The following is a 288,358-nucleotide window of genomic DNA, read 5'->3' as shown; positions in this document are numbered from 1 at the left end:
AATGTCAGAAGGAAACCAGTGAAAAAATTGCTAAGCCATATTCAGGGCCTGGTTGAGTTTGGAAACTATAAATTTGTTATGCTACCAACCTTCACAGCTGTGTGATTCTTCTTTCCTTAAGAGTGCTTGAGCAGCCTCTGATTGGATATGCAGCAAGGTGAAATTTCCTCTCCAAAGAGGTGCCAGAATCCTATGACAAAAATTAAGGGAAGACTTCTGGACTGAGAGAAGGGAGATTTCTTTACTTGGGGGATAGAAGATGCAGAAGACAAGAGAGATGGTTTTTCAAGTAGAGAATACATGTTGCCTGGAAAACTCATCCCTCAGGCACTGTGGGGAGACCTTGGGGAACAGATGTTTGCGTATAAGTTCAAAGTGGTGCTGAGTCTGAGCCATCAGGGCTTGAAATTCAAGAGCCTAAATGCTGAGGCCCTGTGGACCAAAGCCAAAGATTATATTAGTCTCTACCTTTTAGTCAGACAAATCTCTCATCGCCTTGTTCTTGTGGCTAGAAAATTCTGCACTAGTTATCTGTGCCTGTAAAAGGACAGGGGTTATGCCAGGTTGCCTGACCACCAATACCCTCCCACAAAGATCAATTTATTCTGCATCACAAATCACAGTCAAGATATGCAAATATATTCCTTTAAATATTCAGATTAAATGATCCTCTCTTACTCATTCCAGCCATCCAGAAATCACCAACATCATTGTCTCTGGGTGTTCTCCACTGTGACACCTCTACCTCTCTCAAGGATAGGTACCTCATCTAGGTGGTCAGTTCTGCTTATTATGTGCTTAGAGTCGGAAAACTGGAACATCTTTTGGTTGTTCTTTAGGAATTTGCTGCTGATATTGACAGAGTAGAGATAAAATACAGGTAGTCGAGTTATACAACTATCATCCTTACGTAGCAGTAAACTCCACTGAAATTTTTAGGTTAGAAATGGTTTCTTCTATATTTTTAAATTAATAGACTTGAGAGCAGTTTTAGATTCACAGCAAAATGGAGGAGAAAGTAAAGAGAATTCCCACATACCCCTGTCCCCTCACACACACGACCTCCCCACCATCAACATTTATAAAATCGATGAACCTACACTGACACGTCATCACCCAAGGCCCATAGATTACATTAGAGTTCACTCTTGGTGTTGTACATTCTATGAGTTTGGACAAATGTATAGTGACATATTCCACCATTGTAGTATCATAGAGAATGGCTTCACCCTGAAAATCCTTTGCTTTCTGCCTACTCATTCCTCCCTCCTCCCTAACCCCTGAAAACAGCTGATCTTTTTTCTGTCTTCATAGTTGCCTTTTCCAAAATGTCATATGATTGGAATCATACAGTATGTAGCATTTTCAGGCTGGGTTCTTTCACATAGTAATATGAATTTAAGATTCCTCTATGTCTTTTCATGGCTTGATAATCTTTTTAAGTACTGACTAATATTCTGTTGTCTGAATATGCCACCGTTTATTTATCCATTCACTTACTGAAGGACATCTTGGTTGCTTCCAACTTTGACAATTATGAATAAAGCTGCTATAAATATCCTTGCACATGTTTTTATGTGGACATAAATTTTCAAGTCATTTGGAGAAATATCAAGGAGCATAATATGGTAAGAATATGTTTAATTTTATAAGAAGCTGTCAAACTGCCTTCCAAAGAGGCTGTACCAATTTGCATTTCCACATGCAATGAATGCTGTTGCTCCACATTCTCTCCAGCATTTGATGTTGACAGGGTTTTTGATGTTGGCCATTCCAGTAGATGTGTAGTGGTATCTGACTGTTTAAATTTGCAACTCCCTAATGACATATGATATTGAACATCTTTCCGTAAATTTATCTGCCTCTGTATATCTTCTTTGGTGAGGTGTCATTTCAGGTCTTTTGTCCGTTTTTGAATCAGGTTGTTCATTTTCTTATTGTTGAATTTTAAGAGTTCTGTGTATATTTTGGATAACAGTCCTTTTTCAGATGTGTCTTTTGCAACTATTTTCTCACAGTCTCTAGCTTATCTTCTGACTCTTTTGACAGAGTCTTTCACAAGGCAGAAATTTTTAATTTTAATGAAGTCCAGCTTTTCAATTTTTTTTCAGGGATCATGACTTTGTGGTTCCAATTGTTTAATTATCTCTTGAGAAGCTTATAATCTACAGGATCAGATGTGTATTTTATTATTATCCTCTGATCCTGAGTCTCATTTTTCCCTCTTTGTTCTAGGGAAATCTGTGTGGCTTGTCTTTACCTTTTATTAATTACTTTTCTTCTGGGTCAAATCTATTCATCTGCCTCCTTCATTATTTTTTATTCAGCATCTGGGTTTTTCATCTTTCTGCATTCTTTACTTAACTCAGATTATTCCCTTTTCACTGAAGACTTTCATGGAAACTAATTTCTTTAGTCTTTTCTTTCTTTTTTTTTTTTTTTTTGGAATATAGTTGATTTACAATGTTGTGTTAGTTTCAGGTGTACAGCAAAGTGAATCAGTTATACATATACATGTCAACATTTTTAAGATTTTTTCCATTATAGGTTATTACAAGATATTGAATATAGTTCCCTGTGCTATATAGTAGGTCCTTGCTGTTTATCTATTTTATATATAGTAGTGTGTATATGTTAATCCCAAACTCCTTATTTATCCCCCACTCCTTGCTATCCCCTTTGGTAACCATAAGTTTGTTTCCTATGTCTGTGAGTCTATTTCTGTTTTGTAAATAAGCTCATTGGTATCATTTCTTATATTCTGCATATAAGTGATATCATATGATATTTGTCTTTCTCTGTCTGGCTTCCTTCACTTAATTTGCTAATCTCTAGGTCCATCCATGTTGCTGCAAATGGCACTATCTCATTCCATTCTATGGCTGAGTAATATTCCATTGTATATATGTACCACATCTTCCTTATCCATTCATCTGTTGATGGACATTTAGGTTGCTTCCATGTCTTAGCTATTGTGAATAGTGCTGCAATGAACACTGGGGTGCATGTATCTTTTCAAATTATGGTTTTCTCCAGATATATGCTCAGGAGAGAGATTGCTGGATTATATGGTAGTTCAATATTTAGTTTTTTAGGAACCTCTGTACTATTCTCCAAAATGATTGTACCAATTTACATTCCCACCAACAGTGTAGGAGGGTTCCCTTTTCTCCACACCCTTTCCAGCATTTAATTTTGTATTATATTTGAAAACAGATTTAAAATATTTTGTGAATATCTCTTAAAGTATATATTCAGAAGAGATAAATCTCTTGAAACCCTTCTACTGATATGAAGGATCTTTTGCACACTCACTGTCATTTTTCTTTGCTTCTTCATTCTTTTCTAAGAAGCTCCCATGCTGGTCCAGGGTTGTGGTATAGGCTGGCAAAAAATGAATTACTTATCACCAAGATGAGCATTACTTCAAAACTCAAATATTTCCTAAAGAAAACATCAGATCTGAATTTAAGGGGAAAAAAGTTTGACAGTACATACCCTTACTAATTTGAAAGAGTGGGAAGGAAAATGAACCTCTCATCACTGGCAGAGCTATGATCATGAGTCATCTCTCTGCATAAATATAGATAGTAACATTGGAGAAAGGTCCATGGCAATGCCTGGTCTTTTTGTTTTTGAAGTAGTTCACTCTTAATGCACCTGATGCAATGTTTTTATCCACAGAGGTGCTAGGTAGTGAAATGGAGATGCTTCATTAGCCTCTCAATTCCCTGTGAGCTTCCATCTCTTAGGAAAACACAATTTTTACCTCTGAGACAAAAGGGTCTTCTGTGGGATTCTACCAGGGCATTTGTCTTCTTCTCTCCTGCATGGAGGAGGAAGGAGGAACATTCTGCTTCTCTCAGGAAGATAATTACACAATAGTCTTCAGTTTTGCTTTTCCACATGGTTTCATACATTTAGGAGAAATACTTCAAATTTATGACAGGCACATGAGAGGGCAGACAGCAGAAGCAAGAAGAACTACAATCCTGCAGCCTGTGGAACAAAAACCACATTCACAGAAAGATAGACAAGATGAAAAGGCAGAGGGCTATGTTCCAGATGAAGGAACAAGATAAAACCCCAGAAAAACAACTAAATGAAGTGGAGGTGGGCAACCTTCCAGAAAAAGAATTCAGAATACTGATAGTGAAGATGATTCAGGACCTCAGAAAAAGAATGGAGGCAAAGCTCGAGAAGATGCAAGAAATCTTTAACAAAGACCTACAAGAATTAAAGAACAAACAAACAGAGATGAACAATACAATAACTGAAATGAAAACTACACTAGAAGGAATCAATAGCAGAATAACTGAGGCAGAAGAATGGATAAGTGACCTGGAAGACAGAATGGTGGAATTCACTGCTGCAGAACACAATAAAGAAAAAAGAATGAAAAGAAATGGAGACAGCCTAAAAGACATGTGGGACAGCATTAAATGCAACAACATTCACATTATAGGGGGTCCCAGAAGGAGAAGAGAGAGAGAAAGGACCCAAGAAAATATTTGAAGGGATTATAGTCGAAAACTTCCCTAACATGGGAAGAAAATAACCACCCAAGTCCAGGAAGTACAGCAAGTCCCATACAAGCCCAAGGAGAAACACGCTGAGACACATATTAATCAAATTGGCAAAAATTAAGGACAAAGAAAAATTATTGAAAGCAGCAGGGAAAAATGACAAGTAAAATACAAAGGAACTCCCATAAGGTTAACAGCTGATTTCTCAGCAGAAACTCTACAAACCAGAAGGGAGTGGCATGATACACTTAAAGTGATGAAAGGGAAGAATCTACAACCAACATAACTCTACCCGGCAAGGATCTCATTCAGATTTGATGGAGAAATCAAAAGCTTTACAGACAAGCAAAAGCTAAGAGAATGCAGCACCACCAAACCAGCTCTACAACAAATGCTAAAGGAACTTCTCTAAGTGAGAAACACAAGAGAAGAAAAGGACCTACAAAATCAAACCCAAAACAATTATGAAAATGGTAATAGGAACATACATATCGACAATTACCTTAAACATGAATGGATTAAATGCTCCAACCAAAAGACACAGGCTTCCTGAATTGATACAAAAACAAGACCCATATGTATGCTGTCTACAAGAGACCCACTTCAGACCTAGGGACACATACACACTGAAAGTGAGGGGATGGAAAAAGTTATTCCATGCAAATGGAAATCAAAAGAAAGCTGGAGTAGCAATTCTCATATCAGACAAAATAGACTTTAAAATAAAGACTATTATAAGAGACAAAGAAGGACACTACATAATGATCAAGGGATCAAGAAACGTAAAAAACACAAGCACATGGAGGCTAAACAATATGTTACTAAATAACCAAGAGATCACTGAAGAAATCAAAGAGGAAATCAAAAAATACTTAGAGACAAATGACAAGGAAAACATGATGATCCAAAACCTATGGGATGCAGCAAAAGCAGTTCTAAGAGGGAAGTTTATAGCTATTCAAGCCTACCTCAAGAAACAAAAGTCTCAAATAAACAATTTAACCTTACACCTAAAGAAACTAGAGAAAGAAGAACAAAGAAAATACAGAGTTAGCAGGAGGAAAGAAATTACAAATATCAGAGCAGAAATAAATGAAATAGAAAAAAAGAAAACAGTAGCAAAGATCAATAAAACTAAAATCTGGTTCTTTGAGAAGATAAACAAAATTGATAAACCATTAGCCAGACTCATCATCAAGAAAAAGAGGGAGAGGACTCAAATCAATAAAATTAGAAATGAAAAAGGAGAAGTTATGACAGACACCGCAGAAATACAAAGCATCCTAAGAGACCACTACAAGCAACTCTATGCCAATAAAATGGACAACCTGGAAGAAATGGACAAATTCTTAGAAAGGTATAACCTTCCAAGACTGAACCAGGAAGAAATAGAAAATATGAACAGACTAATCACAAGTAATGAAATTGAAACTGTGATTAAAAATCTTCCAACAAACAGAAGTCCGGGACTAGATGGCTTCAAAGGTGAATTCTATCAAACATTCAGAGATGACCTAACACCCATCCTTCTCAAACTCTTCCAAAAAGTTGCAGAGGAAGGAGCACTCCCAAACTCATTATCTGAGGCCACCATCACACTGACACCAAAACCAGACAAAGATACTACAAAAAAAGAAAATTATAGACCAATATCACTGATGAATATAGATGCAAAAATCCTCAACAAAATACTAGTAAACAGAATCCAACAACACATTAAAAATATCATACAACATGATCAAGTGGGATTTATCCCAGGGATGCAAGAATTCTTCAATATACACAAATCAATCAATGTGATACACCATATTAACAAATTAAAGGATAAAAACCATATGATCATGTCAATAGATGCAAAAAAAGCTTTTGACAAAATTCAACACCCATTTATGATAAAAACTCTCCAGAAAGTGGGCATAGAGGGAACCTACCTCAACAGAATAAAGGCCATGTATGACAAACTCACAGCAAACATTGTTTTCAATGGTGAAAAACTGAAAGCATTTCCTCTAAGATCAGGAACAAGACAAGAATGTCCACTCTCATCACTATTATTCAACATAGTTTTGGAAGTCCTAGCCACAGCAATCAGAGAAGAAAAAGAAATAAAAGGAATACAAATTGGAAAAGAAGAAGTAAAACTGTCACTGTTGGCAGATAACATGATACTATACATAGAGAATTCTAAAGATGCCACCAGAAAACTACTACAGCTAATCAATGAATTTGGTAAAGTTGCAGGATACAAAATTAATGCACTGAAATCTGTTGCATTCCTATACACTAATGATGAAAAATCTGAAAGAGAAATTAAGGAAACACTCTCATTTACCACTGCAACAAAAAGAATAAAATACCTAGGAATAAACCTACCTAGGGAGACAAAAGACCTGTATGCAGAAAACTATAAGACACTAATGAAATATAATACCAACAGGTGGAGAGATATACCATGTTCTTGGATTGGAGCAATCAATATTGAGAAAATGACTATACTACCCAAAGCAATCTACAGATTCAATGTAATCCCTCTCAAATTACCAATGGCATTTTTTACGGAACTAGAACAAAAAATCTTAAAATTTGTATGGAGACACAAAAAACCCCGAAGAGCCAAAGCAGTCTTGAGGGAAAAAAACGGAGCTGGAGGGATCAGACTGCCTGACTTCAGACTATACTACAAAGCTACAGTAATCAAGACAATATGGTACTGGCACAAAAACAGAAACATAAATCAATGGAACAAGATAGAAAGCCCAGAGATAAACCCACACACCTGTGGTCAACTAATCTATGACAAAGGAGGCAAAGATATACAGTGGAGAAAAGACAGTCTCTTCATAAATGGTGCTGGGAAAAGTGGACAGCTACATGCAAAAGAAAGAAATTAGAACACTCCCTAACACCATACACAAAAATAAACTCAAAATAGATTAGAGACCTAAATGTAAGACCAGACACTATAAAAGCCTTAAACGAAAACATAGGAAAAACACTCTTTGACATAAATCACAGCAAGATCTTTTTGATTCACCTCCTAGAGTAATGGAAATAAAAACAAAAACAAATGGGACCTAATGAAAGTTCAAATCTTTTACACAGCAAAGGAAACCATAAACAAGACAAAAAGACAACCCTCAGAATGGGAGAAAATATTTACAAATGAATCAATGGACAAGGATTAATCTCCAAAATATATAAACAGCTCATACACCTCAATATTAAAAAAACAACCTAATCCAAAAATGGGCACAACACCTAAATAGGCATTTCTCCAAAGAAAACATACAGGTGGCCAAGAATCACATGAAAAGCTGCTCAAGATCACTAAGTATTAGAGAAATGTAAATCAAAACTACAATGAGGTATCACCTCACACTAGTTAGAATGGGCATCATCAGAAAATCTACAAACAACAAATGCTGGAGAGGGTGTGGATAAAAGGGAACCCTCTTGCACTGTTGGTGTGAATGTAAATTGATACAGCCACTATGGAGAACAGTATGGAGGTTCCTTAAAAAACTAAAAATAGAATTACTTTATGATCCAGCAATCCCACTGCTGGGCATATACCAAGAGAAAACCATAATTCAAAAAGACAAATGCACCCCAATGTTCACTGCAGCACTATTACAATAGCCAGGTCATGGAAGCAACCTAAATGCCCATCGACAGACAAATGGATAAAGAAGATGTGATACATATATACAATGGAATATTACTCAGCCATAAAAAGGAATGAATCTGGGTCATTTGTTGAGACATGGATGGATCTAGAGTGTCATACAGAGTGAAGTAAGTCAGAAAGAGAAAAACAAATATATTAACGCATATATGCAGAACCTAGAAAAATGGTACAGATGAACCGGTTTGCAGGTCAGAAATCGAGACACAGATGTAGAGAACAAAGGTATGGACACCAAGGGGGGAAAACGGTGGAGTGGTGGGGGTGGTGTGGTGTGATGAATTGGGCGATTGGGATTGACATGTATACACTGATGTGTATAAAATTGATGACTAATAAGAACCTGCTGTATAAAAAAATTTTTTAATATATATATGATAGGCACATGATATCCATCATCTTTTTAATTACTAATCTATGTTATATTATCTATATTTACTATATTTACATTATATTTTACCTATTTATGAATTATTTTCTGTTTTGTAATACAGTCTTATATTGACACCACCATCTTGCCAGCAAGTCTAGATTCAAGTGTTTTAATTTGTATAACATGAAATTACAAGCTTTTTCCATGGCAAAGAGAGTAAGTTATATTTTTGGACTCTAAGGAATATTGTAGGAATATATTGCAGATAATAAGTCCTAAGTAAGAAGCAGATTTATCTAAAATAAAATGCAGGGTACTGAAAAACAGTAGAGCGATAAAAAAAAAACAGAGAGAGAGACAGAGAAGAAATATAATTCCAGATGATTGATTACACATACAAGGACTTTAGCGGGTCAAAGACGTCAAGGAGGAATAAAGTCAAAGCCATGGACCACTTGCTGATTTTGATGAAGGAACTTACCATACTGGCAGCAGTTTCCATGGGAAGCCAAATAAGTGTGTTCCTAAGGTGCAAAGAAGAAAAGACTTTATTTTTTAAGGACTAGGGAGGTGAAAGCAAGATAAATTAGTGCAAAGAACTGTAGCCACAAGACTGAGGAATTAGAAAGTGTCTTAGCCTAAAGCAGGGTTATGCTATAAGGCTGTATTTGTAGTTTCCTGTAATTGATTCTGATTAGAATGGGTTCACTCAAATTCCTTCACATCATGCTTTCAAACCAAGCTGTTGACTGCATCTAAGAGAGAAAGGTTATTATGAGAGAAGAAAATCAATAGAGAAGTTTTCACACTCACGATTTTTTGACTAGAAAACTTTTCTATTTGGTACCTTAGAATGAGATAAGAATGAATCCCAAGTAGAATATCATCGTAATGCACATTAAACATTGTTGACTACCCTTAAAAAAAAAAAAACCTATCAATGTTGCCTTTTAATCATTTCCCCATAGATTTTATTTCACTACTTCTTCATCAAATTTATGTCTTTTCTGAATCCTTTCCAAATATTCCAAGCTCTTAAACCATGTAGCCAAAATTGTACACGTGTCCTTGTCTATCCTTTCCTGCATATAAAGGGAAAAGCATTTCACAAATGTCAATGAAGTTACAATCAAAAGGAAGGTGAAGTCATGAATTTAAATATTAGAAACTAAGTCCTTTAACTAAAGGGAAGAAGTCTTTTACATAAGGAGACAAGAGCAGCCATGTTCAATGATCAATGCCCCTTGCAGTGACAAATCAAAAGTGGAACAATTGAGAATTCCATCATGACAGGGAAAAATACACTCCCCTGTAGGAAAACCAGAAAAGGAAACAGTGAATTTAAAAAGAATGACTCATTTGAAAACAAAACAACAACAAAAGGAAACATAGAAAAGCGAGTAATACTTGCCTTCTTCCACTATTCACAAGTTCAAAAGAACATTTGAGAAATGCCCTGTTTAAGTTAGGTAACTAGTTTAGTTGTTTAAGTTAGATAACTAGTATGTGAGTTGAAACAAGACTGGAAGTCTCAACTCAAATGTTAAGAATAGAAACTCTTTCAAGATTCTTAATAGCTTAATTGTGCATTCAATATTGAATTTTACTGAAAAAGTTAGCTAAGAACCATTTTTTTAATTTTTATATAAACATTTTCCCTATATCGGATGCACCTCTTTGACCGTAAATTTAGGCTTTTATAATTCTGAAATACTGAGTTAACTCATGTAAGGTTCTAAAGTATATAAAGTCATATAATTACTTTGAATATTAAGATTCTGTGCAACATAAAAAACTGTTTCAGTCCCAAAGAGATTCTCTAGAGAAAGGTAATTTTTAAGTGATTTCCTCTTGATATAAAGAGTTCTTTAGGTGTACTGAAATTGTTCCAAAGGAATGTGTCTGCTACAATTAGGCCCTGGTAGAAAAGATGTTACCTTGAAGAGAAAAACAACTTTAAAGATGCACCTTTCAGAAAAATAGTGATTTCATTATAGTTTGTTTCAGTAAACTAATGTAACACTATTTGACTATTTATAATGTTAGGTATTGTTCCCAGGCAGTAAAAGAAGTATATACTAAAGTTTACAAATTCAAAAGTTCCCCAGACAAAAAATTTTGAATTTGAGTTTTTATCAAGTTACTCTAATAATGTTTTTTTTTGAGAGATTTGTACTATAAACCAAAACATTACAAAACACAGATTTAATTCATTTTAATATCTGTTGAGTGTTCCCTGCGTATTCCGTACTGAACTAGGGGCCACTAAGTGGATCGTGACAAAAAATGAACAACTGCTTGTTAACTTTGAGGGCACCTAGAACCTAAAGCAGGCCCAAGAGAAAACTAACCAATTCAGCATACAAGCCATTTAAGACAAATGAATAGATATGCACTACAGAGAAGTAACTATTTCATAAAGGACCTTTATGTTTGAGCTTTATTTATTTTTTTGACCACACAGCGCTTCATGCCGGATCTTAGTTCCCCAAGCAGGGGTTGAACCCAAGTCCCCTGCAGTGGAAGTGCAGAGTCTTAACCACTGGACCGCCAGGTAAGTCCCTATGTTTGAGCTTTAATTTCAAAATGTTATGGCTTATTTTAAGCACGTGTTGATGAAAGATGTTTGCAAGTGAAACTTCTCCATGATCTTGACTTCCTGATCTGAGAAATAAGCCTTTAATAACTCGCTATCAGGGACACTAAATGCAGTTTTATGCAGCAACACTTTGATTGCATTTTATTGAATATAAGGTGTATTTTTTAAACATTTTAACATTTGTTAAATCAGTTTGCATTTTATAATCTGCAGTGTCCTTCCATCATTGTTGGAATACACTGAGACCAATTTAAATTAAAACTTCTTCATGAGCTTTTGGACCACGTTGGTGGTGTGAATTCAGAACACAAATCTGGTTGTGGTTCAAATTCTCAGAGGAGATACACTTTTTTTCCTCCTACTACCTGGTACTAGGATTGAGACATGTACGTTTCCTTGCTTTCTCTTTCCTCATATTGGTTTCATCTATTTTTGCTCTTACACTTAATTGTGAGGCCCTTTGATATCCTACCTTGGGTGTTTCTGCTTTCATAATACTATGCAAAAATAACAACCCATCTGACAATGGAAGATTTCTTACATTCAGTGTAAAACTGAAACTTGTCTTACAAATTTTCAAGAATTCCTAGAAGATATCAATCATGACCAAGTTTTGGGCAGAGAAAAGATCCATTGTATGCCTCACGAAGGTATCACTGAGGGATAAGAAACTGCCTACAAATAAAATGGGTTATAAGCCCATTTGCTTTGCAGAAAATCAAAGTTTAGAACTCTATTATACACTTGCTTTGGTTAAATGTGAAGCTTCCAAATCTTCAACTGAAAAAGTAAAACTTACTGGTAAAAGGAGGTAGATTAAAATTTATTTGTTGAAAAAATAGTATATTAATAAATATGCAATCATATTTAAATATTGGCTAACTTTATCTTAACACATATATTTTTTTCATGCTTCAAATAGATCACTTGAGAGAAAGCATCATGAAAACAAAGATTTTTCTCTCACTGTTTAGTGCTGTTATGCCTAGGTTTAGAATATTGTTTGACACTTAATAAGGACTCAAGAAATATTTGTTGAGTTAGTTAATTAATGGATCAAATCACATCCTGTGGTGCATAGCTATTTGTATACATATTATGGTCCCTCCTGAATTATCAAGTGCTTGAAGCTTGAGTCTATGTTTATTTCATTCTTGGGCCTATTTAATGAGACTCAACTCTGTAAGCGGAACCATCAACCTGGCTGACATTAGTCGCTCCATATCTGCTCTGTTGAGATACACAGTAGTTAAATAAACTCCAGTCCTTATCTGGAAGAATCAATAATCTTGGTAACCAGTAAATCATACTGACCAATTTGCCATGCACCAGCTGACTGTATACACTTACGGCTTGATTAACGCTGAGGATTTTAGAGTACAGTTTGACAGATTCTTACTAAATAGCATCTTATAGCAACTTCAGGAATCCTTTTCACAAGTCCAACAGTTCCTTCATTCATAAAACTGTACACTACTAAAGAAATGCCCAAGTGCACTAATGATCAAAAAGGCAAGTAGAGCTTAATGGGAAGGAAATAATAGAACTTTATAAGTGTAGTTTTGAAAAGATGTGATGTCATAGTAAACTCTGGGGTGCTTGATAACGAGTATAAACTGCGGCAACATAATCATCATGGTTTTAGAGAAACTATAAACTGATAACCATCTCTGACACCAGAAGATAAGCCAAGCCGTGTGAGTTTTGCCTTGATATCCTCTTTAATGAGGTGAATGAAAAAGATAACTTAATGGTGCTTTGCAGCACTAATTATTTGGTAATAATCAAAAGGTTTCATGATCTGAAAAAGTTGTTTCAGTACAGCCCATTAAACAATATGAAGAGCTATTATCCCATCCTACTACCTTCCTGCCACTCAGGTGTTCATTCACCAGCTGCTTCCTAATTAAGAGCATATAAAAGGGGAATAACATGAAGTGTACAATCGGATAAGTTTATCCAGTCCAATTTTGGTGCCAAAAATAAATGCTTTTATTGTAATTTTGACCAAGACAATTACTAATATTCATATTGCCGCTATTCTAAGCCCATGAAACAATCCCCTCTGAGCCTAGTTTATTATCTTAATCATGGAGTTGACGCCCTCTCTAATTGTAGCTAAAATAACAGCATGTATTTTTATTCTTACCAATATGTATAAGGTATTTTAAAATTCAGGCTAAATAATTTGTAGTCAACTGGTCTCCTGATAAAAGATTTTATTCCATATATTTTATACAGTTGCTACTGAGTTGCAATACTTATGTGTTGATGGATCAAAACAGTAGTCTCCTAAATGTCTGTAAACCAGAGAGAGGGAGAGAGGAAAGGAAAAGAAAAGGAAGAGAAAAAAAAGAAAATAATTGAAGTTACTACCAAAGACATTCTTTTTATTGTCTCCCTTTACTACCCATTTACAGTTGAGAAATTGGTTTTGGACTTGTTTCACACTTGCTAGAAAAGAAGTAAATTGTCTTTCCCTTGGCTTCTCTGATCCAAGGAGTTGGTGACTCAGAATTATCGATAAGAGAACAGCATCCCTTCTGCTCATTGTTGGACTGTATTTCTGAAACCAGAGCATTAACAGCTTTGTACAGGTGCAAAGGTAAATTGTCAAGCAGGGAAAGAGATACCAGTACCACCACAGGCCAGTAAAAGAGACAGAATTTTAAGAAGGAAAGGCCTCTAACCCAACTTTTTGCCATGTCTGTTAAGAAAAAATCCTGGTTTAAACACAGTGTTGGCTTCTATTCAAAATAATGCAGTTTGTTAAGGCAGCAATACTTAGATTCTTCTGGAGAGACAGCATTCTGAATTCTGAAAATGAATTTAATAACATAAAAGAGATAACTTCAAAAGGTAGTCATCACGTAAAGATTATGATCCAGTTTGCATAGATTCAAATACTGCCTTTGCCACCATGGCCGATCTCTTTAGCCCTGCTGCATCTCGCTTTCCTCATCTAAAAAGTGAAAGCAGATATATAATTTGCAAAAATGTTCTGCCTCATAGAACTGATGTGAGGATGAAATTATTTAAAACATGCAGAGTGCTCAGAATTCGGCCTGACATTGGGCATGCACTAAATATTTATTATTGTGCAGCTTGGACCAGGTTCTCTTAGTAACCTAATAGCCATGGCCCTTAAACACTTTTCATCTGTTAAAGAAACATTGATATTTCATAGAACCTAGGGGTCTTATAATACAATTTTCTCAAAAGAAAGTGAAGAAAGAAAACAATTACGGCCAAAGATTTGATGCCGGTACCATCGCCTGAAGGAATGTTAGCCACACTTCAGCCACCCATTCACTTTTTACCTTCATGATTTCACTATAACTTCCAAGTACCTGGGTTATATTTTCATAACCCTTTTCTTTATATTGAAGTAAGTAAATTTATTTTTAAAATAAAACCTTATATAATTTTAATCTTTTAATTTGAGCATATATATACACACCTGTTATTTTTTTTGCATCCTTTAATTTGACATACAAACAAATGTCTATGTTAATTGGTTATTAAAAAAAGAGTTTTTCCCATTCCCAACAGAGCAAGAATACTGAGTCATTAATAGCAACAAAATAAATATGTGAAACAATTTCTGTTATCACTTTAGAACTGAAGAATTTTCAGAACTAGAAAGTCAACACCATTACTGAATGCAAACTAATACTAATTCAACTAGGAGTTTGTTGACAGCTTAAAGCTAAGTATGATAAATATCATACTGATGAAATTTTGTCATGTCAGGGATATTTCCAGAGCTTTTTTCAAATCTACAAAACATAAAACTGAGTGATAAGGCTATGAATGTAGATACTCAAGGAAATATCAGATGTAGAACATTTGGGGAAATCATAAAAGAAGGTTAGTTACCCCAGTATGTATTTAATAAAAATGAACCGGTTTATTTGGTGAAAAAATTCAAGTTAAATTTATATCAGGAAAAGCAAGACTAGGTCTGGTTTTAACACTTTCCAAGACTCACTCTTGAGCTTAAACCCATTTAGTGTCCTTGGGCTTATGGAACTAGTAGTCTCAGAACAAGCTTTCCCAAGTACAGGAACTTACGTATTAATGCTTTGTCATCTGCAAAGCTAAGACATTTAAAAAATATTCCTAGAAGGAATTGGCTTTTGTCCTAGCAAATACAAACTGATGATTCTTTCCTACAGATGGTTAGTTTTCAGTCCCAAGTTAATTATCACTCTAAATTCTATAGAAAATTAGTTCTTATTTTAAAAATTGGGAGGAAGGATATGCACTCTAACTCTTTTAAATGGGACCTACAGTGTAAGAGTTGGGTTATAGATTCATCTTAATTATTGATACATGGCACACTCATCATTGGCCCCTACATGGCCTGATTTTATTTAACTGGCTATTTGTAATGACAAAATAAGCACCTGCAAGTACATCATCCCAAACAAAAGTGAGGACCTTGACCTTTAGCCTACACTTTGCCGCATGATTTCGACCCCAAGCCGTCCCTCTACTTCCCCCACTACAGGTAACCCCCATCCTGAATTCCATACTCCCCATTCCCTTGCTTTCCATTTTACATGGTATTAATGCATCTAGATGTATTCCTTAAAAGTGTGGTGTTAAGGGCTTCCCTGGTGGCGCAGTGGTTGAGTCCGCCTGCCGATGCAGGTGACACGGGTTCGTGTCCCGGTCCGGGAGAATACCACATGTCGCAGAGCGGCTGGGCCCGTGAGCCATGGCCGCTGAGCCTGCGCATCCGGAGCCTGTGCTCCGCAACAGGAGAGGCCACGACAGTGAGGGGCCCGCGTACCATGTGCTGTTAAACATTAGCATTTTTATAAATTTTATAGAAAGTGTGTCAGGCTGTATGTTATTATCTGGAACCTGTTTTTTAATTAATATTATATAGTTAAGATTCACCCATAACTTGAATGTTGTAAATTATTCTGGTTTGTGAATATAATGCGATTTTTCACTTTCCTGTAATGGACTTTTGAATTGGTTCCAGGGTTTTGCTATTGTGAACAACACTGCTGTGAAATTTCTCTACATCTCTATTGATGCATGGGTGCAAAAATGTCTCTTGGTTGCAGAAATAACTGGGTCATAGGGTGTGTACATGTAAATACATATGATCCCCCAAACTTGGTTTTGTGCAGCTTTTAAATTTTGACCGTAAAAGAGATCATGGGCTTCTTTTGCGTTTTACTGATTACATATTATTACTGGCCAAATGTTTTTCTTTTCAGGGAAATCTACTTTTATATTTCTTTGTGCTTTTCTTAATAGTTAATGGAGTTCTTTACATATCCTTGATATGAATCCTTTGCTGGTTCTCTTTCTTTTTTTTTTTTTTTAACATCTTTATTGGAGTATAATTGCTTTACAATGCTGTGTTAGTTTCTGCTTTATAACAAAGTGAATCAGTTATACATATACATATGTTCCCATATCTCTTCCCTCTTGCGTCTCCCTCCCTCCCACCCTCCCTATCCCACCCCTCTAGGTGGTCACAAAGCAATGAGCTGATCTCCCTGTGCTATGTGGCTGCTTGCCACTAGCCATCTATTTTACGTTTGGTAGTGTATATATGTCCATGCCATTCTCTCACTTTGTCACAGCTTACCCTTCCCCCTCCCCATATCCTCAAGTCCATTCTCTAGTAGGTCTGTGTCTTTATTCCTGTCTTACCCCTGGGTTCCTTATGACATTTTTTTTTCTTAAATTCCATATATATGTGTTAGCATACGGTATTTGTCTTTCTCTTTCTGACTTACTTCACTCTGTATGACAGACTCTAGGTCAATCCACCTCATGACAAATAGCTCAATTTCGTTTCTTTTTATGGCTGAGTAATATTCCATTGTATATATTTGCCACATCTTCTTTATCTATTCATCCGATGATGGACACTTAGGTTGTTTCCATCTCCTGGCTATTGTAAATAGAGCTGCAATGAACATTTTGGTACATGACTCTTTTTGAATTATGGTTTTCTCAGGGTATATGCCCAGTAGTGGGATTGCTGGGTCATATGGTAGTTCTATTTGTAGTTTTTTAAGGAACCTCCATACTGTTCTCCATCGTGGCTGTACCAATTCACATTCCCACCAGCAGTGCAAGAGTGTTCCCTTTTCTCCACACCCTCTCCAGCATTTATTGTTTCTAGATTTTTTGATGATGGCCATTCTGACTGGTGTGAGATGATATCTCATTGTAGTTCTGATTTGCATTTCTCTAATTGTTAATGATGTTGAGATTATTTCATGTGTTTGTTGGCAGTCTGTAGATCTTCTTTGGAGAAATGTCTATTTAGGTTTTCTGCCCATTTTTGGACTGGGTTTTTTTTTGTTATTGAGCTGCATGAGCTGCTTGTAACTTTTGGAGGTTAATCCTTTGTCAGTTGCTTCATTGGCAAATATTTTCTCCCATTCTGAGGGTTGTCTTTTTGTCTTGTTTATGGTTTCCTTTGCGTTGCAAAAGCTTTGAAGTTTAATTAGGTCCCATTTGTTTATCTTTGTTTTTATTTCCATTTCTCTAGGAGGTAGGTCAAAAAGGATCTTGCTGTGATTTATGTCATAGAGTGTTCTGCCTATGTTTTCCTCTAAGAGTTTGATAGTTTCTGGCCTTACATTTAGGTCCTTAATCCATTTTGAGTTTATATTTGTGTATGGTGTTAGGGAGTGATCTAATCTCATATTTTTACATGTACCTGTCCAGTTTTCCCAGCACCACTTATTGAAGAGGCTGTCCTTTCTCCACTGTACATTCCTGCCTACTTTATCAAAGATAAGGTGACCATATGTACGTGAGTTTATCTCTGGGCCTTCTATCCTGTTCCATTGATCTATATTTCTGTTTTTGTGCCAGTACCATACTGTCTTGATTACTGTAGTTTTGTAGCACAGTCTGAAGTCAGGGAGGCTGATTCCTCCAGCTCCGTTTTTCATTCTCAAGATTGCTTTGGCTATTCGGGGTCTTTTGTGTTTCCATACAAATTGTGAAATTTTTTGTTCTAGTTCTGTGAAAAATGCCAGTGATAGTTTGATAGGGATTGCATTGAATCTGTAGATTGCTTTGGGTAGTAGAGTCATTTTCACAATGTTGATTCTTCCAATCCAAGAACATGGTATATCTCTCCATCTATTTGTATCAGCTTTAATTTCTTTCATCAGTGTCTTATAATTTTCTGCATACAGGTCTTTTGTCTCCTTTGGTAGGTTTATTCCTAGATATTTTATTCTTTTTGTTGCAATGGTAAATGGGAGTGTTTTCTTGATTTCACTTTCAGATTTTTCATCCTTAGTGTATAGGAATGCCAGAGATTTCTGTGCATTAATTTTGTATCCTGCTACTTTACCAAATTCATTGATTAGCTCTAGTAGTTTTCTGGTAGCATCTTTAGGATTCTCTATGTATAGTATCCTGTCATCTGCAAACAGTGACAGCTTTACTTCTTCTTTTCTGATTTGGATTCCTTTCATTTCCTCTTCTTTTCTGATTGCTGCGGCTAAAACTTCCAAAACTATGTTGAATAAGAGTGGTGAGAGTGGGCAACCTTGTCTTGTATCTGATCTTAGTGGAAATGCTTTCAGTTTTTCACCATTGAGGATGATGTTGGCTGTGGACTTGTCATATATGGCCTTTATTATGTTGAGGAAAGTTCCCTCTATGCCTACTTTCTGCAGGGTTTTTATCATAACTCGGTGTTGAATTTTGTCAAAGGTTTCTCTGCATCTATTGAGATGACCATATGGTTTTTCTCCTTCAATTTGTTAATATGGTGTATCACATTGATAGATTTGCGTATATTGAAGAATCCTTGCATTCCTGGAATAAACCCCACTTGATCATGGTGTATAATCCTTTTAATGTGCTGTTGGATTCTGTTTGCTAGTATTTTGTTGAGCATTTTTGCATCTATGTTCATCAGTGATATTGGCCTGTAGTTTTCTTTCTTTGTGACATCCTTGTCTGGTTTTGGTATCAAGGTGATGGTGGCCTCGTAGAATGAATTTGGGAGTGTTCCTCCCTCTGCTATATTTTGGAAGAGTTTGAGAAGGATAGGTGTTAGCTCTTCTCTAAATGTTTGACAGAATTCGCCTGTGAAGCCATCTGGTCCTGGGCTTTTGTTTGTTGGAAGATTTTTAATCACAGTTTCAATTTCAGTGCTTGTGATTGGTCTGTTCATATTTTCTGTTTCTTCCTGATTCAGTCTCGGCAGGTTGTGCATTTCTAAGAATTTGTCCATTTCTTCCAGGTTGTCCATTTTACTGGCATAGATTTGCTTGTAGTAATCTCTCATGATCTTTTGTATTTCTGCAGTGTCAGTTGTTACTTCTCCTTTTTCATTTCTAATTCTATTGATTTGTGTCTTCTCCCTATTTTTCGTGATGAGTCTGGCTAATGATTTATCAATTTTGTTTATCTTCTCAAAGAACCAGCTTTTAGTTTTATTGATCTTTGCTATTGTTTCCTTCATTTCTTTTTCATTTATTTCTTATCTGATCTTTATGATTTCTTTCCTTCTGCTAACTTTGGGGTTTTTTTGTTCTTCTTTCTCTAATTGCTTTAGGTGCAAGGTTAGGTTGTTTATTCGAGATGTTTCCTGTTTCTTGAGGTAGGATTGTTTTGCTATAAACTTCTCTCTTAAAACTGCTTTTGCTGCATCCCATAGGTTTTGAGCCGTCGTGTCACCATTGTCATTTTTTCTAGGTATTTTTGGATTTCCTCTTTGATTTCTTCAGTGATCACTTCGTTATTAAGTAGTGTATTGTTTAGCCTCCATGTGCTTGTATTTTTTACAGATCTTTTCCTGCAATTGATATCTAGTCTCATAGCGTTGTGGTCAGAAAAGGTACTTGATACAATTTCAATTTTCTTAAATTTACCAAGGCTTGATTTGTGACCCAAGATATGATCTATCCTGGAGAATGTTCCATGAGCACTTGAGAAAAATGTGTATTCTGTTGTTTTTGGATGGAATGTCCTATAAATATCAATTAAGTCCATCTTGTTTAATGTATCATTTAAAGCTTGTGTTTCCTTATTTATTTTCATTTTGGATGATCTGTCCATTGGTGAAAGTGGGGTGTTAAAGTCCCCTACTATGAATGTGTTACTGTCGATTTCCCCTTTTATGGCTGTTAGTATTTGCCTTATGTATTGAGGTGCTCCTATGCTGGGTGCATAAATATTTACAATTGTTATATCTTCTTCTTGAATCGATCCCTTGATCATTAGGTAGTGTCCTTCTTTGTCTCTTCTAATAGTCTTTATTTTAAAGTCTATTTTGTCTGATATGAGAATTGCTACTCCAGCTTTCTTTTGGTTTACATTTGCATGGAATATCTTTTTCCATCCCCTCACTTTCAGTCTGTATGTGTCTCTAGGTCTGAAGTGGGTCTCTTGTAGACAGCATATATATGGGTCTTGTTTTTGTATCCATTCAGCCAGTCTATGTCTTTTGGTTGGAGCATTTAATCCATTTGCATGTAAGGTAATTATCGATATGTATGTTCCTCTTCCCATTTTCTTAATTGTTTTGGGTTTGTTATTGTAGGTCTTTTCCTTCTCTTGTGTTTCTTGCCTAGAGAAGATCCTTTAGCATTTTTTGTAAAGCTGGTTTGGTGGTGCTGAACTCTCTCAGCTTTTGCCTGTCTGTAAAGGTTTTTAATTTCTCCATCAAATCTGAATGGGATCCTTGCTGAGTAGAGTAATCTTTGTTGTAGGTTTTTCTCCTTCATCACTTTAAATATGTCATACCAGTCCCTTCTGGCTTGCAGAGTTTCTGCTGAAAGATCAGCTGTTAACCTTATGGGGGTTCCCTTGTGTGTTATTTGTTGTTTTTCCCTTGCTGCTTTTAACATGTTTTCTTTGTATTTAATTTTTGACAGTTTGATTAATATGTGTCTTGGCGTGTTTCTCCTTGGATTTATCCTGTATGGGACTCTCTGTGCTTCCTGGACTTGATTAACATTTCCTTTTCCTTATTAGGGAAGTTTTCAACTATAATCTCTTCAAATATTTTCTCAGTCCCTTTCTTTTTCTCTTCTTCTTCTGGAACCCCTGTAATTCGAATGTTGGTGTGTTTAATGTTGACCCAGAGGTCTCTGAGACTGTCCTCAGTTCTTTTCATTCTTTTTTCTTTATTCTTCTCTGCAGTAGTTATTTCCACTATTTTATGTTCCAGGTCACTTTTCCTTTCTTCTACCTCAGTTATTCTGCTATTGATCCCTTCTGGAGTATTTTTAATTTCATTTATTGTGTTGTTGATTGTTGCTTGTTTCCTCTTTAGTTCTTCTAGGTCCTTGTTAAATGTTTCTTGCATTTTCTCTATTCTATTTCCAAGATTTTGGATCATCTTTACTATCATTATTCTAAATTCTTTTTCAGGTAGGCTGCCTATTTCCTCTTCATTTGTCAGGTCTGGTGGGTTTTAATCTTGCTCCTTCATCTGCTGTGTGTTTTTCTGTCTTCTCATTTTGCTTATCTAACTGTGTTTGGAGTCTCCTTTTTGCAGGCTGCAGGTTCATAGTTCCCGTTGTTTCTGGTGTCTGTCCCCAGTGGCTAAAGTTTGTTCAGTGGGTTGTGTAGGCTTCCTGGTGGAGGGGACTAGTGCCTGTGTTCTGGTGGATGAGGCTGGATCTTGTCTTTCTGATGGGCAGGTCCACATCTGGTGGTGTGTTTTGGGGTGTTTTATGATTTTAGGCAGGCTCTCTGCTAATGAGTGGGGTTGTGTTCCTGTCTTGCTAGCTGTTTGGCATAGGGTGTCCAGCACTGTAGCTTGCTGGTCGTTGAGTGAAGCTGGGTGTTGGTGTTGAGATGAAGATCTCTGGGAGATTTTCGCCGTTTGGTATTACGTGGAGCTGGGAGGTCTCTTAAGGACCAGTGTCCTCAAGTTGGCTCTGCCACCTCAGAGGCACAGCACTGACTCCTGGCTACAGCACCAAGAACCTTTCATCCACATGGCTCAGAATAAAAGGGAGAAAAAGAAGAAAGAAAGGAAGAAAGGAAGAAAGGAAGAAAGAAAGAAAGAAAGAAAGAAAGAAAGAGGATAAAATAAAATAAAATAAAATAAGGTAAAATAAAATAAAAAATAATTATTAAGAAAAATAAATTATTTTTAAGTAGAAAACAAAAAACGGACAGATAGAACCCTAGGACAAATGGTGAAAGCAAAGCTATACAGACAAAATCTCATACAGAAGCATACACATACACACTCACAAAAAAAGGAAAAGGGGAAAAAATCATAAATCTTGCTCTCAAAGTCCACCTCCTCAATTTGGGATGATTTGTTGTCTATTCAGTTATTCCACAAATGCAGGGTACATAAAGTTGATTGTGGAGATTTAATCCGCTGCTTCTGCGGCTGCTGGGCGAGATTTCCCTTTCTCTTCTTTGTTCGCACAGCTCCCGGGGTTCAGCTTTGGATTTGGCCCTGCCTCTGCGTGTAGGTCGCCGGAGGGCATCTGTTCTTCGCTCAGACAGCACGGGGTTAAAGGAGCCGCTGATTCGGGGGCTCTGGCTCACTCAGGCCGGGGGAGGGAGGGGCACGGAGTGCGGGGTGAGCCTGCGGCGGCAGAGGCCGGTGGGACGTTGCACCAGCCTGAGGCACGCCGTGCGTTCTCCCGGGGAAGTTGTCCCTGGATCCCAGGACCCTAGCAGTGGCGGGCTGCACAGGCTCCCCGGAAGAGAGGTGTGGAGAGTGACCTGTGTTTGCACACAGGCTTCTTGGTGGCGGCAGCAGCAGCCTTAGCATCTCATGCCCGTCTCTGGGGTCCGCACTGTTAGCCGCGGCTCGCGCCCGTCTCTGGAGCTCCTTTAAGCAGCGCTCTTAATCCCCTCTCCTCACGCACCAGGAAACAAAGAGGGAAGAAAATGTCTCTTGCCTCTTCGGCAGGTCCAGACTTTTTCCCGGACTCCCTCCCTGCTAGCCGTGGTGCACTAACCTCCTGCAGGCTGTGTTCACGCTGCTAACCCCAGTCCTCTCCCTGGGATCCGACCGAAGCCCGAGCCTCAGCTCCCAGACCCCGCCCGCCCTGGCGGGTGAGCAGACAAGCCTCTTGGGCTGGTGAGTGCTGGTCGGCACCGATCCTCTGTGTGGGAATCTCTCCGCTTTGCCCTCCACACCCCTGTGGCTGCGCTCTCCTCCGCGGCTCCGAAGCTTCCCCCACTCCGCCACCCGCAGTCTGCCCGCGAAGGGGCTCCTAGTGTGTGGAAACCTTTCCTCCTTCACAGCTCCCTCCCACTGGTGCAGGTCCCGTCCCTATTCTTTTGTCTCTGTTTATTTTTTTTTTCTTTTACCCTACCCAGGTGCGTGGGGAGTTTCTTGCCTTTTAGGAGGTCTGAGGTCTTCTACCAGCGTTCAGTAGGTGTTCTGTAGGAGTTGTTCCACGTGTAGATGTATTCCTGATGTATCTGTGGGGAGGAAGGTGATCTCCGCATCTTACTCTTCCGCCATCTTCCCCTGGCCCCTTTGCTGGTTTTCTGAATCATGAATATCTTCTGTCAACTCATAATTGTCTTATCACTTTCATAAACGTGATAAATGTAAATAAATGTTTTATTTTAATAGAATTAATTATGTCTATTTTCTTATTTGAGACAATGTCTTTTGAATCTTATTTAGAAATATTTTTCTGCCACTAGATCTTAAAGATACACAACACATTTTCTTTTAAGAATTTTAAAGACGTTGATTTCTCTTCTCTTCTTCCTCTTCCTTTTTCTTGTTCTCCTTTGTTTTGGTTTACTTCTCCTAAACCCACCTCTGAGACAGGAATGCTATTTTGTCTTTATCTATATGGACAACTCTTTTTTTCCAGTTTTATTTCTTGAAGAATTCCTCTTTTCCCTACTTCTGTCTATATCAACCTTTCATAGACAAATGGCTCTATTTCTAGGCTCGCTATTTTGTTCCACAGACAACTGTTTTCTACCCAAGCAACACATTTTCTTTTTGGGTGTGCGTGTTCTTTTATTTATTGAAGTATAGTTAATTTACAACATTGTGTTAGTTTCAAGTGTACAGCAAAGTGATTCAGTTATATATATATATATGTTAAGAATATAGATATATATTCTTCTTCAGATTCTTTTCCGTTGTAGGTTATTACAAGATAATGAATATAGTTCCCGGTGCTATACAGTAGGTCCCTGTTGTTTACGTATTTTATATATAGTAGTAAGTATATGTTAATCCGAAACTCCTAAGTTATCTGCCCCCCCCCCCGCTATCCCCTTTGGTAACCATAAGTTTGTTTTCTATGTCTGTGAGTCTATTTCTGTTTTGTAAATAAGTTCATTTTTATCATTTCTTATATTCTGCATATAAGTGATATTATATGATATTTATCTTTGTATGACTTACTTCACTCACCATGACAATCTCTAGGTCCATTCATGTTGCTGCAAATGGCACTATTTCATTCTTCATTATGGCTGAGTATATTCCACTGTACATATATATCACATCTTCTTTATCCATTCAACTGTCGATGGACATTTAGGTTGCTTCCATGTATTGGCTATTGTAAATAATGCTGTAGGGAACATTGGGGTGCATGTATATTTCCAAATTAGAGTTTTCTCTGGATATATGCCCAGGAGTGGGATTGCAGGATCATATGGTAGCTCTATTTTTTGTTTTTTTTTTTTTTTTTGCGGTACACGGGCCTCTCACTGATGTGGCCTCTCCCGTTGCGGAACACAGGCTCTGGACGCGCAGGCTCAGTGGCCATGACTCACGGGCCCAGCCGCTCCACGGCATGTGGGATCTTCCCGGACCGGGGCACGAACCCGTGTCCCCTGCATCGGCAGGAGGACTCTCAACCACTGCGCCACCAGGGAAGCCCTATTTTTAGTTTTTTAAGGAACCTCCAAACTGTTCTCCACAGTGGCTGTATCCATTTACATTCCCACCAACAGTGTTAGGAGGGTTCCTTTTTCTCCATACCCTCTCCAGCATTTATTATTTGTAGACTTTTTAATGATGGCCATTCTGACTGGTGTGAGGTGATACCTTATTGTAGTTTGATTTGCATTTCTCTAACAAGTAGTGATATTGAGCATCTTTTCATGTGCTGTTGACCATCTGTATGTCTTCTTTGGAGAAATGTCTATTTAGGTCTTCTGCCCATTTTTTTGATTGGGTTGTTTGTTGTTTTAATATTAAGCTGTATGTGTTGTTTGTATATTTTGGAAATTAATCCCTTGTCAGTAACATTGTTTGCAAATGTTTTCTCCCATTCTGTAGGCTGTCTTTTTGTTTTCTTTATGGTTTCCTTTGCTGTGCAAAAGCTTTTACGTTTAATTCGGTCCCATATGTTTCTTTTTGTTTTTATTTCCATTACTCTAGGAGATGGATCCAAAAAAATATTTCTGCAATTTATATCAGAGAGTGTTCTGCCTGTTTTCCTCTAGGAGGTTTATAGTATGCAGTCTTACATTAGGGCTTTAATCCATTTTGAGTTTACTTTCTATATGGTGTTCTAATTTCATTCTTTTACATGTAGCTCTCCAGTTTCCCCAGCACCATTTATTGAAGAGACCGTCTTTCCTCCATTTTATATTCTTGCCTCCTTTGTCATAGATTAACTGACCATAAGTGCCCTTATTCTTCTGTGGTATCTGGCTAACATTAACTTACATTTCCATGTATATTTTAGAATGGTCTTTTCTGTTTTCTCTTCGGTTTACTTTTCTTCTTCCTTCTGGTTGAAAGGTTATCAGACTGCGGGCCAAATTGACATAAAGCCTGTTTCTGTATAACCAGAGGCTAAGAATGGTTTTTCCATTTTTAAATAGTTTTTTTTTTTAAATATATACGGACGTACCTCAGAGATATTGTGGGTTTGGTTCCAGACCACTATTGCAATAAAGAGAGTCACAAATTTTTTTGATAAAAGTTATGTTTACACTATAATGTAGTCTGTTAGGGTAAAATAATATTATGTCTAAAAAACAAAGTACATACCTTAATTTAAAAATACATTATTGCTAAAAAAAGATGCTAACCATCATATGAGCCTTCAGTGAGTTGTAATCCTTTTGCCACTGAAGAGTCTTGCCTCAGTGTTGATGGCTGCTGACTGGTCAGGGTCATAGTTGCTGAAGGTTGGGGCAGCTGTGACAATTTCTTATAATAAGGCAAGGATGCACACACCCCAGTGTTCACTGCAGTACTGTTCATAGTAGCCATGACATGGGAGCAACCTAAATGTCCATCGACAGAGGAGTGGATAAAGAAGACGTGGTACATATATACAGTGGAATACTACTCAGCCATAAAAAGGAATGAAATAATGCGATTTGCAGCAACATGGATGGACCTAGAGATTGTCATACTGAGTGAAGTAAGTCAGACAGAGAAAGACAAATATCAAATGATATCACTTATATGCAGAATCTAAAAAGAAATGATACAAGTGAACTTATTTACAAAACAGAAACAGACTCACAGACTTAGAGAACGAACTTATAGTTATGGGGCGGGCTGGGGGGAAGGGATAGTTAGCGACTTCGGGATTGACATGTACACACTGCTATGTTTAAGATAGATAACCAACAAGAACCTACTGTTTAGCACAGGGAACTTTGCTCAATATTATGCAGCAACTTAAATGGGAAAAGAATTTGAAAAAGAATAAATCCATGTATATGTATAACTGAACCACTTTGCTGTACACCTGAAACTATCATAACATTGTTAACCAACTATATTCCAACATAAAATAAAAAGTTAAAAAAAAAAAAAAAGCAACAACGAAGTTTGCTGCATTGTTTGACCCTTCCTTTCATGAAGCAATTTCTTTGTAGCATGCCGTGCTGTTTGATAGTGTTTTGCCCACAGTAGAGCTTGTTTCAAACTTGGATTCAGTTCTCTCAGACTCTGCTGCTGCTTTATCAACTAAGTTTATGTAACATTCTAAATCCTTTGTTGTCATTTCAACAGTCTTCACAGCATCTTCACCAGAAGTTGATTTCATCTCAAGAACCACTTTCTTTGCTCATCCATAAGAAGCAACTCCTCATCTGTTAAAGTTCATGAGATTGCAGCAATTCAGTCACATCTTCAGGCTCTACTTCTAATTCTAGTTCTCTTGCTATTTCCACCACATCTGCAGTTACTTCCTCCACTGAAGTCTAGCATCCCTCAAAGTTATCCATGAGGGTTGGAATCACCTTCTTCCAAACTCCAGTGAATGTGGATATTTTGATCTTTTCCCATGAATCACAAATCTTCTTAATGGCATCTAGAGTGGTGAATCCTTTTCAGAAGGTTTTCTATTGACTTTGCCCAGATTCCTCAGAGGAATCACTACCTATGTCAGCTATAGCCTTTTGAAATGTATTTCTTAAATAATAAAGCTTGAAAGTCAAAATGACTCCTTGATCCGTGGACTGAAAAATAGGTATTTTGTTAGCAGGCATGACAATATTCATCTTATACATCTCCCTCAGAGTTGTTGGGTGACCAGGTGCATTGCCAATGAGCAGTAATGTTTTGAAAGGAATCTTTTTTTCTGAGAAGTAGTTCTCAATATCGGGCTTAAAATATTTGGTAAACCATGTTGTAAATAGATGTGTTATCATCCAGACTTTGTTGTTGCATTTATAAAGCACAGGCAGAATCGATTTAGCATAATTCTTAAAGGCTCTAGGATTTTCAGAATGATAAAATGAGCATTGGCTTCGACTTAAACTCACCAGCTACATTAGCCCCTAACAAAAGAGTCAGCTTGTCCTTTGAAGGTTTGAAGTCAGGCATTGACTTCTCCTTTCTAGCTATGAAATTCCTAGAGTCTTAGGTGGCATTGTCTTCTAATAAAAGTCTGTTTCGTCTGCATTGCAGATCTGTGGTTTAGTGTAACCCCCTTCATTAGTTATTTTAGGTGGAGCTTCTGGATAACTTGCTGCAACTTCTACATCAGCACTTGCTGCTTCACATTTTGCTTTTTCGTTATGGAGACAGATTCTTTTCTTAAACCTCCAAACTCTTCTTCTGCAGCTTCCTCACCTCTCTCAGCCTTTGTAGAATTGAAGAGAGTTAGGTCCTTGCTCTGGATTGGGCTTTGGTTTAAGGCAATGTTGTGACTGTTTTGATCTTTTGTCCAGATCACTACAACGTTCTCCATATCAGCATTAAGGCTGTTTCACTTTCTTATCATTCCTGTGTTTACTGGAGTTGCACTTTTAATTTCCTTCAAGAACTTTTCCTTTTCATTCACAGCTTAGCTAATTGTTTGCAAAAGAGGCCTAGCTTTTGGCCTATCTTAGCTTTCAGCCTGCCTTCCCCCTAAGCTTAGTCATTTCTAGATTTTGATTTAAGGTGGGAGACACATGACTCTTCCTTTCACTTGAGCACTTAGAGGACACTGTAGGGTTATTACTTGGCTTAATTTCAATATTGCTGTGTTTCAGGGAATAGGGAGGCCTAAGGAGAAGGAGAGAGATGGGAGAATGGCTAGTTGGTGGAGCAGTCAGAATACAGGCAACATTTATGGATTAAGTTTGCCATTTTACATGGATGCTGTTCACAGCACCCAAAAACAATTACAATAGTAATATCAGCGACCACTGATCACAGATCACCGTAACAAATATAATAATAACGGAAAAGTTTAAAATATTGTGAGAATTACCAAAATGTGACACAGAGACACAAAGTAAGCAAACGCTGTTGAAAAAATGGTGCCAATAGACTTGCTCCGTGTAAGGTTGCCACAAACCTTCGTTTTGTGAAAAATGTAAAGCACAATAAAGCAAAGCACAATGGAATGAGGCATGCCTATATATGACAGAGACCATCTGTGGCCACAAAACGTAAGGTCTACTCTCTGGCTCTATACTGAAAAAAAATCTCCCAACTCATTCTAGAAGATTTTCTCAATTTAGACTTCCAACGCATTATTTCATTCTTCAATTTTATGTTTTTGGTATTTAGTTCATATATGTTGTTCAATTGTTCAGAAAAATTAGGCCTGATATTTATGTTTGGTCTTTTCTCATGTTTTCTTGTTCATAGACTTATGGCTAATCCCTTCCTAATAACTTTTAGAACGTTTCATTTGGCTCGTTTTTTTTTTTAATTAATTTTTATTGGAGTATAGTTGCTTTACAATGTTGTGGTAGTTTCTACTGTACAGCAAAATGAATCAGCTATACATATACATGTATCCCCTCTTTTTTGGATTTTCTTCCCATTTAGGTCACCACAGAGTATTAAGTAGAGTTCCCTGTGCTATACAGTCTGTTCTCAATAGTTATCTATTTAATACAGAGTATCAATAGTGTATATATGTCATCCCAGTTTCCCAATTCCTCCCACCACCCCCCTTTTCCTCTTGGTATCCATACATTTGTTCTCTACATCTGTGTCTCTATTTCTGCTTTGTAAATAAGGTCATCTATACCATTTTTCTAGATTCCACATATATGCATTAATATACGGTATTTCTTTTTCTCTTTCTGACTTACTTCACTCTGTATGACACTCTCTAGGTCCATCCATATCTCTACAAATGACCCAATTTTGTTCTTTTTTATGGCTGAGTAATATTCCATTGTATATATGTACCACATCTTCTTTATCCACTCCTCTGTTGATGGACGTTTAGGTTGCTTCCATGTCCTGGCTATTGTAAATAGTGCTGCAGTGAACATATTCTCAATTCATCTTTCTAATATGTCTGCTCCTAATGAAATTCCATAGTCCGATATGCCTTTTTTCCTCTTTTAAATAGTTATACTTCTCAAATATCATTTTAACCTGTTGGCCCTATGATGAAGAAACCCAGGCATCAGAAAGCCAGCCACTGGCTCCTCAGTCTATAAAACAGATCTACAGATTAGGAATTTTCTCTTCACTTCCTAGAGAGAAGCCACATTAGATTCTCCTTAGATCATGATTTGCCAGCCCTGAGACTGGAGAAAAAGGGATGGGAAGTAAATGCTAGTGATCAGTTAGTATGAACTTATTTTTCTGGGATCTTCATTCACAGGTGTCTATCTCAAGGCGGTAGTGTAGAGAGGCAGGAACAGGACAAATGTCTTCTTTACCGTTCTACTCTGCCTTAGCCCATTGAGGCTGTCTCCTCCCCCAGGTCAAAGTCATCACCTTCCAGTTATCTCACCATTCTACTCTGCCTTAGCCCATTGAACCTGTCTCCTCCCCCAGGTCAAAGTTGTCACCTTCCAGTTATCTCAAAACACCCTGCTTGCTCCCACCACCCGTTGCCTTAAGGGTTTCCCATGGTATTCTTGGTCTTTTTCCTCTTTAATTCCTTCAGGATTCATCTTGAAAGAGGGAACTAGCACTAGCGGCTAAGAGAATATTCTAACATTTTAAACTGATATGCTTTACACAACGTTGGAAATTGTACAGAAAAAAAGTTTATATTTAGTATGAAAAATACACACAAGGCAATTAACTTGCTTATCGAATCATTGATTAAGTTATATCCTGACAGGCTTAGGATATAATTTTCCAAATCAACTCTGCCTACTTAACTGTAAGAATTGGGCAGGCAAGTTCAATACCTCCTTCTCAAAGTTATTTCTGGTTACATAACATACAAAATAAGGGCTCCCTCTGAGTTACAGCAATATTTGAGTGATTTTACAAAGTAAAAGGAACCCTAAAAGAAGAAAGGAACAGCTAGTCAGAGAAAGTTGTGTTCCTGATAGATGACGGAATTGAATCAAATAGCTGTCTGGAGGCTAGGTAGAGCGTCAATGCCTGACAGAAAATCTGGAAAGACAAAACAGAATCCTGTAGCTAAAATAATCTATACATAATCTATAGGCTCCACATTGGGAACAAATAGGTACCCTATTCCTGAGAATTAGTCCTCTGTGTAATTTTATGAAGTCCCAAGTGATTGCCCCAAGTAGAATGTTCTATGAATATATTTAAATCCTGTTTGTCTACCTCTTGGTGATTCAAGAAATCCATGCATTTATGCATGTGTTGAAAATGTGGCCACCGTAGCTAATGAATCTGCAACTGGATGGGAAAAGAAAGGGATTTGTTAAATGCTTCGCAGCAGCTGCATGGAGTCATTTTGCTCAAGTTGACAAGTGAAAGGTCTGGTGGAAAATCACTTTTTCTTGAAAGATGCTGACAGGAAAGGAGCTACATGCTATTTTGCTGGTGCCGTAAGAGTAAACAGGCAATGTCATTGAGAGAGAAATGAACACTGAATAAATATACATACTTATTCAATTTATGTGAATGATTGAGAAAGAAGAGTCTATTGCTTTCATGGTTTGTGGACATTATTAAAATTTGAAATAATTATAATAATTATTAGCATACTAATGTAAAGTCACACACACAGGCATTCTTCAAAAAAATTATTCCAGTTGGCAGTTTTTCTGCAATCACCTGTATAAACCATGCATTGACCTTTACAGAAAGCAAAAGGGGTGGACATGGTCCCCCATGTCTGCATACTAAAATCGCCAGCTTATGTGTATGTTACGTTCTATCCTAGCCCCTAATTCTAGTTACGTAGTTCACCTGTATACTATGGTATCTCTATTTGAAAAGGAGTCCTAGTAATATGTTTTGCCTTTTCTTAAAGTTCGGGAAAGTTGTAGAACTTAAGTAGATATCTACAACTAGCAAACTATTACTCTGGTAGGGAAAGAATAATTTCTACATGCATATAATTAAAGGAATTGGTAATCATTGCCCCTTTGCCTTAACTGATGGATCTTCTGATATTTAATTTACAAGTTCATCCCAATTTCTTTTTGACTTTGAAAATGTAGTATTTAAACCAAGAGCTCAAAACGTTTTTAAACAGGTTTGGAAAGAAGGGGAAGTGAGAAGAAAGTCAGCAAACAAAATGTTCCATTGTTGACAAATGTTTTCTTTCCTGAAAAAAAACAAAAAAAACAAAAAACCTAACATTTTGCCTGCCTATCACAGCCTCATGTCCAAGATAAACCAAACAAGCAAAAACATCCCCAGGTTCACCCTGAGCAAGGTAAAATAAAGCAGCTACACTGATGGGAAAATGATAGTTTTTTCTCACTTTATTACTGGCATGGAAAGATATTCTAATAAATCTGGTTAAGGGAAATATAAATCATCACCACAGCAGAGTTCTTTGAAGATATGGGAGGCAGCATAACCGCAGACTTCGGCGTGTGAGCTCTGGCACCAAATTTCCTGGATTAAAATCTTGTCATATTTCTCATCAACGCTGTGACCCTGGTCAATTCTCCCAATTTCTCTGTTGCTAAATTTATAGGGATACTAACAAGAACTACTTGATGTGGTCGTTTGTAGAAATTAAATGTGATTTTACAGTTAAAACACTTTTAAAAGTGTTTTTTATGCACATAGCAAACCCTCAATAATTTCATGGTTCAATTCCTACAAAGTACTGTTACCATTAAGTTCCTATCATAATTACTACAGGCACGGGAAGGAGTTAGAAGGAGACAATGGTGATGTTGTTGAGTGCATTCCTATTTTACTCTAATCACTCATGTGAGACAGCATCACCTTTTGGAGCTGCCCATGATCTAGAACCTTCTCACATTATAGAAGCTAAAAATGCCACGTACTTGCTCCTCAAGCCTTCCTTTGCAGGGAGGACGCGGACTCATGACCAAAGGTCATCAAGTGAATTTTGAATCAAGAGTTAATGATGTCCAGGAAAGGGGTATGTAGCGAGTCCTCTCTGGCAGATGCCATTCTCAACCTGGAGTGGCAGATGCTAGAAGTGGTGCCCAGTCCATTACCTGCAGGGTCAGCAAACCAAGCCGCCGGTGCAGACTCCAGCAGTGTCCTCCCAATAGGCCATGCAGGCATTTCTTCGGCTTTGGAGGTTCTAAGTACGCCTGCGTAGCTCCCTGGAGGGTCTATGAGCTACTTAAGTATCCTTTTAATTAGTTTCTTGCCTGCTTAAAACAGTCAGCCAGAGTCAATTTCTGTTTACATGTAATTAAGGTATGTGATAGAACTTTAGTGTTATTGAAACTCTCTCCAGAAGAATGTATTCATTGTGTGATTTAAAAAAAAGAAATCTTTTCAGTGGGAAAAAAGAGCCCTAAATACTCAGTTCACCAAATAAAGTATGTATCAAATACATATAAAGCAGCAGTTTTCTAAATTATCTTTTAATAATAAATTTTAAACTCATTACACAAAAAAACCCTGATTCTTGCTTTAAAAAAAAAAGAGAATACTGATAAGCATGTAAATACACACACACACAAACTTTAAAATTCCACTACCCACAGATAAATACTGTTACGAGTAAATCCTCCTAAGCTTTTCTATATGAGTTTGTGTGTGTGTGTGTGTGTGTGTGTGTGTGTATATATATATATATAATTATGTCATATATCCATTTTAGCACTACTCTTTTCTTTCTTTTTTACAATGCATCATAAATATCCTTCCACTTCAATTAAAAAGTCTAAATCATTTTAATATTTGCCTGATAGTGTTATACTCATTATTTAACCAGCACTGTAATATTATTGGGCAAAGCTTTATATCGACTCTTTCAAGCTTGTAAATAATACTATAATGGACACTACTCTATTCTATGTACATTTTTTTCACATCTGCCCTACTATTTTCTTCAAATAATAGAACATGTGAAGGACTGAGTAGGTCCATCTTAAAATAGGAGAAAGTTCCAAAGGTGATTCTGATATGTGCCTTTTAGCTTGTATCAATATTTATTTACTCTTCTTTTTAGATATTTTTTTTGAGGTAACATTGGTTTATAACATTGTATGTTTCATGAGTACAGCATTATGTTTCTACTTCTCTGTACACTGCAGCGTGCTCACCACCAAAAATTTAGTTTCCGTCCATTCTCATACAGTTGATCATCTTGACCCATTTGCCTCTCTCCCTGCCTCTTTCTCTCTGGTAACCATTACTTTGTTCTTTGTATCTGTGTGTTTGGTTCAGTTCGGTTCGGTTCGGTTTGTTCATTAATTTTGGTTTTTTGTTTGTTTTTTATATTCCACAGTTGAGTAAAATCATTTGATGTGTCGTTTTCCATCTGACTTATTTCCTTCAGCATAATACCCTTTAGAACAGTACTGTTCAGTTGGATTTTCTGCCATGATGGAAATGTTCTGTGTCTATGCCATACAATACAGTAACCACTAACCATGCATGGCTGTTGATTACTTGATGTAGTGTAATTGAGGAACTGCACTTTTAATTTTTAATTAATTTAAATGTTTTAAAATTTAGATACCACATGTATCCAGGGGCTACCATGTCAAATAATGCAGCTCTTCATCCTTTATGAATGTTTTTTGAACTATACATTAAAACATTATGAGGCTATCTCTGGTTTTGTATGTTCTTGTGTGAAATCCCTTAACATTTCTTTCTTTTTTTTTTTTTTTAATTAGTTTCCTTTGGCCTTTAATGATATTGGTACTTTTTTTTTCTTTGGCTGCATTGATTCTTTGTTGCTGCGAGCGGGGGCTACTCCTCGTTGCTGTGCGCGGGCTTCTCTTGTTGCAGTGCATGGGCTCTAGGCACGCAGGCTTCAGTAGTTGTGGCACTCGGGCTCAGTAGTTGTGGCTCACAGGCTCTAGAGCGCAGGTTCAGCAGTTGTGGCGCACAGGCTTAGTTGCTCCGCTGCATGTGGGATCCTCCCGGACCAGGGCTCAAACCCATGTTCCCTGCATTGGCAGGTCGATTCTTAACCACTGTGCCACCAGGGAAGCCCTCCTTAACATTTCTTGTATTGGTAATAATTTTTTGACATTTTACATCACATACATTTGATTTCCTGCAGAGAAGTGAACATAATGTCCTCTAAATAGGAAAAATAAAAATAACTGAACAAGTGACATAATTGCCTTTATGTTTTTCAAAGGTAATCATTAGCCTATATTTCTGAAGCATGTTAGTATCAAGAGTGTCAAAGTGACAGAAACTGTGTGTCAAATCTATTTTAAACAAAGCATTTGCTACATTTTTACTGCTTCTTTTCTTACTCCTGTACCATAAACTTTTCAGTTTTTGAGCATTTCAATTTAGAAATATTCTATTATATTTAAAATTTCTTCTTAGAAAACTTTTTAATTTTTAGTTTTATAATGAGGTATCTAACAGTAATTTAAATTTGCATCTTTAATCTCCATTAATGCCATTTCTTGCTCATTCATATGCTTTTATTTATTTTCAATTTTTGTCTCTGTTTTTCTAGCACATGAAGTACTATCAGGTATATAAATTGAGTTATAGCATTTTCTCATCAAAACTCCTCAGATCTTGTTCTGTTGTCTTCTGAATTTTAAGTGTACATCCCTTGAAGTATGATACTGGTTGTTTGGGGGGGGGTTGAATTTTTTTTTTTTTCCTGAATAGATATTGTTATGGACTGAATTGTGTCTCCTCCAACTTCATAGGTTGGGGCCCTAACCCCCAATGTGACTATATTTGGAGATAAGGCCTTTCTGGAGGTGTTAGGTTAAATGAGGTCATAAGGGTGGGCTCTAATCCAGTAAGACTGGTGTCCTTATAAGAGGAAAAGATCCAGAGATTCTTATAACCTGTACAGAGAGAAGATGCCGTAAGGACATGGTAAGAAGGCAGCTGTCTGCAAGCTAGGAAGAGAGGCCTCACCAGAAATAACCTTGTCAGTCCTAACAGAGTAATATAGATGCTCTTCAGATTTCTCCTTATACTTTGTCTTGAACTAAATTTAAGAACATCTGTTATGCAGAGAACACTCTACATTCTCTGTTATCTCATCTCATTATTTTAATTGTATGTTTCATCCTCTTCAGTTAGGAAGCAGTGTTGAAGTTGCCTCCATATCACCAACTGAATTTTCTTCAGTAACACTTCCATTCTTTAAGTCTGAATTTCCATTTGAATAGTGTTGCTATTTACTTCAGATCCTTATTTTACTTTATTTACCTCCTTTTGTTGTCCTATTCTGTTACCTACACTTCCATTTTGTTCACTTTTCATCTCAATTTGTTCTCTCCATGTGACCTGTTACATCTTTTCTAAACAGGCCATTATCTTTTTTCAGTCTGTAGATTATCACAAACATTTCCCTGGAATTTTTTAATAGATCCTGGAATAGATCATTTTTAGAGTTTTGCTTTTCCCCACCAGGAGAGACTTTTTCTCCTTATTCTGCAATGATTTTAATAGCCTACAGTTAGTTTTTATTCTTACTCACCCTTAAGTCAAGGAGATCTATACAGACATGAGATCATTTAATTTTCCTCATTCCCTGTTCCTCCTCTCTGTCCTCAGACCTGCACTGGAAGGGCTGTTGATGTTAATAGCTTCATTTCAAATTTCTTGTTTCTACTGTGCTTTCTGCTAGTTAATCTGCTGCTTTCCTCCACTGCCCAGTTTTCTGTTATATAAACTGACATAGCAGAGGAAAACAATACATTTCCCAGCTTACCCTTCTCCTGGGTCTGAAGTTCCCAGAATGTTCTCTGTCAGCACTCTCCTTCTACTTCCTTTCCAGTAGTTTGCTGGGATTTTTGTGTTTCTCTCAAGATGAAGAATACTGACAAATGGAGAGATGAGGTACAGGAAATGGTATCTACCTGCCTCACTTGGTACTCTTTTAAGGATACAGGAAAACATTTATCATTCTCTTTATATATCATAAATTCTAAATTTCTGAGTCAGAGAACAGATATTTGGGAGCTACTGACAAAGATTCTCTTCTTGACCCAACTCTAATGAGGATCCTCTGAACTCTCTTCTCAACTTGGTCCTGGATTTGGGGCTTCAATGTTCATCTCTGCCTTGTCGAATTTTAGCAGGAATCCTGCTGAGTCAGTTTAGCCAGATTTCCCTACTCTCAATATCTGATCAGTCTCAGTATCTGATCAGGTTTCTCACCTTCCACCATCCCCAGGTGGTGTCTAATCACCCTAGCTTGCCTACAGCAAAAATTCTGTTAGGTCATTTCAGCCAGAATCCCCCCTTACTCCTGGTGTTTCCTCTTAGTAATTTTCCATTCACTGATCACCCCCTGCCATACACACACACACACACACCCTGCTCCTTGCCTGTAATTTTCCATTTTTCCCGTTGTCTTTGTAGTTGAGCCCAATCTCTCCCCCTACTGTAAAACCCCGTACAGTAGACTCTGTATCTATTGCAGTAGCCCTCCTATATAAAGTCAGACTCACTGTTCATTAACAAGTTTCATGAATAATTTTTTCTTTAACAATATGGAGCCTCTTCTTACTTTTAAGTGGTCTATTTTATAAGGCAAAGATGCAATGTATTGTATGCTATAGCCTGGACAATGTGTGTGTGTAATTGCATCAATTAATTGCTTACTAGTATAAAGAAAAAATTTTCCCCAGACGTTGGTTAAAAATGGCAAGACAGATTTTATTCAAACTGTTGTAGTAGAGGAGAGAGACTTCAGTTCAGTTGAACTCAGCTGAGAACCAAGCTCATCTCTGAATAAAACAAAGACAGATTTATACCCACAAGCAGAGTGAAGGGATCAGTGGATGAAAAATTACTAAAAGGAGACATCATGCATAGTGGAATTCTTGCTAAACTGGTTTAATTTGTTTCTTGCTAAAGACAGACCAAAAAACTTACATATCAAGGATTGAGGATGAAGAACTTGATCACATATCAAGGATCATGGGATTCACACCAAAACCAGGCATAGACACAGAAGACCAAGGTTGAGGTCTAGTCTAGATGAGGGCTCACAGGATCTTGACCAAAGTTTGGTCAAAGAGGAGTCTTTGTCACTAATGTCATTAATTCCTTCTAGATCATTTCATCGGGCTATTTATCAGTCCTACTTTCCCATATTGTACATGTTCATCCTGTACTACATTTTTATGGAATTTTAGTAAGAATATAAACAAATAATCCACTGGGAACAGATAATCAGATATCCTTTCCCACAGAACTCTACCAGTTTTATTAGAAGGTAACAAGTTCACAGTCAGCACCATATTTCTTTCACTGGAATTTAAAATAGAAAGAGGAATAAGAATTCAGTGCTCAGTAATGCACTCAATATTTTAAATCAGCCCTTCTAATAAACTTTATCCTTTTTGCTGTTCTTTACTCTTCCCTATAATTTTGTGAAATAAATAAATACTTTACTTTTTAAAATACTTCAAGTTACTTTTAATTACTGTCCTACAGAAAAAATTAAAATACAACATGATGGTATAAATAATATAGATAGTATAAATTTAGGTAGAGAGATAATTGAAAAAATCATATATATGTGTGCATGTGAATACATACATATGTGTGTATATATAAATGTATATAAATATATATATTTATGACAAAAGAAGAAAAGTAAACAGGAATAGAAGAAAAACTAAATCCATGAAAGAGTCAAACAACATTCAGATTTAATAGTTTTATGTCAGTTCTGATACTAAACTTTTCCCCAAAAAAGGGAAACCTGATCAATTCAAGTTCCCACAAGACAAAAGCAAACAAACCAAAAAACAAACAAATAAACAACAACAAAAAAGCAAGTTCTCAGGAAAATAGCAACTATTTAGGAAATGATACTGGATAGAAATCTCTCCTAGGGATCTGCTTTCAGATCATCAAAATATCCATTAATCTGCAACGGGAGAGGCCACAACAGTGAGAAGCCCGCGTACCGCAAAAAAAAAAAAAAAAAAAAAAAATCCATTAGTATGGTTGGTATCTATGAAGATCCTTTGTTTACTCTACATTTTGCTTAGAGAAGCACAATCAAAAAGCTCTAAGTCATCCACACTGTCGAGTCATTCATTGTGGACCACACAGGGCAATTCATGGGAGCTTTCATCACTGCTTCAATATATACCCCATGTGCTCTCTAGTCCACACAACAACTCCATTTCACAGATGAGAAAACTGATATTCATAAAAAGTGAACAACTTGCTAGCAGTGGCTAGAAGGAGTTTAAAACATAGATCTAGCTGGTTGTGAAGCCATTATTCTGTCTGCTTCTCACACTACCATTCTGGCATTACTATTCAAGTTGGAACTATCCTATTCTCTGAATAAAGTGTGTTCATTTTATGCATCAGCAGACCTGAATTAAATAGATTAGTATGCAGAGAAGGTGTTTGTGTCCTGAGTTCTTGAGGATATGTCTGTAGAAGAAAATATGAAACTAGAAATATGGATACTGGTTTCCATGAAGAAATAAGGTGTCTTGTTTCTGGGAATGTCCAAAGGGCACGGCCAAAAGGATGCAGAGACAAGCTTTGCCTCTTTCTGTGACCTCAAAGCCTGTCCTGTTTTGAGCTATACATATACCTTTTAATATCTGAGTAGAGCTTATTTCTTAATATAAGATGATTGTCCTAATGTATTTCATCTGTATTAGAATTTCTTAATGCTTTCAGAATTCAACAATAGTGCAAGGGTAAGTTAAAAATCCTTATCATTACTACATCCTTCAAATTCAAACTAAATAGCTGAGCTCTGAGCGCTTATAATAGCCACAGAATAAAATTGTGAAACTCTTCCAGGATGACATTAGCCACGAAAAATTAAGAAACATGCAAGATACATTAGGAAAAATAAAAGCTGCTTAGAAATGTAGTGAACAGACTTGTGTACTGACTAGACCAAACGGCCTCAAGCTTCCAACCTCTTTTGCTTTTATCTGATGAAATAAGAGGAACACATCAACTGCTGAAAAAGTTTTGCCCTTTGAACTTTGCAGTGATCTACTATTTTTTTCACATAATATAATTAATACAATAACAATGGTACTAATGCTTAGTACAGCGTTTCAAAGAAAACATAGAACTTTTCAGTACTGCAGTTTTAGAGATTATTTTAATATTTTATTTCCAAAGGCTAATTTTTCTTCAAACTTTAAGATAATGGCAAACCAATATTTTTTTAAAATTTGCCCATTTCCTATATTCTCATCAATTTTAAGTGGCAAATTGTTTTAATAGTGTCAAAATTGCTATAACATCAAATTTGCTTAATGGAAAAAGATTGATTGAATTAACAGCAAGATGGAACATAACAATAAGAAAATATTTACTGCCCTTGAAGTCCAAAGACTTTCTATATTACTCCCAAAGCATACTATTTTCACAATATCACATTGCCTCTCAAGTGTAGTGTTATCTGTTTCATTGAGAAATGGATGCAAAATAATTTGCATGAAATTTGCTCCCCGGTGCTCATTCATTATAACAATTGTTGTTACTTGCATTTTCTGGCTACTTCCAAACTGAAAAACGCTGTTCTGAAAGAATGTATTATTGTCCCTGGAAGAAGATATTTTCTATCTATTCATTACCATGAAAATTTTTTCTTCACTTCACCTCTGAGAGAAACTGTCTTAAGTTTACTCAATTTTTTAGGGAGGAAGTGGACATTCACATAAAAGACCTCATGAATCATAGCGTTATAAATTTACAACTGTGAAATTTCGTTCTAGTTCCACTGATTTAATATCATAATTGAATAACATAATTCGTAATTTCAATGTGTCTTCTGGCTATGTGCGCAAGGAAAAATTAATTAAAATAGGCTACCCTATTCAACCAAGTTATAGTGAACAGATTTGTAATTATTCAATAATACATGAGAAATATATAAAATAATTCTTAGCTTTGAGAAAATATCTTTGGTGTATTTCTGATGGGAATATTTATGAGGAATTTTCCAAATTGGAACTAGCTTGTTTCAAATACCATATAGAGAAATCAAAATAAAGGTCTCTCTAACTTATGCCTAAAACTTGACTTGCTTTTCTGTGGTAAACGTCCAAAATGTCTGCCTCAAATGATTTCTGTAATTCAAAGCCTAAGAGATGGTGAAATATTTTTAGATCAAGGATAATTGGCCACAAAAACGAACATAAAATAAATTCCTAAAACTTTGTCATCCATGAGGTTGAACGAAAGATTCACTATCATACTTACATCAATTTGTGATATTACCATGAACAAATCATTTTTGAAAGTGATATTTGAAGGTCTGAATTTTGTCTCTGGCCATTCCTTCCATTATGGACAAAAGTACATTCGAAGTAGTCAAAACCTCTCTCATCATCTTAATGTCCTTCCTAAGTATTCATCAAGCCCCAACTTTCTGTTTCAAGTGGGACATCAAAGTGAATCATATTATTTTCTTCTGAAATAAAGCTCACTTTAGTGATATTGAGTATGACACAAGGACGTAGGCAAGAAGGTAGTGTCCTGGGACTCAAGTTGTAAACTGGAAATGATGTCAATTTAAAATTTTTTACTCCACGTAGCCAGTTATCCACATTTCTACTACTAAACATCAAGGTCAAATCTATTATGCTGCATAAATATGGTCAAATATTTTATGCAATGAAATGATAAATGCATTACAGATATAATTAGGCAGAATGTCTATGCCTAGGATGACATATATTCACTGATCAGACACATACATTAGTTTGTGGTTATGTTCCCTGAAGCTATATCTGAAATTATTCATGAACTCTGGACCTATACCTAAAGCAAAATCTGAAATAATTTACCACATTTTCACATTAATGTTATTTATATCAGCTGCATGACTCTGTTTCACTATTTCATTCCTTCTGTGTATGAATGATAAACATGGTAGAAAAAATACCAACTTTAGAATCAGGCAGACCTGAATTCTAATCTCAGCTGTGAGCCTCACGAGAGATGTGAACTTGAATAAATTACATCATTTGAGTCTCAGGTTGATGTGAGAAATAATGTTTTAATTCTATAAATTCTTCAAATACAGAAAAATATTTCAAGAGACAAAAAATTACTGAGCCTTTACTTGGGTATAGCATCAATAACACAACTTCCTAGACTTACTAAGAACTAATCTATACAGTTGGTTTTCAGAAATATTTGCCTGAACATGTTTATCAGTCAGGGATGAAAAAAAACTAAGCCCATATAGTTTATACTTGCAAAGGAAGAAACCAAAAAGCAATACTGTCTTAATAGGCAGATTTGTTTAAAAGTCTTCTGGAAAAGACAGAGCTATAAACTGAAAATGGACTGGTTTCTTAGTGACCTTCAAGAAAGTATGTGGTTATTTGATGTCTTTGTTGCTCCTATCTCAATAAAAACCCACTTTCATATACTTAGCTCCCACTATGATTGATATAAATGTTACTCAGTGGATTAAAATGTTACCCTTACCAGGAATATTGGTATTTACACAGGGTGCAAATGTTATTTTAAGTTTGAGCCAATGAATTGGGTCACACGGGCCCTCCCTGAATGTCTGAAATATTACTATAATTGGCCAAACGATTAGCTACTGTTAGAGAAAGCACCAATGAAGTTCTGCCACATCATTTTTTTAAAGGTTTGTGTGGTGTTTTGTAGCACCCCATCTGAATTGAAGTAGAAATCCAATTGGTTTTCCTTTTTTTCATGTAGTACGGGTTGTTCAGGTCTGCTATTTTATCCTAGTGATTTGTGGCATCCACTCCATGATATTGAAAATGTCTTTATACGTAGGAGCCTATTTAGACGAGCTCTAATATACTGATCAATATGAGGCAAGGTCTCATTATCTGAGTTAGTACAGCTTTATCATATGCCTTGATGTCTCTCTGGGAAATTCCTCTGGTTTTATCTTCTTATTCAAGAGTATTATGACTATTCTTTTTTTAAATTGAGGTATAGTTGATGTACTGTATTATATAAGTTTCAGATGTACGACATCGTGATTCACAATTTTTAAAGATTATATTCCATATATAGTTATTATAAAAAAGCGACTATATTCCCTGAGCTATACATTATATCCTTGTAGCTTATATATTTCATACATAGTAGTTTGTATTTCTTAACCCCAGACCCCTATCCTGCCCCTCCCCTCTCACCTCCTCCCACTGGTAACCTCTAGTTTGTTCTCTGTATCTGTGAGTATATTTGTTTTGTTATATTCTTTCATTTGTTTTATTTTTTAGATTCCATATATAAGTAATAGCATAGAGTATTTGTCTTTGTCTGACATTTCACTTAGCGTAACACCTTCCAAGGCCATCCATGTCATTACAAATGGCAAAATTTCATTCTTTTTTATGGCTGAGTAGTATTCCGTTGTATATATATATACCACATCTTTATCCACTCATCCGTTGATAGACGCTTAGGTTGCTTCTGTATCTTGTCTATGGTAAATAATGCTGCTATGAACATTGGGGTGCACATATCTTTTCGAATTAGTGTATTTGGTTTTTTGGATATATACCCAGGAGTGGAATTGCTTGGTCATATGGTACTTATATCTTTAGTTTTTTTTGAGAAGCTTCCATACTGTTTTTCACAGTGACTGTACCAAACTACATTCCCACCAATAGTGAAGGAGGATTCCCTTTTCTCTACATCCTCTCCAACATTCGTTATCTGTGGTCTTTTTGATGATAGCCATTCTGACAGGTGTGAGGTTGTTATGCCTAGTATTGTAACTTGGCTCTACCCTATAGCCTTTAGAATCAGGTTACAAATTTGAAAATTTCTGTTGGAATTTGGAAGGCAATTGTATGACTCTCTATACCAATCTGGAGAATAGGTATTTTCAGTATACGGTATAATTTCAACATTGAGGTTATCTCTGAAAGTAATCAAACTTTCCTGTGGTGGCTACTGATATCTCAGGTGTTTTGATATACAGATCAGGATCCATAAAACCAGTAGTGGGGCTTCTTACTTTAATATGAAACATTATATGAAAAAAGCTTGCTTCATCTGAAATTGTTCTTCAAGTTGAAGTCTTGTTGGCATTGTCACTCAAAGCATTGGTCTAGAGTTAATAGGTTCATAGAACAAGAAAAAACCTTCAGTTCTACTGAGCAAAGTTACCTAATTTCATTGACAAAGTCATTGAGTTTCACTAGGAGTAACAAATGGAACAGGTATAAGAAAAGCTGCATGCATCCTGGAATTTGACTTCTTTATTGAAAATTCAGGAAAAAAAATAATGCATCATTTTACAGCTGTGGGTTTGTGGTGATATTTTTAAACTAGTAACTATGTGTGTTTGTTTCTTCATAGTAGAAAAAACTTATAACTGAATGTTCAAAGAAATGAGAATACATTTAAATATAAGTGAAGTAACTAGGAATTTTGGGTAGTTTAGAACTTGGGGTTTTTTTCATAATCTCACCTGCTGTATTCTTCCCCTGTACTCACACACCCACATCCCATTTTCATCCCACTCCAACCCTGAGCATCACTGCCAGACTCTGTTCACTCTGTTCAAGAAGGCATTCTTCTATCTTCAAGCCACCCCTCTCTTCTGTGTCATGTGTTGATACAGAGATTCATTTACTTTATTTTGCTATTAGCTACTTAAATGTTTGGATAATTGTCAACTGATATGATCTAACTACTGCATTTATGTGTCCCCTTTTTATGTGGTTTGCTGCTACATGATAATAATAGCTAATTTTACTGAGTAATTATTATATTGCCAGGCACTGCTGCTAAGCCCTGAGGGCTTAAATTATCCTCTGTCATCTTCACAACAACCCTGAGAGGTTTATATGATTATTAGATCCTTTTATAGATGAGTCTAGAGATGTTAAGAAACTTGCCTAAAGTTATAGAACTGATGAAGGACAGAGCTAAGAGCAGAATCTAAATCAATCTGTCCCCAGAGGTGGGCACTATTACCCTGTGCTCTTGTATGGTGCTTACCTATTAGTTAAGGTAGCATTTGAGATAATTTTTAGGTTGTATCATCTTCGTATTCAGTTAATTAGTACCAATATTATTCTTCCCATCTGTCAGTTTTCCGTTTATCTCTCAGCCTCTTAGCCAAATCCCAAAAGTGATATTTAAATTCCCCTAGATAAACTTAGAGACCAGAAACTATTTAACCCTGTACAGATACTTCCATTTTTATAGAGTCGAAAGAAAAAGTATAAATAAATAAACTGGAAAATTGGAGCTTTAGAGTATTGGGGGATATGCATCATTACAATAGTTATTTTTTTTAATAAACTAATCATTTTAGGTTTACATGAACATTATCAGCTTGTGTGTTTTTGCCTTCGTTTAAACTGTGCACATTAACATAAATACACAGAGCAAAGGGAAGTAAGTAATTTGCATTTTATAAATATAATTAGCATTAACAGGATGTATGCACTCTGAAAGTCTAGGTGATATAGTTGCATTAATTCTCTTCCCTGATAGGTTTAAGTGATTCTGGAATATATTTCTTTCTAATTAGATTGTTCTAACAAGGATAACTCAGTTTGATGAACATTTAGAACTCAATAGCGTAGAACTTCTAGAATTTTAACAACATAATGAGGTATTTTTTGGCTTTCTGTGCATCAAGCTTTCAAAAATATCTTTAAAATTATTCCTACAATACTTGTTTGCTACAACTTAGAAATTTCATTCTGAATAAAGTGAATTTTTTTAACATACCAAAGTGCAGCCTGTACCCAAGGAATGACTATGTAATTGTGTGATTTTTCAAATAGGTTTTATATTCTTATGTAAGAAAAGAATCCATTTAAATAAAAAAAAAGTTAGTAATGTCTAATTCAGTGTGAACACTGAGCAGAGTATAATAATTTGAAAACCTACAGTAAATCCTAGGAAATGTATTTAGTCACCCAAAATATGTGTCTTATTTCTTAATGTATTATATTCATTTATGTTCTATTATAGCTTATCTTTTTTGAATAGTTCAGAAGTTTACAGAGTGTTTTGACTTTAACACACTGTGGTTTTTTTACTGATTGATTAAAGTGATTTTTTTTCCCCTCTATGGAGCACAGTAGCTATATCACCAAAGCCAGTAAATCCTCAGAGATTAAGGTTTAACACAGGGCTCACTTATATTCGTAAAATGTTATTTACAAAGGAATCTATTCTGTGTTGTGCTCAAAAATTGGAATTTTCCAATTCCATTGCCCAGAAAGCCTCCATTTAGTTGTCCACCCACACCCACAAGCTCACCTTTTTTTAAGTTTCCTGGGATGGAGACTCAAAAAGCCTACAACCTAACATCAAATTTTTATTGTAAACATAGTTTACTTCTGCAAATAGCGAGTTGCAATCAATTAACTAACTTCGAAAATCAATCTCACTTTTCACATTGGACAGTTTACAAGAACTAAGTATAGTGAGAAATGTATGTTATAACTATGGTGTTTTCATATAAATTGTCAAAGAATTGTAGGTCCTAAATCACATGATGGCTAAATTATCTCCTTGCTTTCCTGCTTTATTTTTTTTCTTATTTTTCTCCTTCTTGCTTATTTCCGAATTAGGCTCCATAATGCTACACAAATCAGTAAAATACCCACAGAAGCTTTCATGAAGATATGTTATACTTGACATGCCTTGGTTTGCTAGGGCTGTCATAACAGAGTGAGTGGCTTAAACAACAAAAAAATGTATTTTCTCACAGGCCAGGAGTCCAAAATCAAGGGGTTGGTGTGTGTAGCTTCTTCTGAGCTCTCTCTCCATGGCTGGCAGGTGGCCACCCACGTGCTCCCTTTTCACACGGTTGTCCCTCTGTGCACACACACCCCTCGTGTCTGTCCGTGTGTCCTAATATCCTCTTCTCATAAAGACACCTATCAGTTGGATGAGAGCCCATCCATTCAACCTCATTTAAGCTTAATTACTTCTTTGGCCCTGTCTCCAAGCAGACACATTCTAAGGTACTTGCAGTTAGGATTTCAAGACATAAATTTGGTGGGAGGAGTATACAATTTAGTCCATAACATGACTAAACTACTCTTCTGCCAAATAATCTACTTTCCCTCACTCCAGTACCCTTCCCTGTGGAACGGTTGTCATTATACGTTGCTACCTCTTTACCTCTTGGTCCTTGGTCTGGCCAATGAAATATAAGCAGAACTTTTAAAGGCTACCTTGTGGCTCTCATGATCTCTTTTCCCTTGGGCACTATTAAAGATAAATCCTTCTTTAACAGTCTGGATCCTAGAGTAAAGATAATGTAGAGCTTATCTGAAGCTTGTCTTCTGTGGATATCTATGGTGAGCAAGAAATATATCTTTGTTGATATAAGCCACTAATATTCGGGGGATCATTTGTTTTTGTAGCATACAGTTTATTTTGATTCGTATATATGTACATCATTGATGTCCTATTAAATCCTCTGTGATTCCTTATACCCTAAGGGTAAAAATTGAGTACCTGATCCCTTGTTTTGTTTACAATGGCTCTGAACATAAGAAATTAAATTATTTTCTTGATTAATAAAATGGATATATAAAATTTCATGAATTATATATTTCATCTTAAATCCAGGAGTCTTGTGCATTCAATGTCACTCTCCAAGACCTTATTCTTCAAGACATGTAAAGAAAAGTTATAGCTTCTACTGGTGATTTCATAGTTAAAAATCAATATAATTCAGAAAGAAGTTGAATATTAGTATGCCAATCACTGTTCCTTTAATCATATGTTTGAACCACTACAGCATATTCAAGGCTATTTGTGTAATTGCCCTTTCAACTGTATTAGATGTACTTAATCTAAATTACGGTATATATACACAATGAAATATTATACAATCATTAAAGGGGTGCTTATGAAGAGTTTATAATGACATGGGAAATTAATACTGTGGTAGAGTAACACATAATATACACAAAATAATAACAAATTTGTTTCTACTGAAATTCTTAGGAATAGGAAAAAAATTGGAAACATCCAGGAAACACAATTTTAATTGCAGTGTCTTTAAATAATAGGATGAGTGACTTTTTTCTCCGTTTTCAACTTTCTTTTGGGTTCCAGAGTTTGTACCTTGAGTACATATTACTTTACACAATGATTCTTAATAAATTAAAATAGTACCAGTACAAAACACAGAAATTCAAATCATATAAAAACGTCAAGGAAAAAAATCATCTTAAACTGCAAACACTCGCAGATTAAAAACCACCTTAAACATTTGCAGAACATACAAGATCCATCTCTATTCATATATATTGAACAAGAGAAAAGAGAGAAGGGAGAAATGTGTTAATACCATATATACTCTTTTGAAGTTAAATTCTATTAAATTTTATTGTTAATTACAGTTCACAAAAGAAAAACTGGAGTAAAGTTGAATACATTTAATTTTTCAGATACATATTTTTAAATGATATGAGTTATTATTTCCTTAAAAAAATCCTCTGAAGTTAAGAATAAAGGAAACCATTGTGACTTCTAACTACATGCTGTATCTCCACTGTAAAAGATGAGACGATGAGCATGGCTATATGTTCTCCTTCTTTTCTCTCCCACTATCCTGTCACATATGTTACATTATGTCTACTTTAGTGAAATTTTTAATATTTATATTTGGTTATGCAACCCAAACTTTTCAAATTGTTTGTTTGCTTTTGACTTAAGTGGATTCAGTGTTCTCCACCAGCTCTTTGCCACACGCTTTCCATTTCTGGATCCTCTTGGTTGGCTGGGAGTGTTACCATCATGTAGTTTTTTTGTTTTTTTTTTTAATGGGGGCTCGTCCCTGATCTATTACCTGAGATCTTCATGTTCAAGGAAATCTGCCTTCTACATTTATGCCTATTTTAGAGTCAGATTTTCTTTCGTTAGTAGACTTTGCTTCATCTCCTTCTTGCAGTGAATGTTGCTGTGAAAAAGTCTAAGACCAGTCTGATTTTCACTGTTTGGAGTTGACTTCTTTTTATTTCCTTGAATCTTATTCATGATTACATAAAGCAGCTCTGTGCAGACCTTTTTGCTCTAATATATTAGATAAACTATCTCTGACACTCTTCCCGTTAATTAGAGAATCATGTATCGTCTTCTACGAGCTATCATTTGAAAACTAAGTGTTATTCCATCCACTTTTTCATAGTATGATTATTTATCTGGCCCTTTTTCTCATACTCTGTCAACAATTGTCTTATCCCCTTCTAATCTTCTAATCTGTCTTACCCCCATTTATTTAAACCCACCAGTGCAATGCTGCCACCTTCAGGTCCTGGGTGAAATACAACTGGAAATTATGAATTGATGCCTTCCTTAAAAGGAAATATATATTTCCTGATGGAGTGTAAATATAAGGTCAGGTACAAAAATAGTATTCTTAGAGTTTATGCTATCCTTCGAATTCCTGTCTCTTTTTCTAGCCTTTGGAATTCAACATCTACTTTGTGTGGTCCTTGGGAAGTGGTAAATTCATCCTCTATTTTCTCACACTGATTCTTCTCTTGTTCTGACCTGGGCACTGACCTACAGAGGGTAACACATTTGGCTCCAGACGATCTATGTTCTCTTTCATCTGTGGACTCCCAAGTATTTATTTGTGTATTCTAGCAAACTCCTTTGCTATTCTGTGCCCTAGGGATTCTAGGCACACAGACAGAGACAACAACCACTTATGATCTTATGCTGATGTAATGCATCTCCTTCTTAGAATATAATTGTCTCCACTTTTCCAAATCCATCTCATGATTCACATCTTAACTCAAATCCCCACTCTGCCCTGAGCCCAGTTCCCCAGGAAGCATAACACCACATCAATCACTCTGTATCAGAAATGAACATAGTTCCCCACTTAATTGTTCTCTAGTTGCTTCATTTGTGCTCATTTATATTTATGATTATTTTATGAAGCCACTGAAGTAAAATCTTCTTTAGTTTTCTCCACACTTTCTGGTGTAATAGAGGACACACAGTAAATACTCAGCAACCCTATAAGTGTTACAGTATTTATGAGAGATACATCTAAGTGTTCAGTCAAATGAGATCTAACATGTCTATCCCTTTCTCATTCCATAGTAGGAATGAGATAGATAAAATGCGACATTAATCTTGAGCTCCTTGTTCTTCACAAAAATAATTAGGCATTATACTATATTATTCTTGGTACATACGAACCAGTTGCTTAATGTAGGCAGTTCTTGCTCTGCAAAGTCATGCAGAGTCATGAAGATGACTGTGCAAGCTGAAACCATGCAAAACAATCTTAAAAATCTATGGGAAAATTTATGATTGTTCAAAGACCATTAAAAATTTTGTCAGTGTTAAGAACTCTTACTGTTGGCTATAAATATAGAGGGAAGTGAAAAAGAGTAAAAGAAGTGTGTATTTTATACATTTTATAATGTATAAATTTAAACATTAGATATAAATTTAAACGTTTATAAATGTATAAATTTCTAATTTAAAACATTAGAAAATTGAGACGTGTTTTATTTCTGTGCAAAAAACTTATCAAGAGTAATTTGAACAGTACTTGCTTTCTTCTCACAGTATAGTTTATGACTGGAGTGAGCATCTTGTCTATGCCTTAAAGAATCATAATGCTCCATTCTAAGTTTGGATCAGGTAATTTACTTATCTTTTGCACTTTCAGTGTCAGAAAATATCTCCAAGAAAACCTTGAAAGTGAAGTTTTTTGCCAGCATCACTTCCTCTAGGACACTTTTATCCCTTTTATCACAACCACATTCCTCCTTTGTGTCTATAATTTCACCTTCACCAAGTTCTTCTGGCTCAATAACTAGAGTCTTTCAAATGGCAGCAATTATAAATCACCGTTACCAGCCATTATAATTCCACTGTTCAGTGTGAATCTCATTTCCAGTGTTATCACTTTTGTTTTCTTTGCTGCACTTTCATCTTTATTGGTTAATTCCCTCTTTCAACTACCATTTTCATGAAATGTCACATAGGTTTATCATTGGGGAACAAGTAAGCAACATAACTACACACTTTGCTGTCTGGGCAGGAACTGAATAACAGATGCACAGTGATCAATTAGCCACAGATTTTGAGAAAAGAGATGTGATTGGTCGTTGATCATAATATACATCTATTATTTATGTGGTGATTTGTGGACTGAAGAGCTATCAGCTAATTTTGTCCTTTATGCAATTATTTATAGTTAATATATAAGGTAACTGAAACTTGAACTGTGTTGCTAGGGGCCTGGTGTTACTTAACTAAAATGTGGTAACTGAAATTTGTGCACATCCAGGCTATACAAAGTGAGACTGCCTGTACTTGGTTGTAATATTTTTTAGATTGATTATTCTGTAATTTCCAAGAATAATCCTCTCTTCCTATTCTATAATTATTTAAGATAAACATATTATTTTTCTTTTATTAATTTTTAGGAATTTATTCTATATTTTTATTTCAAAATTTGAAGTTAATAACAATGTAGTTCCTTAAGTATGCCTCTTAATAATAGGAATATATCCAAGTACTGTATATATTTTCCTACTAAGTTATGCCTTACATCTTTTGAATATAATTGGAATGCGATTCACCCAGTCATTGCTTTCTTAAAGTAACATATAGTTGGGTTTTATTTTATTTTTAACTTTTTTTTATTTTTAAATAACTGAAGTGTCAGGAATGTATACATTGAAAACCTTCAGTTTTTATACCATTATCTGTTATTAGTTTCCCTTCTTCTCTGGCAGAGCAATAAAATTCTATCTCTTTTTTTTTTCTTCATTGCCTACTATATTTGAGGAATAGTTTCCTGATTTATTCATCTATTTAGTTTTATTTGTGTATTTTAATCCTCTCAGCTTGTTTCATATCTTGCTTCTTTCATAAGCTAAAGCACTTATTTCCCTAAGTAATTCTCTCTTCCTACATTTACATACAAAACATTTTCCAAGTTATCCTATTATTTTTCCTAAATTCTATCTTCCATGTTAGATATTTCCAATAATCACATATTTTTGGCACCATTCCCTTAAATTTCAAAGCAAACTTTACCTAATTTCTTATCTAGTCTTAGTTTATTGTTCTTGTCATTAGACTAGTCAACATGCTTACAAAGATATTTTCCACTAAAAAGAAGATTGGCAGTATGGAGTTGTTGAAAACACGCTCATCTAGAATTCAGGTGACCTTGGGACTTCCCTGGTGGCACAGTGGTTAAGAATCTGCCTGCCAATGCAGGGGACACGTGTTCGATCTCTCGTCTGGGAAGATCCCACATGCCATGGAGCAACTAAGCCCGTGCACCACAACTACTGAGCCTGCGCTCTAGAGCCCGCGAGCCACAACTACTGAGCCTACGTGCCACAAATACTGAAGCCCGTGCGCCTAGAGCCCATGCTCCTCAACAAGAGAAGCCACCACAATAAGAAGTCCGCGCACCGCAATGAGGAGTAGCCCTCGCTCACCGCAACTAGAGAAAACCCGCGTGCAGCAATGAAGACCCAACGCAACCAAAAATAAATAAATTAAATAAATAAAATTTTTTTAAAAAGTGGTATAGAATTCAAGTGACTTGAATTCTACTCCTAGCTCTAATCTAAGCAGTGTGGCCTCTAGAAAATCAATTTTTCTGAGCATCGGTTTCATTATCTGTAAAATGATACACATTTGGGAAGGGAAGATCTAAAGTAGACAATTTGTATGTTTCTTTGACTTTGTATCCCATCCTGATTGAAGTTTCCTTTTCCTGTGTCACTTAAAATTTTCCTTCAATATCAACTTTGAATATATGCATTTATCTCTAAAATATTTCTGTCACTATGGTAACCTCTTTAGGAATATAAGTATGTTAACTTTGAGACTCCTCCCCCCCCATAGTTTCAATTATTGTTTCTAAAGATTCCTAGCCATTGAAAATACATTATATCAGAACCTATTCTATTCCCCCAAAATCAGGCATATAAGGTAGTAAAGATTAATTCCGTTATGATTAGATGATCATGTATTATAAAATATTGTCATTCTGTTGGTGCTGACACAGTGAGAAGAAAAGATGTCTTCTTTTGTGTTGCTTTACTAAGACATTGTATCAATGAGGCTTTAATCAGAAAGAAAGAGCCCTCAAAAAGTATTTACAACAGAAGGAGTCTATTACAGAGATTTCTTTTTTACATGGATGATGGAGGACTAGAAAGCCAAATAGGTGATGGCGAGTAACGTCAGATATTAGGACCAACATGAAACCATCACCACCCCTAGGCAGGAGAGACAAAGAAAAGAGGTACCGTTATCAAAGGGCAAGAGCCAGAATCACAACCACGTGAAGGTAGAATCGTGGCAGGACTTCACCGGGAGCTGGAACCACAGAGAAGGCATGGCCCCCACCAGAGAGCTGCCCCAGGGGGAGGAGGAAGAGGAGGAAAAACACTCAACCTTTCTCCTCTCCTTCTTCACCGCTCCCTCCACAACCCTAATATCACCCTGCAATTTCCAGCAGTGCCTCCCATTGGCTGCACCCAGCTGCAGGCTTGCTGACATGAAGCCTGGGAAATGCAGCCTGCAGAGGCCAGCCCTACAGGGCAAGAGAAAGGAGTGGACCTGAGGGCCAATAAGCCCAGGACAGCCCAAGTATACATAATAGGCATGCTGGTTTCCTCCTCTTATAAAACAGTCCATCCTTTGTCTGAGAGAGGTGCTGATTTGTTTTATATCTGATAAAAAATAAATCACTCTTTTCTGCAATAAGGATATTTATCAAAGAAAGTACATCGTTTCATATTACTTAGCAAAATGAAAGAAATTCACCGAAACAATACAATGCAGGACATATTTTTCTCAGATTTTCATTAGCTAGATCTGTATTACAAATCAGAATGAGTCTCTGGGAAACCCGAAGACAAGGCCAGATATCTAGGGAAGAGGTAGAATTACAGACCTCTTCCACGCTGAATTCTCTCTCTGCTTACACACACTCTGCTAACTGACTATCCTTAGGAAGCAAGTCCCTAACCTTTCTGTGCTGTACCCTGTCCAGCTGACTCACAAGTCAGAGGGTGGAGAAACCAGGGCTAAGCATCCTCTGGGAACCACAGGCATATTTAGCTGCTACCCATCAACCCAGAGACATGACCTAAAGAAAACAGGGCCAACATGCAAGGCTCTGTTCTAAGCAGTTCCCATGTGTTAACCGTTCTAAATGATTTTTTTTGTATATCGACAACTTTAATATTCATTAGTGCAGCTAATTGCATATAACTACCTAGAGTTACCTCAAAGAACTATGCAGTCTCATACTTTCAGGTTTTTCCACATGGTTCCCGCTTCCTGAAATGCCTCTACCCCTAATCTACCTTATTCATTCATTTATTTGTAAAATATGTGTTGAGTACTCACCACATGGAAGTCTCTTTGCCACCATCTAGGGGCTCATCGGTCTATAGGTACGTGCAGGGGCTGTGGGAACACAGAGGATAGGTGTGTGAATCCTATTTGGGCAGGTGATGACATGAAGGGCAATAGGAGTTAGCAGCAACTTCAGAAATGCCCACACTTTGACGTCTTCCCTGATTGACCTCCCCCTCATATTAATAATATGAATATGACAGTTAACATTAGCTTCTCGGTATTACTATTCTTTCCATTTTGTTCTTTGAAGACCTTGTATGCAATAAAGTCTCCTCTACACAGTTCCAGAAGACAGGATTAAGGCCAGTAGGAGGAAGACCGCCATCTTCCTAATTTGTTTTCACCTTAAGGATGAAGCATTCTTTTTTTTTTTTTAATATGTATTTATTTATTTGGCTGCGCCGGGTCTCAGTTGTTGCACGTGAGATATTTGTTGTGGCATGTGGGGTCTTTAGCCGCAGCATGTGGGATCTAGTTCCCTGACCAGGGATTGAACCTGGGCCCCCTGCATTGGAAGGAGCCTTAGCCACTGGACTAACCAGGGAAGTCCCTAAAGATGAAGTATTCTAATATTAAGAACTTCCCCAAAACTGAAGACTTGAGGTGGTAGAAACCCTATTTCTGGAAGTGTTTAAACAGAAACTGGGTGGTCCTAGGAACATTATAGATAAAGCATTGGGTAGGAGATTTTACGTAGTGATTTGCAGATTACTTCAGACATAAATTATGTAAATTTTTAAATATATCATTAGTTATGATATCCATGAAGTTTTATCCTCATGGATATATATAAAATATTCAAAATGTACAAGCGTACAAAAATAATGGAGTTGATTTTTCTTCTCTTCACCAAGTCCTATAATACATTGTAAAAAAGAGAGAACTGATTACAGTGGCTACCATTTACTGAACCTTTGCTGTGTTCCACACACAGTGCTAGGTGCTTGGTAAACATAATCTTTAATCCTCATAAAAGTTCTGCAAGGTAGTCATTATTAACAGACTAAGACAGAGTGGTTAAGTAACGTATCCAAAGTCACACAGTGAATCAAAGAGCTAAAAATTCTACCTTGGTCTGACTCCAGATTCTGTACTAATTTACTACATTCTATGGGTCCCACTTTGAGACATCAACTTAAAAAAAATGAAGCACTAAATATTTATTGAATGCTTGGTGCTGGTAGGTTTAATAAAATTTTTAAATAAATATAAAATGTAGTTCTTGCCCTTAGGAGTTGAACTATCCAGTTAGGAAAAGAAAATACTGTATATTAAAGGCTAACTAACAATCACATCAAAAAGATGAGTGCAAAAAAAAAAAAGATGAGTGCAACACATCAACCTTAATTTTACATCTAGAATATAAAAGTTATAATTTTCCTTCCTAGTAGTTACTTACCCAATCAATTAGGTAATCAATTAGCCAGTTATAACCATTATTTTGATTGAGTTTGGAAACCAAGGTATAAAATGTCTAAATATCGCCCTTTTCCATAGCTGAAGGACTATACTAATGATTTTCACTGAAAAGACCAATAAATATGCCATAACCTCTTCAGTGATTTGTGCCCATAAAATTTGCCCTTTGATTTACAAGTCCAGCTGCTCTTTACACAACATGGTATTATTTGCACGTCCTTCCCTTTAGACTCGTAACATACTTGGATCTTTGTTCAAGAATAGCCCCCCATACCAGCCTAATGCTCCACGAGCTGCCCTGCTCTCGGCCACCGCTACTATCCTCACAGTGTCCACTAGGCTGTGTTGCTTCAAGTGGTCTTCCTGTGCCATATATAGTCGATTAATTTTGAATCGAAAGCCCTTCATGGTTGTCATATGGATGTCATATCGTCTAATTTGGAGTCTACCGTCTAAATTGTATGAGTGACATGGAGTAGTGTTCTGTCTAACAGGTAATGAAATTATGTACCGTACATGAAAGATACCTATGGAACAATGCGACACCTCTATTCCAATTTCCAACCTATGGGCAGTATATCTCTACTGGACTAAAGAATTATTACAAGCAGTTCTCAAACTCATATTCCTGCCACAGGCAGAATAAGGAATGTACACAAGCATATATGTACTACTATTTTCATATATGTATGATTAAGAAAACAAATTTATTCAAACGGTTACTGAATTTATATAGTTTTATCATTTTTTAATCAATGGATACTTAAGATATCTGTTACAGATTAACTTTTGGGGGGAAGCAGACTCTGAGATGGTGTTTAGCATGTAGGATATTTATTAAGGGGTATCTGTGGAAGGGAGAAGAAGAAGAAAAAATGAACAGAGAGAGAAGTTGAATTCTGATGCGGGACAAATGCCAGCCTCAGCTAACCCCATGGGGGATTCTCGGGCTAGAAGGTCCTCTTCAGAGTAGCCACAGTCACTCTGAGGTCTGTCATTGGGTGTGGGTTAATCAGGAAGGGTTGTGATCTTGGACAAGGAGGCTTTCTGGGGTCAAGGCAATTTCAGAAGAGGTCTGGCTGTCAAGGGCTTCCCAGCAGCTTTTTTAGCAGCTAGAGCAACAAGTACTTCATTGAAGAGGGATCTGGGCAGCACATCACAGTGTCAGCTACAGCCCTTTCCTTGTGCTACTTGGGAGTCACAATTCATACACATTCTGTGAAAAGGTCCTCCAAGAATCCAATAGACCACTCTTCTAGAGGGAAACTTAGAAGAGAAAGGTGAGTAGAACTGTGAGATAATAGAAAATATATGTATTGGTCTCTGTTCCCAGTTCCTGGCACAGACCTCCTAAAATTCTTGTAATTTTCTAAGTGATAAAAGCATTAAGAGTGTCTTGTGTTCTAACATTTGGTCTTTGGCCCCAGTTTCTGACACAGAGCTCCTAAATCCCTTGGAATTTGCTGAGTGATAGCAGTGTCTTTTGTTCTAATGAGGTGACTTTGATGAACGCCTGGATGGGAGCTGGTCCCCTGTCCCATACGTGCCCCATTTCTAGCAGGATTCTGTGATGACACTTTCATTCTCTAGGTGTTAATGATAACTCAGATTCTATATATTGTAGCCCTTGATATGTTTGTGTATTCCCCAGTCTCTACTGTACAATTCTACCCAAGAAATTGGTCCCTATTGGGTAAGGATGGGAACCTTTACCACGTATAGTTGCCATAATCTTTCAGGGTCATTATTCCAGGCAAAGCAGCTTTTTCTTTCATCAGTGGACTCCAGCTCCAAAAACTGGCTCAGTAGAGAAACTGGGAAGAACATTAGAGCTTTATATTGGAGAAATTGCCCTTGAACTCATAATCATCCACCTTTAGTTTCTTTTGCTCTTACAGATTGAATGTATCTTTGTTTACTTCTCACTTATTTTGTCCCTAGGGTCTTCATGCTCTATTAAATTAGTGAACTTCTGCTTCTCCTACTTTGCAATTAAATATGAAAATTTCATCCACCTGACTTCCAACAGGTAACCCTACCAGGTTTCCTCCACTGCTCCAAGCCTGTCATCCCCTAGCAATGGTCCTGTTGCTATTAGTGTTGCTAGCTCCCTAATACCCTCTTTTATCACCAGCCTTGTCCTACAGAGAACCACCACCACTAATCCCAGTGATGCTGGTGCCACTCTCAGCAGCGTTCCTTGTGGCTTTGGTAAATGGTGTACCCTCTGGGTCTTCCTATGGCGCATAATCACCTGGTACACCTCTTGGCTTTACATAGCCAGCCCGCTTCCCTGAGCCCGTAAACACATTGTCTGTTCTCTGCCAAAGCAGTGTCTGGCACTTCATCCTCACTTAGCCCAGGCCATTGACTACCCCAGGCTTCTGGGGGCCATCCTATTAGCAAATTTGCACCATCTCCTAGGGTCATTACCAGAGTGTTAAATACAGTATTCTGGGAGAGTGATCTCAAATTAATAACCTTTCCTTTATCCAACCTTATGCACTGGCCCTCTTTTTTTTTTTTTTTTTTTTTTTAAGGTACGTGGGCCTCTCACCGTTGTGGCCTCTCCCGTTGCGGAGCACCGGCTCCGGACGCGCAGGCTCAGCGGCCATGGCTCACGGGCCCAGCCGCTCAGCGGCATGTGGGATCTTCCTGGACCGGGGCACAAACCCGTGTCCCCTGCATCGGCAGGCAGACTCTCAACCGCTGCGCCACCAGGAAGCCCTGCACTGGCCCTCTTGATCAAATACCCTGAGTTCAAGCCGACACATACTTTCTTGGCTTTTGTTGGCATGTTTCTAGCAAGGCCTTGTGTGTCCTTAGATATAGAATCATTTTCCTCACTTATCATTCTCAGCACATTCCCAGCTGAGCTGCTTTGTGAGTTAAGCCTAGCTATTGACCCAGTGACCAAGTAGGGAATAGGAACAGATCCTGAAGACGGAACACGTTATCTTGCATGGAAGAAGCCTCATTACCTTGAAGCCAAAAGGAGTGACTTATTTGAATAGGGAGGGCTGGGGCATTTTAGCATCTTACTTTCTTTAAACTTATTATTTCTCCCATAAACCTCAAACTCATGATTCATTACACCAGCTAATTCAGTCCTTCCATTTGCATACTATACCAATTCACTACTGGTAAAGGTTTTAACAATTAGTGTGGGGGGCTATCTGTTTTCTACCTTCTACCAGCTCTAGGGCCCTCTTTGCCAGCAGTCAATGAGCGATGCAGCTCCAAACCCCATTTTAGCTCCTGCTTTCTCAGAACATTCCTGGCATCAAGTATCACTGGTCAGTTTGGATTCCCTGTGAAGCAAATTCTTAGATGTAGTTTAGCAGGCAGGATATTCATTAAAGAGTGGAACAGAGGGGAAGTAGAAATTTCTATTCATGACCATGCAGTTACATCAAATTCTATCAAATGTGTAAAATTTAATCAGAGAAAAATAAAAACAATGCTGGAAAATTCATCTGACAATTTCTTTTCAATGTTTGTGTCTTACGTTAAATCTTAAGAATTACTATTTTGTTTTGAATGAATTTTCAAAACCTTGATTTGTGTGCATAGAAAATTTTCATAGCAGAATTAAAAGAAGCTGGGAGTAGAAATCTAGCAAGAATAAATGTGCATTTACTCATTGTTTTAACATAGTTATTGAGCATCTACTATGTGCCAGACCCTGTTTTAGACACTAGGAATATATCAGTGAACTAACGAGAAAAAGATCTCTGTCCCCAGGAAGATGAGGGAGGTAGATGATGAACAATAAACATAATAAATAAGTAAATGATATAATGTGGAAAATGTGATAAGTGCTGGGGGTCAAATGAGCAAGGTAAGGGGGATTAAAAAGTGTGATGATGCTATTTTCAAATTAATGAGATATTCATTGTAAAAATCTCTAAGAAGTTTAAGTTTGAGCAGAGACTTGATGGAGAAATGAATCAGAGTGTCAGTGTTTGTTCTCAAGCCCTAATTTCCACAGGATGATGTAAAGAGGGCCAGGTAATGAGTACACAAGCAGTGGGTTACACTGCAGAAAAATCCCTAAACGAGAGTATCCAAAACTTTTATAATGAGTAGTAATCCTGCTTGACTTTTGTCCCAGAGAAAGACACTATTTCTATCATCCGAGGCTGTTCACTACACAAACATCCTTAAAAGATATTTTAGAAAAGAGAGTCAGTGCCTTTTCTCACAAAACTTACAGAAACGCTGTAGACCCATAAGGAATGGTCTTCCAATGACTGAGACCTTGACAAGAGCAATTGGTTGGAGTGATGGGATTTAAAGCCTAATCGCAGTTAAGTTCTAGAAAGAATGAGAGGAGAGGATTTAGAGGCAACAATTACAGGTCTATAGTTATTGTCTTTTGAAATGTTTTGCTCCAGTAGATGGGATAGTAGCTAAAAGGGAAGTGTACTTGAAACAGGTTTTCTCTTTTTGTTTTTTTTTAAGGTGGAAGGGACAAAAGTACGTTTGTAGGCTGATAAAAAATTACCTATTAAATGAGGAAAAATTGGTAGTCTGGGAAAGGGGATGCAAAATTACTGGATGGTGCATTTGAGTAGAGAAAGGGGGGAGATTTATTTGAAAGTATAGGTTTCAACCTTAAGATTACAGCTTCCAGAGGGAAGAGATCATAAGAATAGAGACTGAATAGATAAATAGATGTGGTGTTGAGTTTGTGGAAGTTTTCTTCTGATCGCTTCAATTTTCTCAGTGAAGTAGGAAGTAAGAGCAAAAGTTGAAAATGAAAATAAGAAAATGTTGGAGATTTGAGTAGAGAAGAGTAGGTATGAAATAGTATTCTAGGAGAATGCATAGACCAGAAAACTACAGTATGGTGGCCAAGGAATCTTCCTGAGGCTCCTAGCCATGAATTTGAAGTTAAATCACTCAGCATGGTTTTGTCTTTTTCCAACTTCGATTAGTTGCGCAAGTGCAGGTGTAGATTAGGTGGAGCGTTGGAAATAACCAGTGCTTTGGGTTTTCCCATCTTCTGCAGGTCACCTGCATTGTCAACGTTGGAAATAGTGAAAAATATACAGGTTCTGGTGACCCTCCACTTCTACTTGTTTTCCTCCCTTCAAGGTTTTTCTCCCAGTTGTCGGCCCCGCTCACCTACAGCGACTTTTAGCCATCCCAGATGCAAACACTAGAGCTTTCCATAGATTTCTTTTCCCGTTCTTACCAACGTGTAAGGTCTAAGCCATATGATGAATTCTCTCATTTCTACATCATTCAGAGTGTTTCTGCTTACCTAATTAAACCTCAGCCCATCCAGGTGCCTCTTTATTTTTTCCCACAGACCTTTGGAAACTGGGCCTGGAGGTCAGCTAGGTGTTTTCCTTGTTTGTTCATTGTTGCTGCCCAATTACTGTCTCTCCTCTTCCCTAACCTCTGCCCCATCTCAGTTTCAGATCTCTTCTGATCAATTATACCACCACTACGTTCCATTGCTGCTTTCATCTTGATGCTTTCTTTCTGGATTCAGTGTCAATCTCTCCAATGTCAAGCCAGCCTCCTTCTTCCTTTCTCCTTTCTCTCTCTTTCTGTCTCTATTTTCATGTCTGAAATTTTTTAACATTTTTGTTTTTTAATATATTTTCCTTATTGAGGTATACTTTCTATACCATACAATGCAAAGATCAAAGTGTGCAATTAAATGAGTTTTGTCAGATCGAGATACAGCCATGTTATCATCACCAAATCAGATATAGAACTGTTGAAATCTCTCTGTGCCTTCATACAAAAAACTATGAGGCTTCTCTCACATTTTTTTCCCTTTAGAGGCTCTGCTTAACTTGTCTTCTTGGCCGTACCTTTTCTCCATTTCTGAATGAAATCCATGAAGATACTCTCAAGAGCTAAATGAAATATGTACCTCCTCCTCCATGAATCCACCTTTGAAGGCAAATCTTGACCAGTTGTTCTCTCTTTGGTTCACACGTGGCACTTTGCTTATATTTCACTTCAGCAATTAGCAAAACTTGCCACCTTTATAATGCTCAGTAGGTCTTCAGTTATTGGAAAGCAGGATGGTGTCATATTCATCTTTGAATCACTAGTGCCTTGAAAACAGTAGCTGCTTAGTAAATGTATATTGAATCTGGAATGGTGGTAGATTTTCTTTTCATCCTTTCAAGTTGGTACACTATTTGGGAGCAGGGAGGACGAAGCCAAGTTGAGCGTGGCAGTCGTCCTCAACCAGACGGAAGACTCCCATAGGCACCCAAAGTGTCAATGAGTCTGCAAGGCACTCACCTCTCCTCCTACTCCTGTCTCCTCCCTCCAGAAAAGGGCAACAATAAGAATGACGGAGAATACTTATTGAGTGCTTACTCCCCCAAATGCCCCAACTAATTTGTCAAATACCTAAGCAATATATTTCCAACTCAAATACATCATATAATCTGTAATTTTTCTCACCCTTCTCAGCACTGCGATCTCTTTCCAGAATTCCACCCTCTGGAACCTGATTGGAACCTCCTTTTATTAGAGTGCCTTTACTGGATCACCATTTCCTGGATCCTATGTTTTTTTCTATCTCTTCTTTATCCTACATTTTGCAGAAGCACATCTTTCAGTACCTTCCCAAAGAGAGTGCAAGTTAGATACTATTTTTAGTGTTTGTATTTTTTAAGGTGTCTTCATTCTGCTTTTCATCTGGTCAATAATTTAGCTGGGTTTAGAAACGTCAGAATTTTGAAGGTATTTCTCCATTGACTTCCAGTGTTAGCGAAATTTGGTACCATTCTGAGATTGATTCTTACATGAGAGCCATTTTTCTTTCTGGATATTTCTAGGATCTTCCTTTTATGCCCTACTGTCTGTAATTTTACTCTAATATGCCTTGACATGGGTCTTTTAAATTTACTGTGCTGTGCCCTCAGAGTGAGTTTTAAATCTAGGGATTCATACGCTTCAGCAAATTTGACTGCATGCATAAAATTTGCTGTTTTTGAGTGATTCTGCGAAAGACAAGAATTGTCAGTGCATGATCTTATCACTGTAAAAGTTTCATCAGTAAAAGCATCTAGGATGGAAAAAGAAATGGGAGTATATTTTTGCACAACTGCTTATCTAGGCCAGCCTCTTATTTTTATTTTCACTTGGCTCGTGTGCAAACATGCTGTCACGTAGTTTCCAGTTTCTCTTCTAATTTAAGGTTTTAAAAGAAACTTGAAGAGCCTAAGCTATTTTTCAACACTCTCTTATTCTTTGTTGACCTCGATTTCTCCATCAGTAGAAATTAATCTTTTTCTGCAATAAAATTCTGTAGGATAAATAAAATATACCCACAATGTCTTTGAATTTATCAATCCTGTTGTGGTAGGCTGAATAATACCCTCTAAAGATGCTGTATCCTAAACTCCAGAACCTGTGAACGTGTTACCTTACATGGGAAAGAGACTTTGCTGATGTGATTAAGCTGAGGCTCTTAAGATGGGAGATTACTCTGAATGATCCTGATGGGCTCAACACTATCACAGGGTCCTTACAAGGGGGAGGCAGGAGGGCCAAAGTGAGAAGGAGAGATGTGTTGGTGGAATCAGAGGTCTGAGAGAGAAAGAGATTTCAATATGCTATCCTGCTGGCTTCGAAGATGGAGGAAGGCATCTTCCTCTAGAAGCCAGAAAAGGAGGCATTCTCCCCTAGAGCCTCCAGGAGGAACCAGCCGTACTGACAATTTGATTTTAGCCCAGTAGACCCCTGACTTCCTGAAACTATGAAATGATGGATTTGTATTGTTCTAAGATACCAAAATTGTGATACTTTGTTAGAGCAAAAATAGGAAATAATATGTCAGTTTACTAGCTCATCATTTTTGGAAATTATATTAATCTGACTTTAACATATAATTATAGTACTTATTGACCGATTCTGTACCAATCTCTTTTTGGGATTAGATACTGAACTTTCACTTTATAACTAAGAACCTCATGTGCCTGGGTTATAAGACCCAAGAGGTATGGATATAAAAAGAATTTCTGTAGAAAAGAGCACACAGTTTATCTCCCCATCCACTGCTCACTTCAGACTAGATTTCAGTCAGGCACGCAATGCTTCCAACAAAGGCAAATCTTTAATTCTACAGAGTGCTGGTTAATAATGTGGACCTGGGTTCAAATGCTGGCTCTACTACTAGCCAGCTTGCTAAGTTTGTAAGCCTCTGTTTCCTTGACTGTAAAATAGTGGAGATCATTAGAATTCCCAATTCATAGAGGTTTTGTGAGAAGTAAATTAATCCATGTAAATTACTTAGCATAATGCCGGAGACAACGTAGGTATAAGCCCTCAGCAAGGATAAGTTATTATTAGTATTAGTTATCATCATTATTATTAACACCAGTTTATTAAATTATTCAAAAGGAAATACATTCCTATCACACCATATTGTTAGTGCTCTTTCTTTGGGACTATGTCTGCTGTTGCCAAACCAAATTCTTCTATTAAAGGTAATATTTTTGAGCGACATTTTTGAAGTTCGTTTTTTCTTTTCTGTAATTCATGTGTTTTCCATTTCAAAATAGGTAGAGACTTCCTAAACAATACTATTTCAATATGCATTAAACATTAAACAAAATAATAAAAATCTTATTGCCATATGGTAAGAGTCAGGAAATCTGGCTCCCACATGATGAAAATAGGACAGATTGCCTTCCATCCACCAAGCCTACAAAATATCCATCAGTTGGAATAAATCATCTCAGTTATCAACATGAGAACTGGCTTTACTTTGCAACTGTTTCCTTATATGATTCATGTCCTTTGCCACAGCTACTTTTCTGTGATAAAATATTTTAGGAATATTTCTTCTAAAGAAGACATCTATGTCAGTAAGTGAAAGTGCACTGTCAGTTCAAAAGAAAGAGAGGGAAGAGGAAGGAAGGAAGGAAAAAAGGGAGGAAGGAAGGAAGGAAGGAAGGGAGGGAGGAAGAAGGGAGGAAAGAAGGAATCAGGATGTTATTCTGATAATTTGATATCTAGGGGGTTTGTCTGTTATTATGGCATTGTGCCAAGTCTAGTTGTTTTCTGACATATTTTTAGGTCTGTACTTAATGTACCATGTCTATTTCTTTATCAGTCAATTTGAGTGTTAATTGCTGGTGCATAATCTTAGCAACATTATTATTCCTGTTGGTAAAGTCTTCAGCAGTGAACAACAGACCGTTTCCTGATTGCCTGTTCCATTGCTACACTAGTTGTTCCTTCCCATTCTGTGGCTTCCTTTACCACAGAATTTTGCAAACTTCTCTGTCCTAAGACTCATGAAGTAAAAATAGAGGTACTCAGGCCTCTCCTATGGGGAATCTGATTTAGTAGGTCTGAAAGGGGGGCCAGAAAAACTATATTTTTAACTGATGAATCCTATGCCAAATTGGGAACACTAATTTACACTACTTTATGTTTGTAAAGTTACTTTTTTTTTTTTTTTTTTGCTTTAAATCCTCAAAGGAAGCAAGGATTGATAGTAAACACATGAAAGGATTCGATATAGGCTTCCAGTGGTTGAAGGAGAACAGTCCTTTCTAGCACTTGATTACAGATCTCTGTAAAATCCTAAGGAATATATTCTTGCCTAATCTGGCCACACAAACAATAGGACACAGTGAAGAGGCTAAAAACAATTAAAGAATCAACTTACCAACCCATGATCCCTGTCCACAGCAAGCTGCTGTACTAGTGTTTGCAATAGCTTCTAGATGAGAGAGTCTGCACCAAAAATTGTAAAAATGCCTTGGGTGAAGAGAGGGCAAAAAAGAGAGTAACTCCCATCTCATGCTGGAACACGTAGTAAATTGCTTAAACTATAGAAGAACTTGGCATCTGCATTCATTACGGGGACAGAAAGAATAATAAGGTAAGCTTTAGTTTACCATTTTAAACATGATTTCTCCTGTTGCATATTTTAATTCCCTGGCCTCAGGGTCCTTTTTAATTGGAGGAAGAAGTGTCTATGGGTGGTTGTTTTTTCAGATATCTTCCATATACATAACTCTGATCCCTTTATAGTTCATGCCTTACCAAAATTCTCTTAAAGTGGAATATTTGTTGAAAATCAGACAGATGGTGATCTGGAAAAAAAATGGGAAAACATCCATCTTCCATGTGTCTTTTAGATTCCAGCTCTTTTTATAGTTACAGAAAATTAAGAGTTTTTGCCCTTTCTCAGTTTTATCAAATTTTTCAAAAGTTAGATAATGCTCTTTTGAAGTCAAAGGAATCTATAAGAACAAAGACAAGACAAAGAAAATGGATGTAAATGAGGATGATTTCTATAACCTCTCATATTCTAATTCAAGAATTATTTCACAAGCACTAAGTACTGAGAATCTGACAGCTGCTGAAGGTTCAACTAATAAGTCTTTGCCTTCTTGGAGTTAATACTGGGCGGGGGATGGGGAGGAAGTAGAAAGAATTACAGTTAAGTGATAAACATGCAAAGGGAATAAAGGAGAGGAATTGCCTAACAAAGAGGTAAAGCCAGACAGAACGGAGGGAGGTGAACAAATCTTAACAGAAGAGGTAGTATGTGAGCCACAGTAATATAGGATGAGCTGAAACTTGCTCTGAGCATTCGTTCTTTGTGGGACAGATTTGAGGATATTCCATTAACTGAAGTGAAGGAATCTGTGGGGAAGAAGAGGGATGGATGATTGACAAGATCTCAAAGAGGGAAGGAGGGCATACGATCGAAAAAGCAGAAGGTCAGATTAGCTAAAACTAGAGATGGAGGCCTCTTCCTTAGAAAACTGACAAAATGGTTAAATGGGATGAAGTGAGATTGTAGACAAATGTGTAGTCCAAAGGCAAAACATTAAGGTAGTTTAGGAATCTAGACTTCCGTTCTTTTATTTTTTCTTATTTTTTATTTTATTTTATTTTATTTTTCAACATCTTTATTGGAGTATAATTGCTGTACAATGTTGTGTTAATTTCTACTGTACAGCAAAGTGAATCAGTTATACACATATGTACATTCTTTTATATATTCTTTTCCATTATAGTTTATCCCAAGATACTGAATATAGTTCCCTGTGCTATACAGTACGACCTTGTTGCCCATCCATTCTATATGTAATAATTTGTATCTACTAACCCCAAACTCCCAGTCCATCCCTCCCCCACCTACCCACTTTGGTAACTACAAGTCTCTTCTCTATGTCTGTGAGTCTGTTTCTATTTCATAGATAGGTTCATTTGTGGCATAGTTTAGATTCCACATATAAGTGGTATCATATGGTATTTGTCTTTCTCTTTCTGACTTACTTCACTTAGTATGATAATCTCTAGGTCCATCCATGTTGCTGCAAATGGCATTATTTCATTTTTTTTATGGCTGAGTAGTATTCTGTTGTACATATGTACCACATCTTCTTTATCCATTCATCTCTCAGTGGACATTTAGGTTGTTTCCATGCCTTGACTATTGTGAATAGTGCTGCAATGAACATACGAATGCATGTATCTTTTTGCATTATTGTTTTGTCCAGATACATGCCCATGAGTGGGATTGCTGGATCATATAGTAATCCTATTTTTAGTTTTCTGAGGAAACTCCATACTGTTTTCCATAGTGGCTGTACCACTGACACTTCACCAACTGTGTAGAAGGGTTCCCTTTTCTCCACACCCTCTCCAGCATTTGTTATTTGTAGACTTTTTAATGATGGCCATTCTGACCGGTGTGAAGTGGTCCCTCATTGTAGTTTTGATTTTCATTTGTCTAATAATTAGTGATGTTGAGAATCTTTTCATGTGCCTATTGGCCATTTGTACGACTTCTTTTTAGAAATGTCTATTTAGGTCTTCTGTCTATTTTCTATTGGGTTTTTTTTGTTTGTTTGCTGTTGAGTTGTATGAGTTCATATATTTTGGAAAGTAAGCCCTTGTCAGTCGCATCATTTGCAAATAGTTTCTCCCATTCCATAGGTTGAATTTACATCTTGTTTATAGTTTCCTTTGCTGTGCAAAAGCTTGTAAGTTTGATTAGGTCCTGTTTGTTTATTTTTATTTCTATTGCCTTGGGAGACTGACCTAAGAAAACATTGGTAGAATTTATGTCAGAGAATGTTTTGCCTATGATCTCTTCTAGGAGTTTTATGGTGTCTTGTCTCTTATTGTCTCTTATTTAAGTCTTTAAGCCATTTTGAGTTTATTTTTGTGCATAGTGTGAAGGTGTGTTCTAACTTCATTGATTTACATGCAGCTGTCCAACTTTCCCAGCACCACTTGAAGAGACTGTCTCTTTCCCATTTTATATTAAATAAATATAGAGCTTTAAATGTGTTACCTTAATTAATTCCTCCCAACAGGGTTGGTACTGTTACTGACTCCATTCTACCAAATAGGAATTTGAAAATTTAAGAAATTATGTAACTGCCCCAGGTTGCACAAGTCTTGATTGATAGAGTTGTAATTCAAGATAAGAGCATTGGCTCAGAATGAGAGGGACAGTTAGGGAAAGCTGTGAACGATGTGGATAAACTCTCTTGAGATTTGGAGAAGAAGCCAATGGGGAAAGAGAAAAGAATAGTTGAGGAACACTGAGGGCCCAGGTAAGAGTGAAATCCTTTGGTCTGATAAAAATCAAGTTTCTTTTCCAATGAAAGAGAAGCGTGGATATTGGAGAACATTAGTGACCACTTTTGTTTTCTTTTTTAATGTACTTACTTGTCAATAAATAAGCAGCAACACCCTATGTCAGGTTCCTTTTCTTTTTAATCTAATGCTCTGTGAAATTTGAAATTGTGATATAACAGTGCAAAAACATCAGATTTGGTATTATCAGAACAAACTTGTAGTCCTAACTTTGGATTTGTAATTTTTAATATCTCTGGGGTTCATCTCATCTTTAAAATGCAAATCATCTTGAAGTTCACATTCCATCCCTGTAAATTAACTGACATAATCATTTAGAAATGAGATGAATGTGAATACACAAAGGGACTATCTTCTTGTGCTTTAGTTGATCAAAACATGCATATGTATATATGTTTTAACAAGTTATTTTCTGTTTATGTAATGCTAAACAGGAGATTCAAGAAAGCGTTGACAGTTCAAACATGTCGATAGTAATAAAATTAATCTTTTTTTAATCAATTTAGTTATTTAGTTATTTTTGGCTGCATTGGGTCTTCATTGCTGGATGCAGGCTTTCTCTAGTTGCAGCGAGCAGGGGCTACTCTTCGTTGCGGTGCGTGAACTTCTCATTGTGGTGGCTTCTCTTGTTGCAGAGCACGGGCTCTAGGTGCACAGGCTTCAGTAGTTGTGGCACGTGGGCTCAGTAGTTGTGGCTTGCAGGCTCTAGAGCGCAGGCTCAGTAGTTATGGTGCACTGGCTTCGTTGCTCTGTGGCATATGGGATCTTCCCTGACCAGGGTTCAAACCCGTCCCCTGCATTGGCAGGTGGATTCTTAACCACTGCACCACCAGGGAAGTCCTAATCTTTTTATTTTATATGTGCTTTGGAGTAACAAGATTTGATTCATCCTCTGTCTTCTTAAATATCTAGTTTCCAGTTTAATTCAATAGTCAGATTTAAATCAAACCTCAAGGCAAAGAGAAGCTCCATGTCTGAAAGTTTCCAAGTTAGTTGGAATGGAGTCCTATTTAGTAAAGTTTCAACAGTGGTGATCATCTTCAGGAAACTTGTAGGGTAAATTTCTACTTGACTAAATTTATTTACTAGGGCATTATAACTCAGATTTTGTTTTGCTTTTCCCTGGGAAAACAACTGAACTGATTAAGTTTATAAACAAAAATAACTTTAAAAGAGAATACACATACTTTTTCAAGTGTACATGGAACATTTACAAGAGAGTATATTCTGAATGTATATCATGGCTCAATAGATTTCAAAGGATCCCATTCATACCAAGTACGTTCTCTATCAAAATGGAATTGAATTAGAAATGAATAACAGAAATATATCTGGAATATCCCCCATTATTTGGAAGCCAAATAACATATTTCTAAATAATGTGTAGGTCAAAAAAGAAATTAAAATGGAAATTAAAAACTATTTTGAGCTGAATGAAATGAAAATACAACATATCAAAAGCGTGGGCTGCTGCTAATGCAGTATTTAGTGAGATATTTTTGGCCTTCAACACCTATAACTGAAAAAAAGAAAAAAAAAGACCTCAAGTCAAAGCCTTCAGCTTCAAACCTTAAAAAATCTAGAAATGAAAAGAATTAAACTCTAAGTAAGCAGTAAGGATATATCAGAGATCAAAGCAGAAACCAAAGTAATAGAAAACAGAAAATAAAATAAGAAAAGAAAAATAAAGGAACTGAAAGCTGGTTCTTTGTGAAGATCAATAAAATTGATAAACTTCTAAAAGACTGATCAGGAAAACAAAAGATACAAATTACCAATACCAGGAAGAAGACCGGTAACATCATTACAGAAATTACAGGTATTTAAGTGATGATGGGGGAATACTATGTACAAATGTACATCAACAATTTCAACAACTAATATGAAATGACAATTTACTTGAATGATAACTACCAACACTCACTCAAGAAGAACTAGATAACCTAATAATTCTATATCTTTTTTTTAAAAAAGAATTTGTAGTTTAAAATTTTCCTGAAGAGGAAACTCCAGACCCAAATGGCTCTACTGGTAAATTTTATCAAATTTTTCAAGAAAAGATGACACAAATTTTACACTAACTCTTCCAGAAAATTGAAGAGGAAGGAATACTTCCCAACTTATTCTACGAAGTCAGTATTACCCTGATCACATAACCAAAGATACTATAAGAAAATAAAACCAAGGACCAATATCCCTCATGACTATGGCTGCAAAGATTCCAAATAAAATCTTAGCAAATTTAATTTGACATTGTGTGTAAAAAGGATTATGCATCACTATGTAAATGGGGGGCAGTTCATTCCTAGAATGCAAAATTGTTTTCATGTTTGTGAAGTCAATAAATGCAAATCACCTTATTAACAAACTAAAAAAGAAAACCCTTTAATATTCTCCATAGATAAAGAAAAATATTTTTTTAAAAATTAACGTCAATTCCTGAGAAAGTATTCAGCAATCTAGGAATAGAACTTCCTCTACCTGATAAAGCGCATCCACAAAAAACTTACAGCTAATATCAAACTTAATGAAAGCCTGAATGCTTTCCCCTAAGTTCAGGAAGAAGACAAGAATGTCCCCTATTACCAACATAGTACTGGAAGGTCATCTGTCCAGTGCAATAAAGCAAGAATAAAAAACAAAAGGCGTCCAAATTGAAAAGGAAGAAGTAAATTGTCATTATTGGGAAATGATATAGTTATGTATGTAGAAAATGTGATGAAATATACAGAATAGCTACTAGAACTAATAAGTGTGTTTAGCGTGGTTGTAGAAATGAAAGTCAATATAAAAAAAAAGAGTTCTATTTCTATACATTAGCAATGAACAGTTAGAAACTGAAATTTAAAAAGCAATGCCACGGGCTTCCCTGGTGGCACAGGAGTTGGGAGTCTGCCTGCGGATACGGGGGACGCGGGTTCGAGCCCCGGTCTGGGAGGATCCTGCATGCCGCAGAGCGGCTGGGCCCGTGGGCCATGGCCGCTGGGCCTGCGTGTCCGGAGCCTGTGCTCCGCAACGGGAGAGGCCACAGCAGTGAGAGTCCCGCGTACCGCAAAAAAAAAAAAAAAAACAAAAAAAAAAAACAACAATGCCACAAATTATAATAATATCAAGAATATGAAAACTTATAAATAAATATGACAAAAAAGTGCAAGACTTACACTTTGAAAACTACAAGACAGTGCTGAGAGTACTTAAAGAAGATCTAAATGACTGGAGACATATACTGTGTCCATGGATCAGAAGACTCAATATTGTTAAAATGTCAATTGTTCCTAAATTTTTCTATAGATTTAATGCAGTCTCAATCAAGATTCTAGCAGGCACTTTGTAGAAATTGACAAGTTGAGTTTAAAGTTCATATGGAAATGCAAAGAACCTGGAAGATCAACTTTAATAAACGGGGACAATGTTGAAAGATTTTTCACTATGTAATTTAAAAAAACGATTATAGGGCTTCCCTGGTGGCGCAGTGGTTGAGAGTCCGCCTGCCGATGCAGGGGACACGGGTTCGTGCCCCGATCCGGGAGGATCCCACATGCCGCGGAGCGGCTAGGCCCGTGAGCCATGGCCGCTGAGCCTGCGCGTCCGGAGCCTGCACGTCCGGAGCCTGTGCTCCGCAACGGGAGAGGCCACAACAGTGAGAGGCCCGCGTACCACAAAAAGAAAAAAAAAAAAAAAAAACGATTATATCTTTTATTTATTTATTTAGGGTGCACTGGGTCTTAGTTGCAGCATGCAGGATCTTTAGTTGCAGCATGCGAACTCTTAGTGGCGGAATGCTTGCAGGATCTAGTTCCCCGACCAGGGTTTGAACCCAGGCCCCCTGCATTGGGAGCATGGAGTCTTACCCACTGGACCACCAGGGAAATCCCTGATTATGTCTTATAATAACTTGAAATGGAGTATAATCTGCAAAATTACTGACTCAATATGCTGTATACCTGAAACTAATATAGTATTGTAAATCAACTATACTTCAATTTAAAAAATAAATAGGGAACTCCCTGGTGACACAGTGGTTAAGAATCTGCTTGCCAATGCAGGGGACACAGGTTCGAGCCCTGGTCTGGGAAGACCCCACATGCCGTGGAGCAACTAAGCCCATGAACCACAACTACTGAGCCTGTGCTCTAAAGCCTGCGAGCCACAACTACTGAAGCCCACACACCTAGAGCCCATGCTCCACAACAAGAGAAGCCACCACAGTGAGAAGCCTGCACACCACAAAAAAGAGTAGCCCCTGCTTGCTGCAACTAGAGAAAGCCTGCGTGCAGCAACAAAAACCCAAAGCAGCCCAAAATAAAATAAATAAATAAATTTATTTTAAAAATAGAATAAAATAAATAAAAGGAAAAAGCAGATTATAAAGCTACAATAATTGAGACTGTGAGATATTTGTGAAAAGACAGAGAAATAAATCAATGAAACAGGAGAGGGATTCCAGAAATAGACCCACAAATGTATGGTCAACTGATTTTTGGCATAGGTGCAAAGGCAATTTAATTAAAAAAGGAAATTCTGTTTAACGAATGGTGATGGAAAAATTAGACCTGACAAGCAAAAAATAAACTTCAATTAATATCTCATACTATATACAAAAATTAACTCAAAATAGATCATAGTCCTAAATTTTAAAACTATAAAACTTCTAGAAGAAAACAATGGAGAAAATCTTTTGGAACTTGGGTAAGGCAACAGTTTTTTAGATATAACACCAAAAGTTTGATTCATAAAAAATTACTAAAATGGATTTCATCAAAATTAAGAACTTTTTTCTTTGCAAGACACTCTTAACAAAATGAAAAGATAAGCCATGGATTGGGGTATGACAAAGGAACTGTTCCCAAAATATGTAAATGACTCTCAAAATTATATAATAGAAAAAAAAAAAGCCCAATAAAAAACAGGCAAAAGGGCTTCCCTGGTGGCGCAGTGGTTGAGAGTCCACCTGCCGATGCAGGGGACACGGGTTCGTGCCCCAGTCCGGGAAGATCTCACGTGCCGCAGAGCGGCTGGGACCGTGAGCCATGGCCGCTGAGCCTGCGCGTCCGGAGCCTGTGCTCCGCAACGGGAGAGACCAAAACAGTAAGACGCCTGTGTACCGCAAAAAAAAAAAAAAAACAGGCAAAAGATTTGAACAGATCCTCATGAAAGATGGTGGATGTACTTCAAGTAAGGGCAGGAAAAGATGTTCACCATCATTAATCATTGGTGAAATTCAAGTTAAAACCTCAGAGATATCAATATAAGAGAGAAAGGGATAGAACAGGAGGAAGAGATTATAAAGGGGCATGAGTAATGTTTTGTAGGTGATTAATGTAGTCATTATCTTGATTATGGTGATGGTTTCATGAGTGTGTACACATGTAAAATCTTACAGATTTTATGCTTTAAAAATACTCATTTTATTTATGTCAATTATACTTCAAGAATCCCCAAAGAAGTAGCTGAAAGAGTTGAATATCGTTGCTTCTGAGAGGCCAAAATTGGCTGAGAGACATTGGGTGCAAGCAATGGCATTATTTTAACAAAGTGCTTTTGGTATTAATTTTTTAATAAGTGCGTGTATCACTGTTTTTGAAAATAAAATGAATTTTTTTCTATTTGAGGCAAACAATATAAGAAAACATAAGGTTGTTAATTTTTATATCATATTCAAAGTTATAAAAATATTTCTCTATTCATCATCTCTCATATTCCAGTCAATCCTGTATCTGCTTGTAGTTGAATCATCCTTCTGTGTCACTAGGAGCATGCCTGAATCTCTAATGGCTCTACACTGTTTACCAAAAAATGTTGCACATCTCAGATTAGTGCTGCATGGCAGGCAAGTTATTGATTTAGGAAGAGATAACATCCACACTCCTGCTGTAAATTCTGGATTTATGAGGCCTGAAGGACAGACTACAGCAAAACAAGGTAGTTACAGAAAGCAGGGACTGATGGGGCTCACTTTAGAGTATGATCATCTATGTAGGTCATCTTTGGTCCCTAAAGGGATACATTCTTGCCTGTAACTCTTCACCATTATACAGTCGAGGGGTCCTGTCAGTGCTGAGAAAAGTGTTGACCTCTCACTACTCAATAGCTCTTCTGTAATGAGATTAGATCACCATTCTGAAAGATAAAATAGAGTTTATAGTCATCAGGAACTTCTGCATCTTTCACCAGGTTCATCATCAGGAAGATCCCATCCTCCAGGGATTAGAATGACACTTGTGTAACTTTCAGTATTAAAATGTACCAAAACAAACAAACAAAGAACAAAAATGGGGGGAGGTCACAAATAATTAAGACCCTAAAATGTGAAACAAATTGAACAATTAGGTCAAGATTTTGGGAGACAATTTTTCATGGATTGCTTGTTTTTCTTCCTCTTCTGAGCAAGAAGAATTGACATCTATGTTCTAGACTTTGGAAGATAGACATAGTGTCTGCCATCAGGATTGAGGTTCTAGTTGCTTCTTCACCAAAATAATAAAGATAATTTCTCCCTCTGAGGCAAAGTTTATGCAGATTTGCTCTCAGCCTATTAATAGATTGGTGGTTTCTTAAGCTCAGCTGTGTGTACAGTAGCCACCTGGGACGACCTGTGTTTTGCCCTTGTGAGACTTGCAGGACAAGAAGAAACTAATCAAACACTAAGCTCATGCTGCCCACTGTGCCATAAATAATAAAGTCCTTTGTCTCTAACCCAGGAGTCTGTGTCCTTTGCCGGCATCCATGAAACTGTGGTAAGCTAATTTTTAGCTTACAAGTACTGTAAAAATCCCAGACCCTTCACAGTTCTTGACAAGCGTGTGCCATACATTTCGGTTGGCGTTGCAGAAGATAGCAACCAGGGGGTTCTATGAAGAGTCCTTTCTCAGAAGGAAGAGGTTAAGCAGTGTGGGTAGACCATGAGAGAGGCTTATAGAACTCAAGAAGATATTTTACTTACTAGATTATTGGTTTATTATAAAAGGATATAACTCAGGAAGAGCCAGGCAGAAAAGATGAATACAGTGGGGTATAGGGAAAGGGCACAGAGCTTCCATGGCCTCTCCAGGTGCCACTCTCCAGCACCTCCATGTGTTCACCCACCCAGAAACTCTCTGAACCCTGTCCTTCTGCAGTTTTATGGAGGCTTCATTACATAGGCATGATTGATTAAATTATTGACCACTGGCAACTGATCCACCCTCCAGCCCCTCCTCTTTCCCCTCCCCAGAGGTCATGTGGTGGGGCAGAAAGTTGTAACCTTCTAATCACATGATTGGTTCTCCTGGTAACCAGCCCCCTTCTGTAGGTGCTTTCCAGAAGTCACTTCATTTACACAAAAGACACCTTTATTACCCTCAAACACTTAGGAAATTCCAAGGGTTTTAGGAGCTGCGAGCCAAGAACTGTGAATAAAGACCAAATATATGTGAGAAATATATTTTGGTCATTAGAATAATGAAATATATATTTCTTATAAATCATAATATCACAAGTAAATAGACAATGGCAACCTGCTATGTGCAGAAGAAAACAGAAAAATGGAACAGAAAAAAAAATTAAAATATTATGAAAAGAAGGTCCAGTGAAAAGAAAGCCTAAATGTAGGGACTGAAAAGTTTCAATGTCTAAAAAAAGGAAAATAAATAAAAAATTAATAAGATCCGCCAGAACACAGTCAAGGGAGTTTTATAATGTAAGTATAAAAAAGGAACCTTGCAAGAATTCAGAAAAAAGAAACTGAAATGCACAGAAATGCATTAAGGGGAGCTCCAAGGAGCTTCATTTCTTTATATCTCAGAGGAGAAAGAATTCAGCCAGAGGCAAGATGATAGATAAGAAGTGATTTATTAGAATAGGATGCTTGTGAGGCTTACAAGCCAGTGGGCAAGTGGGGCGTGCTGTGCCCAGAACTTAGTGGCCTACAGTTTGATAATCAAAGGAAAAGTGGGGAGAGGGAGAAGGCCACTTTCTTCGTCATTCTTGAGTAGACTTCACGCATCCATCATCAGTTCCTCCTCTGTGTCGGGTGGGGGAGATTTCTTGTCCCTACATGGTCAAACTGGGACTGTCGTGGCGCAATGGAAATGGGCAAAAAGGCGGTAACATATACTAAAATATGGTAAATCATCTCAGGTTTCAGTATAATGTCACTTCTTCCTTATATTTTTGTTTTCAGTGTGCACGGAGGACCGTGTCCTAGGAATCATTAATTTACTGGGCTCACTGGGCAGGATATGGGTCTCATGCTACCATTGTTTTATTGTTTTGGGGCATGTCTCATGCTTCTGTTGCATGGTTTTTAGCTAAGCAAGCCTGCTTGGTTTTGTGGGCAAGCAAACCTGCTTTCTTGCATGATAATTAACTTACAGGGGTCTCCCATACTTTTTTCTCTATTTACAATCCCCTAGTGGGATTAACTATTTAATCACCTACATCGTCACTTTACTCTGTCCCTATTAAAGCTAGTAGCTCACTGAGGGAGAATGAAGAAGATGAAGGAAAAGGAGAAGCATCAGGAGGAGGAGAAAGAAGAGGAGAGAATCAAAGTGTCAACACAGTAGAAGAAAAAAAAACTGTGATGGTTCGTTTTGTGTGCCAATTTGGCTGGCCCACAGTGCACAGATATTTGGTCAAACATTATTCTAGATATTTCCATGAAGGTGTCTTTTGGATGAAATTAACATTTAAATCAATGGACTTTGAGTAAAGTACATTATGCTCCATAATATGGGGTAGGCTTAATCCAATCAGTTGAAGGCATTCATAGAACAAAGACATCTCCCCTGAACAAGAAGGAATTCCACCAGTGGACTGCCTTTGGACTCACATATCAACTGTTCCCTGAGTGTCCAGCTGCCAGCCTCCTCCATGAGATTTTGGGTTGACTAAGCCTCCACAATCACATGAGCCAATTCCTTAAAATAAATCTGCGTGCGCGCGCACACACACACACACACACACACACACACACACACACATCTCTATACGTATTATATGTATATTGCATATATGTGTATGCTTGGTTCTGTTTCTCTGGAGAACCCTAGCACATGACCCAAGAAGTGTTTGCCCAGAGAGGATTCCTAATAATCCTAAACTTTCAGGACATTGTGAACTATCATACTCATGAACCTAACTGAAAATATTACTTAAAAATTTAATACAGTCACCCACATATTAAGTAAAAATTAGAAACTCACAAATGAGTGTCATAATACATAAAAATTGATTAAAAGAAGTAGATCCAAAGAAACATAGATTAAGTATAAATAACTTGGTAGCTACAAATGTAGTATAATTGTAATTCATGAAAGGAAAACTACGTAATAGATAAACAATAACTTGATAGTAACGGATTAAAAAAAATCATTTTAAAAATGGCCATAGATGGGGAGATGGGGAGTTGGTGGTTAGAATTAAAATTTCCATTTTCTTTGTTCTTCATGGGGAGAATCAAAAGGTACTATTTAATTTGTTGGAGATAAATTGAGAATTATACACTATTATTTAAAAATATGAAGACAATATCTAATCTGAAACAAGGGACCCAATTGCTGTGTTTGGTTCTTGGTATGGAATAGCTTCCTATATTTGTTTATTAAACTATTTTTAAAAGAATTCTCTTTTTTATATAAATTTATTTATCTATTTACATTTTTTAAATTTTTGGCTGTGTTGGGTCTTCGTTGCGGGGAGCAGGGTTACTTGTCGTTGTGGTGCACAGACTTCTCATTGTGGAGGCTTCTCGTTGCGGAGCATGGGCTCTAAGCGCACAGGCTTCAGTAGTTGTGGCACGCAGGCTCAGTGTTGTGGCACATGGGCTTAGTTGATCTTTGGCATGTGGGATCTTCCCGGACCAGGGCTCGAACCCATGTCCCCTGCATTGGCAGGCAGATTCTTAACCACTGCGCCACAAAGGAAGTCCTATTAAACTATTTTTACACTTATGTTTATTTGTTGTTAATAATAATATTTTCAAAAGCCACTTTATCTTATTTATTTTATAAAGACATATGAAAGTAATCACATAGCGTGGTATTCATGATTCCTTTGGAATCGGGCTCCAGAATCAGGTGGATCTGGCTTCAGAATTATGACTCAGCCGCTTACTTGCGTGTTGACTTACACTCTCTCAGCCTCAAATTCCTTCATTGATTTTAGAATTCATATATATTTCCTATACTCTGTCCTTGATATATTCAGCATAGAGCGGCCATTAAAACAATTACAGACGAATGTATTGCCAACCAATATACAGAATTCATGATCTATTTCAACTTTTTAAAGCAAGTGATTAAAATGTTTCCAATGTTCTCACCTGACCTTAATTACTGACAATTTCATTTTGTTTACTAGCTTCCTTTGTTGCAGACCTGCTTCTCACTTTGATTACTTCATGGCATTATTCATTTACAATACGTTACACTTGGGCTCTATGTATTTCTCTTGATACATATATAGCTTCTTGGTACTATAGCAGGTGATTTCCCGTCCAGAATGGTTTGCGTTTCTATTACCATGCAGATTACTTTTCTTAATTAAAGTGGGTAGCTTTATAAATTGGAGCTGAAAGAATTTGGTTTCTCTATGAAACTCTCTGTTCTGCCATTCATTATGTGAAGTGTTTGCTCTCACAGTCACACTACCATTAACCAGAGGGCAATAATGCTTCTGATTTAGACAGGCTATATTTAGACAATTAATTCTATGAAATATAAAAGGTCACTCACTATTCCCTCATTGTTTGTTGAAGAATAAAAAGGATGAGTAATAGACAATCAGGCAAAATATAAAAATGTGGGTTATCCATTACAAAGAATATATTTCCAAATGAGTCTATGGTTTTAACAGTAGTATATAATGTTAGAATGTTTATATCATTTAAGTTTAATTTTAGGGAGTGAGCTGATTAATTCTATGCTTCTTTTAATATGGTTATTTGAATTGTATCGCAACTGGGAAAAGATCTTAATAAAATGTGATTGAACTTTAGAAATATGAAGATCTTTAAAGATCATCTAGTTCGTGGTGTCAGTGCTTAGAGTCCCTTATACCCTTTCAGCTGTGACCTGTCATTAATCAAAACTCCCACTTTCCTTGGAAGCCTGGACTTCCTTCTGAGCAAAGAACTCCAGGGAGCCTCTACCAGCAGCTCAGAATTGTCACTTGAGATTATACCTATTTGCCATAATTTCTCTTAACCCAATCCTTTTATTTTAGAGATGAAGAAACTAAAAACAAAGAAGTATATTGATTTGTGTAAGGTCATTAGAAAGTTATTCCCAAAGCTAAAATAACTCAGATCTCCTTACCAGTACAGTGTTATATGTCCCTCATCAAACTGACCTCCACCCGATTCCTACCTGTGCTACTATGTACCACGCATGCACACATACTCACAAAATCAGACACGAGGAGATATATAGACACACACACCTATTAGGGTGAAGGTGAACAACAACTTACACTATAAAGGGCTGTGAGAACATAATATTTATTATGAGGCAAGAAAAAGCCACAATATTCACATTTAAGTTTTGTACACAGCTATTGGATGATTGTACTTTCTGGCAAAATGATCAAATTCAACAATATATACCTCAAAGGGAGACTTTCTTCATATTTCATTTTATACGGTGCATGTTACACAGTTGCCAAACATCACAGTAAACAATTGTTAAACATCAGACGTATCTTAAATATTTCACCTTCAATTATATATTTCCAAATCTTGTGCTTGTTTGTTTTTTTTCCCCTGGGACATAACTAAAAGATCTCCACCAAGATGTGTGTCATCTTGAAATAAAAGAGTAGATGTCCTGTCTTTTGGCTCCATTTTAAATTTTATTTTTATTTCTAGTTGATACATAATTCACATGCAATAAAATTTACTCTTTTAAAAGTGTGTATAATTTAGTGGTTATTACTATGTTCATAAAGTTTTGTTACCATCACCACTATCTATTCCAAAACATTTTCATAACCGCAAAGTTAAAAAAAAAATCTCTGTGCATTAGCAGTTATTCCCCACCCTCCCTTCTGATAACCATGAATCTATTTTCAGCCTCGATATATTTACCCATTCTCTAGGTTTGATATACATGGAATCATATACATGGAATCATACAATGTGTGACCTTTTATCTCTGGCTTCTTTCACTTAGCATATTGCTTGTGCTTATCTCTTGAATCTTTTCTACCTTTATGATTTGGTTAGTATTTTTATAATTATTACCTTTTACCATTTGAAAGAGAGTCTTTTACACAATAAAATATGCTCTTAATTTTCTGGTGTCAGATTATTTACTATAATCTCAAATTATACATGTTATGGTTTTATCCTTATAGTGTGTGATATTGAGAAAAAAGTAGAAAAATACAGAGAAAATAAAGAGAAATATAAAAAATGTTATCAAACCCTTTTCAAATCTTTCTTTGTTCTCTTAATGGAGGAAAGATATATACATGCATATAATACATTAACATATCTATTTATATAATAATATCTTATTTTAATATAATGTTACTATATAGATAAAACATATTAACATATAGATATAATAATATATCTAATATAGAGATAATATATATATATACACACACAATATGTATAAAATATTCAATAGAAGAATTTCTTTAATTGAATTGGATTAATGTATCATCAAGTCACTTCTTATCAAAAGATACCCTCAGTTTTTATAATATTTACGTCCTTTTCTTTTTTTTCCCAATATTGTAAAGAGACATTAAATAAACCAAATATGTGTAGGAGTGGTTACTAGTCATGGCAGTAAATTTGAATTTTGAGAGAAAAATAAAGGGCTAAAACATCTTTATGTCACTAAAGGTTTACTCAGGTGTTCTTTTAGTAATTACTTAAAAGAGTATTTAAAATTAGCCATGCTGGGATGGAAGGAATGGGAGTTGGGATTAAGAGAGGCAAACTATTATATATAGGATGGATAAAAACAAGGTCCTACTGTATAGCACAGGGAACTATTTTCATATCCTGTGACAAACCATAATAGAAAAGAATATGAAAAATATGTATAACTGAGTCACTTTGCTGTACAGAAGAAATTAACACAACATTGTAAATCAGCTATACTTCAATACAATTTTTAAAGAAAGAAAAAAAGTGAGCAATGCTAATAATCCCTCATCTTTTCGTAAAGCTAAACACAAGTTTTATGCTCAAATTTGCATCTAAATATGAAGAAATAATTCAATTTAAAAAAGAATCAATCTAAATTATATTGTCCTCTCTTCTCTATTTGAAAATATACTCATGACACTCTAAGACTATCCTAAAATTGAATCAATAAATGAAATCTCTTATGCAAATAAGTCACAAAATAGCATTTGCTTATACAGCAAAACACTGTTATGACAATGTTGTGTCATCCTGTATTTTGGCTCATTGACTTGGCTTCCTACTCACTCTCATACACACATCTGCTGACATAAGATTTATTGGCCATCTTTTAATTAAACTGCTGAAGCATGATGTAGGTAGGAGTCATGAGCGCGAGAATAATGATTGTATTTCATTCTCTTATTTGGCTAATTTTAGGATAGTTTTAAAAACTTTTTTGGAGCTAAAACCCTAATTGAAACTTACTGAAGACTGTAAAGACATTAATATCTTTTGGTATTAATCCTAGGAGGATATTTTATATAGTCAGCATTTTTCATAGTTCGTTCTTGTGTTGTAGCTATATAGGCTTTCAACTAGTTTATTACTCATAAATTACAGAGCCTTGAAGCTACAATAGACTCAGTGATCTTATAGTTGTAGAAGGGTCAACATCTACCATCAAAGGCAAGTGGATGCTTGGCTCTATTTTAAAATATTTTTATGTATAAAAATTCTCGGGGCTTCCCTGGTGCCGCAGTGGTTGAGAGTCCGCCTGCTGATGCAGGGGACACGGGTTCGTGCCCCGGTCCGGGAAGATCCCACATGCCGCGGAGCGGCTGGGCCCGTGAGCCATGGCCGCTGAGCCTGCGCGTCCGGAGCCTGTGCTCCGCAACGGGAGAGGCCACAGCAGTGAGAGGCCCGCGTACCGCAAAAAAAAAAAAAAAAATTCTCTAGTTTGTTGACTAGCCTGTTCAATATGGAATCTTGGTATGTGGTTATAGCCAGTATAGCTCTCAATATATTTAAAAGGAAAACCTGGAGATACTTAAGGATAAAAGAATTAGGATATTCTATGCCTCCTGTATACCTAACTGGATTCAGATAGATTCTGAGATTTTTATGATCCAGTTAACCTCTTCATCCTGCTATCCTTTCATCTCCTAATTTTTCTTTAATCACATGGTATCTTTGTTAATCAAATTTTAGATGAATTCAAATTCAACAAACACTCTCTTTTTGAGAGGCATTATGGCAACACTGAGAGAGAAAAAAAGAATGAAGCATGGTCTCTGACAATAAGGATTTCTGATTTTGTAAGTAGATAGACATGTTTAAATATCTTTAACATCATGAAGACTGAGATTGAGGCTACAGTAAAACTGGATTTTACTTGCAACATTGTGACCTTGAGTAAGATATTAAACCTCTGAAAGCCTTCATTTCCTCATTTGTCAATGAGATAATTCACGTGAACCACTTGGTCCAGTGCCTGGTACAATTCTAAAAAAAAAAAAATTAGCTACCTACAGCTACTTGTTATTTAAATGGTATCAATCTATATTTCTATAAAATCAAAAGAGTCCTATAGGATGCCATGAAACACCCCTTCCTCTGTATTGAATGAAACCGCTGTGTTATATGATAACAAACACAATTTTTATTGCATGTACCTGGAAATACAGAGAGATAGAAATAATAGAGAAGATTCATGGGTTTATCGCTCCATACTTTTGCTCATGCATTCATATTACTCTCTACCTATTTAATTCTAGCCTGCAACCTGCTATTGCTTCTACTCACAGGCAATCTTCCACAAATGCTGTCATGTATTTTTTTAAATTACAGTAAGGTTTTACTATGTGCTAGGCCTAGTAGATGTAGAAATGAATAAATGAAAATTCCTGTTCTTATAGTCTTGTTGGGAGAGCAAAAAAGTAAGCCAATATTTACAATAAGATGATGAGAGCGATTGCCAAAGCAGAACCTGAAGCAAAGGCTATGTGCAGGTAACTTATTTGGTAATTAATCGCAGGAAATGAGTAAGGGGCAGTGGGAATGAAACAGGGAAGAGAGAAATTCTTTACAAAGAATGTGTTCTCCAGTTGGCCCTGTCTCTTGGAGACCGGCACATCATCCCCCTGGACCTTCTGAGGTACTTCACAGATGAGTCTCAAAAATGATGTCCCCTTTACTCTTTCTCATTGGTCCCCTGCCTCATTGGCCAAGGCTAATCCAGGGCTTTAATTTCCCTGAACTTTCAAGTTGTGTGTGGCTGAGCGACTATCTGGTCTTGCAGGTAACCCATGCCATTGGGGCAGGAAATGAGAAATGTGTTCTCTATTCCCACCTCCCTAGCCTCTGGCTCCTTCTGCAATACCTTGCTAAGGCATTTCAGGAATCCCCACCTCGTTTACTATAGACCATTGTTGTGCCCAAGCTTCAGAGAAACATTTCACCAGTTTTTGGACCAGCTCCAAGTGGCTTTACTGGGACATTGCACCCCAAGTCATGGGTAAATGCTCTTAAATTAGTAAATACTCCACTATTAAGACTGTTCTTCTAGTTACTTTGGGCCAACATGCTCAAGCTCCACTCTCACATGCGTTCCACATATTCCTGGCTACCTACTAACCAGATGGTGAATACTTTTGGTGTTCAAGCTATTTCCTACCAAAGCAGGGGCTGTTTCCTATTCCAGTTATGCTTAGCTCTGATCCAGGGTATAGGGCTGGAGGCAGTGAGGAAGAAAGCATCATCTTGTGAAGCTCTGGCTTCAGGCAGGGTTTTTGCAATGTTTCCAGGTAACGGAAAGCTGCTTTCCTTTAGCAAGAGGATGACGTCTGCCAAACTCAAGGGTTCTTCTGATGGCTTAAGATCCTCAAACTCATCCACACAAATGCCCTATTTCAGGGCTTATGTGCAGGCCGTTTATCTGGGAAATTATTTCAAGTAGCAGGAGAGAGGGACAGTGGAAGTGAAAAGGGAAAGGGTGAAAAGTAATACAAAGATGCATCACCTGGGAGACTGGTGCTCAATCCTCAGTCCTTAGGACTTTTATGAAAGACTCAGAATTATCTGCCAGGTTGATGTAATAGGGAACCATCTCTCCATTGTCTCTCATCTCCTAATTGTCAAGGGTTACGCCATGCTACTAATCCCCCTGCATCTGTGGGTGTCTCTACCACAGTATCAGGCAAACCCTGAGTCAGGAAGTGAGAATTATGTGAGACAGTCTGAGTTGAAGCATTGCCCAGTGCACCTGTGTAAACCTGGAGTAAGTAATCACTGAATGCGTGGCTGAGCGGGGGAGGGTGTGAGGAAATGGAGTGGCACACGGAGGTGTCTGAGTGTCCTATAATAAAGGCATGGGCTCACGTTTACCATTTCCCACTACACGATATACAGTGGCTTTTGCAGTATCACTTGTATTATTACTTATTCCTTACATAACTTTCATGAGTGCTTGCTTTGTCTTCCAAAAAATATGTAAGCTCTCTGAGAGACAAGACTTATTTCATTTATTTTAAATGTACGATCACCCATCAATGTGTCGTGTTCCCTAGGGTAGCATGTTAAATAATTGTCAATTAAATAGTAAATGTATTTCAGCTTCTCAAATATTTTGCTTCTCAGATAATTGACTTTAAAAAGCTGGGTTTTTTAAAGTGTATTTCCTAGTAAACTAACCCATAATCCTAACACTTCAATAAAAAACTTTTTTCTTTGCCTATGTTAACTGCTGTGATCATACCACATACTTAGTATTATGCTCTTGAAAGTAGAAATATTAAATAGGAGTTAATTAGCATTTAAAATAATAGTAAGCCTATTTACTATAAATAATCCCTTTCAACAAATTTATAACCATCCAGCCATAATAATAGTGAACACTGTGGGATAATTAATAGACTTAATTCTCAGTTACCATATGTAATGGAAAGGAGTAAGTTGTGACTTAATTTTTAAGATCATTTACCTTTGAATTTGGAATATATTATGGACTTATAACAAAAATAATGTCTTATATTTATGTAAAATCAGTGGCTTTTGCTTCAACTTATATTCAACTTTTTTTCCTTAAATTAAGAATAGACTTTGTGGAAGTTATACCCAGCATTAGTATTGGAAGGAAGTTTATTTGAGATTTAAAGCCACAAAAAGGGTAATCTGTGTTTAAATAATTGTGACCATATATGACTTCTCTTTTCCTTTTACTTTTTTGCAAGTAGATATAGACATAGACAGACCCAATGAAGGACTCATTTTTAGATACCCAAACTTATGCTTAATTCTGAAACCGACAGAATGCATCTTGGGACTTAGCAGAGTGTAGGTTCTGTCTTGGCACAGAAAGAATTCAGAGAGAGGCAGAATGATAGGTAAGCAAAGAGTTTATTAGTATAGGCTGCTTGTGAGAGGTACAACTGGGTGGGCAAGGGAGTGCTGCCCTGAGAACTTAGTGGGCTACAGTTTTAATCACTTAAAGGAATCACTTTATCAAAGGAAAAGTGGGGAGGGGGAGAAGACCACCTTCTTCCTCATTCTTGAGTAGAAGTCATGCTTCCATCATCAGTTCCTCCTCTGTGTTGGGTGGGGGAGATTTCTTCTCCCTACATGGTCAAACTGGGACTGTGATTGGTGCAATGGAAATGAGCAAAAAGGTGGTAACGTATACTAAAATATGGTAAATCATCTCAGGTTTCAGTATAATGTCACCTCTTCCATATATATATATATATTTTTTTTTTAGAAGATATTGTGGGTAGGAGTTTATTAATTAATTAATTTATTTTTGCTGTGTTGGGTCTTTGTTTCTGTGCGAGGGCTTTCTCTAGTTGTAGCAAGCGGGGGCCACTCTTCATCGCGGTACGCAGGCCTCTCACTATCGAGGCCTCTCTTGTTGCGGAGCACAGGCTCCAGACGCGCAGACTCAGTAGTTGTGGCTCACGGGCCTAGTTGCTCTGCGGCATGTGGGATCCTCCCAGACCAGGGCTCGAACCCGTGTCCCCTGCGTTAGCAGGCAGATTCTCAACCACTGTGCCACCAGGGAAGCCCTTCCTTATATTTTTGTTTTCAGTGTGCACGGAGGACCGTGTCCTGGGAATCATTAACTTACTGGGCTCACTGGGCAGGATGTGGTTCTCATGCCACCACTGTTTTATTTTTGGGGGGCATGTCACATGCTTCTATGCATGGCTTTGTTGCTAAGCAAGCCTGCTTGGTTTTGTGGGCAAGCAAACCTGCTTTCTTGAGTGATTCTTAACTTACAGGGGTCTCCCATACTTCTTTCTCTACTTACAATTCCCTAGTGGGATTAACTCTTTAATCACCTACTGTCCCTTTACTCTGTCCCTGTCATTCCATAGCGAAACTCTTTTCACTACCATTCTCTCATGAGTGTGCAGTGGAGTTTTCTAGAAGTTATATGATATCACATCATATATGTGATTTGTGATATCACAACAGATTAAATGTAGAATCAATGTGAGAATACAGCTCTCTTTTATTAAGCCAGACAGCAAGATTGGCAAAAATGTAAAACAATGTCACCCTTTTCACTACTGCTTTTTAAAATAAAAACGTTATTTTATGTTAACAAGCAATTGACTTACTTTTATTGTTAAATAAATTGTTTAAATTTTTTCTCAGCTTTAATTTAGAACATGGCAAACATTGATCAATACAGCCCACATAATCAAAAGCTCTTTGGTTCTGCAATCATTTTCAAGAGGGTAAAGTTATCCTGAGTTCAAAAAGTCTGAGAACTGCTGCAGTGTATCAATAATTGTCCAATGATAGGACTAGGCAGAGAATTCAGAAAGTGAATTCAAGGTGGACTAGAAGATTCTGTGAAGGCTTTTTGGGGAAATAGGAACTTGCACTGGGTCTTAAATGATAAAGGGGAATTTGAGCTTTGTAGAATAGAAAGGCTCCCCAAAGTCGGGGAGCCAAAGACGGAGGTGCAAACCATGGAGTGGGCGGGGGTAGAGGAATTAGATGTGTTTGGCTCTAAGGGGAAAGCAAATGGTAGCAAAGTAATGAGAAAAGTAGCAAGAGACAGGTAGGAAAGACAAAGGCTAGAACACGGGACTAGGGGAATTTAAATTTAATCATATTGGCTTTAGGGAACCAATGAAGGTTTCCAAGCAGAAGGGTGACACATATAATTTTGCTTGGGGGAAATTCATTTTGGTGGTGTATTAGATTCTACATGGAGGGAAATTAGTCGAAATGTAATCTTAGGGGTCCCTGTATAAAATGATAAGGACCAGTGCTAGAGTTTCAGGGTCTGAAGCCTGAGTGATGGGTGAGAATGGAGTAGAATTAAGGAAAACAGAGCACACGGCAGGGATTGGAAGGAAAGATAAAATATTGATAATGATGATAAATCCACCATTTGATGTTGAAGACGCTTCTGGATCATAACTACTAAATGATGTTTGACACAATTTACATATTAAGTCTATTTTTTTCATATTGGAATTTTTAACTGTGTGAATTCATAAGCAAAGTGTGTGAAACATTTAAAAATTAATTTGAGGGACTGCCCTGGTGGTGCACTGGTTAAGAATCTACCTGCCAATGCAGGGAACATGGCTTCGAGCCCTGGTCCGGGAAGATCCCACATGTCGCGGAGCAACTAAGCCCGTGCGCCACAGCTACTGAGCCTGCGCTCTAGAGCCCACAAGCCACAACTACTGAGCCTGTGCTCTACAGCCCACGAGCCACAATTACTGAGGCTGCGTGCTGCAGCTACTGAAGCCCGTGCGCCTAGAGCCCGTGCTCTGCAACGAAGAGTAGCCCCCGCTTGCCGCAAGCAGAGAAAGCCCGCGCGCATCAACGAAGACCCAACACGGCCAAAAATAAATAAATTTTAAAAAATTATTTTGAATAACTGATGATTCTCCATTTTAATCATGCGAGGTCACTGAAAGTTTACTGTAATTTCCACATTGATATCAACTATTGGTCTGTTTTACTTCATAATCAAGAAAATATATTTCTTGTTGATTTAAAATTGTTAGTTCACGTATTATCAGCCCCTTTGTGTGAGAAGCATGAATGTCCCTGCAGCTTGCTCCTGAGCTACAGCTTCAATATCATTGCACAAAATAAATCCCTGCATTACAATGCTTTTTGTCTCCTTCTTTAGAAGCTCCATATGCATTCCCCTCATCCTACCCTATATTCATTTACATATAATTTAATGAGTAAAATGACTTTTAGTAATAAAACCAGTGTGGATTAAACCCCATTAACTAATAAATTGGGGTATTTACATTTTGAGCTTTTTGATTAGTCCTGGTTTTAGTCCAGGAAATATCCTTTGACATATTTCTTAATAACTAATTTAGCCCCTAGAATAGATGATGAACTCTTGCAGGAAATCAACTGAACGTGTCATAATATTCTACAAATAAAACTTAATGACTGATTATAATTTCAGCTAAATACTTAATTTTGCCAATATGAAAAAATACATACTTAGCTCAGCATTCGTGGTGTTTTTAAAAAAAAGCTACCCATTATTTCTTCCCTTGAAAAATGACAGAGTGAAAAATGAACATTTATTCAGTGAAATAAAATTATTGGCATATGAATATTGGCATATAAGGTGCCTTATTTGGTGAGTTTAGGAAATAAATTAGGAAGAAAGCCATGTACCTGAAGATTCAGTATATAGTTTACTCATTACATTTTAAAGTTCAATTTAACCTTTTACATATAATTCAAAAGAAGAGATAATTGAAAAGAGGTAAAAATAAGTTAACTTGGCCACTTGTATCCTAACAAATTACAGCATTTTTAAACCATGAAAAGTACAAATCAAAATAATCCTGTTAAGTATTCAGCAGGAAACTCACATCTGTCCAAGCTCAGACAATATGTTTGCCATAATAAGGAGAGTGAAATTATCTCTTCTGCTCACCTGGCTTCATAGATTCCTTTCCAATGTTTTCCTGGCTCTGTAGAGCACTTCTTCAATTATTTCAGAATCTCTGAGATACGCTCCACGCACTCCTGTGACCCTCTTGGATTCTTTTCTCTTTAAAAGAAAATTGCTACAGATTGCATGAATTCAATAGCTTCAATCATTTGTCCATATCCCTATCTTCCTTGTATATAATTTCATTAAGATGAATTGCATTGTCTTAGTGGGTCTAGAATACCCTGGAAGCATTCTGCCAAAAAGCCAGATTTTGGACTTTGACCTCAGGGCATCTGATTTATAAGAATTTAAGAAAGTGATGCCCTCCCCATTGGTCCTCACAGTGGCCCCCCAGTTACTAACCAATGCACCGTTCTTTGAAATTATATTTCTTGACCCTACCATATGCTCCACTGGCCCCTCCTGATACATGAAACATGCTGAACAAATAAGTGAAATGCTGCTCGAGATAACCAGACAGTCAACGTAATTAAATCATGTGCCGAGGGATGTTTCTGGAAACATCCCAAACAGAAACATTAGGTTCTAAAATGTAACTGTACAGGCGCATGCTCTTTAGTACCATAATTCCATTTGGTGGCTCTTGTACTCGACTATTCCTTAACACTGTGTTTTACATATGAATTTATATTGAATTTGATAGATATTCTAGGGCGGAAATCTAACAACCATGAAACGATCATATGCAAAGGATTTTTATAAATGCTACTAAATTATATGAATAAAAGGGAATATTTTAATGCTATGCGAAGTAGCACTAGGTTGAGGTTTAACAATACCTATAAAAATAATCTAATTTCTGTTGATTATGTAGATATAGTACTTCAAGATTTTAGTTACTAAGATAGAGTTTAAAAATAATTGAGTATAATTTATCATAACATAAAAAATATTTTTATTCTAGAATATTTCTAAGAAACGCTCAGCATAGAAAACTTGTTTTAAATAGCCAAGTGTTTGAAAAACACTGAAATTACTTAGATATACTATCTGACGAATGAGTATGTTTAGGAAAGTGAGAAAAGGCTGCTAGGATTAAATATTAATGCCTAACGTTTCCAAACTGGTTTTCAAACTGTGTTTCTTGGAGTTCTAGGTGTTTTCTCTTTACACTGTCCTCTGTGGAACATAGCGGCATCTGTATAACAGATCTGGGGGAAAAGGTTTTTATTCTCCTGTATTGCATCACAGTGTTAGGAATAGGGGGCTGAAGTCTCTGTTCACATTCTTGCGCCCTGGTAGTCTATCCTCCACACAGCAGCTAGCGGGATGCTTTGACACCACACTGATCAGCTCCTCTCTCCAGTGGAAACCTGCTGGATATCTAGCCATGTTTCTTTCTTTCTTTTTTTTTTTTATATCTTTATTGGAGTATAATTGCTTTACATTGGTGTGTTAGTTTCTGCTTTATAGCAAAGTGAATCAGTTATACATATACATATGTTCCCATGTCTCTTCCCTCTTGCATCTCCCTCCCTCCCACCCTCCCTATCCCACCCCTCTAGGTGGTCACAAAGCACCAAGCTGATCTCCCTGTGCTATGCTAGCCATGTTTCTTAGGCAAGGACTATGCCTATAGTATCTAGTAGAGTAGAGTTCATGTCTGGATTCAGTTAAATATTTATTGAGCACCTAGGACCACAGTGGGAGATAACATAGAGTTTATAATGTTTTAGAATTTACAAAGTTTTAGGTACTGTTCTAAATTATTGGCATGCATGCACTTCTTTCATCTTCATTGTCTTATTCTTATCCTCATGTTACAAATAAAGAAGCTGAGACACAGAGAGGTGATGTAATCTGCCTAAGATCACACAGCTAGTTAAGAAGAAGAGGAAGGAGTCTAGCCCCAGTGCCCATGCTCCCAGGGACTCCACTGTAATCAGTGCAGCGAGTACAAAGGTAAATTAAACACAGTCCTTGTCCTCAGAGTATTTACTATTCAGCAGGAGGGAAACATATTTGCAATGTAATGGTAAAAGATAATCATGACACTAGCAAATATTTATTAAGAATTTATATATTCTGAGCTTTGTAATAATTCCCTTATATGTATTGTTTAATTTAGCCTCACAAGAATCCTATAGATTTTTTGATTAGGAAATTAAGATAATTTTGCTCAAGATGAGAAGAACAAATTAGCTCCTGACTCCAGTCAGCTTGGATTCCTCTGGTTCTAACAGGTCTTAGTTTTCCTCTGTTGAATTATAAAAAACTTCACAGAACACACCAACCTTGCACAAGGCCACTCTGTGACTGTGACAGAGAAAGACAAAAATGAGTCCCGTTATAATCTTGTCAGAACATAGACACAAAGAAGAGCACATTACAAACCACAAAAATGACCAAACGTTCCCTATCTCAGCTGATGTAAGTGACTCATCCTTTTCTGATCAATTTTGTCTTTAGCTCTACTTTGTTCCTCTAACCTTCTAAACAGAAATGATTAAGACACCATCATGGACTTGCCCCTGTTTCTGACAGTTCCTAATCCAGTGCAGAACCATATTTTAAAAATCCTTCCAAAAATTTTAAAAACAAGCCTAAATCCTATAGCAGTTTCTTCTAACAGTCTTACTGAGATTCCCCCAGTTCCTCATGATGAGCTATCTCCTTTGTTTGCAATGAGCCAATAAACTCAACTTAGTTCCACTTCAGGTGTGTTCTTTGGCTGGAGGATATTAACAGACACTCAGGTTCCACTAAGGTTGGGCCGAGACCCTCACTGTTGGACCAGGACTCTAGACTCAGTAATAAGGTACACACTGGGCCCCTTTGAAATCTCTACCTGCTCAAGTGTTCAAGGTGTCACCCTGGCCACTTATGGGAGGTTAATTTCACTCTGAACTAAGCTCTGATTATTATTTCATTATGATTCTTCAGCATTGGGTTTTTTGTTTACTTAAGAACAAGTTCTCTTGGGACTTTTTTGGTCATATGATCAGATTTATGTTGTTTCTCAGTGAATTGTTTCCTGGCCTTGTCATATTCACTTCTATGGTCTGCTTGTTTATTCTATAAGAAGAAAAGTCTGTAAGGAGGGGATAGACATAGACCTGATAAGTCCATCTTTCAGCCAGTGCTGAAAAAGGAGTTCAGAAGGTGTCAACAGACTAATGTTCTTTGAGTAAAAATGCATTAGGTCACCATTTCAAAAACTTGTAAGGAGTTTTCCCTCAGTCTTGTGAGAAATAATTTATGTAGTTTCATCCCCAGAGTCGGGGGCGGTTTTCTGGCTCCTGATCAGGGCAAATTTTAGAGATACAAGTTTGCACAAACACCAACGTTACTGACCACTGGAGTTCTCATGGGGCCATCTTGATCTAACTCTGCAACTCTTTCAAGCCAAACCCCTCTTTCCTTTATGTTCTCTAAATATAAGATAGACTTACTCTCTGACTGGTGAAATTTCCCAGAGACGATGTGAAACTGCAATGACTGCTGGGGGAACTTTTGACATTAGCAAGATGTTCATTTGAAAGCTCCCTTGGAACAAAAGAGGAAGAAACTCTCATGGGGAGATTGTCTTGACTACAACAAAGAGATTATTTTATTCAATGTAGAAGACTTCTCTTTCATTTCATTTCTTCAGGGTACAATAATCCCTGGCTTTTAAACTGAATGGCTTGATAAAATTGTCAAACACTCTTTCTCTCTTTTGTGTATATATGCCAAAATGTGTTTTCCTGCATCTAAACTTTGTCTCCTCTCCTTGCAAATGAGAAGACAATTAGCTCTTTTCAGTGATAATTTAATATTTGTTGGAAGTTGGCTTCTTCTCACTTCTTATTTTTCTATTTCTGTTATTCTCCCTCTCCTTTTCTTGTGCTTGGGAAATCTAAAGAGTAACAGATTAGAAAAATCATATTTCTTGTATACATGCACTTTGGGGATATCTAGTGCAAACACTAAAAGTTGTTTAAAAAAAAAGAAAAACATTATGGTGTTACATTTGTTTTAAAAATTGTAGAGGCTTCAGTGTGCACTTACTAGCCTTCATTACTATAATTATGAGCTTAAAAAAAGAGATATTAGTTCCAATATGTGAAATAACTTTTGGCATTATTTAAAGGGTCTGTTAGATTTAGTTTACCATATAAAAATAATATTAGCACAATATTTAGATTTATACAAATCAGGGTTAAATTTCACACAGTTTAAATTCCCTAAAATGATTTATGATTTAAGTAATTATTTTTTTAATTAACATATATGAAAACATATATGTGTGTATACATATATGTATATATACATAATGAAAACAGTGGACATCTTTTTAAATGTTTAATTTTATGAAATTCTTACAATGTTGCCAATCATGAGGACTTAATGTATTAACTAAGATTATATTCCAGGTTCTTAACGAACTTCAAGACCTTGGACTATTCAGGACAGTAGTGACTATTATAATAGCCACTGTAGCTACTGAAATTTAAATTGCTTAAAATTAAATAAACATTCAGCTCCTCAGTTGCACTAACCACAGTTCAAGTGCTCAGTAGTCACATATGGCCAGTGGCTACCATATTAGACAGTACAAATATAGCACATTTCCATAACCAGAGAGTAGCATTAACAGCAGACTTAGACATATGATTAAGCTACTTAGAAAATAATCTTCGGGTGCTGGGTATTTTTAAGTAAGAAAGATAAAGCAACACTGATCACTGAAAACATTCTGCACCCAATTCCAATGTGTGGCAGGATTTTTCCATAGCACCAGGAATTCTCAAACACTACCCGGGTATCCTACAGTTGAACTCAATTTTGGCACTATTTACCCCAGAGATAGGAGATAGCCTCAGATCTCACAAGTTAAGTCCTCAGCCCTACAAGACTGCACACCTCCCTTCCTCTCTCCTCACCCTCCCACCCCTCCTTAGACTCCAGACACAAACCCAGGTTAACACCTGTGCTTCTGACAGTCATAAATTGGAAGTTCCAATGACCTGGGTTCTATTAATTTGCTAGAGTGGCTCAGAGAATCAGGGAAACATTTTACTTATTAGGCTATTGGTTTGTTATAAAAGGATGTAACTCAGGACCAGACACATAGAAGAGATGCCTAGAGAAATGTATGAGATAAATGGTGCAGAACTTCCATGCTATCTCCCAGTGCATCATTCTCCGCCCCGCCCCCCGCCCCGAGATCTCCACCTGTTCACCAACTCAGAAGCTCTCTGAACTCAAACATTCATTACATAGGCATGATAGATTAAATCATTGACCATCTGTGATTGATTCAACCTCCAGCTCCTGCTCTCCCCTCCCCAGAGGTCAGGTGTTGAGACCGAAAGCTTCAACCCTTTCATCACCTCATTAGTTCTCCAGGTAACTAGCACCATCCTTAGGTGCTTTCCAAATCTCACCTGATCAATGTTACAAAAGACACTTTTATCACTCTCATCACTTAGGAAATTCCACGGGTTTTAGGAGCTCTGTGCCAGAAACAGGACAAATATGGTCTTCAAAATGCTTTGATAACATCCCTCTAAAAGAGTATGGAAGACTAGATACCCTTTTGTGCATTTTAAAGCAAATATCTAAAAATTCTCATCATAAGTTTAAACAGCTGCAAAGAATAAAATTTCCAACAAGTTATAAATACTGACATTTAAAAAATAAGTCACAGCATTCTTTTAAATATTCCCAAAGTATGGAAATGATGGCCGTCATTATCCATTACAAAACTAAAAAACAAGAAGGAGCTCTTCTTTTTAACGGTTGAATATTTTATATTACATTTGTACCCTCCTGAACTTGTATTTCCATTCTATTGCCTCCAAGGATTTTAAATATGTGCTTTTCATAAAATTCTTTATTAAAAAGTAAATTTTGTATTGAAATATAATACACATAAATACATCATAAGTTTCTGGCTCAATACATTTTTACGAAGACTATACACTCATCTAATAGCCAGCATTCAGATCAAGAAATAGGTTGTAAAATATTTTTAGCACCCCAGGGTTCTCTCTTGGGTCCTCTTCCACTGTCCTGACTTCTAATCTGGGATAATAAATATAATAACCAACAATGGCCAGATCATATATAAAAATAGAGCTTGGATCCACAACCTGCAGCAGCCTACCCAGGAAACCAACCCCTTATCTATCATAACCCAATAAGCCAGGCTGCTGTAAGTTGGACTAGTAGGAAGTCAGATTGCTAGCTTTAATAACAATCTAGGAAACCAAACAATAACTTCTGTAATAATTGATCCTGAATGGCTAGGGCTTGATTAATAACTGACAGCTTCCCTAATTTTTGTCCCTACGTCCAGCTTAAGACCAACTAGAGAAAGCTAAATATGTACCCCTAGACAGTCACATAGGTGCCCCCTTCTGATTAGCCCACCTACAGCTTCCCGCATGTCCACAGCCTCCAGTCATAGCACAGCTGAAGCCTTCCTCTTTTTCTACTACTACTGTTTCCTACTTTTCTGCCTATCTTTGAGTCTTTGCCCAAACTCAGGTGATGGCAGCTGACTCACTTGTTATTGCAAGTTCTGAATAAATGGCCTTTGCCTGTTCTCATTTGGTTGATCTTTGTTTATTTCTACAAATCCCAATATATTTTGTGTCTGGATCTTTATGCTGTAAAATTCATTCATATTATGTATAAGTGTCATTAGTTTGTTTTTATTGATATATAGTGTTACTATATCACAAATTATTTCTCTATTTTACTGTGATGGATATTTGGTCTTTTTCCAGCTTGGGGCTTTTATGAATAAAGCTGCTATACGAATTGGTACCTATCACGTGCTGACTGTATGTTTATGTGGAACTTTTGGGTCTTGGGTAGGTGTATTTAGCTTTAGCACGTACTGCCAAACAGTTTTTCAAGGTGGTTAAACCAATTTACTCTCCCACAGGCAGTATAATCTGATAGAATTTTATCCTAATATATACTTTTTTATGCTTGGAAGTCTTTTATTGATCTTTTTATGCTTCAGAGTCATTCTTCTATGCAGACAAAGAGTTGTATAAATTGAAATTTGATATAAACAAACTTGTGACCATGAGGCTATATTAAAATTTATGTTTTGCACTGAGTTATCGTTATTAGTAGTACCGCATTGATCAAATCAAAATAACGTGTTATGAATTTGAGAAAACAGTAATACACAGGAAAATCAAAATTGTATTGGGAAAACATTACTTGTAGAAATAATTAAAGTTTTTAAAAATTAGTTTATGCATCTGTGGATAAGAATTATTTCTAGAATGAGAATATTCGGTATCACTTTCTTCTTATTTTAGATTTTTGTTTATGTTAAGTGCTAAGAAACTATGTTCACAATAATTAGACAGGCATAGAAGATGTCTATTATCACAATATCACTCAGTTCTTTGAACTACTGTTGAGTAAAAATGTCCCAATGGGATCAGATTGCCATTAGCTAGAAGGGCCAGATCCTTACTAATTCCTCAAAGCCCTTCTCCATCATCGAAGAAGGCAATTATGTCTGTCTCTGGTTCCAGGTAAAGTGTTGGATAAACAGGACCCTCGCATATTCCCGAGACCCGGTGTTGGCTTCAGTGGCAGGGCAGCCTACGGTTCAGATCGGCGAGGTGGAAAGCCGCGCCCCCCGCTGCCGGGGTCTCCGGATGGAGTCCGGCCGAGAGCGCAGCGCGGCGTGCACGGAAGCTCCGGCTCCCTCGCCACGCCCACTTCCTGCCCCATCCTGGGCTTTTCCAGGTCTCCTCTTCCAGTGAACCGGATGCTCCGTCAGTTACCTCCTCCGCGTCCTCCGGTGCTTCCCGGCTCCCTGGCAAGGCCGCAGGCATCCACGCGGGGACGGTCAGGGGGCTCCCGGCGGCTGGCCTGGCAGGTGTAGGGCGCCGGTAGGAGCTGGGCGCACACGGTTACCGAGCGTGGAGGAGACACGGCCCTGCGGCGATGGGTGCCAGGGGCGCTCCTTCACGCCGGAGGCAGGCGGGGCGGCGACCGCGGTATCTGCCCACCGGGAGCTTTCCCTTTCTCCTCCTCCTGCTGCTTCTCTGCATCCAGCTCGGTGGAGGACAGAAGAAAAAGGAGGTAGAATGAATCCTCTGGGCATTCCCGGGAGGGCCAGGACGGGTCCGGGAAGGCGGGCCGCGTTCATAGGCAGCCTTCCCGCGTTGCTAGGCAGCCGGGCCGCCAGGTGTGGGCGATGGCTGTTTTGGGGAGAGGTTGGGAGGCCTTTGCGCAAGTCCTTTGGGCTCCACAGTTTCAAAAGTGGGGTTGCCCAGTGCTTTCTCAAAAAACAACGAAGCATCGTCTTTTGTGCGCCTAGCACCTCACACCTTTAAGACACGGAGCGTTTTTGACCCTTACTTGAAGGCAGAGTTTCGGGGCTGTCGAGTCAGTAAAAAAGAGTGTGTTGGATGTGAAAATACCGTTTAGGAGTATTTCAAACCTATAGGAACGAGTTGTCCTTTGTGTTTATTACCCTGCTCTCTTCGTTATCCGTTTCAGGAGGCAACAGCATATTGAGACCGTGTTTAAAGTTATTTTGTATTTTATATACATTTTTAAAGCTGTATATTTTTCTTTATATTAAACTCAAGGTATAATTGTGCGAATAACCTCATATTTAGGTTGCGCAAGTTTATTTGTGAAATTCAGATCACCTGATTTCAATCTTAGTCCTATAGTAACTCTGATGAGCACGCGGATTGAAGTAACTGACCGTATTTAAAGTAGTTGTAGAGTTATTTGTGAATTTCAGTTATCCATCTCTACCTTGGATGGTTGATCTAGTGGGATTAGAAAAAAAAATACTTTGGAAATGTAAGGTTTCTAATTGTACGTCGTTTTAGTGAGAGTGTCTCTCCATATTAATTGCAAGTAGTTTTTCCTGGTGAAGTTTTATTTACATACACGTGGCTCTAATTCGGGTTTCAAATATTACCGCAACTTTCTTGACAGCTGGGTGGAAAGAGTGAAAAAACAGCCTCACACACAAGTAACTCTGATTCTCTTTCTCTTTACTCCTTGCCTGAAACAACTCTGAACTCAGTATTTTGCCTTCAACTTTTTTATTTTAACTTTTTTTTACTTTAACATAAAAATAGGCCTTAGTGAAATTAGTGGTGTTATAGTAAGAGGTTTGATGAAGAACCACTGTTAAATTAAGACTGTATTTACAAATATAACGATTTTTTTGCCTAGCATTTGGTATTTATATACATTTCTTAGATTTCATAGTTTTTCTCTTTTTTAATTTTTTTATCTTAGAACCTTGCCAACATATTTAAAATTTATTTTTATATTTTTAAATTTAATTTTATTTATTTTTATACAGCAGGTCCTTATTAGTCATCAGTTTTATACACATCAGTGTATACATGTCAATCCCAATCTCCCAATTCATCCCACCACCATCCCCACCCCTCGCCGCTTTCCCCCCTTGATGTCCATACGTTTGTTCTCTACATCTGTGTCTCAATTTCTGCCCTGCAAACTGGTTCATCTGTACCGTTTTTCTAGGTTCCACATATATGAGTTAATATACGATATTTGTTTTTCTCTTTCTGACTTACTTCACTCTGTATGACAGTCTCTAGGTCCATCCACGTCTCTACAAATGACCCAATTTTGTTCCTTTTTATGGCTGAATAATATTCCATTGTATATATGTACCACATCTTCTTTATCCATTCGTCTGTTGATGGATATTTAGGTTGCTTCCATGACCTGGCTTTGTAAATAGTGCTGCAGTGAACACTGGGGTGCGTGTGTCTTTTTGAATTATGGTTTTCTGTGGGTATATGCCCAGTAGTGGGATTGCTGGGTCATATGGTAATTCTGTTTTTAGTTTTTTAAGGAACCTCCAGACTGTTCTCCATAGTGGCTGTGTCGATTTGCATTCCCACCAACAGTGCAAGAGGGTGTCCTTTTCTCCACACCCTCTCCAACATTTGTTGTTTGTAGATTTTCTGATAATGGCCATTCTGACCAGTGTGAGGTGATACCTTATTGTAGTTTTGATGTGCATTTCTCTAATAATTAGTGATACTGATCAGTTTTTCATGTGCCTCTTGGCCATCTGTTTGTCTTCTTTGGAGAAATATCTATTTAGGTCTTCTGCCCATTTTTGAATTGGGTTGTTTTTTTAAAATTGAGGTGCATGAGCTGTTTATATATTTTGGAGGTTAATCCTTTGTTCATTGATTCATTTGCAAATATTTTCTCCCATTCTGATGGTTGTCTTTTCATCTTGTTTATGGTTTCCTTTGCTGTGCAAAAGCTTTTAAGTTTCATTAGGTCCCATTTGTTTATTTTTGTTTTTATTTCCATTACTCTAGGAGGTGGGTCAGAAAAGATCTTGCTGTGATTTATGTTGAAGAGTGTTCTTCCTATGTTTTCCTCTAAGAGTTTTATAGTGTCTGGTCTTACATTTAGGTCTTTAATCCATTTTGAGGTTATTTTTATGTATGGTGTTAGGGAGTGTTCTAATTTCATTCTTTTACATATAGCTCTCCAGTTTTCCCAGCACCATTTATTGAAGAGACTGTCTTTTCTCCATTGTATATCCTTACCTCTTTTGTCATAGATTAGATGACCATAGGTGCGTGGGTTTATCTCTGGGCTTTCTATCCTGTTCCATTGATCTATATTTCTGTTTTTGTGCCAGTACCATATTGTCTTGATTACTGTAGCTTTGTAGTACAGTCTGAAGTCAGGGAGTCTGATTCCTCCAGCTCCGTTTTTTCCCGTCAAGATTGCTTTGGCTATTCGGGGTCTTTTGTATCTCCATACAAATTTTAAGATTTTTTGTTCTAGTTCTGTAAAAAATGCCATTGGTAATTTGATAGGGATTGTATTGAATCTGTAGATTGCTTTGGGTAGTATAGTCATTTTCACAATATTGATTCTTCCAATACAAGGACATGGTATATCTCTCCATCTGTTCGTGTCATCTTTGATTTCTTTCATCAGTGTCTTATAGTTTTCTGAGTACAGGTCTTTTACCTCCTTAGGTAGATTTATTCTAGGTATTTTATTCTTTTTGTTGCAATGGTGAATGGGATTGTTTCCTTAATTTCTCTTTCTGATCTTTTGTTGTTAGTGTATAGGAATGTAAGAAATTTCTGTGCATTAATTTTGTATCCTGTAACTTTACCAGATTCGTTGATTAGCTCCAGTAGTTTTCTGGTGGCATCTTTAGGATTGTCTATGTATAGTATCATGTCATCTGCAGAGAGTGACAGTTTTACTTATTCTTTTACAATATGTATTCCTTTTTTTTCTTTTTCTTCTCTGATTTCCATGGCTAGGACTTCCAAAACTATGTTGAATAATAGTGGTGAGAGCGGACATCTTTGTCTTCTTTCTCATCTTAGAGGAAATGCTTTCAGTTTTTCACCATTGAGAATGATGTTTGCTGTGGGCATAGTTTTTCTTGAGAAAGGGAGAAGATTTGAAAAGTAGTTTTTTGTGTGTGTAGTTTACCAGAGCAGAGGGCATTAAAAACAATGAGGAACTCCATGCAAATTCGGATGATTTATCTCCTAGAGAGATCATTGTAACCATGGTAACTTTCAGTTGGGAGGAAAAAAAAAAAGCCCCAAAAAGTCTAAAAAGTGTACATCTTCAAAGCGTCTTAGCATCTCCAATTGTAAGACTACTTTAACATGTGACATTTGTTAATTTAGTGTAATTATAAATTGTGATACACCTATTTCCATTAAATATATTTTATAAAGGTTATTTTAAAAATGCAAAATTAGGGAGAAAATTGTTGCGGATTTAAAAAGGATGTCTTCCAAAACTTTTATTTCTGTTAAATAGGAGAGCCTGATGATACTACATGGTGATATTGTAGAATACACATATTTTATTTAAGGAAAAGAGCAAAATAACATATAGTAGAAGTTTTAATACTTTATGTTAAATATGTTTACTACTTAATTAATTTATTAATTAACATATTAACAAATTAATTTTAATTAATAGTTAATTAACATTTATTAATTAACATATTAATATGTTATTAAGCATATTTAAGTATTAAGTAATTTAATAATTAAATATGTTTAATACTTTACTTTATGTCTCTGAAATGCAGTCTAGTTCAGTATCTGGTACTCAGTTCAAAAACTATGATCTCGAGCTTCCCTGGTGGCACAGTGGTTGAGAATCTGCCTGCTAATGCAGGGGACACGGGTTCTGGGAGGATCCCACATGCCGCGGAGCAACTAGGCCCGTGAGCCACAACTACTGAGCCTGCGCGTCTGGAGCCTGTGCTCCGCAATAAGAGAGGCCGCGATAGTGAGAGGCCCGTGCACCACGAGGAAGAGTGGCCCCCGCTTGCCACAACTAGAGAAAGCCCTCGCACAGAAACTAAGACCCAACACAGCAAAAATAAATAAACTAATTAATAAACTCCTACCCCCAACATCTTCTTTAAAAAAACAAAAAAACAAACAAAAGAACTATGATCTCTTTCAATACCGGAAGAAAAACATTCTTTTTTGGAAATATTGGTCACAAGTGTGTTACTTTTCTAGGGATATTCCAGAGTTGTTTTGATCATATGTGGCGGCTGCTGCTGCCTTTTTTTTTTTTTTTTTTTGCTTAGTTTAGAACCTGTTGCCCAGTATAAGATTTGACACAATTGAGCCAGAAAATATAATAGCTGGAACTTAATTTACTACAATAAATATTACAAACATAAGTACTGGAATAGTTGACTTGGCATGGATTGTGTATTCTTTTGTTCTGGGGAGCCCAAACGGAAATCTAAACTTGAACCTGGAATCAGGAATTGGACATTAGTTGCTTTTAAGGAAGTAACATTTATGACAGTAATAGTTACCACCATAGATTTTTGAATAGAACTGATGGTCCAGTTACAATTCATATCCTATCTAATTGACATCAAACCACTTAACTTCCCTGAATTTTAGTTTTGTTTAAAAATACAGGTATAGGGCTTCCCTGGTGACGCAGTGGTTGAGAGTCCGTCTGACGATGCAGGGGACGCGGGTTTGTGCCCCAGGGTGGGAAGATCCCACATGCCGCGGAGCGGCTGGGCTCGTGAGCCATGGCCGCTGAGCCTGCGCGTCCGGAGCCTGTGCTCCGCAACGGGAGAGGTCACAACAGTGAGAGGCCCGCGTACCGGAAAAAAAAAAAAAAAAATTAAAAATACAGGTGTAATACTTACATCTCAGTGTTGTCATTGGGATTAAATAAGACTGTATTTAAAGTGTTTAGTGCAATGCCTAGAGCATAACAAATGATCAGTAATTTGGTAGCTGCTATTGTGTATTCTTCATTCAAACGAAAGATAGACATGATAATGAGATCCTAAAATGTAATAAAAAATTTTTTCAAATTAAATTTTTTGCCAAATAAACTGACTTTATAATAATTGTAAATTGTATAGTTTATGGAATAAAATGTTCATTACTTATTTTATTATGAAACACTGAGAATTCCAAACTCTAACATTGCTTGAGAACTTCCCAAGAGGAGATTTTACCTCATGGAAGAATTGGTAGTATTCATGGATTTGTGTATGTGTGTCTACATATATAGGTATATATCTGTTTCTAAATGAACACATTTTCATTCATCAAAAAATAATTTTGTCATATTCTTTATTTAAGAATATAGTCAAGAGAAATAGTTAAATAGGCACAGAAAATTGACGGGAGATTTTTATAGTCAGTTTCCTTAATTACATTGAATAAAGTCATGTTAAGTGATTTTTGAATCCTCATGTTAAGTGATACAGATTTGTGGGAGACTTTAGCTTCTTAGTAGTATATCATTTGCATTTCTGATGCATCATGGGTTTCCATTATTTTGACAGTTTCTCTATTTCTTACATTGTTAACACTTACCAGAATTGTTTTAATCTCTAATGACCTCTTATAGTAGAATAAAAGCTCAAATTCTGTAATGATTTCCAGTGGACTTAATGACTTTACCATCATCAAAAGCAGCTACTGTCAGCCCTTCAAATCCGGGGGTCTTGTACCTGCAGACAGAGAGGGCCGACTGTACCACACTATTTTGTAGCATGAGGGACTCAAGCAGTTTCAGATTTTGGTATCTGCTGGGGTCCTGGAAGCAATCCCCCTTGGATACTGAAGGACAACTATAATATAATAATTTATACTTTCTGCAAAGAAAATGATTAGCGAATAGGCTACAACATGTAGGTAGCAGCTCATAGATATATTTTAAGAGAGAAGTAGTGTTATTAGTTGCCTCTGAGATAACTTCTATAAGCACACTTTACACTGAGATGTATATATCCAGTTACTCTTTAGTGACACAGCCTTGAAATAGAGACTTTAGTGTCTTAGCAAATGATAGGGAGAGGATGGAGGTAAGAGATGGATTTTGATTTTACCTTTAAGCAGAGAACTTAGGTGGAAGAAATAGCTTGTAAACATATGAGCACAACGTAAAGAAACACATAGTAATTATACTTTGATATGTATACACATACACCTGTCATGCTGATGTCAGGCAGCTGTGTCAGCTAAGTTAGATTTTTGTGTACAGTAACTCCTTGAAGAGTAATTGGGAATGACAGGTCTTACTTAAAATGGCCAAAACTGCTTGTCAATAACTTTGAGGCTTAGCCTGCCGCAGTTTCATGGATAATGGCAGAAGGCATGGGATTCCTGGGTCACAGGCGGACAGGTTATTACAGTAATAGAATTGCCAGAGTATCAGCGTTTGTGCTGGTGATGCAGGCCAGCTGACACCTGCAAATGTAGTGAATTTCAGAGCAGGAGAGGACCTTGAGCTTATGGAACCCAAATCTTTCATGATGGGCAGTAAATGTATTTGACTTCAGCCTTAGAGGGAGTCACTATCTTTATTAAATTGGGAAGTAAACAAACCTGATCTTTGTTCTAGAAGGGACAGTGTCTAGCAGAGCTGTGTGCTACACAAACATCCTTGAACAGATAGCCTAGAACAAAGTCAGTCAGTACTTGTCCTTGCAAGTTTTGTAGAAACCGTGATGAACCGTCTGCCTACGCAAGGGATCTAACCTGGGTCAAAAGAGAACACTTCAGGATATTTTCCTCCACATACACAAAACACCAGCATGTTCAGCCCCTTCTATATGTGTTCTCTTCTACGTGGAAGACACAGAGAAAGGGAAAGGGCAGAAACATGAAACTTGAGCCACAGATTCATCAGCTATTTGTTAACTGTTTTGGGCTGCATTTACTTGTGCATATTCTCTTTAGCCTTAAATAGTCAGTGAGTTTGGATGTGAGTGTGATCAGCATGCCTGTGACTACCTTAGTAGTCTCCAGGTTTGTTTGGTGTATTAGACCATGTGACGATTGCTTCTTTCCATAAGACTCCCACCTGGAGCATCATGCTAATTTCACCAAGATAGATTTACCTTTGGCTAAGTATAGGAGTAACTCTTTTCCTGCTAGATCATGAACAAATGTAACACTGTGTGCATGAGTATGTGTGGACCAAATAGGTAGTATTTACGTCAGTCTCTATCCAGTTTTTATTCTGTCCGTTGGCAAGATTTCTGCAGCTTCTCAAATTGAGCCTAAGAACCTGCTGTATAAAAAAATAAATAAAATAAAATTCAAAAAAGAAAAAAAATTGAGCATACCTAAAAGGGAACTCTCAATCCTTTCCTCTGCCCATCTGGCCCATCTGTTTTCTCATTGCTGTCAGCAGTGCTGTTTTATGGGGAACAAATTTTAACCTCATTTTTTTTTTTTTAAGTAATCACTTGCCATATATAATACTATATCTTTGTAGCTCTTATGTTTTGCACGTTGTACACAGAGAGGCTGACTTCACATAATTTCTAGCAGAGTCATACATAGATTTAAGGAGAGCATCTTGCAAAAATATGATTCCTCTATTATATGTAGATATGTAAAACATAAATATTTAGTTTGAATAGTAAAATTTCAAATATATTATTCAGAAAAATAGACAGTATTTTTTTCATAGTAATTGATATCTGTCTATCTCTCTGCCTGATTGCCTGCTTGTCTCTCTGTTTAATGTCAGAAGGAAAAAGGTCAGTGTCAACAGTGAACTTCTGTTACAGAGTGTTTCACAATGTGATAAAAGTCCTAACTTAGAAGTATAGCATCCTGAAGCCATTAATGAGTTGAAAAAAGTTAAGAATAAAAGGAAGTCTTTACTAGCATTTATTGTTATTACATTTTTGGTTGCTCATATCAAGATACCTAACTAGTTTGACGTTTGGAAGTTAAAAGGAAATTTTCTTTCCTCTGTATGTTACTATGAGAACTCAACCATCTTTAATGAAAAGGGGCACTTGAGTATAGGTTAGATAAATTGTGGTACTGATTTTATTAAATGGAACTGTTTATTTTAGATGTGTATTTTTAGAGATGGCTTAATATTGCTGTCAATATGATTTGACTCAACTTTTGGAGAAATATTGTGGTTCAGTGTCTTCTCTGCTTAGAAACAAAGCAAACCATTGGAAAGTTAGTTCATATGATTTTTGTGGTAAAACTTAAGGTACAAGATTGATTACAAATTGTAAGATCTGTTTACTATTCATATTAAATTTAATGAGATACTGTCCTGTAATTTAGTGAATTTAACAAACTTGGGAGTTGGAAATAAGGCTTATTTCAGGAAGTGAAAAAGAAACATAACAGGAGAGTTGATAGAATGCCAGGCATTTCACCTCAATTGTTCGTAATCATCACAGCATCTTGGTGATTGTGAGGGAGTTTTGTTTGCCTTACCTTTGTCTTTGTTAACAGTATACCTTGGTTTTATTTAAGTAGTAGGAGCAATTGGGACTATCCCAAGCCCCAAGCAATCATTTTTATTAGTCAAAGATTATCATGATTATCCAGTACCCTGCAAATTATTGGTTTAGGAGTGATCACATGATACAATTATGTGGGGCTTTTGGAAGTTTCCTCCTTCTTCATAAAGGACCCAAAGTGGGGTAATTCTTTCTTCCTGTCTTTGAATATGTGTGTGAGAATGTGATGCATTGTTGAACCCATCTTGTAATCACAAAAAGTACAAGCCTGAGGGCAAAACCAGTAAGTTTATGCTGGCAGAGTAGAAAATTGGGAAGAACATGGGTACTTGATGGCATGACTTAACTAGCCTTGTAAATGCTTCAACTCTGGACTCCTTATTATATGAGTTAATAAGCTTTCTTATTGTTTAAGACATTTCAATTTGAATTTCTGATTTTTTGTATTTGAAAGCGTTCTACTGAGGAAGGTCCTCTTGGATTAAGGGTTTTACCCGTGACTGTACAACTTGTTAGTTTACAGCCTTACCCCAAAGAACTCTTTCTACATTATGTTTTAGTAACCGGGCCCTCTTTGTGAATTAGTTATTAAATATTAGTGGAGGACCATTTAAGTATGTATAGCTGTCCCCAGTCTTTAAATATCAGTTGTTAGTATTAGAAGTTTGTGTATGTTTCGGTGTCATTGAAGTGCATTTTCATGTTCCTCTTATTAAAATAACTTTGTTTTTATTGTATGAATTGAAATTCTCTATTCAAAAGTTATGTCCAAAACGTTGTAGGAAAGAAATTGGGCATAAATTTATTATGTGCTTTAAAAACTATTAGCCCAAGAACAGAGTGGAAGAGAGTAAGTATGCCCAAGATGTATTTGCTGTATGCTTTTTTCTGTTTGAATGTTTTTAAGAAATACTTATTCCTTTTGCTTTTGTGTAGGTAATAGATTGGTACGTAGTTTCATTGTAAAGACATGCGAAATAAAATTCAGGAAGATTTTTATTTTTAAAATGATCATGTTTTAATAATGTTCTTTTAGTTAACATCTGAGTTAAGATTAAGCAAAAGAAAAACTGGGACCTTCCTCAAAGATCAGGCTTTGTGCAATGCTTTGTGGAGTGGCTTTGCTGTGTCTTGCTCTTGTTTCCTGTGCATTTTTCCTCTTGGAGCCTTTATGGGGAGAAAGAGTGGCTGAGTCAAGGTGTAACACCATCATCTTGTCACTCATTCAGCATAGCTTCCTACGGAGAGCAGCGTGAGTCACAGGCTTTGATGTTGGAGCCTATTCCAAACCATAAAGCGAATGTCGTGTGTGTGTGTGTGTGTGTGTGTGTGTGTGTGTGTGTGTGTGTGTGTGTGTGTGTGTGTGTGTGTGTGTGTGGTGTTTAAACACTGCGTTATAGAATGATAGAGCAGGAAAGTCAGATTTCAGGCTAAATAACAAAGCTGGGACTAGGAGGGAGTTTTCCTGCCTCCAGAGTTGCTATTTCTGCATCCTCGTGCTCAGTAATGCTGTCTTGTCTCTGCCCCTCCCCTCTTTATTACTTTAAGTATACTGTCATTTCCTCTGTCTTTTCATGGCTGATCTTTTCTGAACTTCTTCATGGGTACTTGTTTTGTAAACTTCAAAATGATTACTGGTTTGGCAGCTCTAAAACAAACCTATTAATACTGCTTAGACTTGACCCCTTTGAGAACATAATTTATAAAATTAGGCCATCTGTTTCTTTATGAAGCTGTTTAAATAAATGAAATTAGTCTAAGGGAAGCCTAAGTCACAAGAGTCAGAACTCTGTAACCTACATGGATGACGAAAGTATGTAAGTTTCTCTTCCACCTTTCTTCCCCAAATAGTGCTTTCTACAGTCCCTAATGCTAAGGAAAGCCTTGTCATACATCTCTTTGCCAGAGCCAGAAATCCGGGCACATTCACTTAGTTTCAAACGTTTACTCAGTTGTGACTTTCTTCAACACCCCTTCCTTCACCCCAGCTGAAGACGTCCCCTGGGACTTCCTAGCCAATGCTGTCTTGGGGGGGGGGGTCTTTACATGGCTCTAGGATGCAATCCAGCATTCTTTGCATGCTCTTGAGTGCTTTTCCTGAGTGAGCCTTTGTCTGACTCTCCTGTTTTCTATCTCACCACTGTTACATGCTTCCTTCCAGTGTTAACTTAAGCAGGGTACCCCTTCCCCGGCTCAGATAGATAGATGTCTGTGCTTATTCTTTATGGCACTTAAGTGAATTATTGCCTATTGTCTCTCGTTACTGTTGTTCTACAAGCCCTTTGAGGAGAAGGGTTGTGGGTTTATTTTTGTATCTGTATTTCCATATTCAAGCATAGTGCCTTGTACTTGGTAAATGCTTAGTAAAGTTACTTTGGTCGAGATACTTAATCTCTCTAAATTATCTGTAAAGTGGAGATAGTTTCTTAGTCCCTACTATAGAGTTGTGAGCCTTACATGAGATAATCCTCTAAAGTATACTTAGCATAGTGCCTGGAACATAGTAAGTGCTTATTGAACGTTAGCTTTGGTGCTGATATTGGTGAATGACTGCAGGATGTTCTGTGGTTTGTTTTATGTTTCCAAAGTGAATTTTCATGAGTAGCATAAGTTGATTTGGCATTACAAAAGAAACTTTTAAAGGCATTTGATATGCATAATTTTTCATGAATACTTAATTTTCCTGTGTGACAGATTCTGCTACTAAATTGGCTCTTGAGAAAATGTCATCGTTCCTTTCTTCAGATGATTAAAGATTTGGCAGTAACCATTTGGTCATGGTTACTTTTCCTATTTGACTTCTTACAGCATTTGACAGGTGCTCAGTGTAGCCCTGTTTGGGGTTAACCTATTTGCAGTCCTTTGGACCTCTTGGAACTAGAGGTCTATTTCTCTCCCCAGGTTTGTGAAGTTTTCAGCTATTATTGCATTAACTATACTTTTTGTCTCTTTTTCTTTCTCTTCTCCTTCTGGAATTCCCATAATGCAAACATTGTTCCTTTCATTGTGTCCCATAATTCCTATAGGCTTTCTTCGCTCTTTTTCATTCTTTTTTCTTTTCGTTTTTCTGAGGATAATTTCAATTGTCCTATCTTCCAGGTCACTGATTCTTTCTTTTCCATTGTTGAGTCTGGTTTTGAAACTCTCTATTGAATTCTTCTGATCAGTTATTATATTTTTGTACTTTAGGATTTCTGTTTGGGTTTTTTTTTTAATTTCTGTTTATTCTACTTCTTGTTTTGTTGATGCATAGTGTTCCTAATTTCATTTAGTTGTCTGTCTGCATGTTCTTGTAGGTCACTAAACTTCTTTAAGAGGGTTGTCTGACAGTTCATAGATCTGCATTTTTTTAGTATCCATTATTAGAGCTTTATTAGTTTCCTTTGGTGGTGTCATATTTACCTGATTTTTCGTGTTCCTTGATTCCCTACATTGGTATCTGCACATTTGAGTAAGTGGTTTCCTTTTCCAGACTTTGCACGTTTGCTTTGACAGATATAGTACTTCACCAGTCAGTTCAATTTGGGTTTCTGGATCCCACGACTCTTACAGAGGTACTTTTGCTTTTGGATGGATGCTGAATTTTTGTTGTTGAGGGGAGGGAAGGATAAAAATGAGGGCTGACTTATGCTGACATGTTGTTGACTTCACTCCTGTATCCTTTTTTCAAAAGCTCACCACCCTTGACATTTGTGACTTGACCCTTACATGGCTTTATACCAGAATGATGGATAGCATAGATTATTAGAACACCACTATCACCTCTACTATTTTTTTTGCTATTGATTTTATTTTATTTTTTATTTTATTTATTTATTTATTTATTTTTGCGGTACGCGGGCCTCTCACTGTTGTGGCCTCTCCCGTTGCAGAGCACAGGCTCAGCAGCCATGGCTCACGGGCCTAGCCGCTCCGCGGCATGTGGGATCTTCCTGGACTGGGGCACGAACCTGTGTGCCCTGCGTAGGTAGGTGGACTCTCAGCCACTGCACCACCAGGGAAGCCCTATTTTTTATTTTTTTTAAATTTATTTGTTTTATTTATTTATTTTTGGCTGCACTGGATCTTCTTTGTGATGCGTGGGCTTCTCATTGCAGTGGCTTCTTTTGTTGCAGAGCACAGGCTGTAGGCATGTGGGCTCTAGAGCACAGGCTCCGCTAGTAGCTGTGGTGCGCGGGCTTAGTTGCTCCGGGGCATGTAGGATCTTCCCGGACCAGGGCTTGAACCCTTGTCCCCTGCACTGGCAGGCAGATTCTTAACCACTGCGCCACCAGGGAAGCCCTTTGCTATTGATTTCAGTTGTCACTTTTCTTTGGCGTTTAATGAAGCCTGTGACACTCTGTATAATTTGGTTTGGTCATTTGCTTTCTCATTGTCTTTTTTCTTATTTTACTGTTTGGTAGTCTTATAGAATGGAATTAGAATGAGAAAAGCAGGTAATGTGAATTCTAGCCCCATTGTTTATCTTTACAAATTATCTATTTGGACCACAATTTCCTTCTTTATAAACTAGAGATAATTCCTCGCATAGGGTTGTTTTGAAGATGAAATGAAATAAAATGCGAACGTTACAAAATGTTAAGGGTTTTATGAAAGTTAGTTCTGAAAAATGATACGTGGGTTCCAGTTTCTTTGATATAAACTCTGGGCTCTTGGGCAAGGCACTTAACCTTTTGAAGCATCAGTTCGTTCAACTGTAAAATGAGAACATTGAACAAGATCATGATGTCTGAATCTGGGGAAAATAGGGAAAGTTTCCCATTGGCTGTCTGAAATTATAAACGTTTTTCATTTATGGCATAAATGGATTTTTCTGGCATGAGCATCTGTAACGTATATTAGATTTTTAAAATGTTAAAAACTATTGGATTAAACGTTTGCTTAAATCCTTTCTAGATGGTATGATTATATGAAATATGGTAATAGAATGATTTATGGTAGTTTCTTTGTATATCAAAGGTAATTTTATGTCTTAGAGGTTGAATCTTAGTAATAGTTCTGCTCTTATTTGATTACAATGTCCTTATCATAAAGAAGCTTAACTATACTAGTTTTCAACAATTTGAGTTATATGATCCACAGAGGATAACCAAAACTAATTGTGGCAGAGCTATTTCAGTTTTTTTTATTTGCCTATCAGATAGCAATTAGATTTATACTTGCCTTATATTTGCCTGTTTCAAATATGTAATCTACAAAGCCACAAATTAAAACAATAAGCTATTTTTGTACATTGCTGTAGTATTCAGAATACAGCGTATGTGCTATATCTGCAGTAATTCATATAGATAAGAAAACTTAGAAAAGTAGTAATTTGAGTAAAATCATTAGCACTGGCCTCTAGTGTTCAAGATACATATTAGCAGAATAAAAGAAACCTATTTCATTATCTAAAAAAGGAATTGGTGAGGGAAATAGGGTGTTGTTTTCCTTTTCTTCGTATCTCTTTTCTTTGTAAAGCTACTAATGTAAAATTAGGTTAGGTTAGCCCTATGGCATTTTCTACACAGATTGCAGTCCTTTGGTTTATGTATTTTCACAGGATTCCATCCTGTCGTGGTAAGTAGATGATCCTAGGGACCTCTCTGTATTCTCTTCCTGATTTGTTACTAAAATCTAAACTTCTTTAGTGTGGGAAGTTCCTAGTCTTACTTGTCTGTGTCATCATAATCATAACAGAAGCCCAAAGTAGATGAGTCTTTTATGTTTTATGATTGTTTGTCGCTTATTGGTTTCTTAAATACGTTGTAAATGTTTTTCATATTACGTCCATTTTGATTGTTTTAAATAGAAATAATAGTATTGAAATAAATGGTAGAAAATAAGTGTATTTGAGTGTCATCTTCCTAAAATACAGCACCTTACTGAATAAAGGGCCATGTCACTGACATTTCTCTAAAATGTGATCTACCATTCCTTTTTTCCAACAAATATTTGTTGATGAATACTACATGTCAGACACCATACTGGATTTTGGAGGTAAAGTGGTGAACAAGACAGCCACTGTCCTGATGTATCCTATAGCTCATAGTCCTGTAGGAGATTCAGACAGGAAAATAGGCAATTATAGTATGGTGTGAGAAATGCATAAACTGGGAACTGTTGGGTGCCGTGGTGTTATATTAGCACATTGGGGTCAGCTGAAAACTGAAGATACACATAGGAAATGGCTTAATGAAGGGAGAAGTATTCTAAGAAGAAGAAATAGTACTAGTAAAGGTCAAGAAGTATGAAAAAACACAACAAATTCAGGAAACTCAAAGTAGTTCGACATGGCTCAGCTTAGAATGCACAGGGTGGGGGAGTGGCAGGGTTGAGGCTGGAATGGAAGCCAGAGTCAAATCCCAAAGGACCTTGCAAGCCATGTTAGAGTCTAGACTTGACCTTGAAGTTCGTGGGAGGAACTGAAGGGTTTTATCTTGGAGGTGAGGATGAGGTTTATATTTAGGAGGGTTGCTCTGGGCCTGCTGTGGAAACTAGCTTAGGTGGGGATGCGAAGTTGCAGGAAGGGCAGCAGTCTGCTCAAGAGGCTACAGCAGAACTGGATGTGAGAGGCAGTGATGACTTGTCGAAGGTTGTGGCAGTGAGAATGCAGAATGATCACTGGAGTTTTGAATTCTGGGAGCCAGATGAGGCAGTTCTTGGTGATTGATTGTGTGTGGGATGAGGGAAAAGGAGGTAAGAATAACGACTACATTTCTTGGTAAAAGGGAAATTCTATTTACTGAAACGGGAAACGGGAAGGAAGAGATTTTGGAAGGAAGATAACATGTTCACTCTTAAGGATGTGCGCGATGCCCATGTGAAATCTAAACAGGTGTTTGAGAGGCAGTGGAATGTCTGGATATGGACCTATGATCTGGGCTGAAGATGAAATGGATTTGGAAATCATTAGCATCAATGGGAATTGAGTTTTTGGTGGTGGTTCAAAATCCCCACGCCAGAGTATACAGAGTGAAAAGGAAGAGCAAATGCAGACCCTCAGGGATGGCAGTATTTCACTGTCCTTCAGAAGGAAAGTTTGCAAAAGAGACCAAGACTGCGCTGCTGGAGAACTAGGAAGAAACCCAGCAGATTGTGGATGTCACAGGAGAGGAATGTTTCAACAAGACAGAGGTCAACAGAGACGAATGGTGACAGGCTAAACAAAAACTGTAAAGAGTCCTTTGGATTTAGGCGGAGCAGTTTAACTGCAGTGCAAGGGTGGAAACTAGAAGGGAGTGAGTGGGTTAGTGAATGAGTGGGTCGTGAGGAAGTAGACACAGCCAGCTCTTCTCATGAAGCACTTTTGCTGTGAATGGGTGGTGAGTTAAGTGAGTGGTAGCTGGAGAAGAGGTTGACATGGAGAGGGAAGATAACTGAAGTAGAGCCAGGTGGCTGAGAGGATGGGAGCAAGGAGTGGGAAGCGGAGACCAGCAGGTGGAATTAGCTTCATACACGAATGTGGTGGTAGTTCTCAGTGCTGTTCACAGGTAGTTTTGGGTTTTCTTCCATGCCTGTGATGGGATTGCACTTTCCTACTCTTGTGAACTCAGGCATGGCCCCAAGACTGACTTTAGCCCATGAGTTGTGAGCAGATGTGTCACATGTCAGTTCTAGGCAGAAGCTCCGAGGGTCATTACATGCCTTGCCATTGTCTTTTTCCCTCTGGCGCAGTGACTGGGAATGTTTGACGCAGTGGGTGCTGTATCAGCCTGGGTCCTCTAGTGAATAGGATGCGCAGAGTCTCCCTGCCAACCCATAAGTTGGAGAAATCCACCATTATTTTTTTAAATACTGAGATCTGGAGCTGTTAGTGCTCTGTAATTTAAGCTCTTTGGATTGTTCCAAGGAGTATTGACGTCTCTTACCTTTCTGTGGGAGAAATGGATAAAAGAAGCGGGTGCAGTTGCAGGCACATTTGTTCTTTTGTTGGCAGAGATGGATGTTTTCTCTGTGAAATGGAAGGTAGACTAAGAAGGAGGAATAAGCTGGTAGGGCGGGGAGGTCTAGAACAGTGAGTACAGTCTTAAATAGCTAGAAGAGGTATTAGGTAATTTGCCTAGAATTACCCATTTTAAATAGCTAGAATAGGTAATTTTACTCAGAAAACACAGAGGCACTGCTATTATAAATACAAAGGTGGTTTGTGAATGTATTAGTTTTCTATTAATGCATAGTAAATTATTGCAAATTTAATGACTAAAAATAACTCATTTTTAAAAGTCTCATAGTTTCTACAGGTCAGAAGTCTGGGTTCTCTGTTAGGGGCTCACAGGTGTGGCTGAAGTTCAGGTGTGGCTAGGCTGCATTCTCATCTGGAGCTCTAGATCCTCTTTTTGGCTTACTCAGGTTGTTGGCAGAATTCAATTCCTGGCAGTTTTAAGGACCCAGTTGCGTATTTTCTTGCTGGCTGTATTCTCTTGGCTCTTTAAGGCCACCCTCAGGTCCTAGCCATGTGGCTCTCTCCATGGTCAGTTTAAAACATGGCTGTTTGCTTTCTTCCAAGCCAGTAGGCTCATGTCTCTGACTCTTCACTTACATTGGAAATGCTCATCTAATTTGGTCGGGCCCGCTCAGTATAATCTCCCTTGTGAGTAACTAAAAGTTAACTGACTACATTTGTACATCTTTGCCGTATAAGGTAACACACTTATAGAAGCGCTGTTCCGTCATGTTCACAAGTCTTGTCCATACTCATGAGGAGGGAATTATATAAGGGTTATGGGTCTCTGGGGATTTTTTTAGAATTCTACCTAGTAAAGTAGGTGAGCTTGCACTTTTAGATTTTTCCGTATTTTTAAGTGGTGGCTTATAAAATCAACATAAACAGTTATGATAGTCAGTGTATAGGACAACCTTATTTAATATAAGACTTCTGGTAAGGTTGTAAAGTTGAAGTGATAAAATTGAAGTGATAATAAAATGGAAGTATCAGAGTTCAATCAGAAAAGCAGGAGCTCAAGAAGATGAGCATGCATGTATGTACGTGCATATATCCATATCTGGATTTGTTACAGGAATCCGGCTTTATGTAATGGTGGAGGCTGGTGAAGTAAGGATATTGTCTGCGTGTTTGCTGCTGGAGTTTGTGGTCCAAGAGCAATTGGGAAGGGAGGATGCTGTACGGTGGGAAGAATAAGAACAAGCTGAACCTCTGAGGATGGAGTGAAACCATCAGTGATTTTTAAAGCTCATAGTTCTGAAATTGCATAGTAAGGAGAAAATGGTTATTCACAAAAATAAGTAGTTGGAAATGATGAGAATTACTTTATAAACAGCTCACTCATCTTGCAGCCTCAGGATACCAGTTAAACTGATAAATAAGTTCAAAGAGTAATAGACATTTTATTTTCTTTTTCACATGGGAAACTTACAATTAAAATTAAAAATTAAAAAGAGATTTTCAATCTGCCTAAAACTTAATTGTTTAGTGGAATATATTTTTAAAATAAATTTTCTTCTATTAACTGCTTTATAGAAATGTTTCCCTCCCACTCACTCCATTATAGGATAAATCACTGTTCCTCTCTCAGATATTTACTCAGGGTTTCAAAATAGAAAAATTATTAAGTTCAGATGTTTCTTCCACTTTTATGGCTGTTACTTTATATATCTTTGTTAGCCTCATAGCAAGGGACCCTGCATTTATAAATTGCACTTAATAATATTGTAGAGAATATTGGGAAGATACCTAAATTGGGATAGTCATGTTGTTTCAATTTAACTATCCGCTAAAACATAAAATAAAAGTGATTTCTTGTCTCACTTGAAATATTCATACTAGCACCTTCCCTTCATTCAGCTGCTAACAGACTGGTATTATAAAAAAGTAATACTATGGAATCCATTGTCTACTTTCTTATTACTGAGTGAGAATAGTGTAGAATATCAAGATAATGCCTTAATAAAATTGACAATTTATATGGTATTATCCTATACTGTTTTGAGAGATACATATATCTTTTTAATAGTGACTTGTGTTTGTGCATATACTTAAGCATAGTTGTCAACAGCTTTTAGAGAGCTACTTCTCATCTTGCTTTCCTGCTATGACTTTCATATTTTTATCAGATTTTATTACCTTTTTTCTAAATTGTTTGTTGTGCCAGAGCTGTTTACCATATCAGTTCTTCCTTCTTCATAGACACAAGCTAGACTACATTTCCTAGTCTCCTCTACATTTACTTAGGGCCATGTGACGAAGTCATGGTGAATGGAATGTGAATGGAAGTGATGTCTGTCATCTCTAGCCTGGCCTTAAAGATTGCCCCTTGGCTTATGCTGATCGTCCACTACCCTGTTTGGAAGAGTCATCAGGATTGTATCACAAGCTTCCCTGTGAGGGTCTGTGTTACTTTGCCTCTGCGAATTGAAAGGTAGAAAGGGGGAGAGGCCACTGTTCTTTAGAAGTAGTTGAGGCAGATTCATGGGCAGATGTTTGCAGCATCAGCCAGGAATGTCCTGGACACCACTGGGTTCACTTACTATTGTTACTGTAACAAATTATCACAAACTTACTGGCTTGCAACAATACAGATATAGTTCCGGAGATCGGAAGTCTGAAGTCAGTCTCACTGGGCTAAAGTCAAGGTGTGGTAATAAGAATTGTGTTCCTTCTGGAAACTCTGAGGGGAGAATCGATTTCCTTGTGTTTTTCAGCTTATAAAGGCTGCTTGAATTCTTTATGATTCTTACCTGTATCACTCCAACCTCTTGCATGTATCCTTACATCTTATATTGACTGATCCTCTTGCCTCCCTCTTTTATAACCCTAATGATTATAATGGGCCCACTCGGCTAATGTAGGATAATCTCCCCATTTCAAGATTCTTTTTTTATTTGAAGTATAGTTGATTTGCAATGTGTTAATTTCTGCTGTAGAGCAGTGATTCACTTATACATATTGAATATATATGTATATATATTCTTTTTTATAGTCTTTTCCATTATGATTTATCTCAGGATATTGAATATAGTTGCCTGTGCTATACCATGGGACCTTGTTGTTCATCTCAAGATTCTTTACTTAATCACATCTGCACAGTTCCTTTTACCATGTAAGGTCACATGCTCTGAGTTTCTGGGAATTAGGATGTGAACATCTTGCAGGGATTGGAGGGGAGCACACTGTTTAGCCTATTGCAACTACTCACTTAGCTGTTACAGATGAAGAAACTTGGTGGAAGCCTTCAAGAAATAAATCTAAGAGTTCCAGGTGAGCTCTTGAGAATCCCATGCTCTGAGATTGTTGGTAGCTGCTTTTCTTACCTTAGTTTCTCCTGCACTTCTCAATGGCATTCTAAGCTTCTTTTTTTTCTTTTTTAATAGATTTATTTATTTATTTTTGGCTGCATTGGGTCTTTGTTGCTGTGCACAGGCTTTCTCTAGTTCTGGCGAGTGGGGGCTTCTCTTTGTTGTGGTGCGCAGGCTTCTCATTGTGGTGGCTTCTCGCTGCGGAGAACGGGCTCTAGACGTGTGGGCTTCAGTAGTTGTGTCACACAGGCTCAGTAGTTGTGGCTTGGGGCTCTAGAGTGCAGGTGCAGTAGTTGTGGCACGTGGGCTCAGTAGTTGTGGGTCACGGGCTCTAGAGCACAGGCTCAGTAGTCGTGGTGCATGAGCTTAGTTGCTCCACGGCATGTGGGATCTTCCAGGACCAGGAATCAAACCCGTGTCCCCTGCATTGGCAGGCGGATTCTTAACCACTGCGCCACCACAGAAGTCCCTAGTCATAGTTCTTTTAACTCTTGACCCTGTCCTTTTGGTTAAGCCACTCTGACTTTCTGGGTCACAGTACTTTTGTTAGTTAAAAAATTAGAGTTGAGCTAGATCAGATATGCCTTTCAGCTTTCACATCTTATCATTCCTTTTAATGAAAGAATTGAAGAGTATTTCAGGGCAGTAGGGGAAGCTTTATTTTCAAAAGAGCACTAAATTTAATATTTTTTCAATTAAAAAGAATATTTCCTATTGTTTCTTTAGTTAGCCACCACTGATCACTCTCCTAGTGCTATCACAGCACATTTTAAAATTCTTCTCTCAAATATTAGCATACTGTCCTTTATATTACTCACCTTCAAATCTCCCATAGAACTTAGTCTAGTATCTTGCTCAGATCAGGTGCTTACTTAAGTATTTGTTTAACACTCTAAGTAGTGGCAAGCATTAGGTACACAAGGTCTCTCTTAATTGAAATTAAATAGTAATTGAAAAGAGGCCAGCTTATTAATCTAGTTAAAATGATGAACAGTATTTTAAAGAAGGGAAATTATCTAAAATTAAAATTATAAAAATTTATTCAATTGATCATATGCTTAAAATTTAGCTTTTAATTGAAAGTAGTCATGATTTATTAGAATGAACAAGGAATGAATAAGTGCTCATATTTTTTGGTGTGAGTTTTCTCAATAAAATTATATGATAGCATAGTCAGACATCTTCAGTTAATGCTTGACTTTTGGAGTATGATTCTGGAAGTCATTTTCATAAAAATATTTTCAGGTTTACCACTTTTCTCAGGGGTGCCTCTCAGTTCTTTGATATTCATATCATTCTCTTTTGAAGTACCTAATGTCATCCTCCTAGTTGGTCTTCTCTTTTCATGTGTTACTCATTATAATTCTGACACTCATTTGTCAGTGGTTTTGCATATAATTTGAGTAGTTCTGCATCAGTTTAAAAAATCAACTTGATGAAATCTTTTGACATTTATAAGATTGCAGTGAATTGTAATAATGACCAAAAAAATAGTGTGACATGGTGTGTTGGGATAGGTGCTGGGGTGAAATGAGGATGGACGTCTGCATAGGCATTACTTTTGTAAACGGATGGTTCATTAGTGAATATACCATAGATCTTTTTTGCCTCTCTATGCAACTTTGTATTTTTTGTGTGCACATATTGAATACTTAGGTAAGGAGGAGCTCCTGTGGCATACATAGAACAGAAAACTGCTGTGAAATTGCTGAGATGAAGGGCTTGCTTGTCTTTGGGTTGCTGGTAAGAAAGGACATAGTAAAGAAGGTGTGGTGCCTATTATTTTTGTCCTCTGTAGGCTGTCCCTCCTTTCCCTCCTCTTTGTTTTCATCTTAACAATCCCCTCTTTAAGGGCCACAGGGGTGAATATATTACCAGGCCATGATGGTCATACCACTCATCCCACTTGTTGTATTTGCCACAGGCTTGGGCGAGTGACCTAGAGTCATTTACTGAGATTTTCTAAATGGCACTGGTAGCTTGCCTTGCTGATTGTGTATGAAATTGGAAGGATGGGATTTTAGGTTGCCTATCACTGCTGGCATGAGAAATGCTAATATACAGAAGCTAAGCAGATAAAGAGATTTTCACAGATTCACTAAATATTTGAATGCTAACTCAGTGCTGGTCTTTGTTCTAGATATAAAAATTGTTGCCCTCCTGTGGCTGGAGGGAGTACTGACAACACGGTCAAGTTCTTGGATGTAGTCATTCCTGAAACCAGATTTATCTCCATCCTTCCTTGTTATATGTACTTATACAGTCTCTTTTTGTCCAAGCTAGGTTGAATTAGGTTTATGTCATTTTTAATAAAAGTCATTTTGGTAAATATGAAAGCCATGTATAATTTCAGCTTTCATTAAGAAGATGATACAGATTTTAAAATATATGAATAAATTCTAATTTCTGAATTTGGGTAAACTTTTGTCATGTATTTTTATATTTTTTCCCCCAGTTTTCAGTAAATGGAGATTACCTTATCCTTTACTTTTTTCTTATATTCCGTTCCAGACTTTAACCTCATGGTTTTCTGGTAAAGCACTCTGGTTGACTACTTTCTTTAGTCATTCAGGAAGACGTAACTATTTGTTTAGTAAATATATCCAAGTAGACCTGCTTTAGACTCCACAGTTTTCTTTTTAATATCTTTATTGGAGTATAATTGCTTTACAATGTTGTGTTAGTTTCTGCTGTACAGCAAAGAGAATCAGCTATAAGTATACATATATCCCTATATCCCCTCCCTTTTGAGGCTCCCTCTTACCCTTTCTGTCCTACCCCCTCCCCCTCATCCCACCCTTCTAGGTCTTCGCAAAGCACCGAGCTGATCTCCCTGTGCTATGCAGCTGCTTCCCACTAGCTATTTATTTTACATTTGGTAGTGTATATATGTCAATGCTACTCTCTCACTTCATCCCTCCCCTTCCCACTCTGTGTCCTCAAGTCTTTCCTCTACATCTTTATTCCTGTCCTGCCCCTAGGTTCATCACAACCATTTTTTTCTTTAGATTCCATATATATGTGTTAACATACGGTGTTTGTTTGTCTCTTTCTAACTTACTGCACTCGGTATGACAGACTCTAGGTCCATCCACCTCACTACAAATAACTCAATTTTGTTTCTTTTTATGGCTGAGTAATATCCCATTGTATATATGTGCCACATCGTCTTGATCCAGTCATCTGTCGATGGACACTTAGGTTGTTTCCATGTCCTGGCTATTGTAAGTAGAGCTGCAATGAACATTTTGGTACATGACTCTTTTTGAATTGTGATTTTCTCAGGGTGTATGCCCAGTAGTGGGATTGCTGGGTCATACGGTAGTTCTATTTTTAGTTCTTTGAGGAACCTCCATACTGTTCTCCATAGTGGCTGTATCAATTTACATTCCCACCAACAGTGCAAGAGGGTTCCCTTTTCTCCACACCCTCTCCAGCATTTATTGTTTGTAGATTTTTTGATGATGGCCATTCTGACCTGTGTGAGGTGATACCTCATTGTAGTTTTGATTTGCATTTCTCTGATGATTAGTGATGTTGAGCATCTTTTCATGTGTTTGTTGGCAATCTGTATGTCTACTCTGTAGACTCCACAATTTTTTGGTAAATCATTTTTGAAGAGTACTGTATGATTACTTATGTATTGGATGAGCAAATATTGAGAACTAGGAATACAAATTAAATTTCTTAATTTCTTTTATTGCTATTATATATGATTAAGAATAAGTGAAACAGAAGTGTATTTGCACCATTACAATTGTTGAAATATTTTTGTCCTAGATGCCTCTGTATTTTGCACAAGTACTATATGATAGGTAAGCAACTTAATTCTTTCAGTCACTAATTTCTTACCTTCATTTATATAGTCTTTCTTCGTACCTATTGGAAAATGTATGGGCAATTTATTTTCATACAAAATATATACTCCTTAATAAGACTAACTGAGGTGAGAATCAGGAAATTTCACTATATGAATTTGAGATAACAAATTATAGCATAATGATAATGAAACAACATTATACCTACTCACGAAGTTGAGTTTACCTGTCTCAGAATATCTGTGTAATCATCCTGACATCTGCACCAGGGCAAAGGTAATAGCTTATGGCCAGAAGGAGCCAGGTATTTAGAAGTAGGGTAATCATATAATTTATTGTCCAAACCAGGATACTTGTGAAAAAAGGTGCAATTAATAATTTTGGTGAGATAACAGGAGTAGACTGGGACTGTCCCTGCGCTAGCTATGACATGTGTCACCTCACAAGTGGGATAGGGTTTTAAAGTGGATACACAGTTAATGTTTTCGATTGATTGGAATTATTTTATAGGAATTTTGATCAAAAAGTTCTCTTTCTCTCTGTATTTAAACACGGTTTACACTCCTGTGTATGATTCATTATCTGTTTTGTGCTGCACAAGGATTTTGTGTGTTGATCTGGTTGCTTTAGTGCTGCTTATTTCTCTAATTTTTAAACTCAGCTTTAAAATTTTACCCTACTAGTTCTGCCTTTTCATCAGTTAAGCAACTGATTTTCATTAAAAATAGAGGTTTATTTGCATCCATGTATTTGTAAATAATGAACTTTAGATTATATATACGAAATACTGGTGGAAAATTTTTCTCGAAAAGGCCCATAGATATAAAAATGTACCCACGTTATCATTACTCATTTATTGTTTATAGCTCGTCAATAACACTGAAGTCTTCGTAATTTTCTTAGTATGGTGAAACTCTGATTTTGCACATTATATGTCTTCCCTGTAATTTATTTATTTCACAAAGCATGGTAACACATGTTTTAGTCTTTTCCTAGTGTTAAAACAATATTTTACACAGACACACACACACATATTGAGTGCTGAAACACATCTATTGAATGTTCACTCATCTTCATAATGATGCTTTTCGGAAATTGGTTAAAAGATTGTATTCTCTGGTTTGCAGTCTGTCACCTATACTTACAACATATGAAACTACATCAATTAAAATACAGCCTTATGTTTTTTTCTCCCTCCTTTATTAATCTGAAGAAATCTCAAACTTTTCATTGAGCAGCAGCTACTAGTAGTTTTGAGCTTGAAGAAGAAATTTGAAAATTATTTTAAAAACATGTAATTGTTTAGATTTACTTAAAACAGACACTAGTACTTACATTTTGTTGGTATGTTTCAACATAATTTATAATAAAGCAATAACAACTACCGTTTATTAAATACCCACTATATGCCATGTTCTGTTTTTTATATGTATTACCTCATTTAAGCACCACAACAACCCGGTACAATTTTATTTTACAGATGAGCTTAATAGAGTTGAAGTCATTTGCCCTGAATAATGCAGCTAGCAGTTGTGCCAATGTTGAAATTCAGAATTGACTTCCAAGCTGTTCCTTTTAATTAACTATGGCTCTATCTGTACTCCTCATACTGAGGCAGAAGAATGGATGCGTTCCTCTGGGGATCTATAGGTGCAGCATGAAGCACCTGATTTTTCAGATTGTTTTTGTGATCTTATGTTTTATATTAAAGCACTCTGCAAACTTTGCTTTCTATTCCATTATCTATTAATTTTTTTATTTAAAAAATGTAATTGTCTCTTTTTTGTACTCTCAGTTGAATATAACTCCTGCTTTAGGATGGTGTGTCATGTTTTTCTTGGCATACTGTTGAGTCACCCCTGGGGTGCTTAGGGTTATTCTGTTTGAGAACCAAGAGAATCTGAGCTATACTGCTTTCCATAGCAGCCGCGTCCAAAGTTATGATAGCTTCAGCCATGCAGGGCTTGTGTATGTCAAGCAATTAAATGGTTTCTAGAGAACAGTGTAGTGACAGCTGCTAGGTTGCCACAGCTGCTTGCCACACACTTCCATAGATTCTTCTGGAAGGAGACAGGGAGCTCAAATGGATTTAGGTAGTTTATTACTCCAGCAGACAGTATGACCTTCAGGTTTGAATGGGCTGTCCGTCCCCTTACATCCCATGGGGTGATGCAGAGGTAGGCCCTGGTGGATGCTGTGTACTCATTGGGGCTGTGTCACAGTTGAGGAACCCTGAGTTTAGGAAACTTCTGTCTTTTAATGGGGGAGCTAGCAAACCTGTCCAGCCTTTGCTCTGTAGGAGAAATATCTTTATTATTCTGGTTAGGAAGCAAATCTCTCCTCTGACCCAGAGGGAAACTCTGTCTCTAGCTTCCCAGGCTATTTGTTTTACAAATGTTATTGAAAAGGTAGTCTAGAAGAAAAGCTGTCCCAGGACAGGATATGCAGAAATTGGAGATCTTTCTCCCAAGTGCATGCCATCTTGCAACTTCTTGGAAATTCTAAATATAAGGGATTAAAAAAAAAAACCCACTTATCTTCACAGTACAAGGTAGAGAATGAAGAAGCTGGCTAAACCAATTCTTAGGTAATTTAGCTATTTCCATTGCCATTTTGGGGTGATATTTTGTTTCTGGAAGTTTTTCCAGTCCTTTTTTTTTTTTTTGACTCATTTATCTGGCATAGGTGGACTTAGGAAGTTCAGCATTCTCCTGTGAAGAGAGCCTCACTGGCATTCTAGCTGTTAACCGCTTCCTAGTCACTTGTTAGTTTTTTGTGCACTCACTTGATAGCTCTTGTGCACACTCCACCCCCACCGTCAAGGTTTACAGAGGTTTAACCTCCTGCATTCCCACTGTTGCTACCAAAAGTGTACAATTATGATTATAAATAAATTTGGTGAGCATGGGAAAATTGCATAGGTTGTAAAATTGTCAAGAGGCATCATTGTTCTTTCTCTAGTACTCGACTTCTTTTCTTCTGTGTTTCATTGTCATCCTGTTCTCGTTTCTTCCCTAGGGTAGTTAGTGTTCATCAGATTGTCTCTCTTGCTCAGGCCCTTTCTTAAAACTGGAGGTTCTTTCCTACACTTAGCAGGTAGGTTAAGGTGGGCCTGGATAATAGATGTGATTTAATGCAGCATTTCACTGCCTCAAGAGTAAGTTATATGTGGATAATTCTTCTGGTAACTCTGCCTCACAGAGCTTACTTTAGAGTTTTTATTCACAGTTTTTTCCATAAGAGCTGGAGCTCGTTTTGTGACTAACGTTGTCTCATTCCTCTTGAGAATTTGGCGGATTTATACCACTGCATTAGTCGTTTTGGGGTGCTGTCACAAAGTAGCATAGACTAGGTGGATTATAAGCAACAAAAATTTAATTCTCACAGTTCTGGAAGCTGGAAGTCTGAATAGGTGCCAGAATAGTTGGGGTCCTGGTGAGAGTCCTCTCCTGGGTTGCAGATAGCTGACTTGTCATTGTATTTCCCACGGCAGAAAGAGGGTAAGAGAGCTCTCTGAGGTCCTTTATGTAAAGACACTAATCCAGTTCCTGAGGGCTCCACCCTCATGACCTAATTACTTCCTAAAGGCTCTGCCTCCTAATACTATGGCATTGGGCATAAGAATTTCAACGTGTGAGTTTGGGGGCAGGGGGCACAAATATTCAGTCCTTTGCAACCACCATAGAGAAGTAGATCAATCAAATATTATTTTAAGCTAGATGTTATACTTTCTGTCCAAATGGATTTTCATCTAGGTGTAAATTACTTGCAAACAGACGGATCAGCCAGTTAGAACCTAATAAGCATGTCTAATTTCATACAGCGCCCGACTTTCAGTGGCTTGACTTCCGACTCTTTGGCTTTACAATGGTGGTAAAGCGGTACGCACTAGGTAGAAACCAGACTTTGAATTTTGGTCTTTTCCTGGTCTCATGTTACGTGGTAGGATACTCTCTCGTGATGCTGGGCAGTGGCCTTGAGCCTCAGCTCTCAGGCAGCCACTCGTGATCTCCAGGGTAAACAACTGATATACTTACAACCATTCTGTACCTGTACAAACATTCTGTTTTTCACTTTCAGTACCCTATTCAGTAAATTATGTGGAATATTCAATACTTCATTGTAAAATAGGCTTTGTGTTAGGTAATTTTGTCCTACTGTAGGCTAATGTAAGTGTTCTGAGCGCATTTAGGGTAGGCAAGGCTAAGCTATGATGTTTGGTAGGTTGCGTGTATTAAGTGCATTTTCGACTTACAATATTTTCATTTTAGGATGGGTTTTTTTGGGGACATAGCCCATAATAAGTTGAGAAAGGTCTGTACTTCTAGTTGTAAGGATTGTTTCTTGCTCTGGAACTAACTTTCCTAGTGTTATTATATTTTAAGGTTATTTTGAGGTAGAAAAGATAGTTTAACTTCTGGGAGTTTTTTTTCCTACAGAATATTTAGTTTTTATTAAACATTTAAAAAAATTTATTGTTTAGAAAATTTTTATATTTACTGTAAGGTTACTCATCAAAAGCAATTAGTGATTTTTAAAATATACTACATTGTCTTTAAATGCACATTTTATGGGACAGATTGAATCAGCTGAATAATTTTTGTGTGTATATATATACATATCTTTTGTATATAAACATATACTCTATATTAGGAAATAACAGGAATTTTTAACATTCTTTTTTTGTATTTGATTCTTAACACTTTTTAAAAGGACTAAGACTTCCTAGTAAGTGGCCAACGCGGTATTAAAAAACTGCTGAACTGGAATAATTCGATTTTATTTTGCAGCGCTTATTTAAACTTGTTATCTTCTTAATGGCAATAATCTTTTCATGGCAACTAATTGAAATATTAAGAAGTTAAATATCTAATGTGTGTGTGCATATATTGTTTCATTAAATAAGGGAATAATATTTTATTTCAAAAATTCCTTTGAGATGTACTCCTTTTACAAATACATAATTTTTGGTGGAAATGATACATATTTTAGACTTTTAAAATATACTTTTACACCCAAGGTTAAAATGAATTTAAAATCTAAGAAAGGGTTATAAAAGTGAATCAGAAATTTATGATTTATGTATTTAAATGGATACTACTTATAAATGGATATAATAGCAACTGAATAAGATTACAAATTTCAGATTTTGAGGCTGAGTGTAGTTTTTCTTTTCCCTGTTGAAATTTAAAAATTATGATTATACTTTGGTTCTTTATTTATTTGAACCTACTTAGCACAAAAGTTGCCATTAAAGCAGCCATCAGAGTCTTTGAATGATATGTGCAGAACTCTTGCTCGCTTAACTGTGGAAGACTGAAGTATAAGTTCGTTTGTTGATGGACCAGCTTCCTTTTGCTAGGTAATTAGGAATCCACTGCTTTTTCTATAAGGGTGTGAAAATGGAGCTAAATTAAATACCCTCTTTTTCCTGAAGAATGAGACTTAAACCAATTTTTATAAATTCTTTTTTTGTTGTTATCCTAACACATTTCTGTTTTGTTATCTGAGTACCCAAATTGGTTGAGGATATATCTTCATGCTATAAGGAGGAGCATTTTGAACACTTTAAATATCTACAACTCTATCTTAAGTTTCTAAAAATTCATATTAACATTTTAAATGGCAATTAAATAATGAAAGATTAAACAGAGTAAAGTTAAAGATGCTATAAATAACTTGTAAAGGTACCTATAGCTAGGTGACCATATAAGTGAGCATCAGAATTGGAACTTGTTTGGGAATGAAAGGAGAGGCTCACAGTAGTTACCCATGGCAACAGAAGTAAACCAGGGCTGTCCCAAGCATGTCTAATGCAAATAGCCTGAATGATGTTATTTCTTAAGGACAACATTAAGTGGTATATTTTAGTTTAGATGCTTTTAAAAAGCAAATTTACCATCTTACACAGTGGATCCTGGAGTTAATAAAGTACTGTTTTGTTTGATGTTAGTCAAGTCAGGACAGTTTGCTCCTGCTTAGATTTTTGGAGGTAGAAAACATGCTCTGAACTCTGATGTTCATTTGGTTCTGTTTTAGAGTTTGTTTCTTTATTCTTTATTTGATGAGTTATTGTCATCCTCTTTTTCTTTAATTCTTCAAATGTGTTTTTTTAGTGCTTTGAACATACTTATATAGTTACCTTGACACCTTTGTTCCCACTCAGAGGTGGTTTTTCTCTCACCTGCTTTTTTTTTTTTTTTTTTCCTGTTGTGCAAGGGTCACACTTTTCTGTTTCTCTGTATTTCTTCTTATCGAAAACTAGGTATTTTAGCAGTTCTGGATTCTGACTACCCCCCATGTCCCCTAGCTTATTCTTGTTCTTTTAATTTTTTTTGCTTATTTATTTAGTGGCTTGCCTGGATTAATTCTGTGGAGTCTCTTTCCCCTGCAGTATTCAACCTCTGATTTTAATGCTTAGTTTTTTTCCTCCTTGTTTTTAGTTTTAAGCTTGGCTACCTAGGAATTGCCAGTGATTGGTTAGAGGTTGTGATTAAGAGTCCAGACCCAGTAAGTCTTCCATCCTTTGCCAGTAGATCTGTGTGTGGTTTGAGGAATGTTTTCAAAGTTAAGGGAGTTTTCACGTCTTCTTTGCATTTAGCCAGGGGTTAGCAGCTGGCAAGTTCTTTTTCTAATGGTTCCTGAGCATGTGCAGTATACTGTACAGGCATACCTTCTCGTTTTATTGAGCCATTAACTGACAATGAGCCATTAAATGACATTGTGGCAATGCTGCGTCAGATAGGTCTATCAGCGATTTTTCCATCAGCATTTGCTTTTTTTGTGTCTTTGTGTCACATTTTGGTAACTCTTGTAATATTTCAAACCTGCTAGCAAAAAGATTATGACCTGCTAAAAGCTCAGATGACGGTTAGCATTTTTTAGCAATAACATATTTTAAAATTAAGGTATGTGCATTGTTTTTTTTTAGATATAATGCTGCTGCACACTAAATAGACTACAGTATAGTGTAAACATAAATTTTCTGTGCACTGGGAAACCAGAAAATTTGTGCGACTCCCTTTATTGTGATACTGTATTGCGATGGTCTGGAACCAAACGCACAATATTTCTGAGGTCTGCCTGTATACATGCAGCTTTCCAGATGGTTAAAAGGTGAGTATAATCTTTGCAGGGCTTTTTTTTTGGCTGCCTCTTTCCTTGAATCCCTCTGTTAAATTTCTGACCAGTGTATTATTTTTCTCTAATTGCTTGCCAACGTCATCTCTGTCGTCTTACATAATACCTCATGCTGCAGAGCTGGCAGTTCTCACATCTGGCTTCTCTTCCTGATTGGGCCTCTGTTTTGTTGTCTTGGAGCTGGGCTTGGGGAGATGGAGCCTATTTCTCCCTGAGTAACCCCTCTACCCATGAGTAGGAATTAGTAGGGGAAGGTAGTCACTGGTCTTCTCAGTTTTTCCCTCCTAGTGTAGAACCTTCACCTCATGCCCTGTGAACAGGGCTGGGCAAGGGAAAGGGGCCTCTTCCTTTTTCTTCTCAGACTCGTCTGCCCGGAATAGAACTTTTGCAACACGTAGCTGGAATGGGAATGGGAGCATGGCTGGCTCAGATGCCACAAACTCTGCTGTTCTTACCAGGATTCAGTAGATTATCTTGAAGAGATGCTTTTCAATATTTTGCATGCCCTTAGGTCAATTTCCAGAGACTTTAAATGATTGTTTTTGATAATTTTCACCAGTTTCCTTCTTTTTTGCTGAGGAAGAGAGTCTGCCAAGCTCCTTTTCACAGCCATTCTGGAAATCTTGATTCTAGAAAGCATTTAGAAATATTTTATGCATCTGATAGATGGTGAAATTAACTCATGGAAGGCTAAGTGACTAAATAATGCCATAAGCTAGTTGGTGATGAATCTGACCCTTTTTTTCCCCTTGATTTTAGGTTCTACTCATTCTGTAATTCCCGTGCTTTTCAAACTATCGTTAACATAATATCAAAATTCAGCTTTGAGATAGTGTGGGATATACTGAAACCAAACTAGCTAGGCTATGGTTTATACAGCTGTGAAAGCTTTCTTTCCACCGAACACCAGGATTGATTTGCTAGTCTAGATTGATGTGCCCTCCTCTCCTCCTCTCTCACTGTTCCATGTATACCTGGAGCGCCAAGGTGAATTTTCTCCCAGGTAAGGGAGGTCAGGTCTTTGGCAGTTGTATGGCCCACTAAAATGGCTCAACTGAAACTAGTAGTATGAATTAAAATTATTTTAATTGTTTATTAATAAATGGCATAACAATATTAAAAAATTAAAAATAGGAAAGTAGGGCTTCCCTGGTGGCGCAGTGGTTGAGAGTCCGCCTGCCGATGCAGGGGACACGGGTTCGTGCCCCGGTGTGGGAAGATCCCACATGCCGCGGAGCGGCTGGGTCCGTGAGCCATGGCCGCTGAGCCTGCGTGTCCGGAGCCTGTGCTCCGCAACGGGAGAGGCTACAGCAGTTAGAGGCCCGCGTACCGCCAAAAAAAAAAAAAAAAAAAAAAAAAAAAAATAGGAAAGTAACATCCATAATCTGTACCCTCTTACAGTTGCCCTTTTTTTCACATAATATTTCTTGAGTTTAAAGCATACACAGTTGATATGTTGAAGTTAAGATTTTTAACTGTTCTTGAAATTCAATGTAATAACATTTGAAAGACAATCAAGATTACTGAATATATTATTCAAATAATATTTGAAAGACAATCAAGATTACTTTCTCAGGATTGATTTGACTCTGTGGTTTTCTGTGGCTCCATTTACATTGTAGAATTGTTTTTTCTATTTCTATCAAAAAATGCCATTTGGGATTTTGGTAGGGATTGCATTGAATCCATACATCACTTTGGGTAGTACGGACATTTTAACAATATTGTCTTCCAATCTGTGAATAAGAGGTATCTTTCCTTTTGTGTCTTCTTTAATTTCTTTCTTCAGTGTTTTGTAGTTTCCATTATGCAAGTCTTCCACCTCCTTAGATAAGTTTATTTGTAAGTATTTTATTCTTTTTGGTGTTATTGTAAATGGGATTGGTTTCCTAATTTCCTTTTCAAATGGTTTGTTGTTAGTATATAGAAATGCATATTGTTGATGAGAATGCAAAATGGTGTAGACACTATGAAAAACAGTATGGCGGTTCCTCAAATAATTAAGAATATAACTGCCATATGATCCAGCAATCTCACTTTTGGGATTTTTCAGAACAATTGAAATCATAATCTCAAAGAGATCTCTGCACTCCCATGTTCACTGCAGCACTATTCCCAAACACAAGGTGTAGAGTCAGCCTAAATGTCCATTAACAGATGAATGGATAAAGAAAGTGTGGTGTATACAGTCAGCCTAAAAAAAGGAGTATATAACAACATGGATGAACCTTGAGGATATGCTAAATGAAATTCTGGTCACCGAAAGACAATTACTCCATGATTCCTCTTATATGAAGTATCTAAAATTGTCAAATTCATAGAATCAAAGAGTGAAATGATAGTTGTCTGGCACTGGGGAGAGAGGAAGAATGGGGAGTCACTAATCAATGGGCAGAAAGTTTCAGTTAAGCAAGATGAATAAGCTCTAGAGATCTGTTGTACAACATTGTGCCTGTAGTCAACAGTAATAGAATTACAATTTGTGAAGAGGGGAGATCTCATGTCAAGTATTCTTACAGTAATAAAATTCAAAAAAATTACCCACCCCAACCCCCCCCAAAAAAGATTATTCCGTATACCAATTGCAAACAACTATGAATGAAACAAAGCCTGATGATGATACTGTATTAAGATACATCCTGGGCTGTGCTTCCTCACATCCTTAAAACGGGTTTTATGACTTCCTAGTCAGGAATCATTAAGTAATGTCAATTGAGTAGGTTAACAGCAATGACCATATCTGGTAGGAGGAGAGTCACTGCTGATGTGGTTTCCCTTTTCCTGTGACCATACCATCCTGGGAAGTTGAAGAGCAAAATTTTTTTTTTCTGAATATGCTTTAGAATTTCTCTGTAACATCTCTCTCTGTAAATCTTGGCTTAATTTTTTATTTATTTTATTGAAGTATAGTTGATTTACAATATTGACAATCTAATTATTACTCAAAGTGTCCACCTGTGGTGATCAACTGTCGGGATACTGTATATGCCTTATTGTGTGGGAGTTTTAATTAAATTACATCTACTCCAATGCCAGTTATATTCTTTAGTGAAGGGGAATGGTAATGGATTTTCAAAACAATGGATTTTTTTTTTGTTATCTTTCTTGGACAGTTCTTTAAAAAGTATGTACATGAAGTACGAACCATTTATATGTTCCAAACCAAAAATAAAAAAAAGCCCCTCTTAATTGAGGAGAGACTCCTCTTAAATGAGGATACAGTTTTAGGGGGAAAATCAGGAATGGGATGAAGGAAGGGGAGTATTACCTTAGTAAGCAGGTGAGCTGAATTAAATCTTAAAACAAATGATGTAACTAGATTGCGCTCTACTAATGGCAATATTTTGTAAGGAAATGTTAAAAACAGCTCTTCATGGGAAGTGTGATCAGACACTGTGGCATAACTAGTATTTTTGTGGGAATTAAATATACTTAGATGCTTAATTGATGCTAACCTTATTTAATATTTCTTTAACATATTTTTAATTGTGAACCTCATGAACATATTATAGTTAATTTGAGTAGAGGACAAATATATTGATGTATTAGTGAATAGTTGTAAAATTGTTAATCTCAGAAAAGCATTGACTTAAAGGCAAACTGATCAAGAATAAGGGTGTGTTTTCTTTTTATATTGTAAAAGTGGGAAAAGATTCCAATTACATATAAAATTATATTATAATTCTTTTATTTGTTTTAATTTATTGATCATTCATTAAATGTGTACTAGCACTCTTACAGGAGTTTACAGGTTGAGGGGGAATCTAAAGGTACCTCCCATTCAGAGACTCTGTTTAGTGAGGGAGACATATATAAAAACTAACAAAAACAATATGGTAAGTGCTAGGTAGATTCACTTTATGACCTCGTAAGAATAAGTCCATGTCTCTGCATGGTAATTGAATTTAGTCTTGACTCATAAGGAGGAGCTAGACAAGTTGATGAAGGCTGCAGGTTGGATATGGAGGGAGTGAGTGAGTGACTGAGAGAGAGAGAGAGAGAGAGAGAGAGAGTGTGTGTGTGTGTGTGTGTGTGTGTGTGAGAGAGAGAGAGAGAGAGTGTGTGTGTGTGTGTGTGTGTGTGTGTGAGTGAGAGAGAGAGAGAGACGGGAGGTGAATGGAGAATCCCGGGTGGTGAGAACAGGATTCACAAAGGTACGATCTGAAAATATAATGAATTCAGGGAATTTCAAATGGTGGGGCCTTTTGCATGTGCAGAGTTAAGAGTTCTGTTGGGATTAACATAGGTGAGGCTGGACAAGTATGAATGGAAACCAAGGCTTTAAGGGTCTGAAATGTTATTCAAAGCAGTTGAAATTTGTATTGTAGGAGATGTGGAGACATTGAAGGATAATATACAGATATGTGAGATACTACATATCTACCTTTAGAAAGATAACACACATTAGTGGAGGAAGGATTTGGGGTTGGAGATGTTTTAAATATAAGACTTTTGGAACAAAGGCCAATCAAGGTTATGAAAATATCAGTTTGGAAAAGATAATGAAAGGCCGCTGGTGTTACGGTAAAAGGAATGGAGAGAAGGATATAAGAGTCAAACATTTTAGGAGGTGGAATGGGTACCAGGATATAAGGAATGAAGGAGAATGGGGACTGTGTAATGAATTCTGTGTTTCTGGCTTAGGCAACTGGTGAATTCACTGGCATTAAGAATACAGGTGTGGGAACTGTTAGGATCCACATGGGTTCAGCTTTAGACACATGGCAGTTTAGGTCCTTGGCAATTTCATTTAAGGTTGAGGAGAGCAGTGTATAGACTTAGGATCCATAATAGGTGTTATAAATGTTTAAGCTGATAGTTAAAGCCATGAACGTAGATGGACTCACCCAGATGAATTCACATAGAATGAAGAAAGCAGGTGGCCAGAGGAAGCGGCATTCTGGGGCGGGGGGGTGGGAACCAGTGGTGAAGAAGACTGAGAAGTAGTGAGGGGGAGGCATGAGGAGAGCTAGGAGCGTGGGGTGTCTCAAACTAGGAAAAACATCTGAAGGAGGGAATGATTAATGGTGCTAGATACTGTGTTCAGATAAGGTAAAGCCAGAAGAGTGTCCATCAGATTTGCTCGTTCATCTTTAGTTTGCTGGGAACTTTAAGTGTAAGTATGGGGATTGAATGTTGTGGGTTAAGGAGTGAGGAGTTTTGTTGTTGTTATTTTAAATGGGAGAGGCTGGAACTTGTCTGTAGGGAGAACACCAGAAGGAGCCAGTAAAACAAGATGAAGATGTGAGGGTGGGGTGGTAGGGGGCTAAAGGATTAGTCAAGGTCCTGGGATGATTAGGTTCCTGGAACCCAGGTGATTTTTCGGTGGCTGCAAGTATTTTGACCCTTGCTTTTAAAGTGTGCCACGTGGTTCTTCATGACATTTTTTTTTCTTAAATTCCATATATATGTGTTAGCATACGGTATTTGTCTTTCTCTTTCTGACTTACTTCACTCTGTATGACAGACTCTAGGTCCATCCACCTCACTACAAATAGCTCAATTTCGTTTCTTTTTATGGCTGAGTAATATTCCATTGTATATATATGCCACATCTTCTTTATCCATTCATCCGATGATGGACACTTAGGTTGTTTCCATCTCCGGGCTATTGTAAATAGAGCTGCAATGAACATTTTGGTACATGACTCTTTTTGGATTATGGTTTTCTCAGGGTATATGCCCAGTAGTGGGATTGCTGGGTCATATGGTAGTTCTATTTGTAGTTTTTTAAGGAACCTCCATGCTGTTCTCCATAGTGGCTCTAGCAATTCATATTCCCACCAGCAGTGCAAGAGTGTTCCCTTTTCTCCACACCCTCTCCAGCATTTATTGTTTCTAGATTTTTTGATAGAAATAAATACACAGACCTACTAGAGAATTGACTTGAGGATATGGGGTGGGGGAAGGGTAAGCTGTGACAAAGCGAGAGAGTGGCATGGACATATATACACTACCAAACGTAAAATAGATAGCTAGTGGGAAGCAGCCGCATAACACAGGGAGATCAGCTCGGTGCTTTGTGACCGCCTGGAGGGGTGGGATAGGGAGGGTGGGAGGGAGGGAGATGCAAGAGGGAAGAGATGGGAACATATGTATATGTATAACTGATTCACTTTGTTATGGGGCAGAAACTAACACACCATTGTAAAGCAATTATACTCCAAGAATGATTTAAAAAAGTAAATAAAGTGTGCCGCATGGATTAGCAACATCAGCTTCACCTGGGAGCTTAACTGTAGCATCTGAGGCTCACATTCCAGACATTTTCAGAATCTACATTTTAGCGAGATCCTGAGCACCTTATGCATCTTAAAGTTTGAGAAGAACTTGAGAGAATAGAATAGGACATGATGGGAATGTGGGCTGATTTTAGTAGACTGATCAATTAGAAATATAGGATGAAGTTTAGGAGGGAAGAGTGTAGTATGGAGCAGAGTTAATTTAACATAAGATTAAAGTGGGTAATTAAAAATTAAATTTTAAATTAATATTACATTTACCATGAGATAGAAAATAAGCCTGCTGTTTCATTGAGATTCATAAGTAGTATGCTGGTTCAGTAAGCTTAATGTTATTACAACCTATATTTATTAGGTCCTACTCAGATTCTGTGTATAATGCCAAGCTCGCAGCCTTAGATCACTTGGACAATACGTGTAAATTTGAATTTAGCTCAAAAGAAAAAATACAGATGTATTTTATTTGCCTCTCGTTAGGTCACTTATCACCATCATCATTATTATCATCTTACAAATGAGGCAAATAGCCTTAGAGAACTTAAGTAATGTAGTTACTGTTCCACTGTTAGTTCATGGTTGAGCCAAGGAATGATTCAGATTCTTCTGATTCTGGAGCCTCTTGGGGAAAAGCTGGGGGGAAACTTTCATGTCGAAGCAAATGAGTATAAAATCTCACTGTCTCTAGTAAGGAATAGGAAAGGACTAATAAACCTTCGTTAAGGTAAACTTGCTCTTGTTGGTGGGATAGCTTTCACTTCGCAATGTATCTCTTAATTTCTGATTACCATTTAAAGTCTGGATTAGACCCCAGTCTATTAATGTTCTGTTAAAAGCTTCTGACTTAGTACTTAGGCAGTCACATATTATTGTGTCATCATAAAGTAGATGATAGATGACATTCATGGATATTTGAATTTTAAAATTAGTCATCCTGGATTTTCTTTTCAATTTATACAAAAATGTTTTATTACTTATCAGTTCAGGTTCTTGTAAATGTGGTTCTCTAAATCTTGAGAACTTTGTTATGTAATTACTAATTTAGTATATGAACTATGTGTACTAGATGGGGTAGAAAATGAGAGCTACCTACCCTCCAGGTGGTAGTTTAAAAAATTTTGTCAGTTTTCCTTCACCCCAATGGTAGTTTTCTTTGTTATTTTTCACAGCTGTTTTCTTTAGATTTTGATATTTTGTTTCTTCAACTGTTATGGTGATACTGATATGGGAAACAGTCCCACACTCACTCTTTTGGGGACCTCTACTCCTTGACTATATGTGGCTGATTTCTGTATGTCTTTTGGTAGTAAATAAGGGGTATGAAAAGTTACATACCCTCACCACTTCCAAAATACTTCTAGATTATTCTGTTGCTTTCTCCTCTGCGAAGATACGTCTTATTATTGATTCATCAGATGAAGAAGCTTGAGATTTTTCCCCCACCGTTATTAGTGTTTATCCTGATATCAAATTAAAAAGAGTAGTAAATTTTGCCCTTTGAATTAGTTGCGTGTGTATTCTGAGAGAACTGAAATTACACATTTTTAATAAAAATTTGATTTGGCTGAAGAAGAATTTGTTATTTTTATGGTGGCAACGATAGAGGCAGGACAGAATCTTGGATTTTGTTTAAGAAGCCTGAGCTTGAAAAATGGCTTTGCCATTAACTGGCAATGAGGTTTTAGAAAGTTGCTTTTCGTGGTGATGGGAAAACTGGACAGCTACATATGAGAGAATGAAATGAGAACGTTTTCTGATACCGTATTAAAAAAAATAAACTCAATATGGATTAAAGACCTAAATGTAAGACCAGAAACCGTAAAACTCCTAAAAGAAAACATAGAACACTCTTCAACATAAATTGTAGCAAGGAAACAGAAGCAAAAATAAACATATGAGACTTAATTTAAAGTGTTTGTACAGCAAAGGAAACCATCGACAAAATGAAAAGATAACCTTCTGAAATGAGAGAAAATATTTTCAAATGGTGTGGCCTTTAAGGGGTTAATATCCAAAGTATATAGACAGCTCATACAACTCAATATGAGAAAAACAAATTGAGTTTTGCTGAAATAAGCTCAACTTTTAATATGTCTCAATTTTTATGAGTTTGGAGTTTGAGGAAAGGTCAGACTCGGAGATATGGACATTTGGGGATTTATTAGCCTATAGATAATATTAACAGAAACTCTTCATTATGTATTAATGTGCTTTTAAACAATGTTTATCACTTATTAAAATGGTGTAAACTACATTTTCACCAGGCCAGTAGCATGGTCAGAGCATTATTATATACTTCCACAGACATATTTTCTAAAATTATTAATAGTTATGTATACATTATCATCTGCTCTTTGAGTTTCATTATTTGTTTAAAACCAAAAACCACTTGAGTTATGATTTGCCACATGTTGTTCCCAAAGGTTAATTTAATAATACAGTTACAATTCCAATGGTTATATATATATATATATATATTTTTTTACCATAGCTCTACTATCCATACCTTCCTAACTTCTTGCAGTCTTTCCTCAGTTTCCACCATTGTATTGAAGTCACTCTGTTGCTTTTCATTGGTTTTCTTTTTTCTGTACCCAAGATCCTTTTCATCCTTTTATTCTTTATGCCCTGTGCGCTACTGGTTATCATTATTTACTCCCTCCTTTTCTGTTCTCATCCTTGCCTTTTAATGACTGTCTCTTTTTCTTTTCTTCTCCATCAGTCAAAATGTTACCAATTCTGAAGATGTAGTGAAAGCATTAAACTACTCTGTGAAGTTGTCTCTTACTACTATAGCCAATATTGATCGTCTTCTTTTCATTATTCAATATCACTAACTTTGTCATGTGCTAATAGTACTATGTTATGAGATGTTTTTGTACATGTATGTTTTTTTCTCCCCAACTTGTATGATTCCTGAGGCCAGAAACTGTATCTAATTTTTTAACTTCCAGAATTCGGCATAGTACAGTATTGTATCCATTGAAGGCACTTGATGAAGAACTTTTGTTAAAGTGACTTATGAAAATACAATAATCATTGGTTACATGTACATATATTTTAATATAATGTTCTGAATCCAGGTTTCCCGACATGAGAAAGCCCTTTTTAAATTCCCCAAAATCAAGGCATTTGTTTATTTTCAGTCCTTTCATGTACTCAGGTAAGAGAAACTCAAGAAATCAAAGCCCTAAATAGCTATGCTGGTATGCCGGGTCACACTTTAGTGATACGTTATTCTTGAAAGGTATGAATGTTAACATGCTATTTTTGTGCTAATGGTATTTACTTCAGAATCAGAGTTGATGTGTGTCTATTGACTAACATGTTAAAGATAAGTTTGAGGGATGAAGGGCAACAAACCTGAAAACATTTTTTTAATAGTGAGCTTCATTTTAGAGCCATAAAATTTCCTGATTTGGGAAATTTGGCACAAAGACTTTGGGATTTATTATAAGATCTATATATAAGAAACATTTTGGATGATTATATATATTGTGTCAGTACTTTAGAGATGTCACTCTGCTGTTTTCTCACTGGCATTATTTCCAAACAGAAATCTGCTGTCATCCTTATCTTTGTGCCTCTGTATCTAGTGTGCCTTTCTTTTTCTCTATTTTTAAGATTTTCTCTCTGATACTGGTTTTGAGAAATTTGTCCTGCGCTTTGGTGTAATTTTCTTGGTTTCTTGTGTTTGGGATTCGTTGCACTTCTTATATGTGCATACGTGATCTTGCACGTCTTAGAATGCATGATTTCATCAAATCTTGGGAAATTTCAGCCATTTATTTCTTCAAAAATATTTTTATCCTTAAAACTATTATTATACAGTTATTGGGCCACTTAAAGTTGCCCCACATCTCACTGATTTTCTGTGCAATCTTTGTTATTTTCTTTTCTCTGTTTCATTTTAGATAGTTTTATTGTTTCATCTTTAAGTTCAGTAATGTTCTTCTGTATGTGTAATCTGCCATTAATCCCATCCATTGTATTTTTCATCTCAGAAATTGTAGTTTTCATCTCTAGAAGTTCAGTCTGGGTCTTTCACATCTAACATTTTGAGCATGTTGAATACAGTGTAATGTGCTTTTGTGCTAATTTTAACATCTCTGTCAGTTCTGGGTCAGTTTTGATTAATTTCTCTCCCAATTATAGAATGTATTTTCCTGCTTTTTTGCATGCCTAGAAATATTTGATTGGATTCTAGACATTTAAAATTTTACCTTATTGGATGCTGTTTTTTTTGTATTCCTATCAGTATCATTGAGCTTTGTTCTGGGATGCAAGTGTTTTTGATCCTTATGGATCTTGATTATAAGTTTTATTAGGCAATACCAGAACAGCATTCAGTTTAGGGATAATTATTCCTCACTACTAAGACAAGACCCTCTGTGACCCCACCCAGTGCCTTGTGAATTAGGAGCTTCTCGGTGTGGCTGGTGGGAATAGGCACTATTCTGGGCCCTTGTGAGTGCGGCATACTGTTTTCATTATCCTTTCAGATAGATCTTTTTTCCAGGTAATTTCCTCACATGCAAGTTTTGATCAGCCCTCAGCTGAATACTTAGCGGGGGGGGGGGGCACCTGTAGATCTCCAGGGTTCTCTCTTTGCAGCTCTCTTCAGCACTCTAGTCTGGGATTCTAGCTTCCTTGGTTACCTGCACTTGCAGCTCCTTCTCCGTAAGTCAGGGAGTCACCTGAGCTCCACCTATGTGCCTCAGCCTTGGATCTCTTTCAAGGCAGTGTGGTAGAATAGTCATAGGGCTCACCTTGTTCGCTTCCTGTCCCATAAGTATCACTGTCTTATTTCTTGATGTCCAGTGTCTTAGAAACTGTTGTTTCATATATGTGTTTGCCTTTGGTTTGTTTCAGGTAGGTGGGTAAATACAGTCCCTGTTGGCTTATCTTGGCCAGAGATGGAAGTATTCCATTTGTTATTGCTTTTTGAAAAGCATGGTGAGGTTGATAAGAGAAATTTTTAAGGGAGCTGGTCATTTTTAAGCTGAGTGCAATACAGCTTTATATTTCCCTAAAGTTTATAGCTTTATTTTAGCTTTATATTTCCCTAAAGTTATCGAATATAAGTAGAGGTCTTTTCTAGTATGTGTATGGAAATCAAAGTAGACTTAAATTCTTTTATCCTTACAAGTTGTACTTTACCTATCTTTGCTGTAAGAATTAAAATGACAGTTATAAGTTCAAGGTATGCTTTAAAGAGTTAGTGATTTTAGTGAATGACTGTAATTTGACCAATTGGATATTAAAGGCTTCAAGTGTATATCTTTAATATATTTCTCAGGATCTTTAGAATTTAAGTTCTGTGTAAAGTAGCTCTAGGATGATAGTATTCTCTAGACTTAGTTCCACAGTTTTCTAATCTCTCACCTATGGTAATATAACATTTCTTTTCTCAGAAGGAGTTTACAAAAGGCATTTAAATACCTAAGTATTCCTTTCCATTTTATAGTCACATGTTCTAATTGGGAGCATATAATCTATCTGTAATAATGAGATGAAGTTTCTAAAATAGATGCCTTTTTAGAAGTTGATTTTATTTGCATAATTGCTTACAGAAAGAATAATAATATACCATGTTTTTAAGAGTGTTTTGCTAAAAAAGTATTGACACTTCAATTAATATGCCCTATAAATTGTAACCTTAATTTTATGTATTCTGTTATGCTAATATCTTCATACATCAGTTATAGTTATATTTCCCTTATAAAATCCCAAATTTCATTGACTTGTAAAGAGATTTTGAAAGTGCGATATAGGGTGTGGGCATTGGGAGGATTTACATTACTTTAAATGAGTGGATATAGTTTTATGATTGGGATTGAACATAGTTTTATTATTCATAAATCTTTTTCTCCTGTCCCTGAATGTTTCATGAAATAAATATCTTCTAATTATACTCAATTATCACTTCAAGTAATAGAAGATAGTTTTAAATTTAACATAGTGAATTGGCCTACAGGTTGTGATGGAGACTGTGCAGTAGGTGACAGGGCTGATAGTCCAGTTAAAAGCTTGCTCAGTTAGCAGCAGTTGAAAGTAAATAATTAGTTGTGGAAGGCTAGGAGAAACTGCATCAGTTCGGTTCCGTTCAGCAGAAGAAAGAATTGTTGCCTGAGAATATCACCAGGGGTAGCACAGTAGGAAGAGGTCCGAAACATAATGAAAAGTGACATACGGAGTTGAGGTAGCACCTTGCTCAAGGTCAGAATTATGACAGTGGGAAGAGGAGCTAACTCAATAATAGAGATTTGCTGCAGATTTTAGTGGTGGTAATTTAAGTCTCTCTCATCCAGCCCAGGAGTTGTCTGTACTGATATCGGGGGCTCAGGGGCCCTTGGAGCCTAAGAGATCTGAACCAATATCATTTGGTTTGTCTGCCTATAATCTGGATAACTTTTTGAAGGTAAACTCTGTACTGTTCTTGAGCCAATTAGGTGCTGGGTTCCTGACTAGTTTCAGTTCGTCACTATGCTTGATATTACTGGATAAATTCATGTTTCTTTTTTTCTTTATTCTCTTTAGCACAGTGAATTCTGAGTTAAATAAAATTCTCTGCTAATTATTTCTTTAAATGATCAAGCCTTATAAAATTGAAATTGAACATTGAAATTACACTGATAGCAGTTAGAAAAACTTTCATGAATGTGTTCTTGGAAAATGAAAACCAGATATCTGACATTGGAATTAAGGACATGTATTGAAAGTTTATGTCTAAATCCTAACTTCTTGCCATCTATTTCATACCTTATCATTTGTCAGAAATAAGTATGACCTAGATTTTTAAAGCAATTGACATTTTAATTTGGTAATGGGGGGAAAAAACCTTTAGTTGATACTGAACATTGTTTTTCAATAATAATATATAATTTCAATAATGTTTACTGATCAACATTTATGTATGTATATATGTACACACACACACACGTGAGCATGAAATGCTGTGGGCCATCGTTGATAGTTTCGCAGTAGTTTTCATATAAGGTTGTTGGTTTTTCTCCGTTTAAGATAATTAATTGCTGTGAGCATCTAGCTATTTCCAAACTTCAAGAGTTTCTGGTTGAAGAGGGGATTCAGAGAGTATAATATAAATTGAGACTTTATGTAATTCTTGTTATTATAATCAAAACCTCATTCCCTCCCCCCAACCCTCCAAATACTAATTAAAAAGTTTTTCTTTTGGCTTTTCTTGCTTGTATGTGTTTTAGGTTCATGGTAATATTCCTTTTTTTACTGAAATTTTGATTGAGTTAGATGACCTTTACGTTTATTACAACTTATAAATTTTGCCCTATTTTATAGTTAATCAAAACTAACATTTTGTTCCATTGCACGTTGGACCATAAGTAAAAGTACTGAAGTAGATTTTCCATCCTCTTTTATTTCCATATTTTGAAATAGCTTTGCAGGGTTTTCAAAGTCATTTAATTTAAAGTAAAAAATACTCTTAACCAGTACACAAATATAATTCAGGATTTTACTGTTGATTTGATATTTAATCTATGCTGTAGGATTTAGGACATCTCATCATGTTAGATGAAATAATCAGTATTTTCCATTTTTTTATGACTTTTTTTTTTCTTTTTGTTACGACTTTTTTTTCTTTTTGTGGGATCTTCCTGGACCAGGGCTTGAACCCGTGTTCCCTGCATTGGCAGGCGGATTCTTAACCACTATGCCACCAGGGAAGTCGGGGTTTTTTTTGTTTTTTTGTTTTTTTGTTTTTTTGGCTGCGTTGGGTCTTTGTTGCCGTGCACGGGCTTCTCATTGCAGTGGCTTCTCTTGTTGTGGAGCACGGGCTCTAGGTGCGCAGTCTTCAGTAGTTGCAGCATGCGGGCTCAGTAGTTGTGGCGCACCGGCTTACTTGCTCGGCGGCATGTGGGATCTTCCCGGACCAGGGCTCAAACCTGTGTCCCCTGTCCTGACTTTCCTCTTAAAGATGTATAATTTTAGTACGGTAGGACAAGATTTCACACATCTATGCAGGATATATACATCTTGCAAATGTGTTTGTTTTAAAAATTGTTTTGTTAAGCATTTGAGCTATAAAATTCTAACTTGTTGTCTAAATATATTTGCTATTAGAAAACTATAGTTAAGCTGGGACAAAGTGAGAGAGTGGCATGGACATATATACACTACCAAATGTAGAATAGATAGCTAGTGGGAAGCAGCCACATAGCACAGGGAGATCAGCTCAGTGCTTTGTGACCTCCTAGAGGGGTGGGATAGGGAGGGTGGGAGGGAGACGCAAGAGGGAGGAGATATGGGGACATATGTGTGTGTATAGCTGATTCACTTTGTTATATAGCAGAAACTAACACACACTGTAAAGCAATTATACTCCAATAAAGATGTTAAAATAAATAAATAAAAATTTAAAAAATCAACTATACTTTAAAATGAAATAAAAATTAAATTAAAAAAAAGAGAAAACTATAGTTAGTCCATGGAAAAACATTTAACTGGCAATGGGGGAGGGGAACACTGACATCTGCAATGAAACTAAAAGAAAATAATATTGCTGTAGCAATAGTATTTAAGAAAAATGCTGAATAATGGAATTGGGGGAAAAATCCTTGTATTTAAGGATAAGCAAGTTTGATTAGGATTTAGGTAGCCTTAGAGAATATAAAAAGAATGTTATTAATAATTAACTTTAAGGACAATTTGAGGTGGATAATGATTCTTATAGTTCATTTTGTGTATAAATTTGTTTTCCTTAATTTTTATCATTTTTCTTACTCTTAAGTTTGTTAGACATATAGAAGGTATAATTTTATTTCTGTTTGTTTTATCTTAATGGATTATTTTTAAACGAATTGGATAGGCAGTTAGGAGAGAGGGATAAAAACATACATGAATATTTGAGGAGGTGACTCAGCAACGGTTGTGAGATATGAGGTATGGGATATTGTTTTGCTATTTGAGAACTGAAATCACATTCTTGAACCTTCTCAATGAGGGTTCAGCTACCTGCTATATATTACAGATTCTGAAATTTTTTTGTGTTTGTTAGCATTGTTGAACTTGCTAATAAAGGAATTGTGTCCCTGGTAGATTAGATAAATGGAATATCAGTGTGGAATTGCTTCACAACAATAGAAATGACTAATCTGAATTTCTTAATCATTATTCATATTGAGAGTTTATGTGTGTGGCACTGTGTTAAATACCTTATGTGTTTAGTGGAAATACCTTTTTTTCCCCCCATTTCAGCAGGAAAAACAGGTTTACTGAAATCAAGAGAAGTAATTAAAATTACAGGTCTGTAACACTACAGAATTCTAAATTATAGGTTAACTTTGCAGGAGGTCATTAGTGGATTTGTTCCCATGGTATCCATGGGTAGCAGGCCTAAAGTGGGTTCATTAACTGAAATATTCTTATGAGGATGAGGTCTTAATCTATTTCAGAGGACTATTTTAATAAGCAGTATTTGTATTTATTCATTAATTATAGTGGCTGTCTATATTTGTAAGTGTATAAAATGTATTACCCCCCATTCCCCCCCCAAAAAAACAACACACAAATGTTTCCCCAAACTATTCTCTGACCAGTGTATACTCATAGTAGGGGTGGAAGGTCTAAGTGCTTAAAGAGGTTAGTAGATTGAAGGGACCTGGGGAGAGATGCTAGCCCGTTGAGCAAGAAAGCCCATAGTGGTGATACTCCCCCCTAGTGGTGGAGCCTGGTAACCCAACACTTTAGAGCGAGGCTGAGGTCCCATTCTATGGAGAATTTTTTGTTTTTTTAAAAAATAAGCCACAGGCCACACAACTCATCAGAACTAGAACTTGGGTTGCTTCTGTAACAATTTAGATTTAAATTCAATACTTCCTCTTTAAATTTATTATTGTCCACTTATAAAACCTATGGTTCTGTAGCAGTGGGGGGCATTGCTTTAATGTTAGCTTCAAGCTAAGTCTGAGGAGACTTTATGAAGGAAGTAGAGAGGTGCAGAGTGGTATTTTGAAGGTAGTGGTGATGGTTCTAATGGAGTTAAGGCTCCTAATGAAGAGAATGCCTGAATTTCTGAAGGAATGATGGCTTTTGAGACCTTGGGAATGATTTTTCTAGATTTGAAGATAAAAACATACTCATATTTCTAGTTCCAGTCATTAAAGTATGAATTTCTTTTAGGATTCATTTATATTTTTTTCAACTGTGATACACATTATACTAACTGAAACATTTGATTTTAATACACGTGTGAACATAATGTTGGAATTCTTTCAATTTATTACATTGATGTATGCTTTGGGCCAGTTTTTCTCTCTGAAAAATTTGTTTTTCTGCACGCACTGTGACTACCTGTAACCTTATAGGAATTGCATTTTTTTTTTTTTTTTTTTTTTTGCGGTACGCGGGCCTCTCACTGTTGTGGCCTCTTCCGTTGCGGAGCACAGGCTCCGGACGCGCAGGCTCAGCGGCCATGGCTCACTGGCCCAGCCGCTCCGCGGCATGTGGGATCTTCCCGGACCGGGGCACGAACCCGCGTCCCCTGCATCGGCAGGCGGACTCTCAACCACTGTGCCACCAGGGAAGCCCCAGGAATTGCATTTTGTGGCTTGCTTCATACCAGTTTTTATGAATATATTTGCTTTGTTTGCATATACTTTGTAAGAATTTATTCAATGATAGGTTATTTTTATTGTGGTTTGTTTTTTAGTTTCCAGCATTAACTGAAATGCAGTATCAGTATTTACTTTTACATAACAACTTGGATTATACGGGACTTCATTTACTAGTAATTTTATTGTTTTGTTGCCTGCTGTTTACACAGAATGACTTATTTCCTGTGGAGTCTGTGTGGAATACATGATAAAATTTGATTTCTCTGGGAAAAAAATCTCCATTAAATGAACTTTAATACAGATATGATGAAAAATATTTACTAGGTTTTATCTCCCCACAATTTGTCAAATGGATTGTAGTTTTTACAGCTTCACATTTTACACTCACTTGTTAAAAGTATTGTTGAGCTTATTAGAGGCAGTTTCCCGTGGTGGAATGAGGAGGTGATGCAGCGTCTCTGATACGCAGTGTAGAGTTTGCAGTCAGTCAGCACAAGTAGCTGTCTCTGTGGTCTCCTGCAAATTGCCTCATCTTTGCAACAATACACACACACAGGCAGTTCGTAGAGGAAACCTGAGTGGTTAGTAAACATATTAAAATATTAAAATGCATATAATATCATTGATCATGAGGGATATGAAAACTACAAGAGATGCTATTTGTTACTTACCAGCCTGGAAGGAATTTTTAGAAGTCTGACAGCTGTAGGGTTGATAAAGATGTGGGAAAATAGGAACTCATACATTATCGGTGGGAGTCTAAATTGGCATAATTAGTTTGGATAAGCCATTTGGCAATGTCTTACGATTGGTTACTAACTTTTTTATGTGCTGTGGGCGAATTTGACAGTCTGGTAAAGTCTATGCACTTCTTTGCAGAATAATTTTTAAATGAATAAAATATGTAGACATACAAAAGATAATAACCTCACTGAAATACTGTTATCAAAATATAAATGTGATTCAATAATGTTTGTTTTTTTGTGAAGTCATTTTATAACAAGAATCTAATGACAGGTCTTATAACTGAGTTCAAAGTAGTGAGGAGTATAAACAATATCTAGAGCTATCAGCAACAAGCAGAATGAAAGAGGAAAATATTCCTGATTTTTATTGGTTACAAAGTCACAGATACTGTTAATTCTGTGCTGTTTGTTGTCTCTATTTATAATTGAAATCGTAAATTTTAGTTAGAGATTTGTGAAAATGAAGATATGTTTTCCGTCCTTTCCAAGTTCATGGTTTCCCTGAATTCTAATCATGGAAGCAGTGAAGACCCAGTTTAAGAACTCTTGCAGAGAGCGTTTATAAACCATGAACGGTGTTCATTGTTTATAAGAATTTTTTAAAATCTTATAAATGGTTAGAATTCTTATAAATGGTCTCCAGCAATGGAAATAAATAGATTACACCTGTATGGGTCAACAGACATAGGTTTTTAAAACAAAACTTCGACCTAAAAGTTTCAGTATGAAATTAGAAAATATTATGCTAATTTAAAAAACATATAAAACTATATTGCATATTGCTGATGATTTCATGTACCTGTTTTTGTGTGTGTCTCTGTAGATAATAAAGATAGGTTTAAAAGAAATAACACTTTTGCCTAAATGGGAGAGAGGAGAATAAGATGGGATAAAGAGTTCAGATATACCTGCAATGTTTTAAATGTTTATGTTAAAAAAAAATCTCAAACTTACTCAATAATAATCAGTTACAGATTGCGGGTACATAGGTGTTTGCTTTGTTATTCTTTGTACTTTTCAGAATTAAAACAGTTCTCAAACATTTTAAAATAATGATTATGATGAAATATTTTATTATAGTGTATAAATAAACATTGTAATAAAAAAAGAAGTGGTACAGAGACAGATTAGTTGAAAGGGGATTAACTTCTTTCATTTGCTTCAGGTACATATAGCTTATTCCTGTACATAATTGTACTATTGATATTTTGTGACTAATGCAAGTATTTGTTTGCTTTTTGCTTTTCTATTTAGATTGTAAAAGTAAGCCTTTAAATAGCAGTTGATGTTTATGGCAGCAGAATGGAAACTCAGTTAATGTGGTTAGGACTGTGTTACTCTGCAATAACTTAATAGCCCTTAATTTGTCCATTTCTGGCATATTTTTCACCAGAAAAGCTCAAAATTTTATCTTTCTAGACCCAGGAAAACAGTTTTATTTGTTGGGCTTATATTGGTTTCTTGTATCTCTTCTCTCTAATGGTTCACTAAATTAGATCAGAAATATCTGGGATTGCTTTCTTCACTTTCTTAGTAAAGAGATACATGAAATCCTGGTTATTGAAGAAGAACTTTTGATAAATACTCCAGGTCATTTTCACTGAAATGAACTAAGGTGTTCGTCAATAAGGATGAATGTAATGGTAACTGCACAAGTTAGAATATAATGAAACGTCTTCATTTTCTCAAATACCAACCTGACCAAAAAGTAAGGATTAGATTGAAGTGAAGTGAACAGAGCTTCCAAGAGCATGGACTCAGTCCATAGATAGGAAGGTTAGTAAGGAACTGCAAAGATGCACAGGGTAACCGAGGCAGTCCCTGGCTGTGTTGCACATTTCTTCCTAGAGAAATCAGAATTTCTTGTCTTTTAACTATTCTTTTTTGGATATCTCTTTCACTGTCTCTTTCCAATTGGCAAAACTGTTGTTTTATTGTTTATAAAGTAATACAGGTAAACATTTCAAATAACATAGAAACTAATAAAGTAGAATAAATACACCCCTGTAATCTTCACCTCTAGAAATAAACCATTATCAATTCACTATATATCCTTTAATATTTAGCATGTATGTAAAATAAGTTAATGAGTGAATAGCACATGTTTATTTTTAAAATATGAAATAGTTCTTTACGTAGTGTTGTGATAAGTAATCCTTTTCGATTTACTTAAAGGTAAGTTGTGACTATCCCTTTAGTAAGTTTGTCTCATCTTGTTAATGACTATAATATGTCCCATTTCATACCATATTATGATCTAACCAATCTCCTTTTTATGGGTACACATATTATTTCCAAATATTTGCAATTATAAACAGTGCTGCAGTGAGTATCCTTTTGAATAAACATGTGTGCCTTGTCTGATTCTTTCTGTAAGATAAATCCCTAGAAATGGTATTGCTGTACTGAACGGTACATGCATTAAAATTTTGTATGTATTATTAGTGTGACCATGAAAGATTGTACCAATGTATGTCTATATTGTTTACCTTAATATTTTACAGTGGTGTTTTTAATATAACATATTATATTCATATGTGAAGTGGAAACAAAATGTTTTTATAGTATTTTTACCAAATGAATATTACCACTAAACATATGGGACCTTATGTACATACCACTTCCAAGTCTTAGTGATCAGCTTTCATCTTGGGTTGCTGTCTCTGATCATAATAGCAAATGTTTTTAAAAGAGTAATTCTCCTGCCACAAGGGGATGGGGAAAGAGTGTCTGGACCAACGACTATGTTAGCCATGAGAGAGCTATGTTAATTCTGTTTCTGCATTTCCAGTAAATTGTTCCATTACTTAAGTTATACAAGTATTTGTCTATGAGGCAGGCACCAGCCTGGGCACGGGGGACACGATGAATGAGACACAGTTCTGGGCTTTAAGTTCTGGGGTTTATTTTAATAATTCAGTGGTAGAAACTGATAAGTAGCTGATAATAGGCAACTATTTAAAAAACTAGCATTGTGGTTATAAAATGACATTTGTAAAACAATACCCTGTAACAAAAAGCAAAATAGAAATGTTCACAGATGAGAGCAAAAAAATTTCACAAAACAATTTAACCACCTAAAAACAACTGTCATTAATGTTGGATGAATTTCATTTTCCTCCAACATTATGAGTATTTTTAAACCTTTATAAAAGTTGAAAGAATTTTACAGTGAATACTCAAAAATACCCACCACCCAGATTTTACAATCAGCATTTTACTGTGCTTGCTTTATCATGTGTCCAATCCTATCATTTATCATCCATCTTTTTAAAGTAAGTTGCAGAAATAAGTATCCTTCTTTGCGTCTACATGCATAGATTAACTACTATTTTAAATAGTACTGTGTTTTAAAGTCTATATTGATTAACTATGTGCTATAGAAGATGTAGAAACTTTGTACTCTTACATTCCTTCCCAAATTCCCTTTCCTGTCTCCAAATATTTGATAAATTACTTTGTTTAATTTTGGAACATAACGCAAGTGTTATAAATCTTGAGCAACCATATAACTTATCCAGACAAGGATATTTGTGAGAGAGAAAGGAGGTACTATTCATGATTACGCAGGGACAGCGAGTACAGCTTGGGTGCTCCTAGGCAAATGAAGATGATCAGACTGTCTATAACAATAGCTGCTGGAGTTGTTTATTATTCTTAGTTGTATACTTAAGTGTATTTGTATTTAATAAATTAAACACTATAGTCAACATTTAGTTTTTTACCACAGTTTATTTCCTGAGTTCTTCATTTTGAGTCACCTCTGGTTGGATTTTATCCATAGCTTCTCCTTTCCTGAGTTCTTTATTTTGATGTATCTCTTGGTTCGATTTTATCCTCAAGTAGTTCCCCCACCTCTGTGACTGGGTCTAATTTGTACTGAATTCATTGATTTTTTACTTGCTTTGTTACCTTACATTATTTTTATACTTTTAATAAATAATATATTTCAATATGCTATTGTTCTTTTATTATCCCTATAATAATAGGGATAAATGGAACAATAGTAGAGGTATCCCTTATCTGGAAAGGGAGGCACGGTGTGAGGTTAGAATATTGTTTCTAATACTACTCAGTGTTTTCTACGTAAAGCCCCATGTAATAGTTTCTTTGGAGGTTTTAATGCCCCCAGTTTTGGGGTCTCTGCTAATAATACAGACTTTGGTTAGTAGGTAGCTGTGATAATTTTGATAGTATACTGTTTATATGAAATGACCAAACCCGATCTTTTGTTCTATCCAAAAACTTGGCTTGCTCCTGCCATTTGTAAGTAATTTGGTAGACGAAATTCTACTTAGGAAAGCTTTAAAGTACATTAGAAGCTTTGATTTCCTCTTGGCTTGCTTTCTGTTGGATTCTATTTAATTTTTTTTGGTTTTAATAATTTTACTATCACAAATTTTACTATCAAAAATTTATATGACTCAAGAATAAACCTGCTGAAAAAAATCGTCTCTTCATTTTGCAATTTATGGAATAATGTTTTTATTTTTCCATATTCTTGTAATAAAACTTTTCTTCAGCTGTAACACATAGTACGTTGCTCTTAATAGTGAAGAGTTGTATACAACCACTTCTAGAACAGAGCAGATTATTTTATGATATAATGCATTATTATAATAGGGTATCTGCTATACTTGTTGATGCTGGTAGTGACCATCCTGCCTGGATCTTTGCTCTCGAGGCTGTAAGGCCCTATGGCTATATACAGCCTCAAGTTGATTTTCTTCTCTGCTCATACAGCTACTCTTACTCTTTGTATCTGGTACCTGTTTTACAGTGGGATATTTATACAAGAATAAATGTCTAACAGAAGGATATGAAGGAGTTCAGGAAAGAAGGTCTCAGAAACTAATGCAATAGTGGAATAAAAATGGGATGCTCATTTAGCCCTTGTCATGATTGTTCCATATTAAAATGACTTCATATTTTGATCCTTCAAGTGAAAACATCGTGGTCCCCATTTCTAATGATGTTGTCTCTTGACAGGAGAGTATTGTACTTCAGCAGTTTTACAGTGAAAAAGTCACAAAGACAACCCACGTGAATTTAAGAAAACCTCCTCCCAAACCAAAAAAAAACCAAAAAACAAACTGTGTTCACTTTATAGTAAAAAATAAAACAGAATAACTCCCAATTCTAAAAAAGACAGTTTTTGACTATTTACATGACTTTGATTTATTTATCTGTAGATAATTAGTAGTTATTTAGTTGTAGTTAGTATAAACTTTGCCTTCTATCTTTCCACTTAATGTTATAATAGAATTTTTTCACTAGTTACAGACCACATATATATTATTCTAGTCCCTAATATTTCATTGTTTTAATATGCTCTTTATTTCCTGGCTTTTTTATTTTTATTGATGTTAATCACATAACTATGTTCAGATTTTTTCCTTTGGAATTATTTTTTAGGGTATGTTAAAGTAGATGTGATTACATCACACTGATAATAATTTATTATTTTGTATCAATGTTTTTGTGTAGGGCCTTACTTTTTGGGGATGAGATGTATTTCCTAGTATACCTGAATTTATATAATTCCATACATTCATTAATCTAGTGTTGTTACTACTACTAGTATCAAATACAAAATATTTCAAAACACCGTGTGATAGTCTCTTTGTGTTTTCTCTAATAAAATTAAGGTATAATGGCATTTAACATTAGGAATCTTAAAATTTATTACTGCCATGGGATAAGTTTTTCATGGAACAAAGCATTTTGATATTTTTCATTGTAGAATTCATATTCATGTGTTTATGTAAATGAACTACTTCTATTTTTGTGAATTAGGAAATCCTAGAATAATTAAAATTGATATTAAATTCTTGAATTGTTAATTTTAAATTTGACCACAGTAATTTTTAAGTTCTTATGGTTATGTCAATTATATATACTATAAATATGCAAGTTCGGGAAACAGTTGCTTTTATAATACTCTTTGCACTTTCGAAGCAGTGAAAAAATAGAGCAAAGAATCTATGATAAACTGAAGTTAGAAATCCTTTTTTTTAAAGTTACATTTGAATAGGAATAATAAATTATAGATTCTTAGTTTATAGCTTAAAAATTTTACAGATTCCATTCAGTAGATACACAGTGTATGTAGAGGGAGCTTCAGGGCCAATCAGGAGCTAGCCATTCTCAGGATGCTTTGAAGGATACAAAATCATGGAAATGTGGACCTTTTCCTAGGGAAATTTTCTGGGGAGAGTTCAGGTTAATAAAGTCACTACTTAAAAGAGTGTCACTGGAAATATTTTTACTGAGTCTCTAGAAAAAGTTCACTTAATTGAATATTGTAGCACCATCAATTGAAGTTCTATCCTTTCTACAAAAGCATGAACGTTTGAAAAAATATTTTCACCAATAACTTTATTTCTACATTTCTCATTCAGCTCTGAATTGAATTAGATACTGTCTTTAACATGTTGGACTTAAAAACTTATGTAACACTCTCCCCCGTATAAACTTGTAGCTGCGCTGGTATTGGCCGTAGGTAGCCGGCTGGGTTCCCTTCTCTGTAGTTACACAGCCAGGTTCTCTTTAGGATCTACACTGAGGAAGAATTGGTCTGGGATTTTCCAGTATTTCTTTCTTTACTTTTAAAGAGCTTGATATTAAATACATCAAAGAACTCTCAGTATGATTAATGTATTTTTGAATCTCTCACTTTTTCACCTTTGAAGTAATGATAGTTGAGGTTTTCCGGTAGAGTGTAGATTACATTTCCTGCAGAGGTACGATGATTTGCCAAGTTCTTACCTAACCCTTTGTTTGAATCTTTGCTCTCTTTATGGCATGTGTACTGTATGCATTTTTTATTTTTGATAAAAATGGTGTATTTGTCCTATTTATTGTGTAGCTCATTGAGGTCTTAAGGCTGAGTGCCCTTAAGGCTGTTGGTGATCTTTAGTGAACACTTTGTAATTATCAATACATGGGGTGGTATAATCTCTGATATTTTGATTTCCGGAAGCATTCATTGCCTCTTATATTTTATTCAAATATGAGAAGAATGGCATGATATTAAGAAAATGAGTAAGGATTTTGGGATCAAATAATTGTAGATATTGAAGCTAACTTTTCTCCCAAGTGCAAAAATATGCATCTGGCTGCTTCTCTTTGCCTTGTCAGTGGGCTTTGATTGAACCTCTTGGATATTCAAGTTGTGAAAAGTACAGCTCTCTTTTCCTCTCAGAGACTTTCTATAAAATACAAGGAAGGACAGAAGGGCCATGAAGTTTCTGTGGGTCACTAAGAGATACCTTCAACATGTACTTCTTATTCTCATTCCAAATTTATGTCCTGTGAATTATTGTAAGCAAGTTAGTGTGGCTATTTTTTCCTTCCATTTTTATTGAGATATAATTTATACATGGCACTGTATAAGTTTAAGGTGCACAGCATGATGATTTGACTTATGTGTGTCATGAAATGATTACCACAGTAAATCTAGTGAACATCCATCATCACGTATAGATACAAGATAAAAGAAAAAAAGTTTTTTTCCTTGTGACGAGAACTCTTAGGATTTACTCTCTTAATAATTTACATATAGAACATACAGCAGTGTTAATTCTATTATGTTGTACATTATATGCTAATACTTGTCTTTTTCTTTTTTTATAGTTCCCTGTGCTATACAGCAGGTTTTCATTAGTTATCTATATTATACATAGTAGTATATATGGCACCTGAACAAATACTATGTAGGTGTAAATATTACGTAGGTGACTAGAACAGACACATGAATAGCTATCCCTCTGGCAGATTTTTTTTAAGACAAGAGACCACATACGTATCTTTGTTTTGGTGCATCTGGTCATCATTAAAATTTACTTAGGGATAAAATGCTGAAAAAAATATGGGTACAAAGTATTAGTGAGATTTTTTTTTCCTGTTTAAGCTTCACTTTGGAATGGACAATTTCATTACATGTTGTTTAGTGAAATGTACCGTTTCTTTGTATTTTTGTTATGAATTGGTTAAAAAAACATGAATTGAGAAAAAAATTGATTAATGTCATATGTTGGGGACTGGCATATGTCGATTATGCCAGTTTATTAATAGTGAATTGCCTTACAATTCAGTTTTTATAAAAACATTAAGATAAAAATAGAGGGCTGGGCACCTATAGTTAGTGTGACTGAGTATCTTACCTTCATTAATATGTGGGACCTGCTGGCCCATGATTTTTACAAGGTAACAGGTAAAGACAGGGTTTCTTCCTTGAAGATTCTAAATTTTAGATTTCTTTTTCCTTTTAGAAATGGTAGATATATGGCATCTGTGTCTCTATTTCCAGCCTTGTGCCAGCAGCAGACAAAACTCAACAGCTCACACCCTCTTTACTGATAGTATCAGTGTGGATTTCAAAACTGTGCTTTGTACTGAATTTAAATTAGCTGCTACCAGTCAGTTAGTGTTCACAGAAATAAGATCTTGTGTGTCATCCTTTCCTGAGCTGGCACTAAGCCATTTAACAGCAGAGCCACAGCCGTAACACATCAATATAAGCAACGTATATTTTTTAAAGCTAGAGCTCATTTGCTGTAAAGCCTTGAGAGTAGGATCTGTTGTACTTTCATTTTCCATAAACTTAGCATAGTGCTGGTCATGTATTTAGTAATCCACAATGCATGTTTAGAAATTTAGCACAATGTTTGCTATGTACTAAGTACTCAGAGAACATTTGGTAACTCTTGAGATTAAAGTACTAATAAGATTAAAAAAAACACTCCCTCTGTAGTTATTCTTTTAGCAACCTGATTGAGGTTGCTGATAGAAATTAACCCGAGGAGAAGGGAACAGAATTTGAGTGCCTGTACTTTTCCGGATGCTGTGCTAGGAGTTTTCCATACATTAACTCATTTAATTTTACCAATTTGTGAGATATTATTTCAATTTTATAGATGAAGATGAGATTCAGAGAAATAATTTGGTCAAGTCACACTGCATGCAAATACAGAATCATCATTTAAACTTGAGCCATTAAATTCTATTTTTAAAATGAACATATGGTGCCTTTTCAATTTTTAAAGGTTGCACTATGTTCCGTATTATGGATGTTTCCATGCGCCCTTCACTACACAGAATTCCCTTGGGCATGATTTCGTTTCAGGTTTTATTCTCCAGTGGGAAGAGAGATTCATGAGCATCACTCTCTTCAAGAGACCAAAAGGGACACACAGACAGAGAAGGTGGGGAAGTCTTAAAGGTAGTCCTGGGTAAGGGAAACTGTAGCATGAAGAAAAATTCCCAACAAAGAGGGGTACAAATGGCCCTGAAAAGGGAAATACTTTGAAGGAACAGATGCACCCAACCTTCTCCTTAAAGAAAATCACATGCCTGTCACAGAGAAATGCAACATAGAATAAACCCTATTTGTGGACTGTAGCTCAACCTGTGATTCTTTCTTAGTAGATTTTAAAAGCATGAATTCACATTAATCAGATTTCTCTTCCTTACTGAATATTTCTACTCCATCACCTTGTAACATTTTCCTTTGAGAATTAACTTAATCTTCTTTACAAAAAATGCTCTTGAAAGTTTGAATCAACCATGATGCCCTAAAAACCTACCTTCCTAGACCATTTATTTCTTTTTCTGTGCAAAGGTGACTAGTTCAAGATGCGATGAGGTTTCTCTTTCCTTATGTAGTAGTGTTGTCCCTTCTTCATTATGTAGACTCTTACTTTTTTTTTTTTTTTTTTTTTTTGGCTGTGCTGCATGGCTTATGGGATCTTAATTTCCTAACCAGGGATTGAACCCTGGCCCTTGGCAGTGAGAGTGGAGTCCTAACCACTGGACCACCGGGGAATTGCCTTGACATTTTTATTTTGAATGCAACGTGTTCATTTGAATATTAGGCTATTGGCTGCAAGAATTTTTCTGTAACCTCTAAAACTGGTAAGATTCTGCAGTGTGTATAGATGTTTAGAGTATGTACTTTAGAATAAGACTGGGAATCCCCAGTTCTACCATTTACTAGCTTTATAATCTCGGACAGGTTACTTAATGTCTTGGTGCCTCTGTTTCCTTGTCTCTAAACTTGAAATGTCAATGATTCCCCCATCATAGGATTGTTATTAGGATTGATGAATTCATTAAACAAGAAAAGCATTTCGTACAGTGCCTAGCACATAGTAAGCACACAATAAGTGCTAGCTGTTGTTGTTATTACTACAGATCTTTGAGGTGCATGACTGCTATGTTTTACAATACCTTTCCCTTTTTATTTTTTTGTTTCTAGACCTGATTTGTTAATATAGTTGAGTATCTTCAGAAATTATTGCTGTTTATGTTTTTTTTTCACATGGAAAGACATGTATTTGGTTTACTAAGACTATTTTCTCCACATATAGAAATTATTGATTTACCTCCTTTTTAAAATTAGAATGTTTCTTTAAAAAAAAAAAAACAACAAAAACCCAAACTAATAAACCTCTGTACCGCTTACCATGGTAAGGTGTTTTATCTCAAACAATAGGTCAGCAGTACCTTTTCCTCTAATAATGGGGGATTTGAGGCTTGTCAGATGAGTAAAAGTGAGAGCTCACTAGAGATGTCAGTTGCTGGTTTAAGGTAACTGGTGTACTTTTTAAAGTCTGTTGCAACTAAAACCACTTCAGGGTAGGGCAGTGGCGAGAGCTACCGTTCCTTAGACTTCAGCTTCATCCTCTGTGGATTAAGCTTATTATTGCTGTGCTGCTATGGTTGCTATGTGAGTTTAATAAGATAGCATATGTGATGTCCATAGCATGGCACTTAGCATGTCTAAAGCACTTAATATTCTGAGACTGTAACTAGAGAAAGACAGACTTTTATTTGAAAATATCTCATTATTTTTTGTCATCTAATATTTAATCTGAATATAATGTTCTTCACAAGTTCTCCAGTAATAACCAGAATTAAAACTGTGGTTCTCATGTGTTTTGATATATATTCAGAATATGTAGGAAATTTGACAGGAAAAGAATTGTAAACTACATATAGGATTATAGTGGTAAAATCACCCTTTGTTATCTAACAATAGTGAAAACAATACTTCTACCAATACTGCCTTGTATTTTATAGTACTTTATAATTTACAGAGGTTTTTACCTATCATCTCTCAGTATATCACCTAGGTATGTATTGGAAGGTCAGATGTTAATAGACGAGTCCCTAGGTTCTGAGAGGTAAAGTGTCTTGGCCAAGCTTTCGTGTGTAGTGACCAGAGCACAGCCCTTTTTCTTTTCGTACAGGACCCTTAGACTGTGCTTGGTGTGCTCAGGTGTCATACGTCTCATCAATTAAGATTTCGTCTGTGCCTAGGTCCTTAGTCCTTCTTAAATGGCACAGTTGAAGCCCTTCTCTTCCGACCACTCATTCTTTCTTGATTTTCCAAGGCTAACAAATTTCTTATAGGAATACAACCCTGTAGAGTTTTTTACTTCTCAGACTTTTTCAGGTAAAATGGACAATCTAAAGATTAAGAGCATTCTGTACAGAGGCTAGAGTGTTACTTTCACTGTCACCCCACCCTGGAAGAGAATCTTCCTAGCCCCCACCTCCATGGTACCGTTTCGCCTCACTGCACCTCCCACCATCCCAGTGCCTGCTGCAGTAAGCCACTATTCCTGACTTTTAGCACAGTAGATTTTTTCCTGTTTTTGATCTTACTATAAGTAGAATCACGCGTGCTCTTTTGTGCATATGTGTCTTTCGCTCAGTTTCCTCTTTGTGAGATCCCTCCAAGCTGTTTGCATGTTGATGCTTGGAGGGGAATTGAGAGTTGGGTTGAGGCTCCCCATTCTGCCCTTGCTAGCGAGGGCGGTGGTGGAAGGGCAGTGTTTCGTCTGTGGAGTTTGGCTAGACCAGAGCAGTTAGTTTTTGTCTTACTAGATCACCCTTTTTTGTCCTTTGGGTAAGGAGAGCAGGCTTTTCTTGGGGTTTTTGTTTGTTTGTGTCCATTGGTGTTCTTGGATTGCCAATGTTTCTGGCTACCAGTCTGGGATGGGTGAGGCTGAAACACAACTCAGGGTACTCACCACCACGGTCTCTTCATTTTGGGGTCGCCAGCCAGCCTTCCTTCTTCTTCCCACTTTTCAGAGCCTTCTTATGCTTGTCTTTCATATGACCAGAGTTTTTAGCTGTCTTTAGTGGGGGATTAGGGAAAAGCATATCTATTCCATCTTTCTGGAAGTGAAAGTCTATTTTACTTTTGATATCTATTTTTATAAACTTTTACAATTGTTAGGAAAAACAGATGAAATATTTTATGCATATATGGTCAGTTAACAATGACTGTTCACCAAAACAAGAACTTTTAGCAGAAATGAATTTTAGGTAAAATATAATCCCATGTAATTCTTTGTACTTGAAGTACAAACTGAAGAATTTTAACCCTGTGTAAATTTAAATTCCTGTGTTTATTGCAGAATCTTTTAGCTGAGAAAGTAGAACAGCTGATGGAATGGAGCTCCAGGCGCTCAATCTTCCGAATGAATGGTGACAAATTCCGAAAATTTATAAAGACACCACCTCGAAACTATTCTATGATTGTTATGTTCACTGCTCTTCAACCTCAGCGGCAGTGTTCTGTGTGCAGGTAATGTATGTATTTAAAAAATTAAAAACTATTATTGTATGATTATATGTTTGTTAGTTAAGATAAAAGTATATAATAGAATTAAACATTTGTTCAGTGTTGTAGTCAACTATAAGTGCATTTAAATGTAAGCTCAAAGTCATTGTTTTCTAGGAAATGACTTTGATAGGCTAATATTTTTATATTGTATAAAATATTTAACTAATCCACATGTAATCATAAAACATTTTTTTAATCTTTATGTCCTGTATAAAGGTACATATGTTATAGAATTTGGTTCAAATATTGCCTTGTAGGTCACCTACATATATCTTAGGGGCAATGAAGTAGCCCCCTTAAACATACTCTGATTAAATAGTTTAATCAAGAGGCTATACTCAAGGAAGTCTGTTTACTTTTCAGTACCTCTAATGATGAGAAATTTCTTCCTATGATATAGAAATTTCTTCCTATGATATGATTTGAAGTGAATGAAATATTTTTCAGTGGGAACATACCAAAGAAAGTTTTGGACAAGTATAAATATAATATATATACAACAGTGCTTATTTTAAATTAAACTTTTTAAGTTTGAGATAATTGTAGTTTCACATGCAATTCTAGGAAATAATACAGAGAAATCCTATATACCTTTTACTCAGTGACCGCCCCCCCCAATGCTAACATCTTGTAAAACTGTAGCACAGTTTCACAAACAGGATATTGGTATTGATACAGAACAGTTCCATCACAGTAAGAATCCCTCCTGTTGCCCTTTCTGGCCACACCCACCCCATCTCCCCACCTCCTGAATTTATTCTCTATTTCTGTAATTTCATCATTTAAAGACTGTTATGTAAGTGGAATCATATAGTATATGACCTTTTGGCTTTGGCTTTTTCTTACTTATCATAACTCCTTCAAAATCCATCCAAGTTGTTGTATTTGTCAGTACTTCATTCTTTTTATTACTGAGTAATATCCTATGGTATGGATGTACTGCATGCAGTTTGTTTAACCATCCATCTGTTAAAAGACACCTGGATTGTTTCCAGTTTTTGGCTATTACAAATACAACTGTTATGAACATTCTTGTACAGGCTTTGTGTGAACTTAAGTTTTCACTTCTCTGAGATATATGGCCAGAGAGTCCGATGGCTGAATTGCAATGGTAGTTGCATGTTTAGCTTTATCAGAAACTGCTAAAATGTTTTCTGGAGTGGCTGTATCATTTTACAGTCCCACCAGTGGTGTGCGAAGGACCTAGTTTTTCCATATCCTCACCAGCATCAGTGTTGTCATTGTTTTATTTTAGCCATTCCATGGGTATATAGTTTTAATTTGAGGTTTTATTTTGCATTTTCCTAGTGTAATGGTGTTGAACATCTTTTCGTTTGCTTTTTTGTCATCTGTGTATCACCTCTTTAGTGAAATATCTTTCATTCTTTTGCCTATTTCTATTTGAATTTTTTTTTACTGAATTTTGAGAGTTCTTTATATATTGTAGATACTAGTCCTTTGTCAGATATGTGGTTTTTAAATATTTTCTCCTAGTCTATGGTTTGTGTTTTCATTCTCATAACAAGGTCTTTTGCAGATTTTAATTTAGTGAGTCCAATTTATCAGTTTCCCCTTTTACAGATCTTACTTTTGTTGTCAAATTGAACTCTTTGCCTAGCCCTAGATCACAAAGTTCTATTTTTTTCTCTTCTGTGTTTTTTTTGTTTTGTTTTGTTTTGCGGTATGTGGGCCTCTCACTGTTGTGGCCTCTCCCGTTGCGGAGCACAGGCTCCAGACGCGCATGGCTCACAGGCCCAGCCGCTCTGCGGCATGTGGGATCTTCCCGGACCGGGGCACGAACCCGTGTCCCCTGCATCGGCAGGCGGACTCTCAACCACTGCACCACTAGGGAAGCCCTTCTCTTCTGTGTTTTTCTGAAAGTTTTATAGTTTTATGTTTTACTGTTGATCTGATCTTTGGGAGAAAGGATTCAGTCTTTCATCACTAAGTATGATACTAGGTATAAGAGTTTTGTAGATGTTCTCTATCAGGTTGAGGAACTAGTTTACTGAGAGCTTTTGTCATGAATGGGTGTTGGGTTTTGTCAGATTTGGGGGAGTCAATTGATAGGTTCTTTCTTCTTTAGGTTGTTGATATGGTAGATTACATCGATGGATTTTCAATCGCTGAATCAGCTTTGCATTTTGGAGTAAATCCCACTTGATTGTATTATATTATTTTTATGTATTGCTGAATTCTATTTGCTAATATTTTGTTGAAGTATTTTATATCTAAGTTCATGTAAAATATCGATCTATATTTTTCATTATTTATACTGTCTTTGTCCAATTTTGGTATCACGCTAATACCTCATAAAATGTATTGGGAAATGTTCCCATCTCATTTATTTTCTGGAAGTGATTTGTAAAATTACACAGTTTTAGAAATTATGTTAATTCTTCTTTAAATGTTTGATAGAATTCTCCAGTGCAATCTTCTTGACCTGGAGATTTTAAATTACGTATTCCATTTCCTCAGTTGTTAAGGACAGTTCAGGTTTTCTGTTTCTTCTTGGCTGAACACTTTCTCTTTTCAAGAACAAACACTTGTAGCTCCACATTCATACTCTTCACGTTGTATAATCATCTGTAGACTTTAGATTTCTAAACCATTTTGAACTTTAGTGGAAATCAAAATTATTAGTAATATGGGCCAATGAAAACAATAAACCAGTTTCTCTCAGACTAGCTTGCAGAAAGGTAATTTCAGTATTCTGAAATTTTCATGAAAGATTTTATCACAATCTAATAATGAGTATATGTTGGGACATAGCTCAAAGTGGGTAGAAAAGATGAAAAGCAAAATATTTTGAGAAACACCATTTCAGATGATTCTGAGTTCCCCTCCTATCAATTTGAGGACCAGTACTTAAGTGGACATTAACATTTGTCAGAATTAGGTTAGCATTAAGGACAGGGTATGTTTATGTTTATCTAAGGGGTGCTGAAAAGCCCTCCTGAGGCAAAAATACCATCTTAGTTGGCATTTGGTGTAACAGTTCAGATTCCACAAAAATACAAACTGTCCTCTGGCATCCTACAATACCTTATATATTTTAGGGAGATCATTTCTTTTCTTCTAAAAGTTGAATATATTGATTTCCTGTATTCACCACTGTTATGAGGAAATCTATTTAATTGATTATTATATTTTTTGCAACTGTAACCTAGAAAGACTTTATTATCCAAGTATTTATTTTACAGTTACATATAATTGTATATATTTTGATAACATAAACCACAGCATACTGTTAAATGGTATATCCTTTAAGTAATAATTTACTTAATGCATTATGTTGTTAAATGGTTAAATATGGACCCTCAATTTTTTAATGACGTTTAGCTCAAAATAACCTTTATTTGTTTATTACAGCCTTTTTTGTAATAAACTTTTAAATTTTAGAGTAGTTTTAGATTTACAAGAGAAAAAGATTGAAGTTATTAGGAAAAGTTAATTCATGGATCAAGATGATGGTGAAGTTGTTAGAGGAGAAAGGAAGAGCCCATGAAGGTTTAGAGGCAAATAAAAAGTGTAGAGCAGATAATGTGCTTCCCATACCTAGACATTCTGGTTTAATTGGTTTTCTTTGCGGGGGGGTGGTCAACACATTGACATTTTAAAAAACATGCTCTAGGTAATTCTAGTGTGCATCCAGTATAGAGACAGGGAAGCTAAGAAGCAGGTTCATGATTCACAGCTTTTTAAAATTTAATTTCGTTGAGGAACAATGGGAATGGATGAAGCCTTATTACTTATTTGGATGACCATATAGCATTGACAGGGATCCTTTATGAAACTAGAATACTCAGATTTTTAGAGAAGAATCTATAGAATTAAATGATTTCTTCCCCAATACTCAGCAATTTAGGAGCAAGAACACCCTCCATGGGGATTAACCTGTTTGCTTTATTCTACGAAGTGGATTAATCGGCACATATTCTGAGAATGCTAGTGAGAGTATATCTGAAATGTATAACTGTGGGTTAAAAGTTGGTTAGCGGGTCAAAGAAGCCAGGGGACAGCTGATAAACTAGGTGTGATACAATTAAGCTAGATTTTCACAAGAGTGAAGGAGAGGTTTTGTGTGAAAGGAGGACGGGGTTGAAAATTAGGAAATTGTAAAGAGTTGATTAAATAAATGAGTAAATTGCTAAAGTATAATGCAGATGATTGTGGATATAATAGAGAAGCTTTAGGAATGATAAGGCTGGGGTCTCATCTAGATTATAAACATGTATGTCGAAATAACTCAGGATTTTAATGGAACTGGAGAGGAAAAATATTAAGTGAGCTGAAAGAGGGATGTCTTGGAGTTTATTGGATGAGGTTGATAGATTTACATTATATTTTATAATATAAATTTAAAAGGAGGATCTGTTAAATAATTGTGATTGAAAAGTGGTCTGAGATCTACTGTCACTGAGCCAAGAGAGTACCGGATGTGACCCATATGAGCAGAGTGAATGAAAGAGATCTCAAGGGGACAGCCAAGATGGAAAGGTAAAGAGGAGTTTCAAGAAAAATTTTCAAGAAAAAGTATTCAAATTATATTCTGTATTATAAATTAAGTGCCTCAGAGGGAGTTGTAGATTCATTGAGAAAGGCACTCTATCATCAGCAGTCATTTCTGTTTAAAAACTTGAATTCTCCTGGGTTCTTCTGTGTCAGTGTAATTTGGGACCACTTCTATAATACTGCTATAATTTTTTTATAATTCTGTAGAGTCATTGAAATGTTCATAGCTATAAGTTGAAAAGATTAGTGCTTTCCTTTGTGAGACTTTTTCTGCTTTTTTCTTTTCTTTAAGAAAAAGTGAAATTTTCTTCTAGAGCTGACACACTTAAAGATTCTCCAGTTGCTTTTCTTTGCTGAATGGCTGATGAATGAGCTATTGGCTTCCTTGTAAGCCCTCTTAGCAAATCATTCTGCTCTTCTTTCACAAAGTCAGCTTCTTCACAAATCTCAGAATTCAATTCTCACCTTCCTCAGTGCACACATCAAACTCCTTGGCCAAATAAAGTTGTTAAATTAGGACTACTCAATATAATTCTCACCTCCCGTAAGTGTTAACTCCAAACTTCCTTTATCTAATTGTACTGTAAGGAATATTCCCCATAATTGCTAAATCTTTTAGATGTATTCTACCACAAAGTTACTTATCTCTACCAGAATTCGCTAAAAATTCTAAGAACAAAATAACCTCTTCTAAGGTTATTACTGTCATTCAATAGATGTAAGAAAAAACATCCAGATGAAGGAAAATCGAAAAGTACATGTAGAGTCAAGCAGGGTGCACATACAATCAAAGCTTGGTAATGTATTGGAAGTTAATATGTTGTTGGACTTCAAATAAATGAAAAAATGATTCGTAATTACAAAGGTATTTTAAAGAGGAGGGAGAATAAATTTTTACATTGATATATTAGATATTAACTGGCTAACATCTTTTCTTCTCTAACTAAATAAAATGATTGTTTATTATGTGTAAATTATTTGGGCAGTCCTGTGTTAGGTCATTTATATATATAATATCTCATGTCATTCTCATTACTCTAAAAGGTAGGACTGAGAAAAATCCATGTTTTAGATGACAACATCAAAGCTGAGAGGTTGTATAATTTACCCAAAGTCACAGAGCTAATACCTGTCAGGGTTGGGATTTGTGACTCCAGAGCTAGTAAGTTTAATGCTTTCCTTAAGTGTACATATTCATTATTGTTCCTACCCTGTGAACTGTAATTTGCATTTTGCATTCCCAACTAAGATTATTAATCTTTTAGTGCAGGGATCCATCAGCCAGCATTCCTTAAACTCATCAGATCATGAAAAGCTTTCGTTCAGATTAGCATTTCATAGCAAGGGCTGGTGAGTTGGAGATAGCTGGCCAAGACCATGTGGAAGAGCTCACCAGCTTTTTGTTTCATTACAGTGAAGTCATATCTCTTAGGAGATTCAATTCTAAAGTGAGCACATAATGTGAGAATCATTTGTAGATAAAATTACCATGTCCATCTCTTAATGCACTGATAAGTGCTTTCTAAATGGTTTTGGGATTACAACCCTTATCATTTCCTTTAGTCCTTGGATAATATTTCTCTATGGCCTTAATTCTTAAGTTTTTCTAATATGTCTGGCTACCTGGACAAAGTATTCCACTTCTCTGTCAAAGACTGGCAAACTCTCATGCCATTCACACATTCTTTGCCTGGCTTGGCTAATACGTGAGGACTGTTTCAGACTTGACTGAATCCATGACCAGTTTAATATAAATGATGTTTTAGGGTTACTGCTGAATGCTGTCTAGTTTAATTATTTTTTTAGGTCGAAGGGATGTGATTTAAGTTCACTGTATTAAATTTCCTCCTAGGTGTGTCTTCCTCAGATTGGATAATCCCAACTCTTTTACAATGAATAAATGGATGTTTTCAGTGAACTTTAATTATCTATGTGACACTGTAGCATTCTCTGAGCTCTATTTTCTATATTATTTGTATATAAAGTCCAGATTTAGTCACCCATCTTATAATTTCAAACCTACAGAAAATTGAAACAGTAGTACAAAGACACCAGTCTACACTTCACCAAGATTTCACTAATTATAACATTTTGCCACATTTGATTTTGCTCATTGCCTTCAAGAAAGACACATAAGAGTTGCGAGTTTACATTTTATTCAGGGTCTTACTGGGGACTATATATAGCCTGGGAGACAGCCACTCAGTTAGTCCTGAGGAAACTGCTCTGAAGAGGTAGGGGAGGGGCCAGTTTACAAATTTTTTTGGTTTGGAAATAACATGCAGTCTTGGTAAAAGCAATGACACACATCTTGGTAAAAGATCACTGATAATTCCAAAGAACAGGTGTATGTTAATGATTTAGTGCTTTGCTATGTCTGGGAAGATGCAAGCATCTCGGGTCATTGAAATTCTTCCTGAGATATGTGTCTAACTATCTAAGGGCCTGTTTATCCAAAGCACAGAGCGCCTCACCTGTTTTTCATCCTGAACTCCTCTTGGTACACTGTCTGTGGGTGACTGCAATGGTTGCGACTTAACCCCTGTGGAGGTGGGTGATGAGAGATGCTCTTTGTTCTTCTTTGCTCACATTCTTTTAAGTATAAGTAAAAAATGAGTCACATACCAGCAAATGTACTTTTAACTTGTAGACATCATGAAATATCACTGCTAAATATTTCAGTTTGCATATTTTAATAAGACATTCTTACCTAATCAGAATACCATTATTACTTTTAAGTGAAATGGCATTAATTCAATGACATAATCTACTTTTTTAAAAGTACTATAGCAGTTATTTGTGTACTTCTTATTGCATCCTATCAGGAGGCACATAATTTTAGTTCTTTCAAACACCAGTGATGAGATCGATCACTTGATCGAGGTGGTGATCATTACATCTTTCTGTTGTACAAGTATATCTTTCCCTTGTAGTAAGTGTTTGGGGAAGGTGAATGGGTTAAGAGGGGGGACACTTTGAGATAACGTGACTATCCTGTTTCTTGGCACTCTTTTACCCAGTGATTGTAATATCCATTGATCATCTCTGCCTGAATTTGGTATTACATTGATGATTGTGAAGGGGTGATTTTTAAACATTCTGTCATTGCTTTAACATTAATTAGTTGGTATTCTTCTATAAATGAGAGCTTTTCTTTCCTCCATTTGCCCTTCTGAGTATCTCAATGCAAAGATTCTTTTTTTATTTACTAATCTGTTGCTGTGATTATTCTTCTTCAGTGTTCAAGTTGCCCTAAATTTGATCAGTGGAAACCAACTCCTGTGTCATTTACATGCCTCGGTTAGTCTTTGCTTTCTGGCTCAGCAAAATATTCTAAGCCTACTTTATATACTTTCCCTGTCATGGAACTGCAAGAAGCATTTTTTTTTAAACATCTTTATTGGGGTATAATTGCTTTACAATGGTGTGTTAGTTTCTGCTTTATAACAAAGTGAATCAGTTATACATATACATATGTTCCCATATCTCTTCCCTCTTTCAAGGAGTCCTTCATCTTTTTGGTAGGAAGTGATATTTAGAAAGCAAGAACTGGGCAAGTTATACTGTTTGCCGCTGGGATAGTATCATTGCTTGCAGCCTTTTTTAGTAGATAGAGCTAGGATGTGTGTATGTGTGTACCTACACACACATACATACATACATACATATATAAATTATGACTTTAACTGGATCTCTCCTATTCCAAGCTAACACTGTAGGGTTTTTCCTCTATTTTCCCTATTCCATAGTTTTATCTCCTTTCTCCAAAATGAAAACCTGGATCCCAGCAATACTGGTGTATTTGCTCATTTGCTCTCCCTTTCAGTGCATATAAAATAGTTTTAGAATTACAACACCAGTAGGATCTCTGAAAACAAATCATGAACTAGACTTCCTAATTTCTGCACAGTTCCTTTCTTCTTTTAGCTATGTGTCAGTTTTCTTAGCATACAACCTGTTAAGCTTTTTTGTATGTTAGTATTATCATTTTTCTTAAGAGAACAAAAATTCTGCTGACTCATAAACTGAGTTGCTACTATGCATGTTATATACAGTTTAATATCTCTTACGTTCATATACATTTTTGCTGTAATATATGTGTTGGAATCGCATGTTCACGTTAGAATTGTTTTCCAAAGAAAAAAATAGATGTTCAGAAAACATAGGTGTGATGGACACAATATCTTTATCTGGCAAGTAGTGAATTATACAGAGCCAGTTACAAAGTGGTAGTTAACTGTGGATTCTTCAGCTCTTCAGAGGCATTGGGTCTATTTAATATATTTCAGTATATTCAGTAGGGTCCTGGATATTTGTAGCACAACCAGAGAGAAATCACTGTTGAAATCTTTGTGCAGGGTGTTGTTTACGAGTTTTTTTCTCTTCAGGGTATCAGAACCGTAAGTAATGGATGGTTCCACTCATACCAGATCTCTCTCTATATATATCACTATCTATAGAAATTGAATAATTTGAGGTTTTATGAAGATACACTTTGGAATATCCATGCAATATATAGTTATATCTATATATAATTTATCATAAAAATATAAATAAGAGGCATACATAGAGATTTTAATATGAATCTTATAGGAAGTTTGATTAACATTAAAAAGAGAAACCATATTTCTTTAAAAATCCCTTCAAGGGCATAAAAGATAAAAACTACATTCATCATGGGAGCTCTATTAAATATATACAATTATGGATGAGTTAATAATCCTTTTTAGTTTTGCGCAACCCTTTAAAAAGGATTATAAACTGCTATAGCATTTGGATTGATTTTTTTCTTGTTTCCATAACAAAAAATTGAGAAGATTTAATAGAAGAGTTTTCCCAGAACCGTGCCCTGCAGTTACTGCTTAGGCCTTCCTGGATGCTTTGCTGCAACTTGACTGCCCTCTTCAGGCTGCATGTTAGTAGATTAGGAAAATCTACAGTGTTCCTTCCATTCATAAAGTTACATCTCTAATGTTCCTATGAACTATTAAAACAGAAAGTACTTTTTTAGCTAACAGTGTTGGAAATGTGCTTATTTAAGTGCTAGGAGCATTTGTGGTTTTCAGCTTTCAATTTCAGATGGCAGTGAAGTTTGAAGGGTTCTAATAAGCATTAATGACACCTTTGCTCATTAGTCTAAGCTGACACAAACATATGCAAGAAGCCAGTCACTTTCTTTGTCATTAGTTAGGCTTCTTCTATCCCCTGTTACACATGAAGAAGTTGGAATATGGAGAGATAAGAGATAATGGAGTTAAGTTTAGAGAACAGGGTTTATGTTATTGGGGCATATTCCTTCTAACAATCTTTTTTACCCTAAATAGATATCATCAACATTGAAATATGTTTTTCTCAGGCTTATTGAATTATTTCTAGTGACAAACAGATCTGGTCTCTAGTCCTATTGCTACTAAGTTACCTTCAACAGAAGCAAGCCCCCATTTACCTTGTCAGTAGTAAGTTTTCTCTGAGTATTGTATTTGTGTTGAAAAAATGTAATTTGCTTAGCTCCCCTGGAATTCTTTATGCCAACAGATAGATTCCTAACTAGAAGCAAGATGTGTAGAAAATTTTTCTTGTTGCTTTGGTGCTCTAGATTCTAAAGGAGAATATGTAAGAAATAGGTCATATCTTCATTTATATAGTATTTTAATAGCTGCATATATTTTCCCAACTAGACCAGTATAGTAACGTTCTGAGTGGTTTACAAACATTTATTTTCTCCTCCTCTAATACATTATGCACACTGTTGCCAGATACAGCTTTCTTAATTAGTATTTTGCATAATCTACTTCTTTCAAAACACTTGTAGTAGTTGTTCACTATTTACAGAATAAAGTCAAGATCTTATTTATCTTTCTCCTCGAAGAGAGCTTCCAGTCTATTCTTTCCTTATTTTCTAACATGAAACTTAGTTCTGTTATTTGACTACATAATATACATTTCAGACTGGGTAGTCTTTGTTTATACTGCTTCTGTTGCCTTCATATTCTCTTCCTGTCCTTCCTTGATTATTATAATTTTAGTCCTTCCATTCTTTTCTGAATATTTTCACATTCACACTTTGTCCAGCTGCTCAATCCACTGTGATCCCATTCTCTTCTATATGCTGTATAGCATCTACAATCTGCATTCTTTTTTCAATATATGTATCTTACTTGTGTGTTAGTGTGTCTATTCTGTTCTCTGACAAGCTTCTTAAAGGAAACTGTGAGGTATACTTTTTTATTATTGTAGCATATATTAAAACGCTGAATAAACATCACTGATGATTAAGATCTAGATTTTATATTTCATATGAAATTGATTTAGGAACATGATGTTAGGAGATGATTTAGTCATTATAATCTTTCAAATCAAGACCACTATTCCTTTGACAAATAGCATATATTTGTGATGGTACAAAGATTTAAGGTGTTTCTTTTTTTCTTCCTAAGACCACCTATACCGTGAAGCAAACTGGCCTTAAAAGAGACATTAACCTGTGACATAAATGTGACAAAGTGGGCTTTTAGTCAGACTGTCCAGAATTCAAAATCTCTAATTTAGTATTATTTAGTTTTAGGGTATATGTAATATATTGACTCTTCAGGAAAGTATGTTATTCATCATCAAACCTTTATTAAATACCTATTCTGGACTAAGGCCTAGCCACCGAACAATCACTGCATAAACATAGTATGCATAAGCAGAACAGTATATGCATAAAATAAACAGCGCTGCACGGCAGCCGAGAATTTCCATTTCTGACAGTTGCCCGAAGTATTACAGAGAATTGAAGTGGCTTCTGAGGGAGGGGCATTTTTGAGCAACCTTTTGAAAGAAGGGAGGACATTTTAAGCAGAGGATTTAATGATTTAAAGCTTAAAGAATGAACACAGGGTGTCACAAAACGGAGAGACCCTTTGAGCATGTGGTATGTTCCTGTGGATACAGACTGTAGATGTAAATTGTGGCCAGGGGATAGGGGCTCTTGTCTTCTCTTCTGCCCATGGTCTTCGTTATATAGGCAGTGGGGAACTCTTTAGGACTTTGGAACAGAGGATAGAACCCACAGTTGATTATTAGGAAATTAAACTGAGGAAGTGGATGGTGTAGAAAACAGAGTTTGAAGGCAAAATGAATTCATCCTCTCTGACCCCTCAATACCACTTATCACATTTTCTCGTTTTATTTTCTTCAGAGTATTTCCAGCTATCTGACATTTTGTGTATACTTGTGTGAGGCATCAGTTTCTCACTAGAGTGTATTCTCCTTGAAGTCAGGGCCCTTGAACTTATTATTAAGTCCTTCATTACCTGACACATTGTTGGCACTAATATATATTTGTGGAGTGAGTTAATGAGTGAATGAATGTATACTTAGTAGATTCTAATAGGTCTGGGGTAGGTTATAACATTATAAGGGAAAAAAGTTCAAGATTATCCCAGTCTTATGTCATTCCATAAGATACTATACACAGATGTTGAATACTAAAATTTGATAGTATTTTTCCTGTGTATTTTTCAAAATGAAGCATTTTCATTTCTCAGAACATCATTATCATAAGAATGCCAGTTTTTGCAGATGTGCCATTTCCCTAAGTTTCATTTTAAAAGTTAAAATGTGCTTTTGTGTAAGATGTCCTTTTGTGTAAAAATAAACTGCTTTCTTAATTGTTATGCTATCATTTTTAACGATTTTTTTTTAAGGCCGCACTGGTCTCTTAAGGTTCATTAGTACAGAGATGTTCAGATCTACTTAATCGTCAGTGCCAATTCACCGTGTGACATTACTATACATTTTTTCTTTGAAAATCAATGATGAATAATTACCTGTAACATTATATTCCATATGACAAAAATCAACTCAGATTTTAGGGCTCATATTGGTCCTAATTCTGCTTTTATTTAGGGTTTGAAGAGGAGCCGTGAGGCACTGTTTTAAATAGATGAGGGAGGGTGTGAACCATGTAATCCGCGTGTATCCCTCCAGGAGACAGAGAGCATGTTCCCATTTACATCACAGCTTCATCTCTCCAGTACCTTGAAGTCTTTCCCTTCCCAGCCCTCGTGCTTGCTGTTCCTGCTCTCCGAAATGTCCGTTCTCCAGCTCTTTTCAGCGATGGCTTTTTCTCATCCTTGGGATTTGAGCATTAGTGTCGCTTCATCTGAGAAGCCTTTTATGACCGCGTCATCTGAGTAGATCCTCCATTGTTTTCTGTAATACAATTCCATGGAATTTTTTTTCTCAGTGTATATCTTACCTTTTAATGATTTTCATTTGTTTATTTGGTTGTTTATTATATGTCTCCTCACTAAAACGTCAACTCCATGAAAACAGAGACCTTGGAGATTAGCTCACTTCTTGCTGTTAGGTGCTCAGGTTAAATCTTATTTAACCACCAAAGTTTTAAAAGTTTGTAATTATTTCATTTGAACAGATTCAGAATGTATACAATATAGTTTTCTGCCTAGGGAGCACAGTGCAGTCTCAGGCTGATCTTTACAGTGGTCGGTTTTTGTACTGTGCTGTCTTAAAACGTGCCCTTAAGGCCTTTATGCTAAGTGACCTCAGATTATAGCCTTGCTCATATTTAGCCCACTTAAATATATTTTAATCATAGCACTGTTAATGTGCTCCTTGTTAATAAAAAAGGGCCTAGAATGTCCCTAGCCCTTGCACTGACTTATTTGCAGACTTAGCCACAGGCAATCACTGTTATTCCTTTGTGTTTTTTTCTTCTGGTGTTTTTTTCATACCTCTAAGTGTTAGTCTTATATATTTCATGCAGTAGACCTGATCTTTACATTTCTGGCTCTAATAGGTGAGGATTTAACTCATCTCACCCCTTACCATTTTTATAGTTTTTATTATTGTAAACAGTAAATAGCGCTCTTCTATTTCTTGTTCATAAGTGTAAGTGATATCTCTTGATTCCCTAAGTCGAAGATTAGCAAGTACACCTTCTTCCTCCCTTTTACCTACCAATACTGTATTGTCATAGTTGATAGCTCTTACATTCTGTACTGTAACCATCGTTACATCTGTGCTCTGTCTGTAGGTTGACTTATTGTTTCTACAGAAATAGCATCAATTGCAAAGTAGTAGGTTTTTATTATGGTTCCTTTTCCACAGTGCTGTTGTTTATGACCCCCTCCCTGACGCAAAAGAAAATGTTCAAAATGAATGCCTTTTCCCATCACCTAGCAATCAAGATTATGATACATTTTAATTTTCTTCTTCTTTGGACCTTGCCTTTTAGATTCATTTTGTTGTTGTTTTTCCTGTCGCAGGACCACCCGTGCCTTAATGATAGTCTGGGCATTGTGCCACTCTTTCTAATTGTAATGGTTGCTTACAATCGGTTCTCTTCATCTTGAAGTCCAAGTAAATTCCTGTCCTGATTTGTATTTCATAGCTTCGTAGTTGGATCACAGCTTTCTTACACATCTTCCACCTTTCCTACTGCATCATATTTCTAGTTGCCCTTTTACCTTCCTTACAGTTCTTCTATCACACTCTCATTTTTACCATTTCTATCAATTATAGCCTAAGGTAATTTCATATGACTTACATTTTTTCAAACGTGTTTATTTCAAACTTAATCGTTTGGCTTGATATACAATTCTAGATTGAAAATAACGTGCCCTCAAAACTCTGAAGGCGTTATTCTGTTATCTGCCAGCCTCTAGTGTTGTAAAATATCACAATATGTTGGTCTTTTCTTATTCCTCTTATTCAGAACCTGGGAAGTAATTTTAATTTGAATACCTAGTCTCCTTTAATTGTATTATGTTTCCAGAAAATTTCCTTTGTCTCTTCTCTTTTTGGGGCTCCTTCTATGTGAAGATTGGGCTTATTGGATTATATGCCTAGGTACCTCTCTCCTTCCTCCCACCAATATTGTCCACCTGTGTCCATTTTGTTCTTTGAATTTTATTTAACTCTATCTACTAATATTGGTGTTTCATTTGAGAAATCGTATTTTCTATTTATAAGTGCTCGCTCTTTTACTTTCCTTGCTCTTTTTTTTTTTTATATGGCATTGTTATTTTTTTGTGAATACTGTTGGGAAAAGCAACAGTATGATCATCCTGCCATGGGCTTTGATGATCCTGCATGTTCTTGCTGGGCATGCCAAGAATGCCAAGGGTTGTGTGTGCGGTGACAAGCCTTAAGGAGTGACATTATGTGTTTCACTGAACAAAGCATGGGATGTATCATCATGTGCTATAAAAACAGTAAGTCCTCCAAACTCAGTATGGCTGTCCTGTAACACAGTGAACTGTGTGTGCAGGTATTCAGGAAGGGCCTTTTGTGCTACCCCATGAACTTGGGGGCATGAGGAACTGATGCAAACAAACACGAAGAATAAAGTCCATAAGGTCTCTAACCCAGGAGTCTCATGGCTTCTGCCAGCATCCATGAAACAGTAATAGGCTAGCTCGTTAGCAAGATGAAATCTCAGAGCCAGCATCTCTGCTGCTTCTAATCCAGTATTTTTCCTAGCTTCTCCTTTTACTGCAGTCTTCTCTGGGATTGTAACTTCCTCCATCAAAACTTTTCCACTAGCCTTATGTTTTCCAGATAGTTCTTGAACTCGTTTATCTGCTGCTGACTCCACTCCAAGTCTTTTTGTGACTGTAGGGTTATACCTTTTTATATCTATACTTCTTTTGGGAGAGACTCCCCAGGTCTCCTGTGAATAGTCAACCGTATGGAAGAAGCCCCCTCCCCTGTTTTTAAAATTAAAGTTTTAGCAATCACTGTTGCTTCTTTTTCCATGACTATACCTACATCCTTCTAGCAACACCGTTTCTTTATTTCTACTCCCTGCCTTCACCTAACTATAGAGCTTTAGTATCTGGCATATCAACAAAATGTCCAATAGAAACAAATTCAAAATAGGAGTAAATATGCTCTTAGAGAAGAGCTTGTTTGTGGCATTTGGTTTAGCTACTCAAATTTTTGCTTACTTTCAGGTGTGAATGTAAATGCATTTTTAGATAGATGGACTATATAAAGGTGCAGTACAACTGTATTTACAGTTTTAAAACATATATCCATGATTTTTATTTCTCCATTAAAGTGAATTCCAAAATTCTTAAAAATTGTTCTGTGCCTGTTACTAAAAATCATCAGAAGATTTAAGTTATATGTATAGGAGACGGCACAAAATGATTTTATCCCCTGTAATAAGAGTTGTCGGGCTTCTTATTTAAAGGGTCAGGATGGGCTTTTTTGCCCACACGCTTTCTATTAGAACTCCTCCACTCTGCCCTTATGTAGTGTAATAGCAAACATAGCAGTAAGTAAAGGTATCAGTGTGTCTGTGATGCAGTAACCCTTTATTCACGAATGATAAAGTTTGAATTCTGTATAATTTTTACCTCATGGAATATTCTATTTTTTTACCTCCATTTAAACTATAAAATCTACTGTTAGCTTGCAGTTCATACTAAAACAGACCAACTCTTGTCCCAGAATTACCTGTTTTATTAATAGCTTTGTTAATGTTTCAATACTGATAATGTTTCTACTCTGTCCCATTATCCTTATCAGGCAAGCTAACGAAGAATATCAAATACTGGCTAACTCGTGGCGCTATTCCTCTGCTTTTTGTAACAAACTCTTCTTCAGTATGGTGGACTACGATGAGGGAACAGATGTTTTTCAGCAGGTAAAAGAGTTTTATTTTAATAACATATTTAATAGAGTTAGTTAAGATTGCCGCATCTGTTTGCCAGATAAAAATACAATTCAGTGCATGCAATGAGTAGTTATTAATTATGTGATATGATTACAATAATTACAGTCAATGTTACCTTTATCAGTACATAGTTTTTGCCATTAGTGAGTAAACACATTTTGACTTTTCCATTATAGAGGAAGTATGTTTTTTCAGCATACAGTGGCAGTTTACATGCATTAGCCTTATTTTGATATATTGTATGTGGTTTGGGTGGTATTTTGCATAAATTTGTGAAATTTTATATAAGATTCAGTGTAAGTTTTACTTAACCTTTATGCTGCTTTGGGGGGATATAAGGCCTTTAAGGGGGTAATTAAAGTTATATACGGTCATAAGGATGGGACCCTAACCCAATGGGACTCACGTCCTGCTTCCTATAAGGATACCAGTCCTATTGGAATTTGTCGTGATTACATCATCATCGCTAACATTGAGTCCTTATAAGTCAAAGGACTCTTCTAAGTACTTCATGTGTTTTCTTTCATTTAGCTTCATAACAGTCCAAAGAGAAATATGTTTTTTTGTTTTGTTTTGTTTTGTTGTGGTATGCAGGCCTCTCACTGTTGTGGCCTCTCCCGTTGTGGAGCACAGGCTCCGGACGCACAGGCTCAGCAACCATGGCTCACGGGCCCAGTCGCTCCGCAGCATGTGGGATCTTCCCGGACCGGGGCACGAACCCGTGTCCCCTGCATCGGCAGGCGGACTCTCAACCACTGTGCCACCAGGGAAGCCCGAAATATGTTGTTTTTATCTCTATTTCATAGATGAGGAAATTAAGGTATGGAGAGGTTAACATCACTTGTGCAAGGTTACAGAGTTAGTATATGGAGATAATAAAATTAAATGGTGATAGAATTTGAGCTCAGCTGTCTGGCTTCTTGATCCCTGCTGTTACCCTGCAGTTATTAATTTCTTGTATTTATCACTACTTGATCATGCCTTTCAAATGTAAAACTTAGTGCCATACCCAGCATTGATTAGTTTGGGTATCTTGGTCTATTTTATTTTTCTCACATGTGACACTCTGGTGCAGTTCTTTACCACGTCATGGAAAAGTATTTAGTTCTGTAAAGACTCAAGCTAATTGTAAATGGTCCATTAGTGAGTGTTTCTGCTTACTTGCTTCCAGATTGATAATTCATTCTTCTTTGACAGTTTCTAGTTGAATAGAATAAATTCTCTCCTTCTGCCTTCAATACCCTTTACCCTTGGGCTTTCCTATTAGTATTCTTCATTTATTTTTTTCTTATAAATTTATTTTACCTTTTGGGCATGTTTCCTTTTGTCTGTCTATTCAGGAAGTATTATTGAATTGGTGAGAAAAACATACATAGTTCTTCCCCATAAGGAGCTTATAGACTAGGGAGCTAATAATATAAAAATAAAGAAAAACACATAAACATAAATGTGTAATTTCAAATAACCTCGTAAAGATAAATTACAGTACTATAACATCCAAATATTTTTTCATGTAATTTATACGTCTGTGTAGAATCTCAGGAGACTTGGCCTTAGAGATCATCAGATGGTAGTGCTATATATATAGCATTTGGTATATACATCAATATATATGTTCACTCAGTATATACATGAATCCTCTCTGCCATCTTAGGAAACAGTCACCCAGGTCCAGTCTGATTGCTAGAGCAGAGGCTTCAAGCCCAAACATCTACCCTGGCCAGGCGTGGAAGCTGAATGAGGGAAACCAGTTACATGAGTTTAGTTTCATTATGGGATCTTTGTTTATGTACATACTTAGTGTATTAAAAACATTAGTTCTTCACTTGAATAATTAAATATGTTCCCTCCGATCTTTATTAGAACAAAATCTTTCTTGGTCTTTTTAAAAAATATATATATTTAATGGAAACACTCAAATTTCACTTTTTTCCTAACTGCTGTAAGAAATAAAATCAGCAGAATGCCATGCAGCTGACCGTTGGTTTCACTGGCATGGGTGGGGCTACAGTGGACTGGACAGGACCAGCCGACCCAGTGAGGGAGATGCAGCTCAGCTCTCTCTCTAGTGAAGAAATGCAGGCCAGTGGAGCTAGCTCTGTTTTTCAAGTAGAGACCCAAATAATGAATTTTTATATGAAATTTCCCTATCTTTAAAATGTTGGTAGCTAATTCGAATTAAAGAAAACCAAACAAAATTGTGGGACAAAGTAATCCTTCCTTTGTGCTAGGTACTGACTATATAGGCTGCCAGTATATAAACATAGAGATATACTGTTAGATATAATTGTTGAGTTCTTTTATATGCTTTAAACATTTTTTTTAACTTTGGCATAGATGTAAGAGTTGAAGTCAAGGGCTTCCCTGGTGGCACAGTGGTTGAGAGTCTGCCTGCTAATGCAGGGGACACGGGTTCGAGCCCTGGTCTGGGAGAATCCCACATGCCACGGAACAGCTGGGCCCATGAGCCACAGCTACTGAGCCTGCGCGTCTGGAGCCTGTGCTCCGCAACAAGAGAGGCTGTGACAGTGAGAGGCCCATGCACCACGATGAAGAGTGGCCCCTGCTCGCCGCAACTAGAGAAAGCCCTCGCACAGAAATGAGGACCCAACACAGCCAAAATAAATAAATAAATTTATTTTAAAAAAAAAAAAGAGTTGAAGTCAAGATTGTTTTTAATTGAAAAATTTCCTCAGGTTAATTTTGAATCAGCAGAATTCCAAACACAGCACTGCTTTGTTTTTCCAAAACCTAGCCCCTGGCTTAGCAATGAGAGTTTTCATTTTAAAATGCAGCATTGCATAAAAGTTATAGCTGCTAATGATTTTTATGGGGAATTATAATTACAAAAATAGCGAAGTGTATATTTTGTTTTACTTGGGAACTACTAAAAGGTTCTTAATGCGTATGTTTTCTTTCTTGCTAACTACTGAATCGCATTTTGTTGAAGTACTCTCTCTAAACTGATGTTTTAAAGCACTGTCGCTGTGGTGTCTGGATATGATATTAAGAACAAGTGAAGAAATTTGACAATCTCTGGCTTGTTGGAGACTTGTTTGGAAAGTAAATTATATGTGATTCCCGTGTGATGGCTGAGGCTAAGTGTCTGACAGCAGGCCAAAAAGTTAATGATGTGTTAGAAGGTGCTCTGCACTAGCAGTCAGGAGTGTGTTGTACCCTGCTTTGTGTAGCCTTGGGAATTTGTACATTTTAATTAGGATGAAAGCTTTGAATTGTATTTTTTTAACTCTAAAATTCTAGGATGTGAAGTGTCTTAGTGTGGAGTTTCTGATTGTTCTAATGCAGGGTACTTCCTCTCCCTTGAATCTTACATTTACATATTGGCTTACATATTGGCTGTAGCTATCTCTTGCGCATCTGTCAAGAAACACATGAACAAAATGTGGAGGGGGAGAAATCACAGGGAAGAGAGGAATTGGTGACTGTGTTCTGTTCATGCAGGCCCACAGCTGGTACTGCTGTATCTTTACCTTGATGACAGCAAGCATGATCTGATGTTTGTTGTTACTTCAATTTGCTTTTTATTCTCATTATTGGGGAATTCTGAACTATATATTGGAAGTCAGGACCAAAAATCTCTTTGCCTTTCATTTGAAACATTTTTCATAATTCTTGGGCAGCAAGAGTTTAATCTGTTTGTATGTTTTGCAGTTTACTCCTCAATGCAAATTAACCTCATATTTGTTTTTAGACATGATATTGTTTATACTACAGTAGTGTTTTATTCAGTATACTTTTCAAATGGAGCTTGCCTTTAGAAAATAGTTATGAGATATAACCATTTTGAGACAGTTGAAATAATGGAGGAGTTGAACAAAAGTCTTTAAAGTTTTAACAAAGAAGTCAATATACTTGAAATTAATTACATGATATATTTATCTTTCATCAAATGCCGGTCCTTTTTCTTTAATAACTGCTTAAGAAGTGAAAACAGTCCATGTACCACCAAATTACAGTGTTTCTATTTTGCACTTTGAACCATTTCATTCTTTAGTTGTAGAATTCTAGAAAATAAAGATGGAAATGGCCGATGAAATAGATGATGCAGCTGAGAATGTGAATGATGTATGTTAAATGTGAAGGTTCGGCAAGCTTGGCCTAATCCCTAAGTTCTTTTCTATTCAACAATATAGTAAGATGACTGAAAACAGTAGTTAAGCTCTGGAAAGCCACTTGGATTTTCATAATAAACGCTATCTTTCCAGAATTCATGCAGGAAAAAACCCCATAAAACGTCAGATGAAGGATATATAAAGATTGGTGGGATGTTGTATTTAGAATGTTTTATCTCATGTTTTACAGCTCAACATGAACTCTGCTCCTACATTTATGCATTTTCCTCCAAAAGGCAGACCCAAGAGAGCTGATACTTTTGACCTTCAAAGAATTGGATTTGCAGCTGAGCAACTAGCAAAGTGGATTGCTGACAGGACGGATGTTCATGTATGTTCATATTCCCTACCAGTTTTAATAACAGGCTAATTAGTGTGGTTTGGTAGAACGTTGTAATAAAGCCACAGGATTTTTTTCTTTTTTTCAATTTCTCTATGGAACATTTCTCCTTGCTTCAAGAAAACTGCATCTGATAGCTGTAAGTTAAACTTTTGAGTTAGGTGAATTTAAATGGTTTTTAAAATACTGGCTCTTAAAATATCAGGGAACCATTAAAGAATACATAAGTTAGGCACAAAGTAATTTCACAGGCTAAAAAATATACTGACTGTTGCTCAGCGGTCTTAGTAATCAAAGAAATTCTAATTAAAAAGCCAAATGTATAATTTTTAACTATCCTTTGAGCAAATAAAAATGGGATAATACCCACTTTTTCATGAGCCATGTGAGAAAATGCCACTGACATATACTGTGCTTGGGACTATAAATTGGTGTAACTATTCTAATGGTATGTGTCATGTCTTTATTTTATGGAATTTAACTTAATAACTCCACTTGAAGGAATTTAACTTAAGGATATAATCAGGAATGATTTAAATTCTTAACCATAGGAAAAAAAGTTTAAAGTTCATTTTAATGGAAAAAATCGTAAAGAAATCAAATGTGTAAAAATAAGAGACTAATTAAGTGTGCCAGAGTCTAGACAGTGGTTTGCAAGAATATCTGATTTAGAAAGAAGCTTAAGGTATAACAAGTGAAAAAGTAGGTTAGAAAAATAGTATTTATAGTATGACTCAGTAAAGCATAAATATGAGTGTAGATGTATAGACAGTTTATTCAGCAAGTAAATGAACAAAAATGTTGATGATAGTTCATGTCTGTGTGGAGCGCTTAATGTCACCAGAATGTTCTACGGTGAACAATTATAACCAGCTACTTTAAAATTATATTTACCTTAGAAGTAATTCAGAAGCATTGATTTTTACCATAAGGTGTAAACACATTTATTCTCAGCTGAGAAAGACGTCTCTCATATTATACTACCGTCATTGTAAATAAAATAATATAGGTATTAATGATCTTTCGGTGGCTAAACTTACTTCCTAACTCATCAGTTTTTTGGAAATGTTTTGGCAGATATTCAGCTCTACAATGTATCATTTATTTGGTACAAAATATTAAAGGTAATATGGAAAAGTACTATTAATTCTTTATAAGAAATACTAAATTTTAATCAGAAATGATTCTAACCTATTATCATACTTACGCATTGTTAGTATTTTTTTACAAATGTGGATCTATTTATAAATAATTTCAAATTAAAAAGTTCCACAGATGAAAATAGTATAAATAGTTCCAGTGTATACCCTTTATCAGGATTCACATAGTGTTGACTTTTTACAACTTTTGCTTTGCCATTCTTATTCTTACCTCTCCTCCACCCTGTCTCTCCACACATACTTACACACCCACACACAGTCTTTTTCTGAACCATTTTAAGGTGAATTGCATCTCCTAAGAAATACATGAAGATGGTACGGTTACCACCTTCACAGATCTACACTGGTATACTATTTCTATTTGAGCTATGGTATATATTCTAGCTTCGTCAGTTGACCTAATACTATCCTTTAATAATATTTTCCCACCTTCAGTACAAGATCGAGTCTAGAGTTAGGTATTACATTTACTTGTCCTTTAGCCTTGTTTAACCTGGAACATTTCCATAACTTATCTAAAACTTTGACATCTTGAAGAATATAATCCTCTCGCACTTTTTGAACTGAATGATCCTTATTTGATTTGCCTGATGTTTTTTTTTTTTTGACTGGATTCTGCTAATGCATTCTTGACCACAATACCACAGAGGTCATGTTTTGTTCTAACTACATGTATAGCCCATGATGCCCTCTGTCCCTCATTGGTGATGTTAATTTTGAACATCTTATCATGGTGTCTTTTATTTCTCCATTATGTAATTACTATTCTCCCCCCCCCCACTTTCTAATTAGTAAGCTATTCTAATTAGTAAGCTATCTATGTGGAGATACCTTAAGATCATGCAAATATCTTACTCCTCATCAAAATTTTGTCAATATTTAGCATCCATTGATGAACCTTGCCTGATCCAGTTTTTATCATGATGGTTGCAAAATGATGATGTTCCAGTTCCAGCACTTTGTCCATATTTCTAGTTGGCTCATAGCATTCTACTGTAAGCAAGAGTCCTCCCCTCTTCATCACTTACTCATTCATTGGTACAGACTCATGAATTGCTTTTTTTTTCCTCCAGTGGTTTGTAAGTTATTACTGTGCCTAAATGTTTTGGTGCCAAAATTGTTCTAGATTTGACTAGTGGGTGTCCCTTCATGCTGGCTTCCCTGTCCTTGTAACATGTCTCCATCATTTTCTTTTAAACACTTTCTTACTTTCTGACATACTATGTCTCAGGATCATCTTGTATCTACACATCTATTCTACCCAGTGCTCAGTTAGCCATCTCTCCTAGAAGCCTTGGTTTCCTCTCATGGGGAATGTTACTGGAACCAAGGTCTGTGAAAATTACAGCTACTTTAAAAAAAGTAGTCTGTATGCTTTGATAGTCACCATCAAAAACTGAAAAGACAACCCAAGAATGGGAGAAGTGTTTGCAAATCATTTTTCTTATAAGGGACTTATATCTAGTATATATGTAGGACTCTTAATAACCGATAAAAAGGCCACCCAATTAAAAAGTGAGCAAAGGATGTGAATAGACATTTCTTCAAGGAAAGTATACAAGTGGCCAGTAAGTACAAAAAAGATGCTCAACATCATTAGTTATCAGCAAAACGCAAATCAAACCCACAGTGAGATACCACTTCACACCCACTAGGGTGGCTAGAATCAAGAAATGATGTCATAAGCAAATACGAACCCACATACACCACTGGTGGGAATGCAAAATAGTGCAGCCACTTTGGTAAACAGTTTGACAATTCCTCAAACCATTAAACATAGATTTTCTATGTGACCCAGCAATCCCACTCCTAGGTATATACCTGAGAGAAATGAAAACATACACCTACACAAGAACGTGTACAAGAATGTTTATAGCAGCATTATTCATAATAGCCACAAGGTGGAAACAACCCAAATACCCATCAACTGATTAAGTGATTAATGGATAAACAGAATGTGATATCCATACAATGGAATATTCAGCCATAAAAAGGAATGAAGCAGTGGCACATTTTCCAACAAGGATGAGCCTTGAAAAGATGATGCTAAGTGAAAGAAGCCAGTTACAAAAGACTACATATTATATGAAATTCCAGAATAGGGAAATGTATAGAGACAGACAGTAGAGTTATTAGTGGTTGCTTAAGGTTGGAGGGTGAGAGGAATAAGGGAGTGAATGCTAAAGGGTATGGGATTTCCTTTTGAAGTGATTCAGATGTTCTGATACTGACTGTGGTGATGGTTGCACATACCTGTGAATATGCTAAAAAAAAAATTGGATCGTGTACTTTCAAAGGGTGGATTGTATGGTATATGGATTATAGCTCAATAAAGCTATTAAAAAACACCTTTTAAAAAGTTCCAATTCGAAATAATACAAGTATTATACCCCCCATCTCACCTCTACTTTTTACCAGATGATTCCATGTTCCATGGGTGAACCAGAACAGCTCTGGGATGAATATAAGTAGGTTTTGCATATATTTAACTGTATTCACCTAAAAGCGCCTGAAGAGCAAGTCGTGTTACATAGCCATGATGTTTTAAGGCATGTATTTTTTGACTCATAAAGAGCAAAAGGATTGTTATTTCCAGGTATGAAAAGTAAGGTGACACCTTTCTGAATTATTTGTGTTAAAAGACTGGAAGGACTAGAATATGGTTCAGCGAAAAAGATTAATATTTTTCTTTAACTTTAAAAACTTTCATTGTATTCTTGCAGATTCGTGTCTTCAGACCACCCAACTACTCTGGCACCATTGCTTTGGCCTTGTTAGTGTCACTTGTGGGTGGTTTGCTGTATTTAAGAAGGAACAACTTGGAGTTCATCTATAACAAGACTGGTTGGGCCATGGTATCTCTGGTATGTTAACACATTTACCCTATTTCTTTGTGTAATGGTATAAGTTGTATAATATTAACAAAATGAGCCAGATTATTACTATAATGGAAATCAAGTCTGGATGAAAGGAATTAACTTTTTAGGACTGAAGGTGATACAATTTAAGTTCAGTTAGTCTAGACTGTGCTATCTTCCTTCTACGTTTCACTTTTAAAATATAATGTCTTCCCCTGTGTACTTGGCATATTACAAGTGCTAAATGAATGTATGTTGAATACATTTAGAAATATACTAAGAATTAGTAGTTTGGAGACTCTTACAAACTGAAGCAGTTGGAAATGTACTCATTCAGTTGTTTTTATCCAGCAACTCTTTTCTTGTGTCTCTACTATGTTCCTGATGTTTATTAGGTACTGGAGGTATAAAGGTAAGACATAGACCCTACCTGTACGTAATTCATCGTGGGGATACAAGCTAATCAGAAGACAAATACAGTGTAATGTTACACATGCTGTGATGGAGGTAAGCACAAAATATCATAGGAAGGTCACCTAATCTTGAGTGACGAAGGTCATGACAGGCTTCCTAGAGTGTGTGACATCATTTATGTTTTAGAATGATCACTTTGGTAGCAGTGGGCAATCAATTGAAGGGTATGTCTGGGATCAGGAAACCTGGTTAGGATACTATTAGGAGAATCCAGGTGAACGTGATCCTATTTCAGTTTGTACTAAAAGGATTTTTCTTCCCTTTATGATTGTGCTAAATTAAAAAAAATAATTAGCTAATAAAATGGAAATGTGAACAGCATATAAATAAAATATATTCAGTGATATATCTGATATTTAATAGTTATACTAATTAAAAATATTGGTGTAAAATAATATAAATGGTAGCATAATATCTATATTATGCAAACTTAAATTCTTACTAGAAAATGGAGCTTTCCTAATTATAGTGGATTAATATTTTTCTCTTTGCTTTTTATATTTTAAAGACATATGACTGTTTAAAGCAAAATATAACACTGCATTGATGGATTGGTGGGTTTGTTGTGTGTGCATGACAATAGCATGTTAAAGGATAAATTGAGCTATGTTGTTGAAAAGTTCCTATATTTTACCTGATGTGGTTCAATATCAACTTTAACTTGACTGGGATGAGTTTAAGATACATATTGTAATCCTCAGAGGAACAACTGAAAACATAATACAACGAGATTAGCTGGAAAGCTAAGAGAGTGATTAAAATGGAATACTAAAAATATATAATTAACACAAAGGAGGAATGAAAGGAGGAACAGAGGAGTAAAACACAAGAAACCCAGTACAATTTAAAAAATGACAGACCTAAATACCATCATATCAGTCATATCCTATCAATATACTTATGTACTTTAAATATAAACAGATTTAGTACCTCAATCAAAGGACAGATATTGTCAGTTTGGATCAAAATGCAATAGCAGACTATGTGCTGTCACACAGAATATGTAAAGGATTATTGCTACTCAGTTATAAGACAGAAATCATGGTTTTAAAAAATGACACTCTGTTTATAGGTAAGATGGCATTATACATATGCCAACCTTTTTCTCCTGGTGATATAACTATAAAACGTGGAGAGAATGCAAGGCTCAAGTATTTGATGTTTTTAAAAAGTGTCAGCAGGTAGATCAGGTAAGAACATCAGCTTTCAAAATGACATCTAATTAGAAGATGTTGAGGGTTGATAATTTTTTGTTTACTATTTTGGTTTTTCTTGACTTAAACTCAGTTCAGCTTGAAAGTTGAAAGTGAGCCATGTGGAACAAAGATATCTAGAAGATATCTGTGGTTCTGGCTCAAGGAGCAGTAAAGGGAATCTATAAAGCTCATCAACAAAATGAAAAGCTTTTGGTGTCATATTCAAAATATTGCTGTGAAGACTAATGTCAGGGAGCTTTTTCCCTATATTTCTTCTAGGAGTTTTACAGTTTCAGGTCTTATATTTAAATCTTGAATCCATTTTGAGTTGATTTTTGTGAGTGGTATAAGATAGGAAGTAGTTATTCACCTTATTTTGTATGTGAATATTCACTTTTCCCAGCACTGTTTATTGAGGGGACTGTCCTTTCCCTGATGCATATTCTTTGCTTTCTTGTCAAATATTTATTGATGGCATATGCATTAGTTATTTGTGAGCTCTCAATTCTATTCCATTGGTTTATGTGATTTTTTATGGTGGTACCATACTGTTTTGATTACTGTAGCTATGTTATATAGTTTGATTTCAGGAAATGTGATGCTTCCCACTTTTTTTTTTTTTCTCAGGATTGCTTTGGCTATCTGGGATCATTTTGTGGTTCCATATGAATTTTTGTATTGCTTTCTCTATTTCTGTGAAAAATGCCATTGGAATTTTGATAGTGATTGCATTGAATCTATAGATGGCTTGGGGTAGTGTGGACATATTAACAATATTAATTCTTCCAATCTAGGTAGTTGGATATCTATAGTTGGACACAAGATGCTTCCCATTTGTTTTCTTTAATTTCTTTCATGAATGTCATGTACAGATCTTTCACCTCCTTAATAAAATGCTTAGGAATAGAATTTAACCGTTTTTGATACTGTTGTAAATGGGATTTTTAAATTTCTTTTTTGGATAATTTATTATTAGTGTAGAAATGCAACTGAGTTCTGTATGCTGATTTTGTGTTTTGTTTTGTTATTTGGCTGTGTTGGGTCTTCATTGCTGCACATGGGCTTTCTTCGCTAATCCTTGTTGCGGTGCGCGGGCTTCTCATTGCAGTGGCTTCTCTGTTGTGGAGCATGGGCTCTAGGTGCGTGGGCTTCAGTAGTCGTGGCACACGGGCCCAGCAGTGGCACAGGGGCTTAGTTGCTCCATGGCATGTGGGATCTCCCTGGACCAGGGCTCAAACCTGTGTCCCCTGCATTGGCAGGCAGATTCTTAACCACTGCACCACCAGGGAAGTCCTTGGAAGTCCTTGTATGTTGATTTTGAATCCTGCAACTTTAGTGAAGAAATCAGTGATTAGTTCAAACCCTTTTTTGGTGCAGTCTTTAGGAAGATCATATCATCTGCAAACACAGTTTCACTTCTTTTTCTTGCCTAATTGCTCTAGATAGTACTTTAGTACTATGTTGAATAAGATTGATGATAGGACACCCTTTCTTGTTTCTGATCTTAGAGGGAAAGCTTCCAGCCTATCACAGTTGAACATATTAGTTGGGAGCTTATTGTATCTGGCTTTTATCATGTTGTTGTACATTCTTTCTATACCCAATTTATTGAGTTTTTATCATGAAAGGATGTGGAATTTTGTCAAATGCTTTTTCTATATCAACATCAATTATCATGTGATTTTTGTTAATTGATATATCTCATTGATTGATTTGCAGATGTTGAATCGTCTTTACATCCCAGGGATAAATCCTACTTGTTAATGGTGTATGACTCTTTTAATGTGCTGTTGAATTTGGTTTACTGTATTTTGTTGAGAATTTTTCATGTCTATTCAGCAGGGATATTGATCTGTAGCTTTATCTTTTCGTATTGGTGTAATACTAGCCTCATACAATGAGTTTGGGAGTGTTCCCTCTTTAATTGTTTGGAAGAGTTTGAAAAAGGATTGGTATTAATTCTTCTTTAAATATGTGGTAGTATTTTCCAGGGAAACCATCTGGTCTTGGGCTTTTCTTTGTTAGGAGGTCATTAATTACTGATTCAATCTCCTTACTTGTTATAGGTCTGTTCAAATTTTCTATTTCTTCATGATTCAGTCTTGATAGGTTTGTGTTTCAAGGGTTTATCTGTTTCTTCTAGGTTATCCAATTTGTTGGCATACAGTTGTTCATAGTAGTCTCTTACAATCCTTTGTATTTCTGTAGTATGAGTTTAATGTCTCCTCTTTCATTTTATTCATTTACCTTGTCACTTGCAATCATTTTTTCCTTCACGTCTGTTTTGTTTGATGAGTGCATAGCTACTCTGTTTTTTTCTTTTGGTTTCCATACTTGTGTGAAATATCTTTTTCCATCCCTTTTTTGAAATTATTTGTCTCCTTGAAGCTGAAGTGAGATTCTTGAGGGCAGCATATAGTTATGTCTTCCTTTTTTATCCATTCGTTCACTCTGTGCCTTTTGTTTGGATAACTTAATCCATTTATATTTAAAGTAACTTTTGGTAGATAAGGACTTACTAATGTTATCTTATTAACTGTTTTCTAGTACCATATTACAGTTTTAGAGTATTCTGAATTTGACTATATACTTGCCTTTACCAGTGTGTTTAGCATGAAGAATGTTTTTCAGTATTTCTTGTAAGGCAAATCGATTGGTGATGAACTTCTTACCTTTTGTTTGTCTGGGAAAGTTTTTTATCTATCCTTCATCCCTGAAGGATAACTTTGCCAGGTAAAGTTCTCTTGGTTGGCTTTTTTTTTTTTTTCTTGTAGCATTTTTAATGCTTCATTCCACTGTCTCCTGGCTTGCAAGGTTTCTGCTGAGAAATACACTGATAGCCTTAAGGGGGTGTATCTTGGAGAAGATGATTTAGGGTTGAAATTTGGTGGTACTATGCTGGGAGAACAGTATTTTGCAAAGTGGAGAAAATAAATTAGGGCAGGATTCTGCACGTTTGTGTTTAGCAAATATGCTTAGAGAGAGTAGTTTTGAAAATAAGTCTACTTTTTAGTAACTTTACTGCTGTTAAAAACTATCTTTTTTCCCTCAATTTTAATTACATCAGGAAGGGACATTCCCTAGGGATAACCTCTAATAAGCAAAGCAATCCTTTGACTTTTTCCAAAGACTTTTATGTAAATATACATATGTATAAGTATTTTTAAAAATATATTGTTCAGTGACAGTTGTATTTGTTTCCTAATTGTGAAAATTCAGATTTAATTCTGTTTTGGGGGTTCTTTTCATCAGGCATTATTTCTTAAACTTTCTGCCCCTTTCTTCTTTTCTCCTGGGACTCCAGTAATGCACAGATAGTTCCTTTTAGAGTTATGTAGATTTTTGTCACTCTTTTCTATTCTTTTCTCTGTTCCCCCGACTGGATAATTTCAAGTGATCTCTACAGATTCTTTCTTCCAGTTGATCCAATCTGATGTTGATATTCTCTATGACATTTTTCATTTTATTTGTCATATTCTTCAGCTCCCAAATTTCTATTTGGTTCTTCTTTATGAATCCTATCTCTCTGTTAAACTTCTCATTTTGTTCATGTATTATTTTCCTGATTTTATGGAATTATCTTTGTGTGTTTTCTTGTAGCTCATTGACTGAGCTTCCTTAAAACAACTATTTTGAATTCTTTATTAGTTGGTCACTGGAAAATTGTACTCCTTTGATGGTGTCATGTTCCTTGAAATTGAAGTCTTGCATTGCTTTCTTCATATTTGAAGAAGTGTACCTCTTCCAAAATTAGGTGGCTTTGGGAGAGAAATTCCTTTCTTCAGTCATGTTAGGGACTCTGAGGCTTTCTCAGATCTTTTCTGTGGATAAGCCTGTTCCGCCTTGTGGGCATACTCAAGATTGTGTCCTTTCTCTCAATCTTGTAAAGCTAGGTCGGGTGCTGATAGCCTCCCATTTGCTCACTTTCCCTAGGGTGTTGCTGAATGCTCTAGTTTGTGTCCTTTCTCCTAGTCCTGCAGAGTTGACTGGCTTTCTGCACGTGCCAGTAGCTGTCACAGAGGCTTACTTTCACCACCTTCAGGGTATGCCATGGCAAATGCTGCTTATGAACATAGAAGCAAAAAGTTTTTTGAAAACGTGTTACCAACCAAATTTAGCTAATTCATGATGAATTAATAAGAAAGTGAACTTTCTTAATTAGGTTAAGGGTATCTTAAAATTTCTAGCAAATATCTTAAAAATGATGCCTACAATCACCTGCTTTTCATCGTTTTACTAGTGGTCTTAGTCAAAGCCTAAGAACAGAAAAAGAAATACAGGGAACAAAAAAGTGTAAAAGAGATTTACCTAAGATATGATTTGCCTATGGTATGATTGTCCATATGGAAATTTCATCACAATTTATGGAGAACCAATAATGAAATTAATACTAAGTTGAACAGTTTTCTGAATTCAAAGTCAGTCCCCAAGAATCATTAGTAAACAATTTCAATAGATAATTGAAAATATAGTCTCTTTCCCAATAGGAAGAAGAAAAGTAATGGTACTTAAAAATAAAAGTAAAAATAAAAAGTAACAAAAGAGGAAACTTTAATATATATGCATACAAATGTATATGCATACAAATGTATATGCTAAGTGTCAGTTTGTTCCTTTTGCCTTCTTGCAATAGCCCTTCCTCCTTCCATTTTTCTTTTCAACCAAGAATTAGTGGTGTTTATGACTGAGTTGGATGTGATAGGATAGACTAATAAGCAGCCCAAGCAAATCACCTTAAAGCACCCATCATCTGCAATAATAACTAGAGTCTAGAAATTCACAGAGAACCTCTATGGCTTTGTGGTAGATAGAGAAGTACAAATTTGAAGTTTGGATTTTTTAGAGTAAGGAAGATAAGAGTTTTCAAGGAAAGTGTCTTAATATTTTCTCACTTTTTGATAATTGAGTTAAAAGAGATGAATTAGTTTATACTCTGTTTAGTATAACTGGATACTATGGATGATCTCAATCACCATAGTCATTACGTTTCAAAGCGTTTTCGGTTTTGCTCAGGTTGCTTCATTCAGTAAAACTACCCAGTTTCTTGGTAAAAATACAGCACTTCTTTCAAAGTGTTGTTGGAAAGTTAAAACTCCTTTAGTATTTCAACATCAATATACCAAATTTTGTCACTGTTTCAGTCTACTAAAAAACTGTCTACTTAAGATGTAATCCTGTGGCTGAAGTGGACTCAGATGACATTAGCATGCCTTCTTCATTATTCTCTCTCCTTGAGAAGAGCCCCAGAATTATTGTTGAAAGTTAGTAATAACAGCCATTACTGTTTACTGCATCGCTTCCTTCTTTTGGGGTATGTTTTATATGCTTATTCCCTATAATAACTATGAAAAGGAATTTGTATTATCCTCAAACAAGGAAACTAAGATTCAGTAAACTCAATTTGCAGAAGCTCACACAGCTAGAAAATGGTTAACTGGGATTTGATTCTGTGTGTGTGTCTGACTTCAAGTTCTGTATTCTTTTCACAGTGCTGGGTTCTCTAAATCTGGGCACGTGTCTCGTATGCCGGATGTTTAACCCAGGGCATGCAGTGAGCCATTAGGACTGTAAATAAATGCCTAAGAACATTTATGTGATGCATATATGTTAGTACTCCAACAGTCAATTTTCTTGCACCTCTGCTACATCATGCAGATTTGTTTTTCTTCTTTGAATCCTTGAAAGCTAATGTGCTTGGCATAACAGAAGATATTCTAACATTCACAAACACATACTTGAGAAGGAAATCAGGGCAGGTATATCTGCTCCCCAGTGGCAGCCTTTCAGAAGTCAGTAACAGGATGCAGAGAACAGACATGTTTTCAAACAATACATTTGAAAACTACTCTGAATATAAAATGTTCATTTGTGGGGTTTTTTTCTTATGGCTTATGAAACTATTCAAGTCACTTAAACAATGAGGTCAGATAAATAATTTGAATCTCCTTTACCATTTTCTGTCTGATAGTCACCATTACTACCCCAAACTTGCAAACTTGATTTTTGTTTATAAAGAAAAACTATTTTTAAGTGAAAAACTGGATTTGTTCAATTCCAGTCTTTTTTAAAATCCTATTCTTGGGATATCCTTACAAAGTTAAGAGGCTATCCAAAATGCTGAAGCATTTATTCAGATTCTTAAACATCTATTAAAAGCAACCAATATCCCATTTTCCTTTGGAAATGAGAATATATTTTAAAATAATTTTTGGCAAAGTCTTGTCATCTGATTTGTAGAAACTCTGATGAAAGCCTTGGATTGCACAGTAAAATGAAAGCTCCTAAAATAAAAATAGTAATGAACTATACAACAGCAGACCACTTCTGTAATGAAGAAATTTATATGCAAAAGGAAAATAATGAGGAAAAACAATTCGGTAGAGAATTTCTAGCCACATGCTCACTTCTTAGTAAAGAACAAGTCTACCTACAATTAGCAGTTGTGTCTTACCACTGAACCTGTGCAGAAGTACTTCTGGGATTACTTAGACTGTATTCTGTGGCTGGTAATTTTTTTCTTTTTCATTATCATATTCATATTATTGTTTATGACTCACGGGATTAAGAATGAAATGTATACTGGGGAGAGAAGGCTATTCATAGTGCTTTAGGGTGTAGGATAGAGACAAAGCTTGCAATTGCACAGGGGAGGTAACATATGGAAATGTTGAAACATACATAGACATTGGAGCTTCCTGGTTTTGAGTTTAAAAAAAAAAATAGGTAAAGGAGTATTCGTAAGTACTTCCTGGTCTCATGCTTCCTAAGGGGAAAAAAGTGCTTGTTAACTACTATTTAATAGGTACTGATGATTGCTTATGGAGCTGAATATACATTGGTTCTGTTTTGGTTTAACTTGGCTTTCCAAACTTCCTCCACCCCCTAAAGATGGAGGATGGTGGACAATAAGCATACACAGTACGTGCTTCATGGTGAGTTTAAAGCAAAATGGTTGAGTAAAGTATTGAACTACACAAGTACATAACTTCAGGGAGTGTAGGATAGATATATAGTTTATGGTCTTCAGGAAGAAATGTTGTCTAGGAATATCAAAATGAGTTAAAATGTTATGTTTTGTAGCCCTTGAATGCAGAGCTTCATGGAAGGCTAATGCTCTTCAGAGATGGCTGTCATTTCAAACCAGAAATATGAGTGTGAGGAGTAGTTACATTCATTAAAAACACAAAGAAAAACATCCTAAGAATCTGCGAGTAAAACCATGAAAGATAAAACATCATTTAAAAGGTCTAATAACCCAAACCTTATTATTACAGTAAATCTCAGTAGGACAGAAGCTGTTTTCTGCCTTTTAACACTGATGCTCTGCATTATAGGATGATTCACATACCTTAATGTTTCTTCTGTCTCAAAGAAATTATATCAGTTTAATTATGTTAGTTTTATGAAAAACTAATATATATTATTACACAATTTTCACAATTCCTGAAAGGTTCTTTGGTGTCTATACATTATGGTGTATCAGTAGAAATGTATTGTTTTGTGAGTGCTCTGAAGTCAGGGCAGCTCTGACTTCAAATAGAGTGGAATAAGCTCCTTTTTCTTTCAAATTTTTCTTGAATAAAATTATGTACTTTGTAATATCATAAAGGTACGATCTTGTGGCATATTATTTTGTTACCTTTCCAAGTGAAAAGCAAATAATTGCTGATAATATTTGTTTGAATAAAAAGTTTTTCCCATCAGGCAATTGAATCATTTGCCCATTTGAAGACAGGTATGTCCGTTATTTCTGTGTATTTTTGTTTGGGTCAGGAGTATGGCAACAATATAATGAATTAATATCTTCTTAGGGTATATTTTTCTTAATAAATCTAGCACTTAATTTTCCTTCAGGAGGATAGATAATGTTCTCACTAAACTCGAAGAACATTTTAAAATTACTCATAGATAGATGGACCTGCCTTTTTTTTTTTTTTTTGCATTTGAATGTTGTTGTCTGAGTTTTTTGCTTATTATAAAGTCACCAGTAAGCCTCAGTGTGAAGATCCAGTACATGGAGTGACCACCTAGCTTCTATACTCCATTTATCATAAGATTTCTCAATAGAGGGAACATAATAAAGGCCCTACATGACAAGCCCACAGCTGACATAGTACTCAGTGGTGAAAAGCTGAATACTTTCCCTCTAAGATCAGGAAGAAAGCAAGGATGTCCACTCTCACCACTTTTGACATATTCAAAGTCCTAGTCAGAGCAATTAAGCAAGAAAAAGAAATAAGGGACATCCAAATCAGAAAGGAAGAAGTAAAACCATCACTATTTTCAGATAACATAATACTGTATATAGAAAACCCTGGAGACTCCACCAAAAAACTACTACAGTTAGTTAGTAAATGAATTCAATAAAGTTGCAGGCTAAAAAAAATCAATATATAGAGAGCTATGTGGCATTTCCATATACTAATATCAGACTATCAGAGAAATTAAAAAACCAATTCCATTTACAATTCATCAAAAAGAATAAAATACCTAGGAATAAGTTTAACCAAGGAGTTGAGAGAACTGTACACCAAAAACTATTAAGATATTGATGAAAGAAATTGAAGATGATACAAATAAATGGAAAGTTATATAATGCTCATGGATTGGAAGAACTAGTATTGTTAACATGAACTACCAAATATTATACTACCCAAAGCAATGTACAAATTCAGTGCCATCCCTATCAAAATTCACAGAAATAGAAGAAATCCTAACGTTTGTATGGATCCATAAAAGACCCTGAATAGCAAAATCAATCTTAAAAACAAAGTTGGAGGCATCATGCTCCCTGATTTCAAACTTTATTACAAAGCTGTAGTAATCAAAATATAATGGTATTGGAATAAAAATGGACATACAGATCAATGGAACGGAATAGAGAGCCCTGAAATAAACACACACATATGTGGTCAATTAATTTATGACAAAGTAGCCAAGAATATACATTGGGGAAGGACAGTCTCTTCAATAAATGGTATTGGGAAAACTGGACAGCCACATGCAAAGGAATAAAACTTGACCCCTACCCTTACCCTGTACACAGAAATTAAAATGGATAAAAGAGTTGAATGTAAGACCTGAAACGATAAAACTCCCAGGAGAAAACCTAGGTGGTAAGCTCTTTGATGTTGTTCTTGGTGATAAGTTTTTGTATTTGACATCAAAAACCAAGGCAAAACAAGCAAAAATAAACAAGTGGGACTACATCAAACTAAAAAGCTTCTGCATAGCAAAGGTCGACAAAATGAAAAGGCAACCTGAATGGAAGAAACTATTTGCAAATCATGTATTTGATAAGGGGTTGATATCCAGGATATATAAAGAACTCATACAACTCAGTAGTAAAAACAACAAACAAGTCAATTAAAAAATAGGCAGAGGATCTGAATAGACATTTTCCTAAAGAGATACAGATGGTGCAGGTACATGTGAAAAGATGCTCAGTATTACTGATCATCAGAGAAGTGCAAATAAAAACCACCATGAAATGTCACTTCACACCTGTAAGAATAGCTATTATTAAAATGTCAAGAAATAACAAGTGTTGGAACCCTCGTGCACTACTGGTGAGAATGTAAATTGGTATAGCCGCTGTGGAATAGCATATGGAGGTTCCTTAAAAAATTAAAGTAGAACTACTATATGATCTAGCAATTCTTCTAGATATTTATCAGAAGAAAACAAAAAAACTAATATATATTTACCTCCATGTTCATTGCAGCATTATTTACAATAGCCAAGATATGGAAACAGTCTAAGTTTCCATCAATGAATGGATAAAGACATTGTGGTAAATACAATGAATATTATTCAACTATTAAAAAATTAAATCTTGCCATTTGTGACAACATAAGTGGACCTTGAAGGCATTATTATATTGGGTTGGCCAGAAAGTTCGTTCGGTTAGTGAATACGTTGTTCAGTAAAGTTCTTGGTGAAACTGAAGAATGTGTACTTAAAACCAAACGAATTTTCTGGCCAACCCAATACCAAGTGAAGAAAGGCTTACATGTGGAATCTAAGACAAAAACAAAAAGAGCAACCCCCCCCCAAAAAAAAAAACCAACAAAACCAGAGATACAGAGAAGAGGGGGTGCGTGGTGCAAGTAGGTGAAATGGGCACAGGGTGTCAAAAGGTACAAACTTCAGTTATAAAGTAAATGACTATTGGGGATGTAATGTACAACATGGCAACTATAGTCAGTACTGTACTGCATATTTCCAAGTTGTTAAGAGAATAGATCTTAAATGTTCTCATCACAAGAAAGATAGTCTATATATGATGACAGATGTTAAACTAGACTTACTGTGGTCATCATTTCCCCATATATACAGATATCAAACCATTATGTTGTACACCTGAAACTAATATAATGTATGTCAGTTACAGCTCAAATAAAATAAAAGGTGAATTGTGAATCTCAGTGTGTTGTGCATCTCAGTGTGAAATGTAAACATTAACACTTTTAGAAGAAAACATAGGTATTTATCTTTATGATTGCTGGATTGGCAAAGATTTCTTGAAACAGACCATAATGGAAGAAATAACTGGTAAACTGAACTTCAGTGAATTAAGAACTTCTGTTTGCCAAAAGATACCATTAAGAAAATGAAAAGGAAGGCAAGTCACAAGCTTGGTAAAGATTATTTGCTATGTGTATACTTACTTATTTTATATATATAAAGAACTTTTAGAAAACAATAAGCAAAAGTCAGATAATCAAATTTTGAAGAGGAGTAAAGACTTGCTTGGTACTTTACCAAAACGTTCAAATTTCAGTAAACATATGAAAACATATTCAACTTTGTTAATCATCTGGATATTCTGAAATAAAACTGCAGTATAGGGCTTCCCTGGTGGCACAGTGGTTAAGAATCCGCCTGCCTATGCAGGGGACACGGATTCAAGCCCTGGTCTGGGAAGATCCCACATGCCACAGAGCAACTAAGCCCGTGCGCCACAACTACTAAGCTTGTGCTCTAGAGCCTGCGAGCTGCAACTACTGAAGCCCGCATGCCTAGAGAGCTCGTGCTCTGCAACAAGAGGCCACCGCAGTGAGAAGCCACACACCACAACGAGGAGCCCCTGCTCGCTACAACTAGAGAAAGCCCATGCACAGCAACGAAGATCCAATGCAGCCAACAATAAAAAAAAACAAAACAAAAAAACTATAGTATGGCCTGCCACACCTCTACCAGGATAGCCAAGATGAACATACACACACACACATGCAGAGATAATGCCAGTTGTTGGTATGGATGTGAATGGACCAGAACTCTGAAACACTGCTAGTTGGAGTGTAGATTTGGTTGAAAGTTCTGAGAAATGTTTGGTTAGTCCACTAAAGCCTGGTATACACATACTCTGTGATGCAGCATTTTCAAAAAAATATCCTTACCCCTTTGGAGGGTTATGCAGGTAATGATTAGGAAGAGGCATCAGTGGACACCTGTTTTTCTAACAGTATTCCACTTCCTGATCTCAGTGTTGGTTACAAGGGTATGCTCATGTAAAATTCATTGAACTGTGTGTACCCTTATGAATCATGTCCTTTTCTGCATGAATATTTTAGTAAATAGATAAATAAAATTCTAGTTAATTACAAAAATTTAAATTTCCAAACTAATGAGAGCAGTGAAGTACTGGACATTTCAGTTGTTAAAATCAAAACAGGAAATATCAGTTATACTTACTTAGAAAAAGAGTTTCTATAAATCTGGGCCGTTTTGCATTTTAGAAGTTTATGCTTGTTTAGTATGTTGTGAGAAGTGCCACAGCTCTGTGTGTAATTATAAATAAATACTGTAAATACATCTGTCACTACTTGAAATGACTCATGTTTAAACACCATGTTTAAGCCGGCTTTTCTTTTATTGAACCATTTCTTGGAATTTTGAATAAATCATGTATTAAGATGAATTTTTTAAAACTTCTGTAACAAACCATAGATAGTGTAGCTATTGCTATTTAATTTTAACATCTCATTTTAAAATTTGAGCATTTTCTCTTATGTGTAAGTAAAATTTATAATATTGGAATATATATATTTCCTATTAATGCATTAAATCACCAGACCTCATGTGGATCTAATAACTACCATAGTTTTCAAGTAGTCTGAATATAAACAATATTTTGAGATAGTTACTCTTATAATATGAAAATGTTATAGTATGAAGATATTTGCATTTCCCTCACTAACGAAAATCACAGGTGCTGCTAAAACTATTGTGATCTGTCGACTACATTCATAGTTGAAGGAAATGATATATTAGAAGATAGTGAAAATGAAGATTTGCTTTTATCCCATTTAAGTACCCGGATCTCCTTCTGCCACTGCATTCTATGCACAGCCCCTTGGAGTCTGTGTACTGCTGTATTACTTGAACCTTTTCTGCTCTTATCTAAGAATAACACCCCCACTTGTGTACTAGATCTTATCGCATCTCATGTATTCAATGACAGTTTTCCAACGATTCTCCCCTCTTTCTTTGTCATCCTAATGTTTTCTTTTATTACTGAATCATTCTCGGTAGCAGTGCAAACATCTCCTTATTCATCCTAAAGGGACATGACACCATTTTCCCTTCCAGATATTGTTCTATTTACCTGATCCCTCTTAGAGCAAAACTCCTTGAAACAGTTGTCTACATTGTTTCCTTATTTTTTCATAAGGCTTTTGCCTCACTGTTCCATTGAAAATGCTCTAGTCAAGGGCACAAATATTTTCCAGGGAAATAAATTCAATTTTTAGTTCTGGGTCTTCATATTACTGCTCTCTCTGTATCTACAGAACTGATGTCTTCATCCAGAATCACTTGTCTTCCAGGAGGCCACACTCGTGATTTTCCTTACTTCTTTGACTGCTACTTCTTAATCATCTTTGCTCATCCATTTTTTATCTTCTGCACTTATTTTGGTGTTAACAGGGGGTTCTGATCTTGGTCATCTCTATCTATATTTACTAAATTGGTGTCCAGCTTTAAAGGTTAAATACTGTCTAACTATTATTGAGTCCTAAATTTTATCTTGGGGACAGATCTTCCCTGTAAACTCCAGACTGATAAATCCAACTAGCTCATGCTGCACCTCTACCTGGAAGTCTACTGGGTGTCTCCAAATGAACAGGTACAGGACAGACTCCCCATCTCAGGCCCCAGGCCTAATTCTCCCATAGCATTTGACTTCTCATGTTCAAGTCAAAAACCTCATAGTCTTCCTTTACCACTTCTTCCCTGCCATACCCCACATCTAATCTTTCAGAAAATCCTGTTGACTCTTCCTTCCAAATATGTCCAGATTCCAACGATTTCTCACCATACCTACCACCCTTGTTTGAGCTCTAATTTTAATTTCTTAATCCACTTATTGCAGCAGCCTTTTAACTATATCCTAGCTTCCATCTTTACCCACCATATGGTTAATTTTCAAAATTCCAACCCAGGAGGCTCTGGGATCTGGCCCTGTACTACTTCACCAACCTTATCCATTTATCCATTTCCCCTCATCAACTGTCCTTCAGTCGTCTTGGCTTCTTTACTCTTTCTAAAAGGTTCCAGACATTGTCCTTCAGTAGAGCCTGGTTCACTGGCTCTTCCCTCTTTCTCCAAGTATTTACATGGCTTTTAGACATCATCAGATCTCTGCTGAAAATGCCACTGCCTTGGAGAGGCCCCTCCCAACCACTCATTAGTATTGCAACCCCTTCTCTCATGAATTCTTTCCACCTTCACTGCTTTACTTTTCCTCAGTTCATTTATCATTGTCTCTCATATAATTTAATTTTTTACTGTCTGTTTTCTCCCTATAGAATGTAAGCTCCAAGAGGGGAGTTTCCCCCCTTATATTTTTGTTCATTGTTTTATTCTTGGCTTCTGAAACAGTTCTTGAATATATAGTGGGTTCTCAGTATATAAATGTTGAATGAATGAATGAGAAATACCTACTTATTTTTTATGATTCAGAGCTCATGTCACTTATTTAGGATTTTCACTGAAGGGCAGGGACTATCTTTATCTTATTCATTGCTATATTCCTAGTATCCAGTAAATACTTGGTATGCTCAGTTAATAATTGTCAAATGAGTAAATTAAACTGGAATGGCTTCAGAGAGAACCATACGTAGACCCCAAGTGTAGAGAGGTTGGTTAGGTAGGAGTCCTAGGCAGGTACGGCATTAACAAGATGTAAACGTAGGCACTGCTTCCTGGATGGAGAGGGTGGAGCAAGAAGAGTGACCTGAATGAAGCATAGAGAGCCAGTTAAGGAGTGTGGGGCACGGTGCTATTTAGGAATGTGGGACCAGGTTGTGGAGGGCACTGGGATAATAATAACTTACTAAACCTCCATAGCTTAAAAAGGTTGATGCTAATATACTCCTAATGTTATAGGCCCAGAATGATGAACCTCTCCAAGTGCTCAAGACAGATCTGAAACTCAAGTGTTCTAATTTAAGAGCCTCCGTCTTTAACTACTATGATATACTGCTGGGCAAAGTACGTTAAACATACCAGTGGTGGATCTTAAGAGTGTTGCAGGTCATTCGATAGATACTACTGTCTTTTAACTTCTTTTTAACTGTTATAGTTTTTAAGTATTTCAGTGTCTCAAATGAATAGTCAAGAAAAAATAAGTCTTTTCAGGTTGTTTTGTATTTGATCATTCCCCAGCCTTTGACCATTTCTGACCACCACATTCTTCTTTTTCAAAATTCTATCCTTGGCTTCTGTTACACTATATCTCCTACCTTCATTTTCTTCCTACTTCTGTGTCCCAGGTTCCTTTGCAGGCTCCTGTCTATGAGTTTATGAACTTACAAGTATTCATCAGTGTTCTAGCCCTCTAGGCCTTCTATTTTTCTCACCCTATTTACTCTTCTTGAGCAATTTTATCCATTCCCATGACTTCAGTGAACAGCTATGTGCTGACAATTCCCAGATCTGTAGTTTTTCTTCCCTACACCTCTGTCATTAGATATATATGTAAATGTCTCTTAGACATCTCACTCTCCAAAGATGTTTTGAAATGGATGTTTTGAAAGTACATTAGAGTTAACCCATTTAAAAATGAACTCCCCAAGGCAATCTACAGATTTGATGCAATCCCTATCCAATTACCTAAGGCATTTTTCACAGAACTAGACCAAAAAAAAAAAAATCTTAAAATTTGTATGGAGACACAAAAGACCCTGATAGCCAAAGCAATCTTGAGAAAGAAAAACGGAGCTGGAGGAATCAGGCTTCCTGACTTCAGACTATACTACAAAGCTACAGTCATCAAAACAGTATGGTACTGGCACAAAACAGAAATATAGATCAGTGGAACAGGATAGAAAGCCCAGAAATAAACCCATGTACCTATGGCCAGTTAATCTACAACAAGGAGGCAAGACTATACAATGAGAAAAGACAGTCTCTTCAATAAATGGTGCTGGGAAAACGAGACAGCTACATGTAAAAAGATGAAACTAGAACATTCTTTAACACCATACACAAAAAAAATCTCAAAATGGATTAAAGACCCAAATGGAAGACTGCATACTATAAGAGGAAAACATAGGCAGAACACTCTTCAACATAAATTGCAGCAATATCTTTTTGGATCCACCTCCTAGAGTAATGGAAATAAAAACAAAAATAAAAAATGGGACCTAATTAAACTCAAAAGCTTTTGCATAGCAAAGAAACCACAAAACGAAAAGACAACCCACAGAATGGGAGAAAATATTCACAAACGATGCAACCAAAAAGGGATTAGTCTCCAAAATTTACAAACAGCTCACGTGACTCAATATCCAAAAAGCAAACAACCCAATCAAAAAATGGGCAGAAGACCTAAATAGACATTTCTCCAAAGAAGAAATACAGATGGCCAAGAGGCACATGAAAAGCTGCTCAACATCACTAATCATTAGAGAAATGCAAATCAAAACTACAGTGAGATATCACCTCACACCAGTAAGAATGGCCATCATCAAAAAGTCTACAAACAATAAATGCTGGAGAGGGTGTGGAGAAAAGGGAACCCTCTTGCACTGCTGGTGGGAATGTAAATTGGTACAGTCACTATGGAGAACAGTAGGGACGTTCCTTAAAAAACTAAAAACAGAGCTACCGTGTGATCCAGTAATCCCACTCCTGGACATGTATCTGGAGAAAAACATGGTTCAAAAGGATACATGCACCCAATGTTCATTGCATCACTGTTTACAATAGCCAAGATGTGGAAGCAACTTAAATGTCCATCAACATAGGAATGGATAAAGAAGATGTGGTACATATATACAATGGAATATTACTCAGCCATTAAAAAGAATGAAATAATGCCATTTGCAGCAACATGGGTGGACCTGGAGATTATCATACTAAGTAAGTCAGATAGATAAAGACAAATATCATATGATATTGCTTATGTGTGGAATCTTAAAAAAAATGACACAAATGAACTTATTTTCAAAACAGAAACCGACTCGCAGACTTCAAAAAAAACTTATGGTTACCAGGGGGGAAGAGTGGGGGGGATAGATTGGGAATTTGGGATTGACATGTACACACTGCTATTTTTAAAACAGATAACAAACAAGGACCTACTGTAAAAAAAATAATAATTAAAACAGAGGGAGCTCCAAATCTTTGTTACCTTCTTCCCTTTCACCCTTAACATGCTTCTGCCTTATTCTGTATCTCATTGGGTGTCACCACTAACTACACACTGTTGCTCAAATCAGAAACCCAGAGGTTAATTTTGACTATTTTCTATCAGATCAATCATTCACCAAAGTCTGTTGATTCCATCTCTTAAATATTTCTCCTGTTTGTCCAGATCTCTCAATTCTGTCACTACCATGGAATTGGCCACTATAGTCTCTCAAGCGTTTTTATACATCAGCCTCCAAAATGATTTCTCTGCCTCAAGTTATACTTTTCTCCAGTCTATTCTCCATACTGTGACTAGTACCATCCTTCTAAAATACAGACTTGATCATGCATTATTTTTCCACCATAGTTGGAAATAGGAATATCAAGTGCAGCAGCAGAAGGCAGAGAAGGAATAGGCAGACAGGTGAAAGTAAAACCAGAAATACATACAGTTTCAGTGCTGATTTAGTGACTATGAGGGTTAGGTCCCCAAAATGATAGAACTCTAGTATTACTGAGCATCTACTAAAAACAAAAATGTCACTTGCTTATACTATAAATGTGTTTATTCACTAGATATATCTTTTCCTGGATTTTAAAATATACTCTGCCTTTCACACTACTATATTATAATCTATCTACAGAATAATCAACTTTAATATATTCTCTAAATCACTGACATGATACTCCTATAAATTAGATATACAATTTATTTTTCTCACGTAACAATTTCACATTTTTAAATGACTTTTTAGGTGGTGCATCGTTCTCTGTTTCACTTCGGGCCTAAATTCTAATGTACCTTGTAAGTTTAAAGTGCAAATATTTTGTAAAATCTTGACTTTCCGGAAATACCTCAATCTATGCAAAGTCTATGTACAAGTCAAATCTGACTTTTAAGAAGTTTCAGTTTATTTCAGAGTTATTCTCAAGAAAGTGTGGAAAGGATTCAGATTAATCTCTATAATCCTGTTATATCATTTTTATTTTCTTTTGAAATATTGTGGTTCCCAAGAAGTTAGGAAACAGAGTTCAGATTTATTCTCTGGGTTTAAAAATCCTCCATTAATTTGCCTCATCCTACTTTTCCCCTTTTGTATCCTCGTTTCTCCTTTTAAAATTGTGCAAATCTTGTATGTTTAGATCCCCAGTCACACATTGCTCATTCTGACCTTGAATCTCTGTTGATATAGCTACCTACCAGAGGTGGGCAGTTCAAATAAAGAGTGAGCTGGGCAAGTTCTGAGACAGTAGGAAGTGTTTTAACCTGAAGACATATTTCGGTCTAAAGATGTCCATGTTTGTAAATTTAAGCATGTATAATTTAAACAAAACATGCTTACATATAAGTTACAGTGATTGACTGTGACCTCTGGTTCATACTGTTTCCTCCCCCACCATCTCTGTAATGTCTCAGATCTTTAAGATTAGTTTTCCAAATGCAGCCTTTTTTTGCTAGATCTAGCAGGAATATGGCTTCTGTGAATTATTCCTGGCTATATCTAAAACATCATGTTTTACCTGTACTTTTGACTAGCTCTAGTTAGGACATATCAGATTATCAGTCACCATGCCAGATGCTTTACATATGTTACCCAGTTTATTTATTTACCCATTAATGTATGTCATCAGCGTAGTTGGTATCCCCAGTTTATAGATATCAAATCTGAGAAGCAGAAGAAAAGTAACTTACCGAAGGTCCCATAGTTAGTAAATGAAAATGATTTTAATGGATGAGCTGTTACATGATATTTGAAAATAGTTTCATGAGCATTTTTTTTAAAGAATGCAGTATTCTCTTATTTTTCAGTTTACATGTTATAATATTGTACCCTGTTTTTTCAGTGTATAGTCTTTGCTATGACTTCTGGCCAGATGTGGAATCATATCCGTGGACCACCATATGCTCATAAAAACCCGCACAATGGACAGGTGGTAAGTGCATGTTCTGTGCATCAGTATTATGAACTTTCATCCTGTTTACATAGGAATCCGAAATTATGTTTAGCATTTAGTAAGAAAGGATTCTATTTGTAAATCGAAATATATGTTCTTTCTCTTCTCATTTACTACCTTCACCATGTACATACACACAACATGCACATATATATATTTTTTTTAGGGTGAGGACTGCTTTAGCGTGGATTAAAAAAAATTCAGTGTACCTACTTATCAAATATATACACATAAATTATTTTTCCAACTTTGCAGACTGCTATGGCAATAATATGTAATGCCAAAAGAGGAAATAGGAACAGTCTGTAGTGAGTGTCCCAGCAATGATAAATTTAATTTAGCTCAGAAGATCATTAAGAACCCTGAAGCCATTGTATTAGGATGCCAGGAACTGTTTGCCAGAAAATTGAAAGTGAAATTGGTGTGTAGTTAAATCAGTAGCAAAATTTACATTAGTAACTGCTACTGTTTTGCTGCCTTCCCTTTCCTTTTGGTGGGTGGGAAATATTGTCATAGATTAACTTTGCAGAATACTGTCTTTGAGGCTTAGTATTAGGTTGGTGAAGATTACTGTTCTAAAATGTGCCTTTTTTCTCTAGCTTTTTCTTTATACAGATTTTGAGGGAAGAATATAATGACACCCCTCGTGCACTCATCACCAAACTTAATTACCAGTTCATAACCAATCTTGTTTCATCTATTCTCCCATCCAGTTCTCTTTACTGCAGTTGGATTCTTTTGAAATAACTGCCCAATATCATTTCATTTCAAACATAAATATTTCAGTAGGTACCTCTAAAAGATGAGGCTTTCTTAAAAAATCGTAACCACAGTACCAGAATCACACCTAAAATGGTAATAAATTCTTAATTTCTGAATATTGTGGCTCTGAATGGAATAAAGTTATCCCATGGCCAATCATGTTATAATTTCTCTATAAATATAAATGTATAATGTAAGCTTATGAGGTTTGTTCTTCATTGCTTACAGTACTTCAAATATCTTTAATATTAAAAAAGCTAACAAGTTATTTCTTCTTCCTAAATTGTGGCTTTCTTTGAACTTCTTTGTGGAACTGTAATATAGGGGTATAGTTCACTTTACTTACTGTATGTACCCTGATGGCTCAATTAGATTTTAAGGGCTGGTTGCTAGTTACAGTCACTGATACTATATAATAACCATTTTGGTCTCATATTTTTGTCAACATTTTCAGATTTCTTCTATAGGTGTCAAGAATATGGAGTCAAAGTTAGACTCTGGATAATCAGATGCTGTAGTAAATCAGACATGTCTTTTGTTATGTGTACTCTGTATTTTTTAAATCTGTCACTAATTAGAAAAGTGATTTGAATGTCTAATATTCAAAATTAATTTTACAGAAAAAATAATTGGAAGTAATTATCAAGCAATAAATTGTCCCCTTATCTTCAAGTCTTCCTGACCATCCTATTTAAAAGTGTAGTCCTTTTCTCTCATCCTCTTCCCCAATACCCATACTCACTGTCTTCCTTTCCTTTTTAAATTTCTTCTCCATAGCACTTATAACACGTTATATAATTTACTATTTTGTGTTACTTTTGTTTGTCTTTTGCCAGGACCCCAGTAGGGTATAAGTGCTTGACAGCATGCCTTTTTATCCACTTTGGTCCCTGATATGTTCCTATTTCATAAAGAGGGCCTGACACAAAGATTTGATCACTATTGTGTTAATGATACTTAAAAGTGTAAATTTTGGAAATTGATAAAATTTTTATTACTGCCTTTTAATATTCTTATAACATTTCTTAGGCAAATAAACATATTAAGCATTGCTTTTTATTATTTGCTTAAATACATTTGTTAAAGTATATGAAAAATTCATCAACATTCTTGTGAAATGTTTTAGCTTATGTAGGGGAAGAAAATATAATTTTCCCTCTACTGTTCTGAGTCTTTGGCTGAGGCCCCTGTAACAAAAGACAGAATAACAAGAGAAAAACAAAGTGATTAACATGTATACCTCATGTATACATGGGAGATAGGGAAAAATGAATAACTCTCAGAGGTGGCTTAGAGCTCAGGCTTAAGTGCCATCTTCAGTTACAGACAGAAAGAAAGGTATTGAGGGAAAGCCAGTTGTGGAAGTGACCAGGAAAAGTAAGACAAGCAAAAGTGAGGTGTAGTGTGCAGATTTAAGTTTGCGGTTGCCTTCTCCATTGATAAGGATCTAAAGTTGTCTCCAAGGATTGTCTCCACCTGTAGATTGTCTCTACCTATGTCCTTGCTGGTAGAGAAAGGAGGAGGGACACCGTTGTGAATTTATGTCCTGCTTTTAGGCAGATTGGAAAAGGCAGAGAACTTTTCTAGTATCTGCTTCTTCTCAGTGCCTTCAGCTTAAAATAATTCTTAGGCCAAAGTGGCATATTTTAAAGTGTTGTATTCTGTCACTCTTCATTCTCACTGTAATCTTCTTACCATTTCAACCATTACTTTGCTAAATCACGAGACTCTAATCCCCTCACACGTCGTTTACTGGAGTAAGCGCCAAAAAAATTTGCACTGATTACAGTAACAGTGACAACGTGGATGCCACCTCTTGCTCACTGAATATATGCTAGGCACTAGACTTCACAAATGAGTATTTTAGGCCACTAGGTGAATATTCCTAAAGCATACTTTGACTATATTGATAATATTAATATGTGTGGACCAGAGTTATCAGTTAAATTGGAAATCCTAAGTGGCTGTCCATTACTTGCCCATTGTAATTTTCCTTTCCAGCCTAAGACCTCTACTCCTTTGCAGAGAAACTCAGTGTTGGTGTATTTGTACTGTCCCTTGTCCCCTAAATATATGCTTTATTTTGCTGCTTCCATTCCTGGAATTTCTATCAAATCATGCCCATCCTTCAAATACCACCTAATTTGCCAACCCTCTGAAATGCATTCCTTAATTACGTTAGAAATTCTTCTTCCCTTTACACATTTATAAATATGTAGTTAGCCCATTTATGTATCTCTGCATTCCTTTATAATAATTTTTTTTAATATTTTATGTATTAGTCAAATTCTTAACATAGGGAGTTTCTTTTAAGCTATTTTTCATCTTTACACTTACATACAGCTGGTCCTCAATGAATGTTTTAATAAATGATTATAAAGACTCACACTAGGAGATTTTGGTTTCTTGAATTGTATTATCTTAATTCTTTCCATTTATTTTTTGTCACTAGTCTGAATGATAATAGGATCAACATGTCACTGTTAATTCCACATAAACCAGTTAGTAACCTTAATGTGACAGGAACACTTATTTTAAGGTTTAGATTAGATTGGAAAGAAATTTTCTCTATTGATTTAGAAAATGTTTTATTTGCCCCCTCCACATTGTTGTATTACTATTTTGTAAGTAGAGATTGGCATGGCCCTTAGGAAAAGGTACTGTGATGGCCCAGAGGAACACATTAAGGAAACAGAATTTTCTATATTTTTAAAAGAAAAAAACTTTTCCTTCATACGTGCATCTAGTTTTCAGAGTACGTATTTTAGCTTTTCAGCACCTTAATCAAAAGTTACAGAAATAATGAGACTGAAACCTATAACCAGGTTGTTTAAAGAAATGAATTTTGTCCCAAACTCTTAACGAAATGAATTTTGTCCCAAACTCTTCACCCTCATATTTTATAAAAACATTTTTTCTTACATTTGAATAAAGTATTAGGATTGAAGGAAAAAAATCACGAAAGTCTTGGAAATACAGGAGCTTCTTGCTGCACAATCAGTTGCTTGAGTGTGCTCTTGGCCAGAGATGTGGATATGGTTTTGGACTGATGTGTTAATTACTAAGATGTTACTTACTAAGCAGTATAGACAAAAGCAGGTTAAAGGGGCAGGAGAATGTTGCCCATTAGTATATAGCTCTTTTCTTGTTTTGCATTTTAACGTATTTTAGCAAAACTTCCCTTCCTGCTTTTTAATATGCATAATGTCAACATACACTGAAACAGAAAACTGTTTTTGTTTTAATGAATTGATTTGCATAATAATGTGTTTTCATATTACTGGAACAAAATAGAAGATTAACTTTGCTTTATAAAATCAAGTGGTTACTGGTACAGAATTATACTTTAAACAATGACTGTCCATTAGAATAATAATAGTGAATGGTTTTCTTTATAATAGATGTGTTTAAATTTCAAGATATAACTTGAAAATTAGCACTATCCTTCTTTGGTAATTTCTTCATATTTTAACCTGTATTTCTAAAAAGAAATTACCATGTAGGATTTGTGTTTTTGAGAATAACTATAATTAGGCTATTTATCTCTTTCAGTGGTATGGAATAAAATGACAAAGTGAGTATCTTATGAATATTTATAAAGGAATTTTATAATTTGGCATTAATTCTTATGACCAATGCACATTTAGTGGAGTAAGGTATATGAAACAGTAAGTTTACTGTGGTTTTCATATTTGTAACATAATTGAATAACCATTTACATTTTAAAGACTTATTTTTAGGTAGCTATTACACATAAATATCAGCTAAATGAATTCTAATTTTTGTTCATTTTTTCTAAATTAATTTTTAAAATATGTTTGGCTTCAACTATTTGATGTATGTTAGATGATTTAAGAAATTTGTATTAAAATTGGTTATGAAGAAGTATTTCAATGTTAAAGTGAACTTAACTTTGTAAATACTTTAAAATTGTACTATGAAGGTCTGTATGGTTTCCAGAAATAGTTGGGTTGTTCCCCCACCACCCCCCCACCCCCCGGTTTTTCTGAAGTCGGTTTCTAAATAGAATTCTGGATGGTGGTGAGTTCTTTTGTGTCAAACTTTTAAAATTGCCTAATTTGCTGTTTTTCCTGTATATGGGAGTTGTTAATGGATTTGGCGTTGTAACACCTAGTTTTATACCTTTTAAGCATAATACTGTGAGGTCAGAGAGCAGGTATTTTACAAATGAGGAAAAATAATAGTCCAAGTAGTAGAAGCCAGAATTAGAATGGTGGATCTTGTAACATGATCGAGAGTCATTCGAAGACTAAGTTGATAATAATTAGACTAAATATTTAAAATACATATTTAAAGTTTAGACATAAATGTTGTTAGTAACAGTGGTTAATGTTTGGATCTTGATGCTAAAATCTATTTTAAATTTTTGACAGAAATTCTGAGTCTGAGGGCCCTGAGCAATCTATGAATCTGAAATGATACCTACTATTTTCTGCAGGGAGATTGACTAATTAAATATGGGTGAAATGTCATGAAACCTCCATAACCTTGACAAACATAGTCCTTTTAAATAAAGTGACTAAGACCTAATAAGACCCTAGAGGCTTAAAGATATACGTGGCCAGGTGTAATCCTAGAATGTGTCATTAGCTTCCAGGCTGTATTTTTCTATTATCTGGTTCCTCTCATTATTCTTTAAAATATGATACTTTGACTTCCTCTTTCAACTTTTGCTTTTAAAGTTTACTTTCTGATCATAAAATTAATAAATGCTCACTATGGAAATTTAGAAAATTATAAAAAATAGGTATCAATAAATGCAACCCCTTGTAGTTTCATGTCAAGGAGAAAGAACACACTATGTAGTTTAGTAAACTGTCTCCCTATAGGTAATAGATTACAGAGAATGTCGTTGCATTAAGCTGTAAAGTTATGAGAAGTATGAGATGCAGAACATTAAAAGCTAGGCTAGTCATTCAAAATATAAGCACAGAGATTAAAAGCCCACTGAGAATTGACTAGCCTTTCTTGCATCAAGCAAATACCGTAGATTTAAACCTACATATACACAGTTTAACAAAGGGGATGGGTCTATGTACATTCCTAAGGTGATGCTATAAAAAGATGACAGTGAAACAGAAGTGAAGAGAGATTTTTCAGGGTTAAGATGGTGGTATGATACACCTCTGCCTTCCTTCTTGTTAAATACTGATAGGGATTCATCAAAATGCAAAGCCAACAACAGAATTACAAAGTAGAGCTAACTAAACCCAAATCCCAAAGCATGGGAGAACTTCTGTTAACATCTGAATTTATTGCAATGGACATTGGCATATAGTTTCTTTGTGCTTGTGAACTTCCTCAGAGTTCTCTTTAAGTTGCCGTCAGTATGCTTACATTTATTCTACTTATTCCCCAGAAACATTGTTTTACTTCCCATGTTGTCCTCTCACCTTACCAGAGGTTTCATGTTCTGCCTCATGCTGTCAGGGCTATATTGAGCTACTAGTGGGAAAGACAAGCTGATAACAGATTCCTTTGTTGGCCCCAAACATGAAAAGCCATGGTTCTTTCTGTGAAACAGCATTAAGTCATGTTTCAGAAGCATGAGCTTCACACGCATTGTTAACTTCTTCCACTCGTGCTAACTTTGGAACCCTATAACGTTAGATAAGTGTTACCAGGACTTCAACTTTTCCTCATTTGTAAAATTTCAAGGTAGGTATAAGTGGTTTCTGTCCCCACGCCACATTAACCCTTACTGCCCTTATAGACTGGCTGTCTCATGGAGTAGTGAAGGGATGTTTGGGCTGTGAAACGCGTATCATACCAAGAGGGATGAATGTGGCTCCCCGCCCCCCTCCTCCCGGCACCCCCGGAGGACATTTGGTAGTTTCCGGATACAGTTTTGGTTGTCACAACGGTGGGGGCAGCTGCCCTCTACTGGCAGCTAGTGGTGGAGCCAGGGATGCCGCTAAGCATCCTACAGTGCAGAGGACACTGCTCACAGCAAGGAAGCACCAGGCTCAGACATCAGAGTCGAAAATGAGAAGCTCCAGAGAATCTTAAATATAATTTTGTTTTCTTATATATTTTGTAGCCAAGAAGGCCATCCCATCTAGCATTTATACCCAAAGGATGACTTTCTTGAAAAAAAATTTTTTTTAATTGAAGCAACCAGTGAGTGCTTCGGATCACACTGACCTGTGGTTTAATGTTTGGGAGGATTGTATATATGGAACACCATCACTAAATATAACTGATATGAAAATGTTTTGGGTATAATTGTTTGCTTTAATCTATCTTAGTAAACGCTATTTAATCTTGGACATTTTATATATGCTTACAAAGAGATGTTTACATAAGAGAGAGTAAAAATGACTCTTAGGCCCACGGAGTCATGTTTATGCCTTGTCCTGAAGTATACAGGCAGAGAAACAGATGGGAAGAGAACGGGCTTGAGTTCTTCCCAAGCTCTGCCTCTTAGCAGTTGTGTCGCTAGGGGTGGAAGTTACTTAGACTCATTTAATGTAAGAAAAGAGGGACTAATACTGCTTTTCTTACCTTGTAGTTTGTGAGATAAAATATAATCATAGATGTATAAGCGCTTTTAAAAGTTGAAAACACTCCTGTCTTAGTCTGGGTCCCTCGCAGAACAGACCCAAAGACAACAATTCAGATGAAAGTAGCTCATGCTGGAGGTGAGGCAAACGTGAGACAGGAGCGGGAAACTGAGTTCAGGAAGGGAAGGCAGTCAAAAAAGATGCCGTATCCAGCCCATGAGCGCTTCGGGCCACTGAAGCTTAATACTGCTTGGGGATCTCTGGGAGCTGGTGTGGAACACATACAGGGATTTTCCCACCCCAGTGGTGAGGGAAACTAAGGTATTGATATTCATATACCAGCTCTCATCTGTCACTCGTTGAGTGCTATTTCTCTGGGGAAGGCGTTACTTTCCCTGCACTGGTGGATTTCAGGCTGGTGCACGGGCAGTGCCCTCGTAGATGTGTCTACTACAGCTTCTCATAATATGCTAAGAGTTTATTCTTTGTTAGCAGATTCCAAAACAGAGGAAAAAAATCATGAAGAAACATACTTTTCAAATGGTGTTAAGATACCTCGCTCTGAAAACAATAGCAACAAGTAGTCAAAATGTCTCACCAATTGTGAATAATTTTTTAAGTCAATATCATATTTGTCTTGTAGATAATCCTGTAGGGAAAATTATAAAAACATATTTACTTAAGAATATCTGTCAGAAATTGTTTTATCCTGTTGTACATTTTAACAATTCTTATATAGGTAAACAGATTATTTGCTCCTTTATAGAAGGTTTGTTACTGATGCTCTGTCAACGGGGCCTGTGTTTTGAATTGTATTTTTGGGAAAGGGTATACATTCCAGTCCTCTCAGCTATCCATCCCCACTCCTCATTCACCTTCGGATCAACACTGGTTTGAGTAGTGGATAGTTTGTGGCCATCAACAGAAGTGATATATAGTGGGCCTGTGTCAGCTCTGAACTTCTGATTCTAGCTTCAGTAGTTCAATTTTCTCTCTGAACTGAGCTAATTGGATCAGACAAGCTTAAAAGACTGTGGAGTATGTTGTTGGGTCTTTACTTAGCTATTAGCTTTAAAAAATTATATATATTTGTAATATCAGTGACTGTTCACATTTTCACATATTAATTGTGAAATAACACATGCCTACAAGGATCTACAAATGTTACCAGAGTAAGTTTCACCACACTGAACTTAAATGTAAATGAATATAGACAATGTAAAGAAAATTAATAGTGCAGGCAGTATGTTACTGTGCTGATTTGCAAGTTTGTTTGTTACTGTTAAGTTGCTATGTAATGGCACAAGTCAAGTACTAATGGTCTACTTCACGGCATGAAAAGAAGTCATCACAAAAACAGTCATTACTGTGTAGCTAAAGGGAATCTGTATAACTGTGTGATTACATGGGACATAAAGACATTTTCTTTCGTTAAAAAAAAAACATCTTGAATGAGATGCATTCAGTTAAATAAACTTGTGCTTAGATTATAACTCCCAACTAAATAAATATATTGTCCTCTTTTTTAAGATTTGGCTTTTAGCTGCTGCCTGAGAGTTGCTATGGGTTTACCATATATAATCTAAAATTTTTCACTGCATTATACTTCAGTTGTGAATGTAGCTAAGAGCTGTGTTCTACATGCACATGCAAAAGCATTTTGTTGCAAAAATGCATGCTGCTTAATCGAGAATTTATCGTTAATGTAGCACTTGTCTCAGGTAGCCATAATAGTCTTACACTTTCTCCAGTGCTGTACACTCTCATGCCTCAGGGATTTTGCATATACTAGCTCTTTGAGGGACATATTTTAGTCCTAAGTGGAAAATTGTATAGGCTTATTTAAACTAAATACAATTATTTTATTTAGGATATTCAGGAGTTTTATTATAATCTTCATACCACCAGCAAAGAGAATGTCAACATATAACAAAAAATTTTAAACAAAAAAAAAACAGAAAGAGAATAATAATTGGTAAAGGTATGCAAAAATTTTATGGTAGAGTTTGGAATTGAGAGTGCAAAAATTTTATGGTAGAGTTTGGAATTGAGAGTCTGCCTTTTCATTTATTCATTCCTTTATTTTTCCATCCAATAAATGTTTGTTGAGAGCCCATTCAATACCAGGTACTGTATCTGCCCTAGTAGTACAGCTATATCATGGAGCTGATAGACTAGTAGAGAGATGCAGTATGATCTGGGTTTGCCCAAAGTCTCGGTCATTAAATCTCTGCTTATTATTGCATTGTGTGGTATTAGAAACTGAACTGTTTTAAAAGTTTGCCTCAGTACCATGGTTGCTCTGTTGCTATGGCCTTGCGTCTTCTCTCTTGGCAAGCTTTGCCTTATCTTTTTATTTCTTTTGATTTTAAAATTTTTTGTGTCTAGTTGGCCATCGGTAAGACTCTTTGCCTTTATCTCTGGCATCTATTGCTGCTTGTCTCTGCCCTCTACATGTGGTTTTGACTTTCATCATCACTCTTGATCCTAAACTCACTGACCTTTACCAATTCTGAAGCCAACCCAAACTGCTCCTTTACTTCCTTTCAACTGTTTAGCTACTAACAACCCTGGCAATTAATTAAGAAGGACCATGTAATTTGTATCCTTACCACCTATCAAAACATTTCACACATGGCAGATATTAAATAAAAATAAAGCTGAATAGATGAATAAATCTTTCTTTGCAAATAGGAACTCAAGTTATATTTTTAGCCTTTCAAAAATGTTAACTATGTCTGAAAGACAGCGGCTTCCCTCCTGAGCTTTGTTTGTACTTTGTAATTAAAACCTTGAAGCACATACCCAAAGGGATTATAATACTACAAAATGAGAATGTGTTTTACAATGTCAAATTTAATCTAATACAGTTAAACATTCTGAGAATCCAGAGTAAATGTGATTTCAGAGAAAATAGTAAAAAAGCAAAGGCACGAAGAACTGACCTGCCCACAGAGAAAGGGATAAATAATACAAACCAGTTAGCAAATAACTTTTTTCCAACTTTGGTAAATTATTGAGTACATTGCAAAGAATAATGGACTAAATAGACCCCTATGGTCATTATAAACCAAGGAAATTATTCTCATACTATGAATAAAATTGAGTCAATTATATTAAACATAATAAGCATATACATTCTAATTTTAAAAAAGCATTTTAGAGGTATATCTCCACAACTTCAAAATAAGACCATGTAAATTTCGGTAACTCAGAATATTTCTTATTCATTGCGTATTTTCCAACATCATTATATTTTGATTCTTTAAAATGCTAATCAATGATTTAAATAAATTTTTTATAAACTTGGATGAAATTAGCATTCAAAAATTATTTCAATATTCATATTATCACATCACCTTTAGATATAAAGATTAGGAGCCATGAGAAAATTTGTGTAAAATTTACGTATTAGGTTACATTAAAATAAGTTTTAGGGCTGCTGTATACTTAAGTAACCTTTTTTCCCCATAAAGCCTTAAACACCACATCATATGTGTCACATATATTTATCAAAACAGAGAATCAAATATACTGTGTCCCTCTTATATTAAAAAAAAATGCCAGTGTGATTTGGTCATGCTATAGACCAAATTATGCTATAGTTTATGAATAATTAATAACCTCAAGGGGAAGAAACAATAGGTCTGCATTGGAGAAATGTCCCATTATCTTGGAGGAGTCATGCTGAATATTTTGAACAGTAGATGTCTTTCTCTCTCCCCTTCCGTACATTCTCTCTTACTCATTTCTTCCCTCCCCCTAAATATTATTAAACTTTTGGTGTCATTTTAGCTAAATAATAAAAATAGCCTAAAGGATGTATTAGAATAGGACTCAGGTAGAAAAATGAGTCAGGTATTTTATTTTCTGTTAATTCTTGTTAACAATGTACACATAATACATTTCCTTTTATTGTAAGTATTATAATTGTGGGATGACATTCCTCCTTTTCTGTACTTGTAAAACCCTCTTCCTCTCTCATCCAAAAAAGGGCTGCTTTTTTGCATGAAGTCATTTCTTTATGCTCCTGGATGAATATAAAGTTCTCCAATTCTGAATGGCCGTGGTAGTTCTTTGTCGTATTCATTTTTCTCAGTCTTATATAGTTTTTGCATAATCATCTCCACTAATAAAATGAAATTACCTTGGCCACAGAATGAGAATATTATTTATCTGTGTAATTCTCTTTATAAGACTTATACAGACTTGTTGAATTAATGAATAAACGAGCCAAAGAACATACACACAAAATGATCAAACCTGATGGATTATGTACATTTTATTCTGTATTTGGGCTAATAATGTTGTGTGTGTTTTCCTAGCTATTTATAAAGTGTCAAAGTTTTTGTTTTGTTTTTTATTTTCTTGTTCTTAAGTTAATCGGAGAAAATAAGTGCTTTAAATTAATTTTGTTCTGCTCCCTAACTAGGAGACCATTGACCATATACAGTATAGAAATGACTACTTATGAAATTATTTCTAGCTATACAATTATATCTAATAGTCTATTAATAATTTACTTACACAGGTTGTAATTGTTTATTTCTTACCTTACTAAAGTTTAATGTATTTGAAAAGTTTGGACTTGTCTGATTTGGGTTTATCCCGAACTGTGTATTGAAATACAAAATCTACACCATAAAATGTTTTAAAACAATTTTTAAATATTGCTTGCCTCTACTATAACTTCTAATCTTTTCTTTATCCCTGAGTGTAATGTTAAAAAAAACTGTTGAATTTCTAATATTCTAAATAAGCCTCATGCCTAAAGTGAGTTTTATAATGGATGTACTAGCAGAGCTGCTGTGTTAATAATGCAAAGATGCTTTAATTCTCTCCCAAAGAAGCAATTACTCTGAAAAGCCACATTTTATTTCTGCCAAGAAACAAAATTACTGTGTCCTACATCAAATCTCACAAAAATCTGTTGTCGTGTTATGTCTTCATGATATTCTTATAGTGTTTATATTTTAGTTTTGTTGACTAGAAGCCATTATTCCTGTAATAACCAATAAATTAGCTTATTGGTTAATAAGTTCTGAAAGAATGGATCATCTTCAACGTATTTTTAAAAACAGGTTTATTAAAAGACACTGTAAATATAACTAGCAATCATTTAACTATAATAACTCCTCACTGAGTTATAATCTACACTTCATTACTGATTATTAAGTCATTATTAAAGACATTCTCATTTTAAAGTTTTTTTTTTTTTTTGATGTGGACCATTTTTAAAGTCTTTATTGAATTTGTTACAGTATTGCTTCTGTTTTATGTTTTTCGTTTTTTGGCCACGAGGCATGTGGGATCTTAGCTCCCTGACCAGGGATCGAACCCACACCCCCTGCATTGGAAGGTGAAGTCTTAACCACTGGACGGCCAGGGAAGTCCCAAGACATCCTCATCTTAGAGAAAGTTTTTTCTTTGTATATTTTTCCAAACACTTCCTACATTCACCATGGTTCTGGAAAGTTTCAAACCTTCATAGCTCCCGTTTTATTCTATTTCATTAACGCTATTAAAAAAAATCCAAGTTGCTTGGTGTTTAAGTCTCCAGCTGTCAGTAATCAAAGTCTGTCATAAAATCTAGCATTAATAGGGGTAATATGATCTGAGATAATTAATGACTTAGAAGTGCTAATAGCAACATAGGAGATCCTAGGCTCCCAGTCCCCCATGCGCCTCATAAAAATCAATTATTAGACTGCTATCCACAAATAAAAACCTAGAAAGTCCACTTAGGAAGTTTTAGCCACACAGTGGAACAAAACCCCTGCAAATAATCTCATGAGAAGAGAAGGAAAACAGCTTTGTTTTGCCTGCATCATCCCACCCCCATGCTGGCATTGTTCAGCACCAGGAAGGAACTTCCTAGCTAGGAAGAATTCCCCGTGCCTAAAAAGGAAGAGTGGGGTGAGCAAACAGCTTCTTCATCCTTTTGGGGCCCTGTGCAACTTCAGCTTCACACCACCCACACCAACAAAGCTGAGACTTACAGAGCCAACTAGGATCAAGGAGGACAAGCAGGGACTATTATTAGCACATATGCAGTGCTCATGACTGCATTTCGCAGAGGCCTGCTCTGAGGACAGACTCAGCAGCTTTTGCCACTGATGAAGCCAATGGCCAGCACAGCCACCAGGGACCCCCGGCAAGTTTTGCCATCTTTCACTCCACAGGTGTTTATGTTTGCCGACACTAGCCACCTGAGTTCCTCCCCACCCCTGCTGTAGCTCCAGCACTGCACCAGCAGCCATCACAGTCCTCTGCATCTGCACAATGTAAGACACCAGCCGTCTGAGTCCCTCCCCACCTTCACAGGAACCTGGGAGCCATGGTGGCTGTTAGTTCAGGGCTCTGTCATGCAAGATGCAAGTCTAGATTCCTGCTAACCCCAACCTCCATGTCCGGCAACCTGAGCAGAAGCGGTATTATGCCTGAGTCCCACCACAGACACACACACACACATGTGCACACACACATGCATACCTGGTGCCACCACATGCCCCGCACCTGGTGGTCTGGACCACTAGACCCAGGATGACAGCATGCTTTATTATGCCCCACCTACAGGTGAGAAGCTTCCCTTATCAAAGTTAGTTCATAAAGCCTGAAAGAGTGACTGCTGCTTAAAATACTTAGACACCTATGCAAGTCTACAGGGATCACAAAGAATCAGGGAAACATGGCCCCACCAAAGAATACAGTAAACCTCTTGTAACTGGCCCCAGAGAAATAGAGATCCAGGAATTGCCAACAAAGAATTCAGAATAATTGCACTAAAGATGCTCAAAGAGCTATAAGAAATCACAGTTAAATAATTTAACAATACCAGGAAAATGATACAAGAACAAAATGAGAAGTTCAACAATGAGATAGAAAACATTAAGTAGAACCAAACAGAAAGGTTGGAGCTGAAGAATACAATGCTGAAGAATTCAGTAGAGAGCTTCAAATGTAGACTTGACCAAACAGAAGAATCAGTGAGCTAGAAGACACATCAATTTTAATTATCAAGTCAGAGGAACAAAAAGAAAAAAGAATGAAAAGGAATAAAGAACTTATGGGACTGACATAACACCATGAAGAGAAATGATGTATGCATCACTGAAGTCCCAGAAGGAGAAGAAAGGATAGAAAGCTTATTTAAAGAAATAATAGGGAATTCCCTGGCAGTCCAGTGGTAAGGACCGCATGTTTTCACTGCTGAGGGTCCAGGTTCAGGTTTCCTGGTTGGGGAACTAAGCTCTCACAAGCCACGCAGCATGGCCAAAAAAAAAAAAAGGAAAGAATGGCTTAGAACTTCCCAAATATGGGGAGATATTTGGACTTCCAAGTTCTACAGCTAATAGGTAAACCCAAAATTTCAACTTAAAAGATCTTCTCTAAGATGCACTGTAACAAAACTATCTGAAATTGGAGACAAAGAATTTTAAAAGTAGTAAGAAAAAAATTTTCTTATACATGGTAAGCCCCAGAAGACTATCAGAGATTTGTCAGCAAAGACCTTGCAGTCCAGGAGAGAAAGGAGTGACATATTCAAAGTGCAGAAGAAAGAAACTGCCAACCAAGAATACTTCACCCAAAGTTGTTTTTCATAAATGAAGGCAAGATAAAGGCTTTTCCTAGTAATTCAGGGCATTGATCATCCCTAGACCTACCTTACAGAAATACTGAGAGGAGTTCATCAAGCTTTGCCAAAAGTAACATGAAACGTATGAAAATGTACAAATATTGGTAAAAGTAAACATATAGTCAGATTCAGAATAACACTGTAATATGGTGATGTGTTAGATACTTTTGTATAAAGGTTAAAGGACAAGAGTATTAAAAATAGCTATAGCGGGCTTCCCTGGTGGCACAGTGGTTGAGAGTCCGCCTGCCAGTGCAGGGGACAGGGGTTCGTGCCCCGGTCCGGGAAGATCCCACATGCCGCGGAGAGGCTGGGCCCGTGAGCCATGGCTGCTGAGCCTGCGTGTCCAGAGCCTGTGCTCCACAATGGGAGAGGCCACAACAGTGAGAGGCCTGCGTACCGGAAAAAAAAAAAAAAAAAAAAAAAAGCTATAGCTTTAACAATTTTTTAATGTATAAATAATATAAAAAAATGTAAATGTGACATCAAAAACAAAAGAGGGAGTAAAAGATTAGAGTTTTTGTATGTGATCAAAATAAAATTGTCATCAGTGTAAAACGGACATATATATATATATATATATATATATATAATGTTTTATATAAGCCTCATGGTAACCAGAAAGCAAAAACCTACAGTAGATTTACAAAAGATAAAGAGAAGGGAATCAAAGCATATCATTATGGAAAATCATCAATTCCCAAAGGAAGGCATAAAGACAAAGAAAAGAACAAAGAAACAACAAAACAGCCAGAAAACAGGAAGATGACATTAGTGAGTCCTTACTATCAATAATTATTTTTAATATAAATGTATTGATAATCAAAAAGCATCGAGTGGCTGCATGGTTAAAATAAAACACCAACTATATGCAGCCTACAAAAGATGCACTTTAGCTTTAAGGACACAGGCTAAGCATGAAGGGATGGATAAAAGGTATAGCATGAAATTAGAAGGCAGAAGAGAACAGGGGTAGTTATATCAGACAAAATAGACTTTAAGCCAAAAGCAGTAACGAGACAAGAAGGTCTTTATATCAATATAATGATAAGGGGATCATTAAGTTTACTAATATTTGAAGAAGTATATTAGTAAACAGATCTGAAGGAAGAAGCAGACAAAAGTACAGTAATAGTAGGGGACTTCAGTACCCCACTTTCAACAGTGGATAGATCATCCAGACAGAAAATCAAGAAGAGATCATTGGGCTTGAGCCATACATTAGACCAAATGGACCTAACAGACATATATAGAACATTCCCTCCAACAGCAGAATACACATTCTTGTCAAGCACACATGGAACATTCTCCAGGAGAGACCATATGATACGTCACAAAACTAGTCTTCGCAAATTTAAGAATACTGAAATCATGCCAAGTATCTTTTCTGACTACAGTGCTGTGAAACTATTAATCAATAACAGGAAAAAACCTGGAAAAGGTCACATATGACTAATAACCAATATCATACTCAACAGTGAGATATTCAAAGCTTTTTCTCTGAGATCAGGAGCAAGATGAGGGTGCCCACTCTCATCACTCCTGTTCAGTGTAGTACTGGAAGGCCTAGCCAGAGTAATCAGTCAAGAAAGGGAAATATAAAAGCATCCAAATCAGAAAGGAGGAAGTAAAACTCTTTGTCACTGGTATGAAAATGTATAGAAAATACTAATGACTCTGCCAAAAAACTGTTACAACTAATCAACAAATTCAGTATAACTGCAGGATAGAAAATCAACATATAAAAACCAGTTGCATTTCTATATATTCACAATAAAATATCTAAGAAAGAAAGAAAACAATCCTATTAACAGTACTATCAAAAAAAATTGTGAATAAATTTAACCAAAGAAATGAAAGATCTATATACACTGTATACTGAAAACTGAAGATGCTGATGAAAGAAATTGAAGAAAGCATAATAAATAGAAAGGTATTCCATGGCCATGGACCAGAAGAATTAGTATTATAATGTCCATACCATCCAAAGCCATCTACAGAGTCAATGCAATACCTTTTAAAATTCCAGTGGCATTTTTCACAAAATAGAAAAATCCTAAAATTTATGTGGAACTGTGAAAGACCCTGAATAGCCAAAGCAATTCTGAGAAAGGAAAACAAAACAGGAGACGTCACACTTCCTGATTTCACACTATACTACAGAGCTATAGTAATTTTATGCCAGTATGATACTGGCATAAAAATAGACACATAGATCAATAGAATAGAATTTGAGAGCCCATAAATAAAACCTTGCAAATATGATCAGCTAACATTTGACAGAGGACCCAAGAATACTCAGAGGGGAACGGATATTCTCTTCAATAAATGGTGTTGGAAAAACTAGATAAGCACAGGCAAAAAAATGAAATTGGACCCCTTTCTTACACCACTCACAAAAATTAACTTGAAGCGGATTAAAGACTTAAACCTAAGGCCTGAAACCATGAAACTCCTAGAATAAACACTGGGAAAAAGATCGTTGACAATGATCTTTGCAATGATTTTCTGGATGTAATACCAAAATCACAAGAAACAAAAGCAGAGTAAGTAGGACTACATCAAGCTAAAGAGTTTCTGTACAGCAAAAGAAATCATCAACAAAATGGAAAGACAACCTACAGAATGGGAAAAATATTTGCAAATTCTATATCCAATAAGGGGTTGATATCCAAAATGTATAAAGAATTCATACAACTTAACAGCAAAAACATAAACAACCTGATTAAAAAATGAGCAGAGGAACTGAATAGACATTTTTCCAAAGAAGGCATGCAAATGACCTAAAGGTACGTGAACAGAGATGACTCAGTATGGCTACTCATCAGGGGAATGCAAATCAAAACCACGATGAGATATTACCTCACACCTGTCAGAATAGCTATCATCAGAAATAAAAGAGGTAAGTTGTCAGCGAGGTATGTGGAGAAAAAGGCATCCTGTGTACTTTCGGTGGGGATGTAAACTGGTGCAGCCACTATGGAAAACAGTATGGGGTTTCCTCAAAAAATGAAAAACAGAACTACCATAGGATCCAACAACTTCACTTCTGGGTATACATCTGCAAAAGCCTAGATAGGGAAACAACCTGCATGTATGTCAGTGGATGAATGGATAAATAAAATGTGATATATATATATACATGTATATATATAAAATGGAATAGTATTCCACCATGAGAACATCCTGCCACATTTGAAAACTTGAATTAACCTTGAGGGTACAATGCTTAGTGCAGTAAGCCAGACAGATAAAGACAAATACAGTATGGTATAACATATGTGGAATCTAAAAAAGCCAAACCTAGAGAAACAGAGTAGAGTGGTGGTTACCAGGGGTTGGAGGTGGGAGAAATACGGAGATATTGGTCAAAGGTTATAAACTTTCAGTTATAAGGTATGTATCTTATATGTCTACCTTATAAGAATATCTTATATCCTGGGGATATCATTTACAGCAGAGTGAAATGAACATAGTTAACAATACCGTATTATATAATTAAATATTGCGAAGAAAGTAGATCTTAAATGTTTTCACCACAGAGAAGAAATGGTAATTATGTGATGTGGTGGAGTTATTAGCTAATGCTATAGTGTTAGTCATTTTGCAATATAAGTGTATCAAATCAACAGGTTGAACATATTAAAACTTATACAATGTTATATGTCAATTAATATCTCAGTAAAGCTGGAAAAAATACTGCAGAGAAAATACTTAAAGTGCTACTTACTCCAGAAAGAAGATTAAATTCAGAATGAAACTTACTTCCTTGTTAATTATGGTTGGATTTTCTAATGAATTTTAGATAGTGATAATGCATGGCTTTTTTCCGTCTCTTGGACTAGTGTGACACATCACTGGAATACTTTGTGGCTTGTTAGATTTAGTGCGGTTTTCAGAGTATAGACTTTGTATTAGGCAGTAACTAACACAGTAGGAAAAGCTAATTCTGTGTCTTATAAAGCAGGGGAAATAGAACTTATAAAATAGGTGTTTGGTTTTTGTTTTTTCTTTACTAAATGGCTGTCCTTGCAACAAATAGCATAGAAGCAAGAGTTACACAAACAACAAAGCCCATATAAAAGATCATCCCAGCACATTCTTTATAAGCAGGATTTGGGTCAGCATAAAGGGTATTCTACATCACAGTCTACTTATAGTGTACAATTTAATAGAATCCGTTATCAGTTGTAGAAATCGAATACCTTGTCCTTTGCATGTTCCTGAGATCAAAAAAAAAAGGACAAGATTGCAGTGACAGCAGTAAGCCTAGGTGATGGTATTTTAAATATCCAAATACACTCAGATCCAAGTAAACTCGCAGTCTAGGAAACCAGTGGCACTGAGCCAGAAAAAATTGAAGTTATCATGCGATACCACAGAAATATTTACATTTCAGTCATTTCAGTTCAGTTCAACAAATAACTGCTGTGTGCTTTTCACTCTCTGTTGCTCTGGCATTGTAACAATATTCTGGGCTTAATTCTTGCATTCTCGAGTTTCACAGTTTAGTCAAGGATGCAGGAAAACATAGAGTCCATTTTTGTATACAGTGTGACAAGAGCTATAATCATGATAAAGGCAAAGTGGTATGTGAGCAGAGAGTAAGAAGGAATGACAGACCTTTCCCCTCAGGCTGAGTACTGTAGGAAAAATAAAATTCTGTCAGTTAAAGGGCAAGTGGAAAATATATTCAAGACAGGACAGAGTGAACAAAGGCCATATGCCTTACTCAGAGAAGAGAAAGTAATTTGATGTGATTAGTGTCTGTGAACGTTGAGAACTGAGACTATAAAGATACCTTGGTGCTGTATCATGGAGGACCTTAAAAGCCTTGTGGTAATTTGTTCTTAATCATAAGAGCAGTAGGAAATCATGGGAGTATGTGCAGAAAGAGTGGTGTGACATGGCGTGAGAACGTCTGTCTAAATGATTTTGCACTGTGAGGCTGCCCCTTTCCTGTTTTTTTTTTTGGCTAGAAAGAGCAGGCTTTTGTTCTGTCTGGGCCATTAATGTTTCTGGCTTCTCGGCTTCTCCAGTATCATCCACTCCAGGACGTAAGAAGTACAAAGAAACCCCAAGGAACTTGTATTGTTCTTTGGTTCCTGAGGTCCCTAGCCTGTATGTGTTCTTCTCCCTACCTTTCAGAGTCTTATGTTTGTTTTATACATAAATAACATCCAGGGTTTGGGGCAGTAGTTAGCACGAGGAATGAGGAGAAATACGTCCATTCCATCTTGTCCATAACCACAGGTTTTAAAATTGACTTTTACAAATTTTTTATGGAAGTAAAGTGTACAAGGTAATATACAGATCTTAAATGTACAACTTGATAAGCTTTCATACATGTATATATTCCTGTAACAATCAAAATATAGACTATTGGTGTCCCCCCATGGGTTTCTTCAGGCCTGCTTCCATTTACACCCCACTCCCTCATAGGATGCCACTGTTTTGATTTCCATAGATTAATTTGTCTGTGCTTAAAAATTTAAGAAAAAAATTAGAGTATATATCTGTAATATATATAGTTTTACTTAACAGTGTTTTTGAGATTGAAGATGATTTATGAGTGTCTCTGTGTGTGTGTGTGTATATATAGTTTTACTATTAAAATTTTTAAGCCATAGAACAATATATTAAAAGTAATGTTTTAGGGACTTCCCTGGTGGTACAGTGGTTAAGAATCCGCCTGCCAATGCAGGGGACATGGGTTTGAGCCCTGGTCCGGGAAGATCCCACATGCCGCAGAACAACTAAGCCCGTGTGCCACAACTACTGAGCCTGCGCTCTAGAGCCTGTCAGCCACAACTACTGAGCCCGCGTGCGGCAACTACTGAAGCCCGTGCACCTAGAGGCCCTGCTCTGCAACAAGAGAAGCCACCGCAATGAGAAGCCCGCGCACTGCAACGAAGAGTAGCCCCCGCTCAATGCAACTAGAGGAAGCCTGCACACAGCAACAAAGACCCAACGCAGCCAAAATAAATAAATTGTTTTTTAAAAAGTAATGTTTTAAGAAGGAAGTTAGTTGTACAGTAGGTGTTTTGGGGGTGAAGGGGTGGTTGGTGCATGGAGACATATAACCCCCCACACTGTCATCAGACAACCATTTAAATAAAGCAAAGCTAAATGTATTATAACTTGGTACAGTAAGAATCCCTTTGCAGTATCTCAGAAGTAGGAAATAGAAGTAGGCTATTTATAGGATCTTGCGATATGAACTCAAATGGTTTAGGGTGGGCTTTTCCAGGCAGGTGGCTGATTTGAATTAACCAAAATTTTTACAGAATAGGTTACCTGGACACCTAGAGGTGAAAATCTTTTAATTTTTTAACATCTTTATTGGATTATAATTGCTTTACAATGTTCTGTTTCTGCTGTATAACAAAGTGAATCAGCTCTACATATACATATATCCCCATATCCCTTCCCTCTTACGTCTCACTCCCACTCTCCCTATCCCACCCCTCTAGGTGGTCACAAAGCACCGAGCTGATCTCCCTGTGCTATGCGGCTACTTCCCACTAGCTATCTGTTTTACATTCGGTAGTGTATGTATGTCAATGCCATGCTTTCAGTTCGTCCCAGCTTACCCGTCCCCCTCCCCTTGTCCTCAAGTCTTTCCTCTATATCTGCGTCTTTATTCCTGTCCTGCCCCTAGGTTCTTCAGAACCTTTTTTTTTTTACATTCCATATATATATGCTAGCATACAGTGTTTTTCTCTGACTCACTTCACTCTGTATGATAGACTCTAGGTCCACCCACTTCACTACAAATAACTCAATTTCATTTCTTTTTTATGGCTGAGTAATATTCCATTGTATATAAGTGCCACATCATCTGTATCCATTCATCTGTCGATGGACACTTAGGTTGCTTCCATGTCCTGGCTACTGTAAATAGTACTGCAGTGAACATTGTGGTACATGACTCTTTCTGAATTACGGTTTTCTCAGGGTATATGCCCAGGAGTGGGATTGCTGGGTCGTATGGTAGTTCTATTTTTAGTTTTTTAAGGAACCTCCATACTGTTTTCCATAGTGGCTGTATCAGCGTACATTCCCACCAACAGTGCAAGAGGGTTCCCTTTCCTCCACACCCTCTCCAGCATTTATTGTTTGTAGGTTTTTTGATGATGGCCATTCTGACCCGTGTGAGGTGATACCTCATTGTAGTTTTGATTTGCGTTTCTCTAATGATTAGTGATGTTGATCATCCTTTAATGTGTTTGTTGGCAATCTGTATATCTTCTTTGGAGAAATGTCTATTTAGGTCTTCTGCCCATTTTTGGATTTGATTATTTGGTTTTTGGATATTGAGCTGCATGAGCTGCTTGTAAATTTTGGAGATTAATCCTCTGTAAGTTGCTTCATTTGCAAATATTTTATCCCATTCTAAGGGTTGTCTTTTTCTCTTGTTTATGGTTTCCTTTGCTGTGCAAAAGCTTTTAAGTGTCATTAGCTCTGATTTGTTTTTGTTTTTATTTCCGTTTCTCTAGGAGATGGGTCAAAAAGGATCTTGCTGTGATTTATGCCATAGAGTGTTCTGCCTATGTTTTCCTCTAAGAGTTTTATAGTGCCTGGCCTTACATTTAGGTCTTTAATCCACTTGGAGTTTATTTTTGTGTATGGTGTTAGGAAGTGTTCTAATTTCATTCTTTGACACGTAGCTGTCCAGTTTTCCCAGCACCACTTATTGAAGAGGCTGTCTTTTTTCCATTGTATATTCTTGCTTCCTTTATCAAAGATAAGGAGACCATACATGCGTGGGTTTATCTCTGGGCTTTCTATCCTGTTCCACTGATGTATATTTCTGTTTTTGTGCCAGTTCCATACTCTCTTTATTACTGTAGCTTTGTAGTATAGTCTAAAGTCAGGGAGCCTGATTCCCCCAGCTCCGTTTTTCTTTCTCAGGATTGCTTTGGCTATTCGGGGTCTTTTGTGTTTCCATACAAATTGTGAAATTTTTTGTTCTAGTTCTGTGAAAAATGCCATTGGTAGTTTGATAGGGGTTGCATTGAATCTGTAGATTGCTTTGAGTAGTATAGTCATTTTCACAGTGTTGATTCTTCCAATCCAAGAACATGGCATATCCCCTTCATCTGTTTGTATCATCTATAATTTCCTTCATCAGTGTCTTATAGTTTTCTGAATACAGCTCTTTCGTCTCCTTAGGTAGGTTTATTCCTAGGTATTTTATTCTTTTTGTTGCAATGGTAAATGGGAGTGTTTTCTTAATTTCTCTTTCAGATTTTTCATCATTAGTGTATAGGAATGCAAGAGATTTCTGTGCATTAATTAGAGGTGAAAATCTTTAAGCTGTTTGTTCAGGTGTGCAGACTATTGTCTCTGATAAATTGATCTGTAAGAACTACCTGAAGCAAACAGTGAGGTGGTTTTTTTGGTTTATAGTCTTATCTTTGCCAGGCGAAGATTTCTTTGAACAAACTACTAAGTCATGTTGACGCAGATGGTCTCAGTTCTCAGGGATAAGTTAAAAGTTTGCTGATGAATTTCAAGTTATTAAGGCTGCAACCACAGTAACAGTGATGTGATGAGACCGGAAGAACCATTAGATAAGGAATCAATATGGTATATTTGGAGTAAAAATAAAGAGATTTTGTTTTCAGGGGCTGGTGGTGCTTATTTTTGTAGACTTTTCAGTTTGGCATTTAATTTTCAGACTTTTTATAGATCCTATAGATGGAAGGGATTCTAGAAGTTTATCAAGGCCAGAATCCTTTGAGTAAGAATCCCTTTTATAAGATCCATATTAAATCATAGTTTTTGAGCCTCTTTTTAAACAATTTAGATGAGCGAGAACTTAGCTTTCTCATGAGACAGCCAATTGTAGCTTTATTTGTTGGGAAGGTATTTCTTATATTGGTCTGAAGACTGCTCCTTTGAAATGCCTAATACTAGTACTCACTGCCCCACCTGCTGAAATCTCATAGAATAAGTGCCTTCTAAGTTCTATATATCAGCTGAACAAATGTGAGGCGGGTTATCATTCTGGATTCTTTTCTAGGCAACCTATTCCCAGTTCCTTCAACTGTTACCATGGGGCAGAGTGTAAGTCCTCACTGTCCTAATTACCATCCTCTGTTTTACTCTCGTTTGTCAGTGCTGCTCTTAACTGCAGTATTCAAGTTTGCATATTATTCTTTAGATATGTTCTGAACAGGGAGGAGGAGAAGTATTTATTTCTGGGTACCAGACTTACATACTTAAAGAACAACAACAAAAACAAAACTAACTTTCTCAGAGCTTTCTAACAGCTTCATCACACTTAAGCTCATGGCTCATTTGGTTTCACCATTACTAGGGACAGTTGAGGATGACAGGTCATGGGATACCAGAGAGATGAGTTGAAACTACCTGTTTATGTGCATGATACTTGGAAGTACACTGTCCCTAGTTACTAACTGAAAAGAGAATAGCTACTCTTTGCTTCAGATCTGTACCATCTAAAAGTGAATGTATGTTTTTGTAATGAGTTGGTGTAACAAGAAACCACGCTTCTGCAAGTTGAAAGAGAAAATCTAGTTGTATTTCTGAAGGAATGCCCCCTCAAAGAGTTAGTGGTTTGAGAAAGAGAGATTAGAAAGCATTGTCAGTAGAAGCCCAAATGAATAGACGGTATTTGGTTTTCTTATATTTTTAAAGAAATCTCTGTTCTTCGGTGATTAACTCTTAGGCAGGGAGAGATACCACACATTTGACTCTGCTAGTCCTTCTTTGAAAACAGCTGTGCAAAGGCAGGAGCACTGATGCTCTTGTTATTTTTGCTCCATTCCAACCCTAGTACTGGGTGGAACTGCTGAGATTCTTGCTTGTTGATTCCCCAAATGATGGCAAAATGTCATTCTCCTTGCTTGGCTTGCTGTTATTAGGGAAGGAAGCATCTTTCTAAACTCTTTTTGAATTCAAGGACTTTGTAGAAGAAATAGCAGGGGTCACTAGTATAGCTGTAAACTTTAAAGAGATATGTGACTGGAGCCTAATTAATTAGAGGATATAGTACAATGGAAATAGAGGTTAAAATAAATAATGTATTCCAACTACCTTACACTACTCATTCTTTTTCTGATCTATTTTAAATGGGAATTTCTTCAAATTTCGCATACTGTGGGTTGCACTTGACTTGGAGAGTTTGAAGTTTCAGTCTTGTTTTTAACATTGTGTATTTTATATTAGTGATACTGAAAATAAGTTTTTGGCAGCCTCATTTGTTCACTTGTTTATTCATTCAACAGAAGTTTAGAGAGTTTCTACTAATACTGTTCTAGTCAGGCTGCTAAGTAATCTTGGCTACTCACTACAGTTAAGGGGCAAACAAAATAGATGAAGCTCCTGACCTCTAAAAGCTTCCCACTTAGCTGGGGGAAACAGAGAGTAAAAAGCAAATGTGTCAGGTGGTAATAAGCCGTTTGAGAAAAATAAAGCCAAGCAATAGGAGGGTGGGGGAATGCTTTCTTACATAACGTCTGAGAAGGCCTGTCTGAAAAGGGGTCATTTAAGCAGAGACCTGAAGGAAGTGAGAAAGTGATTTATACTAATACCCGGAAGAAGGAACGGCAAATATAAAGGCCCTGGGGTGGAAACATGTTTAACATTTCTCTGGACTAGCGAGGAAGCCAGTGCAGTTATAGTGATGAGAGTGAAGGAGAGCATGATGGCTGAGGTTGGCGTGACAGCAGGGGTAGGGCTGGTGGTGTGGGTTGGCTCGCAGACCTTGTACGTACCCTTGTAGGGATATGTGAGCCTTGGAGAGGACTTTGGACTTCCGTCAAAGTGGGGTGGAAGCCACTGGAGGATATTAAGCAGAGGAGTGAGATGAACTGACATTTTAAAAGAATCACTTTTTTTGAAAAGACAGCCATGCAGCTTTACTGGTTCTTGGTTTTCATTCACTTTAGGGCTACTAATAAAGTGGATTCTAATGTTGGTCCTCCACAAGACACATGCAGAAATGTGTCCTCCTTCCCCACACAGAAGTGCACTTGGGAAGTATCGGGTGGTATTTTTGGTTTCAAAGTGACTAGGGATCAGAGAAGCAAAATGTTCTGCAGCGTGTAGGACACTAACAATCAGAATTTCCCCATCACAAATGGTGTGCCTTCATTCAGAAACACTCGAAGAACAGTACCAAGGTAGGCGTGAATGCCAGCTAGAGGACATTTCCTTTCCTTTCCTTCCTCTTCCCCTTTGCTCCTTCCTTTTTCTTACTGCACTCACCCTCTATCCCAGTCTGTCCCTTTTCCTCTCATCCTCCATCCTTCTCTTTTTCTTTTGCAGATTTATGATGCTTAGGAATAGAGAGAATGAACATTGTTTGTTCCTATGTAATTTAACTCTTTTACCATAGAATTCTGTAATGGGAAGGATCCTTACTCCAGTCATTTAAACTTTAGGTAAGAATCTGGGAACCAAAGATGTTAAATAATCTGCCCAAAGCCACATAGCAAGTTGGCAGCTCATAGTTTATGGCTTTGTTTCATTAGTGTATTATTTACATCTTTATATTTTCATGACCCATCCCTCCAGAGATCATTTAAAATGCCCTGGTTGCATGACTTTTTTCTCAGAATCATGCATTACTTCTTAGAGGCAGGGATTAGAGCCATAATCATCAAAATAATTATTCCAAAGAAGGAGGGCAGAGACAGTATTTTGATGATAAAAAGCAATATTGCTGGAATATTTTCTTTGGCTTTTATGGTGAGTAGAGCTTCATAGTGGTGTATATGTTTTAAAAAACAAAAGATTTACTTTGAACAAAAGCAAACTATAAATGTTTAAATATTCTAAACATTAATATATAAGCAAGAAGTCATCTTAAATGGTTGTAGAAAAGTAATCCAGAATTTATTCATTTTTGTGAAACTATTTTTAGAAATCAAGATGAATATTTGTTACATTAGATTTGATCACCTAACACTACTGCCATATATATTAATTTACATAAACTTTGAACAAAGTCTTCATGTAACCATTTCTTGGGGTAATATTATAGAACTGCCAAACTGCCTTCAAGTGTTGATAGCTTGTTCTGATAAATCCTTCTCAGAAGACTGCACTCTAACCTCCTTGAGCATGACCGTGTGATAGATTAGGAAAAACAAGGTCTTCATGCCTCTTCTGTGTAGTACTGCTTCACTCCAGTGGTGATGGCAGGTGGGTCATGTTCAGTCAGTCATATTTCTTAGATATGATAGCTTCTCTTGTTGCTGTCATCCCCTCTGTCATGTTCCACATCTTATTAATAATGAGGTAAAACTCCATATGCACTTTCTTACTCATAAAGCTTGAATCTCCGTGCTGTGACTCAATAGAGATGAACTTCAAGGCATTCCATTGCCTACTGTTTTCTTAAATGTCGTTAACTTAAATTTTAGATGACAATTAAGTACACTTTTTTCAGATGCTCACATTGTACATGGTTGAATCTCTCCCAGATTTCAGTACTGAGTCTAACAGAAACAGTTATCTTTTGTACCTAAATGAACTGGATTCTCTTCTAGAGACAGGAGCATTACCTGCCTATTGTCTCAATTCCCCTGACTGAGCATAGGAGTACACAGTGTGCCTCTGAATTTTCAGGACAGCAGGGATGACTATTAAAAGATACCACATAGCTGATAAAGACAAGATGGCGGAGTAGAAGGACATGAACTCACCTCTTCTTACAAAAAACCCCACCAAAATCACAACTAACTGCCAAACAACCATTGACAAAAAATGCTGGAGACATTAGGAGGGACGAGACAGTAGGAGGGACACAATCGCGATAAAATCAAGTCCGATACCCACCAGGTGGGTGACCCACAAACTGGAAAATAATTATGTCACAGAGGGTCTCCCACTGGAGTGAAAGTTCCGAGCCCCACATCAGGCTGCCTAGCCTGGGGGGTCTGACAATGGGAGGAGGAGCCCCCAGAGAATCTGTCTTTGAAGTCCAGTGGGGTTTGATTGAAGGAATTTCACAGGGCTGAGGGAAACAGAAACTCCACTCTTGGAGAGCACACACAAGGTCTTGTGTGCACCAGGACCCAAGGGAAAAAGCAGTGACCTCATAAGAGCCTGGGCCAGAACTACCTGCTTCTATTGGAGGGTCTCCTGTGGACTTAATTGACATTTATAGAGTATTCCATCCAAAAGAAGCAGAATACACATTCTTTTCAAGTGCACATGGAACATTCTCCAGGATTGATCACATGCTGGACCACAAAGCAAACCTCAGTAAATGTACGGAAATTGAAATCATAGCAGGCTTTTTTTCTGACCACAATGCTACGAGACTAGAAATCAACTGCAAGAAAAAATACTATAAAAAACAAACACGTGGAGGCTAAACAGTATTCTACTAAACAACCAATGGATCACTGAAGAAATCAAAGAGGAAATCAAAAAATACCTAGAGACAAATGAAAATGATCCAAAACCTATGGGAAGCAGCAAAAGCAGTTCTAAGAGGGAAGTTTATAGCAATACAATCTTACCTCAGGAAATAAGAAAAATCTCAAGCAAACAACCTAACCTTACACTTAAAGCAACCAGAGAAAGAACAAAGAAAATCCAGTTAGTAGAAGGAAAGAAATCATAAGGATCAGAGCAGAAATAAATGAAAGAGACAAAGAAAACAACAGAAAAGACCAATGAAACTAAAGCTGTTTTTTTTTAAAAAAAGATAAACAAAATTGATAAACCTTTAGCCAGACTCATCAAGAAAAGGGAGAAGGCTAAAATCAATAAAATTAGAAATGATAAAGGAGAAGTTAGAACTGACACCATAGGAATATAAAGGATCATGAGACTATTACAAGCAACTATATGCTAATAAAATGGACAACCTGGAAGAAATGCACAAGTTCTAAGAAAGGTACAAGCTTCCAAGACTGAACCAGGAAGAAATAGAAAATATAAACAGACCAATCACAAGTAATGACATTGAAACTGCAATTAAAAATCTTCCAATAAACAGAAGTCCAGGACCAGATGGCTTCACAGGTGAATTCTTTCCAACTTTTAGAGAAGAGCTAACACCCATCTTTCTCAAACTCTTCCAAAAAATTGCAGAGGAAGAAATACTCCCAAGCTCATTCTGTGAAGCCACCATCACCCTCATACTAAAACCAGACAAAGATATCACAAAAAAAGAAAATTACAGACCAATATCACTGATGAACATAGATACAAAAGTCCTCAACAAAATACCAGCAGACAGAATCCAACAACACATTAAAAGGATCATACACCATGATCAAGTGGGATTTATCCCAGGGATGCAAGGATTCTTCAGTATACACAAATCAATCAATGTGATACACCATATTAACAAATTAAAGAATAAAAACATATGATCATCTCAAGAGATGCAGAAAAAGCTTTTGACAAAATTCAACACACATTTATGATAAAAACTCTCCAGAAAGTGGGCATAGAGGGAACATACTTCAACATAATACAGACCATATATGACAGACCCACAGCAAACATCATTCTCAGTGGTGAAAAACTGAAAGCATTTCCTCTAAGATCAGAAACAAGACAAGGATGTCCACTCTAGCCACTTTTATTCAACATAGTTTTGGAAGTCCTAGCTACAGCAATCAGAGAAGAAAAAGAAATAAAAGGAATCCAAACTGGAAAAGAAGTTAAACTGTCACTGCAGATGACATGATACTATACACAGAAAATATAGATGCCACCAGAAAACTACCAGAGCTCATCAATGAATTCAGTAAAGTTTCAGAATACAAAATTAATACACCAAAATCTGTTGCATTTCTATACACTAACAACAAAAGATCAGAAAGAGAAATTAAGGAAACAATCCCATTTACCATCATATCAAAAAGAATAAAATACCTAGGAATAACCTACCTAGGGAGGCAAAAGACCTGTACTCCAAAAACTATAAGACACTAATGAAAGAAATCAAAGATGATGCAAACAGATGGCACAATATACCATGTTCTTGGATCAGAAGAATCAATACTGTCAAAATGACTGTACTACCCAAGGCAATCTACAGATTCAGTGCAATCCCTATCAAATTGCCAATGGCAATGTTTTGCAGATCTAGAACAAAAGAATCTTAAAATTTGTATGGAAACAGAAAAGACCCTGAATAGCCAAAGCAATATTAAAAAAGAAAAACGGAGTTGGAGGAATCAGACCCCCTGAGTTCAGAGCATACTACAAAGCTACATTCATCAAAACAGTATGGTACTGGCACAAAAACAGAAATATAGATCAGTGGAACAGGATAGAAAGCCCAGAAATAAACCCATGCATCTATGGTCAATTAATCTATGACGAAGGAGGCAAGACTATACAATGGAGAAAAGACAGTCTCTTCAATAAATGGTGCTGGGAAAACTGGATAGCTACATGTAAAAAAAAATGAAACTGCATTCTTTAACACCATACACAACAGTAAACTCAAAATGGATTAAAGACCTGAATGTAAGACCTGATACTATAAAACTCTTAGAGGAAAACGTAGGAAGAACACTCTTTGACATAAATCACACCAATATCTTTTTCAATCCATGTCCCAGAATAATGGAAATAAAAACAAAAATAAATAAATGGGACCTAATTAAACCCAAAAGCTTTTGCACAGCAAAGGAAACCATAAACAAAATGAAAAGACAACCCCACAGAATGGGAGCAAATATTTGCAAATGATGTGACTGACTAGGGATTAACCTCCAAAAAAAAAAAAAAATTCAAAAATGGGCAGAAGACCTAAACAGAGATTCCTACAAAGAACACATACAGATGGCCAAAAGGCACATGGAAAAGTTGCTCAACGTTGCTAATTACTAGAGAAATGCAAATCAAAACTACAATGAGATAGTACCACACCAGTCAGAATCGCATCACGAAAATGTCTACAAACAATAAATACTGGAGAGGGTGTGGAGAAAAGGGAATCCTCCTACACTGTTGGTGGGAATGTAAATTGGTACCACCACTATGGAGAACAGTATGGAGGTACCTTAAAAGACTAAAAGTAGAGCTACCATATGGTCCAGAAATCCTACTCCTGGGCATATATCTGGAGAAAACCATGGTTTGAAAGGATACATGAACCCCAGTGTTCATTGCAGCACTGTTTACAATAGCCAAGAAATGGAAGCAAGCTAAATGTCCATAGACAGGAATGGATAAAGAAGATGTGGTACATATATACTGTGGAGTATTACTCAGCCATTAAAAAGAATGAAATAATGCCATTTGCAGCAACATGGATGGACCTGGGGATTATCATACTAAGTGAACTTCAAGTCAGACAGAGAAAGACAAATATGATATGGCTTATGTGTGGAATCAAAAAAAAAAAGACACAAATGAACTTATTTTCAAAACAGAAACAGACTCTCAGACTTTGGAAAAAAAAAGTTAACAGTTACCAAAGGGGAAAGGTGATGGGGAGGGATAAATTGGGAGTTTGAGATTGACATATACACACTACTATATTTAAAATAGATAACCAACCAGGACCTACTGTATAACATAGGAAATTTTGTTCAATATTCTGTAATAAACTAAATGTGAAAGAATAGTTACATATATATGTGTAATTGAATCACTTTGCTGTACACCTGAAACACAATATTGTTAATGAACTATACTCCAGTATAAAAATTTTAAAAAGATACTATGTATATACCTTATACCATATATTTATGGTATCTTTTGATGTATAGTTGTATATGTGCTGCTTATTTTCATTTTAGAACTTAGTGTATTATTCTTTGCATTTATTTTATCAATAGATCAGTTAAGGAAGCAAATGAAAAGAAGAAAATGTTATTTCTTATGAACAGCATTCTATTTTGGGGTGCTTTTTCCTCAGGAAATGGAACAAATATTTCTTATGATATATATTCTAACAAAAACATTTAATTAGGTAATAAAATACTTGTTCCCAAGTAAGCTTATAAAGAAATTATTCTTCAAACTTTCTTCATGACATTGTACTTATCAAACAGATATCAGAATCATCACGTGACTACTTAAAAAGCGTTTTAAATGTCAGTAGAAGAAGCTTCCATTCTGCAATTATGTTTGCAGGAGTGGAGAAAAGATATCACTATTACCATTGTTTTTACAGTGTAAGCAATTTTACATTGCTTATATTATAAAATGTGGTTTGCAATATGATAGGTGTTAATACAATGATAAATATTTCATAACTTGGCAGTAAACTCATAATTACGCCTTTTGCGTGGATGCAACACAAACCACATTGAACCCTTGATTGTGCAAAAATCTGTTCATGAACATCTTCTGAACACTCTTGCACTGTACAACCATTTCAACATTTCATGAAACTAAAGTACTTCTATCTAGAGAAGCATATATTGTCGTCATCTTTATTCTACTCTTTATTCCACTCTTTTGTGCTTTTAAATTTGGGAAATTAAACCGTAGGTGAAGTCACGAAATTGATTCAGCCATCCAAACATTAAACAGTGATAACTAGAAAAACGCTAGTCCTGATCATTGAATCGTATGAATTATAAATCCTAATTTGTGAACTATAAGAGAAGTGTATTTCATGAATTTTAGACTCCATATTTTTTCTGCATACTAATTTTTGTTTTCAGGTTATGTCTCTGAAAGCTTTAGCACCACTGTTTACTATTACACTAAAAGTCTGTCAGACTAACCTAATTTTATATAGGATGGTGTTATTTTCTGAGATTCAGCTACTTTCACAGTGTGTGCACAGAGTAACTGAACCTAGATAATAGGTTAATGTAAATGCATATACAGCTGAAAAATGCTTTTGCCAAGCTATTCTCAAAAGCTTTATATTTACATGTTAAAAAATCTGAAATTAGGTTTAAGGTGTTGGGCTTTTTCTACCCTGAACTTCTGTAATAAGCATTGTAATGACAGTATTGAATACAATATAAAATTTGTAAGTTGTAGGGCTTATGTTACTTCTTAAAACCTATACTTTTAGCAACCTATAAAGTTGCTAAAGTTAGCATAAAGTTTCCATTATGTCAAGCACCACTAAATACTGGAAATCAATCTCGATATGCTCCCAGAGCCACAGGGGAAATGACATAAATAGACAACAGCCGTGCAACTCAGTGACAGACATAAGCTTCAATATATTTCTGTGGGAGCAAAGATGGAGCAACAGCTTACTGCTTGGATGAATCTATAGGAGATGAGGAGAGAGAAATGAAAGAGCCCAGATCTTTTAAGTTTAAAGTAGGATTTCAACAAGTGGATAACTGAGTGAATTCATTTTCTAGAACTGCCATAACAAAGTATAACAAACTGGGTAGCTTAAAACAACAGAAATTTGTTCTCTCACAGTTCAGGAGACCAAAAGTCTGCAACCAAGATATTGGCTAAGTTGGTTCCCTTCTGGAGTTTCTGAGAGATAAACCATCCCATGCCCCTCTCCTTGCTTCTGGTGATTCCTGGCAAGTCTTGGCCTTCCATGACTTGTGGAGGCATCACTTCAATCTCTGTCTTCACCTTCACATCACCTCCTTCTGTTTCTCTGTCTCTTATAAGGATACTCTTTTTGGATTTAGGGCCCACCCTAATCCAGTGCGATCCCAGTCCTAGCTAATTACATCTTCAAGGACACTATTTCCAAATTAGGTCATGTGGTGAGTTTCTGGGTGGCCACGAATTGTGTGGGAACACTATTCAACCCACTACAGTGGGCAAAGTACAATAATAAAGAAAATGCCTGAAGGCACAGAGGCATGAAAAGTTATTAGGTGGCTCAGGGTAATCAATTTAGAGTAAATAGAGTAAATTTTGAGTACTGTTCAGGTGATTCTAAGAAATTTGATTTGGTACAGATTTGGAAAAGCCTTGTGTGCTACACTAAGATGTTTAGACAGTCTTCTGTAGGCATTTGGCTGCTAGAAACCTATAAGTCTTTGAGTGGCCAGGGGCAGATTTGTATTTTTTAGGGAAGTGATATGTAAAACTGTTGGTTGGAAGACTAGTTTGAAGACTGAGGTAACAGATGGTGGGTTCCTGAACAAAAAGTGTGGTAGTGACTCTAGACTGGTAATGACAGAACTTTATACCTGGTAAAATGAGTAGAATTAAGAAGCAGGACTGGGGTGATTTTGAGATTGGCTTGGGAGGCAAGTTGATAGCCTATGACGTAACTAAGAATGTTCATGGGGGAGGAAAGATATAACATTAAATTTTTAGATGGAGAATTTCATTGAGCAGTCAATCAGCAGGTTTTTTTAACTTTTTTTTTTGATGTGGACCATTTTTAAAGTCTTTATTGAATTTGTTACAACATTGCTTCTGCTCTCTGTTTTGGTTTCCTGGCCTGGAGGCATGTGGGCTCCCAGCCCTCCTGCACTGGAAGGCGAAGTCCCAGTCAGCGGTTTTTTAGGAACACTTTCTAACATTATCCTAGGTATTTTGGAGATAAATATGCACAACCATGGTCCTGTTTCAAGAACTTTACCAGACATTTGGAGTCATGAGACTAATAAAAGTGAAGCAGAAAATAATTCAAATCAACATATAATCAGGTATAAACTTAGTAGTTCTGACTTAAACATACTACAGAGTTTAAGATTAGAAAAGGATCTATGTCATGTTGAGTGCTATAAGAAGCCTCATTTAGAAAGTGATACTGGGGGGGGATGAATTGGAAGATTGGGATTGACATATATACACTAACATGTATAAAATAGATGACTAATAAGAACCTGCTGTATAAATAAATAAATAAAAATTAAAAAAAAGAAAGTGGTACTGAATTTAGATTTGATAAGTCGTATTTAAGTTGGTTCAAAAGAGGATGGATAGCCTGACTAGAAAAGAGAGGGCAACCAAATGCTAGACTGTGTTAAATTTGGAAAGGCATACGTAAAAATCTAGGATATGTAAAACCAACATAAGCTGTCTTGGAACATTAGGTAGGCAGATTGGTTACCACTGGGAGTGGGGCGGGGGAGGGAAAACACGTTTTCTTCTAGTTGTATTATCTTGACAGCCATATACAGTGCTGTTATTTTATTAGAGGGATCAAAGCCAATCTGGAAGCTTTTACCCAAATCCAAGTATGAGAGGATGAGAACAAGTACTACTAGAAAAGTTGTATTTTGTATATTTTTGGCTATTTCACATATATCTTAGTTCTTTGGCATACTGAACTTCTTGCATGTATTTTTATACCTTCTTCACTTTACCCCCTTCTACCTTACCCTTTATTTTCCTCATCAGAATTTAGCTCCAGGCAAACTCATGTGAGCCATCTAAAAATACCATATCTAAGAGCACAGGAAAAACTTGAGTGATGTGAAAAAATGGATGACGACGAGGACCACAATGACGAACTACCTCTAATGTTAGGAACTTTACATGTTACCTCCTTCAGTGTATACAGTACCCTTATATGAAGTAGTCACTATTATCCCCTAATTACAAGTGGAAACTGTGACTCAGAGAGGTTAAGCGGCTTGATCAAGTAGAGCAGCAAGAGAACCTAGATCCCTCTGTGTAGCCTTGATTTACAGTCACCGTGATACAGCATGTTGACTTACCTTCATCTTGTCGCGGTACATTAAATCTGGCTTGCGGATTCAGCTTCCTGAAGTGACTTACAATCATGTCTCCTTCCTGTTCAAAAGTCCTCTGTGACCTTCTTATTCCTATAAAATTAAAATTAGGCATAGTTATTTCTGCGTTTTATCCAAGACCCCTCTAAAGGTAGGGACCGCCTGCATTTCTAGCCTCAACTTTAACTACTTTCTTCCCAGTAGCCCATATCCAGTCCACGCTGTCCTTACCATAGTGCTCCCCACCTGCCCTTTCAGGAGCGTTTCCTCTTTTTTCTCTTGTCTGTGGACATTTTACTTTAGGTTTTATCTAGTTTTGATGCTATCTTCCAAGAGGCCTTGTTTGCTTCTCCATCCTTCCTCTTACTTTTATAGTGCTTTGTTTGCTGCTACTTACGCCACTTAATTTTTTGCTTGTTTTGTATGTTAGGTAATGTATAGTTATTTAAACTAGATTATAAACTTCTTGAAGGCAGAAGCTATGATTTTCTCATTTTTGTGGTATCTAGTACAGGGCCAGGTGCATCTTAAGCCTAGATAAGTAAAGAGTAAGGATGGAAATGAGTTCTGACCCCAAGTCTATAGTCAGTAATCCAGCTGCTTCCTGGCCAACTAGAGTAGAGGGGTTTCAAATCAGCAGGTTTGTTGAATACCCAGAAATGCCTGTGGCTGGAGAAAGCAGTTGCTGAGAGGATGAAGAAATTACTTTTGAACCTCTCAGCTACTGTTTTTCCAGTTACGTTCTGGAATGGCTGCATACCCCAGGGTACTTGTTAAAATGCAGATTCCAGAAAATGGTATCCAGAAATGTACCTTGTAGCAGGATTCCCAATTTATTTACTTATTTGTTCATCTGAGATTTTTTAAATAGCAACATTACATAAATTTAAGGAAGTGCACAGATCATAAGTGTGTGGCTTAATTTTCATGAAGAGAACACACCTACATAACCAGCACCAGATCAGGAAATACAGTGTAGCCTGCATTCCAGAAGCTGCTCCACTTATTCACTAGTTAATCCACCTCAATCCACCCGTCAAGGGTTTCCTGTGTTTTATGTACAGGAAGTTTCAGAACTTCTGCCTCAGTCCAGGCCTGCTCCTGGTCATGCAGATGTAACAAGCATTATTCCCCAAGGTACTTCCTCCTTTTTCTTCTCCCTCCCTTTGTTTTCTTGTCATCTTCCCTCCGTACCAGCTTTCCCCTTCCATAATAAAAATTCATAAAAATTTTCTTCTAAAGAATTCTTGTAAGTTTCTCCTCGGTGTTGAACTCCTTAAGCCCTAAGATCATATTTTGGGAGTCTCCCCCTTCTATTGTAGGGTTCCAGAATTAGTCCACTAGGCATAGAAGATTCTTCTTTTTTTTTTTCTTATTTGGAAGATTGAAAGGATAAAAATTTCAAAGCATTTTGCCATTGATAATTTATTTTTTTCTGAACGAAAAGGTTATCTTATAAAATAGCTTACTACATTTTAAAGAAAAGAAAGGTACATATATTTTTAATTGCTTTAAGCATTAATTAAGGACTCAATATATATGGAATTCATATATACAAACTACATAAAATAGATAAGCAACAAGGATTTACTGTATAGCACAAGGAATTATACCCAATATCTTTTAATAACCTATAATGGAATATAATCTGCAAAAACCCTGAATCATTATGCTGTATACCTGAAACTAGCACAGTATTGTAAGTCAACTATACTTCACTAAAAAAAGGACTCAATTTTAGTTTGTGATCATTTAACATTATCTTTAGATAAGTACACTACTGTATGGTGCAGACCTGGTTTACTAAGCAAATTAAAGCTGTAAACAGTTTTGACTGAGTTTTTAGTTTGTTCAAGAAAATACCTTTAAGTGGACAATAGTACCTTGATTGTTTATATCCATAAAGATGATGCTAATTGCCAATATATTTTATCTTTTACTGAGTAGGTTTTCTGCTTTTGAAATTTTACTTGACAGTTAGAGTTATTCTATTTGAGAATTTGTTTTTAAATTTATACCTTCCTTCTCCCCCCAGTTTGATAGTCAGGTTTTCACTATATTTTTAGGAACTGAAAGGAAACCATAAATAAGAAACTAACTTTATGAATACGTGTTGTTGTGATTTGTTAAAAAAAAAAAATTGCAATAGCCACCAGATGATATATTAATTCCAATTAAGTAGGATAAATTAGAACTGTGCAGCCCTTGATTTTTTTTTTAATATTTTCAAGAGGAAAAAAATCCCAGTAAGTTGGTTTGTAGCACTTATGTAAATGATGTTATATTTTTATTTCTTAGGATTGAATATTCTTTGTGTCATTGATATTCTTTTTGGAAAATATTTTTTACAATATTGAAGACAATCACGTAGTAACTTCATTGAAAAGTAAGATTAGAGGGTCTTAAAAGACTTCAGAGGTTATCTAATTCATTCTTCTGCCTTCAGACATGATAATTTTTTTTTTTCAGTCCCTTTGTTCAGAACACCCATGCTGTCGATTCTTTTAGCACACTGGCCCCATATGATCATTTTTTTCTCTTTAAATTCTATAACCTACCTATTCATTCCACTTAAACTGCTCATTTGGGAACTATTTACTTGAAACCTCATCAAAACTTGTAACATTTCCCAAAACCAAGCTCTCAAACTTGAAATTAGTATCATTGAATTCAGTTTCTTCTATTCTCTTAGGTTGTCTGTGCCCATGAACTCACTTCATTTCTGGTCACTCCCAGCATCCTTCTGTCTGGCTCCTGTACACCCATCACTCCCCTCAAAATCACACCAAGTTCACCAGGGCTTTTCACGTTGTTAAATCAGATTGACATTTCCACAGCATTTGCAAGCAATTCATACTGTTCTAGAATATTATAAACTACTTGATGACAAGAGTAAAAATTTTGCCTTTCTTTAAAAGAACTTATTGTTCTCCAAATAATCCACAAATATTTTTGTAAACGTTGTAAAAGATTCAAATAATACAGAACTATATAAAAGAAAATATGTAAGCCTCCTTTTTTAATACTCCTCTCTCAACTTGTAAAATTTGTTCCACAGTTAACAGTGGTTTACAATTTTGTGCAGATCTTTCCAGTTGCTTTTCTAAGCTTTTCCACACATGTCCACTTGTACAAAAAATATATGTGTGTGTGTGTGTGTGTGTGTGTGTGTGTGTATAATTTGTGTTTGTAAAAAGTCATTTCAAATTTCTCCCAGCAGTGCTGGCTGTTTTTGAAGAAAAGTACTTCCTGATTATAAGTGAAAAACTCATGGAAGAATTTTATTACAGATACGATGGAAAGACTCTCATTTGTTTCTGCTTGTTTTTTCCAGATAATGTTTCTTTGAAAATATAACTCTTTAGAATTGACAGAAAAGTGCAAAAGTCTTAAATCTGTAAGATGAGTTTTGACTGGCCTTAAATAGCCAAATACAAAATTTGTGAGTGCCTTTTTCCCCCTATTGTGTATTTCTGATTAAGAACAAATCTGAAGAATTTCTTATGAATTAGCCAGTTTTAAAAAAAGAGAGAAAGCACAGTTAGAAGAAGCTTTAGTCTTTACATAATGTATATATTTATAGTGTCACAAACTCTCAATCTGTGAAGGTAAGTTCACATTTTGATATTTGCAAGCTCTCATGTAAGATTTTTTCAATCTATAAAGAAAAAGCCAATGTTTTTAAAATGGAATTATGTACAACAAAACCAATTTATATGTAAAAAATTCATTAAGTGTATACAAATACTCCCTTGTAATACTAATACCCAAGTACATTTGGAATACATTAATTACTAATGATGGAATACACTTTCGAAATATCTGGAGAAACACGATTTTTTAAATTATATGCTTATAGTACATACTGATAACCACCAAATATCAATATTTTTCAGTCTCAATCTGAAAAGAGTAAACTCTGATTTTATTAATTTTAAATAACATTCATGCTACATAGCTGTTTAAAGCATCACTTTTTCTCTACGATTTATATATAAAATGTCCAGAGTTTAACTGTTCTTTATGCTATTTTGAGGAATTTAACTTCATATGTTAGCTTCATCTAAGATGTTAAAAAATATGGAGTTATTAATAGATGCTCTAGATTTTTAAAAAATTCCTGAATTACACTACATATACAGAGTTCTAAAATCATTTTACATTTCACTTTAGGGTTTAAATACGTTTTGTATTTAAATTGCTTTAAAATATGTAGAAGCAAGTGTTTGAAGCCTGTTCTCTTTTTTAAAAATAACAAATATTCTGTATTCTATAAATGATATATCCTTTTTCCTGATACAGTGTTATTCATGTGAGTTTTAAGTCCAGAATCCTAACATTCTAAATCCATATGTGATTAAGATACAGATTAAATGTTATAGACAGTAAGTATTATAATAGTTTAAGAGCATTCACTGTTTATTAATTAATTATTAAATTTTATTACAAGAGGTAGAATTTGAGTTGGCATTAAATCAAGCTGAATTTTGGTTATCCAGTAAGAATAAAGATCATTTCTTGATATGGGTCAGGGAAAAAAAAACAATGGAACAGCCTTAAGAACCCATATAGAGGTGGAAATGAGGATAGGATGTTTGGGGGCCATAATTTTTTTTTCACTGAAGTGTAATCTTTTTTAATAGAAATAGTGTGAGAATAAATGGACTTAATGTGGCATCCCAATCATGTCTACCTCCATACCCCTTCCCAGTAAGATTAAACTCCTTCCCCATCCTCTGTTAATTTCCTTGTCACAGTCTACCTGATTAAAATCCTCTCCCAGTGTTCCTAATTTATCTCAACATAATCTCCATCGAAATACCCTGTTTACAGTTAACCATCTTTGGAGTCTTTTCCTTCCATTTCACCCTACAGTAATTTTCACCTTTTATATTTCTCTAGAATTCACTGAACACATAGCTAAACTGATAGCCAAAATTATAGTCCTTACTAAATACCATGTAATTTAGTAGCTAATTTTATTAACTTCTGATCTGTTCAATCCTATAGCAGTCCTCAGTAAGAAAGATTCTATTGTTATCCCCATTTACAAAGGAGGCAACTCAAGCCCAGACTCAAATCTTGGTCTACTAATTCTAGAGTGTTTTAAGCACACTGCCCTCATTTTATTTTATCTATATGGTTAGAGATCTCTTTATACAAATGTTACTGTGTTTCCTTTTGAGCAAAAACACCACGTTTTATATTTACTTGTTTTCTCATTTTATGGAATACAGTATCTCTTTTAAGTACTGAGTAGACAGTTGCTGGCTTGATTTCTTAATTGGTTGATTCAAGTGTTTGACTTAATTGCCAAGGGCTTTGGCCTCTAAGCAATTTTAAATTTTCAAAGCTTTGTGGGCAGTAGACTGATGAAAGTGGTATTTTCGAAGATTTAGCTAGAAGTGAGAGATTGGAGTGTAAAGATTAGAGCATCTGTAATCCAAGCATGATATAATAAACATTCAGACACAATCAGTTGTGTCAAGGTAACAGAAAAATGGCAAATGTAGAATAGGAAGTGTTCACTGGCTCTATGATTGATGGCAGACATAAATGCTAAAGTTGAAACTTGGTCATTAGAAGAATGGTTGCATTGTTGACAGGAACATAGAAGTCTAGCAAGTCTGGCAAAGATAAATTATTTTGTGTGGAGAATACTGACATTTGTTTGAAAAAATTTTGGTTTTAGAGTGTTAGGACATTCAAGTGGGATATTCAAGTAGATATATCCAATTAGTAGTTACTCCATAAAATGTGACACTATAGACCTGTCTGAGAAGGAGTCTTTCATACAAAAGAGCTATTGAATTTAAGAGTATGAATCATCCAAAGGAGAAAATGTGAAAAGAGAATAGAACGTCATGGACAAACAATGTAACTTTTCTATATTTCAATTATAGAGTCCTTACTAATTAAAGTACATGTTACCATTTTTAATGACCTCTTTATTTTAATAAACCCATGAACACCTAGATTTTGTTTTAGATTCATGTATTCCCAATTGAATGTAAATGTTCTATATATTAGTATAAATACTGGAATATATATATTTACTATGAATTTGAAATAACTAAATTTTTACTATACATTATATCTGTTATAACGTTTTGATCTCCTTTTGCGTAAGAACACACAGCAAACAAGAAATGCTGTTGTTCTTCCTTCAAAATATATCCAGGGTCAGATCACTTGTTATCACCTACCATCAACCTGCTTTACACTACCAGCATCTTCCATCTGGATTACTGTAGTAACCTCCATCTCATCTCTTTGCTTTTATCCTTGCTCCATTATACTCTATTCTCAGCATAGCTCACATTACTCTTCTGCTCAAAACTTACCTATTAAGGCTTCCCATGTGACTCAGAGTAAAATCTAAGGTCTCACCAATACACTGACCTTTCTGGTCCCTGAACACATTTCTACCTTAAGACCTTTGCGCCAGCCATGATTTCCCTTTGCCTGGTGTGTGCTTCCCTCAGAATCAGTATTGCTAATACTGTATACAATTAATTTTATATTATTTATATATACATATGTGTATTATGTACTTATGTTGTTTTTTTGTCTTTCTCTGGCTCTCTCCCCAACACACACATGTGTGCACAAACACTAGACTGTAAACCCCATGAGGCCAGGGAAATTTGCTCTGTTCACTGTTATCTCAAGTGCCTAGAAATGTACCTATCACATATTAGACAATAAATACCAGTTGAATAAATAAATATAACAGCAGCCAACACTTAATGAAGGCTTACTTCATGACATACTTTTCTAAAGCTTTAAATTATTCCAGCATCCTTGCTTTACTGATACGGAAACTGAACCATACGTCGGTTAAGTAACACGCCCCATCTCACACCGCTAGCAGCCTGGTTTCTAGCCAGAGTTCCCAGCCATCAGTGTGGTACTTCTGTTGAAGATGATCGCTGTGTTTGGTGCTATAAAGTTTTTATGGAAGAACCAGAAGTTGTATATTAGCCTACATGCAAAATACTTCTCATATACCTGGATTCACATTGTTAGTATACAATGATTAAATATACAGATGAATGCCATTACTTTGAAGCCTTGAAATATTAAGCTTAAAGAAATAGAGAATCACACCAAGAATTTGATATCTCATTTGCCAAATGAGCAGGCTCAACCAGTTGCATTCATCATTAGTTAAAGCCAATCTCAAGGCCTGCAGAGCCGTGGTACTGTCAACAGTGTTATATGGATCTAATATCTGAACCCTTATCAGCATCATTTTCATTTTTTAGACAGGTTTCATTTATCATACCATTGTGCTATATTTCACATCAAATGTCAAGATAAAGTCTCTGATGTCAAAGACATAGAGGCAGTGATTTTCCAGGCTTGCTCATCAGAATGCAGTGATCCTGGACATTCGGAGAAAATGGATGACACTGGACTTTTAAAGCAGTTGGCATTAGGTGAACTTTAGAGCGAGTATCATTCTTAAGACAATATAAGAGAAGTTTCAAGGACTAAAGCTATCCGAAGAACTGGACTAGAAAAACTGTCATAGCAGGTAGTCCAGCATGACTGGGACCCAGACTGAGCAGTGTTTTACTCATGTTTCAATCAGTGAGGCAGTGACAGGAAAAAGTACCAAGTACAAACAGTGATCAAAGGATGATCTAATAGATATGCTAAAAGATTCATAATCAAGGAAAACTTGCCTAGCCACCCAGGGTACTTTCATCCATGTGAAGATGCTTCCATATATAGGATTATCAAAGATTATCATGTGAGCACTAAGAGTGAAAATGTGAATGTCCATTTTCACAGATAAGCCAAAAAAGAGGAAAAATATAAGAGCCTATGCTTCAAAAGACAGTGGTCCTTTTCTTGTTTATTTTTTGTTTAAATGCATTTTATAGATTTTTCTTGATAATACCATCTTTTTATCACCTAGTAGCCCCATAAGTAACAAAAAATGATCTGTACCAGGGAAATGAATTAAAGAGAGGTTAAATGGCTTTCCTGGGGGAAAACATTTAATTTATTTTCAAAGCTAGAATAGGGAAAAGAGAAACTCTGTTCCTGATGCATTTCTTACACCAATCACAGATGATGCAAAATATTCAGTGATATGAAATGAGTGATTTTATTTTTAACACAGAATCATGTAAATTTTAAGCTACATTAGTTGTTTTGTTGTTGTTGTTCTTGAATTTTAGATTACATTTACAATAATGACATGAGAATAGTAATGTTCCTTGATGGTTGATTTTTTTCCCAAAGATAAAAAGGAAAAAAGCCCACATTTTTTTTTAAATTATACTTTTCATATATATCTGATATGACAGTTACCAAAACTTTTGCATTGTAGATTTACATATTCAGTTCATCTCACATCAAAAGCTGTTCTGTTGGATTTTAAAATGAAGAATATAACATAACTTTTCATTTTGAACTTACTACTTTAGTTACCAAAAAAATTCTATGAGAGTAATTATACTGTGCATTTCAAATTTTCTTTCATTAGTGAATAAAAGAAAATCTATAATAAGGCTAGAAATGTGTTCTCAGGAAAATATTAATTACTAAAATTGCTTAGAAGCTGAGTCATAGGGCCTTTTAAGTTTTTGCCGTACACTTGGAAGAAACTTAGTCTTACTGCATTGTCACATTTTTTACCTCTCAACATTTTGAAAGCACAGTAAATATGAGAAGCTCTCTCATCAGTCATATTATCAGTTTTGTTCAAAAAGTAAAAGGTGCTTCTCCAAACATAGTTTATCCCCAGTAGCTGTCTTACTAGTGTCTGGGGCTTAGGGTTGTTTTGTAGTATCTGCAGAGTCTTCCAGCTCTGCACTGTGTTCTCATTGGCTGACCTTCTAGGGAGGGCCAATTATAATGAACTATTTCAGCATATTCTGCTGAGGATTTCCTTAGTATCGATTGGAGCTTTTTGTTCTTGGTGTTCTGTTTTATTACTTTTTCTCCCCCTCCCCTCCCCCCTTTACAATATGTGAACTACCAGTCTTATTGACACTGTAATTCAGGTCAAGCTCATAAGGACAGCCATTTCTTCACTGTACTAGCAGGGCTGACAACTTTTTGTAGAGAAGGGTTTGATTAAGACCAATCATACCCTTTCTAGCCTGGGGAAATCAAACACAGTGGCATTCTTGGCCACCAGGATATAGATAATACCTATTTATATCTCTTAGGTAAATCCAGGAGGACTTCGCCTAGCTATTGTATGATCTATATCACATCTGCCATTTGGTGTAGCAGCCTAGCAAGAACTAGTGCTACCTCAGAGAAGTTTATGTAGTTTGATGAAAAAAAAGAGGACCCCTAAGGAAAGGGCTAGGAATATGTAACTGTCAAGAAATGGAGAAATCTTTTATTAGGATGTCAGAGTGCTAAGTACCTCGGGATTTCCACTCGTTTTGTGCACCAGCAGTTGACCCGGATACTACCATTTGCCAGCAGAAGCCCACCTGCCTGCCCGTCTGCCTACCTGCCTGCTCTCACACTTTGTTTTTACTATAAGACTCAAGTAATTGGTTCCATCTTAAGCAAGATTATAGTGTCATACAGTGGGAAGATCACAGAATGCCTTTAAGTACTTCTATTAAATTTAGCACTAAATAAATAAGATAGTATATCTTAATAGTTCAAAAGAATCTCTTCCTGGATGTTAGTATTCTCAGAAAGAAACTGAGAAGGAAATAATAAAGATGATTTCATTTTAGTTCTGGGTACCTGGGCATACCAAGGAGACTCAGGCCTAGGGTGTCATTACTGCATTCCTACTAACTAATATATCTTAAAATAGCATCTTCTTTATTTAGAGTTACATGGTTAAAAAAAAAAAAGGATTGATTCTATCATATATAGAAAACGGATCCCTCATTGTCTATAGGCTTTGATCAGGAAAGCAGTGGCTCTTCTACTGGCAAATCTTAAATAGGCAAGATTAACTTTTTTTTCTTTCTTTTTAAAAAGACTTTATTTTTTTAAGATCAGTTTTAGGTTTACAACAAAGTTGAGAGGAAGGTACTGAGATTGCTTATATATCCCCTGACCTCACACATTTATAGTCTCTCCCATTATCAATATCACTCACCAAAATGGTTTTGTTCTTTTGTTTTTTTACCAAAGACAAACCTACACTGACACATCATAATCACCCAAAATGTATAGTTTACCTTAGAGTTCACTCTTGGTGGTGTACATTCTATGGGTGGAAACTTAGATTACTGATTTCAGATCTTTCTTCTTTTCTAATATATGCATTCAATGCTATGAATATCCCCCAAGCACTGTTTTCATTATATTCCACAATTTTGATAAGTTGTTTTTCATTTTCATTTAGTCGAAATATTTTTAAATGTCTCTTGAGATTTCTTCTTTAACCCATTTGTTATTTAGAAGTGTTTTGTTTTTTTTTTTTTGTGGGAGGGATGAGAATTAATTACTTAAACTTAAAGACATAAGTTTATTTAAGAGCAATGAGGGAACTCTTTTGACTTCTTGAAAGTGTTGCCAAAGAAAATACAGGATTTTCATCCTACATTCTGATTTTATGTTGATAATAAATCATCATGTTTTCTTCTTTTTGCTATTGCAGTACTTCTGTTGCAAAGAATGAGAGTCATATGCTAGACGAGTGAGAGATTATCACTTAAATATTTTCTTAAATTTCAAGTGTCTGCTCTTCTTGTACTGGGAGATAGTAAATAAGGGACTGAAAAAAGCTGAAAGGATTCACACAGGTAATTTTTCATGACGTATGCAAGAAGGGGGAAAGAAAATGAGCAAATAAAATTTCATAACTAATTTGAGTCAAACTACATGAAAAGACTGGACAGAAAGAATTCATGTAGATGGTAAATTATAATCACAACAGCATTTCCTTTAGCTGTTGACAAGCTCTTGGTTCATTCTTCAATCATGTACTTTAAAAATGAAAGAAGGGACCAAAAGTGCTTTTGTGGATTTGACCTTGAACTGAAACTGTCATTTGGGTAACAGCAGGCACTATCAAACCTTAGTCTTCGTTTGCCATTTTCTTGGTGTCATAAATGCTTTTTAAATAAGTTACATTTTTTTCAGTGATCAGAATTCAGAATCACATCTCTCTGGGATTGGTGTGAGCACTTTTTTTTTTCTTGTAAGGAACTTATGCCAAAGCATACCTACTTTGTTACAGTTATTAGAATTAAATGATATTGCATGTAGAGCTTGTGTTAAACACAATGAGTGCTTGATAAATGGTAGTTGTTATTAGCACTTGGTATGGTTGTATTTGTTATTATCTATGCTGTTACAGTTATTAGAATAAAACCTTCATTTCTTAGTTCTGAAGATCTTAGTGTTTCTAATCAGATGAAGTAATGTCAAGCACATGGCTTATAGTATTTTATTTGTCTTGCTACACTACTGTCATTGATTGGTAAATATTTAATAGAATAAAAAGAAAACACACATAATAGGATTCCTCAGAAGCTATAATGTGAATAAACCAGAAACGGCTATTTTTTAGTCAGTTTGCTTGAAGCTGTGATTTAAAAATATATCCAAACACAACTTTGGATGAGGCAGCTGCACTACAAATGACCGAGAAATTAGAGATGGAAACAAAGACAGTTTAGATCAGAGTATCAAGAGTAGCCTTTGCACGGAAATACCAAGACAGAATTGATGACAATATACACAAGACTGTATATGCTTCTGCAAGATCGTAGGAATCATCTAATCCAGTTCCTAGTTTTCTAGATGAGGGGATATTGAATATCTGAGAGATTTGGTGACATGCCCAGGGTTGAGGACAAGATGGAATAACTTCGTCACTCCTAGTTAAATACTCTTTCCATTAAAGCAGAAATACTGTGGGAATCAGCAAAATATCCTGGATGGAGATTTTTGTCAAATTTCTATAACTGACTGGTATCAACTAATAGAGTTCTTACTAGGTATAGGACACTGTACATTTCTCAATGGGGTTAAACGATTATAGTAATTATATTTTGAAAAAAATCAGTTGAAATTCTCTAATAAAATGAATGCATTGATAAAGCTATCTCCTTATTTTTAAAACTTTGATAATGTGGAAAAGAGTCATATAACTTTTGATAGGTCATTTTCTACTTACTTTGAAGGATGGAGAGTCATTAGACTTAGTTGCTCTAATTTGTACCTTATGCTTATATTAAGTACATTTTACAGTAACTCTGGAAGAATCATTACATTGTGCATATGTGTTTGTGGTAAAACCTTTTAACAAATTATATTAAGTTTACTTCTGATGTTAGGTTGCTTTCTACAGTTTACAGTTACATCAGCCAGCAACATTTTCATCTGTTATTTCTAGTTAACTATAATTATTTTATTCAAAAATAACTAATAATTATTTTATTCAAAAACTATAAATAAAGGCTTAATTCATAGATTCATCCATTGTTTATCTTCAAGGCATAAAACATACAATACAAAGAAAAAAATCTACCCAAGATCTGCTTTTGCCCGGATTGTAATTTTCGCTTCTTTGTCTTGTTTTATAGAGCTACATCCATGGGAGCAGCCAGGCTCAATTCGTGGCAGAGTCACACATTATTCTGCTACTAAGTATCCTTTAAAACACAGATGGACTGAAAAGGACAAAGCAAAGCTGCATGCTATCAAATTGATTTTTTTCTAATATCAAGACTTTCAAGACATTAAATTTTAAACTTTACCATTTGACTAATTTTCTAATTCCTATGATTATTTTTTCTTGCATTGTAATTTTTTAAATTCTGAATCACTAACAGACTGTAATTTTCTCTCTCTCTTTTTTTTAACTGACTACTGAATTATGACGAATAGCTTTTGCTCTGCATTGATTATCTCTGGCTAGAGTTTTTTGTGACGTTGTATGGTTTTCCCCTTTAGGATCTTAATGGGGAGAAAAAAGTGTCCTATGATATAAAAAGCAGGATAAAAAAATTATCTTAGTACTGGTTCCCTTAAATATTATAGTAAGTGAGAAGAGGGAGATTTAGGATAATTCGACATCTTTTTGGAACATGGCAGACTAAATGTTATGAATCAGATAACAGTACAATTTATGGTTTAGAGGTGGAAGGGTAAAGAAGATAGCAGGATAGGAAAGAGGTAAGGTTCATGTCTAAAAACTAAATATTACTAGAATGAAGTAAGGTTACTTTTGGGGCAAAAGACTGTACTTTGGGGGAACACTGACATTTGTGTGAGTCCTGTGGAAATATTTGTATGTTAAATTTAGTGTTGAAAGTGTTGAGTCATTATCGGGATTTAGAGTGTGCCTTATAGTGTCATTTATAAAATTTGATTACTCTCCTGGTTACTGAGATTCATATTCAAATGAAGCAGTCTAGACCAAATTTTCCAGTATTTGATGTAACCATAACTATTTTAAACCTTTAAGGATTCTTAGGACTCACCTAGGCCAAAACTTTATTTTATAGCTAGGAAAACTAAAACCGACAAGATTTAATGGACTTGCCTTAGGTTGGAGGAAGAACTAGGATTAGAATTGTTTTGTTTTGTTTTTAATAGTCTACTGGTTGTACAGGTTTTATATATATTATTGTATTATTATTTATAGGATTTCATGAATAAGTGTCAGTCATGACATCTTGAAGTTTTAAATTTTATTCTGGGTGGAAAAGACTATCTTTTAATAGCATTAAAGCTTTGTATTTTATTACTTTGTTGTGCTATAACAGTGCACTCTTTAATCCACCTAGCAAATATGTATATGCCACCTTTAGTTCTCCTTTACTTGCATAATATGTTCTGGACAGTGCATCAGGTGCCAGGATATACTGAGACTTGTATTAACTATAGTGGAGGAAAGGAGTGGGAGGTTCTTAAAAGCACTCCCAATTCTCAAGAAACTCACAAACTTCCTCATTTGTAACACCAGGTTTAGTAAACTAACCGCACGGCACCTCTCTGTGGAATATGAGATAGCTAGCACAAAGAAACCATCTAGCACTCACTAAAGGCTTTGGTTTTTCCTGTTGTATTTTTTCCCATCTTTCTCACTCAAAACTTTGCTGGTCATAGATACCATGCATAAACATTTACTGGTTGATTCTTTTAACATTTGGCAAAGGCGTAGATGACCAGAAACAAAACAAACAAAACAAAAACATAGTCCTATGGTATTTATCAGAGTTCTAAAGGTTATACTGGGAACATAATGGATTAATTTTTCTGGAGTGTGATTCACTGAGCCCATTAATCATGTGTAATTAACAAGATAGCAAAATGATACCTTTGGAAGATCTGACTTTGGAAATGAAGCTTTAAATGAGATTTTAAGACTCCATTTTCTATTAGAGGGGAACTAAACACTATCTTTTTGAAACTCACCAAACAACATCGACCATCTTCTTCCTCTGTATCAGTTCTCAACATTTTTATTCCTTTCATCCTTGGCTACTCATACTTGAGTGCATTTCATGGAACTGTGCATATCTGTAACCCAATTCCTTGCATTTACTTAATTACCTATGTGCTTTGTGGCTTCACAATTAAGAAGGTACTATGATGAGTATTTTTTGCTCTAGTCTGTCTCAGATTGTTTACTTAAATGTAGGTATTTCCAATTCCATTCTCAAATTTTGTGATCTTGATAAGTTAACTACGTGGTTTCTCTTTTCCAGCTTTCATAGGATAAGAGATTAATACTTTCTGCACATTTAGAGGGAATTGAGGTGAGGAAATAAAATATTTGCAAATGCATTTCTAGGAACATCTCATCCTTATTAAAAAAATTAAGGGTAATGCCATATTTGCTCTTAATTTATCTTTTAATTATATGTTAATTTATGAAGTAAAACACATTTGTGTTAAAACACAGTACAGTAATCCCCCCACAAGTCCATAGGAAATACGTTCCAAGACCACCCGCAGTGGATGCCTGAAACTGTGGATAGTACCGAACCCTACATATACTATATTTTTTCCTATACATACATACCTATGATAAAGGTTAATTTATACATCAGGCACAGTAAGAGAATATCCAAACTGCCAGCATCACTACTCTTGTGCTTTGAGGCCATTATTAAGTAAAAAGGGTCACTTGAACACAAGCACTGTGATCCCACGACAGTTTATCTGGTAACAAGATGGCTGCTAAGTGACAAATGAATGGGTAGTGAATGCAGCGTGGATACTCTGGACAAAGGGATGATTGACATCCGGGTGGGACAGGGCAGGAAGGTGTGAGATTGCATCATGCTACTCAGAATGACATTTAAATCTCAATTTAAAACTTACGAATTATTTTGGAATTTTCCATATGATGTTTTCGGACTGTGGGTAACTGAAACCACAGAAGAGAACCTCCAGAAAAGGGGGAATATGTACTGGAGGTAACTTTTTGGTTCTTATTTGTATAGACTTTTTTTTTCTTTTCTATCTGATTTCAATCCATGATGTGGCATTTTAGCAGTATACTTTATTCCAAACAGCCTATAAATACATCAGGAGTACCTAGCAAAAGCAATGAAAAGGTGTGTTTGAGACCATCATTCCATTGTATGGCAGGAATTCCCCAAGGTTTCATTTCCTGGCTCACTGACATCAAGCTGAGATTTAGGATGCAAAGAAATTTCACAAACATTATGAAGTCTTCCATGTAGATTTTTTTTTTAACATCCTTATTGGAGTATAATTGCTTTAACAGTAATACACAGAATTAAAAGCCCCTATTTTCTTTCTGCTACTAGTAACTATTTGTTGCTTTATCGCTCCTGTTATTTTTATTTACAGATATCTATGAAAAGAGAAAATGTCTTTCAAAATGGTGGACTCATGAAAATTATCAGTAAAAGTTTAATAGAAGCCAGTATCTAATAATTTCTTTTTTATATAGACTTTATGATTTTACTTTTCTTTGGCAGAGTCTACCGATATTGTTTAAACTTATCATGTAATTTTTTTTGTAATTTGCATGTATATTTTTTCTCTTTAAACAACAACAACAAAAAAGGTAAATTCCAGGTGGTTGCTTTTTGTTTAGAGAACATTTATGCCTTTTGGTTTTCTCTTCCTAATTTAGTAAGCGAGATCATTACATGCAATTGCTATATACAAAACTTTATTGAAAAGAAACCTAAGAAGCAACAGATGGATTCATTTGCTATCATAGGTTATTGATTCACATTTAGTAAAAGTAAGATTTTTCTCCCTTTTAGTAGTGTTTTATTTCAGTACCTTATGGGGGTGCGGGGGGAAGAACGGTCCTAAGTAGTCTTTGAGAGAAAACTATTTTAAAAAGGAATAAAAAAATGTTATGACGTTTTAATAAGGAATATACGAACTAAGACTAACTCATATAATCCTTTATATTTTTCCAAGTAAAATATTTTTTTTAATTTTTAATTTAGTTATGTAATGAAAATATAAGGTATTTGCTGTTTGCAAGAAGGTAGACTGATAGAGAAATCATTTTAATCTGGTATGCCAGATCCTATAATCAGTGCTTGGAAGGAGCAACTTGATGCCTGCAGAAGTTGAACGGACTTTTCAGCTGGGTTTTGATACAGCAGAAAAAGGGTTTCTCCCCACGTGGAGAATGAGTGAGCGAGAATATTCCAGTGGAAGGTGCAACAGGTACAAAAACATAAAATGAGAGAGTATTCTCAAACTGTGAAGGGCAGATTGATGAAAGGTTAGTTGGCTGGATAATGAATATCTTCCCATACCTTGCTAAGAAATATCAATCACCAAGATACGTTATATGTGCTAGGTGAAACAAGACACATGAATGAGTTCCAGGATTGGCTTTACTGTCAAGTATACAGATTCTGACCTGTCCCTTAATTCTGCATATCCTCTAAGTTCTGTAATCTCAAGAAGATGACATGAGATTAGTGTCAATTGGAAGTAAAAGTTCTGAAATAAAAGGCAAAGGTTTTACTAGCAATAATAACAGTTTTAAAATATTTAAAAACATGTATTCTTACATGGTTCATATTTGCTTTTCCTATGAAAAAAATATTTGTTTTCCATTTATTATGAAAGAGTATGATTTTACTCTGATTTGTTTTCAATCTATGATAGAGAGCAAATATTTCTTTTATTTTAATGTGTTATATCCAAGGAGAAACATACTGTAGAAGAAAATTAGTGACGGATGCAAGTTGATAGTTTAGATTTAGATAGAAGACCAAGTCTTCTATAATGTGCTGACTTTTTTCAACATTTGTTTGCATTTATCTTTAAATTGACAATCCTGATTCTCTTCCTAGGAGCAACAGTAAACCCAACATCATGTGCGATTGAGATTGGATTATAATGTAATGCAAATGTATGTGTCACCAGTTCAGTAGGATGCTCACTGCCTCTGGGTTTTGTATATAATTTACACAAACAGCAACTTCTGTTTTATGTAGGATCATATCAATATTTTGACTTTTTTCGTGGTAAGAAGGTGATTGACAGGATAAAGAGAGAAACTGGGGAGTACACAGTAGTTGAGTGTATATTGCTATGATATTAATCAATGCAAATGTGCAAAGTAATACATGAAGTAGAACAAGGGCGTGTGTGTGTGTGTGTGTGTGTGTGTGTGTGTGTGTGTGTGTGTAGGCATAGGCATTAACAATCTCAGAGCAATAGAAAAAGTCTCAGGAACATTATAATTTATCTAGTGTATATTTACATCTCTTTTATTCTCTTTTAATGTTGAGACTCTTTATAAGCATAGTCAAATGGTTACACCCATCAGTTTAATGACAGAAAAGCATCTGTTATTCCAGAGTCAGACATAGAATCTCTTAGAGATTTGTAGGACCTTTCGTTAGTCATTCAGCCTTCCACCCAATGAAGGAAGACCTACACATTAACTCTGACAGATAATCTTCAAGCTTATTCCTCTGTCTATAAATCAGTCCTTTATCTAAGAATGTTTATGTTACCAATGTGATTTTTTTTCCCGAAATGATAAGTATTATGTAGGCTCCCTTTTATCCAAAACTGTTTTCAGTGATACAGTAGAACTTAAGCTAAATAATTCTCAATACTCAAAGTCCTTAAGTTTAAAAGTATCTTTAAATAAAAGAGCAGGGGTTGGCAAGTTTAAAGCCATTTTAGTTTAATTCATATATCTTAATTACAGCCATCAAGTTTAAAGTAGGTTCACAGCTCATTCCTTGTTAAAGCCTACTCACTTTTGTGGGAAACATTCTGAGTACAAACTCACACTTGGTTCCTGACTCTGCTGCTTTCTAATAAAATATTTTATCTTGGAGTTGTACATAACACCTGTATCTAGTAATCCCTTTGCTTTAAAATTCCTACTTCAAGATCATAACACAAGGGTTTACTAAGTTTTTCATTTCTTTATTTTCACATAAGAGCAAAGCTAACTTCCTCTCAGACATAATAGTTTATAGTATCTTTGGCATGGTCTTTTAGATCCTCTATAGCAAGGGTTGGCAAACTAGGACCAGCAAGGGCCAAATCCAGCCTGTCTTTTTTTTTTTTTTTTTTTTTTCTTTGCGGTACGGAGGCCTCTCACTGTTGTGGCCTCTCCCGTTGCGGAGCACAGGCTCCGGACGCACAGGCTCAGCGGCCATGGCTCACGGGCCTAGCCGCTCCACGGCATGTGGGATCTTCCCGGACTGGGGCACGAACCCGTCCCCTGCACTGGTAGGCGGACTCTCAACCACTGCACCACCAGGGAAGCCCCTGTCTACTATTTTTATAAATAAAGTTTTATTGGAACACAGCCACACCTTTTCATTTGTGTATTGTCTATGATTACTTTGCACTACAATAGCAGAGTTGAGTAGTAACAATACACCATACAGCTTGCATAGCCCAAAATATTTACTTTCTGGCCCTTTAGATAAAAAGTTTGCAAACTACTGCTATGTAGAATATGAATAGTAGAAAACAAAAACCCACAACAACCTCATTACCCCAAGACAGTTGCTTTCAACTTTTTATTATCTTTCTTTCCCTACATTTCTCTTATTTATTTTTAAAGAGATAAGATTATATTGTTTTTGAACATTTTCACTTGACATAAAATTTTATGCTTATACATTATGTTAAAATAGATTTAGCTGTTTTGTTCCTTTGCTTCTCCCCCATTATTTTCATCTAACCCTCTCATCATCCTTACTTCATTCCTTCTATGTTCTTTTGGTTTCCAACTTTTAGACACTAGCTTTGTGGCTTTGCACAAGTTATTTGGACCTCTCTGGTGGCTTCAGTTTCCTTATTTGTAAACCGAGGATAATAATGATCTTCCAGTATCTACATCAAAGAGTAGTTCAAAGAGTAGTTGGTACTGGGTAAGATAGTGAACAAAACAAATTTCCTACCCTTTGGGGGCTAACATTTGTAGTGACAGGACAGAGACAATAAGTAAATTAAAAAGATACGGAATCTAAAATTTCTTTAAAAAACAATGTTAATAGAGAAAAACAAAGCAGGAAAAAGAAGTACAGAGTTCAAGGGAGGCTTCTCTGATGTCATTGGAGCAGAAACCTAAAGGAAGTGAGGGAGTGAGTTACATGGACATTGGGGGGAAAGAGTATTCAAGCAGTGGGGTAGCAGTTGCAAAGATCCTGAGGCAGAGGGGTTCCTGTTGTTGGCAGAATACCAAGGGCATAAGTCAGAGCAATCAAGGGCAGAGAAGTATAGGAAGTGGGTCAGGATATAAATCAGGTACAGCCTTGGTGTCATTTTGAGGTCTTTAGATTTTACTCAGAGTGAGATGGAAAGCTATTAGAGTGCTCTGAGGAGAAGAATGGCATTACCTGACTGACTTTAACGATACATTAGAAAGTCCATACTATCTAAGGCAATCTACAGATTCAATGCAATTCCTTTCAAAACACTAATGGCATTTTTTCACAAAACTAGAACAAATAATCCTAAAATTTGCATGGAACTGCAAAAGACCCTGATTAGCCAAAGCGACCTTGAGAAAGAATGACAAAGCTGGAGGTATCATGCTCCCTGATTTCAAACTATATTAAAAAGCTATGGTAATATTATAAAAACAGTATGGTATAAGCACAAAAACGGACACATAGATCAGTGGAACAGAGAGCCCAGAAATAAACCTGTGCACTTATGGTCAGTTAATCTACAAAGGAGGCAAGAATATACAATGGTGAAAAGACTACCCCTTCAATAAATGGTGTTGGGAAAACTGGACAGCTACATGCTAAAAATGAAACTGGACCACTTTCTCACACGATATACAAAAATAGATTCAAAATGGATTAAAGACCTGAAACTATAATACTCCTAGAAGAAAACATAGGCAGTATGCTCTTTGACATAGGTCTTAGTGTTAATTTTTTGGATCTGTCTCCTCAGGCAAGGGAAACAAAAGCAAACAAGTGGGACTACATCAAACTAAAAATGTTTTGCACATTGAAAAAAACCATCAACAAAATGAAAAGGTAGCCTACTGAATGGGAGAAGATATTTGCAAATCATATATCCAATAAGGGGTTAATATCATAATAAACAAAGAACTCATACAACTCAGTATCAAAAAGCAAACAACCTAATTAAAAAATGGGCAGAGGACTTGAAGAGGACTTCCTCTTTTCTAAGGAAGACATATGATGGGCAACAGACACATGAAAAGATGCTCTACATCGCTAATCATCAAGAAACCACAAATAAAATCGACGATAAGATACCACCTCACACCCATCAGAATGGCTATCATCAAGAAGTTAATAAATAACAAGTGTTGGCGAGGATGTGGAGAAAACAGAACCCTTGTGCACTGTTGGTGGGAATCTAATTTGGCACAGCCACTATGGAAAACAGTATGGAAGTGCCTCAAAAAAATTAAAAATAGAACCAGCATATGATTCAGCAATTTTACTTCTGGATATTTTATTTACCTGAAGAAAACAAAAACACTAATTCTGAAATATATATGCACCTGTGTTCACTGTAGCATTATTTACAATAAGCAAGATATGGAAGCAACCAAAGTGACCATCAATGGATGAATGGATAAAGAAGATATGGTGTGTGTGTGTATGTGTGTGTATACACACACATACACCATATATATATGTGCATATATATATGTATATATACACAATGGCATATTACTCAACCATTAAATAAAAATAAATCTTGCCATTTGCAACAACATGGATGGATCTGAAGAGTATCACACTAAGTGAAATAAGTCAGAGAAAGACAAATACCTTATGATCTCATTTGTATGCAGAATCTAAAAAACAAATGAACAAAACAGAACAAATCAAAAACAGACTCATAGATACAGAGAACAGGGTGGTTGCCAGAGGGCAGGTGGGTGATGGGTTGGGCAAAACAGGTGAAGGAGATTAGGAGGTACAAGCTTACAGTTTTAAAAATAGTCATGGGGATGTAATACACAACATAAGGAGTATGGTTGATAATATTGTAGTAATTTTGTATGGAGGGGATAGTTACTAGATTTACTGGTGGCAATCATTTCCTAGTGTATTTAAATGTCCAGACACTATGTTGTATACCTGAAACTAACATAATATCGTATATTTCAATTAAGAAAAGATAGAGAATATTTCTAAGACTTAGGGGTAGGAATTAATTTCATAAGCAAGAAACAATAACCAAAGCTCATAAAAGAATAATAATTTTGACCATACTAAAACGCAAACCTTCTGCATAACTAAAAAATTTAGAAGACAAGTAGAAGAATCTATATGCAACACTTCAATCAATTCATATCCAGAAAAAAGTGAAGCATTTTCTAAGTTAATAAGAAAAGTATGCTTTTGGAAAAATGGACAAATAAGCACTACACAAAAGATTAAACAAAAAAGAATTAAACATATCGAAAGATACTCAGACTCACTATTGATACAGATCCCCACTCAACAATTTGATAAAATCAATAGTTCAGCAATACCAACATAACGTTTCTTCGGCAATGTTAAGAGAAATGGAAACTCTTAACACTACTTGTTTTACAGAATATGATCATACCTAGTAAATTTGAAAATACACATATCAGCCTCTCAAAAACTCTACCTCTAGGTGTAGACCCTAGAAAAATATTGCATGTGTACATGTAAAAAGACAGTCTTTGTAGGAGTATTTGAAATAGCAAACATTGGGAAACAAATGCCCATCAGTAAGATGAAGCAATAACGTGGTACACTCTTATGAAAATCTTACACTTTTGTAACAACATTGTTTGAATTTGTGTGAAGTTCAAAAGCAATCAGATGAGCAGCATGTAGGTCACATAGTTTACATCATAATAATGCAGCAATTTACAGAGAGACAGTAGTAAAAATAACACATATGAAGATATATTAACAGGGATGTTACACTTGAGTGACCATAGTTAATATCCAATAAAATATAATTTGCTTAATAAATAACTTCTCGCTAAGTGCATATTTATGTCTATGTGTACTAATAATACACACACACATATATTATGTACACATGGGTGTTCATGTATTCAGTTTTACCCTGAGAATATTGAATATATGGCTTTACTCTCATTAAAATTTTAAAGCATTTAACTTTTAAAACTTGTTTTCCCCAGAAATAAAAATAGTGTGATTTTCCCCAGTTTTATAAAGGAATTTTGGAAGCTACTGAGCAGATGGTGTCATAAAAGAAATATTTGTTTCGTTTATATTATCTATATAAAATCACTTTTAAGTGTCATTTGTATTTTGAATATTTATAAAAAATGTTTCTGTGATAGTTAAAATAATCCAGAACTCTATGAATTTTCAGTAGATCAAATATGTACATAAATGTATAGATTAGAATTTTACATGAATATAAAAGGGTGTTGGCAAAAAAAGATGAAAGGAGAACCTTAATTTAATTCCTTATTAAGGATCTACATCAGCCCTATCAGTCTGCTCCAGAGAACTAAGTTAAGCAGTCAAAATTCCCTGTGTATCCACTGTTTGAGTGATACAAGCTTTTAATTTTTCGATCATTATTGACAACCTCTTATGACTCTGGACTCGAGGGAGTTTATATCAGTAAATTGTCCAAAACACCTTAAGAATAATGAATCCTTAAAGTCCACAAACTAACATACTGCTAGTGCAAAACATTCATTCTGTTACCTTGTCCTTTCAGGCCATGACGACATGATTGAAACACAAAGAACTTAGTAATTATCTAAATTTCAGAGGTTTTCAAACTGTGTTATTGTGGATTTCCTAAAAGTTTCGTGGTATACATGTGTGTCGGGCAGGGAGATGGTATTGCATGGGGCTGATAGTGGCTTTTTCTCTTGGATGCATTATGCGTCCAACAGAGGTTGGTTGGTTGGACCCATGCTGAATATATTCTAATTTTCTATGATTGCCAATAAATTGTCATTCTAATTGTAACTGGTGTATACCTTTATGTATAATGTGAAATATCATTATTGGTTTTGAGAGTTTATAATTCATATGCACTATGAAAGTTCTGGAATTTAAGGGCATTTAGAATTAGACCTTTAAAATCTCAAAGTTTCAGGTCATACAGTCTAAAAATTAAGGCATATTTAAATACACAAAGAGCGGTAATCTTATGTTATATAAAGAGAATAAATTGCATTTACCTCTGTGTGCGTTTGTAATTTAATCATTCTGGGACAGAACACATTGTGTTCAGATCCAGAAAAATTAATAGATTTTATTTGCATCTATTTCTACTGTTTCCTTGACAACTACTATAGACGCTGCTATCACCATGGGGATGGTTCTTCTAAATGAAGCGGCAACATCCAAAGGCGATGTTGGAAAAAGACGGAGTAAGTCTCTGTGTTGGTATTTTTCTAAGTTTGTTTTAGTCTTAAGCTTCATTTAAATCAAATGGGAAATAGATAAAAGTCCTTTGTAAATGAGCTTCTAAAGAAATGTTCTGGTTTGAAGACAGTTGTGGTGTTCCTTACTTTTTTCTGTTTCTTGGATGTGTGTGTGGCAAATACTTAAAAATACATTTCTTCCAAAATGGGACTGGGTGATTTTCTGTGGAACTGGATATAAAGAAGAGCTCTTATTCACCCTTGGTTGGGGTGCTCTGACGCATCTCTGCTGAAGCTGTAGTCTCTGTAGTCATGTCCACCCTACAGGAAGGGTGGAAAATTCTGTGGGCAGAGTCTTCAGAGGTTTCACTGGCTAATGATGTTTCCCTGTGCCACAAGAATCAGGTATGCATTCAAGGACTGACTCAGAGAAGTTTTTGCATAGGTCTTGTACCCTGAAATACTATACTTCCGATTACCTCCAAAACCTCCTTTTAGCAACATTTAGAAAGGGGGCATTTCGTGATACCATGGTTTCCAGTGTCTTTGCCTTTTCCAATGATATTCCAAGATTTACAACTCTACCAACTTCCAGCACTATGTCTTAACAAGGTGACTACATTTTATCCTTTGACAGAACTGTTCCTCGAAGGGAGTTGTAGAAAAAGAATACATGTTTATAAAGTAACATATTTTTGGCAGGAAAAGGGAAAAAACACATGGGAAAAATCTTCTGCCCTGACGAGCAGAGGTTAGGAAAGGACAGACAGCCTTACATTCAGTATTTCCCGCCACACATCTTTCTATAATTAATATAAAGTCCCCATGTGAGCTAACGATTATGCTTCCAGAAACCTGTAATTAAGATTTTTCTCAATATGCTTTGCATTTCTGAACCCTTTTTAAAACCCAGAATGTATGCGTGAGGAACACAGGCATCTGGAAAAGACTCATAATTTATTAAGAAGTTTAAAATAAAATCCAGACTTATTTTTTATGGGAATTTTAGTTATGGTGACATGTATATAAATCAGTCATAGTGATTTCTAAATATAATTCTTAGGTATCTTAAGTGTTGAAATGTTTTGGATGAAACAGACACTTTAGTCTAACCTCTGTTTTCCCATGATGCCATCTATACACTGTTAGAAAGAAACTACACAAGCGACGAACGCATTACTTTCTTTAGTTAATCATTGCTCAGAACATCATTTTATGATTTATGTTTTGAATAAAGAATGTGACGTTCTTGGGACTGGCAAGTAATATTTATAAGGACAAATTCTTATGTGTTTATATATATATCATGTATCCTTCATATTAAAATAGTAAATATGTAATTTTTTAATTGCAGGTCTATAACTATATATATATAAATAATCACTCCAGCCCCCACCCACTGCCAGTTTATTTATTTGTGTGTCTGTGTGTGTGTGTGAGTGTGTGCGTGTGTGTGCGTGGGGGGGCGAGAAACAGACAGAAGGGGTGGAGAATGGGAAATATATTTTTTAAATTATCCCTTTTGACTCCAGTGTGATTTTTATTTTTGATATAATACAAGTACTGTGATTATTATTGCCCAGGTCAGAATGCGTCTGTGTCGTCATAGCATTTTCTTCTCACAAGCATGTTATCTCGTATGGGCTGCAGTGGTTTGTTGGGTCATTACTGACTCCTGTCTCGGGTCCTCTCCCCCACGTGCGAGTACTTGAGTAGCATCATTTTGTTCCACTGCATAGAATCAAGTAATATACTCTGTCTTACTTGATCACGTTTTGAGGCTTATTTCCCATCAAACACAATCAGATGAGGCTACCAAAAGCAGCAAAGGGAGTGAAAAAGTGTTTTACTCAGCTTCTGGAGAAAAAGACAGAGGAAAGGAAGAAGTATTTGGTAATGCCAAATGTAGGAAGTAGAAAGTAAAGCATCATGTCATTAATTCTGGGTTTACTAAGATTATTGTAAGCACAGTTGCTATGTCTAGTGGCTAGTGTCTGTCATACTTGGACATTCCACAATCTAAGGAAAAAAAGGTGTTTTTCATTTCTGCGGTATTCAGCAACTGTTTTTGCTTTGCTTTCTGCCAATATTCATTTGAAGTTCACCTTCATGAGTGTTACCTGAAATGAAATGCCACAGAGGCTGCAGCTCAATGCTATTAAGCACTTAGGACTTTTCGCAATTTGTTCTCAAAACTGAGAGAATGGTATTCCTACAGAGTTGAAAGAAAACTGACAGATTTCTAGACCATGTTTTAACAATGCCATACCTTATCTACTCCCTGATTTCCAGGGTTGTAATTAAACCTGGTCTAATTTATATGCTAGAATAATTTAAAAATCGTATTTCATCACTATAGCAGCATATAGAACCGTTTAATCTTCCTTGTTTCCGTCTGTCTTAGTGTGTTTAATCTCTTTTGTCTTCCCCTTTCTTTTATAATTAATTATATTAGATATTTCAGTGTTTTTAAAGAATTCCCTGAAACTAACGAAAGGATACAAGTATCGCACAAATGTTTTATTCTTAAGAAACGGTTAGCTATTTCTTATTAAGAACTAATTTCTACTTATTTACAGAACAGATTTAAATAAATTTCTATTTCTCTAAATATACCTGTTTTCTTTTATTCTAAACATACCTGCATTTAATTGGCTCAGATTTTTAAGCATTTATGTTTTGTTTATTTTACTAATAGCAATGTATCTTATTTAATTAAAATCCAATATATGTATTTGCATACATTTTTATTATGTATATTATATATATTTGATTAGTCATCTACTTTAGAGTAAACTCTTCCTAACCATAACAGAAAGGAAAAGAAATTTCCCTGTTGTCAACTTGCCTTGGACAAAGTGACACTGAAAACCTAGACCACAGCCTAAGCACATTCTGCTGTAAAATACACGTGTGTTCCTTTGTAAAACAAACAGTAATACCGAGACACTATTACCAGCTATTTAGGGGGATTTTCTCCTGCTTTGACTGTCACAGAGTTCATATTTTCTCACTCCCCAAGCTTTTGTTCCTAGCCTTCAGTGCGCTGGGACGAACTGTTATTTGTAAGGAACAGGCTTTTACTGAGGCAATAATCTAGCCAATAACCTAAAATTACATTTCTCTGTAAATATTCCATGGCATCTGAAAATAAAATTCTATTGCACATTCTAATAATGCAAATGTCTCTGCTAACATAGCCAGTAGTTCACAATGCAGGGGCTGATAACCTTGTTTGCGGTTTATCACGTTTTGTTGTGTTTTGTTCTGATCCCTCTGGGGGCATTTTAGTACTTGTAGGAATTCTGTAAGAGAAGAAAACCACCAGAAGACTTAGATCACTTTTGTTGTTTTCATACCCCAAATAGTACATTTTCATTGAGAAGAATGTGGGAAATAATGATTATCTGGTTTGTTGTACCTGTGTGTGCCATGAACTGTTACATGTAAGTATACTGTGATTAACTGAATGCATTTAAAAAATATAAACATTTGGGTTGTGTGTGTCTAGACCAATGGAGTTTTCTGTCTCTTTCTAGTCATTTGTCTAGTGGGATTAGGCCTGGTGGTCTTCTTCTTCAGTTTTCTACTTTCAATATTTCGTTCCAAGTACCACGGCTACCCTTACAGGTAATATCATTATACTAATGTGACTGTTTTCATTTTTAACTAATAGAATAAATAGAATTTCATTGGTTAATATATATTTAAGGATTAATATAAAGTAGCTAACTTATTTGCCAAGTGACTTTAAACTCTGTTAAGCAAGTTTTTGAGCACCTGCCATGTGTTCTGCATAGACCATATGAAGGAGATATAAGGCATGGTTCCTGCTGCCTAGCATAGCATAGTTTTATTTTAGAGATACATGTTATATGCATATTACATATGTACATAAACAGATAGCAAAATGTTTTAAATTTTGTGGAATTTATCAAAATTTCTTCTTGTCTTGGTTTGCCTGTCCATCATGATTTTTACTTCATTTGCAAAATTTTTTTCTCATAAAAGCTACTGTTCAGTGTCCAGTAACTTATATCTTTTGAATTCTGCAAAGTTTTAGCTTTTTTTTCCAATAAAAGCAAACTTGAAAGGGAAAATTAAATGATAAAATAACGTCTGGTCACTGGAAGTTGTATAATGAATATCTCCTCTAAGATTTTTACCAACATATTTTCATAATTGGGGATGGAAAGATGTTGAAAATTTATTCCAAAATGATGTATTATAACCAAACTATACTTTTCACTAAAGCAAAATACAACTGATGTGCCAGATTAGAGTTGTCCGGGTCATGAATTAGGCAGATTCACTTCTTGACCACATTCCTCCCTCAGCTTCTCTGAAAGGAATAAACATTCCACTTTCTCTTTCTCTAGGGAGTCCTTCTAATAACCCATCCTTCTCTCTAATTAATAAGTAAAGGCTCTGTATTTCCTTTCTTAGAGATTTTGAAAACTCTTTTCTGTTGAGATAGTAGAACTAATGATATATTGATAGAAAATAAAATTTCATACCTTACGTCCCTTTTGCATGTGAACTGAGCAATTATATTAAGAGAATGTTTCTACATAGGTGATGACAGCAATGTATAGCTTTTTCTGGGGCACAGAACTATTCCCGTGACAGAGATTTGATTCTGGGCTTACAATGAAGAGCAAGACGCTTCAGCCCTACCTCTCTGTTTTCTCATACAGACAGAGGCACATTTCCAATCTCTTCTTCTCACACCCATTAAAAATAAATGTACTAAAGGAATGGAAGAAATGTGAGTATCAGATCTGAGCTGTGAGGCCATCTACCTTTAATCCTGCCTGTAGCGTAAGTGAATTTTTAAAAAACATTAGTTCTGAGGGCAAGAAGAGTAAGAAGAAAGGCAATTAAAGCCTCCAGTTTCTTGATTTTATTCTTGACATTGGCTATCTAATTTTGGTTTTGAAATGTGAAGTCAGACTAATCAAATCTCAGATTAAGTAACGCCCAGGAAAGATGAAGTTCATGTTCTTCTTTTTCCCCCTGCCCTACGATTGAGAATCACGGTTCTGTATGACTGGAGTCTTAGTTTGACTTGCATGTTTTCTGTTGATGGAATTTGTAGAAGAGTATTTCTATTTCTCTTAAGTTTTTATTCAGCGTGTCAAAAACAGTTAAATTAACTCATTTCAACCTACAGCATTTACAGTGTCCGTGAAAGGTGTCTACTTTAATAAAAGGTGAAGTATAGTAAGGGATGTTGTGCGATTCTTAAAACCTATTTAGTTGACGGTCAGAAAATAGGGGAAGGTAAAGAGCAAATTCCAGCTTTCCTTATACATCAGAGCATCAAAATCTAACAAGAATATCATCCCCTATCTAGATCTTCCTAGTCATTATATTGCTATGTTAGAACAAGTAGAGAAAAGTTGTTTTTCTCGTTCCATGGAATAATGTTACATTTGACAGCACTATTTTGTTATGATATGAAGAGTTTAAGTTTGTCCTTTTTTCCCCAAAAGTAATTGTCATTTAGTAGTATAAATCTCTAATCCTCTGATTCTTTACCAGGAGTGGACATGTAAATCACCTGGGAAGCTTTTCAAAATACATATTCCAGGCCTCACCCTAGATATTCATAGTGAGCATTTCTGAACCAGAGTATATGCTTATTTCTTTACGAGTGTGGCATCAACCATTCTTATTGTGTCACAGTCACACTCCCTTTCCAAGGGCCCACCAGGCTAAACAAGGACTGGGCTTGCCGTTAGCTGGCCTCACGGGGCTGGAAGTGGAGATGTAAGGAGTCAGGTGCAAATCACGCCCAAGAGTGGTTTGTGAATATGAAATTTGACATAGTTTAGATGAAAACTCCTAAGAGGAGCTGCCAAGAAACAGACTCAGAACAGAGCTCAGCAAAAAAACCTGGGAAACCCAGTGCACTGAAAGACTGTGGCATGTCATTACAGAGACATGAAGGCAGGATCCTGGCTTTGGCCTCCACTCTTGCAAACTCCACTGTTTGCTGCACTGTTCCAGCTCTTCCACGGCCCACTTTAAATCATTCTCTTAGTTTATTCATCTCTTCCCATATCCCTTCAAAGCTTTCTAATATTTCTCTTCAGCCTCTTAAGAACTTGTTTGTCTCTGCTTTCCTGCATTCTACCTTTTCCATGGATATAGTGATGCCTCGTTCATCAAGCTTCCATACATCCTTCTAGCCCTCCTACTTCATAGCTCTCCAATCATTCATCATCAAATTCTCTTGCCTTGTCAGGTTGATAGAATAGGTTATATGTGTTCCCTTCATTACATTTACAGCATCCCTCTGAGCTAACAAAATATGGTAGAGGGGAGCATTATGAGAAAAAATACCAACTTTGCATCTGGAAAGCTTTATTCTCTTATTAGTCTAACACGTGCATATATGCCTAAAGAGTTACTTTAGTAATGGTAAGTGTTGCTTTGGGGTTTGTTTTTAATCCACTGCATCATTTTCCTTCAGAATAAGGTTTTTTCTCAGAAATTTTATCAGTTCTCTTGTGAATGATTATGATAATAAATAGATGATTAACATCAAGAGCAAGTGTTGCCAAAAGGACTGGAGGGAGTATATATACCAGAGATTTGGATAAATCCTCAGCTAAGTTCTAAAAACCTGGCAGTATAGTGAAAACAGTTTCTGTCCAACTAGTTCCCTGGAGAGAAAGCAAAGGTGATGGCAAAAGCCAGAGTGAGAGAGGGAATAAATGAAAGAAAGGACAAGAGAAATAATTCTGGGAATAGTTGAAAGATGACACGTTAATAAAAAAAGAAAAAGAGACGATTTCCCACTGAATTATCCTATGGGAGAGGCTTGGTCAGTTATGAACATAGTACCACATTCTGAAGGAGCACTTTGCATTCCCAGAAGCACGTGTCTGTGGCACCAGCATTATAGTATTTGATAAATAAAAAACAAACCAAATCTTGCTCCTATCGGATAAAAGTAGTTTGTAGGGAATGAGAAAATGAGATACTCGACACCATCATTATAGCAAGAGGAAAGGTATTCCATATTCCAGAGGTATGTCTTGGCCTGGGTACTTCTGAAAAGACATTGTGGATGCCCATCTTCAATGAGAGCTAGTGCCTAGTATAATGAATCATAAACCCTGGTGACCAAGAGCTAAATCAATCCAATCCTTTGTGCCAGACATACATTGAAGTAGGCTTGCAAAAAAAAAAAAAAAAAACAACTTTCTCAACCAAGACCATTTCCTTGACTTTGAGATGAGCTGCCAGGACAAATAAACAGTTTTCTTCAAAAAGAATGGAAAAACCTCCCACTTCTGCCTACTTTAGATGATACCAGTACTTTGGATAAGACGAGAGATGTCCTTTACTGAAAATGCATATTTGAACATAACACCATCTACTAACTGAAAAACATCTTTAGCCAGGGGCTTTGGCTCCAATGCCAAAGTACTCTCTTGGGTGTAATGCCCCAGCCTTTGGTAGCCTTTGATATCTGTGTTTTAGGTTTGTGAATTATAACTTTTGTACCAAGAAATGCCTCTGATGCACAGAACTATGTCCAGAATTATTTTAAAACTAATTTTTTATTTCCTCACAATTTTGAATTGTCTGATATACAACCTTTAATTTCTTCTATAAGGAATGATCTTTTTTCTTTTCATTTTTATTTTAATTTTAAACCTCACAAAACCTTAAACATTCATGCGCTTCCTATTTTCTGAGTACTTCACACTGCTATTTTTTTGTTTTGTTTTTGGTCTATATACTTGCTGAAAGGGATAAAAGTCTGTTACATGTTTACTCTATTTCCTTAAATCGTCCCCACATTTTAGTCTTAAGGGTTTTTTCCCCACAGTATCAACATGTTTCATGCCATCACTAAACTCTCCCAGATCATCTTTAAGTTTCAATAAGCAAACTTCCCTCATTTAAATCCCTGATCTACCTGTTACTAGCTCAGTGACTTTGGGAAAGTTAAGTAACTTTTCTAAACCTTGGTTTTCTCATTTGTAAATGGGAAATGTTTACATATTTTGACATTTGTAAAGATTATATGATGTAAATCACTTAGCACATTGCCTGGTACTTAGTAAATGGCACATAGTATTAATTACTCAATAACTCTTTGATGCTAATTATTCTCATTAGTTCTGATATAAAGATTTTACACATTTATATTTAATTTTTCCTAAGCAGGATTTTTTTACGCTAAAGATTAAGCAACTGTTGTTTTGGGTTTTTTTGTTGTTGTTTTGAGGTTTTTTTTCTCTTTCTTTTTGATGTATGGTTGATGTACAGTATAAGTTACAGGTGTACAATACAGTGATTTACAATTATTTTTTGTCTTTTTGTTGTTGTTGTTAGGGAGTTTGGGATTGGCAACTGTTGTTTTTTATTTGCAGGATTCAGTTGGTGAAGAACAGATTTTCCCTGAACCTTTTGATGAACTTAATTGGTCTCTCAAATCCCCTGAAATTATCAGTGAAATATCAAAGGTTATTAAGAATTTGATGTAATTACCATCTGAGCCATAGTTCAGAAAAAGAAGGAATTTTATTCTAGTGATAGCACTGAATTCATCTTGTGTATTAAATAAAGATTAACTTTCGGGCTTATTCCATTTTCTAAGAAGAGTAAAATGCTAGTGGTCATACATGAGAGTCTTCCATTATGGGTAATTACTTTCCCACTGTTTTCCACTGACACACTGATTCAAAGTTTTCTTCAAAAAATTTCTATAAAACTATTTGACATATCAAGTCTGTTTTAGTAGGAAAACAGCATGAAACATTCTCTAGTAATTCTATCATTTTGTTTCCTGTTTACGAATCTTTGGTTGTCTTTGAGAGGTATGGTATAATGGAAAAATAATGTTTAGAATCACAAGATCTGAGTTCAAATTCAGTATATAATTTTGTATGTTATAAGAACTCTGGCTCTGCAGTCACACGGATCCAAGTTTGAATCTTCCATTCTCTCTTCACTAACTTTGGGACTTGGAGTTACTTAACTTTTGAGTCTCATTTTTCATCACCTCTAAAAGTAGTGTTTTTATGGGCTTGGGTAACAGCTTTGTTAAGCTTGTTTCTTCATCTGTAAACTTGGCATAATAATTAATACCTATCTGAGAATTTTGAGGGGATAAATTATATAATCAATTTGTAGTGCCTGAAAGGTAGTGGGTTCTCAGAAGTAATTACTTAACCTACCTCTTGCCTGTACTAGCCATTTCAGCACTTGGTTATTCAGTAGCACCTTACCACGTTTCATTTTTCATTAAGTATTCATATGTAACTTTTGTGTGTTGCAGTTCTTTTCATTCTAGAGTATCGTAAGGTATTTTAGAGAAGGTCTTTGGAAATGCCTTTTTTATATCTCCAAAGTGTTGTGCACATAGTAGGTGCTCATCATATACTTGTTAAATTGAATATGTTTATTCAAAAACATTTTTTATGTATTCCTTACCTAACTGCAACAGGAACCATTAAGATAGAAACATAATGGAGAGGAGAGTATTGGTTTGCCACAGTGCACAACTCCAGAAGGTGGAATTCACATCACATGATACGCCATGGAGTTGTCAGGTTGTTCCACACACCCAGAGGGGTGTGTGGAGTGTGTAAACATTATTCCAGACATCTGGGCTCTAAAGATACTTATTGCAACCTCAAAATGATCCTGAGCTGGCTGGCATCAAAAGTAAATATAAAAATGTGTATTAATTAAGCTTACAATGGACATAGAAACTACTCCATTGTCTTAACAAGATACTTATAATTCATGATGGCTTTGGTTACTTTGAGAGATGATAACCAAAAAAAGGATTGACATTCAGTAAGGGAAAGTACAGAATAATAGGTAGACATGAAAGATATTCCTAATGAATTTTGAGAAAAGTATGCTAGTGAACAAGCACAGCAAGGCAAAAAATCCCAGGACATACACTATGTAACAGTATCACTTTCCTTTCTACATCTTACTTAGATGTAGATCTTTCATTTGTAGGGATATAAAACACAATCTTGAGCCGTACAAAAATAAAACACAGAAATGGTGTGGTGATCAATCCACAATATGTATCATTGATGAGAATTTCACTGGGATTGCCTTTCTGATGCTGAGTTCCAGCTTTGAAGAATGACGTAAAGGACCAAAGACTTAGAGGTGGTTCAGAGAAGAGCTGGAGTGCTATAGCGGCACTTCTGTGTGTGTCCTATCTTATCTACATAAAGAATACAGTGCTAAATCTTTGTAATACTATTGTACAAGTGGAAATCGAATCTTAAGGACTATTTTCTCCATATTGTTGTATTTCACTGTGGTGTATTGGAAAGTGATCTGGACTTTGAGTGAGAAGATGTGATTTGGACCGTGGCACTTTAAAACTGTAACCGCAGGCAAGTCTTTTCATCTTCTCTGAGCCTCAGTTTTCCTCATCTTTCGGATAACAACCATAATATTTATCTCATAAGTAAGACAAGTTGTGGCCAACTATTGTTTTACAAATGCAAGGTAACTTAGAACTATGAGAGCTCGTATCCCAGCCTTACGCTGTTGTACTTAGCTGCTACAGGGACAAGCCCTCAGATGAAGTTTTCCAGCAATAGACTTTGACCCATGGACTTAACCACTGACAAATTTTTTTAAACAATAATATTCGTATGCATGCGTATGCCCACCACTTCAAACAAAATTTAATTCGATTTGGCTACTTCTGTTTTATTACTTGAGGGAGGAAAGCAGAACAGTTGACAGAAATATGTTTAATTCTGCTGAGGAAAAGTATAGTCAAATGCCTTTTCCACTAACAAACAATATAAGCTTTAATATCCAGAATAATAAAATACAAGTCTTCTAAACACGGACTGATTTTTTAATCAATATTTGATACTGCAGAAATAGATACCAGGAACCTGCATATAAATCCAAAGTGATTTTTATAGAACACTCAGAGTCCAGGTTTTTTGATTTCGCACTGCAGTCCCTCAAACCTCAGAACACATGGTCTGAGCAGAGACACACACAGCAAAGGAAGCTCTAGAGGGTTATTTCTATTGTGCAAACACAACTTTCTTACGCCGGCAGAAACCCCACCACTCAGCAACCCCTGAAAGGAGGGATAGAGTAGGAAGCTCCTGTGATCTAGAAGTTCTGTTGTTCACGTGTCCCCCCACCTTACTCCACATGCTAGCTTTATTGGTCTTTTCCCCCCAGACCTAGCATCCACGTCTCTGACCACACCTAGTTATAATAATAACGTTATCCAGACTCTTCCAAAGTGCCCCGCTGTGTAGGCTGTAGAGAAGAGGCCTCAGCAGTCGTTAAACTTGACAGCTCTCACCATGCGTAACTGTAGGTATATCAATAGAAAGGTTTCCATTCCCAAAGATCCCTTTCCCAACTCCTAATAAAGTCCTGAATTTCTTTAGGGCTTTATTTTAGATCATGTACTTCAGACCTGAAGACTTTTCTGGATTTGGTAATTTTCTGTTACAAAGAAGAGAGCCCCAGGGCTTTTGGCTGCAGAGGCCTGGCTGACAGCCATAACTACTTCTCCCTTGCATCCCCTTAGAACACTTGTGAATATAAAGGTTAGAAAATCCTGAGAACAGTGACTCATTAAGTTCTACTAGCTACAAGGCCAGGGGAACAGGAGTGAGTTCACTTCTTTGGCTCCAAGATGAAATCAGAGCAGCTGCCCCTTATCCACACAAGTGATTTCTGTGCGACCGAGTGCCATTACGTAACCATGAGGTCTGACTTCTTTCCCAGTTTGAGAACAGCAAGTGAGAACATTAGACAAGAAAATTCTGTCCAGCTGAAGATCTTGGTAGAGAACTTAACCTGCTCCCAATTGGACAGAATTCATTCATTCAAGAGCACCGCATACATTCTGGTTTTTTAAAACACTGGGGAACAGATAAATTAATTAAGAGAAGTCAAAACAAAATGCAAACCACTATTTGGTGCCTGTTCAGATATTTCACAGGAAGAGAAAAGGAACAAACATTACATATTACATGTAATATGGGTCTCCAGTAGCCACCCAATAACCAAATCCAGATGTCTCTTCTCATTCTGCAACCCGTGTAACCTTTCTAGGACTTTAGTTAACTAGCTCCTCTTGGACAGGCTATGCCCTGGATTTTGTAACATGGCACGCTTGGACCTTCCTTTTTCCTTTTAGATTACTTCTCAGTCCCCAATATACATGTTAAATCCTGATCTTTCTCCTGAGATCTAGATACAGACCTTAATACCACATTAACACCTCACCCTCAACCCCAAAGCCAAGCTCATCTCTGCTCCAAACCTGTGTCTCCTGCCCTGCCCATTTTCCCTACAACACTGTTATTCTCATAATCATACAAGGTAGAAACCTTGGAGTCAGTTTGGTCTCCAACACTTGCTATCCCCACTGCTGCTGTCTTAATTTATATACCTAGTATCTTTTTCAGAATATCACCCAGCCTCCTAATTTATCTCCGTGTTTAGTCGTTATCATCGATAAGCCATCAGTTACTCGAGAATAATGCAGAATCTTTTAAGATATGCACAGATTATGCTGCTGCTTCATCAAAATCCATTGATGGCTAACCAGAAAGAAGGAAAAGTTAATACATGTTCCTTCTAGAAAATATCAAGAAACTGAATAAATTTTTTTATAATCCCAACACTCAAGTTGGGATGTCAGCAGTTTGACTTGTATACATTTTGAACGTAGGGAAGGGTTGTATTAAAGTTTGGTTCCACCTGTTTCATCTTCCAGCACAGTCTTCACTGTACCTTGTGGTTTAGAGCAGGGTTAGCAACTACTGCCTTTGGGCCAAATTTAGCCCACTGCCAATTTTTGTGTGCCATGTAAACTAAGAAAGGTTTAAATCACTGGAAAAAAGGGAATACTGTGATGTGACAATTATATAAAATTCAAAGTTCAGTGTCCATGAATAGAGTTTTATTGGCACACAGCCAGATTCATTTGTTTATGCCTCGTCTTAGGCTGCTTTTGCCCTAGAGCAGCTTAGTTTAGTAGTTCCGAGAGAGACCTACGGCCCGCATAGTTTATTCACAGTGTGCTGACTCCTGGTTTAGCCGTATGGTGCACATGGAATCTGTTCTCATAATTTGTCTTTCCTCCATCAGCTCCTTTCGCTTAGGCTGTTATCCCTTCATTTCACTTGTTCCCAGTTTTTTCCTTTGTTTGCTTGTTTAAATTGTTCTTTGCCATCTTATCAAGTGTGTCACTGTGTTATACTTTATTGTATCCAGGTCTCTCTCCTCTAGAGAAGAAACATAACGGCCATGACTTTCAATCATTCCTTTTCTTGCAACACCCTTCTATTCATAATATTCTTCTACACAGTAGATGATCAGTAAGTCCTGTTGAATACTGACTGAAGCTGACTTCTGGGGGCCCTGAATTTGAGGAAATAGTTACTACTTTAACTAATCTTTCTCTAGAAAAACTTGATTTCAAATAATAAGCTTGTTTATGAACTTTTGGAATATCACTCCCCAGCAAGTCAGGGACTGCATTTTTATCTAAATCCTGAATATCTGCTATTGTGAGGGAGCATTAGCAGAGAGCCAGATTTAAAGGGAGAAGTGCTTTGACTTTGTATATACAAGGCCCCTCGGCATCCCTGATGTACTTTAAGTAATAATAAAGTTACACACTAGAAGGGAATATTTGCATCCCTTTAGCCTAGGAGAAGGGGAGCTTCTGGGGCATATTTGCTGGTCCTGGCCTCTGCCTGTTCTTCCTGGGTACAGGTCAATACCCTTGCCAAGTAGCATCCATCTTATACTGCTACCTGAGTTAGGGTTGACCAGGCATGTATTCACTTGAGAATAAGCCAGCCACGGTAGTCAGTGTTATAACTGTATATACTACCATGTATAGACTACCATGAACTGTCATGAGATTCATTCATGACAGCAGGTGGACAGAAGTCCAGACAGAAGTTGATTGTGGTACCCAAGGCAGCTTCTCCCTCTGAGGAAACAGACTGCAACACTGAAAAAATACATTCCAAATAAGAGGAATATATTCAGTTTTTAGCATTCAACCGTTTTTAAGTATGATACAAAAGGATTGTATATGTTTTATAATAAGCCTTATTAGGAAAGTTATTATCCAAACAGTATTAGAAGCATGAATCTATGAGAACCATTAGATGATACACCAACATTAGACAGGTAAATGTGAGAAGAGCAAAAAGTATGTCAGACCCTGATACATAGAAATGAGGGAACTTATTTCTTGAGTGATGAAATCAGTATAAAACATTCATACTGGAATACAACTTGGACATTTATATAATAAAAAAATAAAACCAAACATGAACTATTGAATGATTACCTGGAGAATAATAGTTCATACTTTTCTAAGAAACATTTTAACAAAATATTTGACACTTTTGTGCCTCAGGTATTTCCGGTGTCTTGAACAAATGCTTATAACTCTTTATGAAAAAGATTATTTTAAATATAAATTAGGTAGTACTCTGCTAGATTAAACTTTTATTTTAGTACAATAGAATGATTAGTTCAAAATTAAATATGTATTTCTCATTTCATAATAATATATAAAAAAAGATTATTTTAACAGTTTTCTAAAAATATTTCAGTTTGGAAAAAACCCTGGTGTAAACAAATACCTTGGTAACTAAGGATTCTCAGTCTATTTCAATATTAAGAAAATACAAAGTTCCTTTTACCCTGTGAATGTAGCAACATATAAAAAGTTGTAGAACCTTTTTAACCTTTCCAGCACCAGAAAGTTAGCAAGTATAAAATGACCATAAAGGTCATATTACTATTCTTGCTTTTATGATGGTAATACTTTTAGCAGTGCTAAAAGGTGATCTTTAGTATTCCATCGCTGGAAATGTGCGGACTATTTTTAACAAAATAAAGGAAACTATAAATTCTCAGGTTTCTTTTTTTGTGTGTGGGTATGCGGGCCTCTCGCTGTATGGCCTCTCCCGTTGCCGAGCAGAGGCTCCGGATGCGCAGGCTCAGCAGCCATGGCTCAGGGGCCCAGCAGCTCCGCGGCATGTGGGATCTTCCCAGACCGGGGCACGAACCCACGTCCCCTGCATTGGCAGGCGGACTCTCAACCACTGCGCCACCAGGGAAGCCCTCTCAGGTTTCTTTTAAGTTATAAGTTTTTCAACTTTACTTATAGTTTTAAATATTTTGTGATCAGGTTTTCTTTTTTCATTAACCCTTATTCTTCAGTCAGCTTTATCTTCAGGGCAGTCTTTTAATTGAGGACAGAAAAAGCCGAAGTGTTCATCTACACATGACATATATACCTGCTTTGCCATCAGTGTTGTTAAGGATTATATGGATTGAACAGCATCTGTATCTTAATGTTCTGAGGAATTTTACTTCTGACTCTTCATGGCATTGGTTACCCTTGCAGGACTTAAGTCATAACTTGTTATCTCAAAAACTAGAAGCAATGTCTAGTTGCACCTAGATATCAGCACAATGATTTCTGTCTTGTAATTTAGTAATTCCTCAGAAACAGATACAGGGTAATAAAAAGGTTAGTTTGTATTGCATAATTACTTTATTATATAATGTAAACCAATATAGATAACATATTTAAAATATGTTTAAATGTTTCATGTAATGTTTTATAATACATATATTTAATTTTAGCATATAGTATCACCAGGATTATAAAATATTAGCACTGGAAAGAACTTTAGAAATCATCCAAAACAACCGTTCTTTTCACTAATGAGGAAACCGAGGTTCAGAAAGATGAAGTAACGTATGCCTAGGATATTATAATTTAAATGTTCAAGTATTAAACTTACTAGTTTGAACTTTTTCCCAACTACATGGCTTTTCAACTATAGTAACCATTAATATATTTTTTTAATATTTAGTTAAGAATTGGTTTATCTCTGGTTGTCCTAAAATTATGTTGTCAAGACTTCAGAAGAAAAAGTTGCTACCTGTTAGCAGAAAGGTACAAATAACCAACAAAAGCTTGAAGAATGTTATTTAAATTGACTCACGATTTTACAAACTTAAATAAATTTCTTTTCATAGGTTAAAGTTTTGCTTAGGGAAGTTAAGAAAGGAAAAATAGTTACTTTTTACTTGTATTTCTATATGTACATACAGAAATACATATTTGTGTTGTTTCATCAGAATCTGATGATATTTTTATTATGATTTATAATATATTCTTTTTTGGCTGTTCAATATAATGAAATTATAAAATCCTCAAAAGCCTTTAGTTATTTTAAGAAATGCATTGTAGATTAAATAACCAGAAAAAAATATTTTGTTTAGGACGTTGAAACGGCCCACTCCAAATATGTGTTTCAATCCATTCCCTTTTGTTCCCCTACATTGTCAGTTTAAATGCCGATTTAACTAATGGTCTAGCTAACAATGAGAACGGCTGACAAAAGTTACCCATTGGGAGATTAGGATTGACATGTACACACTGCTATATTTAAAACAGATAACCAACAAGGATCTACTGTATAGCACAGGGAACTCTGCTCAATATTCTGTAATAACCTAAATGGGAAAAGAATTCGAAAAAGAAGAGATAGCTGTATATGTATAATTGAACCACCTTGCTGTACACCTGAAACTAACACAACATTGTTAATCAACTATTTAAAAAAAAAAAAAAGAAGTTACTCAAACTTAAACACCACAAGTTCAAGTTCTTATGAACAACTGCTTCCACCCCTGACCTATTCTTACCACAAGCCTGATCCCATTACAGGAACTAGTTCAGAGAAATTGCCCTGATATAAAAATTAGAATGAGGTGAAATAATGTAACTGTGACATTTTTATTTTATATTTACATGTACTAATTTAGAATGGGATAAAAAGCACTTGGTGTTTTCTTTATTTTCAGCCCAGAATTTTCTTTCTTTTTCAGCTTTTTAATTAAATGAAGCCGAGTGGGATTTGCATAAAGTGAATGTTTACCATGAAGACAAAGTGTTCCTGACATACTAGTTCAAATTCTTGAGTTCATTTCCTTGCTGATTGTGATAATCCAGCTGTTTCTTGTACAGTTTTTTTAAACGTGAGTTTTCCTTGTAAACTTAATTCATAGACATGGATGGTTAAATTTAATATGGAAAGAACAAAGGCATCATCGAAGTGTTTTTCAAGCACATTATATTCACTGTATGCAATAGGTTGAAATAAATGACAATGCAGTTATGAATTCATGCTTTTAAACTGTTCACTCACTAGGAAAGAAAACCACAATGTTAGTAAAGGAAAACTATGAAATGTATCTTCATTCTTGGGATTGCACAGACATAGATGTATGCATGAAAATGTCATGTACTGAAAAATTATACTTTCTGCAGTTTCAGTATAAAGGACATGTATGGTTACAAATAGCGTTTTGTTCTTTTTTGTTTTTTGTTTTGTTTTGTTTGCAGTACGTGGGCCTCTCAATGCCGTGGCATCTCCCGTTGCGGAGCACAGGCTCCGGACGCACAGGCTCAGCGGCCATGGCTCTCGGGCCCAGCTGCTCCGCGGCACGTGGGATCCCCCCGGACCGGGGCACGAACCCACGTCCCCTGCATCGGCAGGCGGACTCCCAACCACTGCGCCACCAGGGAAGCCCGCGTTTTGTTCTTATTCATCATAATTAGGTAAAGGAAGTAGGACAGGGAGCTGGATGAATACTACTCAGATACCTACCCTGGGACGTGGAGGTCCTTCCCAGAATAAAAATGTAAAGCCAACATGACTAAATCAACATGCCTCAAGGCATCAGGCAACGAAAGCAACACACCACAACTAGGAATTAATTCTTCTCCAACTTTAGAAGTGTCACCCAAGAATCCAGACTTACAACCACAAAACTAACCCACTATGGACATTGTGCCCTTGTGTTATATGGAAGAAGCATGCCATCAAAACCTTATTCCCAGACCTAGATATAGATTAGTTATCCCAATATGAGGGACTCAATGATGCTTTCTTGAAAATCAAATATAGGAGTGTAACCATTATTATGTTTGTATATTGCATTTTAGTTTATAAAGCACTTTCCCATATGTTACGTTATTTTTTTTCTTCACATCAACCCTGTAAACTAGACAGGAAATGTAAATTTTATCTGACTTATTTAAGTACTGGAAGCTGAAAGCCACAAAGAAAAAATAGAGCTTGTAACTGGGCTTTCAAACTCTCAAACCTGAATTTCTATTTTCTGTGGTGCTTCCTAAAGAAGGATTTAGAAACACAGTTATTTAGTGTCAGCTCAATAAACTTTTTTTTTAGGCTTTGTTATCTAATTTTCATTAAGATCTTAGTAATAACCATGGTGAATTTTGTTAGTTGAGAGTTCCACCTATGTAGTCTCAAACCAGGACCCAGGTGTATATCCAGTGACCCTACCCGTTTTGTATCTATGAACTTCAGTAAAGAATGGGAAATATAAAAGCCTACAAGGGTATATGAAGTTAAATCCCAGGGCAGTATGTGTGCTAGCAGGAAGAAAGGTATGTTTTCAAAACACAATTATATTCAGCAAAAATTACGAAGTAAATTCTGCACTATGTTAACATTATTACATATTCCCAAAATCTATTATTAAAAATCACATTCATTCCCCTAGTTCCTGTTCACAGATTGATAAATTCAGTATTGCAGTGGCATTTATGGAAAAGCCATAAGTGATCATAATAATTTGTTTAATGTCTACATCTAGGTAGCATTTGACCTGTAAATCTTAATCCATTTAGTACTTTTCTGTTTTCTAAAGTTTATTCAGCACAAACATCAAAATTGGAGCTTGAGGCCAAGTTTTACATTGAGTAAATGTTTATTAATTACAGTTACTTATGTTTGTCCCCTTAAAGCTCAAAATTCTTATTAACAACAAACATCTAATCTCTCTGTATAAAGCCTAATAATGTTTAATCATGACCACAGTCAGAGAGTTCTCAGACACTGTGACTGAGGTAAGGAAAACTTCCCTATCTCAGATTAGTAAAAAAAAAAAAATTCTAGCCTATATTCCGTAATTTTCTCCAAATATTAAAAATATGCCAACTATGAAAACAATTTTTTTTCAGAATTTCAGTTTAAAAAGATGCAGCTTCTCTATAGACAATTATTACTTTAGGGAAAGGGAAAATTCTGCCTTAAAATAAGTTGTTACTGGAAAGTGCTACAGAGAGTGGCTCAAATGTAGTTTGCTTTCAGAATGTAGCATGTGGAAAATCACATACAAAATATATTATCTTTACCTTTCCCAAATATTTTAAATTGAAAAATTAATTTGTATGTGCTGTTATATCCTCCAATGTCACTTCAGCTAGATTCACTGCATGCAAGACTCCCTTAAAAATGTATTATATGGGGGCTTCCCTGGTGGCGCAGTGGCTGAGAGTCCGCCTGCCGATGCAGTGGACACGGGTTCATGCCCTGGTCCGGGAAGATCCCACATGCCGCGGAGCGGCTAGGTCTGTGAGCCATGGCCACTGAGCCTGTGCGTCCGGAGCCTGTGCTCCGCAACGGGAGAGGCCACAACAGTGAGAGGCCTGTGTACCACAAAAAAAAAAAAATGTATTATATGCTTAATGATCTCCAGTTAGAATAAGAGGTATTAACTTTCCTACTCAGTTGGAGAGAAAAATCTTAATATAAAATTCCATCTAAAGGAGTAAAAATCCATTTAAATCTTAATATAAAAATTTCATCTATAATAACATCTGTTGAATAAAGTGTTCCATTTTCCTTAGCACACTCTTCCTTGCATTAGATATTCACAAGAGTAAGCCCAATAGTGTTGTGTGTTTACTGTAATTTTTTTTTTTTAGCACATGAAGTAATATCCTTGTCAGTTACAATTCAGCAAGCATGGTAATTTGGGGAGATGAGATCTTGTAACCAAAGAGCTTGCCAAGTATTCCCTTTCTTGCTATCATGAGAACCTCTCTAAGGGTACATGAAGGGAGTGGTTATTCTAAATAAGGCATGACATACCAAAGACGTTAAACATGTTTTAAGAAGGACTGGTGACAGGGGCAAACACATTAGCTGTAGCATCTAGGGACAAAACATCTGAGTGGCCTCTCAGAAACTTAATGAACTCCATGGACTCTGAGGAACATTAAGTTTAAAACATTAAAACAAGATGCTTTTCATACACCAGCAGTAAGCTATACTGGGTCTGACCAATAATCTAATAGTACTTTTTCTAATAGTGGGAAAGGATGAGCATAGTAGCTAGTTACACTCAAAGGGTATAAGTATGTACATATAAGCCCCTAAATTTCCTTATGTAATTCATGAGCATCTGTCATTTTTTTAATTTTCCATACTCTTTATCTACTTATATTTCTGAAATATATGCAAACGTTTATATCGTAACTAGAGTGTAAGTACACAAAGTTTTAATAAAGATCACATATTCAGACTATAATAAGAAAATCATGTCACATTCACCCAAATGTTGGTGCATTACTTCCATTAAAAATATGCATATATGTCAACAAAAATGGCAGAATGAAGAACTCTAGGGACCTACCCCCTCCATAAAAACACTAAAAAAAACTGGCAAAAACTGATAGAAATCAGTTTTGTTCAAAGTCTGGGAAATAGTTAAAGGCTTACAGAAACCAAATAAATGCTAAAACAACAAACATAACAACTGAAACCCAGGAGGATAGCTTAATGGCATTTCATCTTACTCTTCCTCCACCCTCCTCCTCAGTCAGCATCTTAAAAATGGCAGCCTGTGTTCCTAGTGTGGGTGCCTGGTTCTGCAGGAAACAGAACAGACCTTGTTCCCAAAGAACAGTGTTTGTTTTGACCTGTCTGGAGGGTCCTGGGAGAACTGATGCAAGGGTCTTGCCTTTGTTTCACCCAACTCAGAAGTTACTCAGGGTAGCAAAAAGGATACACACAGAGGATGTTTCTCTAAAACTCTGAAGGTAAATAAACATGCTGCTGCCTGGGCAAAAGATAATAGCTGAGACAAACAAACAACAGACACAGCTGAAAGCCTGGGAGGAAAACTGGAGAGTGACATACTTTGGGTAATAAGGGCTTTGAAAAGCACCCACATATTCTAAGGAATCTAAAAGGACCTGCCAATAACCCAGGGCAGGATGCATCCTCATAAAAAATCTGGAAAGACCTTAAGCTTTTATGTCTTGCTGATCTTTACACCCAAGCCCAAGCAGGAAGTGAAGGCTAAAGCAGAATTGTAAACACCCTAGGCAAGTGTTGAAGGGGCACCACAACACAGTCCACCTGCAAAGACCAGGATAGTATTTTCTTTTGTTTCCTTTTATTTCTTTTTGTCTCTAGGCATTTAAGGAAAGCTGTCACACCACTATCTGACCACTAAGCTAATGAAATAGAAACTTCATAGGCCACGCTTGATAAAGAATAGAGTTTTTACGAAAACAATTTTGAAAAGTCACCAAACTACAACCCACAGCGAGCAACAAAAACTCTGAAGAGGGAGCAGAATTCAATTTCCAGAATTGCCATATTGTAGTATTAAGAATGACCAGTTTCAAAAAATAAAAGCATACAACAAGAAAACATAGTCTGTTCACAGGAAAGAAAAATATTAGCAGAAACTATCCCTGAGGAAGCACAAACATTGGACTTACTAGATAAAGACTATACCTGTCTTTAATATACTCAAAGAGGTAAATAAACAACTAAATGAAACTATTTGAAACAATGTCTCAAATAGAGACTATCAATAAAGAAATAGAAATTATAAAAGGAATCAAATACAAACTCTGAAGCTAAAAAAATGCCATAAATGAATTGAAAAATTCATTAGAGGGAATCAACAGCAGAAAAGACAAATGTAAGAATCAGTGAACTTGAAACTACATCAATTGAAATGATTCAGTCTGAGGAACAAAAACAAAACAAAAAGAACAAAGGAAAAATGGGCAATGCCTATGAGACGTAAAAGACCTGTCAGACACCATGAAGTAAAAAGTACTGATTCTCAAATATAGCCAAAGGCAGACCAGGTAAAAGAAACAAGTAACTTGTGCTATAGGGCCACCTACTGGAAAACAAAGTAAGGCCTCTAACTACCAACGTGTTAAATTGTTAGAATCAAAGTAAAAGACAAGCTTTACCTAAATAAGAAAGGTATTTGCTACTTCAAAATGTGCCGGCAGAGGAACAACTCATCAAGCACCATGAAAAACCATGGTAACAGTCACAAAAATAAAATGACAAATCTCCAGAAACCAAACTTCAAGTCACAGAACACTGCAACCAGAGAGAATTCAAAATGGCTATCATGAAGAAACAAGCTACAAAAAAAGTAAGAAAGGCAGTTCAGTGAGCTCAAGAATCAGATTAACAGAAGGAACACTTTACCAAAGAGATTGAAACTCTAAAAAGAAGAACCAAACATAAATTCTGGAGCTGAAGAACTCAATAAATGAGATGAAGAACATATTTGAAAGCAACGGAAATTTGAGGTTGCTAATTTTCTCTTTCACAAGGTCTGATCTAAGACAGAACTCCAGAAATGATTCAGGTAGAACAAGAGAGAGTATTTTTTTAAAAACTGAAGTTTTGTATAAACTATTTGACTCTATTAGTAAAGACAAAATGAGAATAATGGATATCCCAGAAGGAAAAGAGAGGGAGAAGAAGGGCACAGAGAGTTAAGGTAATATTTGCTGATAACTTCCCAATCCTGGGGAAGTAATTGTATATAAAATCCATGAAGCTAAAAGAACACCTCATTATCTCAACAGAAAAAAAGACCTTCTCTGATACACACTACAACTGGCAAAAGTCAATGGCATAGAAAACATTTTTAAAGCAGCAAGAGAAAAAAAGACAGTAAGCTATGAAGGAATCCCCATTAGGCTGTCAGCTGATTTCCCAGCAGAAACTCTACAGGCCAGGAGAGAATGGAATGAGAGACTTGAAGTATCGAAAGAAAAACCCATCAGCCAATAATACTCTGTCCAGCAAAGTTATCCTTCGATGTGAAGGGGAAATAGAGGATTTCCCAGATGAACAAAAGCTGAAGGAGTTAATCTCCACTAGACCCACCCTATGAAGAAGTATTGAAAGCAGTTCTACCTGAAATGAAAAGGCAAAAGTACATAAAACTTTGAGTAAAGTCATAGATGGACAGATTCCGAAAATTGAAACTCTGTATCAGGATAGGTTGTTAAACAATTATAGCATAAAAATCAAAGAAAAAAAGCTATAAAAATAACCATAGCTACTTCAATTTGGTAACAAACTCACAAAATAAAAAGGGATCGTCTGAAACAACAAAAACATAAGGGGAAGAAAAGGACTGAAGTCATATAGGCAAATGAAGATGCTATCAGCAGACAAAGGACTAGTTTATTATTTTATACAAACCTCTTAATAACCACAAAACACACTTAGAGCAGAGGCACAACAGATTAAAAAAGAAGAAACTGACAAAAAACAGAAAACCACCAAACTAAAATGGCAGAAACACAATGAAAAACAATGGAGTTTTAGAGCAACCATAAAATAAAAAGTAAAATGACAGTACTAAGTCCTCATTTATCAGTAATCACCCTAAATGTACATGAGTTGAACTTGCCAATCAAAAGACATAAGGTGTCTTTATGGATTAAAAAAAAATTAGACCCAACTATAAGCTGCGTCTACAAGACTAATCTCAGCTCTAAAGACAAACATTGGCTCAAAGTGAAAGGATGGAAGATGATCCTCCAAACAAATAGCAGCCAAAAGAAAGCAGGTGTAGCCATATTCATATCAAACAAGATAGACTTCAAGCCAAAAAAGGTAACAATAGACAAAGATGGACATTATATAATGATAAAAGGGACAATTTATCAAGAAAATGTAGCATTTATTACCATATATGCACCTAACATAGGAGCATCAAAATATATAAAGCAATTATTAGCAGTCTTAAAGGAGACCTTGGCAGCAACAAAATAATAGTAGGGGAATTTGACACCCTACTTAAATCAATGGACAGATGATCCAGACAGAAAGTGGCCTTAAACGATACATTAGACCAGATTGACTTAACAGACTTATACACAACATTCTGTCCATTCTGCAGTAGAACACATTCTTCTCAAGTGCACATGGAACATTCAGGGATAGACCACATGTTGAGACACAAAACAAGTATCAATAAATTTAATATATTGAAATTATATCAAGCATCTTTTCCAATAAACCTAGAAATCAACTGCATAAAGAAAGCTGGGAAAAAATCACAAATCTGTGGAAACTGAACAATATGCTACTGAACAACTATGGGCTCAAAGCAGAATTTAAAAAGTACCAGAAGACAAGTAAAAATGAAAATGTGGTACCAAAATCTATGAGATACAGCATAAGTGGCACTAAGAGGGACGTTTATAGCTATACAGATGTACCTCATGAAACAAGAAGATCTCAACAATCTAACCTTACACATAAAGGAACTAGAAAAAGAACAGCAACAAAAAGCCCAGAGTTACTAAAAGAAGGAAATAAAGACCAGAGCAGAAAAGAATGAAATAGAGCCTAAACATATAATATAAAAGATCAGTGAAACTAAGTGCTGGTTCTTTGAAAAGATAAAATTGACAAAGTTTTAGCTAGACTCACCAAGAAAAAAAATGAGAGAAGGCTCAGATAAATAAAAATCAGAAATGGTAGAGGAGAAATTATAGTGGATAAAAAAGTAACATGAAAGATTATGAGGAATACTATGAACAAATTGGACAACCTGGAAGAAATGGATAAATTCTTAGAATTATACAAACTTCCAAAACTAAATCAACAAGGAATAGAAAACCTGACTAGACCAATACTAGTAACGAGATTGAAAGAGTAATCAAAAACCTCCCCAAACATTAAAGTCCAAGATCAGACAGCTTCACAGGTGAATTCTAGCAAACATTCAAAGAAGATTTACTACCTATCCTTCTCAAATGTTTTCCAAAAATTGAAAAGGAGGGAATGCTTCCTACTCATCTTACAAGGCCAACATTACCTTGTACCAAAACCAAACAAGGACAACACAGACATCAACACCGATGCAAAAATACTCAAAAGAAATTAGCAAACACAACACAACAATAAATTTAAAAGATCATACACCATGATCAAGTGGGATTTATTCCAGTGATGTAAGAATGGTTCAACATTTGCAAATCAACCAACATGATATACCACAAAATGAAACAAAAGCGTATGATCATCTCAGTAATGCAGAAAAAGCTTTTGACAAGATTCAACACTTATTTATGATTAAAAGACTCACAACAGGTATAGAAGAATAACTAAACATAATAAAGGCCATGTATGACAAACCCACAGCTATCACACTCAACAGTGAAAAACTGAAAGCTGTCCCTCTAAGATCAGGGACAAGAAAAGGATGCCCACTCTTGCCACTCTTACTCAAGAGTATAGTATTGGAAGTACTAGCCAGGCCAATTAGGCAAGACAGAGAAATAAACATTGAAATTGGAAAGAAAGTAGTAAAATTGTCACTAAAGATGACATGATCTTATATATAGAAAACCATAAAGTCTCCACCACAAAACCAATAAAAATAATAAAAGGATACAAAGTTTCAGGGTATAAAATTCAATATACA

General features: G+C 36.1%; 1 protein-coding gene across 9 annotated transcripts; it reads left to right on the top strand.

The window, feature by feature from the left end:
* Positions 1-97,044: 97,044 nt before the first annotated feature.
* Positions 97,045-280,131, top strand: TUSC3 (tumor suppressor candidate 3). 9 transcript variants are annotated; one of them, XM_030832035.2, is made up of 11 exons: positions 97,046-97,394; positions 158,297-158,466; positions 174,565-174,682; positions 179,036-179,176; positions 183,069-183,209; positions 203,357-203,446; positions 251,502-251,565; positions 262,673-262,747; positions 266,281-266,371; positions 273,067-273,129; positions 279,659-280,131. In XM_030832035.2, the coding sequence occupies exons 1-10, from the start codon at positions 97,257-97,259 to the stop codon at positions 273,083-273,085; spliced, it is 1,047 nt and encodes a 348-aa protein (XP_030687895.1). In that variant the 5' UTR covers positions 97,046-97,256; the 3' UTR covers positions 273,086-273,129; positions 279,659-280,131. The 9 variants fall into 9 exon arrangements, 7 of the variants coding, with proteins under 7 accessions (XP_060147554.1, XP_030687895.1, XP_060147555.1 ...); XM_060291572.1 differs by lacking the exon at positions 273,067-273,129 and adding an exon at positions 267,439-267,509; XM_060291571.2 differs by lacking the exons at positions 273,067-273,129; positions 279,659-280,131 and adding an exon at positions 271,135-271,370 and having other exon boundaries at positions 97,045-97,394.
* The last annotated feature ends 8,227 nt before the right edge of the window (positions 280,132-288,358 follow it).

Source organism: Globicephala melas, chromosome 21 (genome assembly GCF_963455315.2).
Source record: "Globicephala melas chromosome 21, mGloMel1.2, whole genome shotgun sequence".
Classification (NCBI taxonomy): Eukaryota; Metazoa; Chordata; class Mammalia; order Artiodactyla; family Delphinidae; genus Globicephala; species Globicephala melas.
The sequence above is the reverse complement of the archived record's forward strand: the minus strand, read 5'-3'. Positions and strand labels throughout refer to the sequence as shown.

Bases quoted from the DNA above. Each gene is read 5' to 3' on its own strand.
- TUSC3 (XM_060291571.2), top strand. From the start codon at position 97,257: ATGGGTGCCAGGGGCGCTCCTTCACGCCGGAGGCAGGCGGGGCGGCGA. The intron at 179,177-183,068 runs GTATGTTCATAT...GTATTCTTGCAG, and splicing joins CTGACAGGACGGATGTTCAT to ATTCGTGTCTTCAGACCACC. The intron at 203,447-251,501 runs GTAAGTGCATGT...CTTGTTTTATAG, and splicing joins ACCCGCACAATGGACAGGTG to AGCTACATCCATGGGAGCAG.